The sequence below is a fragment of the Amphiura filiformis genome, chromosome 4 (genome assembly GCF_039555335.1).
Source record: "Amphiura filiformis chromosome 4, Afil_fr2py, whole genome shotgun sequence".
NCBI lineage: Eukaryota > Metazoa > Echinodermata > Ophiuroidea > Amphilepidida > Amphiuridae > Amphiura > Amphiura filiformis.
This window is the reverse complement of record NC_092631.1, coordinates 36,470,429-36,758,786: the sequence shown is the minus strand read 5'-3', so window position 1 is coordinate 36,758,786 and position 288,358 is coordinate 36,470,429. Positions and strand designations below refer to the sequence as shown.

Genomic DNA, 288,358 nt, shown 5'->3' with positions numbered 1-288,358 from the left:
ATTTAGTACCATGAGAAAGGACATTTTCCTTTACATTTGCTTAAGGGGGTACTACACCCCTGTGGTAAATTTGTGACTATTTTTGCATTTTTCTCAAAAATTAATAACACACTGGTAACAAAAGTTATGTATATTATTGGGGCAAGGAATCCAATTACTACACTGAAATTTCAGTGAATCAAGACAAGCGTTCAGTAAATATGATAGGAAATGAGGTACATCCTAGCGGTACCTCATTTTCTATCACAAGTACCGAACCGCTTGTTTTGGGTCACTGAAATTCCAGTGTAGTAATTGGATTCCTTGCCCTATAATATACATAACTTTTTGTTACCAGGGTGTTATTAGTTTTGAGAAAATGCAAAAATAGTTACAATTTATTGAGGTGTAGTACCCCTAAAATTATTTTGTATTATTTTTGAACGTTGTATTAAAATCTTTTAGGAAGGAAATAAGAGTAAAGGACCATTCCTGGTGGAACTTAATTCCAGTTAGACCAGGTCTAACTTTAGACCCTCTTTAACTCTTTTGTGCATATGGACCTTAGTGTGCAATATTTGTTTGTTTTTTAACATGTCTTAAGTGACTAAGATATCAGTATTTACCATGATAAAATCATTGACGTGCACATGTATTTAATTTTACAGCAGAATGGGAAATATTTATTTATCTTTTCTGTGGAAAAAGAGAATCATTATTCCTGCATCATGATAAAATAGTAAAACAATAAAAATAATTGTATTGTGTAATTGATGCATTCTTTTGATTTCACGAAGGAACTCTTGATAAACTTGATGCTATCGCTGATTTACATGCAAAGCTCTCTTCCCTAGTAAAAGTGGCACAATTGTGACTTTACCCTTTCGTCGTTAACTAAGCATATCTCGAGATTAAAACAAGCAAATTGAACAGAAAAAACGGTATTTGAGAGCTAAGACTACGCCCGTGACGTTGATGTAAGCATCATGTCACAACGGTATTTTCTAATTGCCAAAGAGGGCGCTTTTCACTTGCACAACTTTTTTTGAGACAGGCTGTATATGTTTCATTCTCTTTTAATATAACCAATAATTAAATAAATAAAAGTAGGCCTAACACAAAAAAGGGAAATTGACAGTGGCGTAGCTAGGGCTTGTGGCTAAGGATAGGTGTCGCTCCTGATTCTTGAAAGAATTCAAATGACTGTCCTGAAATGCGCGCAAAGCTTTTAACTTTCATCGCTTAGATGGGTGAAGAATCGATGCTGAATTGGTCAATTCGGCGCCCCCTGAGAGTGGCGCCCAGGGCACATGCCCCCACCTACTCCCCGACGCTATGGCTATGCTAATTGAGAGCAACATCTTGGCACATACTCAAGATTTTTAATATATAAGACTTGTTTATCAGGGGCGTATATAGCCAGCTTTCTTGGTCAGGGGGCAAAATATAAATTTCGGGGCAAAGACAAAAAAATTGCTGGTTGCATCATTTTGACCCGGAGTGGGCTACATAGGCCTACTACATACATACATATACCCAGCGCGCATAGCACGCCCAAAAATGTATTTTACACTATTTTTTGCCATAAGCGGGATAAAAAAAAGGGCTGTATTGGTACATATGCGCGCGTAGCGGGCAAAAATTTTTGTATGCTCTTGTTCTTTTGGTATTTTCTTGTTTAAAACTTTTTTGTCCCCCCTCCTTTTAGTAACCAAACTTTTTTGTCCCCCATTTGTGCAACTCAAAACTTTTTGTGTCCCCCCCCCCACACTTTGCCCAGTCCCCCCCACCAAAGTATTTATGAACGGTCCCTTAAAAGGCCGGGATCGGTCGTGCCTCCTGCTACTCTGTCTGCAGGGGGTCTTTTTCACTGCAAAATGGAAATTTTTGGACTTAAAGGCCCATATAAAAATAACAGATGTGAAAATAGGAGTATAAACTGACCAGTAGATACATTACCAGTTGTAGTCCAACGAATTCATGGCATATTAGATGGCCTATAGGGGAAAGTTGGCCCATATTTGCAAGACTATCCTTGCCTTCAAGGTGAAACAAACCTACTCATGTTACCCTCTGGCCATTGGCTGGCCTGGTGTCAGATCTTACCCAGGGAAAGATGACATTCCAATATTGGCCTTTACGATAGGGCCTAAATCCATCTGAACATGTGTCCTAAAATGGCGCTGTTATTATTATAGATATGCATCATAATACTATAATACTTGTGAATCAGAATCAAAAGCGCTCTGTTATAACGAGGATTTATAACCAGAAGGCCCCTACTGCTCTCACAAAATTAGCATAAAGTTGTCACAATAACTTTCCGAGATATTCCAGATTTAAAATCCTTATTCTATATACCCTTTATATTCATACCAAACATGTTATATAGAATAGCTCCTTGATTTGGTCCAGAATTTCTTTTGTTTTTTATTGAATTTTGTCAGGTTCAATGGGCTGTATCTTCTAGTGACCTGGCGACTTCATGCTCATTTTTGTAGCATCATGTTGTTATGAGTTAAGCAGTATGCAGACTCCGAGACGTACAATATTGTATGTAACATATCTACGTTATTTAATCTATTGCCATTCTATTTCCAGTAATGTTTAAGTTCTAACGAATGTTTGATGACGTAAAATCGATAATATGTTACGTATAGTATCTGGTAGATATATATTATCGATTTTACGTCATCAAACATTCGTTAGAACTTAAAACATTACTGGAAATAGAATGGCAATAGATTAAATATAACGTAGATATGCTACATACAATATTGTACGTCTAATAAAAAGTCTGCATACTGCTTTAAGGCTTTCTGGTTCACAACCCTCGATAATGCATGTCAATTGTACTTAGACCCTATACTTATGAAATCCGGGGGCCAGTTAAACACAAATGACCATATACGGGTATATGCTCCCCTGTTTCTGGACCACACAGCTCCAAAAGACCCGCCCTGAATTTTACCAAAACAGTGCGCTGGAAGACCCATGATTTTGGTATTTTCAGGTCTAAAATATCCCTAAATTGCTTATACCTCAAGACCCACCATCTCCAAATTCCGGGGGTGGGGTGGGGTGGGTACATACCCACCATAATCCCCCATTGCTGACAACACCACACTTCATCTCAAGATTTAATATTGGTGTTATGAACAAACCTCTGTAAAGTTGAACAAACTTCAATACTTTATTCCAGAACGTATACTCCATAAATGTTTATTGATTTGTATTGAACCTTATAATTTTACCTATTATTTTAAGGGCTGTGTAACAGGGGCGTAAGTTTTTTGGTCGGGGGGAGGCAAAATAAAATTTCGGAGGCACAGACGAAAAAAATACAGTTGCGTCATACAATACATAGCTTCAAAAAAAGGCTTTATTACGATGTGCACGCGTAGCGCGCAAACATTTGGTATTTTACACTATTATCAGGATGGAAAGGGTTTTATTCGTACTACAAATTTTTTGTATTTTACACTATTTTGGCCCATGATCGGGCTGAATTTTGGTAGAAAAGGGGCTCCTTAGAAAAGGGGCTCCTTGCCCCTTTTCTTTCCTTTGCCCTCCTGATTTTCTCTTCCATTTTTTGTCAGAGGGGCACTTATTTGTTTCATTTTTGCGCCCCCTGACACTTCATAAGTTGCGACAATAAGGCGCTCAGAAGGCGCTATATACTACGGGTGCATTCTGACGTCACAAGATAAGGAACCTATGCACTTGCACTTCGCGTTGTGTTCTCCATTGTATATTGACGAAGAAGATGATTTTGGTTGGCGATGCCCAGTGGCGGCGCCAGGATTTTTTTCCGGGGGGGCATTGAGGGGGAAAAGTGACTCTCGGGAGTGGGGCAAAATCAACCAATTTTGCGCAAAATTACTGCAAAAAGGGGAAATTCTCGTAATTTTGGGTTTTTACTGGGGGCAACAGGGGGACAAGAGTTCTGACTGGGGAATTTGCCCCTCATGCCCCCCCGTGTGGCGCCGCCACTAGCGATGCCATCTCGTGAGTCGTGTTAATGTTGTCTCTCATGTACACACTTCATTCCACTCGGCCAAGATCAAGATTTCTCCACACAGCTTTGTCACCCCAGGGTTCGTCGCTTCACCCATGAAGGCCAGAACAAAGGTCCAAAAAGGCCTGTCCACTGATACGAAACCGGACAAAAAGCTTTGGCCAATATCCAGGCCTGTAGTTGCTCAGTTACTGACGATGGCAAGAGACGATATACTCATATATGTCGCAACATGGCTCATGCATATAAATGGCAACACATTTGGCTTTTTATTATTAATTGCAATAATTAGGCACAACTACAGGTACATTCTGACGTCACAGGATAAGGTACTTGTAACCATTTGCATTTCGCTTCACGTCCACCGGAGGCTCTTGACGATGAAGACGGACGACAATGCCATCTCATAAGTCGTATTATAGTTGTCTGTCCTGGTACACACATCATTCCACTCGGCCAAGAACAGGACTTTTCCACACAGCTGCCGCGCTTCACCCATGGAGGCCAGAACAAAGGTCCAATATTTGTCCACTGATAGGAAACCGGACAAAACGCTTTGGCCAACAACCAGGCTTGTAATTGATCAGTTACTGACGATGGCAAAGACGATATATGAAGACTATTTAACTCTTCGAGTAACCAGCTATAGTTTCCAACTCGTATGACCTCACTACCCAGGTTCTTATTTGAAGGTTCCTCTACGGACATCCACTCTTTGTCAAAATGATCACCCAGTTTCCTGCGAAGTCTTTTAGGATTCATATCTCTCCCTGTCGGTAAACTCATGGAATCTGGTACTACTTCAACTAACGGCAGAGGCTGGGTTTTATCACTGACTTTCAATGCGGGACGTGATGTGTCTTTTGACGCTTGTGATAAAAATACAAAAGCTGTTATTAACAGACAGATGGGATCTACAATGTATTTTTGCCATTCCATCGTAAGTCAGTAGTGTTCGATTACTAGTATTCACACTCACATCATCAGAATAAGTTCATATGATCTTACTTCACGCATGCATGTTCAGAAAATGTCACATTGGAAGTTTTCGTCAGTTGGTCTCTTCAAAGTTCAAACATCTTGCACCATCTTACTTCACACCGTACCATAAATGTTCAGGCGATATATAGCTTTCAGTTGGAACTTAATACGCGCTTACTTCACACTGCACCATGAATGTTCATCACATCAGAGGTCTTCAGCTGGAACTTGATAAAGTTCAGTATTATCTTACTTTTCACTGTACTCTGTAATGATCAGACGATATCACATCAAAAGTCTCCCGTTGGAAATTGATAAAAGTTCAGACGGTATAATCTTACTTCTCACTGTACTCTGTATGATCAGACGATATCACATCAAAAGTCTCCCGTTGAAACTTGATAAAAGTTCAGTATAATATTACTTCTCACTGTACTCTGTATAATCAGACGATATCACATCTACTCTGTATGATCAGACGATATCACATCAAAAGTCTCCCGTTGAAACTTGATAAAAGTTCAGTATAATCTTACTTCTCACTGTACGATCAGACGATATCACATCAAAAGTCTCCCGTTGGAACTTGATAAAAGTTCAGTATAATCTTACTTCTCACTGTACTCTGTATGACCAGACGATATCACATCAAAAGTCTTCAGTTGGAACTTGATTCTATGATCTTACTTCTCACAGTACCGTGTACGTTCAGACGATCTTACTCACACCGGCCGAGTCCGCATGTTTATATGGATGTACGGCCAACTTCTCGTTGTGTATTATAATGATCCTTAGACAGGACATTGAGATGTGATCCTTAACAGGGGCAAAATAAGAATGCCGGCTCTATAGCCGTTAGTAAGCAACATTCTATTTGGCAAGTTACATTATTTGAAATATTCCGTGTATGTTAATTCCAAATGTACTGCTCCTTTCACTTCTACGTTCTTGCCATCCCAGTTCGCACGAAAGTGAAATATATAAATTGTATTACTCAATAACATATTCTAAATATAATGCACTTTTCAAGTGTGTGGGCTTTCAAACATTCGCATTCAAAGTTGCGAAGTCCTGATCTATACGCCATTGATAATTTGGTGGATACCTACGCCGTGAACACTGGGTACCATTTCATGTCGGGTAACGGTATTATTTTCCAGACGTTCAAATCATAGGTTAATGAACTACTTGAATAGACATGGAAACCAAATTATAGAAAAACTGGGCTAGAAATTGACATCAAATTATTGAATAAATGAACAGGCGTTTGGTTACAAAGAAACAACTGGTGTGGCAACCCGATAGCCGTCTCCTGCTTTGCGCAATGGCCCGACAACAGCGCGACAGGCTCGCAAGACTGTTACAAGTATAGAACAGCTGGATATTGCCAATTACTACATGTTTCTTGGCAGGATAGAGAAACAGCCGAGAGAAAGATGCTGTGACCGCCGTGTCACCGACCAGTATGGTATAGACAGGAAGCTACAGAAGTAGGCCTACATTACATGAAAAAATTATATCTCTAAAATGTAAAAGGGTGAAATTTCACGGATTGCCTAGCTACCAGCATGTCCAGAGTGCAATTTACTCTATTGTCATTTCACTCCCTTAAGAGTGATCACGGATAGGCACACTTATACATTTAGAAAGTATCAATATAGAAAGAATGAACAGTTTACCAACCCAAAGTGTTACAATTAAACATGATAACAAATAAATACAAATCCCTACCGGCACACATCCCAACTTAAAAAAAAAAGCAAGGGAATATGCCGGCATGGGAATCGAACCCACGACCTTCCGATCTCTAGACGGACGCCTTATTTAGGCTACCAGTTTTAACCACCGTTTATCAGTGGGAGCTGGTAGCCTAATGGATAAGGCGTCCGTCTAGAGATCGTATTGGGTTCGATTTGTTGTCATGTTTAATTGTAACACTTTGCCGGTAGGTTGGTTTGTTGTCACTGTTCATTGTTCATTCTTTTCTTATTAAATATATTCAGTTTCCTCTTGTAGCGAGCAATCGTTCCCCATTGTGTTTATTTGTTCTTGTGCAGGATGCGTATCCCCATTACCTACTTTACTTATCAATATAGATTTCTTCAAGAACCCAGCAAACATAAAAAGTTTTCGACATATTCGTTAAAGTTAGAAAAGCTTGCCAGAAAACGTTTAAATGTCGGGTTATATAAAGGGTATATATAAAGGGTATAAAACGTTTTTATAACATTCAAAAACATTTGTTGATAACTATTAAAATATTCATCAAAAAATGTTTGCAAAAACTATTTTACAAAAACATTAAAAAAATATTTTGGTAATGTGTTTTCATACAAAACGTTTTAAACGTTTTCATTTCCTTTATATATCCCGATATTTTATGTTATTAAGGTGGTACTACACCCATTGATAAATTTGTGACTATATTGCATTTTTCTCAAAAAATAATAACACACTGGTAACAAAATTTATGGCAATGAATCCAGTTACTTCACTGGAATTTCAGCGACTCAAGACAACAAGCGGTATATACGTTATTTATGATAAGAAAAGAGGTACCGCTAGAATGTACCTCATTTCTTAACATTTATAATGAACCACTTGTCTTGAATCACTGAAAATTTTAGTGAAGTAATTGGATTCCTTACCCCCTATAACATACATAACTTTTGTTACCAGTGTTTAGTTACTTTTTGATAAAAATGCAAAATTAGTATCCGTTTACGTTTCCACCAGAACCAAAACACCAAAATATAATAAGTTAACAACCTGTTTTAAAAAAACGTTTTGATAAAAGTTTTTTGTTTGCTGGCCTGGGAACATATCTCAATAGGTCTGTACAAAAAACCTGCCGGCCATAGGCCTACTTACAGGAACCTTTATCGACTGCTCAGTGCCAGAAGTGGGTAAGTGCAATAGCTGCCATGTGTAGCTGAGTACAATATATACTGTGTGTAAATTGCCAAATGTTCACAGGACAGCTATTACACTTACCCACTTCTGGCAATGAGCAGTCGATAGAAGTTATTTCAATATGGGCAGAAAGGATAAGTCAAATTGAGAAAAATTCTATATGACCTGTGGTACTAGCCATGCATATATATACAGGGTGTCCCAAAAGTCTCAATACCATTTAAACGTTCATAAACCCGATTTAAAAATTCAGATATGGACGACCAATCACAAGCAAGATCCATTTAAAGATGCATTATACATCATGGTCAATTTTAGTAGGCCAGAAATCCGTCAATCTCATCCATAGACAGTCGTTTTAAGCATGTAAACCGCAATCCAAAGTAAGTAGTCCACTTGGGAAGCTAACAGAGGGAGTACGGGGACTGAAAAGATCAGATGTAAAAATCTATAAATTGCTCACAAATTAATACAAATCAGGGTTTTATGCTTAGACATGTAATAGCAAGAGTATTGCACAATGGGTAAGTGGACTATGGAGAAGTCTATCCATTGATATGCAACACGATATGAACATGTCATCATAAATAGGGCCAAAAAAAACATTGTTGTGTTGCCCTCAAGTGGAAAAATGGGAAATTTGGGTAGGACGGTCGGATTATTATTATTATTATTATTATTTTTTTTTTTTTTAAACCTTCAGTTTTTAAAAATCCCCTCAAATATTAAATAATGCTTCTTCAATTAGGGGACATTTGTCAATTTTGACTTTTGGATACCTGTTAGACAACAATTAAAGACTAGTCTTACAATAAAATATTAATTTTAAGTGAAAAACATTGAGTTTTTGAACAAATCTGTAAAAATCATCATTCAAAAAAAAAAAAAATCGACCCTGATTTTTAAGGATTTAGGGTAGGACGGTTGAGGGCAACACAACAATATTTTTTTGGCCTAGTCTGAGATATGATGCGTGAAAAAACTTTCCGAACTTTTGTTGAGGAGTTTATAACCATTATTACATTGGAAATTCTATGAAGAAATAATTAATGATAGATTGAAATAATTTCTTATATGTTTGGTATCCAAATAAGTGCACGAATTTAATTTTTCCAAATATGTATTTTGATTTCCACTCGGCCAATCCTATGAAAGATATGACGGTTCAAAATGGTATCGAGACTTTTGGGACATCCTGTATTATATAGTCTGACGTCTTTGCGTACGTTGCCGGTGCGACAAAGCATACTGCTCTGAGGCACCATTGCCGGTGCGCGTGCGTTTACAACCGCCTGCATACCGCAACGGCAGAACTTGAAAAACCATAGAAATGGACATAAATACACTGCAAAAACAGTGTTTAGAAATTGAGGACAGATGCAGCCTGTCTCAAAAAAAAATGTGCAAGTGGAAAGCGCCATCTTGTGAGTCATCTTTCTTTCAGTGAACTTTTTCTTTTAGTGTTTGTTTTCAGAAATTGCCACTGTGTTCCAAGCAAACACAAAACGTTTTCGACATCATTCGCAAAATGTCGGGTTATATATATGTCATTAACTTTTCTATCATACAAATCAATAACGAACACATCACGGTGCATAGACCCTAAAAACAATCACGCCATAAACAGCCCCATTCAAAAAGGAGCGGGAAAGCGCCGTGTTTATAGAAATAGAGCGGTTGGCTTAAAGCCATATTATAACATTTCTTTAAAAATAGATTAGTATTCATTTTCAATTTACTGTCAGATATGTCGCCTTTTAATTTTGAGCCGAACAAGTGAGGTAAAGCAAAGAAAATTGGATTTTACTACTAGCGCCAATGCGTGTTACTCCGGCGGTTGTAATATGGTACGATCCTCTGGCATGTGTGTGTGTGTCCCGCATGCCGTGCACGTAGTTACTGTGTTGACATCGAATACGCGTTCGACTAATATTTCCATCGTAATAATAAACCGCCGGTTCCGGCGGTTTATTCAAAATGACAAAACTACAGCACCTGAAGTCTTGATTTTTGCAGAGAATATTTGTTTACTAAAGTACATTACAATCGCGCAAAAACCTGAATTTAAATTTTTTTTTTTTTGAGGGCGTTCTCCTCAGCAAATGTTATAATATGGCTTTAATTTGTAATCACTTTGTAAATGGGAATCTCTCAGTATCTTAGTGTAGCCAGCGGGAGAAGAGTGCCCCCCCGACAAAAAAAAATGAAAGCGAAAAAAGTGGCCCAGACAAAAAAATAAATAAAAGAGAATCGGGAAAGCCAAAATTCACCTCGATCATGGGCCAAAAATAGTGTAAAACTAGGCTTATCTAGCACTACATAAGTTATTATCAACACATTTGGTGTGTGCACGTGTTCGGTATCTTAATATTGAAATATGTGTTGAAAATAAGGCCTATAATTATTGGTCCGATGAGATGCACCTGTTAGTCACACTGTAATGCTTTTCCGATGCGCGGACTGTACTCCGCGCACACTCCCGTTGATACTCCGCGATAGCGCACCGCGAGCACGCGATAGTGCAGCGCGAGCACGCGATAGTGCACCGCGTGAACGCGTAACTCGCGGGACGCGAACGCGATAGCGCGCGGACAGAGGACGGACGGACACGCCGTAATTAGATGCCAAATTTTAGCGCGCGCATGGTTACAATACTATTTGCTCGATTCTGGTGCCGGTGTCTATAGAGCTCCTGCACAGGGCCGGATTTACCATAGGGCCAGATGGGCCCGGGCCCGGGGCCCCCAAAATTGCCCTGTGCAATGTGCATATTCCATTTTAGCTGAAAAACACCATATTTTGGGCCAAAACAGGGTACAAAAATTGCAAAATTTTGCAATTTTCGCGCGCACTGGCCTATTATATAGCAAAATTCAGCTTCAATTTGGGCAAAAATAGTCTAATATTGAAATTTTTCGCACGCTTCGCACGCAAATATCTTAGTTAAAGCTAAAAACTTGGCCACTTTGAGTGTAAATGCCCGTTCAACCCGTTGGTTGCCGTTTTTGTCTGCTGAACGAGATAAAGGGTACATAGGCCTACCACAAAAAAGCTTTCCAGAGACTTTACGTGCTAAATAGGGGTCGATCGCGTTTTGGCCTAAGTCGAGTTACGTCCAACTTTGAAATATATATTTGATATCATCTTAATCAGAACAAAATTCTGCATAACATATCTGAAAATGACACCAAATTTTAGGTTTACTTTTTGAGAAAAATAGCGCTATATAAAAAGGCCCGATTTTCCCTTGTTTAGCCTACGTCTGACTGCTAACCGCGTTTTGACCTCGTGTGTTCATGCGCTCATCATCGTAAACATCACTCAAATTTTTTGCGTTTTCTGTTCAAATTAGTAGAGATCACATTCACAAGTTCTAGCAAAACACAATTTGCAACACTAAAATTGTTAATATTGTACCGATTTTGCACAATTTTTATGCAAAGTTGGGACTATAGGCGGGATAAACTTTTACCGGAAAACGCTTCACAGGCGGATTTAGTGGTATATGAACCCTAAAGCGATATTTTATAGAATAATGTTACTGGTGTGCTATCTTCTGAAGCTCAAATTAAAATTTCAAATGTTGCTACATTTTGTTTTGGTTTATAATTTTAATTGCATGTGGTTTTTTTTGTTCTACCTACTGAATACTAGTACATAGCTGAAATAAAATACAGGCCTATGTTTTCATTGTGCCCTGCGCGAGATATATATTTTCAAATCGAACTAAGGCCTACTTGTGCTATATCTGCTGAGCATCAAATTAAAATGTCAAATGTTGCGACATTTTGTTTTGGTATAATTTGGGACTATAGGCGTTAATTTGGACTGTACTGATGAGATTCTAAATAATAGGCCTATCTTCAGTAGATATAGCGAAAAAAATTCCTAAAACGCGCACGGTTACTCTGTGCGAATAAAAAACAAAATCGGCATTCGGCCTATATGCCGCGCTATTAAAAAAGAGGTAAAAATAGAAAAACAAGCAGATGCGGAAAGTGATGAGTCTGTAATATCGCTTTAAATTTTCTGATCGGGACTGATGTATTAGAAAGAAAAAACTCGCCGCTACATGATGAAGTAAAAATTTAGAGAAAATAATGTAAAACATTACTTCTAGAGTAGAAAGATGCAATGACTAGGGATGAGATTCTAAATGCTATCTTCAGTAGATATAGCCTATAGCCAAAAATCCTAAAACGCGCACGGTTACTCTGCCCGAATTAAAACATCGGCATTCGGCCTATATGCCGCGCTATTTAAAAAAAAGGCATCAAATTAAAATGTCAAATGTTGCGACATTTTGTTTTGGTATAATTTGGGACTATAGGCGTTAATTTGGAGTGTACTGATGAGATTCTAAATGCTAGGCCTATCTTCAGTAGATATAGCGAAAAAAATCCTAAAACTCGCGCTGTTACTCTGTGGGAATAAAAAAAATCGGCATTCAGCCTATATGCCGCGCTATTAAAAAAGAGGTAAAAATAGAGAAACAGGCAGATGCGGAAAGTGGTGAGTCTGTAATATCGCTTTAAACTTTCTGATCACGGGACTGATGTATTAGAAAGAAAAAACTCGCCGCTACATGATGAAGTAAAAATTTAGAGAAAATAATGTAAAACATTACTTCTAGAGTAGAAAGATGCAATGACTAGGGATGAGATTCTAAATGCTATCTTCAGTAGATATAGCCTATAGCCAAAAAATCCTAAAACGCGCACGGTTACTCTGTCCGAATTAAAACATCGGCATTCGGCCTATATGCCGCGCTATTAAAAAAAAAAAAAAAGGGGGGAGGTAAAAATAGAGAAACAGACAGATGATATTCTCGTCATTTTTACATTTGCCCAATGCCGAATTTTCTCTGAGCGAGCAACCCCGTTCAATGCAGTTTTGCCATTTCGCGCCGTACTGAATCATTATTTACAATGCGTGCTAGGCAATAGGGTTTTTTAAAATATTATTATTATTATTATTTTTTGCTTGCTATCTTCTGAAGATAGCAATTTTGGTCAGCTTCGTCATTTCAACATTTCTTTATAGCTTCGCATTCGGCCTAGTGCCGATTTTTATACTGCTAGAAAATGTGGCGAGACATGCCGTAATTTGCTCGATTCTGGTGCCGGTGTCTATAGAGCTCCTGCGTTGATTTACATGCGTAATATTAAAATTGAAATATCTCAAGAACCGAATACCGTATGACGCTGAAACAAACTTTGAAATAAAGCTTTTACATTTCTCTATCTGTTTTAAGCCATTTTGGTGTTTGTCGGATTCGTGTGATTTTGCTATCAACTGCAGATAGCTCACATTTAAATGCCCGTTGGTTGTCGTTTTTGTCTGCTGAACGAGATAAAGGCTTTCCAGAGACTTTACGTGCTAAATAGGGGTCGATCGCGTTTTGGCCATAAGTCGAGTTACGTCCAACTTTGAAATATATATTTGATATCATCTTAATCAGAACAAAATTCTGCATAACATATCTGAAAATGACACCAAATTTTAGGTCTACTTTTTGAGAAAAATAGCGCTATATAAAAAGGCCCGATTTTCCCGTGTTTACGTCCGACTGCTAACCGCGTTTTGACCTCGTGTGTTCATGCGCTCATCATCGTAAACATCACTCAAATTTTTTGCGTTTTCTGTTCAAATTAGTAGAGATCACATTCACAAGTTCTAGCAAAACACGATTTGCAACACTAAAATTGTTAATATTGTACCGATTTTGCACAATTTTTATGCAAAGTTGGGACTATAGGTGTGATAAACTTTTACCGGAAAACGCTTCACAGGCGGATTTAGTGGTATATGAACCCCAGTGTTGTAGTCCTCGAGTACAGTCCTCGGCCTCGAGGACTCCTCGAGGACAGGTTTTGAAGTCCTTGGTCCTCGGATATGTAGTCCTTGGCCTCGGACGTGTAGTCCTTGGCCTTGGCCTCGGACCCCAAAGTCCTTGGTCCTCGACAACAAGGACCCGACAAGGACAGGCAAAATCATCAAAAATGCAGGCAAATGTTTAAAGAGTGAAAGAGTACAATCTGCTGTTTAGGTATAAATTAAAACTTTTTAGAGAAACATGATAATTAAGGATAGCTTTTTATTGTACCTGATTGAAATACAAAACAGTTTGTCAATATTTTGGTGCACTCTTAACTATCATCTTTGCTCTTTGCAAAACATGCACATGGAGGCCAAATATGTGGTTATATTAAAATTCCACTCAGCCAATATGATTCCTAAAATAGGAATATCGAATAGACACAAGAGGTTCTTTAGATATTTTAAGAAACTCATTGGACGCTACTGTAGGACATGTTTCGATTACCGGGTAGGCCTAACTGTGATCAAATGAATTGTATCTATTTTGGTTAATCTCATCAGCTACATTTTGCTGCGTTTATCTTAAGATAGATCAGTGCCCATGTTAGACTGCTTTGTCGCACATTATTATATACCACATAACTGTCTAGCTTTTGACATCAAAATGGTAGGTATGCGATCAAACTTAAGTGTGTTATATTGTAATCTTCACTACTTGTCTAGATAAGGGAACAGCCCAAAGTTGAAGTCTTATTTACGAAAGTCCTTCCGTTAGGCTGCGATCACATAGAAGTATTTTCGTATAGCGAATACCATATACTTCTATGTGATCGCAGCCTAACGGAAGGACTTTCGTAAATAAGACTTACGCTCATTCGATCAGGCTGAGTTCACATAGTATACTCCTATGTGAACTCAGCCTGATCGAACGAGCGTATTTCGTATAGCGAATACTGTATATCATATATATTTCTATGTGATCGCAGCCTTAGTCGAAAAGTCAGATTACGTTTGTAAAAAAAGTTGTTAAAACATCGGTCAAAGTTGATCTTTTTTAAGGATTTATTATAAAATTTCAGTATTTTCTGAAGTAGGCCTACGATATTGAAATTTTACAGTGGTTGCTTCAAAATGATTTTAAATCAATATAGTGTACAGTATTCGCAACCATGGCAACCTGCAACTTATCGGTTAATTTTGTAAGGAGCTGATTATTTTTCATATGAAAATCCAGCAAGTCCTAATTGGTTTTTTCGTGCTAAAAAGGTACGAAAAAAATATCTTAACATAAACGTGATCACTAGTATCCTAGCATATTTGTCGCACCCCATCCACCATAGCGACGGAACTGTATCCTTGCACTGTACACTTGCATTAGAGGGGAGGGTGGCAGGGTTAGCGTTCTAGCGAAAGGACTTTCGTTTATAGGACTTCATCAAACTTTTGGGTTGTTCCCTAAGACTAAGAAACAAATCGATATAATGAACAAGTTGGGTTTTGTTGGTTGAAACTAGGATAAAGAGTCCATTTTAGGCATGTTTATTTTATAAAGTTCAATAAATAGGCTTACTGTGCAGCGTTATTTTAAAAAGTGCATATAAAATTGCCTTATGTTGACGACAATATGACCCCCCGATCGGGCGTGGTTTAGTATATAAAATGGTTCATTATTATGAAAGTCCTTGGTCCTTGGCCTTGGCCTCGGAGACAAAAGTCCTTGGCCTCGGAGGGTTGTCCTTGGCCTCGGACACCATGTCCTTGGCCTCGGACACCATGTCCTTGGCCTCGGACACCAAGTCCTTGGCCTTGGCCTCGGACATGAGGTCCTCGACTACAACACTGAATTGAACCCTAACGCGATATTTTATAGAATAATGTTACTGGTGTGCTATCTTCTGAAGCTCAAATTAAAATTTCAAATGTTGCTACATTTTGTTTTGGTTTATAATTTTAATTGCATGTGGTTTTTTTGTTCTATCTACTGAATACTAGTACATAGCTGAAATAAAATACAGGCCTATGTTTTCATCGTGCCCTGCGCGAGATATATATTTTCGAATCGAACTAAGGCCTACTTGTGCTATATCTGCTGAACATCAAATTAAAATGTCAAATGTTGCGACATTTTGTTGTGGGGATTTGGGCTCCTTGCACAAAGTCCACACAAACAGATGTCTCATGTGTTTCTTGTATACAAAAAAGCAGACAAACGAAGTATTTTTTTCTTTTACAGCCGGTTTCTGTCTTCAAGTCATGTTCGCGATACAGCCACGTTGCACTCTGGGGTCGAGACTAATCAGTTACGTCGTTATAAACAACGAGTAAACAAAATGGCTGGGAAAACGGAGGAAATTGTGTCCTTAAAAGTGTTTCAGCGTGACGATCAGAAACCTCAAAAAACTATTTTTGTTGGGCCGCGCTTGATATGCTAATGATATACAGGTACATTGTAGGATATAAATTGGATGGTAAATAAGCCAAATATTGCAAGAAATCTACTCGCTAGAATCCTAGCGACCCCGCAAAAAAAATGACCGTCCATGCGAATGTAATATTGAAATCGTAAAATCCCTACTAGTAATAGACCTACTTGTCACTAATCGTGGCGCGTGATCAAGTCGTGATAAAAAGGTCAAAGTGGCTGATCAATGTGTGGGCAAATGTTCAAGTGGCTTTTTGACCAATCGGCTTTCTAGCCATAGGGCCTGCACTTTGGCTCGTTTTTTGCAGGTTTACATGGTCCAATAATCACAAGATGACTGACATGTGGTAACAAAGGAAGCAGTCACTGCAATTTGATTATGTCCCATATGATTGGCCATTCAAGACACCCCTGTGAATATACTATAGCGGCCTTTTCAAAATATAATACCCGTTTGCTTGACTGCATTGACAATACCCGGGAACAATACACACAGTATATGCATTGGACAAACTTTTTACAATAAGCATGATAAGTGATAATGTGACCTCCAGATTTATACATCGTTCGTCTCGCACACATTTGATTGAATGGACTGTAGGCTACTGCGCCGTGATTACGGTGAAGGACACCGGTTCAAATCCTTTGTTTGGAGCCAATCGATAAAAAGCATGCAGGGCCTCTATACCCATGTACAGTTTATCCCTACATAACCTATGTCTTGAATACGCTGGCAAAGTTATGTAATAAACGGATTAATACTATATAGCAGTAGGTAAAAACAAGTTTTGAATAATCCGCGCTATAAAGTCCCATTCAGTGATCCCAGCGAAAGTGAAAAAAAAAAAATCAAATTGTTACGTTTATACATTTTTTAATGAAAACAAATGGCAAAAAAACAAAACAGGAAAACGACAGTATTGACGAAGTTGAAGCCCCATTCAAATACATGTAGCTAATTTATATACTGTCAGTACCGGTATATAAATTACAGACTCACGTAAATGCATTATTTTTGTCTTAGACACACGGTTTTCGGCTGAACCACTGCACTAGCAAGCTATGTTAGCACATCTATGACAATGACGAAAGGTACAAAATCAGCCATAGGCCTTTAGATAGCAGAAGACACCAAAGTGGTGTTTTATGACCTTTGACATTCTTTTGTGGGGAGTGACATGGTCTTTCAATTCACGCCGAGTGTCCTTGACAGGTTTGAAAAATCACTGAATGGGCCTTTAGTTCCCTCCTCTCCTTACCCTGGCAATATAAATCAAAGAAAAATAAAGAAAAAAATAAATAAAACAAGAAAAGGAAAAAAAAAGACAAAGAAAATTAACCAAATTAAGGGATCTGGAATGAGCGTTTTGAGCGTTTCGATAGTATTTTTGTGGGACATGAGAGCACATCAGACATATCGAATTGCATTCTGAATACGAAGAATGTCTTTCTGATATCAAATAAATTTCATTGTTTGAAATTCACGATATAATACAAATTTTATGACAAATTATTAAAATTTGATTATTTTCAAATTTTTGATATATAACAGTCCTCGAAGTAAATATCATAAATCTAATGTTATATTCTTAAACAGTCCTTGGCATACCATACATGTATTATAGGCCTATGTATAGTAAATTTGTCTGATTTATCTGTTTTGTGCTGTTTAAGGGATCTAAAATGAGCGTTTATTGCGTTTCGACAGTATTTTTGTGGGACATGAGAGCACCTCAGACCTATCGAATTGCATTCTGAATACGAAGCATGTCTTTCTGATATCAAATAATTTTCATTTTTGAAAATCACAATATAATACAAATTTTATGACAAATTATAAAAATTTGATATTTTTCAATTTTTGATATATAACAGTCCACGAAGTAAATTATATAAATCTAATGATATATTCTTAAAGTGTAATTTTTTTTTTTGGTGTTTTGGGAAAAAAAATCCATATCTTCAATACGAAAGGTCCAAATTTTCAATTGATCGTCGGCTTTTCATCCCACCTACATACACTTTAAGTATAAATCATCAGATTTATAAAGTTTACTTCAAGTACTGTTAAATATCAAAAATATCAATTTTTAATGATTTGCCATAAAATGTGTATTAAATTGCGAATTTCAAAAAATCAAAATTATTTGATATTAGAATGACATTCTTCGTATTCAGAATGCAATTCGATATGTCTGATGTGCTCTAATGTCCCAAAATAAATACTGTCCAAACGTTCATACCCCACCCCTTAAGCAAATAGTTAAACATAATTTCCATAAAATGTAAGCTTTTACTGTCAGATATGTCCCCTTTTAATTTTGAGCAGAACAAGTGAGGTATAAAGCAAAGAAAATTGGAATTTACTACTACTAGCGCCAATGAATGTTATACGATTGTAAAACGGTACGATCCTCTGGGGTGGGTGGGGGGGGGGTGGGTGTGTGTGTGTGTGTCCTGCACGCGTATTTTTTTCTGCAACTATAACGGGACGCAATACGATACCGGTATGTTATAAGAATCAAACTTACAAGAAAGATGGCTCTTGTCAAATCCTACAATTCTGTCAGAGAAATATGCATATTTGCATTAAATTTTAATTAATTGACATAATTGATTAATTAATAAATATTTTATTTAATGATTTACCATAATTCCAAATATGTCAAACAATATGTCAAATTAAAGCTAATGAAATGCTTTATAAATTGGTCAGAGCGCATTTTGCATAATGCATTTAGTACTTTAGTTACATGATTTTTGCTATGCACGCATAGGAGCTGTACTTTTAAAATCCGCGCCTAATCAATAATAATAGTCTTTCACTCCATTGTCAAAGTACTGTGCTCCCTGTAGCATTATGGAGTGACCAGGTCCTAGAGTGTGATGGTTTTGTAGCAGATGACAGTGCTCATTCAAGCCTGTCAAGGTCAGTTAGTAGCCACTTGCTGAATGGATGGCCCGGGATATTATCATCTATCAAAGAGATGCCTTGTGCAGCTGCCAATCACAGTAGAGGTTTGATAACATTTTGTTAAAAACCCAAATGTGATACAACGACAATGCTGTGCATGTTGGTACTTAATTGTTTGGATTCTTACGTTGAAATTCCCTTGTATTAGTATTTTTATGTGTAGTGTATAGTGGTCATAAATTATATAGCTTTTAAATTTTGGGCATTTTTGCTCTGTTGCACTGTACCATTATGGAATTTGAGTAAATCAATTACCGACACAAGCAGGTATACAGTGTATTATTTTATTTTTATTTCGTATCTCAGGAGCACAGCTCACTTGGTAAGGCATCAGAATTTGGTACACTAGCGCTTCAAACTTTAAATCGGAAGGTGGTGAGTTCGAGCCTCATCACGGTCACATTAATTTTATAAACCAAATATTGTTCGAACTTTTCATATTTGTTTTTCTTTTATTGTTTCTTTTCTTTGTCTTTTTTTTTTTCTTGTTTTATTTATTTTTTCTTTATTTTTCTTTGATTCATATTGCCAGTGTAAGGAGAGGAGGGAACTAACGGCCCATTCAGTGATTTTTTTCATCCGGACGATCGTAAAAATCATCAAAATTCAGATTTTGTACAAGATGCGGAACTCAGTCTTCAATGATATAGTCAGTAATAATCTTTTGGTCATTATATGACTATCATCATTTGACGACTGAGTTCTTATGATACATCATCCGAAGAGCAGTTTCAGACAATTGCTTGGGATTGTTGGGGCAGAGGTTATCTTTTGAATTCTTTCATGACCACTGAAGCAGAGTTAAACCTGTCAAGGACACTCGGCGTGAATTGAACTGACCATGTTACTCGCCACAAAAGAATGTCAAAGGTCATAAAACATCAATTTGGTGTCTTCTGCTAGTGGTTCAGCCCTAAGCCGTGTAGGCCTATTTAAGACAAAAATAATGCATTTACGTGAATCTGTAATTTATATACTAACAGTATATATAAATTAGCTACATGTATTTGAATGGGGCTTCAACTTCGTCAATACTGCCGTTTTCTTGGGTTTTTTGCCAATTGTTTTCATTAATTTTTTTTATAAAAGTAAGGCCGTATAAAATTAATGTTTTGGTTCTCGTCCAATAATTTGGTTTTTTTTTTTTTTTTTTTTTTTTTTCCAATGTAAAATTAGCATTGTCAGTAGTTTTCGGTCTTCTCCAACAGTGCTCGAGGAAACGATGAGGCCCTTTTTTTTTTTTCAAATGTGAGATTCTGAGGATAAACCCCTAGAGTACCACAAAAAGACTTGGAAGTGATGCTTGTTCTCTAATAAACTTATTTATATGTATGAAGATTTCATAAATCATTCCAAAGTCTAAAAAATTGAAAAATCTAAAAAAAAAAAAATCTGACAAATCCCAGATATTGAGGAGGGAGGGGACGAGAACCAAAATATTAATTTTACACGGCCTAACAATTTGATTTTTTTTTTCACTTTCGCTGGGATCACTGAATGGGGCTTTGCAACGCGATATATTCAAAACTTGTATTCACCTACTGTTATAGCATTAATCCGATTATTACACAACCTCGCCAGCGTATTCAAGACATCCAATGCAAATAATCACCTAGATTATGACGTATCATACCGTAAATATGGCGGAGTACTCAAATTCATTCAACAAAAGCATGATTACAAGCTATTGCAATCTACCGCGACAGCTCGTCTCACACACATAACAAATGCACTATACGATGAAATAGGTTGACGACAACGTTTGATTGAATGCACTGCATTGCGCCATGATTACGGTGAAGGACACCGGTTCAATTCCTTTGTATGGAGCCAATCAATAATTTCACGCACATCCTCTATTATTGCCCAATTATTTCCCGGGATGATTGCATACTGTAAAAGAGCTATTGTTATAATGTTTGATGAAATCGTGTTTAACTACCGTATTTGCTTAAGAACGGCACAATACAGATAAAGCAGGCAGATTTACTACATGTGGTACATGTATATACATATAGGGAATGTGTGTGAGTCGAGTATTACCTAATTATAATAGGGGCGTATCCAAAAATGAATTCACGCCCCTTTCAAATGTCGAGCCAAAGTGCAGGCCCTATGAGTAAAATATGGGGACCAATCAGGTTGTATCAATGTGATACCAATAAACTATGATGTATGACTCATCTTGTTAGGCCTACTAAAAATAAAATTCGGTTTCCGGTACTGACCCGCCCGCCCTCTTTTTTTTTTTTTTAAAAAAAAATAATTTATGCCACTTTTGGAAAAAATAAAAATTTTCAAGAGTCGTCCGTGTCGAAATTCTGACATGAAATAATTTATGCCACTTTTGGAAAAATAAAATTTTCAAGAGTCGTCCGTGTCGAAATTCTGATATGAAGTTGTTGGAAATCACATTATTTTATTTTCCCCGACTTTCTGCCATTCAATGATTAAAGAAATACAGTTGAATTGATAGATAATATTTATCGCGATATAGGCCTAGGCCTATGCACAACTATTTTATTTATGAAAACAGCGTGCAGCAGGACTCGTAATATTAAGTAGGCCTACAACTATTGAAAAACTATTGAACTACCCAGCAAACACAAAAACGTTTTAAATAAGTTATATTTTGGCTTTTGGTTTAGCTAAAAACGTTTTAATAACATTAAAATGTCGGGTTATATAAAGGTCATGATAACGTTTTAAAACGTTTTGTATGAAAACACAATAGGCCTACAACAATATTTTTCAATGTTTTCAAAAAATGTTATTGTAAACTATTTTTACAAACATTTTTGCCAAATATTGTGTCAATACTTAAATAACATGTTAAAATGTTTGAACCCAGCAAACACAGAAATGTTCTTAAAATGTTTTTTTTTCAAAACCTTTTAATAACATTTAAATGTCGGGTTATATAAAGGTCATGAAAACGTTTTTAAAACGTTATTGAAAATATTTTGGGCAAACATTTTTTCGCAAAATATTTTTTCAACCCCAAAATAACATTCTGTTTAGAATGTTTTGTATCAAGTTTTCAAGAATGTTTTTAGAATGTTATTAAAACGTTTTTATACCCTTTATATAACCCGACATTTAAACGTTTTCTGTAAAACATTTTTGTTTGCTGAGCAGTAGATTATCAAAAATGTTTTTTAAGGTTATGAAAATGTTTTATACTCTTAATATACCCTTTATATAACCCGACATTTAAACGTTTTCTGACAACCTTTTATAACCTTTTGCGAATGATGTCGAAAACGTTGTGTTTGCTGGGTATTTTGTCTGTGTCCGCAAAAAAATTGATAAAAACGGTAATAGTAGGCCTAACACTATAAAACAAAGGCCTAACGCTCATTAAATCGGTGTTGTTGTCGAACTAATTCCCATAAAGCTCGTATTAAAAAGAGCAAGTAATAAAAAAGTTAAAATGCTAAAAATGATGTAGGCCGAAAAATTGTGTAATCTTGTCCTAGACACTCAACGATAAACCCCTATCAAGACTTTAGTATGAATAAAAGACTGTTCATTTCAATTTATAAACGTTGAGGAAGTTGTGCATTTTGTCAGCACCGATATAATAAAAATTAAAATAACTAACCTGGCAGATTTCAGGATTAACCAACATTTATTTTCTCATGCCGCTCGCCCAGGCCTGCATATTATCCCGTCAAGAAACTCAACCCTAGGCCTACCTTTTTCAACATGTAAATATAATTCCATAGCGATAAATAGTGAACGTTGCATTGAAGATGAGGATACTTGGATGATACAGATATTAAGCACATGTTAAATGGGGGGTATGGGGCACAGTGTCTTCGACCCTATATCTTCATGGCAGGAATCGCCATGGTAGGTTAAATCCACAGCCACGATTAGCCATTTGGTTCAAACCTTTAAAGCTCTTTTAAACTAATAATTAGTCGAGGGACATAACTAAGGCTACTCACAATAGCCGGGTAATCGATCTTGGTTGTGCGTGATTAAGCTTGTATACCCCATTGAGGTCAATGGTCATCGACTTTATACTGCCTACAGTGAGTGCAGCTGTACTACACGCTGCACGCTGTAGTCCATAACAGGACCAACGCAATATAAAATGGTCAAATTTTGAGTTCAAAGCGCACGGCCAATTTTCAAAGCGCATTCTAGCGACTATCATATCTGTTCAACACGTATTTCCAAGTTTATGAGACCAAATCTGGTTTCTTGAGAAAAAATCATGACGGAGATATTCATCATTTTCTAACCCGGTATCAGAAGATTTTCGTCTGATATCAAAATCGTGCATAGCAATTCACGTGTATCGATCCCGTGTATTCATTTTAGTGTCCCTTCTGCACCAAATAATTATTAGCCAGGCGGTGTCGGTGTGTGGGGATGTCCCAGTTTGTTTTACAAGGGCAATTATTATTTGACCCAAACTTTTTGGTGGGTGGGTTCATCATGACCCGAGACAGAACAAGTTTGTATTGGTTAATGGGTCAAGGTCATCCAGGGGTCATCTGAGGTCAAATTAGTAAAAACTATCATATGGGCATGAAACTTGATAGGGTAGATTCAATATTTAGAGCCAAATTTGTGGAGGGTAATTTCGGGGTCACCAAAGGTCAAATTAGTAAAAACTGTCATATGGGCATGACCACAGAGGAGTAAGATAGACAGAGCGCGTACAACCAGTCAAAGTCCCCGTGTATTGTATGCTACCAGTTCTCGCATATTCATGAGGGCCGATTGTTCGATCGTGCTGTGTCTAACAATCACGCCAGCGCAGCGTGCCTTCGCGATAGACGCGATAGAGCGTTGCGTGCTTTCGCGATTACGCAATAGACCATGAAAATACGCGGTAATTGCGTAGCAGTCTCGCCTGTCGCATTTCATGGAACAATCGGCCCTCATTATCGGATGAGGCGGAGACTTTGACTGGTGGTACGCGCTCTGTCTATCTTACTCCTCTGTGGGCATGACAATTGGTTAGTACAGTCAACATTTAGAGCCAAATTTTTTGAAGGTCATTTGGGGTCACCAGAGGTCATCTGAGGTCAAATTAGTTAAAACTGTCATATGGGCATGAAACTTGGTTAATACAGTCAACATTTAGAGCCAAATTTTTTGAAGGTCATTTGGGGTCACCAGAGGTCATCTGAGGTCAAATTAGTTAAAACTGTCATATGGGCATGAAACTTGGTTAATACAGTCAACATTTAGAGCCAAATTTTTTGAAGGTCATTTAGGGGTCAACAGAGTCATCTGAGGTCAAATTAGGTTAAACTGTCATATGGGCATGAAACTTGGTTAATACAGTCAACATTTAGAGCCACATTTTTTGAAGGTCATTTCGGGGTCAACAGAGGTCATCTGAGGTCAATTAGGTTAAACTGTCATATGGGCATGAAACTTGGTTAATACAGTCAACATTTAGAGCCAAATTTGTTGAAGGTAATTTTGAGGTCACCTGAGGTCATCTGAGGTCAAATTAGTTAAAACTGTCATATGGACATGAAACTTGGTTAGTACAGTCAACATTTAGAGCCAATTCTTTTAAGGTCATTTCAGGTCACCAGAGGTCATTTGAGGTCAAATTAGTTAAAACTGTTATATGGGCATGAAACTTGGTTAATACAGTGAACATTTAGAGCCAAATTTTTAAGGTCATTTCGGGTCACCATATGTCATCCGAGGTCAAATTAGTTAAAACTGTCATATGGACATGAAACTTGGTAAGTACAGTTTACATTTGACCCAAATTATTTGAAGATCATTTGGGGTCACCAGAGGTCATCTGAGGTCAAATTCGTTAAAACTGTCATATGGGCATGAAACTTGGTTAATACAGTCTACATTTAGAGCCAAATTTTTTGAAGGTCATTTGGGGTCACCAGAGATCATCTGAGGTCAAATTAGTTAAAACTGTCATATGGGCATGAAACATGGTTATTACAGTCAACATTTAGAGCCAAATTTTTTGAAGGTCATTTTGGGGTCACCAGAGGTCATATTAGTAAAAACTGTCATATGGGCATGAAACTTGGTGGATACAGTCACCATTTAGAGCCATATTTTGGTAAGGTCATTTGGGGGGTCACCAGGGGTCATCTGAGGTCAAATTAGTAAAATGTTGTATTGGCAAGAAACCTCTGTCGAGATTTGATCCCCAAGTCAGGTAAACTTAAAAAATTGGTTTGATTTACACTTATTGATTTCACGTTCAAGTCATTAACTGTTTACAAGTTAATATTATATTTGACTATTTTGGATCCCAAAAGTTTGGTTATGGACCCCTATTTTTGGATTTAAGATAAGAGGGTCCATTTGGAGTTTGGACTCCTTACTTTTTTCTACCCCTAATTATGGTCATTTCAAAATATTATTTTATCTGTTTAGTGTTTTGTATTGCATAAATTTCCAAATCGTATGTAGCAGTTTTCTATAATTGCACAAACAGAAAAAGCTTTTATATATAGACAAGAACAGTGAATGACAGAGAGTAGGTAAATGATATTGGACAGTACGACACACTTGTGTAGTATGAGAAGAGCTTTTGCGATTGAGACCCCGAGTCATACTGTTTTTCTATTGGCTAGCCTTCAAGTGTTAAATTGGGTCGAAATTTCAGTATGTGTAAATAATTTTTTTTTCCTTCCTTCCGTCCCAATTTTTTCAGAGCATGTTACCGGAAACATCATTTTATTTTTATTTAGCCTTATTTATATTATGGCGTAGTCGGGGGCGTAGTACGTTTTGTGCATTGCCGTCCACGGGATATTATAAAAGAAAAATCGATTTTGCCCAAACCTGTATAATAAACACATCAAGGAAATTGGTACTTGACTTGATGAATGACTCATCGTGTTGAGCGAATTGATGATGATGATAGCGATTACGTAACGCTATGACACAAGTTTTTGTACATTGAAACGCCTACAATGTTGTATCGGTAAATAATAATTAATTTAAATGATGTTGCGCACGCCTATGCTATATTCCATGTTTTTGTTTACACCACGCCAAAGAAAGCGTCACATGCGCCCGTCAGTGAGTGAGGATTGCCAAACCCGCGATTTGGTAGCCCAATTGGGCGACTTTTGAAGATTTTCCCGCGACTTTTGACAATTTCCTGTCCCATAGAAACCAATGGTTAAGAAAAAATTGGGCGACTTTTCAACATTGGCTCCCGCGACTTCCGATCATTTCATGTCCCATAGAAACCAATGGTAAAGAGAAAAATTGGGCGACTTTTCGATTATTTGACCCGCAATTCGGGCTGAAATCTTTTGGCAACCCGGGCCGTCAGTCACTTCCCTTCAAAGTATCCACTGCAGACAGACGTGTAATTAATTCGGTCAAATCGGTCTCATTCATCAACAAACATTATACATTCAACTTCTATTCAACAACTATTTCACCAGGCCAAGTGTCCATGCTCCTATGTTTTCCCTTCAACCTTTACAAACCTCTACCGTCTACCTCATTTTAACTCTCTAACCTCTCACTTTCCCTTCTTACAAACATTTAACTAATTACCCCCACCCATCGACTCGCCAAATCCCCACAAGGTTCTGAACAGAAACAAAACATACATCACCCAACCTAAACCAATCAATCACAAACACCATCAATGATTCACCCAAACACATGTACCATTCAGTACCAAAACAAACCACCAAAGCAGAGAACCGCGAAGCCCGAGAACCGCTCTAGTTTTGGTATAATTTGGGACTATATATAGGCGTTAATTTGGACTGTACTGATGAGATTCTAAATGCTAGGCCTATCTTCAGTAGATATAGCGAAAAAAATCCTAAAACGCGCACGGTTACTCTGTGCGAATAACAAAAAAATCGGCATTCGGCCTATGCCGCGCTATTAAAAAAAGAGATAAAAATAGAGAAACGGGCAGATGCGGAAAGTGATGAGTCTGTAATATCGCTTTAAACTTTCTGATCGGGACTGATGTATTAGAAAGAAAAAACTCGCCGCTACATGATGAAGTAAAAATTTAGAGAAAATAATGTAAAACATTACTTCTAGAGTAGAAAGATAAAATGTTGGTATTTATACAGCGCCTTTCACATGTGAACATGTACCAAAGCGCTTTACATTTATTCCGCCGTCGTTAGAAGAATATGTCAGCTGCCATACAATGCCCAAGGCATGCTCATACCTTTGGGCGGCGCTCAATGGACAGTATTCATAACAGCTCCCCATTTCACACCTGGGTGGAGAGGAGTAATCGAGATAAAGTGCCTTACTCAAGGGCACAACACGATGGCGTCGCCGGGGCTCGAACCCGCAACCTTCCGATTATGAGTCCTATAGCCTGTTCCGCTCGGCCACCGTGCTCCCTTAAAGATGCAATGACTAGGGATGAGATTCTAAATGCTATCTTCAGTAGATATAGCCTATAGCCAAAAAAATCCTAAAACGCGCACGGTTACTCTGCCCGAATTAAAACATCGGCATTCGGCCTAAAAAAAAGGGGGGGGGAGAGGTAAAAATAGAGAAACAGATAGATGATATTCTCGTCATTTTTACATTTCTTTATAGCTCTGCAGTCGGCCCAATGCCGAATTTTCTCTGAGCGCGCAACCCCGTTCAATGCAGTTTTGCCATTTCGCGCCGCACTGAATCATTATTTACAATGCGTGCTAGGCAATAGTTTTTTTTAAATATTATTTTTTTTTTTTGCTTGCTATCTTCTGATGATAGCAATTTTGGTCAGCTTCGTCATTTCAACATTTCTTTATAGCTTCGCATTCGGCCTAGTGCCGATTTCTATACTACTCAAGCTCTTTTTGGAAACGCAAGACTTTACATTTACAGTCTATGATTTAAAAAAAGTGGTATTTGTATAATAATATCTCACACCGGGTCAAAATGATGCAACCAGGAAAATTGTTTCGGCTCACGGGGCTTTTGCAGTTGCGACAGACGCACTGAATACCCTTCATTGTCGTTAAAGAGAAATACGCGTCAAACAAAACTGGTAAGTGGAAAGAACCGGAGACCATAAAGGTATTATTATGGTCTCAGGAAAGAACCGTATTCACACGCACAAATGTCGGACTGGCCAGTACACACTTAAAACTACGGGGTCAAAAAATGACCCAAACTGGGTCATTTTTGACCCCAGCATAGTTATCAACTAAACACCATACCACTAACGGGGTCATTTTGACCCCATTGGTCGGGGTCATTGCAATGACTACGTATTTGGGTCAAATAGTAACCCCATTAGGGTCAAAATATTACCACATTTCGTGGTCAAATGAAATGACCCCTTCAAAAGGGTTGCCTTATTGGGTTACTTAATGACCTCATTTCGGGGTCAAATGAAATGACCCATTTGAAAGGGTTGTTTTATAGGGTTACTCAATAACCACATTTAGGGGTTGTTTGGATTTTTTAGTAGGCCTATGGTCATGCTGGTCCCACCAGGACATAAGTGTGTTTCTGCACAGAGAAAGCATTACATAAACAGCAAACTGCAAAATGCATCTGTGTATCACACTCACACACAGTCAGTCATCGCCTATGACTGTTCACGTATTAGGCTATAAGCTTACATGATATAAGCTTATAACAACTGCAACAACACCAGCCACGACAGCATGAAATTGGAATGAATCTGCGTGCATAGACAAGGGTCTATGCATCCTTGCAGTCTCACTTTGCAACTAACTTTTCATATTCCATCATGCAGACAAGCACACACGACAATCCGCTGAGCTGCACAATCAGAACAAATATGGCGCTGATGTGACCACGTGAGCCGAATAAATAGTTCCGAAATGCAAGTCATTATAAAGTTGACAAATTGGGTAACTTCGGTCAAAAAATTAGTTTTATTTATTAATCAACAAACATTAATTGCAGCTCATGTTTAAACTCATTTATGAATTGAGATTTTCAAAGCGGAAGATTGAAACTGATATCAATGCGCGACGGTATCGGCCAAATGACCACTAAGTTTTTGACCACGTTCGTCGTGGCTAAAATGACCTCGTGAATGTGGTCAAATTAAAACAGTACAACCCCCTTGAAGGGTCAAAACAACCCCAAACGTGGTCAATTCAAAATGACCACGGAAAATATAACCCCGTAGTTTTTAGTGTGTATAATTTAATGTTAACAAGTGAATCAAAAGAGTCAGACACTCCAAAAGAGTGAAATTTATACACTCTTCAAGGAGCCATATAAAGGACCACTCCAGTTGTCCACAGATTCTAAAAAGATTATTTTTAGAATCTTGAGTTGTCAAAGAGTGGATATTTAATCTTTTTGCGTGAAATTCACTCTTTCAGTGAGTAAAATTTCATTATTACTCCTTAGAATTAAAAAATTTTTGTCACTCTTTTTGAGTGCATTAGTAGGCGTTTAACAAAATTCCGCAAGTGTCATTCAGCTGCCAATGTCGAAAAGAACTAAGCCCTAAACAATTCTAAACTTATGATCATATTTTGTGCGGAAAAAACCCCCAAAAAAACCAAAACCGCTGCGGAAAAACTGAAAACACGACGTGATAATATAGCCAGGCCTACATACCTGCCAAATCCACAAAAGGTCTACTTTCACGAGTAGGCCTACCATTATACAGGATCACCGGAAAGATGGTTTCAGGACACCCACAACACTATTTTTATAACTCGGGTGGGACATTCAGGTACGACAGCGCACATCGTCATCATCCCTATATCTTCGTGTTAAAAATTGCCGTGATAGTACAGCGAATCCTCTCGTTTTTTAACAGCTACGCATCGTGATTTTGTTCGAGATAGGCCAAGCGACTCAGGCTAAGCATACCATGACTATCATATGAGATACCACAGCGTTTCTATATTCTACACATTATTACGATTTGTGCATGCTCTAGTACCCCATATGATGTTTCTATTACAAGAAAGAAAAATTAGTTTTCAGGTAAAACCAGGGTTTTGTTTCCAGTACACTCACTCGAAAAGCCGTACACTAATTAGCGGGGCCTTGCAGCTTGCTGTGGATATCTTTTACTGCATTTTTAATGTAAAAATTTGAAATCCAATGTAAAAATTGAGATATATTTAATTTTGAGAATGACAATTATACTTTATAGGTATAAAGGAACGCGTTTAGCCCATTTAGTTAAGTTCCAGGTGCACGTCCTATAACACAATGCATATGTAAACTTTCTTTATCTGTGTCAATAATAGAATATTGATTTCAACGGAGTATTGAGCTGCATGGAAAAAAATATTTATAATACAGGGTGTTGACACTGTGCAGCGGATAAGCGTGACCAAAAAACGGAAGGTGACAAGATTTTTTTCAGGCGTGATGATACACTGCAGAAAACGTCGGGCAAATATGACGTCGTTTAACTCGACCCAATATTTTGCAAATTTTTAACCCAAACTGGTTAAATTTTACCCAACATTAACTGTCGTACCAAGGTTTAGCAAAGCCAATTTACACAGCACTACAAATATTACTGTATCCAAATGCTTGTTAAATTACTCGCGCATGCTCCAGCCGCTGGACCAATCACCGTCGACTCAGGGAGATCCTGCCGATGTTTGCCGAATGACCAGCCGAACTTTTAATCTTCGTGTGTTCGGTACGGGGATTTTAGAAAGGTCTTTGAGGGTTGAATGATGTTTTGAATCTGACAACTTTCTACTCGCATTTAGACAAAATGACAATGTACACAAAGTGTTTTAAACCTTGAAAATCGATGAAGAAATAAGGAAAATAATGACATTTTTCAGCGCACATCTTTTTGATCATCGGAAGTTTTAGGCAAGTTGACAATTCTGGAACATTTTGTGGTATAAATTTCATCGCAAAATTCACAATTTCCTGGATTTTTCCGATGAATACTTTGATTTTTTTCATCATCGGAAAACTACACAGTATAACACTGTGCAAATTTTAACGTGTTACATTTTTAGTTTTGTGTTACATTTACGCCAAAGTTGGACCAAAATTGAGTAATATTTCGGATTTTCCCGTGTATAGGGTGCACGGAAGATCATAAGGCCGAATAAAAATAAACATGTTTTTCGTCCCCTCCCGCTTCCTTTTTTGAGGCCGCTTCAAATTATTTTTATTTTTTTTAAATTCAGACAAAACTTTTGAAGAAAGGTGTCTTGGAAGTTGAGATGTTTTCTATAGACTTGCTAATATGCAAGAAACACTTCTGGATGGTACTGTGATCACTAGCGGGGGCGTGCCTACCAGAACAATAAAATAAAAAGGGCCTCAATCCCCTCTTCCTCCTTTTTTTTAAAACCCGGACGAGAAACATGTTTTTATTTTTTTCTCCTCCAGACACGCTACAGAAGACATGCAAATGCATGGAGTACAATACCAATCACCTGTTTAACTGGTATTGATCAAAGTAATTCTTTGTACTCCATGCATTAGCATATCTTATAGAGTGTCTGGAGGATGATTTGATTCACGGCGGGAAGTGCAGTGCAGCGTCAGTGAACACGGGTCACTGAATTAGCATAAAGGTCACACAAAACAGCTTCCGCGCAAGTGTGGTAACCTCACAGTGAAAAGTTTGACCTTACAAAGCTGTCGAGTATTTAGATACAGCGGTATAGTGTGTAAGTTCGTAGTGCACAGGTACTCTTTCTGCATATCTTTAAAAAAAAAGTTATGACACATCACAACCAATAATTTTGGGACACCCTGTAACCAGCAAACACAATGTTTTTAAAAAAGTTTTAAACGTGTTACAGGCCTATATATATTTTGGTTCAAACATTTTAATAACATTTAAATGTCGTGAAAACTTCTTTTAAATATGAAAAGCCACTACATTTAAAACTTTTTTAAATATGAAAAGCCACTACAATTACCTTCTTACAACGCTATCAAACTCTTGCTGGAAAATATTTTTGACATCGGCCTACATTTTTAGAAAATATTTTAACATGAATAACATGGTTAGAATGTTCTGCAGGAAGTTTTCACAAGTGTTTTTGAATGTTTATTAAATTTTATACTATTTTTTATACCTATAAACCGACATTCAAACGTTTTCTGTAAAACGTTTTGCGTTTGCTGGGCACATGCACATTCATACACATGTCACTTACCTTTACAAAATCATAATGTATGAAGTACTTGACACAGTGCTAGCGGTCCGAAGTATGGACTTGACACATTCAAAACTGTACTTCGCGCTAGTCCACTGGACTTCACACTGAGTGGGCTCTAACCATCAGTCCTTTCGATTCGGGTCTTGACAGGCTCTTACTTAGCTGGACTCCGATAAGGTGAACTCAACTCACAACACCACTGCTGGATCCCAAGTCAACCATTGTACTTATATTACTATTATTAGGGTCTTGTGCATACTTTTCCAAAACAAAACCTTAACCTTATAAATAAAAGGAATTTCAGGGGAGTGACTACATGACAAAAATCCTGAAATTCAGCTTATTGGATATTCTTATGTACATGAATACAAATAAAATACCAAACAAATCCAGAAAACATCACATTCGGTTCATCATTTTCGGAACAAAAACGAATGAGATGAGTTTTTGTCAAAATATTCTTCTCTACAAACATAAGCGATTGTCTGTTTTTTTAATTTAAATAAGACACTGAACATTCCTCCTCTAACCTAATCGCAAGAACACAAAACAAAATAAATAAATCAGTGAATATCTTTAAAATGTCGCACTTGAAACAAATCACTGCATGTACTTAAGCCACATAAGACCATACATCTGAAAGCAACATCAAAAGCCAAAATACAACCTCGAATGCAAAGATTTATATGCCTTGGTATAATAAAAGCTCATTATGTAGTTAAAAAATGGTCGACAATACTCAACATTTTTTACAATTTTGATTGCTACAATTTTGGTAATTTTTAACCATGATCATGATGATTGCTCGATCACCAGAGGTGCTGTATTTATTGACCGATTGATGGATGGTCTCCTCTACTTTCTCAAGCCGTTGATAACTATAATCTCAGAGAAACCAGTCGCCAGCTATCATTTAGTGGCGTACTGCTGTTGAATGACCTGTATTTCCAGGCCCTGCTTCTAGTAAGTAATTGTATTTTTCACATAATTCACAGCCCCCAATGCCCCATCCCTGTTCAGAGTGCTAGTTCTAAATTCGCAAGATTAAAAAGTTGATTACGATGAGGGACAAATCCAAGCTTAAATCAAAAATTCTTAATCAAGTAATAATAGATTAAAAGTGAGCTAATCTGAAGTAGATTATCATTTTATTTTTAGAGACTTTTTTCAAATCTTAGATACAAGGATTGATTAGAAATTTAATCTAATGAATTTGAATTTCAATCTATTAGATCAAAAAATGGTAATCTAATTCAGACTAGCTCCATTTTAATCTATTAGATAAAAGAATTTTTTATCTTAAACATGTTGTCCAAATATATTACATGTAAGTTTTGAATCTTAGGATCTCAGAGAGTGGGCTGATCCCTTTCTTGGCTCAATGAATATAGCACATCATCTTTTTGGGACAGAATGTGTCTTCCCTACAGTTTCCAAAATATTATTAGAAATGCAGACTGAAAGAACATAAAGGACATTGACAACATCCAGGAGTACTGAAGATCATCTATTAGTCAATAAACAGCAATGCTTGTTACTCTTAACAATAAGTTTCTTAAACAGCTTCTCAAAAATTACTCGACTGTTACACTCAAGTGATTTTAGAGAAGCTTTGTAAGAAAACTTACTGTTTAGGGATTTATTATTTACATGAAACTGGCAACCCAGCCAAAACTTTAGCAAGCAGCCAGACTGGCATCTCTGGGCATCTACAGATCTGGATATATCAAAGCATCTATTGGAGAACCCATCAACGACAGAGAATGGCTTCCCTGATATTATATGCATGACAAATGCAAGTGTTGTTGACCAGTTATGATGAATCTGCGCTACAATATACCAAAAACCAGAACGAACATGTCAAAACACAGAACACAAAGAACTGGATATTCAAGAACTTTTTTGATCAACCTACTCAATTAAACTGTTTTTAGAAATGACCAAATATAAACTTATCATCAATGGGTCAGCTGACAGTTTTCTGTATCACATACAAAAACTTTATTTTCATTTGCTGTAACTTTCAACCTGCCTTTTTTTTAATTGAATTAGAATATATATGAAACATTCTTTTATTTAGCATTTTGAACACACGCAATTCTTACCTAAATATATTTTGGCCATTCAGTTGTGCATTACATAATTGACAATTAATCTGATTCAGGGAATGTATTATGCTATTTGGGATATTTTGTGTCAATCAAATATCATTCAAGTAAAATGTTATTTTTTAAATTTATATAAAAAGTTCTTTCAAGATTATTCCTGGGATTATTCCTTGACATCAGCAGATAGAGAACAAACTTGCAGTATTAAAAAAAATCTGTTCTATTTCAGAATTTGCAATTCAACAAAAAATTATTCATTTTTTGGTTAATTTTTGTTACTATTTTACCCGTTTTCACCAGTCCAGAACTGATCGGCTAACTGCAAGCATTGTAGTTGGTTTGTAATTGTAAATCAAATTTGCCGAAGCTCGTCATTCCTGAACATAAACCCAAAGTCCGAAAAATTGCCTGATTTTCTGCAACTGCTTGCCGGGTGAAGCACCCAAAATCGAATTCGCCCCAAAACAGCTCCCACACCGGTTACTACTGCTTCACTGCATGCACTCTGCCGCAGACAGCCTGCCCTATTTCCCCGTAGTAACTGCTACATGTTGCTATGGTAACTGCTACACCATGGTAACGGCCACAGCACAAATGCTCAGCTACAACTGCTTTCATTTTTCAAACGCCTACATGATTTTACAACTGCTACACATGTTATACTGCAAACAGCGTTTACTGCGTTTTTATCAGCATACCCCTAATAATGAGAGAAGTAACCATAAAGTACAAGTGTTAGAATCATCAAACTAGTTGAACAATGAACACAATTTATTAGACTACTTTTGATTAATATGACAAAGAATGCAAACTATCTCTACATTGTGTACCTTGATTAAAAACACTTATATACAATGTGCATACACCTATGAGGCAGGGCTGTGTTATCACAGGTATTACATGTGCATGCGGCTCCTTTATCACTGCAAAAAAACATAATCATACTGTAAAGATTCGCCTAAGAGCATATGGGCTCCCTTGACATAACTGGAATTTTAGACACAAACTAAAAGTGCTCTCTTGTAAAAATCCCACCAGCAAATAAGGGCACAAACCCTGAATTCTTGTTGGGGTTTTCAGAGGGAGCTCTCTATTTGTCTATGAAATTTACCCTAATGCAAAGGAGCCTATGTGTGCCATTAAGCGAATCTTTATGGTATGAGGATATATATATGCTAAATTGCTATATTGTAGGTAATGTTGGTTGGCCTTTTAATGGAATTTACAGTTCTGCTGCTGATTCAAACCAAGGCTAGATATTACTGTGTATTGCCAATTTGACGATTGCATTTTGCACATGACCAATCATACCAATGTAGCATTTAGTCCAAATATAAGTCATGACCAATCACAGAATACAACTGTTACTAGATGAGCTTCCATCTGGACAGTTTCTTTCAGTGATGAAAGAGCCACAGACTATCTGACAACGAGGCTAGTACGCAACTGCTGTTTTTTAACATTCTAAACCTGATAACACATCCCTCACCTCTAGTCCCTAATACAGCAACATTTCAACATAATACTAAGAAATGCGGAATGAACTTATGGGCAATTTCTACTAGCCACCAGACACCTTTGTTTATGATGTAATTATTAAATGCAATGACTTTACACCATTTTAACTATCAATGTGATGCCCTAAAGGTGCAGACAATCATGCTTCCCATCATGTATTTCTTCTTAATAACCAGGTCGTTATGAATCTAAAGGCATGATTGTTTGCTGTGAAGATATCCATAATTGTATAATTTGTTTGGCTTATAATTGGCGATAAAAATGATTCAGTCTGTTACTGTGCAGATTTAATAAAGTCCCAACTTAGTAGGCTTGCGTAAATTCACATAAGCGTGCACCAGTCAAGCATTATGTAACACGCAACTAGTGTAAGAGGGCTGCACCCAACTGCCTGTGAGCGCACACCATTCTAAGGTACCGTACACAATGTTAAGAGACTCATTTTTTTCGCCAATTATATGCCAAACATACTATAGAGCAAGCCTCTTTTATTTTGGCCTACATGTACAAATGCAGCTCTGGAACAATGACTTCAAAATCCTTTAAAAAATCTTTATATCACAAATAGGCAAATTAAACATTTTGTGACAGACAGTCACATACTGCAAATAAAAACCTAAGAATCAACAAAATAGCTTGAATATTTTTGACATTAACAGCGAACTCATGTATAGATCCTTAGATTGTCTCCAAAAAGGTAACTGGATCTAATTGTTTGTTAATTGGTATTGAAATTACACATCATGCTGATTTTATTCTACTCAGGTTTTTTTTTATAATAGGCCTATCACATAAAAAAAAAAATCATTTAGTTACATCGCACAAATTCTACTCGCTTCCTCAACATGTCTACGATACATTATGTGCAGTAGCTTTTTCTTTTTGTCTTTTTCTAGACATAATCCATTAAAGAGTTTCAAACAAGAATAAACACCAAGTTCCAAAAACTGTTATACATAAAAAGAATCAAAAAAAAAAATCATGATGCTGTAAATCTGGAAGCTATAAAGATTTACATTAATTATGATACAGCAATGAGTTGTTCCAGCTGAAATCCATACAAGCCCCATGGAAGACATAACCTTATCTTCCACACATGGAATGTGAATTTCAAATATTGTTACCTGAATGTGTGGCTTTATTTGAAATCTACACTCCCTGTACTGTGTGGGAGATTAAGATCATGTCTTCCATCGGGGCTAAGGGGTGTATGGATTTCAAATGGATATCCCAATATATCTTGGCAAAATTTGTACATTTGCATAAGAAATCACAATACACTATAATAGACATGTAATACACTAGGAAAAAAATATATACAATTTTTTTTTCAGCTAACAGCCTATGATTTAACTTGTCTAAAATATTTACATATTGGTGGGTTGGAAATACTAGTATACATTTTAACTGGGAGTTTGGTCTATACCTTCATCAGGCCTTGTCTTTTGAGGCGAGTGAGAGTGATCACTCGCCTAAAATGAAGCTGAGGAGAGCTTTTTATCACTCGCCTACATTTGAGTGTAATAATAATAATACAAGTGATTAAAATCACTAGCCTACAGCTCACCTGGCAAGTTTTGAGGAGAGTGATTTGTCACTCGCCAGCAATTTTCAAAAGACAAGGCCTGCTTCATGAATGTATGTAAACATGCAGTTGTACACTGAGTTAGCCTAATATCAAAACATGAAATAAAGCTGTGTAATCCCTCAATGAATGAAGTCTTGAAAATAGGCTAATTTAGTAATTTGGTGTGTATTTACATTCATGAAGGATTCATCTACTTTGGGCCAATAACAACAACTATAATATTTACAGTAATTTCATGGCCAAACTGGAACACTATAAGCGCTAGTGGCTCCGCGTTAAACAGCGCTTGAATATAACGCGGTACAGAAGAAAGCCTACGTACGCGTCTTCCATTGCGTACACGCTTAGTAAGCTACATGGACGCAACACGCATGTTCCAGTTTGGCCAAGAAATTACTGTAAATATTATAGGCCTGTACCCTTGGTAAACAATTTTGTTGTAAATCAAGATTTCTCTGTAACAGAAGGACACTGATCTATTTGAATGCCAAACAGAACATGTGGATTATAAAATGAATCAATTAACTGCCGGTGGAAAGAGGGCCATTGGGCTATTCCGGTTGTAATCCACTACACCTGTGGAAGATGTGACCTTTATCTCCAACACAGGGGGTATAGATTTAATGGATTCACCCATTTGGGTAAACCCATTTGAAATATACAAGGTCTTCCATGGGTCAGCCCACTTAGTCTGATTTTATGCAAGCATTTTGATATGGCAAATCCACCGTAATTGTATTGTAAGTTGCATGTTGATTGTTGCTAATATACTGGTAATATTTTAAGTCGCATGTTTCATTCACACCATTACGGGTTGAAAGAATGTTTGTTGATATGTCCTGCTCTACCTCACGTTTAGCCTAAACCAAGCAATTTCCCCCCAGTGTTTTTCAATAGCCTCTAAAAATTACACAAAGCTACATATTAATTATGACCCATCAATCAAATCAAATTTTCTTCATACATAAATTAATAGTATATAAATGTTCCCTAATTATAAAAACACCAACTTTCAGTTAGGCTAGTAGCCTTGCTTGGTGGCAGAAGTACTTGAGGGGGTTAGTTTCATAAATAATAAATCTTAATAGTTCCTCGGAAGGATATAGTTAAACATAGCATGGATGTAGAAATAAAGATTTAAGACTCAAGCAGGAAAGATAGAAAGGAAAGAAACAAAGATCAAGAATATCCAGGAGCCCTTCCGCCTCAAATCACTTTTTGAGGCTAACATTTATTTTGCATAATTATGAAAAAAAAAATATACATCAATTAACATAATATTTCCATGAACTGAAATTTCGACTCAAAAAAGGGACCAGATTCTACATTTATCAGTCATAATTAACTTTATAAAATCAATATTAACCTTTGTTTTCCGTCACATATGCTTAGAAACTTCTACCGCTAGGCAGCCCAGCTCTATCTAATTGATACTGTTCATGATGTATGGTACTTTATCAGTGGTTTCTTCACACATGGCTGGTTCAGGTGCTTTATGGAGACCGGGATCTTGACTGTGATGCCCTGCGTGCTGGTGAGGGAGAACGAGATTTCTGTGGCGACCTGCTCAACTGCCTTCCTCTGCTACGAGAACGAGAACGGAAAATGACCTGCTGCGCGCCCTCACGAGGTGAGCGGGACCTGGAACGGACCGCGACCTTGAGTAGGATCTGCAATGGGAAGGAATGAATGGGGAAAGAGTTCATGAGTTAGGAAAATAGCTCACATAATTTGTATCCACAGAGGTGTCATCATTAATTAAAGACAAGTTATTTCAAATCATGAAATAACTTTGTATTGATTTTCAGCATCATAGTGATAGAGCGATTTCATGACAAGTCACTAGTTCAAATCTGCCTCCAGACCATGAGACGATATATCTGGTTCCATACAGCAATACGCAGTATTGCTGTCTGGTAAGCAGGTACGAATTGAGACGTCGTGAATTGAGACGTCGGAGCCGGTCAAACACAGAGGACTAGCCTACATCCCGTATCCTACTATCACTCAAACAAGCAAATCTCTTCACGAATTCACTCACCTTGCGATCCTACATCATCAGTTGAAACAAACATCTAAGTTTCCAAAAACAACTTTGTCATTCCTCAAAACTACAAGTAACTTCATTAATAAAAAATTGAAATCATACTATTACCCGTTATTGAAAATTTTGTTCGATTTATGTGAACCAAAAGAACGCATACGAGTCGAGTTCAGTTTACCAAAATGGTAGCTCCTGCCTCCTGGTCACCTCAGATATGACGTCAGTATCAAGATGCTTATTAAACGGTGGATCGGATTGGTTGAAATCAACGCCACGTTTTTGACCTTACAGGGGTCACAGATATGCATATTCATGTATGAAAACAGCGATGCGGATATGGTCATTTTCACAGTAAAGGGTGTAACTTTTGATTTTTAGGGTCAAAATTTCAAACCACTTAAATATGTTTCTGTTTACTGTAATCATGTATAGAAGCAACTTAAATTCCAGTAAAATAATGTTTCAAGGCTTAAACCTTTTGATTTCTGATAAAAAAATTGACATTTCCATAACATTTTGGTTAAAATCTAAGAAAAATGTATTTTACATAAGCTCAGAAAATTATGACATGAAAGCTGGAATACATGTGAAATCCCATTCCAAAGTAAGTCAACAGATATAAGTTAAATTTTATACCATGTTTTGCTATGTTTGTAATTGCAATTTTGGAAATTTTTAACATCACGGGTCATTTGCAATGGAAATTTCCCAACCTTAAACATATTTTTAAAGTTTTAATTGGGTTCCTAAAATAATTTGAATGTCTAACTTCATGTACAAATACTACTTGATGAAAGGAACCTCCCAGCCAAGTTTCACAGAAATTGGAGTTATTTTTTAGAATTGGCAATTCAAGCGAGTTGTGTTTCGGAGGCTTCAGTTAACAACACAGGTGATCATAAAAGTAAAATATTTGGCTAACTACTACAAGTTGACATGAAAAAATAGGTAAAAAATATCACAATTACCAATTTTCATGCTTTGCTTCTAAGTATTGAATTTCAGTTGTGACAAAAATTCAATTATCACAGCAAGTCATTTTTGTTGTTTCGGAGGCTTCATGTTAACAATGGTTAAACATTGCAGAAGTAGTTTTTTTGAAAACAACACTGTTGGGATCATCTAAGCTGTTATTTTCTTGTGTGTATTAAATCAATGATTCTATGCGGCAGATATTGTAGATTTATAACATGGTAATTTTTTCACCCATTTGTTAAGTATGGTGTTATTTGCATGTGAAGCCTCCGAAACGGACTTTCTTGGGTATCAGTATATTTTTCAAACATTAACCATAATATCAATTTTTTTTTAAACTTATGACATTCTGCACATATCATGTAACAATTACAATGCAGATATCAATATGGAACACACCAATTTAGATATGCATAGATGATAATTAACCTTATTGTTGTTTCGGAGGCTTCATTTGTTTCGGAGGCTTCAATTGTTAACGGAAAGTTTGTATTTGGTCCCATTTTCAAACGGTGATATATATCTCCACGATTTAAAAACAAGTGACTTGAGGATCTACTTTGCTACATTTTGATAAATAGATTGGATGAGCTCTTTTATTTATATTTGCTCGAGCTTGCTGAACAGTTTGTTTCGGAGGCTTCAAAAAAGTTAACGGAAACGCGGCTCTTTGAAGTCAAGATTTTATAAAAATTTTAAAAGCTTCCAAATCGACTAATTTTTGTTACCCATTTCAAGTTAAGATATCAACTGTTATGAATCAAGAAGAAGTGAAGAAATAACCAAGAATTATGAACCAAAGCTATACCCACAAAGTTTGTTAACAATTGTTAACGGAAAATGAAGCCTCGAAACGACAAATCTCAAGTCTGGTTCTCAAAAATACAGGGCTGTTCACAATTAAATCTAATGTGGCAGTGTTTACTGAACATATGACCGTACTTTCAGGATAAGAAAAATTATCCATGAACTAACTGAAGAAAACACATGGTTTTACAAAAATGTTACTGTTTTTTATAGTTTTTCAAAATGGCAATATTAGGTACATTTAAGCCTGCTAAAACCGAACGCAGTAACTCCCGAAGATGATTATGCTACCCAAGGTAGCTGCTAACTAGATGACTTATGTGGCCAAAAATCATGGAATTCTGTGACTTTATTAGAACACTACGGATCAAAATGTTAAAAATCCAAAGTTACACCCTTTACCGTGAAAATGACCATATAGTATCATCACCGGAACTGAGATTTTGCGACATTTTCGATGTTTGTACCGGGGAATTTCAGACACGGAGACTCATGGAGATTTGAAAAATTAGTCCAAAGGTAACCAAAGGGTTGGGGATCGCATTTTAACTATCACTAAATGTTTGGAATTGAGGTCGGCTAAAAAGTAGACAGTTTCGGGACTGTAATTGGTGTAGATGTCACATTTTGAACGGTGAGCGATAAGTGACCAATTTGATGCTCAGCGCAAGTGACTATCTTTAGTCAGGGTAATGAGACGACACGAGGCGTGCATATTTAATGCACAAAAGAAATCCCCAGTTCAAGTGAAGTGCATGACTGAGTGATATTGATCAACTTTAGTTTTTGCTTTCAACTGAACTTGGACAATGTTCATGTGTTCCATGGATGCTTCATCATGCATGTCTTCTGCTAGTCCGAATAATCAGACCCAGAACAAATTATTAATTTCTGACATGATCGTGTACTGGGTCTGAACTGTTTCCATATGAAATCTTGATGGCAAATTGGACAATAGAAGCACATGGTTCTCGCGACAGGTTTTTAATCCCTATTCAGGTTACGTGAATCACGCTATTGTGGACCATCCTTCTGATACTTGAGTGCTTGGACAAGCGGAACGGTCTTTTCATCTACCTCTCTGTTTGTAAACAAACCAGGAGGTCGAAATCGTCCTCCTCGCCGAATACGAAAGTCAGCGTAATAGTACGGCACTAGTCTTCTGCAGGCAGATTTGAGCTAATGACCTTTCGTGAAATTGCCTTATAATATTATATTCCATGGTATTTTGTCTATTGATTACCTTGAATACCTTCTCCTGCGTCCACCACCTCCGCTGTAACCACCACCACCACTATATCGACCGCCACCGCCTCGATCACCTCCCCATCTGGGACGTGGTGGTCTTCTTTCTGGTCTTCCGTATCTTGCCAACTGTACCTTCAATTCTCTGCCGTCTAAATCTTTACCATCCATATAATCCATAGCATCTTCTGCGTCTCTCCTATCGTAAAATCTGATAAACGCAAACCCTCTGCTTTGCTTTGTGAAGCGATCACGCGGTATGTACACATCGCCAACCTCACCATATTTATCAAAAGCTTTGCGAAGCTCTTCTGGCGTGGTACGAAATGTGAGATTATCTACTTTTAGAGAGGTCATACCCTCGATTTCTGGCGGCCCCCTGCCGTACGACATGATTGTAGTTATGTCGCTTGTATAAAAGAAGAGAATTTGTGTAGGTTGTTACTCTTAAACCATGAAAAAAGTTCACAAATTTTACTGCGTAGTTCCACAATGCAACGACATTCCGGAAAATAATTGATTGATTGGGTCTTATATTCCACTACATCGCCAGTGTTTTCAGTAGTTTATCATATCAATAAGATGACGTCACTCAAATTCCCAAGTTCTCACCAAAATCGCTTCCTGGGTATTCACTTGCATTTTTCGGGGCACTTTTGGTTGCAGTTAGGCGTGCAGCCTAACTTATTTCTTTCTTGCCATTTCTTTCTTTCTTCTTCTTCTTCTTGTTCTTGCATCCCATGTAAAGTCTGGAATCAATTATTTTCAAGATGCACTATTCTTGTTCTTCTTCTTCTTCTCACAATTTGCTAGATCGGATTTCGACCAAACTCGGTCACAGGCCCCGTCACATGCAGTATTGGGTAGCTGGCTGGCTACAAAAGTTATGGGTTGTTTAAGGATGCACACAGGATCACTGAAGTGTTACATGGCCAAAATTGAGTTTTCATCACTAATGTCATCTTCAAACCGTATTTTATCTTGTCATTAATAGATTTTAAAGAAATCTTAAAATTTGAACCATAAGAAAAGCTATTTTAAAGACCCTTTTTCATTAAAATTCGTCAAAATGCAAAAGCAAATAAATCATTGTTTTCCCGCAATATATCGCGTTCTCGAAACGCGTACTGCGGCGTACAGCTAGCAAAGACACGCACACGTACACATGGTAAACTGGATGGGCGAGGTGATTTCTGATTGAGGCGCTGGGGTCGCCAATCGCGATCACTACCGTATTTTATCGTATTGATCTCTTCCAAGGTAGGTAAAGCTTGCACCATTGCATTGCAAAACTGCGGGCCGACAGAACACCACCGTCCCCATCCTAGAATCAGTAGGCCTACTCGATAAATTTCGCCAAAAAAAGTGCTGATATAGTGGTATAAATTATAGGTTTTTTATATGAACATAATGTAGTGAATTTTTCGTTTGTTTTATATTTTGTTTTTCAAGTTTCATTCTGAACTTGAAAAGATGAAATTTATCTGTGAGTTACCCGTAAGAAGCCCTGTAATGATGACGCAATCTGGTAGATACGATAGAAAACGTAGGCCCTAAATATTTTGCTAGTAGGCTAGACTTAGCCCGTACATCATTAGGCTTATTGTTTTATGTTTAAAAATTTGCTTTATTTCATTCATTCATTCATTCATTCATTCATTCATTCATTCATTCATTCATTCATTCATTCATTCATTCATTTCATTGTTATTATTTGATTTACCAAGTTGGTGTAGTTGGACAAGAATATAGGCCTATTATATTAGCTTATAATTATGCAGTCCCAGCCTTGGTTCGGGGGCCTCTGCGGTCGTTCAGTCTCGTTTTAATTTTGAAGACCATAAAAAATAGGCAAGCAGTTACTACCGGTAGGCCTATATTAGATACCTAAGGCCCTGAATAATGTTTCAAAGTGTTATTAAAACACGGATTTAAGATTCGTTTTCAAACGTTCTCTACTCCTGATTGATTATGATTGCGATAAAAGCTTTTGGTTTTACAACACTTTTTGCCGGAAGCTCTGCTGCACCATGGAAACAAGACTGCAGTAAATAAAATGATTACACCATGTGGATAAATATCTGCCGAATGTGCACGGATAATTTAGTAAAATTGTATATTTTACCTTCTAAATCACCAAACAAAAACCAATCTGCTGCAGTTGGACGCCCCTTCTCATTTTCTAACTTGACCAAACGTCACAAGTCACCGGATTATATATTTATGGAATAATCTTCAAAAATGGACCTAAAATCCGCTGTATTTTTCTAAATCGCGATTTTCGGCAAGTTCACTTTTACCTCTTTTAACCATTTTTGGTCCGCCATAGCATCTAAATGAAGCATCACTGAGGTAAGTTTTTAAGTCAAACGTTTAGATATGGCCAAAATCTAGATAGTGTTTTTTCATTTTTTTAAATTAGGGCCTAGAACTTTTTATATCACCCATGATTCAAAAATTTGAACACGGGTCATACGTTTTTACTGATTTTTTGCCTATATTTTAAAAACTAAGCAAAATTTCGAAAAAATAAAAAAACTCTTTCTAGATTTATTTGTCTAAATTAATAAAATTTATGTCTTACAGTTTTTGATTTTCAAATAATTTTTTTATGGCGGACCAAACATTTTTGGTCAAAAAAGCCGTTTTTTGGGATTTTCTCGAAAATTGTACTTTTTGACCCAAAACTGACATTTTAAATGAATTGATGAGCTCATTTCCGTTCAAAAATGTATACTTTTATATACTTTACATAAATAGTTTTCAAGTTATGAGGTGAATAATAATGGATAATTAGTGATCCTGTGTGCCTCCTTAAGTCGTGATGGCAATGATTGCTTGTGTGCCTCCCGGTCCGCCTCTCTATAAGTTGCAGGCCTCCAGTACCTCTCAGCCTGCCAACATGCGGGGCATTCCATTTCCAAATGAGACATTCTTATTGCAAGGGTCGGGCCGTCATTTTAAAAGAAGGGCGGGCAGTTTTTTAAAACCAAAAACAGGGGTCATATTTTGTTACCAAAATAGGGTTTCATAATCATACAATGCATATGAATTTGTTACCCTTCAATTTGTTCACTCTACAGCGGCCTACAAAAGAAAATCAAAACTGAAAAAAAAAACATGATTACACAGGTAATTGTTACAAAGCAAGATGATAATATGCCTATATAGGCCTATCTTCTTAATACTAATTATGGCGTGTCCGTCCGTCTCTCTGTCCGCGCGCTATCGCGTGCGCGTGGCTCGCTAACGCGTGCTCGCGGTGCGTATAACGCCAGCTCGCGGTGCGTATCGCGCTATCGCATAGTGCGCGGAGTACCGACGGGCGCAGTGCGAGCATCGGAAAGCATTACAGTGACTAACAGGTGCATCTCATCGGACCAATAGGCCTATTTTAAAGACATGATTAACATAAAAATCATCAGTTATGGTAAGGCCTATGTAACCCGTTTGCGTTCACATTTCTCCCGATTGAATTGACGGCCTACATCCAGACACTACTAAAATTTTGGGGTATTTTTGGGTCCTCCGATGCCTGCAGGACAGGGTTTGGAAGAGGCGAACGATGGGTTTTCAGATTATAGGTTCCGAAGTAAGCGTCACAGCTACAAAACAGAGTTGATAGTTGTGTCTTAATCATTGAGAGACGTATATGGTATAGTAGTTTGAAAGGTCAGGACAAGTATTATAGGTAACGGGCGTTGGGTAATTAGAGATAGGCCTATCACGAGAACCGCCTAACCCGAGAACCGCGAAATCTAGTGTATTATAAATCTCTTAAAATGTAACATGTTAAAATCTTATATTATTCAATTACAATGTATTAATAATTATGGGAGACAGTGGTGTGCGCAGCACTGGGGGAGGGGAGGGGGCAGGTTGTTCATAATTCAGCGGAGTCTGATTAGGACGTTTTTGCACCGTCAAAAGTGACGAATGACTGATTTCCCCCGAATGACCAACAAAAGTGGGGGGCCTGTGCCCCCTGCCCCCCCCCCCCCCTTTGCGCACGCCACTGATGGGAGACTAGTTTTTGTAAACTGAATCAAATACCCTGAATAAAGATGCCGGTGCTGCGCGATGATCCCGTTGCCATGAAAAACCAGTGGTTCATCACGTTTTGACCGTGACAGAGTCGTAGTATACTATGATATCATGGTGATAGTACTTATATACACTCGGTGTGCATTGAGGTTAATTTGCATGTTGGTATTTTCGTATTTGCATAATGTTAGGAGAAAATAACCCGTTCATTTGATGAAGGTATCCAAGGCTGTATTTAACAGATTGGTACTGGCGTCTGCTCCGGATTGATACTTGCATGGGATCTGTGTTTAGGGCTTAGGGGGCCCTCGGAAAGGGGGTGGGTCCCAATTATACGGAGGGGGGGGGGGGAAGTTTTTAAAGAAAAACAAATTGATGACCAAAATATAGAGAGTCACAAATGACCACAGATAGTGTGTTTAATTTATTCAAAAAGACTGATTTCAATAAAATTTTAGCGTAGGGGTAAGTAGGTGTATCGGTGAGGGGGGGGGGGTCGCAATTTCATTGACGCTCACTTTTTGTAAATTTGGATCCCCCACATCCAAAGAAAATTCTAGCCATAGGTGGTAGGCCTACTTTCGTTAGTTTAAATGGTCGTTCCGTGCGAGACACGCTTGGGTCTTGATATGACCAAGCTCAAACAAAATGTTGAAGCCAGGCTAAAGAGCATTGGCCTACAGAAAAATAGGAGGCACGTGTGTTTTGGGCATCTTGCAATATTATACTTCATAAAAGGCACAGAAAAACAATAGGAAAACGGTGGCAAATAGTATGCACAATTTCCTGCTCGCTGTTGTCACGTTTTAGACAATATTTCAGTGTTTTTTAAACTATGCCACAGAATTAAGCCTATGCGGTTTCCAAATTCCAAAATGATCTGGCCTGTCATTGTGTGTCAGGTAATGGATGGGGGCATTTTAAAGGTACGCGGCCCTATGGGTTTCAGGGGGTTGGTTTGGAGTTTAAAGGGTACATGTTGGAGTTTCGTAGATGTCATGGGGTTTAAGGGCATGTGTTGTGGTTTACAGCTACAGGTACAGGTTGGGGATTTAGGGCAGGGCCTTCATATTGGGGTTTAAGGGTAGGCCTACAGGTTGGGTTTGGGTTTTAAAGGCAAGCCTGACTTGAGGGTAGAGTTTTAAAGGTACATATGTTGGGGTTAGGCCTACGTATGGTCTACAGTTTGGGGACAAGGGCCTACATGTTGGGGTTTAGGGAAGGGTAGGCCTACAGGTTGGGTTTGGGTTTAAAGGGCAGGTCTGACTTGTGGGAGTTTTTAAGGTACACGTACATGTGGGGTTTAAGGGTAAATGTTGGGCTCTAAGGGTATGCCTACGTTTGGGGGTTAAGGGTACGTGTCGGGGTTTAAGGGTACATGCGGTTGGGCTTTAAGGGTACATGTTTGTATGTTGGGTTTCAGGGACTGGTTGGGGTTCAAGGCAGTTCAGGTTGGGTTTAAGGATAGGCCTTGGCCTACGTGTTGGGGTTTAAAGGTGCAGTTTGGGGAATAATGGTACCTACTACGTGTTGGGGTTTAAGGGTAGGCCTACAGGTTGGGTTTGGGTTTAAAGGGTAGGTCTGACTTGTTGGACATATAGGTACATATAGTTTGGGGACCAGGGCCTACATGTTGGGGGTTAAGGAAGGGTACAGATAGGTTGGGTTTGGGTTTAAAGGTTAGGGCTAACTTGTTGGGAATTTTAAAGGTACATGTTTGGGTTTAAGGGTAAGTGTTGGGGTTTAAGGTTAGTCCTGCGTTTTGGAGGTTAAGGGTACGTGTTAGGGTTTAAGGGTACAAGTAGTTAGGCTTTAAGGGTACGTGTTTGTTGGGTTTAAGGGTACTGTTTGGGGTTTAAGGTAATTCAGGTTGGGTTTTAGGGTACGGATTCTAGGTTTAATGGCATGTTGGGGATGGGCTGGGTTTTCATTTGTATCCATCAATTTTGTTTGTGGTAGTCATAGTACTTCCATTGGCCTCCAAACACCCATTATTGATCTGATATATTGCTTCCTTCTTGAATGCCTGTCTTTAACAAGTTTGGATGGTCACTTTCTCTTTGAATTTCAATTAACAATACATTCCACATTTATTTATGAAATGTTTGTAATTTAAACCAAAATTCATGACTTTTCAAGGCAGTACAGGACACGCATTATGAAAGCACAAGCCTTACGAAACTACAACGCTGAAAGTGGTTTTGGAATAACATAATTATTTTGATTTAGCAAACACATAACACATTTTATGATTTAGAATTAATTATTTGTGAAGATTTCATGATAGTGACCCAATAGTGATGTCAAAAATAGACATATCACATCCAGTCTCCTCCCTGAACCTTTCCATGATTTTTGTGCCTTTTTCAACAAAAAAAATATGTCATGAATTTTGCCGACATATTGCAACACTGGTGAATATATTTATAACCCTGATGATAGTCATGATACCTGGTAAGAGACAGTAAAACATGCAATAATTACACTGGCTAATGTTTAATTTCTCTCTTGAACTGTTTATTATTATAGCATCATAATAGAACACTTAAAATTGAAATACTAAAAGTTACATAATTTCTCGTTTACATACAATAATAGCAATCATGTACTTGTGCAATTATTAGAACCACTCAACCATCTGTTTTTATGCATGTCACAATATACATACACATGCAATTTACTAACAATATTTTTCTTTGTTCCCATCAATCAAATTTGGTTTGGTACACAAACTCAGTCAAGTAATAGATAACTTTATTTTTCTATAAATGATATTTAATGTAACTGGTATGTTTTCAATTGACTATGATTTATATTTTCATTTAATTTATTATATTTAAGGGGTACTACACCCTGCCCAATTTGTGCCTATTTTTGCATTTTTCTCAAAATTATAGAGCATTGGTGACAAGTAAGATATGTATATTATAGGGGCAAGGACTACAACTGCTACACTGGAAATTTAATTTCAGCACAGACAACAGTTGTGGAGTTACAGTCACAAATGAGGGAAAACCAATATTTTATCAATAAATCAATAACTACTTGCCTTGAGTTGCTGAATTTTCAGTGCAGTAGTTGTAGTCCTTGCCCCTATAATATACATATCTTACTTGTCACCAATGCGCTATAATTTTCGAGAAAAACACAAAAATAGGCAAAAAAATTGGCTAGGGGTGTAGTACCCCCTTAAAGGGACTGTGCATTCTCAGAAATGCATAATGGGCTAGTATTCCAGTTGAAATCCACAGGGGAGTATATTTTTCAAATGTAACTGGTCAGGGTTTATCATTTTGAAACCCATACTCCCCTCTGTATTATGGCTTTACCTATATCTTCCACAGCTGGAGTGAGTATTTCAAATGAAGTTACCCAATGGTTTATTCTATTCAAAACTCATACTCCCTCTTTGAAAGACTTTAGCTAAATCTTCCACAGGGTGGTGTGGATTTTAAATGGAATGGCCCAAAAGTTACTAATCCAAGATAAAAGTATACATTTTTGGAAAGGAAATTATCTAAATATAAATACAAATTTGGGGTGAAAAGAACAATTTTGAAGAAAATAAGAAAAAACCTCATGATTTTGCCTAAAATTGTTTGGAACACACTATAGGAAGGAAAAATCCAAAATTTGGATTTTGTGTTTTTTTTGTAACCTAGAATCGAGCTTAGGCCTTATTTTGAATTATTGACCAAATAAGACGAAAATTCAAAAATTCAAAAATAAGACTAATATCCAAATCATGAAAAACCGTTCCATGAATGGAGTGTCTAATTACAAAAAAACCCATGAAATCCAAATTTGGGTACAGTGTGTTCCAAATAATTTAAGGCAAAACAATGTGCTTTTTTGAAGTTTCTTCAAAAAAATACTTTTTGCATAACAAAAATATATACTTGCATTAAATTTTGTTTAATTTAAAGTTACAGCACTTTTAATTAATGCATTTCTGAGAATACACAGTCCCCTTAATATGACACTTTGAATAAAACTTACTTTTAATCATATATGGCAGATTTATCCAAGATTCTCACTCTGACTTGATGCTCATTCATTTGAAACAAAAATGTTGGGGGAGGGGGCTCAAATTAAATTTTAACAGGGGTGTGCTGATGGCAATCTGAAACCCCTACCAATCTTAAGGGATTTTTTTTACCTAAAAACTGCTGATTTGACAATTTTTTTTAAATCAGGTCATATTGTAACATTTGCTGAGGAGAACAACCTCATGTTTTTCAAAACTTAACACACAATGTTCACAATACTCTCCATACAAGGCGTGCTGGACCGACACCAGTCACATTTGAAGGAGTGGCTCACATTGGCGGCTTATGTGCTGGTATTATACAGTGATTTTCTTTTTATTGCATCATTTGCTCAGGCCAAATTTAAAAGAGGACATATCTGACAGTGAAAACTAACATTTTGTGGAAAAGAAGTTAAATTCTATCTCTAATGGAAATGTTATAATGTTGCAATGTGGGTAGCTGTAAGGGCTATCTAGAAACACATTACATTTAACTTTTTGCTGATTTCAATCTGCATAATTTTCAATTATGACTAATTTTTTGGACAAGTCAAAATTAGCTCTAATTAATTATGCAGATTGAAATTTGCAAAACTTTTAAAGAAGTTCCTTACTGTTACCTAGCAAATTAAATTAATATACAGGGTGTTCCAGAAAAAGATTACAAGGTGAATGAATTTTGACATAAGCTGACAAATAAGCATCCAACTCCAAAACATAAAAAACAGCATGTAGCTCCTCTTATTCTGCATCTTACACACTTGAATCGGTTGATTGATTGCAAAGATATGAGCGATTACATAACATACATCTCAATTCATTTCATTAAGTTTGAAAGAAAGATCATTCAACACAATGCACACTAATGCTTATCAATTGACTTTGTGTTTTGTTTGGTGAAATTCTTTTTATTCTTCTTACACAATCTGTGTTTTGCTAAACATGTAATAAACTTTTGTTAAAATGTGAAAATACTATGTGATATTAAAGCTTGAATCTAAAATGGTGCTTGGTACTTGTAAATATATTTTTTTTTTTTTTTTAATATAATTATTGCATAAAGAATTATTGTATAAAGAATTCCAGCTGACAAAAAAAGTTTTCTCACACAATAATTAATGTTTTGGAATTTTCCAAGAAATGGCTATGTAAAATGTAAATCTTTTAAAATTTGAACATAATGTTGCATGGTATCAAAATTACACGTAAAGATGTACAAGCACTTGATCATTGTCATTCTTGGCTCACATGTTCTTTGGAAAGTTGCAATATAACATATTGCACAACACAAAAATTAAAGCTGGAAAGCTTACAAAAATCAAAGTTTTCTTGGACAAAATGTTGCTTCAAATATTGCCATGAATGCAAAGTTTTAACTTAAAAAATTAAAACATTAAACATAATATAGCACAGTATAAAAATTAGAAGCTCTAAGCTTAATCATGTATTTCTTGGGTTTTGAAAGTTTAACATATTGCGTAAAGAATTAAATCTGTTAATTGTATAGCTATCCAATTTCTGCAATCCATGTTAAGTTTCTTACAATTCAGGCACTGTGTATCAAAGTAAAGGCAGATCAAATGTTATATTCACTCACGTTTTTCACCTTCAGTGCAAGCATGAGTAACATAATACCATCGTATAAAATAGATCAGAGGACTGAATTGAATGAGATACACAAACTTTACGAAGGGGTGAGCAAGTGTGACAAAAGTGCCTGTTAATCAAACTTGGAATGAGTTGTTGATGTGTGCATTGTGTGATCAATCACTCATTTCTTTGCATCCAGCCAACCGAATTAAAATAAAATTTGTGTATAATGTGCACAATGAGCTACCCACTGCTTTTAAAATATTTTGATGATATTGTCTATTTCTGGAGATGTTTTCTGGGACACCCTGTACTGTGAGAATATAATTATAATAATTTGCATCCCTTTCAGTGTTTGACTTTGCTAATTCCAGCCTAATTGGAGTTAGCTGAAAGTTATGAAAGTTCCATGTCTGAATTTCATTGCTGTGTTAATGAAAATTGATCAAGAAACCTTTACATTCAAACCAATTTTTTTACCCAAATTATTTTTGGCAACAACAAAAACATTCTTCAGTAAAAAATTTTATTTTTAAAAAACTAGATATCATGCTGGCGAGTTACGTAATTAATCGGATTAACTACCATAGCAATATAGGTGCAAACAATTTTGAATATACCGCTGCACTACAAGCAGGTTGCACTCATCACCTGTCGTCAATCATATAGTAGATTGAATACAATACCGCTCTTTTCAAAGAGACTAATCTTACAGGTGCAAGTGATTAGCATTTCTTTGACATCTATGGTTCAATGCAGAGGTACCGCATGAACGTAGTAGTGCAGCGCGATATAATCAAAAATTGTTTGTACCTATTGCTATGGTAGTTAATCCGATTATTACGTAACTTCGCCAGCGTATAGATATCTAGGACCATTTACTTTTTAAAATTTTGATCAACTTCACCAAAAAAAAAATGAAAATTGAGCGAAAAATCAGGCTTTTTTTCATGTTTTTTTTTTCCGCAAAATTGAGCATTTTTCAACCAGTTGTAATTTTGTAAAGAATTTTTTTGGTACAATGCCCATGAAAATTTGGGTAAAATTGTTTTTTAATTTTCTCCATAACTGAGCATTTTTGCCCAAATTTGACCTCGCATATGAATTCATCAAGTCTTTGTCATTTTAAAAGACCAAAAATTTAGCAGTTATGAGGCCCATAATTCCCTGAGGGTTAAGACCAACCTTAAGAATTATTTTTTTTTCTGTTATGTGACTATATGGTAATACCAGTTATATTCACCAGATAGCCAGCTCACATAAAATCATCACTTCAAATCACAGATGTTCCAATATCTGTGTTCAAATACAATGTTAACAGCTCTCCTAGCAATCATGCTAGAGAATGATTTGACCACTAAGCCTAGCATCATACTAGAGAGTGAGTAACCACTCCCTTTAAAATCTAGACGACAAAGCCTGTCACAAGGATCCATGATTGGCCCTGTTACATGTATGTCATTCACCATAATATTATACACTTGTCAATCAAGAAACCTCTCTATATGTTACGGTGATGACATTCAGTTATACAGATATTTTAATGTATCTTATCCAAACTCCATGAAAACAGCCTCATCTAGCATCACTGAATAAAACACTGGATGACCATAAAATCTCTGGAAGCTAAATGATGAGGAGATAGAGTTTTCTATGCTAACAGTTGGCTAACAGTTGGCGATGATTCCATCAATCCAGCTCTGCAATCCAGTATGCAACCTCTGTGTTATATTTGATACACAGATGACAGTGGCTGCACATATCATATACATTGTATCCCTGTAATCTATTATAAATTAGCAACTACATAAAATATCAATTGGTTTCAAGGACCATGGCATCTACTATCTGGTGGTTTGTGCCTTGATCTTGTCCCAAATGGACTATGGCAATGGATTGTTATTAAGTTCCAATAATGACATCCAAAGACTTCAGGGCAGTTCTTATTTGCTGCATTCTTGATTCTCTATACTCTCTTGTTCTTTGTGTTAAAAGGCTGCTTCAATCTGCAAACTATTGAAGGAATCCTTACTCCTTAGACAGTGCTAGTGCCTGCAGAAAAGTTATTAATGAGAATAACATGAATATTAATAATAATTAACACAACATTTTCAGACCTTCCTTTTATTTAAGAAATAAAGGGTAATGCATTATCCTTTACACCCAAATAATGTGTCCTCACCCATTATTTAGACGTTTTTACTGCCAAGGACACATTATTTGCGTGTAAAGGATAATGCTGCACCCTTTATTTCTATTCTATTACCAGAAAATAGTGCGATTTAAAGAGAAAATATCATTTTTTGGCACAAATATTTTCAGTTGTTTACTTCAAGGTGGAGCGTGTATCGCGGAAATATTGCACAGCGTAATGCTGTGCGTAGAGTGTGTTCTGGCGCTTGACCCATTATTGCAGAATAATGGGCTCTCATGTGACGTGTTTTAACAAATCACAGTACGCGATTTTGAATAATGGGTCGTAAGAGTAATAGAATTATAAATAAGTCACAGAATTTTTAAAAATTATATACGGTAGATATTTAAGGTGGCAAACTTAACTATGGTGTTGTGCACAGAATTGCTTTAAAATTATCGTACAGGATGTGATTTTTCAAAACAGCTTCTTGACTTATGCAAATTCACAAAATCCCATTTAAATACTTTTCTTTGCTGATTTAAGTTAAATGAACATAATGGATTTGACATAGCTAGCTATTGTATCTGTAAGGTGTAGTATTTGAGTTAGCTATCTGAAAATACATATAGACAAAATGCCACCTAAAATGGTCAATATGTTCTATGTACGTCTTTCATAAGGCGAGTTAGATGGTAGCATGAACTAGCAGCATTTGCATTCGAATATTGAGACAAGTAAAGCTGACACACATGAGGAATGGTATTGGTTTTATAAAGGAAATCCCAATGATTGATATAAGTAGTGTCATTTCCACCCCATTTGCATGATGTTTTTTGGGAGGGTTAAAATGGCAAAACTATTGCTTAGATATATTAAAAAATAAATCAAGGAATATCAAGAAATAATTGCAAATTTTCATTTATGAAACTTGCAAATCTAAGCTAAACTTATTTAACATTCGGCCGAAAATTCTGCCCAAAACATATAGTGTAAACCTTAACTCACCTCTAGGAAGATCAATTGCAAAACATCAGATGCCCTGACACCCGAACTCGCAGCCAATGGCTTCACATGTTCATTTACTTCATGAAGTTTGCACCATTCTTTAAAATATAAAACACAAAAAACATAAATGTTACATGTGGGTAAAATATAGAAGATTAAAATTGTGCTTTACAAGATACCCATGAACACCGCAACTTTGTCACAGGTGGGACAGGATAGTAAAGATGATTTGATTTAAACAATACCACATTCCCTTGTAGACCACAACTTTGTCACGGGTGGGAAGGGACACCTAAATCATAATTTTAATTGTGCTATACAACATTCCTTGTATACCACAACTTTGTCACAGGAGGGACAGGACACTAGAAATAATTTACATTATATAGCACAATAGATAGTGTCCTGTTCCACCCATGATAAAGTTGTAGTATACATGGGAGTGTTGTATAGCTCAATGGAAATCATCTTTGTGCTCTGTTCCACCCATGATAAAGTTGTAGTATACATGGGAGTGTTGTATAGCTCAATGGAAATCATCTTTGTACTCTGTTCCACCCATGATAAAGTTGTAGTATACATGGGAGTGTTGTATAGCTCAATGGAAATCATCTTTGTGCTCTGTTCCACCCATGATAAAGTTGTAGTATACATGGGAGTGTTGTATAGCTCAATGGAAATCATCTATAGTACTCTGTTCCACCCATGATAAAGTTGTAGTATACATGGGAGTGTTGAATAGCTCAATGGAAATCATCTTTGTGCTCTGTTCCACCCATGATAAAGTTGTAGTATACATGGGAGTGTTGTATAGCTCAATGGAAATCATCTACAGTACTCTGTTCCACCCATGATAAAGTTGTAGTATACATGGGAGTGTTGTATAGCTCAATGGAAATCATCTACAGTACTCTGTTCCACCCATGATAAAGTTGTAGTATACATGGGAGTGTTGTATAGCTCAATGGAAATCATCTTTGTACTCTGTTCCACCCATGATAAAGTTGTAGTATACATGGGAGTGTTGTATAGCTCAATGGAAATCATCTTTGTACTCTGTTCCACCCATGATAAAGTTGTAGTATACATGGGAGTGTTGAATAGCTCAATGGAAATCATCTTTGTGCTCTGTTCCACCCATGATAAAGTTGTAGTATACATGTGAGTGTTGTATAGCACAATGGAAATCATCTATAGTACTCTGTTCCACCCATGATAAAGTTGTAGCATACATGGGAGTGTTGTATAGCTCAATGGAAATCATCTATAGTACTCTGTTCCACCCATGATAAAGTTGTAGTATACATGGGAGTGTTGTATAGCTCAATGGAAATCATCTTTGTGCTCTGTTCCACCCATGATAAAGTTGTAGTATACATGGGAGGGTTGTATGATAAAGTTGTAGTATACATGGGAGGGTTGTATGATAAAGTTGTAGTATACATGGGAGTGTTGTATAGCTCAATGGAAATCATCTTTGTGCTCTGTTCCATCCATGATAAAGTTGTAGTATACATGGGAGTGTTGTATAGCTGAATGGAAATCATCTATAGTACACTGTTCCACCCATGATAAAGTTGTAGTATACATGGGAGTGTTGTATAGCTCAATGGAAATCATCTTTGTGCTCTGTTCCACCTGTGATAAAGTTGCAGCCTAGTATACATGGGAATGTTGTATAGCACAGTGGAAATCATCAATAGTACTCTGTTCCACCTGTGATAAAGTTGTAGTATACATGGGAGTGTTGTATATCACAATGGAAATCATCTATAATGCTCCGTTCCACCTGTGACAAAGTTGTAGTATACATGGGAGTGTTGTATAGCACAATGGAAATCATCTATAGTGCTCTGTTCCACCTGTGATAAAGTTGTAGTATACATGGGAGTGTTGTATTGCACAATGGAAATCATCTATAGTACTCTGTTCCACCTGTGATAAAAGTTGTAGTATACATGGGAATGTTGTATAGCACAATGGAAATCATCTATAGTGATAATATTGTTGTACACATGAGAGTGTGGTACACACATGTAGCACAATGGGAATCATGAACTTCAATGTCCTGTTTCACTTGTGAGCATGATAAAGTTGTGGCATACACTAGAGTGTTTATTCTAGTCTTTTGTTGCCTACTGAAAAGTTGAACGAAGATAATTTCTGTTTTTGGTTTCGGGAGTTATGTTAATTTCTGACATGAAAACGTGACATGAGAGAGTTGATGCTAATACAGACAAGAGAAGTGTCTAAATTTTATGGTCGTAAATTAGCGATAAATTGTACGGCTTCAATTGACTTGCGTGGGGTGTATAGGTACTTCCGCCTAGGCGGAGTGTGGCTCATGAAAAAAGCCCAGCATAGAAATATACACTAATCAGTGTTGCCACGCAATTACGATACTTGTTCGTGCAATCGCGAAAAAATAGGTCATATGATTATGTAGAGATGAAGCGGGAATTCTTTTCAGTCAAAATACACCTTAAAACTTGTGTGTCCGAGATAGTAACTCAGGGCCCGACTGTAACTCGGGCCCGACTTAGTAACTCGGGTGCGAGATAGTAACTCAGGGCCCGACTTAGTAACCCGGGCCTCAACTCGGGACCCGAGATAGTAACTCAGGGTCCAAGATAGTAACTCCGCCCCGACTTAGTAACTCGATATCTGAGTTAGTAAGTTGGGCCCGGATTTAGTATCTTGGGTCCAAGATAGGCCCGAGATAGTATCTCAGACTTAGTAACTCTGGGTCCAAGATAGTACTCGGGGTCCGAGATAGTAACTTGGGGCCTCGACTTAGTAACTCAGGGTCTAAGACAGTAACTTCGGGGCCTCGACTTAGTAACTCGGTGCCTCGACTTAGTAACTCGGGGTCGAGATAGTAACTCGGGGCCCGACTTATTAACTTCGGGGTCAGAGATAGTAACTTGGGGCCTCGACTTAATAACTTGGGGTCTGAAACAGTAACACGGACCATGCGAGATAGTAACTTCGGGGTCTGAGATAGTAATTCAGGGCCCGACCTAGTAACTCGGGGTCCGAGATAGTAATTCGGGCCTTGACTTAGTAACTTCGGGGTCCGAGATAGTAACTTGGGGCCTCAACTTAGTAACTTGGTATCCGAGATAGTAACACGGACCCTATATAGTAACTCGGGGTCCGAGATAGTAATTCGGGCCCCGGACTTTATAACTCAGGGTCCGAGATAGTAACTCGGGGTCAGAGATAGTAAGTCGGGCCTCGACTTAGTAACTTCGGGGTCTGAGATAGTAACACTGACCCGAGATAGTAACTCGGGGTACGAGATAGTAACTGGGGGCCTCGACTTAATAACTTCGGGTCTGAAACAGTAACACGGACCCGAGATAGTAACTTCGGGTCTGAGATAGTAATTCAGGGCCCGACTTAGTAACTTCGGTACGAGTAGTAACTTCGGGTCCGAGATAGTAATTCGGGCCTCGACTTAGTAACTTGGTATCCGAGATAGTAACACGGACCCTATATAGTAACTTCGGGGTCCGAGATAGTAATTCGGACCCCGGACTTTATAAACTCAGGGTCCGAGATAGTAACTCGGGGTCAGGGATAGTAAGTCGGGGCCTCGACTTAGTAACTTCGGGGTCTGAGATAGTAACACTGACCCGAGATAGTAACTTCGGGTCCGAGATAGTAACTTGGGCCTCGACTTAATAACTCGGGGTCTGAAACAGTAACACGGACCCCGAGATAGTAACTCGGGGCCTGAGCTAGTAATCCAGGGGCCCGACTTAGTAACTCGAGGTGCGAGGTAGTAACTTCGGGGTCCGAGATAGTAATTCGGGCCTCGACTTAGTAACTTGGGGTCTGAGATAGTAACTTCGACCCGACTTAGTAACTCGGGGTCTGAGATAGTAACTCGGGGCCTCGACTTAGTAACTTCGGGGTCCGTGATAGTAACTCGGGGCCTCGACTTATTAACTTCGGGTCTGAGATAGTAACACGCACCCAGAGATTGTAACTTCGGGGTCTGAGATAGTAACTTCGGGCCCCGACTTAGTAATTAGGGGTTAGAGATAGTAACTTCGGGGCCTCAACTTAGTAACGTGGGGTCTGAGATTGTAACACAGACCCCAAGATAGTAACCCGGGGTCCGAGATAGTAACTCAGGCCTCAACTTAGTAACTCGGGTCTGAAATAATAACACGGACCCTGATATTGTAACTTGGGGTCCAAGATAGTAACTCGGGCCCCGACGTAGTAACTGGGGGTCAGAGATAGTAACTCGGGGCCTCGACTTAGTACCTCGGGGTCCAAGATAGTAACTTGGGGCCTCAACTTAGTAACTTGGTATCTGAGATAGTAACACAGACCCAAGATAGGAACTCGGGGTCCGAGATAGTAATTCGGGCCCCGACATAGTAACTCGGAGGCCGAGATAGTAACTTGGGGCCCGAGATACTAATTGGGGGTCCTGAATTACTATCTCAGACCCCGAGTTACTATCTTGGGTCCGTGTTAATGTTTCAGACCCCGAGTTATTAAGTCGAGGCCCCAAGTTACTATCTCGGACCCCGAAGTTAATAAGTCGGGCCCGAAGTTACTATCTCGACACCGAAGTTAATAAGTCAGGGCCGAGTTACTATCTCAGACCCGAGTTACTATCTCGGCGTCAGTGTTACTATCTCAGACCCGAGTTACTAAGTCGAAGCCCCAAGTTACTATCTCGACCCGAGTTACTATCTCGGGTCAGTGTTACTATCTCAGACTCCGAGTTACTAAGTCGAGGCCCCGAAGTTACTGTCTCGGTACCGAGTTACTAAGTTGGGGCCCCAAGTTACTAACTCGGACCCTGAGTTACTATCTCGTGGTCCGTGTTACTATCTCAGACCCCGAGTTACTAAGTTGAGGCCCCGAGTTAGTATCTCGGACCCCGTGTTATTATATCTCTGACCCCAAGTTATTAAGTCGGAACCCCGAGTTACTATCTAAGGGCCCTGTGTTACTAAGTTGGGGCCCGAGTTACTATATCAGACCCTGAATTAGTATCTCGGGACCCTGAGCTACTATCTCGGACCCCCAATTAGTATCTCGGGGTCCCAAGTTATTATCTCGGACTCCGAGTTACTAAGTCGGGGGCCCGACTTACTATCTCTGACCCTGAGTTACCGTACTATCCCGGACCCTGAGTTATAAAGTCGGGGGCCCGAATTACTATCTCGGACCCCGAGTTACTATCTCGGGTCTGTGTTACTATCTCAGATACCAAGTTACTAAGTTGAGGCCCCAAGTTACTATCTCGGACCCCGAGTTACTAAGTCGAGGCCCCGAGTTACTATCTCTGACCGCCAGTTACTACGTCCGGGGCCCCGAGTTACTATCTTGGACCCCGAGTTACAATCTCCGGGTCCGTGTTATTATCTCAGACCCGAGTTACTAAGTCGACGCCCGAGTTACTATCTCGGACCCCGGGTTACTATCTCGGGGTCCGTGTTACTATCTCAGACCCCAAGTTACTAAGTTGAGGCCCCGAGTTACTATCTCTAACCCCCAATTACTAAGTCGGGGCCCGAAGTTACTATCTCGGACCCCGAGTTACAATCTCGGGTGCGTGTTACTATCTCAGACCCGAGTTAATAAGTCGAGGCCCCGAGTTACTATCTCGGACCCCGAGTTACTAAGTCGAGGCCCCGGTTTACTATCTCAGACCCCGAGTTACTAAGTCGGGGCCCGAGTTACTATTTCGGACCCCGAGTTACTAAGTTGGGGCCCTAAGTTACTAAGTTGGGGCCCCCAAGTTAGTAACTCAGACCCGAGTTACTATCTCGTTGTCCGTGTTACTATCTCAGACCCCGAGTTACTAAGTTGAAGCCCGAGTTACTATCTCGGTACCGAGTTACTAAGTTGGGGCCCCAAGTTACTCAGACCCGAGTTACTATCTCGTTGTCCGTGTTACTATCTCAGACCCCGAGTTACTAAGTTGAGGCCCGATTTACTATCTCGGACCCCGAGTTATTATATCTCTGACCCCAAGATATTAAGTCGAACCCTGAGTTACTATCTAAGGGCCCGTGTTATTAAGTCGGGGCCCGAGTTACTATATCAGACCCTGAATTAGTATCTCGGGACCTTGAGCTACTATCTCGGATCCCAAAGTAGTATCTCGGGGACCCGAATTGCTATCTCGGACTCCGAGTTACTAAGTCGGGCCCCGACTTACTATCTCGGACCCTGAGTTACTATCCCGGACCCCGAGTTATAAAGTCGGGGCCTGATTATATCTCGGACCCCGAGTTACTATCTTGGGGTCCGTGTTACTATTTCAGATACCAAGTTACTAAGTTGAGGCCCCAAGTTACTATCTCAGACCCGAGTTACTAAGTCGAGGTCCGTGTTACTATCTCAGACCCGAGTTACTAAGTCGAGGCCCCAAGTTACTATCTCAGACCCAGAGTTACTAAGTCGGGGCCCGAGTTACTTAAAGTCGAGTTACTATCTCGGGGTCCAAGTTACTGTTTCAGACCCCGAGTTACTAAGTAATTAAGGGCCCAGGGTGTAGACATCACCCTGGGTGTAGACATAATTATTGCACAGTCCCTATAGTATTGTGTTGTCGTGGATACATGGTAGTTGATAAATTACTCGATCAAATCATTTGGATAACGGGTACTACACCCTGCCCAATTTTGTGCCTATTTTTACATTTTTCTCAAAATTATAGAGCATTGGTGACAAGTAAGATATGTATATTATAGGGCAAGGACTACAACTGCTACACTGGAAATTTTTATTTCAGCACAGACAGCAGTTGTGGAGTTACAGTAAAAAATTAGGGAAAACCAATATTTGATCAATAAATCAATAACTACTTGCCTTGAGTTGCTGAATTTTCAGTGCAGTAGTTATAGTCCTTGTCTCTATAATATACATATCTAGGCCCTATATCTTACTTGTCACCAATGCACTATGATTTTTGAGAAAAACACAAAAATAAGCAAAAAATTGGCTAGGAGTGTAGTACCCCCTTAAACATAATAGATCCCACACAATTTAAAACCAACATAACCCAACATCTACAAGAAATCTATAGACTAAAATTTGCATGCATGCGCATATCAACCTAACCGCTTTTACTCCTCTAGGACTGTTGGGCAGTATCAAGATCAAGATGATGTGCAAATTCCAAGTTAGACTTCATCATGTTCTTGCTGTCATTGACATATTTGTAGAGACGACTAGAGTCCCCGCTATATGTCGAATGTATGGACTACCTAGGGTAGCCCGAAACATCATGGCCCTGTTCCTTCCTCACTAGGGCCATGAATGCCCTACGTCGTAAAAGCGGGCACCGTGAACTCACGTCATGTGATGACGCCACACTGACGGCATCTATTTATAGAAAGAATTCAAAACATTTTCCATCCTCAAATGTGCTCAAAATTTACTGAACATGCACCAAATATGTTTTGTTTAAGTCTCATCTTCACGTGAGGAATGGTAGGAAGTGGTATTTATGAGAAAACGTGGTATTTGATGGGTAAACGGGACCAGATATGCTAAGGAGTCGCAGAGCGTCGTGCGGAGAAGGACAGTGGAAATCAGGGGTAGGCCTACAGCATTAAGGCCCAAAAGTCGGGGGTTGGTTTCCTGTGTTTTTCACTCCAGAGCTTGCAGAAAATCCAAATACATGGGGTGAAAATTAAATCTTGGGGTGAAAAATATTTTGCAGTGTAGTCAGGGGTAGGAGTACGGTCCAAAAGTAGCTAGAGGGTCAGTTTTCACCCCGAGCTTGCACATATTCCCAATAGAGGGTGAAAAATTAATATTTTTTAAATTTAGGGGGTCATTCACCCCGCTACCCCTGGTGGAAATCGTAGTGACGGACGTGTGAGTACCTCGTCCTCGGGCTAGGACTAGGGAGCCAATTGTCAAAAGCCGTAACTCACACATATTGTACGATACACCTATCGAATGTGTGTCATCGGTCCAGTCATCGGCCTTGTAGGAACCCATGGATTAGGTCCATGTACACATACGATGGGTGTACCCCGCTAGAGTCCCGGACTAGATTATACTATGTAGTATGTACAGTACTCGGAGAACGTGGTTGTGTATATTTTTTCTGTATACGTCGCTATTTATAGAAAGGATAAATCAACTTGAGAAAATATTGTGACTTGCTCAAGTTGTTATACTCGCGTACATACTCACACTGTACAGAGTTGTACAGTATGTACAGTGCAGTGAGTGCAGAAACTATCACAGCTTTTGGTATTAATATTGGTAAGCTTACACTACCATAATTCATTGCAACTGGTAAGAAACTGGACGAAATGTACACTTACTGTTGTTTAAAATGCTTGAATTCCGAAATTACTGGTTAGAAACTGGAACAAAAGTACACTTTTCTATAATACTGTGGTTTAAAATTCAACCGCCGTGTGTGTGTTAATTAATTTCACTGTGGTGACGAGCTAGATCTATTAATAACATCATTCACGATCTGTACGAGTCGATTATTAAAAAAATGTATGACGCGGATGACGTAGAGTTCATTAATATTCATATATACTACTACGATTTCATCATGAGAGGGGTCTGGCACACGACACCGGTTATCTATCTAGGCCTATATCTCTATTGACTTGTCATCATGCCTGCGTGTGAGCTGGGCTTGTCAGGCTGCCTGCTGAAAAGCTTCCATCCATAATGACGTAATAATTGAATATTCATTTCAATGATGGCGGATGTGGGAATATAATTGCGAAAGGTTGCGTTTTAGAGGGCGCACTACTGTTAAAAAATCATTGAAATGCTCCTGATCCTTCGGATGAAGAAAATAAGCTAAAATAGACCGATCTTCTGTATGTATAGTCCCGGGGCACACCGACACCGCCTGGCTAATAATTATTTGGTGCAGAAGGGACACTAAAATGAATACACGGGATCGATACACGTGAATTGCTATGCACGATTTTGATATCAGACGAAAATCTTCTGATACCGGGTTAGAAAATGATGAATATCTCCTCATGATTTTTTTCTCAAGAAACCAGATTTGGTCTCATAAACTTGGAAATACGTGTTGAACAGATATGATAGTCGCTAGAATGCGCTTTGAAAATTGGCCGTGCGCTTTGAACTCAAAATTTGACCATTTTATATTCCCCGGGGGGGCACTCACATTTCCCAGCTATACGGGTCACGATGTGCCGCGGCGACGACCCCCTTTTTCAGAGCCACTGGCCGTTCCTTAGACCCTCTGAATTCATTGTTTGCCCGCTCTGAAGCCCCAAAATTTTTCTAGCCGTTCCATAGACCCTCAGATCATCGATTTCCGCTCTCATCGGCATCTTGAGAGACGTGTTTTCTGTCCTACTATTTCAAGCCCAAAAGCAGACCCAAAAGCTACTTTTGCGAGCCCAAAAACTTCAAAGGGAATTTTCCATTAATTTCTTCCCCATTGAAACACATTGTAAGGAATAAGGTGAACTTTGGGTGGGATTTTGGGCTCCTTTAGTAGTGGCAACACTGGTTGACTGATAATACATACTGCAGTTACTGTCCGTTTTCCCAGAGAAGATGTAATAAAGAGGAGGTTGATAAAGCTATCCTCAAACAAAATATGTGTGAGACCGTTACACTCAAAGTAAATGATGAATCACCCTATTTAGCTGCTTAACAATAGAATACCACAATAGGGTTTGAACCCAGGATGGGTGTGATACACAAGTTGCAGCTAACTGCTTTTAGGGATAGGTCAGTGTGTGCATGTCATCATGCTATACACAGCATGCATGCAGACCCTGTCATCTAGTCAGATTTCAGATAAAATATGACTGAAGTTCTATGGCAAATTATAATTTTTGCTACTTGTTGCCACTTTCAGACTCTATTATTTAAGATAAAGAATGTTATCAATTATCAGAATATCTTTATTAGGTTGGCAGGAAATGACAGGAAAATATATAAAATAATAAAATAGAAATGATCAACAATCATCACCTCTCTAAAACATCCTAAAAATTTCTTCTTTAGAAATTTATATATTTACAAAAAACGGTGGATTTGGGGGGAAATTTTACAGCACTCGATTTCTTTCTTGTATTACCCACATGTGGTATCCCATCCAAGCAGCAGGTCCTTAACACACACGTTTCATACTTTTAACAAATTCTTTATAGAAACATGGGAAATATTTTCAATTCTGAAGTGAAAATTGGTCAACCATGGGCGGTCACACACATAACATCATAGGATATTTCAAGTGGATGTCTAACTACTTGAGAATAAAGGACTATGAATAGATGCGACAGGATTACCTACGGGATTATCTCAAGGATATAATTCCGTTGACCCTCCTCTTTATTACATCTTCTCTGGTTTTCCTATACACAATACACAGTGCTCTCACCATTGACGCGTGACCTTTACAAATGATCTACGTTGGAAGAATGGGCACTTGCCTAGTTAACATCACTGTGTGAAAAATAACCAGCCAATATGTTAGCTATTCTCCAAACTTCTAGCAAATATATTTCTCTAACATGACCTAAAATTACAGCTAGGTTAGATGTTCAGAAATAGTCGCACTTTTGTAAAATATGAGTGAGGGCAAGGCATAGCTAGCCAACTCCCCGTGTTAATTGAATGGAGATTTGACCGAAAATATTGCTATCGGACCGCTCACTTCTGAAGGATGCCACAAAAAAACGGTACAAGCTACATTTTAACTATTCTCTGGCAATCATCATGATGAGTTTCTTATATAGTATGCCGAAATTGGGTACTGTAGGTGATTGACAAATGGTCGCACTTTTCTGATAAATAAGTGACAGTGAACATGAAATATCAGCGCCCATAAACCCAAGTTAGTAGCTAGTTAGTGGAGGCCGTCACGGGACTGATTATTGATTATTGAAGTGCCTTATTAATAGATACGCACGATTTAGGGCAAGAAAAACAAACCGGGACACTTTTGGAGACATCATCATCATCATCATCATCATCATCATCATCATCATCATCGACATCATCATCATCATCACTTTCTACATTTTTCTAAACAACATAGGGCCTACCGTTTTAATAAGATTTTTTCTTGAAATGCATGTAACTATAATTATTGTTTAGAGCGTGATGAAATAAAACATCACGATTTTCATCACAAAACAAAGTAATAGGCCTACAAAAGAAATACAATTTTCAAGAGTGATTGAATAAAACATCACGATTTTCATCACGGAACAAAGTAATACATAAGACATCGTTTGTTTGATTGCAATCAACCGCGACAGTTCGTCTCACACACATAACAATGCACTGCGATCAAATAGGTTGATGACAACATTTGATTGAATGGACTGCACTGCGCCATGATTACGTGCACCGGTTCAAATCCTTTGTTTGAAGCCAATCAATAATTTCACGTACAGCCTCTATGCAAATTAGAGTTTACACACGCTGCAGCTGGGGTAATCGACCGAAGCTTGTTGCCGTTAGTGATCGAATGCATGAGCTTATTTGCTTTACTGAATCGATTTACTGGATTAATTTCCTGTTAACTGGGTTTAATGCCACAAAGGTCGAATCGCCTTTGCCATGGACCATGACTGCATCATGAAATAAACATTGCAGCAATGCCGATCGCGAGAGTCCAGCTGGTGAACATTTAGCTAGAAATAAATGATTTTGAGATCTCTTTTTGGAATAAAATTGCCAAATATGAGGAAAAGTACCTTAATAATTATGTACACATCCTTGCAGCTCTCCATAAACAATGAATTAAAAGGTAATTTACGATCTACTGGTCTAGTAAAATCGGGGGTGGAATGGCTGTCAAATTCTGCACACTTCACTCAATCATCTCATGGTATAAGCATGACAGTTCAATGTAGTCTAAATGTTTTTCTATTCGGCACTGAAAAAATAATTCTTGTGGGTTTGTTTTTATGGTGGGCTTTTGTAATGCTGCTATAATTATCAGTAGGCTAATAGCATAGATTGTAGGTCTACAGGGTCTAGTAATTTTGATTTGAATGCTGTTTTGCTTTTTGAGGTTTCCATCGTAATGGGCCAAACCAGACCTATTTTGCATTAATGATTTTCCTGATTAATAATTTAATGCACAATTCAAAGTGAAATCGATTCCTTCAAAAATCTGTGGCAAAAACGCAACAAAATTGAACCCTGGTTTGGCCTGCGGGTTTAGTTTCCGAGATTTTTCAGATTTTGGCGGCCGATCAGTTCCCAAGACCCCCTTTTGGCCAGTCAATCAGTTCCCAAGACCCCCTTTTGACCGGCCAATCAGTTCCCTAGACCCTCCTTTTTGGCTGGCCGATCAGTTCCTTAGACCTCAAGTTCGAAACTGGCGGTGGCACACCCCTACCAAAAAAAAATTCGAGTGCCCCCCCCCCCGGGTTTATATTGCGTTGGTCCTGTTATGGACTACAGCGTGCAGCGTGTAGTACAGCTGCACTCACTGTAGGCAGTATAAAGTCGATGACCATTGACCTCAATGGGGTATACAAGCTTAATCACGCACAACCAAGATCGATTACCCGGCTATTGTGAGTAGCCTTAGTTATGTCCCTCGACTAATTATTAGTTTAAAAGAGCTTTAAAGGTTTGAACCAAATGGCTAATCGTGGCTGTGGATTTAACCTACCATGGCGATTCCTGCCATGAAGATATAGGGTCGATGACACTGTGCGGGGTAGGCCTATAGTCAGGGCCGGATTTACCTCTTTGGAGGCCCTGGGCCGGGCCAAAATTGGGAGGCCCCAAACGCACCGTGAGGAAGGCATGTGCACTCAAGTGGCCAAGTTTTTAGATTGTACTAGGACATTTGCGCGCGAAGTTTAGACTATTTTAGCACAAATTGTAGTTGAATTTTGCTATGTTACAGGCTATAGTGCGCGAGAAGCGCGCAAAATTGTGCAATTTTCGTACCATATTTTGGCCCAAAACATGGTGTTTTTCGGCTGCAATGGAAGATGCACACTGCACAGGGCAATTTGGGGGCCCTGGGTCCGGGCCCATTTGGCCCTATGGTAAATCCGGCCCTGTGTATAGTCTGGTGTGGCTATAATTTCTTTTCAAAGTTTCAAAATCTTTCATATCTATTTTCTCAACATTGTTTGATATATCATAGGCCTATAACTTATAAGGGAAGTGGCGTAGATTTCGTCTTGACATTGGGGGGATAGCCGGGGGGATTAGCCCCACTGGGTCTTTTGGCTATGGTGATCCAAAACCATGCTACAGGGTGTCCAAAAAAAAGAGGCCCCTCATCGGCTCGCAACTTTTGAAGATATGTTCTTTTAAAGACAAGTACTCGTTTTTCACTCTGTCCACGGACAGCAAACAGAGTGGTTGGGATGGGTCATGCTGTGGAGTGGCCTGCAAGATCACCAGACCTCACACCACTTGATTTCTTTATTTGTGGCAAAATCCACGATCTTTGCAAACGTATTACTGCTATATTCGCAAGTATCCGGCGCACAAGGTTGGTACGCAACGCAATTAATGCAATGTGGACTAGGGCTGAAACCTGTATTCGTCAACATGGTCAAGGAGGCAACCAGGTAGAGGGCAGAGCAGCACAGTAAACTCACTTCAAAAGAACCAAAGACAAACTAAACAGCCCTTTTCAGGGCTACCTTTTATTCCAAAAAGAGAAATGACTTATGTTGTCAATAAAAAGAAAGCAAGAAACAGTAAAGTAAGAACATAATAAAACAAAAAGGTATAAAAATAACCGAGAAAAACATAAGTAATTGCAAGTATAGCAAAAGAAGTCCCATCCCACATAACTTTCGCCCAAATTAATGACACTTAACAAAATCCATAACCCATAAGCCCACCGGTAAAGCCCATTCCCTAAAATAAAGTTGTTATTTTATAAAGTTATCATCGAGGAATGTTTTATATTCATGCATGGTATATGCACTTTTCAATCTTTGAAGCAGCCAAACCTCCTCCGTTGACAGAGTGAAAAACGAATACATTTCTTTAAAAGGGCATATCTTCAAAAGTTATGAGCCGATTGAAATAATTCTTTCGGTTTATTAAAGATAACGGGTAAAGGCTTCTTTACATTATACTTCATGAACTTTTCTAAAATAGGAGAAAAAGAGGGCGCAATGAGGGGCCTCTTTTTTTTGGGACACCCTGTATATAATGAACCATGAAACGAGTCCGAAGGACGAGTTTGGTATTTTCGGAATAGGCCCTATCATAAAACCTGGCTATATCCAGTATAGGGCAGGGGCGGCGGAACGATTTTGAAAGTGGGGGGGTCAGGGTGATGCAAAAAAAGTGCAATAATGGGCGCGAAGCGACCATCGCGTTGCGCTTGCGCAACGCAGGGGTGTCTGAGGGGATGTTCCCCTCGTGAGAATTAGAAACTTTTGCGGCAAACTGAAGGCCCAATTGAAGCCATTTGGTGGACCATTCTGGCACTATTATTGTGTACAATTTTAGTTTTTAAAATCTATTTATTGTATAAATTATTGCTTTTAGTGTTCGGGTATCCAAAACAGAAGCGAAAAGGGGAATTTGTTTATCCATAGGCCTATTAACACAGGGGAGTTGGAAAATTTTGCAAAGTCATTTCGTGCATCATTTTTACACTTTAAGCAATAAAGGTTCTAGAATAGAGATTTGATTATTTATGTTCACCCAGACATGTTACACACAGCACATTATGGGTTAAAAGTGGGGGCCCAGGCCCCCCGGCCAAAAAAGTGGAGGGGCCACTGGCCCCCTGCCCCCCCGGTTCCGCCGCCCTTAGTATAGGGCCTTTTGACTGTGGTGATCCAAAACCATGCTATAAAACCTGACTATATATATCCCGGGGCTATAGGCCTATCCATAGGGAACTGCTAGACCCAGTGACTGCTAATTCCCCAGAAAAAAAGGCTTTTTTTTCAGGTGGAGCGGTTAGTGGGTTAGCGGTTCTCGGATACCGTAGGCCTATAGTGTGTTTAAAAGGCCCTATAGTACTAGGGCTAGGGGGCATGGGGATGGAAACATATCTTGAAGTCTAGTGAATCCAGCTCTTTTGGCGACAGAAATTGTTATGGTACCGTTAAATGCGAGCAACGCTCGCGAAAAATTTTGCCATATTGAAGCTAAACTGGTGAAAATCAGTGCAAAAGCGGAACAAATGTGCACGAGACAGCACGAAGCCCGGATTAGATGACCAAATATGAGGTTAATTTTGTCAGAAACCCACATAGGCAAATTGGTGGAATTTACCCCCCCCCCATCCCCCGGGATCTACGCCTATGTGTAAGGGAAAAGTTAGATTTGCAATATATATTTTGATATTTCTAATTCTAACTTTAATATAACGGCTCGGGATAACTGCAGGGCACAACTGTGCTTCAAACTAGGCAATATTCATCTTCAACCGTAGGTTTTATTTATTTTATTCAGCCTGGGACCATTCTAGGAACAGATCTTTCTGTCATTTGCAGAAACCTTTTTAGTTTTATTAGAACTTACATGCTTAACAGTCTTTTGAGGTTCTACTTGGAACCCCTTTTTCTAAGAGTGCATGTATAGGCGTATTTTTTTTTATATATATCTTCATAGATGCATCATGCATAAACACCTTTATAACTTATTGCATACTCATATACTAACACACACATCTACCTATGCATGTGCCTTCTATATAATACTGCAGACATCAGCAATCGGCCTATATGCCGCGCTATTAAAAGAAAAAAAGGGGGGAGAGGTAAAAATAGAGAAACAGGTAGATGCGGAAAGTGATGAGTCTGTAATATCGCTTTAAACTTTCTGATCGGGACTGATGTATTAGAAAGAAAAACCTCGCCGCTACATGATGAAGTACAAATTTAGAGAAAATAATGTAAAACATTACTTTTAGAGAAAGATGCAATGAATCGGGATGAGATTCTAAATGCTATTTATTTATTAGGCCCGCAATGCTATCTTCAGAAGATAGCCGTTTGCGGGCGCGTTCCGAGAAAATGATGCAGATCGTAAATGATGCATGCCGTAAGTGGGCTCGCGCGTGTTCACAGAATATGATGCATGTCGCAACGGGTGATTTGCAAATCGCACCGTTAATGGTATCTTGGGTAGATAAAAAACAAACAAACAAACAAACAAACAGACAGACAAACAAACATGAAATATATAAAAAAATATACCAAAAGATCTTTCTCGGGATTCGGCCTATATGCCAAGCTATAAGAAAAAAGGGGGCAAAAAAGAGGTAAAAATAGAGAAACAGTCAGATGAGGAAAGTGATGAGTCTGTAATATCGCTTTAAACTTTCAGATCGGAACTAATGTATTAGAAAGAAAAAATTCGCCGCTACATGATGAAGTAAAAATTTAGAGAAAATAATGTAAAACATTACTTCTAGAGAAGAAAGATGCAATGAATCGGGATGAGATTCTAAATGCTATCTTCAGTAGATATAGCGAAAAAATCCTAAAACTCGCACGGTTCCTCTGCCCGAATTTAAAAAATCGGCATTCGGCCTATATGCCGCGCTATTTAAAAAAAAGGGAGGGAAAAAAAGAGGTGAAAATAGAGAAACAGGCAGATGATAATCTCTGCTTTGTAAGTGCCGTTTTAAATTTTGGTCAGCTTCGTCATTTTTACATTTCTTTATAGCTCTGCAGTCGGCCTAATGCCGATTTTTCTCTGAGCCGCACAACCCCGTTCAATGCAGTTTTGCCGTTTCCCGCCGTACTGAATCATCATCTACAACGCGTGCTAGACAATGTTTTTTTTTTTTTTTTTAAATATTATTATTATTATTATTATTATTTTTGCTTGCTTTCTTCTGAAGAAGCAATTTTGGTCAGCTTCGTCATTTTAACATTTCTTTATAGCTTTGCATTCGGCCTAGTGCCGATTTTTATACTAAAAGAAAATGTGGCGAGACATGCCGTAATTTGCTCGATTCTGGTGCCGGTGTCTATAGAGCTCCTGCATTGATTTACATGGGTAATATTAAAATTGAAATATCTCAAGAACCGAATACTGTATGACACTGAAACAAACTTTGAAATAAAGCTTTTACATTTCTCTATCTGTTTTATGTCATTTTGGTGTTTGTCGGATAAGTGTGACTTTGCTTTCAACTGCAGATAGCTCAAATTTAAATGCCCGTTGGTTGTCGTTTTTGTCTGCTGAACGAGATAAAGGGTACATAGTACCACAAAAAGGCTTTCCAGAGACTTTACGTGCTAAGTAAATAGGGTCGCGTTTTGGCCATAAGACGAGTTACGTCCAACTTTGAAATAGCCTATATATTTGATATCATCTTAACTAGAACAAAATTCTGCATAACATTTCTGAAAATGACTACACATTTTAGGTCCGACTAATTTTTCAGAAAATTAGTGCTATATAAAAAGGACACATTTTCCTGTGTTTACATCCGACTGCTAACCGCGTTCTGACCTCGTTTGTTCATGCGCATATAATTGTAAATATCACTCAAATTTTCGCATTTTCTTTTCAAATTTGTAGAGATCACATTCACAAGTTCTAGTAAAACACGATTTTCAACACTAAAAATAATTGTTAATATTGTACCGATTTTCTAGAATTTTTATGCAAAGTTTGGGATTATAGGCGTGATAAACTCCGGAAACCGCTTCGCAGGCGGATTTAGTGGTATATGAACCCTAAAGCGATATTTTATAGAATCATGTTACTGGTGTGCTATCTTCTGAAGATCAAATTAAAATTTCAAATGTTGCTATATTTTGTTTTGGTTTATAATTTTAATTGCATGTGGTTTTTTTTTTTACCTACTGAATACTAGTATATAGCTGAAATAAAATGCAGGCCTATGTTTTCTTTGTCCCCTGCGCGAAATATATATTTTCGAATCGAATTAGGCCTACTGGTGATGATCAACTGAGAATCAAATTAAAATGGCAAATGTTGCGACATTTTGTTTTGGTTTAATTTGGGACTATATGCGTTAATTTGAGACTATATGAGATTCTAAATGCTAGGCCTATCTTCAGTAGATAGGCCTATAGTGAAAAAAATCCTAATAAAAATTCCTTTAAAAAAGGAATGGGGCGCCCAAATTATGTGAGCTTGGACGTGATATGGTGAATTCCATGGCATGGTGTTTAGATTTGGTCCCGGGATTTGGTATCATAATGATTTTTTCTAGGGAAGAGTAGAAGATGATCAAATGCAAGACAAATGTGTTTGATTGGGGAAGGTGTATCACAGGACCGTTTTGGATGAAATAAATTGAATTGGAATGAAGCTGTCGTGTCAATTTGCGATTATGTGGGGTGGGGGCGTTTAATTTTGGGGCATATTGTAGTGATGATATTGCTTTGGATATTGAATATCGTTGAATTTCGTTATGCAGGGGTGTATATGATGGATAGTATAGAAGAGGATCTATCCCTATGTTGACCAAAAGAAAAGTTTTTATGAATGTATAACGTCTGTGATACATATACATCATAACGTCTGTGATACATATACATCATCTACTTGCTAATACACTGAAAATCTAATAGAGATGAAGGATAAAAGACAATTACAGAACATTCATTCTTCAAAAGTAGCTATATGGGTATACAATGTTTACAAGATAAGAACGTTAATGTTTTGTACATGAACGTAACATCTTTGATACATAGTTGTTAACACACTGAAAATCTGACTAGAGATTTACAATTTGATGATATCCAAAAGAATACTTACTAACTTAGCATTGAAGAATTAAAATAATTACAGAACTTTCATTTGTTAACATACACGTAGCAATGATTAACAATGTTGAAAATACAAACGTAACGTTTTGTTCATAAACATAACATCCTCGACACATCTAGGATCCGCATAATTTGTTGATTAATGTCATAAACAGTCACAAAAGATTTATGGTCTGATCATTTTATCATTTTAAGGGAACCCGATATTGCATTTGGAAGAACCAGGCTTTTCAATTACTATCAAAACTGCTGGGTACCAAACTTTTGATACAGCTTGTATAGTAATTTGTTCTAATTTCCATGCAAAAGGAGCCAGTTGTTTCATCCTTAAAACAAATAGGCTACACCATAATTTCCAATTACCCCATGCAGATAGATAAGACCTTGGTAAGATAAGCGTGTTAATTGTTATGTCACTATCACTATCTTGATCTTGATAAGATGCCTGACTTTGAAACTTTGGGTACAAAAACTCATACTCTGCAAGTTAGGTCAAATTTTGCACTATGATTGTTTATTTGAGCTTATTGGACTATGCCATTCAGATTAGGCTATTGTAATCCATAGTGTTGGTCACCGTCTATCGGGTTCTAAGAGGCGGTAAACTGGTTACAAAGGTCAAAGTGGTTACAAAGGTCAAAGGTCTCGATTTATTTGTTGTTTTACAAATCCATTAATTTTGTCTTTTAAACAAAGAATATACGCACACCATTTTATCCTGTGCATAACAGAAAACAATAATAAAATCAAATCCAAGCATATTGTGGATTTATTTCTGAGCAAGGGCATAATTTTAGCAAAATAGCACAACAATTGCGGAGTAAATCTAGTAAGACTGAAATTAGAAGCTACTCACAAGTACATGCCAATATTGTGGGACGCCTCCGTAGAGGGCGCCCCAAAAAGCGCATGCACGGTTACTCTGCGCGAATAACAAAAATCGGCATACGGCCTATATGCCGCGCTATTAAAAAAAAAAAAAGGGGAGGGAGAGGTAAAAATAGAGAAACAGGTAGATGCGGAAAGTGATGAGTCTGTAATATCGCTTTAAACTTTCTGATCGGGACTGATGTATTAGAAAGAAAGAACTCGCCGCTACATGGTGAAGTAAAAATTAAGAGAAAATAATGTAAAACATTACTTCTAGAGTAGAAAGATGCAATGAATCGGGATGAGATTCTAAATGCTATTTATTTATTAGGCCCGCAATGCTATCTTCAGAAGATAGCCGTTTGCGGCGCGTTCAAGAAAATGATGCAGATCGTAAATGATGCATGCCGTAAGTGGGCTCGCGCGTGTTCACAGAAGATGATGCATGTCGCAACGGGTGATTTGCAAATCGCACCGTAAATGGTATCTTGGGTAGATAAAAAACAAACAAACAAACAAACAAACAAACAAACAAACAGACAAACAAACATGAAATATATAAAAAAATATACCAAAAGATCTTTCTCGGGATGCGGCCTATATGCCAAGCTATAAGAAAAAAAGGGGGCAAAAAAGAGGTAAAAATAGAGAAACAGTCAGATGCGGAAAGTGATGAGTCTGTAATATCGCTTTAAACTTTCAGATCGGAACTAATGTATTAGAAAGAAAAAATTCGCCGCTACATGATGAAGTAAAAATTTAGAGAAAATAATGTAAAACATTACTTATAGAGAAGAAAGATGCAATGAATCGGGATGAGATTCTAAATGCTATCTTCAGTAGATATAGCGAAAAAATCCTAAAACGCGCACGGTTCCTCTGCCCGAATCGGCATTCGGCCTATATGCCGCGCTATTTAAAAAAAAAGGGAGAAAAAAAGAGGCAAAAATAGAGAAACAGGCAAATGATAATCTCTGCTTTGTAAGTGCCGTTTTAAATTTTGGTCAGCTTCGTCATTTTTACATTTCTTTATAGCTCTGCAGTCGGCCTAAATGCCGATTTTCTCTGAGCGCGCAACCCCATTCAATGCAGTTTTGCCGTTTTGCGCCGTACTGAATCATCATCTACAACGCGTGCTAGACAATGTTTTTTTTATTTTTATTTTTTTAAATATTATTATTATAATTTTTTTTTGCTTGGTTTCTTCTGAAGATAGCAATTTTGGTCAGCTTCGTCATTTTATAACATTTCTTTATAGCTTTGCATTCGGCCTAGTGCCGATTTTTATACTAAAAGAAAATGTGGCGAGACATGCCGTAATTTGCTCGATTCTGGTGCCGGTGTCTATAGAGCTCCTGCATTGATTTACATGGGTAATATTAAAATTTAAATATCTCAAGAACCGAATACTGTATGACACTGAAACAAACTTTGAAATAAAGCTTTTACATTTCTCTATCTGTTTTATGTCATTTTGGTGTTTGTCGGATAAGTGTGATTTTGCTATCAACTGCAGATAGCTCAAATTTAAATGCCCGTTGGTTGTCGTTTTTGTCTGCTGAACGAGATAAAGGGTACATACCACAAAAAGGCTTTCCAGAGACTTTACGTGCTAAATAGGGTCGCGTTTTGGCCATAAGACGAGTTACGTCCAACTTTGAAATATATATTTGATATCATCTTAACTAGAACAAAATTCTGCATAACATTTCTGAAAATGACTACACATTTTAGGTCCGACTAATTTTTAAGAAAATTAGTGCTATATAAAAAGGACACATTTTCCTGTGTTTACATCCGACTGCTAACCGCGTTCTGACCTCGTTTGTTCATGCGCATATAATCGTAAATATCACTCAAATTTTCGCATTTTCTTTTCAAATTTGTAGAGATCACATTCACAAGTTCTAGTAAAACACGATTTTCAACACTAAAATTGTTAATATTTTGTTAAATAAATTAATATTAGTTAATATTGTACCGATTTTCTGCGCGAAATATATATTTTCGAATCGAATTAGGCCTACTGGTGATGATCTACTGAGAATCAAATTAAAATGGCAAATGTTGCGACATTTTGTTTTGGTTTAATTTGGGACTATATGCGTTAATTTGGGACTATATGAGATTCTAAATGCTAGGCCTATCTTCAGTAGATAGGCCTAGGGGAAAGTGGGGTAATGCCGGACTGTGGGGAATCCCGGACACATCGATTGCAGCTAAACGGAGAAGGGTGGCACCATTATACCACCTTAGGGTATTAGCTACCTCAAGGTGTACCTCACGTGTACTACTACCAGCGCTTTGGGTTTCGTCTTTCTTTGTGAAAATTACGAAAAAACAGAAATTGTCATTTTTGACTTTTTATCTCAAAAGTGATTTATTGGCTGGGTGACAGTTAATGCGACAAGGGACACAGATGAAGTATGGATGAAAATTATGTTTGATATTTGATTGTTAGCTGGATGTATGAATTTTGGTATCTTAAAAATGGATTAGTAGAACAAGCACTGAAAAATTAAATCGGGACCGTGAGGGGTAATCCCGGACACACATGCGTCTCTATACAGATGGGGTAATGCCGGACACTTGTTATTTCGAAAATATAGACAACAACAACAGCCCCCATAGTTGTATGCTTGAGGTAACAGAACTACCTAATACATTCTAGGTGATTATCATCCTACTCCACTTTCCCTCTTAGCAACAATCATGTGTCCGGGATTACCCCGTGTCCGGCATTACCCCATAATTTTTTTAATTTTTGTTTTTTAATTGTAACTTATTAACCATAGATGTTGAGTTATTAAAAACTAGTTACTAGTTAGAACATTACTCCTACTTTGCATTGATATGATTTTTACTGACGAACTTTATTTAATCTTGTACCTGTGTAGCCTTAATATAGCGAAAAAAATCCTAAAACGCGCATGCACGGTTACTCTGCGCGAATAACAAAAATCGGCATTGGGCTATTCCAGAAAATAGATGCACACCCAGGAGTTCGGATATCCGGACTTTTTGTCCAGTCGTGACTGTTGGAAATCCAGACTTTTAAAGTGCACGAAGGCAAAAAAATACGGCAGAAAAATAGTTTAAAATCAGAAATCCTTAATTTGAGAGCTCATTTTCAACATTTCCGTGATTTTTCCTTCATTTGATTGGATTTCCAAGCTTTTTTCAGTAACATTGGCAACTGGAAATCCAGTCGTTTTCAGAAAGCACACTTGGAAATCCGGACATTTCTTTGATTGAAAATTTACTCCTCTATAGGGGGTGTGCACCAATTTTATGGAATAGCCCAATAGGCCTACTATAATACTACCCTACCTTACTAAAAGGAAGTAATGGACATTTTACACCCCCCTAATAAATTTTGTGACTAATTTTGAGTTAGGGCTCATAGGGGCAAGGAATCCAATTACTACACTGAAATTTCAGTGATTCAAGACAAGTGGTTCGTTTAATAGGCCTATGTTAAGAAATGAATTACATTCTAGCGGTAGGCCTACCTCTTTTCTTATCATACGTACCGCTTGTCTTGAGTCAGGCTGAAATTCCATAACTGGATTCCTTGCCCCTAGTATAATATACGTAACTTTTGTTACCAGTGTGTTATTATTATTTCATCACTTCACACAATTTCTAATGGTAAACAGCATTGCATTGCAATTATTCCAATGTTTCCACTTTAAGCTCTTACATTGACAGATGTATTGTTTCATAAACCAGACTTCAGCAAGCATGGCAAGTCTGGTAAATAAAACTGAAACTTGAAGTCGACAGAAGAATATATTCCTTTCTTGGAAGAGGTACGCACTTTGACGTATAGAGTTTTCCGATAATATATCAGTGGCTTAATCATATAGTGAGTACCGTGACTAGGCCTACATAAAACATTTCTGGTTCGCAATTTCCTTTCTTTGAAGAAAATGGACTGTAAGGACACTATTACTAGCACACAACAATACTGTATACTGTCTCGAGTTGTGTTTATACATTGCTTATACCTCATATTTGGCCATTTTAGCCCCAAAAGTGCCAATTTTTGCGCGCATTCAGTCCGCTTTTGCAGTTTAACTTGAATATGGCAACATTTTTCGCGCGCATTTGTACCATAAACATTTTCTGGCGCAAAATGGTGCTGGATTCCCCGGGGGGGGGGGGTCACTCCCATTGTGGCCTGTACACCATCCGCGATAATGAATACGCGTAAAAAGGGTCGTTTTTCGTGGGTAGGCACGATCCGCGCGTATCGCGTTTAGGGTGTCAAAAACATGAAAAATTGGAAAAAGGGTAGCAAAATTGCAATTTCTAAATACGCGGAAATGAAATTTAGGGTATGAAATTTGATGTTAGGAATGAAATCCCTGTTTAGGGTGTCGTTTTAGCCAAGGGTTAAATCCTTGTTTAGGGTGCTTTTCAAAAGTTGATTATCGCGGATGGTGTACAGGCCACAATGGGAGTGACCCCCGGGCTGGATTCACTACTAGGCCAGGCCTACTAGACTTTTTGAGAATTCTTTTCATCCCCCAAGAGAAATCTACGCCACTTGAAGTTGGGACAGGTTTGACAAAAAATTAACCAATTTCATTTTATAAGATTGCACATTATGGCTTATTAAACTTCTTCTCCTCTTCTGGAATTTCGTTTCGGAATTTCGTCTCATAAAATTCCATGTTCATGTTTATTCCTATTTTTGGGCCATGTCCTGCACCCTAGTAGCTGGGAGATAATTGATTGAAGGGGCGCTCTCTAAATAAATATTCATGACCTTGAATGACGTCATAACATGATCAAAACATGGCGTGTCAAGTAGAAGAAGATGGGTGGTAGGATGACAGCAGGTTTTGCAAAATGAGGCATATTTAGACCTGTTTAACCATTGGAATGTATTTTTAATTAAACACCATGTAAGTATGCATTCACATGTAAACGCTCGTTGTAAAATAATGTTGTGTTTAGTTGCAAATGCCATGATAATGTTGGTGTATTTTTAGTACGTTTCACGATCGCAAGTCACAACATGACAAAATGCAACCAAAAATCTTGATAGCCAGAAATTATTCAAGATTGACATCAAATGACACACAGTTATGCAGCTCGTATCAAATTAACAGACACTTTAGGTTGAAAGTGTGTTTGCAGTTTTATATATGGACATTTTAACCAACCAGTTTAAAGTTAGTGTCCTGTTAGCTGTTACGGCTGTTTTTTTGTTGTGCATGATGTATGTGTGAAAAAAGATCACAACAATCCACAATGCAATGATGCAGTTCCATGATCATGATGGCTTCTGCTTGTTGTACATACTACATACAGTTAAACAGTCAAGGGTGATAGCATTTTTTAGAGGAGCAATGAAGCAGTAAATAAACTTCTATTATGTGATGTCTGTTTCAGTCAGTCGTGAGCACGGTCGCTAATTATGAGCTCATTGATTTCGGCTAGTTGTGAAATGAGGATCTCAAAGATTACTTGAGAAATCTAGCTTCGAATTTGCACATGAATACGCATTCGATGCTAGAGTATGTTGCTATCGTTTTTCGGTCGGACAGCGGTGCACTTTTTTGCACCAGAGATTATTTATTCTGTTAATGTTGAAATTTGGGTGAAAGTTATTTCGAGCAAGATTTGCCTACATGTATTTTGGACAATGTAAGGGGGTACTACACCCCTGCCCAATTTTGTGCCTATTTTTGCATTTTTCTCAAAAATTATAGCGCATTGGGGACAAGTAAGATATGTATAGGGGCAAGGACTACAACTACTGCACTAGAAATTTTATTTCAGCACAGACAACAGTTGTGGAGTTACAGTCAAAAATGAGGGAAAATCAATATTTGATCAATAAAGCAATAACTACTTGCTTTGAGTTGCTGAATTTTTAGTACAATAGCTGTAGTCCTTGCCCCTATAAGTATAATATACATATCTTACTTGTCACCAATGTGTTATAATTTTTGAGAAAATTGCAAAAATAGGCACACAATTGGCCAGGGGTGTACATTGTAGTACCCCCTTAACAATTTCGCTGAAGTGTAAATTTAGCAACATTTTTGATGCAATCGCCTGTCGTGATCGGCTGTGTTTACTTCTGAACTTCCATTGCTTTACACGGTGTCATGCTTCAGTGAATCCGACTAGATTTTGAATGCAATGGTCTCTAGCCTAGAATGTGAAGCTATCAGTGAGCAAATTCTTGGCTAGACTTCTCGAGCAACTCGAAGAATCTCATGGTTCCTCGCTCGCTTTATTTTCGTTGTTTTTGGTCATTTAAATGACACTAACTTTTTGTTGAATTTGCCCAAATTGAAAACCTTAGGCGACATTCGTCTACCTCCTCTCCGATTTACCTAATCGTGAACTTTTTTGACATCATTTTCATTTAGTTCACATAATTCCGCTTTGTTTGGTATATTTATAGGTATGTGTTATTTAGATTAATTGTCTAAATTGTTCTTCAAAAATGATGGAAAAATGTGGATTTTACCGAATTGCAGGCCTTTCTTGTGGCATTTTTTGCGTCACCTATCAATCAACATTCGGGTTGTCCGCGCCCTAACGCAAAGACCGCGCCGGCATGGTTAACTTTGCGTGACGCTCGCGCTATGCAAGTGGTGTGCAGTGTGATATACGCGTTTGTCACGTTATAAATAAGTAAACAAAAAGTTTAAAAAAAAACCCTGAATATTTTCAAAGCTCATTTCATCTTCGCCGATAACTGTCTACCTCCCGGGTGATTTACGTCAATTTGTACAACATTGTCGTGGAATTTGTGTACAAAACCGTTTTATCTTTCATATTTGTGATTTTTAAGATTGTGTTATTTAAATTACAATTATACAAAATTAAGTTTAAATAAACGTGGTGCTTTTTTTCCAAACTTTTTACTGAAATTGTTTAGTTCAAAACACACGTTTATTTTCATCTAAATAATCTTTGATTTCCTTCTTTTTTTGCGACATGCAAGTTCACCCGTTTGGTATGATAATTTGAGAGAGTGATAATTTTTCGTGTTAAAATAAAGAAATTAGAGCTCTTCAAATGGAATTTAATGTGTTTTTTCCGACTTTTGTACTGAAAAGTACCCAGGGCGCGGATACTTTTGCTAGAATCGGTCAAAGGTTACGTCACAGGAAAATACCCACCAAAGGTTGACTCACTATTCTTAAAAGTGCATATCATTGAAAAAACTACAACTGTTTAAGGGACCATTCACAAACCCTTGTTGGGGGGCCTGATGCAAAAAAAATTATCACAAAGATTTTTCAGCCCCCCCTTTTCAACCCTATAGAAAAGCATAACTCAATTTTCTCGGGAAAATTTGTGGTCAATTTTTTCAGGGCCCCCCTTAGGATGGTCAAAAAAGGGCCCCCAATTTTGTATCAAGCCCCCCCCCACAAGTGTTTGTGAAAAGTCCCTAAGATTAAGAATAAGATTTTCAAAATTGTCCTTTCCTCATTTGTTGTTTTTCAATTGGTTCAACTTCTAATTAACACAAAACCGGTAAAAAAGAACAGTCCCTATTGGTAAAAATGTTGACGCCACTGTATCATGTATGCTCAAAATCAGACCCCTTTTGCTTTTTTTTGCGGATGCATAACACTTTTGTATTTGTGTGACCCCCAAGAATGAAACTGGGGTACAATGATTGTTGGGTAGTAAAGATTATATGGACTACATAATAGGTCAAAGGTCACTTGTCAATGGTCTTTTAAACAATGGGGTAAATATTTCTGTAAATTGAAGAGTAAATTTGCATTCAAAGTGTGTGGTTAAAAATGACCTTGCACATAAACAGTTCAACCTAATGCAACCAAACTTGTATCATACATGTAGCTACACTGTAATGTTCAAGGTCACATAGTGAGGTCAAAGTTCATTTAAGGTAATCTTGTAAAATAATGTAATACACTTCACATGAACAGCCAGACGACGGTGGACTACATTATTCACTGTGGCAACAGCCAATATCGTAAACAAAACAGACAATATGACGGCAACACTGCCTGGACATTGGACGCCCGTGCCGAGTTGTGTTTTTAGCTCTATTGGCCCTGTTACAGAAAAAAAATGCACAAAATGTATTTCTCAGTGAATGTATAAATTTTCACATAAAAATAAATATTTTCGGATTCAAAATGAATGTGAAGAAAAAAAAAATTATAGCCGGGAGTGAGCGGGACGGGACTCGATCTTGGGACCCTCTGCATCGCAGGCGACAACTTTACCATTACACCACGCTAACCGTGATACTCAATTAAGGGTGTGAGTGAGTCCCGGGAATTCGAGTCCCGCCCGATAATCCTATTACCCGGGCAGGAAATTCCCTGCCCGGGTACCCGAAATTTAAAAAAAAAAAAAAATGAATTTTTTTTTTTAAATAATTTTTTTTCAAAGTTTTTTTTCGGTTTTGTAGTGTCTCTGGACCTAGACCTAAATGCTAGGATCATGGTTGTTAAATTAAAAAAAAAAAAAAAAAAAAAATTTTTTTTTTTTTGCAATTTCTGGTACCGTTACCCGCCCGAAAAATGCGGCGGTACCGGGCACAAAATTACCCAAAAATCACACCCCTAACCCTATACTCAATGGGGGAAATTTTAGGTACCGTATATATCATAAACATACAGTGCGTTATTCATACAAAACATTCAAAAAACAGTACTTACAATGAGGTTCACTGGCGAACCTCAACGGATTTAGACTGATAAAATAGTGCTTAATAACATACGTACAGTATTGGAATAATTCGAGACATTTTTGTGTTTTCGTGTAAAACCAATGACGACGTGAAAATTCAGCCAATCTTGGCCGGCCCCCCCCCCCTGTGAACAGCTCAAATCTAATTGCAACCCAAGTTTAAATGTACATGACACTTAACAAATAAAAATGAAAAGGATATATATATAAAGTGAATATAAAAATACACTAAGAACCAGGATAAGCCCATGTTTCAGGCTTATTTCCAATGGGGTCCTGTAAAGGGCATATTTTCGTGATCCACAGCCTCATCCCCCCACTTTTTTCAAAAAAAGTTGAGATTTTTATACCACTGGAAACCTCTGGCTACATAATGTTTAATGTACCAAAATTTCTTGCAGATTTATTCGCTTAGCAAAAATATCGTCAAATTTGAATTTCGTTCTGGTATACCAGAATGAAATTACAACAGTGGCCTATGGAGCAGTGTAATATATACATAATCATGCATAACTCGCAATCAACTGAAATTTTGGGAATAAGCTTTTTTCGTGGATAATCTACTGAAAAATGTCATAAAAAGAGGATGCTAGGATCACAAAATCCTCCTTTAAGTAATAAAAAGATTTTGGTAGAAAAGGCAGAGATTAAACAACAAAAGAAGAACTTAATGCACACATTGAACAACAGACCAAGTGCTGGAAATTAGCCATTACTGAGATGATTCCTTATTGCACCGTTGAATTGATTAAAATTCGGGATGACTGAGTACATGTATATGACTGACTTTTAGATGTAATTTGTTGACATGTAGGGATGTACATAAATGGTCAATCTAAATTCTAATGAAGTAAATGCTATTCCAGCTTGTCACAATATGTGATGTGAAACCGGCCAGCTGCCCAGCCGCCCAGCCAATCTGTTCTTTGATATGCATACCGATACAGGTAGCAGCATTTGAGTTTCATTGTAATGTCAGGTCCAAACTGGATATATATATAATTCTTCTAGTACACAAGGAAACATGGTTTAAAAGTATACATGTTATGTGCGCAAAAGTGTATTATTATGAATTGCTCTACAATAAACATTGTTGTTGCACTTGTAGTTTGCATATTGATTTAGATGTGTACATATCATTATGAGTTTGGCACAATGCCAAATATCGATTAGTCTCTTTGTTAAATCTCTTGAATTTTGCAAACAAGGGATCAGCTGGTAGAGAGCCAGAGGGCAGCATTTCAATAATAAGGGTGATTCAGCGTGATAAGTGAGAGAAAGAGGGTGGCATACTGGGTCAGTAAATGGCGCAGTGCCACACTGTATGATCACCTGATCGTTAAATTCAAGAAAATTCTTACAGAGTAACATGAATTTAACAAAGCCAAATGTCAGAAACACAAAAAAATCTTAAATGTCAGGGCGGTCACCATCCCACAGGGGGGGGGCAAGACTTTTTAACAAGGGGGCAGCTGCCCCCCTTGCCTCCCCCCTTGGCTACGCCACTGGTGAAGATCTATACAGCAATATTATTTTTCATAATGAAATCAGTGTCAAAATGTTTTGCAGAAAGTGTGCAAAATATATTGCATAAATTGGTCATATAAATACATGTAGTTCAAGAATAAAATTTACGGAAGTCGCTTTAAAACAAAAGGGGTACTTTACTATGTGTGTCACTGTATAAGCAATGTGTGTTTGTGTTGGGCAGTCTGTATTGATTGGTTTATTAGTTACTGTCAAGACACTGATCATACATACTATACAATACATACTGTCAACTTAATACCAGTACATACATTATAAAATATATGGTCAGAATAAGTGCCCAAAATAAATGACAGAAATAAATGAAATCTTCCTGGCATGTCCCCTTGTGACCGGAGTGTGTTGGTGTGAAATTTTGTTCAGATTAGGATAATGAAAGTGAATGTTGAGTTTTCTGTTGCCTGCCCATGTCACCGTTTTTATGCTGCGACAGAATGTCATTTTGCAGAAATAGTTTATTATTTTGCCATTTTATTGAGAATTTGACTGTTTCAGTCTTTTCTACTTTTGATCATCATCGATTCATCATCATCATCAGTCTCCGCAGCCGACTACAAGCTTTCTTCAACTAATGCGATCTTGGGCAAGCGAAACAATTTTGTTTGGCTGCAGCATCCCTTCAGTATCTCCCAGGAGGTGCTGGACATACTGTAAGTACAGTGTGCGCGGCCGTCCCGGTTTCCTCTTCCCATGTGGTGGAATATAAAGCGCATATTCTTTCACAGGCTCGCCATCTTCAAGACGCAGTATATGGCCGAGAAATTTGAGTTGATGATGAATCTTGACTCTGGCAACCAGTGGAGTGGTGATGTTCAGGTTGTAGATGGTTTCATTTGGAATCCGATCCCTTCATAAACAAATACCTTGATACAAAGAAGTTAATATTCTAAATAAGCTATAGTATAATTGACCCATCATTTTCGTGCCTGTGACATATATTGTTATTACTTTGTGTGATAAAAAGTCCTAATAAGTATTGTTCAAAAATAATAAATAATGAAAGAGTCACCTCATCATTTGGCGAAATATCTGTGACAGGAAACTAACTTTCATTAGCCTAATCTTGTAAAGGTATCTGACTTTTTCAAACAGTTTGAATAGGATTTTTGATCAAGTGAGTGGCATCTGTGGGGGGGGGGGGGAGTTGTTTTTCATGCCCATTGGAGAAATTTGTGTGTGTTTATCAAACTTTCACAGCAAACTGGCCATTCTAAATGAAAAAATTGGCATTTTACAACCAGGGACTGCTACACAGTGTAATTTACCCATTACCAACTTCAAAGTAATCGCCATATTGCCTTAGCTCCAAAGCTGCAGCACCCATATATATCCAACAGTCAAATATGTTGAAAAATCACTCATGAACTTTCATATGTTCATTTATTTTTCAGGTTCAAATTATTGTTAAATTATTCAAATGCTTATATTTACCCCATGACGTATTTGAGATTAAACATTGACTTTGTTGTATATTTTACACCCTGCTACGATTGGTACACTCAGTCAGCAGTACTAGTGTTTATGCATGCAGCGCGTGCATAGCTGACCCCCGTTCCCACACACACCCCCACACACAGCGGCCATGCGACAGATGGATTTTTAATGTCACAAAAAACAAGAGAAAGTCTCTGCCAAATTTACAACGGACCCGCCTCACAAGCTTCAGCGCATTCAACGCTACGATAGTACACAATGTTAATTTGAGATAGACAGTGACATTCATACACACAAAAATTAAATATTTGCAATTAAAAGCTCGTGTTTTTGAACGATTCTGAATTTTATCAATGAAAATGCAGCAATGATGTCATTGGGTTAACGATTTTCCAACTGCTGATTGGTTGATTGCGTCACTGTCAGTGATCTGTGCATGCATGGTCCGGAATGATTTTTCAGTATGGGTAAAATACACTGTGCGCTATGGGGTAAGGTTGAAGTACCCGATTTAAGGCGGATTTGTTATTTAAGTGCATGGAAAAAAATCTGCAAAAAGTCACAGTTTGTTTTTAACTGTTTGTTTAACTGTGAAAAAAAAAGTCTGCAAAAAGTCCCCGGTTAGCCACCAGTCGGTTAAAGTTTGAATTTGTGTTTTTGGCCCGGGTTAGTCAATAAGTGTCCCTGTTTGACATACAGTGCTTACATGTATAGGGGTGTGTGTGTGTGCATGCAGCATGACGAGCCTGTGGGAAATAGGTTGCCTACCCCTGATGTTAGGGAAACCAATCCCGGGAAACCAATATAGAGAGAGCAATGTTACATTTTATACAATCAACTTGCAATCATATTTTTTTCTTTTTTATTCTGTTATATATCATACAGTACTGCTGCACTTTTCAAGAAAATGAGCCTGAGGTGGATAATAAGAATTGCACACATACAGACTCTATTTTCAATCCCTCTAGGGTTTGGATGTTTTAATTAACAGGTTGTGCATGCTAATGTATGACTACGGGCTGGCACATATTATAACATGCTTGAATGCATTCAATATTATTAAGCAGCGATGCCAACACACTCACAATATTTACCCAGTAATTGGGATTCTTGAAAATCAGTTGCGACGGTTCTGAAAAACCTGATCTTCACATTGTGTGTAAAATTGGATAACTTGGCTATTCGATCCAAGACAAATATCGTAGCTTCATTGACTCATCATTAATTGGGCATTAACAGTAAGAACCAGCAGTATGACATCCAGCGTCGAATTCGACTGTATCGCATCGCAAAATGCGATGCAATTTCCATCAACTGCTATCGGCTATCAGCAAAAAATCTGACCTCTGACCGTTGCTAGGAGATGTTTTCAAGTAGTTTCAAGAGCCCCTGAAGCTGTACATGTATACACCAACTGCGCATAAAAAATTGTTTATATGTTTACTGAGCATCGGTTTCAAAATACCCACTATCCTTGGCGTTACGTCGAGATAATGAGCTCATGAATAATTAATGAGGGAAATGTCAATGGCGATATTACACATAAATTTTTACTTCTTGAAAACAGTCGTGAATTCTGATGGCTTTTAAGCATAAAATCCAGCACAAACATGAATTTATTGATGATAAATGATGAACACATTATTACACATACAACCTGTATTTTTTTGGATATATTTGATATTTTATTAGCAACAAGGTGTCAGTTTGGGAAATGTGTGTGATGCGCGAATACAATATTGGCGGCAGTGATAGCTGAAATTTTATGACAATGACAGAAGTTGTAGATTCGCTACGCAAACACAAATATTGCATCGCCAAATGTAACACTTTTTTTTTTGCATAGCAAAATAACTGCGATGCAAAATTGGGAAACTGCTATGCAAACATGTGTTTTGCATAGCACAAACAGTAGATGCAAAGAAATTGACTGAATTCGAACCCTGATGACATCCAATAATATTCTATTCCAGCTGAAATCCATGCACCCTCTGGAAAACATGACCTTTACACTGTGTATCTTCCATACAGGGAGTGTGATTTTCAAATGGAGTTACCTGAATGAGTGATTCCATTTGATGTCTACACTCCCTGCGTGGGAGATTAAGGTCATGATTTCCATTAGAGGTATACATGAATTTCAACTTAAATAGCCCATTGTAATCTTACACCAAATTGGGTGACTTCTTTACATTCATGGCTCAAATGAGATGATTTTGATGCTTTATCATAAAGCAATTTGCGACAGTGGTTCTCCAGACTCAAAGCTGAATTTGCAAACCCCTTGGCACTGAGAAATTCTAGCAAGTAGCAACACATGCAGAATGTTTGACCCCGATAACATGAGCCAATGAGTTAAAATCAGGTTGCTTGTTTAATTACTAAAGTGAATCTTACATTACTTTACTGAATTATTGAATATGATTTACCATATGAACAAATATACCGCCCATTCACCAACAGGCAGATTCCCTGTGCTTTGTTAGCTGAGAATTCTTGTACATGTATTCATGAGCATGATGAGGGCCAATCATTTGATTGTGCGTGTCTAACAATAACAAATCACGCCAGCGTGTACCTATCACGTAATGTGATAGCATATTGCGCATCTGCAAAAGACTGAAAAAATATATGGTATGCAATTTTTTTAAAAACAAAAATGTTGGTATTTAAAAAGCATTTGTTGGCAGAATTATGTCAGTGAAACTATTTAATTAGCTTATCAAACTTAGACTTTAAAGCTTTTTTTTTGACAGAGTTTGAGGTGGGGGGGACACATTCGGCATTGGATTTTAAAATCTTAACAATTTTGAGACATGTACTATTAGTTTTATTTGGGCTTATTTCCCATTGCTTTATAATTGGAAACAGTGTGATTCTTCCTATCCACATCTATGTATGTATAGCAGAGATATTTTCAGGTATTTGAAAAATTTTGCATGTCTTGTTCACATATTCACAAATTTTGTGTTTGTGTGTGTGTTTGTTTACTAGGTTGGAACCCTTTGAGGCTTCCTTTGAAGAAGATGAGGAGGGGCCTGTGACCCTCAAAGATAACTACCCATACTTTGGCGATGGCACAGGACGCTCTGAACCAATAACGATACGGAATATAAAAATACGCTCAGAGAGCGAACCTATAGGTAGGTACATGTAATATTATGTATATTTTCATATTGTTGGTTTTTCTCAATGCCAGGCTTTAGGCTGAAGTCTGTGTGGATAATTTTCTGTTGGGACATTTTCAGCATTGGAAGATGCTGACTCGTTAGGACATTCTTTAGCCCTTGTGGAGGGAAAAGTAAACTGAGCTCAAAAAGAAACTTATATTTTTTTACAACTTGTGAATCACAAGGTCATATCTTAAAATACTGTCAATCAAAATGAACCAAAATTACACACAGGATTACTTTAATACTCTACTCAAAACACATGTCAGTAACCAAGCAGTTGTCCAACTGACACAACAGCAAAATGCACTGTCATGGGACAGCTTCCTGGACTTCCTTTACTTTCACAGCTCAACATTTGGCACCCAGGACAAAAAATCTGTGAGAATGCACACAAGATCCTTGCACAGATGATAAAACGGTGCTGCTTTCTGCTTTTCATACATTTTTTTCATGAAACAGGGCTGGGCTGTGAATGTGGTCCAGGAAGCTGTCATATGTCAGTGCATTTTGCTGTTGTGTCAGTTGGATAACTGCTTGGTTACTGACATGTGTTAAGAGTAGAGTATTGAAGTAAATCTGTGTGTAATTTTGGTTCAATTTGATGGACAGGATTTCAAGATATGACCTTTTGAAAAATTATAAGTTTCTTTTTGAGCTCAGTTTAGATTCTGCGTCTGTCGCAGCGAGAAAAATACCCACAAGACATCGGACTATAGTCTACTGCTTAACCCAAAACTACAAAAACCATTCCATTATTCAGCCTGTTCCCCTATCTGAGGTCCCGGGGGTTCTCTCAGTACAAATGACCATACGGGACGTGCACATGCAAATATGGGTAGCATTTTCAGCCTCTTGGTATATCAATGACCCCTTTTCAAAGCCTATTTTGGTATATGAATGGGTCCTTTTTTCAAAATTTTCTCAATTTTTTCGTTAATTTAGCCAAAATTTTCAAAATTTTCCCAAAATTTTGGGAAAATTTGTAAAAACTAGGACAATTTGGGTTAAATTTGGCCGAAAATTTTGACTTTTGTTATATCAATGGGTCCAAATTTCTTGAAAAATTGGTATATTTATGGGTCCACTTTCAAATTCTCAGCGGCACGTCCCTACCAAAACCAAACTTGAGTACCCCCGGGTCTGAGGTATAAGGGAATCACCCAAGCCACTTTATGGGTTATAATATCTAGGGAAATCAATATTAGTAATCTTTATTTGTCCGTGTCGTAAATTACATTTTGATATGCTTTCCATGAAACTGATATTTGTATACATAGGCTGTCTTGTCATTAAAGTCTGATTAAATTTGAAGGAAAAGGTCTGGAAAGTAAGGTTGATAGGTAGGAAGCTGTATGCAAATTACCAAATGGATCAAGGGCTTAAATGATGAATAAAATAGCAAAAATAATTTCATTTTAAGTTTAGAGGATGTTTGAAACTGGTAGGGAAATTGATCACATTTTGAAAGAACCTGGGGCTGATATGTGACAAAACATTAGTGCCAATGTTGAGATAATTTGTTTATTTCGACATGTCGGAATAATGAGATCCTGAAGTCAAATATAAATTTGGGATCGGTAGTGGGATCAGGTTGGCTCACATTAGTCACAAAATGAAAGAAATCCATCAAAATTTGGCTGAATATTCGGCGTACATTAAGTATGCCTGGCCCTGGGCGTTGGACCGGCAATTTGCAACATGCTACCTACATTTAACATTGTATATCAACATAATGTCGCCATATTAACCCTAACACTGGACCCTGCTTTTTGGGATCTGAAGTCAAAGAAGATCCGAAAAAGTCAAGACGAAGAAGAATTTTTGACTTGGCACCCCTGGGATTCAAACCTTTGACCCCCCGCATGCCAAGCACACGATCACGGACCGGTAGCTACATCGGGTTATTGCTGCCCGCCAGCAATTCCGTCGCGATATAACACTTAGGGTGATTAAGTCGCCATCGAGACCCTGGGATTCATGCATGCGCAGAATTTTTCATCGTAAGATTTTGTAAGATTTTTGGGTGTTAGGGTTAACGCATGTCGACAACAGCACTACAAAACAATATAATCTGGTTTTAGCATTGCAAGGAAAGGACCAATTCATTGATGACTGCAATATGACAGCACAGACAACCAGCATATTGTAATCCATGTAGTCACACTGATAAGTTTTGACTGCATTCATTACTTTGTAGACTACTTGCGACATTTTCTCAGGGGACAATTGACTGACCTACATGCAACTCTCTTAATGCGCACAACAACATTTAGCCCTCTGGGTATTATATAGCGTAACCCAAAGATTGTAGGGGGCGATATTACTTAATGTCCGAGGCACATGGATGGGTTATTAGCGTAGGTTTGATCACAACAGTCATGACGTAGTATTAATGTACTATTGTGCTGTAATCTCACTTCTGTGTGAAATATATTACTGTTAAAACCAAAATAGCCTCATTCACAAGGGCATAGTTCAAAAACCCCATTGAACAGATGGCTTGAAACTTGACCCCAGTTGCAGAGTAGATGAGTTTTTGAAAAGGACTTCTCTAAGGAAAGATTAAATCCTACTCAATATGAGTTTTAGTAGTACCCAATTCATTCAAAGGTCACTCTTTGTACATGAATTGGTGTTCAAGAATGGTATCTCTAGGGATGAGCATGTGTGGAATTCTTTAGAGTGATTTCAGAACTGTACTTATTTTGAGTGAGAATCTGACCGTGGTCTTCATTGCAACGGAAAGCTGATGCCAATTGCCATCACAAAAGCAGGCAAGAGAAAAAAGCTTTTAAAGAAACTGCAAACCATTAATTCAAAAGAACGCATGTATTTTGCTTGTGCACTGTGAAAATCATGTGAAAACATTTTGTGCTAAATTTATATTTTAGATCCCATATTGCTACAATATATGTTGTTGTTATTTTTCGCATCTCAAAATATAAGAAACAGGTGAATTCTGCTAACGATACATGTAAAATGCTTGTATAGCGTAAAATATACAAATCGATTTGCGCATTCTGTTACAAGCATCAAAATGGTTGGCATATTATGTACGTAGGGCTACACAAAAAGTAGTGAACTACTCCAATTGGAATTTAACACGGGGAGAAATGAAATTATGCGATGGGACAATTTAGCGTATTTCTCTCTCTCTCTCTACCCTACGGCCTGTGGCACTTGATGGGTACAATCAATTGGGTCACTTGCGAATGAGATGGGATGGCTTATATTGCGCTGACATCCCGACTACCTAGCTGGCTGGCTGGCTAGCTATACTGGCAGTGATATTTATACACATGCACACATGTCAAAAGGAAAACACTGATATAAATGCATGCAAACCTTGGTGTTAGTTTCTGACCCGCTGTGTGTAGAAAAGAAAATGTAAACCATTGGTGCAGAAGTTTTTATACAAGTAGGGGTGTGGGGGTGTGTGGGTGTACATTTGTAATACCTACAAATGAGGACACGGTTTGAATACACATAACACAAACATAATCTGAATCTGCGGATGTCCGTGGTTAACTCTCTTCACGCGTGTGTTGATGCAGACGACAAGTTTCAATTTTTTTTTTTAATTCAAAAATTTCAGAAATGTAAATTTTCATGACCATACTTGGAATCAGCATGAAAAATGCATGAAAATGAGTACAAACACGCCTACATGTAGTATTGATCCAGTAGTTCTTACGATAGCTCTTGATATTTTGAGAAAATATTTCAAACTTAACTTTTTCCATTGAAGCACATGGCTAGCACGCAGAGCATTAACTCACTTAGCTGACCTCCCCTCTATAACATAATTATGTAAATAGCCTAAAAATGCATTTGGTTGTGCAGTTAGACAAAATATTTTGTAGAGGAATCTACATGTAATATCCACAATTGGGGGGGGGGGGGGGGGGAGGGGCAGACTGGTCAGCCTGCACTGGGGTGAATAAAACTGAATCGTGCGTGCCCATGGATGGATAGTACAAATGTGAAGTGTGTGTCCTGTTATCACTGTCTGTGTTTGCTGACTGTGGATAATACATGTGTCTTACATCGTACATTACTAGATATTTATTTACATTGCACTGTGTGTATGTCTGTGTGAGGCTTAAAGTATGCTACCATCTTAAAACATAGGTAGCAGGTATACATGAATTATTTCATCACTCATTCGCATCATGCCATTCATCTTTAACATTGCTTCATGTGCTCTTTTCACCTTTTTAATGCTTTCATTGGATGCTGCATACTTGTCTGTCATTGTGTTTGTTTGCTATCATATAGCCTCATCAGATAGCATGGACAAACCTTCAGCAGATGATCACACAGGTAAGCCCTTCAGTACTGATGGATTCAAATTTACCCTCATAACCTCTAACCTAGAGACCAAAGTTTTCCATTTTCTAAAAGGCAAATTCCGTTTTGTGAATTGCAATATCAGTTTCCAACAGTTTTCAAAACAATTGCACCCTAGGCAAAGCTAAGCTTAAAATGACATTAATAAGTCTGACAAAGTCTTCTCCAAGAAGCTATGACATAAACTGGTTTTCCACCAGAACACTCAAATTCTGTTTTCTTTACAGGTAAAATGGACAACATTGGTCTTTATTCTAACCCAATCCTAACCCAAAGGCATTATCAGTAATTTGATAAATCCCAAATTCAAAAATCTGCAGTTTTATGCGGTTTTGTAAGAAATATAGTTATTAATTAGGCTTGATTTTTGATTGCCAAATCCAAGGATACTCACATATTTAGACTTTATCGCCATCTTGGCTGATGGCTTCTTCAGAATGACCACTGGGGATCCACTTTTCCCGCGGGATTGACCGCTGTTTCCGGCGATTTTCGCATCCCTAGGTTGCAGCAAACAAGACTCATCAGAGAAGCAATTTGGATCAGAAGGCGGGGGGATAAAACAGTCAACCGGGACATCGGTAGTTACTCTCTTGATCACGTGTACGATCCACTTATAAGAACTCAGCAACCTAGGGATGCGAAAATCGCCGGAAACAGCGGTCAATCCCAGCGGAAAAGTGGATCCCAGTGGTCATTCTGAAGAAGCCATCAGCCAAGATGGCGAAAGTCTAAATATGTGAGTATCCTTGGATTTGGCAATCAAAAATCAAGCCTAAATTTATATTTCCAATCCTACAAATGCATCTATTCCATGATTATAGTTATTAGTTACTCTGCAAGTGCTAGGACTGCAGGCGATCTAAATAAGGATACAATTTTGACATTTTTAGTCAATGTTGGAGGTCCGTACGCCCGTACGGACACTTGACAACACACAGTTGAACAGAGCTTCATATCATCACTGCACTGCTTTATTCTTTTAAACAGAATTTGAAAGCCCATTTACTCTGTTACATGCATGTACCTTCTGTAAAATTTGCATCGGATTTGGTTCAATAATGGATTTGAAAACAATTGATATCATTTTACTGTTCATGTAATTAAACCACCATTTACCCATGGATGCTCAATCCAAGTTTCTTCGTGCAGCATCATTATTCCCAAACCAAAACATACCGGTAATTTCTAACTGGTGGCTGTGCCAGGAATTTTTATTGGGGAGGGGCAAAGTGAATTTCAAGGGGGGAAAATCAACAAATTTTGTGCAAAATTGCTGCAAAAAGTTGAAATTTTCGTAATTTTAAGTTTTTACTGTGGAGGCAACGGGGGAGGGAGGGGGGGGCAAGTGTTCTGATGAAATGCCCCCATGCCCCCCTAATAAAATGAATAAATGCTGGTTTCTCTCAAATAACTGGTAGACCAAATAACTGATTTCTATTCTTCACATTTTCACAGAATGAAGGACAAGGTAGACATTTGAATTGTAATAAAAAATTTTGGCAGCGGGAGGTAGATATGCATAAATTGCAGCAATCTACATTTTGTATTCTCACAAAATTCTGACCGAATCCAAACGGATTCACGCATACTAGCACTATGTCGGCCTGTAGCAGGATAACGGCAATGAAATGAGATGATAGTCAATGGAAGAGATTGATTCCTCTTTATCTGTCTACTTTTGTACTTCCAAGAAATATGAGCAATTCAGAGCTATGAAATTCAGCAGCGTATGATGAGTACACCAAGGTTATTGGATGATGTTGTGTACCTTGAATATCAAGTTATTTATCATTGTGTACTAGGCTGTCTCTCATGGCCAGTTGACTTCCAATATTGGCTAGCAGGTTAGCTTTCTTCATAAAGACATCGCTAGATCACATATCACCTGACTTTATATGATTGAGTAAATTCTACCGATTCCATCCATTTTGCTTTTTTTACACGTATCCCAACATGTTTATTTTGACATTTGTTTTGTTCAATTCAAACATTGTGCATGCTTGTTCTATGTAAATGTGTACACTAATATATTATATGTGTTTCGAAATTTTGATGCGTTAATTTCAAAATTTGCACTTGGTCCTGTAGCAAAATAAAAGCAAAGCTGTGAAATAAATTTCGAAGTGAAAATTGTGATGGGTGAAGATGCTGTCATCCAGCTAGCAGGCAGGTGGGTGTCATATAACAAATCAATTGTGGAACCAAAACTACAGAACCATTAAGGTGACATGTACATTACAGAGGTATGCCAATTTGAAATACATGCAGGGTTTTTAAGGGGGAGAGTACGAGAAATGAAAATTGTGATGGATGAAGAAGCTGTCATCAATCTATTAAACATATAGTAGATAACAGGTGTGGGGTCATATAACAAATCAATTGTTGAACCAAAACTATGTAATCATTAACCCTAACACCAGACACTGCTCTTTACTATCGGAAGTTAAAGAAGAAACGAAAAAAAAAAGATGAACAAAGAAGTCACTTGGTACCCCCGGGATTCGAACTTTAGACCTCTCGCATGCCAAGCATACGATCACCCACGGGTAGCCACAGGGGTTTCGCTTGCCCCGCCAGCGATTCCCTGAGCATATTATACATGTAGTACTTTAGGTGATTGTGTCATCGCATCACCTGGGATTCATGCATGCACAGTGGTTATCCTTGTGGCATTTTCAGGTGTTTTTATAGGGTTAATTAAGGTGACATGTTATAGAGGTATGCCAATAGGAGATACATGCAGGGTTTTTATCAGGGGGGTGAGGGGTTATGGGGTATGCGAAATGAAAATTTGGTGAAGAAGCTGTCATCCAGCTAGCAGGAAGGTTGGTGTCATATATAACAAATCAATTATTGTGGAACCAAAAACTATGGAAACATTAACCCTAACCGCCTAAAGGCTTTTTGGCGAGGGGAAGGGAAAGATGGAAAGAATAAAGAGAGAAAAGAAAGAAAGAAGTTGTTTGCTCTGGGTGGGATTCGAACCCGAGACCCCTCGCATGCCAAGCACTCGGTCGGCGACACTTTGCCACGGGTCTTGGGCTTCGCTGGCCAGCTGAAACCGTGCCTATATATCACTTAGAGGCGATTCGTCATCCCCCACGTGGGATGCACGCATCGAACAACGCATATATCAAGTAGTATTTTGTAGTATACAGGAGGGTTAGGGTTAAGGTGACATGTTACAGAGGGTATGCCATGCAGGGTTTTATCGTGGTGGTGGGGGGGTCCAATACGTGAAAATTATGATGGGTAAAGAAGCTGTCATCCAAAACAGCTAGAAGACGGGTGGGTGTCAGATAACAAATCAGTTCCTGAACCAGAACTCTGTGGAACCATTAAGGTTAGAGATGCATCGATCAGCCTTTGCTGCCCGATTACCGATTTAATATGCAGAGATGTCACATTTCCGGATTTATCCGGATTTCCGGATTTTGGGGATTAAAAAAAATTCGGATTTTCAAAAAAAAAAAAAAAAAAATTTTTTTTTTTTAAATTTTTTTTTTTTAAATTTTTTTTTTTAAATTTATTTTTTCGCTTTTGGAGTGGCCCTATTGTCTTATCTTTCTGTTTCACATATATCAACATCAGCCATATTGTCCATGTAATAAAGCCAAAAAACTTTTTTTAAGAGTGTCTCTTGTACATAAAAGTATAGGAAACTGAAAACTTTAAAGCATGTTTTCTGGAAGAAGGAAGCACTTTTTATTAAAAGTGTAGAACAAGCCAGGAGCTTTGAACTGTTCTTTTTACCCTCTGAAATGGCCTTTACTGTGGTGTTAAATGTGCAGAAACCATCTGGACCCCACCGGGGCCCTTAAGGCGGGCCCCGGACCCCCGGCCGTGTTCTTGCGAGAGCTTGGCTAAGCTCGCCACGCTTCATAAGTTCAGGATTTTTGGCTCCAAGCTTGCTTGACGAGCCATCGTGATTGGCGCTAAGTGGACATTGTATTTTGTTTCATTTTTCGCCACTTCCGATGGTGCTTTTTATGCTAAGGTTATTTCTGTGTGCGATATGTGCTTTTAAAATTGAGTTCTGACTTTCTATAAGTTATTTTTCAATCGATTGCACTCCATATTGGGTTGAAATGAGATGGGGAAAGTAGTTATTTTATGAAAGAAAAGTCCGAAATCGTCATGAGAAACGAGCAATTTCAATCCCTTTGCTTGGTTCCCTGTGTGTGCTAGAGATTATTTTGGTCTGTATAATTTAAGTTGCGAGAAGATGACGGAAATAGACGGATTGCACTATTTTTCTTTGGCAAGTCAAGTGCACCTGTTATCAAAACACAGACCGAAAGTCATGCAAGCTCTTCGTATTTCATCACGCTCTTTGTAGATTTAATTGTTAGAAACAGTCAATTAAACCATATTGTGGACATGATTCTGAGGAGAAATTATATTTTCAATTTGATTTACCCCTCTTCGCAAAATTGAAAATTTTTTGTATTTTTCCATAGCAAAAACAGTCTAAATAAATGATGTTCCACTTTGCCCAACAATTTTATACTTCAGAATATCAAAGATTAATATGTTTTCTCCTGAAAAACAACATAGTTTTTAGGCCAAGCCTTCTTAAGAAATTTGTTTATTTGATCGATGTTACATCGACTGTGCCGACCAATCTCGCCATTTTTGACTGTTTATTTTGGTTTCACCACATTGAGGTTATGACCTTACGGCGCATGGATTGATTATGTTGATTCTGATTGGACGGTCCCAAGGTCATCACAGTTAAGAATGAATAATTCATAAGGGGGGGGGGGGGGGCAGAAATAGAAAAGTTGAAATAAATGTACATAATTATTGAATTCAAATGTGACTGAAATTAGTGGTTTCAGAAATCATTGATCATGTTGATTGAAAGTTGCAAAGTTTAATGTTTTACTCTAGGCTGTGCAATATTAATCATGAGCCAAGTTTTTGAGAGAAATCAAAAGGAATGTCAAGCAATCAATGACAGCCAGGGGGGTGGATGGGTAGGGGAAATCACTTAAAAAAATATTCCCCAATATCAGAAAAAGTTACCAAAAAAAATAATAATTTGACCCGATTGCTTTTGAAATTAGTAACAACTGTCGAAGCGCATGAAACTGGGGTGGGTACAGTCAACATTTGGAGTCAAATTTTTGGAAGGTCAATTCGGGGTCACCAGGGGTCATCTGAGGTCAAATTAGTAAAAACTATCGTATGGGTATGAAACTTGGTGGGTACAATCAACATTTATAGCCAATTTTTGTGAAGGTCATTTCGGGGTCACCAGAGGTCATCTGAGGTCAAATTTGTAAAAACTGCCGGATGGACATGAAATTTGGTGGATACAGTCAACATTTGGAGTCAAATATTTGGAAGGTCATTTCGGGTCACCAGGGGTCATCTGAGGTCAAATTAGTAAAAACTGACGGATGGGCATGAAACTTGGTAGCTACAGTCAACATTTGGAGTCAAATTTTTGGAAGGTTATTTCAGGGTCACCAGGGGTCGTCATCTGAGGTCAAATTAGTAAAAACTGTCGTATGGGCATGAAACTTGGTGGGTGCAGTCCCCGGGGGTGCCAGTTGAACCGTCAATGAAGTCATCACCGACCAAAATTTCGCGGTAAAAGGGTATCTTTTAAGCATAGGCCCGCCCCGCTTGGACGCCGAAAAGGGTCTCAATTTTGGTGTTTTCTGGAAAAAGGGTACCTTTTTTACAATAGATATGTCGGCGTTTTGGGTTCATGAAAAATCAAAGTCCAGCATTTGACGTCAGCCGCTGTTTTCGTTCCTGATTGTAAACAACTTCTTACTTCCGGGTCTGTAAGTGTAATATATTAGTCTTGTGCCCGGTCTTGTACCATGATTAAAACTTCGGTGATGTTTGTGCATGCTGCCGAAGCGGGCTGCGTAGAGAGGGCGTAGAGACTACGAATTTTGTACAAGGTACAGATACTGTGTAATCGGAATGGATTACGACATATACGCTTGACTGCTGAACCAGATATGACAGGAACCATGCCTTTTGGAAATCGTGAAGTGACATTTGCCATCGCTGTTTGTCACCCGCAAAAACCGAAGTTAAGCGGGGAAAAAAGTGCTTTATATTTCAGATTTCAGAGCTTAGCGCGGATCATGGATTCGCCCGGATTCAGCACTGAAATCAAAGGTAAATAGCTACGCTTATTAAGAAAATGCAATCACGTTTTCATCGCTTTTGCTGATGTTTCTTGCTTTCTACTCCCGGTTTCTACTTCCGATTGTGTGCATGGGTTGTGTACCATTCAAAAACACACCAGTCCAGAGGGTGCAAAATTCGCACACACATGACCAATTGATAAGCTTAAAGTTGGTAAGCTTCACTGCTTAGACGATGCATTTCTCACACCAACTAAGTCATGACATGGTGAAATAAATATTACATTTTACATGAATCTGTATTAATTTATTGGATAATTTATGACCTTAGAAAGTGCAGACAGTGTGCCTGCAATGAAATTCCCGGGTGAAATTGATCGAAATATCCATCGCAAATTGTGCCGCTGATAACCGGCGGATTTGGCGATGGAACGCTGGAGTATCTAGATTCAGTTGCACGTTTCGTCTCGGAACTTCCAACGCACTTTTTTCTTTCAGAGCATTTAATTTTGTTCCAAAAAGTGTTCCCATTGTCCTTCTGTATGTAATTGTTCAAACCTTATAGTTGGCGTACTACGCGAGAATTCCAGCACTACCATGCCTGTAGCCACATGTATATTTACTATTTTAACCCACTTTATTGAATTTCCTTTTACCAGTTTGAATTCGAAAGGTGGGCAGTGGAAAACAAGCTGAATGAAAAGACAGTTACCTTTCTAAAATCCGAAGACTTACATACACCACAAATGACCAAGATGGATTATACATGCATGCAAAAGTATTGTGAATTTAATATGGTTCATGTATTTATTGCCAAGAATAGGAAATAAAACTTTTCCACTACAAATAACCTGTTGGTGTATGATCTTCCCAGGATGTACTTGTACTAATTGGATACCAATGAAATGATTGCAGCTTGTTTGTTGTGTATGACCACAATTTTGTGTTAAGGATGATATTCCAGGCTATTTCATATTATAACAGAAATTGTATGTAAAGGGATTGGAAATACACTAGGTAAATATTGCTTTCTACCTTCGTCAGTGAAAAGGGTCATTGGGACATGTAAGGTCAGTGATATGGGTACCTTTGTTTGCACCATGGCTGTGGTCAGTGATTTGGGTATCCTTTTTCATAGCAGGTCAGTGGTAAGGGTTACCTTTCAGCCCTTGGGCATGTCAGTGTTTTGGGTGAAAAATAAAAGTGTCTGGTCAGTGATGACAACATGCAATGGTATATGAGTGGCACCCCCGGGGTGCAGTCAACATTTAATGCCAAATTTTGGGAAGCTCATTTCGGGGTCACCAGGGTCATTTGAGGTCAAATTAGTAAAAACTGTCGTATGGGCATGAAACTTGGTGGGTGCAGTCAACATTTAGAGCCAAATTTTGGGAAGGTCAGTTCGGGGTCACCGGGGGTCATCTGAGGTCAAATTAGTAAAAACCGTCGGATGGGCATGAAACTTGGTAGCTACAGTCAACATTTGGAGTCAAATTTTGGAAGGTTATTTCAGGGTCACCAGGGGTGCGTCATCTGAGGTCAAATTAGTAAAAACTGTCGTATGGGCATGAAACTTGGTGGGTGCAGTCAACATTTAATGCCAAATTTTGGGACGGTCACCAGGGGTCATTTGAGGTCAAATTAGTAAAAACTATCGTATGGGCATGAAACTTGGTGGGTGCAGTCAACATTTAGAGCCAAATTTGGGGAAGGTCATTTCGGGGTCACCGGGGTCATTTGAGGTCAAATTAGTAAAACTGTTGTATGGGCATGAGACTTGGTGGGTACAGTCAACAATTGGAGTCAAATTTTGGGAAGGTCATTTGGGGTCACCAAGGGTCATTTGAGGTCAAATTAGTAAAAACTGTCGTATGGGCATGAAACTTGGTGGGTGCAGTCAACATTTAGGGCCAAATTTTACGAAGAAGGTCATTTCAGGGTCACCAGGGGTCATTTGAGGTCAAATTAGTAAAAACTGTCGTATGGGCATGAAACTTGGTGGGTGCAGTCAACATTTAGAGCCAAATTTTGGGAAGGTCATTTCGAGGTCACCAGGGGTCATGTGAGGTCAAAATAGTAAATACTGTCATATGGGCATGAAACTTGGTGGATGCAGTCAACATTTAGAGCCAAATTTTAAGAAGGTCATTTCGGGGTCACCAGGGGTCGTTTGTGGTCAAATTAGTAAAAACTGTCGTATGGGCATGAAACTTGGTGGGTGCAGTCAACATTTAGAGTCAATTTTTTGGAAGTTCATTTCAGGGTCACCATGGGTCATCTGAGGTCAAATTAGTAACAATTGTGTCGTATGGGCATGAAACTTTGGGTACAGTCAACATTTGGAGTCAAATTATTAAAAGGTCATTTTGGGGTCATCTGAGGTCTAATTCGTAAAAACTCATATGGGTATGAAACTTGGTGGGTACAGTCAACATTTAGAGTCAAATTTTTAGAAGGTCATTTTGGGGTCACTAGGGGTCATTTGAGGTCAAATTAGTAAAAACTGTCGGATGAGCATGAAACTTGGTGGGTGCAGTCAACATTTAGAGCCAAATTTTACGAAGGTCATTTCGGGGTCACTGGGGGTCATTTGAGGTCAAATTAGTAAAAACTTGTATAGGCATGAAACTTGGTGGGTGCAGTCAACATTTAGAGCCAAATTTTGGGAAGGTCATTTCGAGGTCACCAGGGGTCATGTGAGGTCAAAATAGTAAAAACTGTCATATGGGCATGAAACTTGGTGGGTGCAGTCAACATTTAGAGCCAAATTTTAAGAAGGTCATTTCGGGGTCACCAGGGGTCGTTTGTGGTCAAATTAGTAAAAACTGTCGTATGGGCATGAAACTTGGCGGGTGCAGTCAACATTTAGAGTCAATTTTTTGGAAGTTCATTTCAGGGTCACCATGGGTCATCTGAGGTCAAATTAGTAACAATTGTGTCGTATGGGCATGAAACTTTGTGGGTACAGTCAACATTTGGAGTCAAATTATTAAAAGGTCATTTTGGGGTCATCTGAGGTCTAATTCGTAAAAACTCATATGGGTATGAAACTTGGTGGGTACATGTACAGTCAACATTTAGAGTCAAATTTTAGAAGGTCATTTTGGGGTCACTAGGGGTCCTTTGAGGTCAAATTAGTAAAAACTGTCGGATGAGCATGAAACTTGGTGGGTACAGTCAACATTTGAGTCAAACTTTTGGTTGGTCATTTTGGGTCACCAGGGGTCATCTGAGGTCAACTTAGTGAAAACTGTCGGATGGGCATGAATCTTGGGTACAGTCGTCATTTAGAGCCCAATTTTGGGAAGGTCATTTCAGGGTCACCTGAGGTCATCCAGGGGTCATTTAAAGTCAAATTAGTAAAAACTGTTATATGAGCATGAAACATGGTAGGTAGGGCTTACAGTCAACATTTAGAGCCAAAATTTTGGAAGGTCATTGCAGGGTCACCATGGGTCATCTGAGGTCAATTTAGTAACAGCTGTCACATGGGCATGAAACTTTGTGGGTACAGTCAACATTTGGAGTCAAATTTGTGGAGGGTCATTTCGGGTCACCAGGGGTCATCTGAGGTCAAATTAGTAAAAACGTTTGAACGGACATAAAACTTGGTGGATGCAGTCAACATTTGCAGTCACATTTTTGGAAGGACATTTTGGGGTCACCAGGGGTTATCTGAGGTCAAATGAGTAAAAACTGTTGGATAGGCATGAAACCTGGTGGGTACAGTCACTATTTAGAGCCAAAGTTTTGGAAGGCCATTTCAGGGTCACCTGGGGTCAACTGAGATCAAATTAGTATAAACAGACAACACTATTCTTGACATTGTCCTATTTATTTTGATCAGTTTCGGTCCATTTGGACCCATTTCTATCCAATTCCACCCGATTCGATTCATGTCGCCAAATAGTAATTCCCTAAATTGATTGATGTATTCTTATATGCTCTGCAAATGGGATGTACCCATTGAATGTGATCTGTCACATTGCACAATCGACTCCAAGAACAATTATTTTCACTGTTACGAAAAAGCGCAGAGCCACAGCGCCATTGGTGCTCTTGTTTGGGTCAGCCTGTGACATCTCTGAATATGTTAATAAGTGATCGGCCGATTCAGAACCAGATTATTACAATTACATGCATGACTTTCGAATTCGGAGGCTTGCACGGTGTTCGGTTTACTTCAGTCATTTTGGCATTTTATTGTGGAGAATGCCAAAATTGTTACCCTCCAAAAAATCCGGCCTTCCCCTAAAAACTGTCTGAGAATTATATGATCTATCTGCCTAAGATATTTGCATGACAAATATAACAGAATGAACTTGCTTGGCACATATGCAGAAATATTGATTAATTGAACAATTATTTTCAAGATTGATTTTAAAACCTGATTGCGTAGAATATTTTGGACCTTGTAATTCATTTAAATTCACTTCAGTAAACATATTACTTTTAAGTGGAGAAACAACATCATAATGTGTTGGAAATGGAAAGCTGAAAGTGTGTATTTCTAGTGTGAATTTCTCTACCAGCAGAATTTTGTCAGTTGCAGTACAGTTTTAAATGTGAAATTATAAGTGGTGATGCTGTTGGCAGCTTATAATGCACTCATCGTTATAGGCGACATTCAATATGCTGTGTATGAATAATTAACATGACCTGCTTGACTGACTTTCTCACTTGCAATATTGATTGTCACCACGAGTGTTATAAAGGCGTATGTACATAACACTCTATCCCTCATTCCAGCCCCTCTCTCTACTCTACATGTCTTGTGCCGTCTACCTGCCGCTCTTCTGTCTTCTCATCTGTCTGTGTGTCCGTCCTTCTCTGTATATTTTTCTCACTTTCTCACTTTCTCACTCTCCTTTCTTCATCTTTCATTTCTCTCGTCTGTTTTTGAGTATCTCAAAATGTACATTCAGCCCTTCTCACTGTCTGCCTGTCTCTCTCTGTCCTCCCCTCTGTCTGTTTGTCTGTCTGCATGTCTGCCCTTCTTTGTTTCTCACTACTCTCTCATTCTCCTTTCTGCATCATTCATTCCTCTTATCAGTTTTTAGGTGTCTCAAGATTCCAGTCCGTCTGTGTCTATATGTCTGCCTGTCTTTCTCTCTGGCCTCTTTGTCTGTGTCTCTCTTTCTTCCTAGATCTGTTTTCTTATCACTTATCTCTTCTCCCTCACACTCTTTTATCCATCTTTCCTCTTGTCTGTTTATGAGTGTCTCAGTCTGTCAATTGTTCTATCTTTCTTCGTCCTTGTTAAATTAGTCCCTATCCTTCTCTTTCTGTCTTTTTGTTGTCTCTCTTTTGTCTGACTATCTTAGTGTGTGCCCAAATCAGTTAATCACCCATTCTATATCTCTTCATACTCTGTACGCCAGCTGCAGGAAGGCTGAGCGAAAGAGAAGGGAATGAAACTGACACAGACAGAAGAAGGACAGACAAACAAGACAGAAGAAAGGAAATGAGAAACAAAAAATCAATTCATTACGTGTAATGCCACTGGCATTTATTCTGTGATTGTTTTTTCTGACCAGGTTTAACATTCATCCGCATTTCCTCTATTTCCAAAAAGCAGCCATTACATATATACTCGTTACCTCTATTTTCAAACGGCAGCTATTATGCAATGTATACCTGTTCCGTCTATTTCCTCTGCCATATTTATTGATTGATTAGATATACGCGCATAATGATCTTGATAAATATAATTTGATAGCTTGCTAGCGCTCTTTTACGATAAAACTGGTTCAATAAATTCAGTTATGACAATATGAGCCGTATTAAAATAGCCTCATTTCAAATGCATCATTCATCAACCTTCAGTTAACCATCATAGCTCCAAAATGAACCTCATAGTTGCGGGGTATGATTTTGTATACCCATCACATTCAAAGGTCATTCTATGCATGTACAAACATATTGGGGTTTAAGAACTTTGCCCCAGTAGATGAGCTTGTTTCAGATCTTTAAAATGTAGCTTGTGTAGAAACTTCATCAGGTCAAATACCTCAAAGAGCTGCGCAATTTCCTGTTTTCTTGCATTTAAAAAAAGAAATTGCAATTGCAGTTGTGTCAATTTACAATTTGAAACATCTCAAAGTGTAGTGATGTATATTGTGTAGCACTGTTTCTGTAGACTGATGTGGGGTGTGTTCAGTGTTGCCAGTAAAGTGACTCAAACACTTCATTTTGTATTGGTTAGGGATTTGCGGCTGGGACAAACCCAAAAAATATATCAAAATTGGACAAAAACAAGACCCAAAAATGTGACACGATCTGGTACATGGGGCCAAAGGAGGCATTTTTGAAAATTGAGCTACTGTAATTATTACATTATATATACAATAGGCTATCATTTACTGAAAACACCAACGATATAGCATACTTATGTTATGAAGTTTTTTGATGCATATTTTCTTATGTATTTTATTGTTTTTTACACCATATTTTATTTTTACCTTTATCTCAGTTAAAATTTGGCCTCCATGGACCAGATCGTGTCACAAATATACTTATGTTTGGTTATTTCTGTTCAAAATTACAATAAATTTGCCCATCAAAATTTTTGCAAATTTTAAATAAACTGATTTTAAAATTATAAAATGATGAAGAATCTTCCCTTATTCCCACATTTTGGGAGAAAATTGTGAAAATTTACTTCATCTCTAAACCAATTTTATGAAAATGCTAAAATGAGCTATACATTACAGCTTTAGTATGTGGCTAAAATAATAAAAATTCCTTTAAAAAGGAATGGGGCGCCCAATGTGAGCTTGGATGTGATATGGTGAATTCCATGGTGTGTAGATTTGGTATTATTTACAGTGCCCTATATTTCTTGGAAACTGGAGCAAATATGCTGCAGTCATTCATTCTACTTTCCTGACCCAGTTGTGGTTACTCATTCCTGGGCCAGTCATGGCCACAGGATTATAAAGATGATATGTATTTCTATTGTATTCAATTCCAGGACATAATTATATATACTGGGATAAGTGAATACAATAAAACAATGAAATTAAAATTCAATCTAAAATGTAAATAATGATACTGTATGTGATTCACACTTCTTGAATATTTTAATGTTGGTAGGTTTCAACTAAAAAGTATCAGTTTCAAGATGAATGGTATGTATGATGCTTCCTGCAGCTTCTTTTGGGACTATTAATTGTTTATCATATATCTCCTATTCGCTGTAGAAGTGGCGTAATAATCGGATTAACTACCATAGCAATAGATGAATACAATTTTTGACTATATCGCCCTGCACTACAATGTCCACACGGTACGTATGCATTGAACCATATCATGTTGATCACTCGCACCTGTAAGATTAGTATCTTTGAAAAGAGCGGTATTGTATTCAATATATGATTGTAGACATACACAGGTGATGAGTGCAACCTGGTTGTAGTGCAGGGCGATATAGTCAAAATTGTATTCATCTATTGCTATGGTAGTTAATCCCCGGGTTAATCCGTTTTAATACGCACTTCTACAGCGAATTCTTTGTGAAACAAACCAAAAGATTGATGAAGCCCTATGAGAAAACACAACTTGTTTTGTGGCCAAACTGCTTGTGACAAAACTGCTAAGAAACTGAAATTGAAACGAAACTGGAAGTGGGTCAAAATTGCAGGTTATATTCTACATAATGCAAAATATGGCATTTAGGCCTATGTAAGCCTAAAAAGCATTTTTAAATTGCCCTGCCTTCCTAATTTTTGACCAGTTTTGCTCATATGGCTTAATCAATATTTTGGGTTGTTCCCAAATGGATTGTGAATTAATTACTGACCATACAGTTTGTGAAGTTCCTGCTAACATTAAGTAATAAGATGGAAGTGGGCAAGGAATATCATTAATTAAAATAAATAATTACCCTTTTGTCCAATATTGGCAAGTGTTAATGTTTTGGGTGTGTGTTTTGTCCACACTGCCTGTAAAATGCATGAATGCATCCTACATTCTTCATAGCTGCATACATGATTGATATTTATAGGCCTACACAGGGGTTGATTTCTTCCTCGGGAGCAAGGTTTTTAGGCTCAAGATTTCCTCAATCATACCAGACATAAAATAGCTTTATTATGCACTTCAAAAGATGAGAATGGTCACATAGCGTGTATTTTTAGAGCAACATATTATGTTAAGTCTTCGAGCTTCCAAAAAAGGCCTTATTATGACAATGCGCGCATAGCACGCACAAAATTGGTATATTACACTAGTTTGGGGTCAATTTTGGTGGCACACAGGCTCCTTTTCCTTTTCTTTTCCTTTGCCCCCTCTCTATAAATGTCCTCAGTTTTCCTGTTTTTCCTGTTATATTACATTGAATACCTCCTCTGGTGATGAATTATAAACTTCCTCATATGCATTATAAACTAATTTCCGTATTCTAACACCAACACCTTCCTCTTTTTGCTATGAATTCCTCCAAATTTTGCACAACCAGTCTTTTCTCTCTTCCATTCAGTAGCTCCACTGCCTCATAGCCCTCTCCTATTAATAACTGGTTACTTTTTGCTGAGATCTAGCTGTCTCCCTCTACATAATCTTCAACCTCACTCCTCTTCTTTTTAAGCCAGCGTTAGCTGGCTATCTAATCGGAGATCGTCTTTGTTTGCTAAAGAGATTACGGGTACTAGCATTGGTTTGAATTACTTAGCGGAACTTTTTATGGTGAAAATATATAATAGTCCTGTTATTGGATTTGTAAGAAAAAAGAAAGTATGTTTTGCCGTTTCAACGAATGAAAACGTGAGAATTTCAAAAGTTATGGTTTGAAGGAAATATGACATTAAAAGTTATATGCCAGGCCTATAACAGTTTCCACAGCATATCAACGAAAGAAAATTATAGAATCCTTGTTATCAGGCGTTCTTAGATTTACATTTACAGACCTCCTGGAGATCAGCACAGCATGAGATGTGAGTGTATTGATAACATGATTAAAACCTTTATGGACGTAAAAGTCAAAGTAAAAATATCCTATATCCTGTATCGTTTTATGGATAAAAATGACTCAAAATGTCATTTATGAAATAATTGATATCTTAAACATCAGTTTTGTCTATACAACAGGAAAAATTCGATGCAATTTCAGGCCCAGTTTTGATATGGGTATAATTTATATGTAGGCCTATTATAATTGAACAATATCAGTCTTTACATTTTATAATGTGCTATATTAAGTATAAATTGCGAATTAATATAAAATTAATGTGCATGTATAAGGCAAGTAGGATGGCAGTTTTTAGCCAATTAACTAAAAACTGCATTTCTTTATATTAATAATGAGCTAAGGGTAGCCTAAAAAAAAGGGCAGAAAAGACAAAAAGACAGAACAATTTGGAGTAATTAATTGACAGGAAGTTATAGGAGTTAATGTTTGGTTTGCTGTTTCTGTGTGCATGTTCTCATCATTGATGGTTTGTTGGACTGTCATGAAACATGATGGATCATAAAAAAGAGTTATCCTAAAAATGCCACCACCCAAACTAATTACAAGGCCTCTTCTGCATTGAAGCTGGCTTTCCCTTTTAAAGGGAATTTTTATTCTTTCCTCTTTTCCTTCTTCCTCTCCGCTTTTCTTTTCTTCTCCCTCCCTCTTTTTTCCTCTCTTTCTTTTTTCTTCCCAAGGCATTATTTCCTCAATTTTGACTGTCAGTTCCTAGGAGCGGTGCTCCCGCTCCCTTTACAATTTGCATCCCTGGGCCTAGAGTCCAGTGGAATTGTGGACATGCATTTTACATGTAATGTGGCAGCACAAAGCACACACAAAATGCAATACAGTATACTTGTACTAGTTAATCAATTGGTGGCTGATTTTATGTTTTTCATTTTTGTGTGGTTATAATGGTGTGTTGAAATTATTATTTTTTTAAATGAGAACTTAATATTTATCTTGCGGTGGTTGAGGAACTATAATAGTGACTTGTTCATTAATCAGTATTGTGTTTGTATTCGTCTGTTTCCTTTTGAATAATTTTGGTTTGTGTCTATCTGTTGAGTTTTGTTTTGTATGGGTTAAAATGTAGTTATAATCTGCAGGGTTTAATATTGATATGCTTTACAAAGTTACACATGCCATGCAATACAGTGTAAGTCACAAAAGAAGCATGCAGGCTGAACCGATGCGTCATCTGTAAAATATGGGATCAGCAAAAAAAATATAGATCTGCTAAATCATTATTTTAATTTTTTAAAGCAACAGTGAGGTTTTGAATGCCAAAATTGGTCTTTTTATTTACATGTAAGAGTACTCCATTCTCACAGACTGCACCCTTTCGACGGTGCGATAGCTGAAGGAAAAAACACAAGAAGCCAAACTACATTCTCAACAATGAGAAAAAAGTTGATAGTTTTTTGGGCAAACCTTTCTTTTTTGATTTGGCTTTAACAAAATTGTTCTTTTTTATAGCACCAATTTTTTTTGCCAGGGTGTGACCCCCATAGCTGAACCCTTCAATTACCCTTGTATTTGAGATCAATTATTTGTAGATTCTTTTATCCAGCATCAGTGACTTGAAATGAAACTAATGAAGCAAGCCGGAATGAAAACAACACTTGCTGCCATTTTCAGAGTATGTTTCTGTGTGTGCATTGCAGTGTACTTTGTGGAGTGAAACAGGAAGTGTTCATGTAGGCCCTACATGTATCACTATCAGAACAACATGTGACTATTTTTTTTGGAAATTATAGTTTCCAATGTTGCCATTTTGAAAAATTGACTTACTGGCAGAATTTTTTGCGGAGCATTTTCGTGCTATTTGTGCTCAATGCAGTTCCCACAAAAATAAAGATGTTCTTTTATTTATAGGTCTATAAGAATTTATTTATAGGTCTATAATTATATTAACATTCAATTCATTTTCAGCATTAAAACAAATTGTGAGATTTGAGATTAAAATTACAGGGAAAAACAAATTCCCACAGCCACAGATTCTGGGGACAAATGACACAAATCTAAGGTGGTGGAGGGAGACAAACTCAGCCCAAAAATTAGGGCAAGTTTGTGGCAATGGAAGCATCGTCTCAGCTGGTGGCACTGGGCAGGGAGGGAGGGGGAGGGGGACATGGAGAGGACCAACTAGAGGATGGAGGGGCAAGGTTTTGACTTTGGGGGATATCCTCTCCATGCTTCCATCCCACCCAATCCTTGCACCACCTGACAATTCTCTTCCTTTTGTTTTAAAAATGTTCAAAATTTGTGTTTTATTTTGATACAAAATTGTCCTGGTTACCATATGCCTGCAATTTCTACACAAAATGGCGGGAGAGGAAAAAAATGAGACCTCGGTTATATAATTATGCTCAATTTTTTCAGCAAAAAGTAATTTAAATGAACATACATAAGGGACAGTGTACATGTACATAGTATTGATAAGAGCAGCTGATTCACAGTGAGATTCATAGTGTTGTTGATTCACATGCCTAAATTAATACACAACAGTTAAAAAGTTCATAGTATTTGAAGCCCTTCAAATTTTATTCTGATCAACCCAATTAAAGCTTCTGAAAGTAATACTTTGCCATACAATGTATGGCTGTACAAACATGTCGCCAGATTTTTAATTGAAAAGTAGCACATATTGTAAGAAAAGGCAATATTTGTAAACTTGGTAAAAGAAGCCATATTTTCAAATTTGGTACATCCAGTAGCAGTGCCATATGTGGTGCATACATTTTTAAGCCATAATGTGTGATTGGCTTCACAGCGACGCCCTCAATTTCACTCGGATTTCTACTTTTTGCATAATTATGCCCAGTGGTGTACTAAAATACCATGTAAAAGACTAAGCCTGAAGTGCTTTAATAACAGTAAAATTTAACTTTAACGGTTTTATTCAGAGTTCACCGATCGAGTGCTTGCTAACATGTCGCGTGGATGTCAGCTTATGTGCACACACGTCGAGCGTGATGCTCCGTGCAGTATTACATGTAATATGATCGGCAAGCGTAGTACAGACATTGTAGGCGCTGGAATGAAATCGCAATTTTCTTCGTTATACCTCATTTGTTTTAATAGCTCGAAATTAAAAGGGGACAATGTGATCAGTGAAAACAAACATGTAAAAATGGGAATCTATTCTTTATGCAAATCACACATTATTGCTTTAAAGGACATTTCCTGCTAATTTCAAGACATTTCCCCCATTCCACCCCGTACCCCCTAAAAACATGCATATGTGTAATGGGTCAGTTTGGCATATTGTGTACATATATAAGGGTGGTGCAATAATTATATGTACCCCAGGGGGGTGAATTCTCAAAATGGTCTGCCAAAAATCGCTTGTTCCCCCTTTGGCCATGCCAAAAATCTTTGCCCCCCCTTCGACGTGCCAAAAACCTTTGCCCCCTTTTGACGTGCCAAAAATATTTGCCCCCCTTACATATGCAAGATTTTGGGGAACCCGAATTTAAAACTTTAAATTGTCTTAACATATAATGCGGGCGCAGCGAGCAGGAAATTTTGCATATATTTGAACGTGTTCGTAACGTTGTCCTACGCCGTTTTAGCGCGTAATATAGAAACGGTGCCCCAAATATCTGTGCCAAAAATGCTCCCCCCTTTCGACTTGCCAAAAATCGCTTGACCCCCCCTTTCGACCTGCCAAAAAATGCTTGCCCCCTTTTGGCCTGCCAAAAAATCTTTGCCCCCTATAATTCACCCCGGTACACATAATTATTGCACCACCTAATTGCTTTCAAATGCGGAAATATAAACTTTACATTCCAGCCGAGTTCCAGACTCCCTAGTGCATCTGTAATGTAAAAATGCATTTGAGAGCATGTCCCATAAATTAGCGATATATATGAAAATTAGTCCCATGTTCAGCGATCGAATTCAACGGTATCGCATCGCAAAATGCGATGCAATTTCCATCAACTGCTATGCACTTTTCCAAAATGCATAGCTAAAAGTGCTATACTGCTATGCAAACATGTGTTTTGCATAGCACAAACTGCGATGCAAAAAAATTGACTGAATTCGAACCCTGCCCATGTTGATTGGTTCCCGGGGGGGTCACTCCCATTGCGGCCTGTACACCATCCGCGATAATCAACTTTTGAAAAGCACCCTAAACAAGGATTTAACACTTGGCTAAAACGATACCCTAAACAGGGATTTTATTCCTTGCATCCAATTTCATACCCTAAATTTCATTTCCGCGTATTTAGCAATTGCAATTTTGCTACCCTTTTTTTTTTTTTTTTTGTTTTTGACACCCTAAACGCTCGTTCCGCGCGTATCGTGCATTCCCACGAAAAACTACCCTTTTTACGCGTTTTCATTATCGCGGATGGTGTACAGGCCACAATGGGAGTGACCCCCCCGGGGATTGGTTACATGTCATAAAAATATGTAAAACGTAAAGTAAAGCTCACAACATCCCCAATTAGACGGTCATTAGGTCAAAAGCAGAAAAAAAACCATATCAGTCCCAATGAGCCCTAGCTATTTATACCATGGGCCTAGATGGATATCCATTGAGAGAAACTGACCTTCAACCCTAACTGTAATTGTAAACCCTGATCTTAATCTTGACTCTAACCTTAAAACCTGGGCAAAGTGGTCATAACACTATCCCTAGTACTCTGTGGTGTGATGAAAGGCCTATTCAGAGATTTGCTCCTTCGGAAAGTTATAAAAATTATAAAAATTCAGTTTTTTGCTCGTTTGTTAGTAGCATAGATGTGCTAACAACCTGTAAGCGGTTAAGCCGAAAGCTTTGTATTAAAGACAAAATAGGACATTTTACACAGAATTTTAATCAAGAAATTTAAAATGCATATGAATGGGTTTTCAAGTTTCAATACTGCTGTTTCCTCGTTTTTTTGCCAAATTTTTCATTTCAAAAATAACAATTTTATTGACTTTTCCTTCAATTTTAAGCAATTTGATATGCACAATTGAATTTTTTTACAGTTTCGATGAGATCACAGAATAAGCCTTTAAATGTATGTTAACCTTTTAGGGACCTTTCACAAACACTTGTTAGGGGTGGCACTGTTGGCAGGGCACCCTTTTTAAAGGGTGCCACTTGGAAATGTTGGTACTAAGAAAATGTGGAATCCTCTACCAAATTGAAAACCCCTCTGTAATCCCTTAAGGGGGTACTACACCCCTCGATAAATGTGTGTCTATTTTTGCAAAAGGGTGGGGGTTTAAACTTTGTTGGTAAAAAGGGTGGATTGATATAAAGGGTGGGAGTAAAATAAAAAGGGTGGGAGTGCCAGCTTGCAATATATATTTATTGAATGATAAAATAACCACAAGAATAAGTGCCAAACCACTGCCAGCAAAACATCGCAAGATAAAATTCTATTTGATGCATGTTTACATCCACTAGGTTATCGTGTGATGATAGGTGCAGAATTTGGCGTACTTGATTTATTTCATCAAACCAAATTGCCTGTGACTTCATCAATGTATACAAATAGGGGAAAAGCAAAAAGTGGTGGGGGTCAGGGATTTTCAGTATAAAGGGTGCCTCAGTAAAAAGTGTGGGGGTCAGGAACTTTCAATATAAAGGGTGCCTCAATAAAAAGGGTGGGGGTAAAAGAAAAAGGGTGGGGGTCAAACCCCACTGCCAAGTATGGGTGGCCTGATGCAAAAAGGGGGGCCCTGAAAATAAAAAACAATCTGTGTGTTGAGTGTGGTTCAGTAGCAGGTAGAGTGTCAAATTTAGGGACCGTTCACAAACACTTGTTAGGGGGGCCTGACAAATTTTTCGAAAATAAAAAAACAATCTGTGTGTTGAGTGTGGTTCAGTAGCAGGTAGAGTGTCAAATTTAGGGACCGTTCACAAACACTTGTTAGGGGGGCCTGATGCAAAAAGGGGGGCCCTGAAAATAAAAAACAATCTGTGTGTTGAGTGTGGTTCAGTAGCAGGTAAAGTGTCAAATTTAGGGACCGTTCACAAACACTTGTTAGGGGGGCCCTGATGCAAAAAGGGGGGCCCTGAAAATAAAAAACAATCTGTGTGTTGAGTGTGGTTCAGTAGCAGGTAGAGTGTCAAATTTAGGGACCGTTCACAAACACTTGTTAGGGGGGCCCTGATGCAAAAAAGGGGGCCCTGAAAATAAAAAACAAACTGTGTGTTGAGTTTGGTTCAGTAGCAGGTAGAGTGTCAAATTTAGGGACCATTCACAAACACTTGTTAGGGGGGCCTGATGCAAAAATGGGGGCCCTGAAAATTGTTGACCCTCCTAAGGGGGCCCTGAAAAAAATGACTTTTCTATGGGGTTGACCCATAATTTTAATGTCAAAAAGGGGGGCCCTGAAATTTTCGAGGTCTGTAAAGGGGGGGCCCGAAAAAATTTTTTTGCATCAGGCCCCCCGTTACAAGTGTTTGTGAATGGTCCCTTAGTAGATGTAGTCAGTGGTGAGTATGTAAACTATGACCCTGTTCACATTATAAAATTTCATCATTCGACGAAGATAAGTTAATCTTGATTAACTAATTAAGCATGCGTACACATTACGCTGAACGAAGATCGAACAAAGACATTGCACTGTACACATTTCATGAAAATTAACGAAGCTTGAATGAAGCTATCAGCTGGATTTCTTCTTTGAAGAAAACATTTACCAGGGCTAACTATTCCTCCTCTGTCTACGTTTTGCCCGTGTGTTATCGGCCATGGTTAATGACTTAAATAAACCAGTTGCAGAGACTCTAAACACACTTTCCAAGCTAATTTTAATTGAATAAGTGGGGAAAATTCAAGGAAAATGTTTAAAATAATCCGGGAAAATAATCCGGTGCGAGATGAATTGAGACAGCATGCAAGAGACAGCTGAGATGCATACGACCTTTGACTTCAGCCGGCGAGGGTCACTTGTCCTATGATCACTTTCCTTCGTCGAACGAAGAGAGCGTACACATTACAAAATTAGCTTCATCGAACGAAGTATTCCTTCGTCAAAACAACCTGTTTAGCTTTGTTGAACGAAGCAATTTTAATCTTCGTCAAATGAAGAAAAGTGTACACACATTAGGAAAAAGCATTTTTAATCTTTGTTTCGAGGTTCGTCGAAAGAAGAAAATTTTCTAATGTGAACAGGGTCTATCTCTCTCTCAGGATCATATTGACCATCATCTGAACTGTTTTTTAATTACATCATAAATCCCAAGACCAATCCAACTCCCCATTGACCTTTGATTTGATTATGCAGACAAAAAAAGATTATAGATGTATATTAATTTCAATTTTTATTATCATTATAGTTCAGTAAACATTTTGAAAACAAAATAATTTGACTTGATTTTTAGAGACTCACTTAGACTCATAATGTGTCCTCTACCAGAAAAACTATGCCTCGTCCATTATTTGAAGTTTTTCTGGACTTAGACACATTATTTGCCCATAGAACATCACCCTTTATTTCTTAATTACTACATTTGAAGTAAGGGTGGGTCCATAGATTATCAAAAAATGGGTCAGTGGGTTTACTAGCCCGAATGATCGGCTTTGTTGGAGTCTTTCTTCTGGACGCTTTGTCGCAATTCACTTTTGGGGACGTTTATGGCACAAATGCGCGCGAAGCTCTCAAAAAAATTTGGCATATATTGAAGCTAAAATGATAGAATATGGTGCAAAAGTGGAATATATTAAATATTAAAGTGTGCAAAAATTGGCACTTTGGGGGCTAAAATGACCACATATGTGACCACATATGTGACCATCCAGCACAACTGAGCCCGGATGTCACCAGTGCCACTATTGAGATATGCTCCATTGAACTTAACAATAAACAATAGGAAACAAAGGATTTATTGACTGTTTTATTGATTTTTCACTACTTAAATGTCAAGTACTATAGACATGATATACATCATTTTAAAGCTAATTTCAAGCAGAATATTTTGGTTGAATATCTCAAAAATGATGATTGGTGACTTCAGGGCTCAGTTGTGATGGATGGTCAAATATGAGGTTAATTTGGTCACGTCAGAAACCCACATACAGGCATCAACATTGGGGGATGATTGTATGAACCATCCCCCTGGCAAAATATTGGGGAATTTAACCCCCCCATCCCCCGGGATCTACGCCAATGCATCTAGGGTGTGGGATTTGTAAGAGACAGGGCTCATCTTTTTCCAAACTTTACGCTAAAGGTTAATATCCCATATCAATGCAGCAAAAAGGGTTAATCATGGTGGACAACGCACTTACCATAGCTTTTACTGCTAAATAACACAGGCTTTACACGAAAAAGTGACCAGCCACTACATGCCAACAATTTGAAAGCACTTTAGCAAGACACTATTTAGCTCCGATCATCAATCTGCCATTTACTTACATTGAAGACACGCATTACCAACAAGAGGGCCAGTAAATAGTATGACATATTCCATGTGCTTTGCTGCTGCATTTTTCCTCTGCCACAAAAGAGTCAAGATGTGAAGAAATTCCAGTCATGTCATGTGCTGTAGTTCCAAATCCATGTTTGCAGGGTCATTATTTTTTAAAAACCTTTCTTGTCTTGTTATTTTCATGGATTTATACACCTAATGCAACTGATGAAATTTGATGTATTATGAGTTGAAACATCAAAAATAAAGTCAATTTTGAGATAAAAGAAGCGATCAAATTTTTAAAATTGTGTTTTATTGTTTTCAGTTGTTGTGTAAAACAGTTGGATTTTGAAACTGATTAGTAATTACTCCTGTTTTGATGGTCCGTTTTGATAGTTTTTTTTTAACATCATTGTAAATGAGCAAGAAGACTAAACTGGAAATCTTTGGAAAAGTATTTTTTCTTTTTAAGCGATAAGTTTTCTGACTGTCACATTTGGGCTGTGATGCAGGTTTCAGTGGTTAGTTTAGAACCATTTTTGCATAAGAAAAATGAAAAATTGGTACAAAGTGAAAACTTTATGCATATGTTTATTACATTAAAATAAAAAAAAGGAAAACATGAAAGTATAGGCCTATTAAAATCTTATTAATTATTTCTGGATTAGTGAGTTTACATTTGAGAAAAGGCAAAGCATGTATTAATGAAAAAGTATTTTATCTATCATATCTCAAGAACCACATGTCAATTTTACCATATTATCCATGGTATCTAAAATGTGGGTGCTATTGAATTTGAAAAACATTAAACCTGAAACAATACAATCCCCATGGCAAGAACCACATGAGTATACTCACATGTCCTTATGATCATATTATCTGTGCTATTTCAAGCATGTGTATTCATGAATTTGTAAAATGTACTAAGAAAATGTGGAACCCACTACCAAATTGAAAACCCCTCTGTAATCCCTTAAGATGTCAATTTCTATTTCAAAGAACATGTGTACAAAGTGAAATGGCCAGTCAGCCGGCCAGCTATATGGTCAATCAGGCCGATGCATCCTACTACTGTAAAGTGGACATTTGCGCTTGATTATTTGTTTGCGCTTTGTCATTTTTAAGCTGCTGATTCTAAATTTCTTTATATTGACCTATACACAAAAGGAATATATTTGCGCATTTTTATTTTCGCAGTAGAAGCATTGAACGCTTAAAGCGCGAAAAGAAATGTAGAGTGAAAATTTCTACTATGGATCTCTTTGTATTGGCTATAATATAGAACATGCATTAATTTGGCACATGCAAAGTCTGCATGGTCATCGAGCTGTGTAAATGAGTTTGTGTCTTGGCGTTGTAAGGTAACCAATTTGCTTTAGTTACAACATGTCTCAGACCTAAATGGATTTTTAATCATAGAGAGAGGTGGGATTTGGGGAGTTGTGTATTTTGAGTTTTGTTTGAGTGGCATGGTGGTACGGACTCTGCCTTACAAGTTTGAGCCCCGGCTGTGCCATTTTGTGCTCTTGGGCAAGGTGCTTAATTACCTTACTTGCCTCTCTCTACCCAGGGGTGAAATGGGGAGCTGTTATGAATATTGTCCATTGAGCGCTGCCCAAAGGTATGACCATGCTTTGGACATTGTATGGCAGCTGACATATTTATAACGACGCCAGAATAAATGTAAAGCAGTTTGATACATGCACATGTTAAAGGCGCTGTATAGATCCGAACATTTTTTAATTTTTTTTTTTTTTTTTATAAAGTTGTGTAAATTGTGTTTTGCTAAACATTGTAATTAGCTGGTACTATAGAGAGTTGGGATTTGGGGAGTTGGGATATAGATCAGGTAAGTTTAGTTCTGAGATTGTGTCTTGCTGAACATTGTAAAGCAACTTGCTTGATGCTTAAGTTATATATAAGCATGTGGTTTCAGAGCTAATTTATATGTTAATATCACTAGAGTTATGTATGTCATACAGGCTGTTTGTGAGATTGTGCCTTGCGGAGAATTTGCCTTACATGTAGTTTCATGCCGCGTATGCAAATGGATTACATGTAATAGAGAGTTAGGATTTGAGGAGTTGGGAGTTAACAATTACAGTTATGACCCATATTTAATAGTGTTAAAGCTGCAAATTTTACATCTTTTGCTTGCATTAATTTGGTCAGTCAATTTGGTAGCGGGGTGAGTGTGACGATTTGGACGTTTTGCCTCCTTCAATTAGTTTGATGGCCCATGGTGTGAAACCAAATACAAATACAGTTTTAAACAGAATGCTGATGATTCTTAACCATGTTAACCTTGTTGTGCATTGACCTTGAATACTAAAATAAAATATTAAGTGGCGACTTCATAAACCCATGAAGTCGTTAGTCCTAATTAATTAGTGTCCTCAATCTTGTCTCATCATAGACCATGTGATTACTCTATTTCATCAATCTACAGATATATTGATTGATGATAATCAATGATACCGGTAATAACAAAATTTTGACGTCATAAATTCAGTACACAATGATAGTGTGAGTTTCCTGTGCATAGACATGTTTATTTACATAGGCTCACACAAAAATTCAGATAAGAAGACAAAAAAGTTTGGTATATTTTTTTCTGATTGTGAAATAAAAATGGTCAGAATGTATACCTATGTAAAGTGTTGTTTTTGTTCACCAGACTTAAATATTGGTTAATGGCCATGTGTTCTGAATTTGCCCCTGTGCCCTTAGCGTTACATCACAAATATTATGAATTTTTGCACCAATTGAGTTTCAAATTAGAATATCTCCACAATTATTAACCCTAATCTAGCAAAAGTATACATTTTTGGAAAGCTGAAGGCATTTAGTAATTTAAATAAACACATTTCAACTCATTGCAATTTAAGGTGGCTTTATCGGCTACGGTGTCATGCACAGAACTCCTTGAAAATTATATAGGATGTGTGTATTGATGAGAAAACCTTACTTTGCCAAGTTTTAATTTTTTTCCAAAAAAGGGTTTTTGATTTATGCAACTTTTTGTCATCTCAAAATCCCATTGAATTACTACAGAGAAGGGCTTTTGGCACTTTGCCAATTTCTCAAAATAGGCACATTTTTGAAAACAAAGATTTTATTAAAACTGGTTTTTCTCACCTTTATAGCAGCTGTATATAAAAGTTGTAAGTTTCATTTTGCTGCCAATATATCACAGAATAATACAAACCAAGTTTATTTTCTAACTTAGTGTTACTTAAGTACCGTATATATTTAAAAGGAATGTTGGTACTTTTTTATGATTTTTTGATTTTTTCTAGAAACACTAAATTACCTAAATTCTCGGATTTTTTTAGCCAACAGGGAAGGGTGCTATGGTTACCAAACTTTAGGGATGGTAAATAAGCTTAATATCTAAATTCTCTCGTCAGCTTTTTCCAATTAAGTGTTTCTATTTTAAGCTACAGTGTTTCTAACATTCCCTAAAATAAAAATAGGAAAATTATTTTTTCAAAAAGTAAACCTTTTATCAAAAAAAAAACTGATGAGAGAATTTAGATATTAAGCTTATTTACCATCCCTGAAAGTTTGGTAACCATAGCTCCTTCCTAAGTGGGAAAAAAATCAAAGACTGTCAAAATTTAGGGAATTTTCAAAAAATAAAGAAAAACATAAGAATTGTTACAATTCTTATTTAAGACTCTTAAAATAGGTGGGGAAAATACTTTTCTTTGTTATGTTAAAGATTGAAATGAATAGACCTGATTGATTTGACACAGGAGCTATTTTTCTGCAAGGGTGTTGTATCCGAGGCAGCTACCTTACGAAACTTATCAGTGGAATCCCAGGCAAAATTACAAAAGGGGCCCAATTTAAGTCACCTCGCTGACCGGCTTCCAGAATGACTTTACCATAACAAATACGCGCGAAGCATGCAAAAATTTGCAATTTTAATGATAAAATGGGTTGAATCCGGCCCCCCAAAAGGGTCACGACCCACGGTTTGGAAACCGCTGGTATAGGCCTTAATACAATTTCATTAGCATTTTCAGAAACATGTCTGGGGCAGAGGACTGCAATGTTTAAGGTCACTAACAAAATCATGGTGTATAGATAGTGAAAATCACCCATGACGTAAAATTGTAGATAAATAAAATTAGGACTGTGTCATAGTCTGAATCAGTGCAGGTGCAGTGTTTGTTTTTGGAATTTTGACGTCAAACCTGGAATTGGTTCAAAGATTGAGGCAAAAGCTAAGGGTTGATGAGGCAATAGAGTGTGACATATTTGGGAAACATTTCATTCTAATTTCTGAAATAAGCATTTAGTATGAATATGTATGCAGTCACAGTACTCTATCTGTATCTGTGCAAAATTACATTTTGTTGAAAGGGGAACAACTAATCACCAGCATTGGAACCTTTTGTAGCTTGGAAATTGTCTGAAATTGAGGATATTTCAAAATGTTCTTTTCTACCATGCTCACAACAATTATAATTAGTAAGTACAATATGATGATATAACCAGTGTATCAAGTAGCAAATTCACACAATTGTTTTGAATATGTTCTTGTACTTCAACATTTTTATAATTTTTACCAAAATTTGTTAGAAATGTTTTTTTACCACAGATTTTCTAAACTTGTACACAAGCATTTTAAATTTAAATTAGATCAAAGAACTGGTGTTGACGACAAATGTTCTTATTAAACATAAGAGCATGTAGAAAGTGTTCAAGTACTTTTCCCATCAAATAACACACAAAATTCTTGTATATCTGTGTAAATGACCTCAGAGACTGCTTCAGAGTAAGGCCTTAGTACGCTGAAGAACACTTATGGGAGGATTAACTGCAGGTTAATATTGCGGTATGCATTATGAATGAAGATGAATTCATCTCCCATCCATAGTTCTATAACCCCCCATATACAATCATATCTCACAATTTGACTTGAAGTTGTAAAGTATGAGTTTTAACACCCAACTTACTCAAAGGTCATTCTGTAAATGTACAAATATATTGGTGTTAATGAACTGTGCCGTGATAGATGAGCATGTATGAGGGTGGATCACATGGGTCTTTTCGGTAGCACTTAAAATGTCGTAGGTACAGATCCCTGTGATAGTATTTTGAGACTTGCATATTGCGTCATAGAAGATTACAGTCTGGCAGGCAATAGTATGCTTGTGTTATTACATGGAGCAAAGTGTCTTGTTTATCATTGGAAGATGATACAAGTTTGAGCTCTCATGTATGTTTGTTTGTTTAGTTTACTTCCTTCCATGTGGAAACACACTTGGGTTCTGATGGGATCTCCCCCAAGCATTTTGCGGAAGCCATGTATTGTAAAGGTAAACATGGTATCATGTGTGTAGAAACAAAATTGATGATAAAATCAAGGGACACTCATATTTGAAAGTGATGATCTAGTGCCTCATCAGAATTAGGTCTTTTGGAATCAGGTTAACTTGGAAATAAAAACTCCCTTTAAAAAGGAAAGCCAGCCTCAATGTAGAAGAGGTCTTGTTCTGGTCAATGTGAAAGGCATTTTTAGGATCACGCTTACATCCATGTTACATGACAGTCCACCAAACCATCAACGCTGAGAACATGTACACTGAAACAACAGAAAACATTAACTCATAATCTCCTGTCAACTCTTTAATTCATTACTCCAAATTGTTCTGTTCTATAACAGAATATAAAGAAAGATAATATATGCTCTATTAGAGCAGTTAATATACTACAATAATTTGGTCTTGGTATATTATAGTTACTTTGTAACTTTATGTAAAAGCTTCAAAAGCTTATAATGTAACCCGGGGGTCACTTCCATTGCGGCCTGTATAATCAACTTTTGAAAAGCACCCTAAACAAGGATTTAACCCTTGGCTAAAACGATACCCTAAACAGGGATTTTATTCCTTACATCAAATTTCATACCCTAAATTTCATTTCCGCGTATTTAGCAATTGCAATTTTGCTACCCTTTTCCCCCATTTTTCTTGTTTTTGACACCCTAAACACGATTCGCGCGTATCGTGCCTACCCACGAAAAACGACCCTTTTTACGCGTTTTCATTATCGCGGATGGTGTACATGCCACAATGAAAGTGACCCCCTGGGTAATGTAAGAGTTAAAAATTAAAAAATTTTATGGGAGCAGTCAATGTTTTAGTATGCTTAAAACTGCTAGATGTTGTCAACATGTTGAGGTGATGGTAGTACTTTTACTATGTGATAGTATGGTGTGTTGTTAGGAGTTAAAGGTCAGCAAAGGGAAGAGTTTTCTGATTTGTGAAGTGTTAATTTATTTTATTTATTTATTTGTTATTGCAGTTGTGGGGTATACAACATGTAGTCACAGGATGCACTATATTTGTGACCAGATCTAGTCCAATCAGGCTAAATTATAATAATGAAACTGAGATATAGGCAAAAAGTGTGGAGGAAATTCCAGTCATGTCATGTGCTGTGGTTCCAAATCCATGTTTACAGGGTCATTATTTTTTAAAGACCTTTCTTGTCTTGTTATTTTCATGGATTTATACACGTAATGCAACTGATGAAATTTGATGTATTATGAGTTGAAACATCAAAAATAAAATCAATTTTGAGATAAAAGAAGTGATCAAATTTTTAAAATTGTGTTTTATTGATTTTTTAGTAGTTATGTAAAACAGTTGGACTTTGAAACTGATTAGTGATTACTCCTGTTTTGATGGTCGTATTGTTATTGCAGTTGTGGGGTATACAACATGTAGTCACAGGATGCACTATATTTGTGACCAGATCTAGTCCAATCAGGCTAAAGTATAATAATGAAACTGAGATATAGGCAAAAAGTGCGGAGAAAAAAACCCACAATAAAAACATAAAGAAAATGGACATATAAAAATTCATAACTTTACCACCAAACTTGACCTGGGGATTCAACATCAGTAATTGTATGTACTGAGCAAGTTAGAAGTTAGAAATGGTAGTATAACTCAATTTTCAAAATTTCTGACGTTTCGTGCAGACAACCACCTAAATAACAAAATAACCAGTATTTTGGGCTAAAAATAGTCTGGAATTGAACATTTTTCTCATAGCCTAGTAATTCTGGCCCAAAATCTCCCCATTCCCCCTCTATATTTATTACTTCAGACACCACTGCTTTTAAGAGCAGTAGCAGCACCAGGGGGCAAGGATGGCAGCATTTGCCCCCCCCACCATCTTGGGCTTTCCCCTACTTATCTGTCACCCTGTGAAAATTTGAGATTAGTTAAATGTTCACTTTTTCTTTTGCCCAAATCTCAAAGTCTGTGGAAAGTGAATCATTCTGCTTGTTACCAACATCATATGATAAATGTTTTGAAATCAAATAAGTAATTTGGAACATCACACTAATCTATCCAATTACTCTCTGCTGGTAAAGGATTCTTGTTGAGCTTCGGAGAGACTCCGATCCAGATCCATTGTTAAATATTTGAAACCTTTGTTAAATGTCAGATACCAAATGTCTTGGCATGCATTCCAAGGGTTGGATTTGTATGTTTTAATCATTTATGGTTCTATTTAGATGACATTATTTTTGTATTTCATGGAAATCTAAATGTGAAAGGGGCAGATGTTGGTTTTCAATTCCTCCCTAAGGCAGTACAAAAAATAACGAGGGAATAGAGAGGCAGAAGGCCCTATCTGCAATACCTGCCCTATAGACATTTTGACAATTTTTAGAATTTCTTCATTCTATTATGTACATTTTATAATCTAATATGACACCAGGCAGCTATTGTAGATAGGGCCTTCTGGTTCTAATCCATCGGTAAGGAGAAATAGCTATGTTCAGACCTGGCGGTAACCTTCAAGGGTATGAACCTCTAAATGTAGCAAATGTAAAAAATTAAATTCTAAGTCACTTTAGCGGTGTTCATACAATGGTTTTGCCAGCATAAATCCCTGAGCCAACACCTAAGTGAGTAACATGTGTTTAGGGTGTAGAAACAGGAAAATACCAATCACGTGTGCACAATGATCTGCCACAATCATGCAGTTGACCTCTGAATGTAACCCTCAAATGTGTCCATGCGGACACAAACCTCTAAGTTAATCCAAGTACGCTTGGAGGTCCGACTAAATTCTTAAAATCTTGAGAGTTTGAGGTCACCCAAACCTCAGAGTTTCCCTTGGAGTGTCAAACCTCTAAGTGGGTCCACACTGACAATACCTTGAGTTCCTCTTGAGTGTCTGTCTTCAGTGTGAACACAGCTAATGAGATATCTATATAAATTGATTGGAGATTCTTAGGATTAAATCTAGATAGATGCCAGCAGATAGAAACAGGATTGAAGTTTGTTTTATTCATGATTTCACTAGGAACATTAACATCTATTAGTGCACAGTTCTCGAACCACAATACACATGTACATTCATTGATTGACCTTTGAAAATTTGGGTACAAAAACTCATAATCTGCACCTTAAGGTTAAATTTTGCATTATGATTGTTTAATTGAGGTTATTGAACTATGCCATTGGGATGAGGCCATTGTGGTCCATAGTGTTTCAAGAATCTACGCATTAAAGGTGCTTGACTGCTTGACCAGATGGCTTCAATCCCATCAAAATGTAGATTTTGCATCAGGTGAAAGCAATTTTTTCTCATAACCCCATTGAAATTTAATAGGCTTGGAAACACATATAAAAACTTATTTGACTATTTTCATTAAAAATCTTCAATTATTTGGTTGGAAATAAAATCGTCTGACATGAAGAAGCTAAAAAAAAAATTATATTCTGAATTGCAAAATCATGAAGTTCATGTTTGCCACCTTTTGGATATATACCAAGATAATGCAACTACTGGGTTACCTCTCTTCAATTTGCAATAGACAATAGACCTGTGCATTTGAGAAAGGAGTTTGAACAAAAGTGTTGTTGACATGAATTGAAGCGTCCAATCGTGCCTCCAGTCCCAAGGCGAGTTGTAGACCGAGTGAGAATGTTGGCATGCTGGTCACTTTTGGAGAAAAAATAAAGACAAAGGTTAAAAACCTTTCACCGACCGACCCATCTGTAAAAAGTGGACAAGCAAATAATATCTTTTGGCCTTATTAAGGTAGGAAACTCGGTTCCCACACGTCGGCAAGGAAAAAATTATAAAAAACATTCCGCCTCCTTGTGTACACCTCTTGATTTTTATGAGTAAACTACACACCCCAATGCTTGAAACCACAAAATATTTGAGTTGCTAATTTGCATTAATTAATGAATATCAATTAATTAGTTCAACCTTAATTTTACGACTAATAATTATTGCTAGCAAAAACTTGAACTCTGATTCCAACTTTTACTATCGGAAAAATTGTAAATAAATATTATCTAAAATCTCTCGCCAGCTTTTTCGCCTAAGTCCATTAATTACGTAATAGCATGTGTTTCTAGTCTGTGAAAATATTGATGTCGTTAAAATTTATTTCTGCTTAAAGAAGCTGAAAAGTAACAAAAGCTGGCGAGAGAATTTAGGTAATCTTGTTGTGTTTAACTTTCAATTTAAAAAAAATGTCTACATTAAGTCAATTTTTGTGACAATAATTCTGAAAATCCCCTATTTTAGGCATTTTTTACAGAAAACACTTTTGAGTGTGTAAGTGTCCAAATATTACGTAGCAGATGGCAAATTTCATTCATAAAGAAAGATCTATTTACAACAATCAATCTTTGCTACTTCAAAAGTCTCTGACCAAACACTAATACTTTCACTGGGTGGGAAAACACTATTCAGATAAATCCTTCAAAAGGTAAACAAAACTTTTTTCCACTAAACAGGGAGTCTTATGTTGTCGTAATTTTGCTGGCTGCCGTGGTCTTTTTTGTTTGCTCGCGAGGTGTGTTAACAGTGTTATCGCAATTGGAAAAAAAATTTTAGGCGATGCCCGGCGCTGCATGGGCTCCTTTGGTTGTAGTTTGTACAGTGTTTAATGGAACAGGTCCATGGCGAAATCATGAAATTTACCCGACACGTAAAACCCAATAATAATGGTTCAGTTTTAGAAACATGCATATCTACACTTTATTTATGACTTTGAGGTATTGGATATTTACCAAATTGACTGGTAAGTTAATTGTGCACGAAAACTAGTGAAAACCTGGGAGCCAAAATAGCTCCGTGATAAGCGGTGTACGTGTGTGTATGAGTGTAGCGAATGCTCGTAGCTGAATTCCGTTGCAAATTCAAGAGCCGAGGGAGCCGCTGTGCACGAGTGTGTTGAATTTTGTCGCTCGCTAAATGTTATAAAGCACTGAGAATTTCATATATTCTTACTGTACAACTCATAGCATTCTAAAAATTTCCCAGAAAAATCAGACAAAAATGTTCAATGAAACAATGCTACGCAATGTTATTATTTTATTCATACATGCACGATACTATTGTGATTTGTGCAATATCAATGAGACGGCTAAGTTAGTGAAAATTGACATTTCGTTTTTTGCGGATTCTGAACGATTTAAATGATGCCCCGATCTGTAATTTGGGGAATATATTTATTACAGGATAGGGCACAATTAAGGAAATTTTGAGGGGATTCGGTGCATGACACGATAGCCGACGATCCGACCTTAAGGAGTTTGCATAAATTTAATTCTGGAAAAAAACCATCTACAGCAAACACACTAATTGACAAAAGTTATCAAGCACTTGCCAATGTATATTTTACGTCATTTCGCCTGATGATTGCCACGTAAAGTGTGTGTGAAATCAATGGTAGCAAAATAAACCAAACTTTGTGGAGTAGCTGAGTAAGTTATTTACTTATATCGCCCTTCATCTATATTCATTATAATACTATAATATTATTTCATATTTTTTGTGCCTTTTTATCACAGATCCAGATCACTTCAGTTCTTCATTTACTTATATTGTCCCTCATTTATGTTCATGGTAATACATCATTATTTCATTTTTTTCTATCTATGTATCACAGATCCGGATGACTTGAGTTCAATGAAGAGCGACGATGCTTCGTCGAGACGTAAAACTTTCTACGATCAGCCAAGAGGCACACTGGAACATACAGTAAGTTAACAGATAAACATAAATTATATGTGACGCGATCAAGGGGAATGAGTCAGGTGTCGCTAATATTGTTTTTGAGATATTGGCAAAAACAGTGTTCAAATTCTTTTGTTGTATACTGTTTTCAGCTATTGATAAATTGCTCTGAGTCAAAACTCAGTAACCAGATGTCCGATTTTGATGGGGTTTCCATCAAAATGTAGCATGTGTAAACTGACAGAAAATGATGTAAAAAAACTTCTAATTGAAATTTGCCGACATGTTCTGCCAACTTAACAGTTTTTTTTACTACATGTACACCAGCAAGCATTGTAAACATTAAAAAATTTTGAATAAGTGTTACTCCATGTTCTCTTGTGCAATTAAAGTGCAGCGCTTAAATATTGTTAATTAAGTCTTTACAACATCCTTACATCTGTTCAGGCTAGCGCATTATGGAGAGGTTAACAAACTTTAGCCAACCAGGGATCATACTGATGATGTGTGGGTGGTATTGAATGTTAGTTATTGTTACATAGTGTTCAATAGTGAAAATATGTACATCCATATCAAAATGATGCACTTGTCGGCTGCTACACATATCTTTTTACATAATAGCTATAGGAATAAATAACAGACTCATGTCAAGTGGAGGTCATTTCAAATCATCCCCAAATCACATGGTATAGGAATACATAGAACATTCCTAAACCATGTGACTTGAGGATGATTTGGAGTGATGTCGACTTGAGATGAGATGCTATTTTGTAAAAAGAGGTATACGTAGCAGCGAACAAGTGCATTCTTTTGATTTGAATGTATACATTATGCCCTTAATCACAATGAGAGACAATGAATTGAGCAATCATTTAAAAAGATGTAAATTTATTCACAGCTCTTTTATGATGCGGTTTGTTTTATCTCCCCTGTACAGGTGGGTGGACGAGATACGGTGGACAGCGTCGCCTTGCAGTTTGGATCCACTCCATCTCAGCTGATGAGAATAAACCACATGTCCAGTCGTATGATATTCCCAGGCCAGGTTGGTATCACAGTAACTACAACAATGATTCTCCCTTCCTCCTCTGTCGTGGACCTTGCGATCCACTCCCCATCTCAGCTGATGAGAATAAACCATATGTCCAGTCGCATGATATTCCCTAGCCAGGTTGGTATCACAGTAACTACAACAATGATTCTCCCTTCCTCCTCTGGCATGGACCTTGCCCCCACTCCTCTCCCCATCTCAGCTGGTGAGATTTAACCATATGTTCAGTCGTATGATATTCCCAGGCCAGGTTGGTATCACAGTAACTACAACAATGATTCTCCCTTCCTCCTCTGGCATGGACCTTGCCCCCACTCCTCTCCCCATCTCAGCTGGTGAGATTTAACCATATGTTCAGTCGTATGATATTCCCAGGCCAGGTTGGTATCACAGTAACTACAACAATGATTCTCCCTTCCTCCTCTGGTGCCGACCTTGCCCCCACTCCCCTCACCATCTCAGCTGATGAGAATAAACCATATGTTCAGTCGTATGATATTCCCAGGCCAGGTTGGTATCACAGTAACTACAACAATGATTCTCCCTTCCTCCTCTGTCGTGGACCTTGCGCACACCCCTCCCCATCTCAGCTGATGAGAATAAACCATATGTCCAGTCGCATGATATTCCCTAGCCAGGTTGGTATCACAGTAACTACAACAATGATTCTCCTTCCTCCTCTGGCATGGACCTTGCCCCCACTCCTCTCCCCATCTCAGCTGGTGAGATTTAACCATATGTTCAGTCGTATGATATTCCCAGGCCAGGTTGGTATCACAGTAACTACAAAAATGATTCTCCCTTCCTCCTCTGGTGCCGACCTTGCCCCCACTCCCCTCACCATCTCAGCTGATGAGAATAAACCATATGTTCAGTCGTATGATATTCCCAGGCCAGGTTGGTATCACAGTAACTACAACAATGATTCTCCCTTCCTCCTCTGGCATGGACCTTGCCCCCACTCCTCTCCCCATCTCAGCTGGTGAGATTTAACCATATGTTCAGTCGTATGATATTCCCAGGCCAGGTTGGTATCACAGTAACTACAAACATGATTCTCCTTCCTCCTCTGGTGCCGACCTTGCCCCCACTCCCCTCACCATCTCAGCTGATGAGAATAAACCACATGTCCAGTCGAATGATATTCCCAGGCCAGGTTGGTATCACAGTAACTACAAAAATGATTCTCCCTTCCTCCTCTGGTGCCGACCTTGCCCCCACTCCCTCACCATCTCAGCTGATGAGAATAAACCATATGTCCAGTCGTATGATATTTCCAGGCCAGGTTGGTATCACAGTAACTACAACAATGATTCTCCCTTTCTCCTCTGGTGCCGACCTTGCCCCCACTCCCCTCACCATCTCAGCTGATGAGAATAAAGCATATGCCCAGTGGTATGATATTTCCAGGCCAGGTTGGTATCACAGTAAATGATTCTCCCAACATCCTCTCTCATTGTAGTCTGCACCATCTTCCCCCTCTCATCTTAGCTGATGGGAAGAAACTATGTCTAGTTGCATGATATTCTGCGTCCCTGACCATATAGGTATCTCCAGAATAACTTACCCAATATCATGGGTCACTCCTCCCTCCGCAGCATTTGAGTCCAGAGCTGTCAATTTGAGCCTATTTTTGACGAAACTAAAATAGACATGTCACAGGTAATTGATGCATCATAGACGCATGTAACTTTATCATAGGATTAGTGCAAGGACATTGTTTCATTCATTTGCAGGAGATGCGTTCTTTATACTTCAATTTTGTCACTTATGTATTGTTTAAACTTTAGTTATTTAAATTAAATTTTATGTATTGTACATGTATATAAGACTTGTAAAATAGCTTAAAATGTTCATTAACCTATATTTTCATAATCCATCAATAACTCAATTTCGCCTAAAATGTCACTTACAACCATTCTGACCTGTCAACATGGGCTTTGTAAATTGAATATACATGATATAAAACCAAATAAGGAAAGTCTAGACAATCCCAATGTTCTTTTACTAGTGGATTAATAATATCCACTAATATTTAGGGAGCACGTTGGCCTAGCGGAACGGGCACTGACTCATAATCGGAAGGTTGCGGTTCGAACCCCGCGACGCCATCGTGTTGTGCCCTTGAGTAAGGCACTTTATCTCGATTACTCCTCTCCACCCAGGTGTTTAAATGGGTACCGCATTCTTAAATGCTGGGAAGGTAACAGACTCGCTGTAGAGGAGGTGTAGCGATCCCCTATAGCAACATTACATGGAGGAGTCTGGCCCAATCGCCAATGAAAGAGAGATGGGCACTCCGATCACTGTTTATACAGGATCGCTCCTTTACCTTTACCTTAATAATATGCAGCCTGTCAACAATGGCATACAAATCGAGTAGTACATGAAATTTTGGTTCAAGCAATGCAATATTTTCCCCCCAAGATTTGACTATTCTTTTGACCTTTCAAACCATCAAATCGCTAAGGACGTCCTGTTCATATAGAAGTTTATTTCCAGCCTTCCTTTGCTTACATTACAAGTGTTGCCAATATTTTGTATTGACAAGTTGCCAGATCAAGCAACAACAAAAGCACCCAATCACACCTGAAGGTGGATCAAAAAGACAGCTTTGACTAGATTTCAAGGCAAACTGCTGAAAAATACAAGTTAAAAGTACTGCATTTATGCATGCATTTCAGCTAAATATTGGCAAATTTACCCATTTGAGCATCTTTAGCTCATTAACTACATTGATAATAATCACAAAAATAAAATAATGTAATATGAAAACCGTATGTTCGATTGTCTTCGATAACAAAAGGCATATTGATAATTGTACTTTGCTATTCTCCAGTAAAACATGCACAGAGCATTTAGTGACCCGATTAAGCCGCAAAATCCTTTTGTTCTTTATTGCGTTTTAAGTACCGATCCTTTCAGCTTCAAGTTATAACATGCCTTTTTTCTATCACACTTTAATGGTTTTCACATCAAATTGAAGTTCTTAATCATGATGCAAAATCTGAAAATTAAGTTTTGACAACATTTGGTCTCATTGTCAATGCCTTTCCATCCGCCTTTTATTCATCACTTTCATCCCCTTTATTGTGCCTGTACATTATACTCTTTACCTGATAACTTAATCCCTGTCTGTCATCCTATAAGGGCTATTCCAGTTGAGATCCATACACCCCCATATGGAACACATGACCTTAATCTTCCGCACAGGGTGTGTTAATTTCAAATGAGGGCTATTCATTCAGGTAACCCCATATGAAATTCACACTCCCTGTGTGGATAATCAAGGACATGTCTTCTATAGGGGGGTGTAAGGATTCCAACTGGAATGTCCCAACATGTTTATTTCATGCTTGGATGGTTCCCTTATTGAGCTCAGTCCCCAGGCAATATCGAGGCTGGGTAGATCATGAGTCCAATAATAGCACGTATCTGCGGAAAAATGTAATATGGCTGCCGTGGGTAATATTTCCAAGCATCAAAAGTGGGCAATTATGTCAACGAATGCTCTTTGATTCGGCAAAAAGAAGAGTAACATATTGTTCGTAATAAACAGCTTTGATAACACATTGTTTGTCGTAGGTGTTGCCATCTTTGATTTGAACCCAGAAGCAAGTCATATTTCCTTTTTTTTTTATGAAGAAATTTGTGATTAACACTTAAAATTAGTGAAAATATTTCATTACATGTGTATAATATGTGACCTGATCCAGTCCACTCAGGTTTATGTCATATTGTTTTCAAAATTGAGTTATTAACAGGTTTATATGAAGTAAGAATTCCACGAACAATTCCCTTTCTATCAGTCCAAAGCCCATGTTTATAACTGATTTGGTTGCGAAATTACAACATTTTTACATGTTCATAGTCTAATTGTGGCTAACTATATTATAACCCTAACCTATTTCTGGCTATATCTCAGTTTCATAGTTGCCGACATTAGCGTGAGTGGACTAAATCAGGTCACATATGTAAGTTGTGAAAGTTTCCATAATCTCAAATTTATTTTGACCAATTTTTGGGGAGAGGCAAAAAATGTATTCTGCGTTGGATTTTTAAAATCGTTACAAGCTGTTGCCTTTTTAAGTGCAGGGCCCAACATATCACAGTCATATCGTGCGTTGCCTCTTCCATGGTCCTTGTCACTGCAGTGCCCTTCATACCTCATTGTTTGGGTTCCCACATATAAGGCCAAAAAAAATATTGTTGTGTTGCCCTCAAGTGGGAAAATGGGAAAGTTGGGTCGGACGGTCGGGATTTTTTTTTTTTTAAACCTTCAGTTTTTAAAATCTCCTCAAACATTAAATACTGTTGCTTCAATGAGTGGATATTTGTCAATTCTGACTTCTGGATACCTGTTAGACATCAATTAAAGACTAGTCTTTTAATAAAATATTAATTTTAAGTGAAAAACATTGATTTTTTGAACAAATCTGTAAAAATCATCATTCAAAAAAAAAAAAAAAATGCAGACCCTGATTTTTCAGGATTTAGGGTCGGTCGGTTGAGGGCAACACAACAATTTTTTTTTTTTTCTTTGGCCTAACCTGAATGTAATGTTTGACAGTAAGCATTTTGTCTCGCTACCATTTTTAAACAAAATGGAATTTAGAAATAAGACATGTCGAGAAACAAAATTATCTAAAATAAGGTAAAGAGCAGAATTTGTTTGATTGACCATTACTTGAATTGTGGGTCAGGTAGTAAGAAAATTTTTTTTGTTTGTTGTCAAAATCTTTAAAAAGGTAGTGTATAAAACTGCTTTGCGTAAAGTATAAAGCAGCATCATGCAGATATGACCGTTGTGCTCAAATAACAATAATTACAGATATCTGATATCTTGAGTGCATTTTTGAGACTGTAAGGCTTGATGTAAACACCATAGATTATAATACTGAGTGTCCTGTTATGAATTGGAATGTTCTTCTTAGGGTGATATATACTTTGTTTAACATAGAAATGGCAAGACTGATAATATCATATAGAATGACATGCACCCAGTTGGATGCAGCACCTTAGCTATAGTCTCTATACCTTTCTTGAGTCAGTAATTTAGATCATGTATCTCTAAATGTAATGATGAGAAGTATACATTTTCAGAAAGAAAATGATGCATGGAATCAAACTATCATAAACAGATTCCTGCAGCAATTGACAGTTTTTAAGAAAATCTCAAAATTTGATTTTGCTTTACTGACTCAAGGAAGATACTGACTATAGGTGCTCTTTATAGTAATGCATGATTGGCACACTCTTACGTGAATGTTCACAATCGTAAGTTGGGACCTGATAGTAACAGTAACAAAAACAATAAATGTTTGCTATGTAGAAGTGGAATAAATTATAGCGGTGTCCCGTACTCCTGTGTGGTCCCAAGTTGGTGATAATTAAGAAACAACTGACTGCATACATATGCAAGTTACTATTACATCTAGGTAAGGCCAAAAAAAAAAAAAGGTTTGTCTCAAAGCTCACGAGAAATTTAAAACAAATGCGAAGTGCGATTTAAAAAAAAAAAATTTTATTCCTGACTTTTTTTCATGGTATTTTGAGAAAAAGTCTGATTTTCACCAATTTTTTCTTGGAATAATCTAAAAAAAAAAATTTTTGAAATAAAAAAGATTTCCGCATTTGTTTTTTGTCAAATCGCGGGATTTTACAAATGCGCGCACAAGCTTTGAGACGAACTTTTTTTTTTTTGCCTAATGAAAATGGTGATTGTTGTGATAATAGTTGCAAGAGGGAAATAGAATATCACGTAACCAATTAGCGATGCAAAACAGGCGCTATCTTCAGTAGATAGTAATATGGATGTTTTAAACTGCTTATGCATGTGATGATAAACAGGGCATAATTAACTTGTGTGCAGGAAATCAGAATAATCAGAATTTGCATAGTAAATGTGTCATTTTGCTTAAAATTACTGTCAAATTGAAAACACTTTGCCAGAAATGTGGACTGTCTTGCTATGAGATACCAGCTCTATGATGCTCTGATGGTAAATGTATATCGTCCTAAAATTGAAAGCTAAGGTATTTGGACTGTTGGTAGTTGAGAAGTATATCCATCAATGAAGAAGGCTGTATTTTTTACTATCACGCATATAAAGCAAGCAAAATAAATTTGGCTTACTTTTTTCATTGATACATCTATGACATTATAATACAAATTAAATCAATTTTGATTTTACTAAAATAGATTATGATTTTGCCCCATGTATTTACCAAATGTAAGAAGTGACCACAGGCTTATCATCAGACAATTGGCTGCAGACACTCTTGACATTTCTGAATGCAAATTCACAATTCTGTTGAGTGTAATCATGCAATATACAAATACATTTATGCTAACTCTCGGATGTAGTTCAAAATACTGCTTCATATGAGATCAAATTTTGTCTAGAATAAAATGATAATGCAAAAAAAAAAGTGAATTACTTGGAATACAAATTAAAAACATGAGTCTTTAAAGCAATACTGTCCAGTGTGACAAAAATATGTATTGGGACTACTGCACAGAAAAATACTACTGCAAAGAGAAGTTACTATCTTCAGTAGATAGCAAAAGAGTTGTATTTATGGACAGCAAAAATATCCTGTCAAGGAGATAAATTAAACAAGGTACATAGCCCAGTACAAATGACCATACAGGGACATGCTGCAAACATGGGTATATTATAGCATTAACGGCCTTTTGGTATATATCAACAACCCCTTTTCCTTTTCTAGACAAATTTTGGTATAGGGAATGGGTTCTTTTTCCACAATTTTCCTCACTGTTGCCTCACTATAGCCCAAATTTTGAAAGTTTTCCCAAAAATTTGGAAGAAATAGTTGTAAAAACTAAGACAATTTGTGTTTAATTGGGCTGAATTGGCTTTTGGTATACCGATGGGTCCAAATTTCTTGACAAATAGGTATATTGATGGGTCCAGTTTCAAATTCTCAGCAGCACACCCCTACCTAAACCAAACTTGAGTACCTCTTGGATACATAGGTACTGTCATAATCAGTAGTATGAAAATATATCAACTGAATGAAGTATCTTGTGAAATAATAATAGATGAAAGAAGTATCTGGTGAAATAATAATAGAAATAGTTATCTACAGTAGATAGCAGATTAATTTTGTATCTAGAAGAACTAAAGAAGTATGTTGTTATGAGAAGAAATTACTGATAAATTGTAAAACCATTACTCTGGATTAAGCAGGAAAGTCACAGTCATACAGTACAGCATCGTCTCCACTTAAACATAATATCATCAGACCAGAGCCGCTGAATGATATTAATTATAGCAGTCCTTTGATATCTTGAATTGAATTTGTAAGTAAAATGTAGCCATTATGTAAGTCCATTCAGGCATTAGGCAGCAAGTGTTTTAAATAGGAGCCTCAAGTCTGTCCTGGCTGTAAGTTTAGATGTTTTTATTGCAACAGGACAGTCAAGTGCTATGTGTGATTAATGTGGAGAGGTTACATTATAATGTTTACAGAGATGCAAGGAAGCTGTGATGAATAGTTATAGGATGTTTAATTAATGATAGTGCTTTTGAGAAAGCTGTGATGAATGGTTATTTATAGTACCGAGTGTTGTTTTTTCAAAAAGGGTATTAACTTCATCTACATGTATGATGATAAGAGATAGCTGTCTACAGTAGATAGTAAATGTGTGAAGACTAAAAGAATAAGGAAAAAAGAAAAAAAATATTACTATTAAGAAGTAATTTTCAAACTTGATACATCACTCTGGAGTAGGGATGGGAACGTTAAACACATGTACCGATAAACGCATGCATTTTTTGCAATTGCGTTAGATGTGTACACGCAAGTCATTTTCAACCTTCAATTTTGCATTCTTCAATGCTAAACAACAGTTGAAAGTAACAAAATCTGAAGACGACCTTAATAATTTGCCTTGAAACTTGCTCAAAACATTAATTCTTCAACTATAATACATCATAATATTAAATGTATAGTTTCTGACATGTTAGGGCTGTTGCCTTCACAAATTTTACCTCATGCATGGCGCCATTGGTACTAGTATAACCTGTTAAAAATTCCTGTTTTGTGAGGTACAGTGGTACACCACACCGCACCTATCGTGTATCGTATATCGTGTATCGTATATCATGTATGGTATTTCAACTTGACATTGATGCGTGTTAATGCGTTAAACGCACACATCACTGCTGCGTTAAACGTTCGAGAAAATAAACTGAATAACACATTCCTACTCTGGAGCAAGCAGAAAAGTACCCATAGCCACAGTGTATTACAGCTTCATCACTTCACTAGCACAGAATATTATTAGACCAGAGCTGCTAAATGATCTTATTTATAGCAGTCCCTTGATAGCTTTAATTGAATTTGTAACTAAAATGTAGCCATTATGTAAATCCATTCAGGCATTAGGCAGCAAGTGTTTTAAATAGGAGCCTCAAGTCTGTCCTGGCTGTAAGTTAAAATATAACAGAATGATTAGTTTTTGACTGTATGCTTTTGTGAGTGTTATGTATGATGTGGAAAGGTTACATTAAAATGTTTATGGAAATACACAGAAGCTGGGTTGAATAGTTTAGGATGTTTAATTAATGTTAGTGCTTTTAAGAAAGCTGTGATGAATGGTTATAGGACTGAGTGTTGTTGTTCAAAAAAGGTATTAACTTGATGATCTTCATCTATGATGATAAATGTGTAAGAGATAGCTGTCTACAGTAGATAATAATCTTGTTATTGTGTCTAGAAGACTAAAGAATAAGGAAAAAATAAAAAATATATTGCATGAAGCAATTTCCAGATCCAATACCATCATCCTGGAGCAAGCAGAAAAGTCCCCACAGCCACAGTATAGTACAGCATCACTCCACTTGCACAGAATATTATTAGACCAGAGCCGCTAAATGATCTTAATTTTAGCAGTCCTTTGATAGCTTTAATTGAATTTGTAAGTAAAATGTAGCCATTATGTAAATCCATTCAGGCATTAGGCAGCAAGTGTTTCAAATAGGAGCCTCAAGTCCTGTCCTGGCTGGAAGTTTAGATGTTTTTATTGTAACAAGACGGTCAGTTTTTGACCGTATGCTTCTGTGAGTGCTATGTATGATTATGTGGAAAGGTTAGGCTACATTGTAATGTTCATGGAGATACAGGAAAGCTGTGATGAATGGTTGCAGGATGTTTAATTAATGTTAGTGCTTTTAAGAAAGCTGTGATGAATGGTTATAGGACTCTTGATGTGAGTGCTTTTGTTCAAAAGGGTATTAATTACTTGATGATATACGTAGTATTATGGCGAGAGTATGTCAGGAAAGATGGAATGCAAGAAAGATATTTAAGGTTGAAATTGTGGGTATTTACCACATTACTTCAGTTCTGAACTGTACAAATAAGTACCATTATATTATTAATAAAATGGTTAATTTATAATTTACTTTTATGTAAGTAAGTAACCGATTTAACTCAGTTGGAATTATTTTTGACAACGCCACTATATGTGATGCGATCAAGCAAAATCAGTCTGAACTCGGTAATATCAAATTTTCAGTTTCATATAGGATAGTAAAGAGCATTTACAAATCTGGATTTTGCAGAAAATTCCGTAGAAATTGAACATCCAGTTCCAAAGATATGACCAATTAAAGAGTTTCCTAAACAACAGGAAACAAAATCATTTGTTTGGCTATATCTCAAAATCAATATTTCCAAGTTCCGACTGATTTTGCTTGATATAGAAGAGCCTCTGGGTTTCACCTGACCTCTCTCTAATGTATTTTGATTTATCTATTACTTCTTTTTCAGGTGATCTATGTACCTGATCCAACTGCTAAGGAACCATTTTGTCTAAGTCCAACCTCGCCCACCAGTAAGAAACCAGCACCCTTCTCCAAGTCGCTGGTAAGTTCATCTAGATACATTTTGAGATAAGAAAATTACCAAGGTCTGTCAGCCCCTTCAGCAATAGGTAAAGCTATGCATCAGACATTAACCAGGCATCGTGCGTATCCTGGCTAGCTGGAACACTATACCAGACAACCATCGCTCAAGATTCTTACGAGAGCTGGATGTGTTTGGGAGGTGCTCTTACCATAGAGTCGACAGTCCCCAGCACCCCCAGTGGCAGCCCGCATGTGTGTATCAAATTTGTAATCCCCAGCGTTTTGTTTTCATTCAGACTGCATATATTTTAGTGTGCAAAGGATAGCCAGTCAAGTTCAATCGGAGCCCTGATACATTGAAATTTTTCTAAACCTATGTTTATGCACAGGCATTCAAATGACTGTAAATAGCAAAGAAAATAATATTGTGGTCCCTAATGTAAAAACTGGATGGGACTCTCAATTCAACAACATACAAAATTGATAAGTCTTCAGAAAATTTATTCTTGGAAAAAATAGTTTTCTGGAATTGAGAGAAGGTATCAAGAACACTTAACTAGATTCTGAATAAAAGTGACCAGATCTAAAGCAAAATAAGGACAATATTGCCAAAGTTGTTTTTGAGTTATCAGCGGAGCTACCATTCAAATCCTTTCAACTACAACTTGGCTTTCCTATATCATGTTTTGATGGCATTATGAAATTAAAGCTACTTATTGTGGACTAACGAGGCATCAGATATATCTAAAACATGTTTATATTGATGAGGCTTTGTATGTAAGATGTCAAAAATAGCAATATCTCAAAAATCACACTTTTGCCCAAAAATACCATTCTTACGAAAAGTGCCTCACAACACCCTATGTCAAATCTCTTCACCCCACATGCATGATCTGAATGTAGTTTTTAATGTACAAAACACGGATATTTATTATAAATGTGTAAGCAAACTTGTATTGTCATATTTGCTTTCAGAAATATGATATTGAGCAAAACGCAGTTTACTCTGTATTTCCTATACTTCCTGTACATTTTGTAATTTAAGGATGCTAATTGTGCACTAATGAGGCATCGGATATATCTGAAATATGTTTATATGGATGCGGCTTGGTACACAGATGTCAAGAATAGTAGCACCTCAAAAATCATATTTTTGCCCCCAAATGAGTTTTTTTGACTAAAATGGCCCAAAAAACACATTTTTCCCAACTTAGGAATTCTACATCATCCCAAAGTTGACATATCAAGCTTTGCTATGATGTAGGTGTGTGTAGGACTTTAAACTCCTAAAATAAAGCACTTTTCTGAGGTTAACTGCTCCTTTATCACATTTTTAAAAAAAGAAGAAGAAAATTGACTTTTCACAACATTGTCCTAATTTTTGTTCAGCAGGTCACATTTATTAAGAAGCCAACATATTAATTTGACTGGTATTACACCGTTGTCACATCAGCATGGATAACAAGCTATCATTATGGCCGGTCCATTAGATTACTATTTGCTTACATGTGCTATTAATAGTTTGGTTAGGTGCAAAGTGCACCGACAGTAGATGCCTGTGAATATAAATGGCTTATGCTTAACCCTTTCTTATCATGTAAATGTCGGGAGTAATTTGGGGCAATAAAAGAATGATTTCAAAATGCATCCAAGGAGACCTGTTCATATCAAAATGGGAATGCATAAACCATCAGATCAAATTTAAAGAAATTTGTAGAAGGAAACGATGATTTTAACTCGAACATTTAATATTGTTATGATAGTGGAATTTTATGTTTTAAGACTTTGACGTTTAAGTCAAAAATAACAAATAGACAAAATGGGGTTAAAGGTACACTGGTAACATGTGCATCTTTTAGATATGTATTGCAAAATTAGCACTACTAGTGAAACACATTGGTATCTGCCAACAATTTGGGGTCTAGGGGTCATCTAGGGAGGATTTTACACAAAGTGTTTTCAAGCCGATAGTGTATCTTTTTAGAGGTAACTTAAGGAATCAGATATTAATGTTTGCACAGTATTTTTTGTGGGAGCTGAGAGTACACCAGACCTATCAAAATATCGAAAATATCAATTTTATGTGTATTATATCGCTAATTTCAAAATATCAAAATTATTTGATATCAGAATATGTATGACATGCTCTCATGTCCCACAAAAATATACTGTGCAAGGGTTGCTACCAGAGGCCTTAAAAGTTATTATGAAGTGATGTTATAATTAGGATTTCTCATGTTTTTTCCCTCTTCCAATTTTGAAGCAAGCAGATGATGCAGTTATTAAATAATTTGTTTTCTAAATGTTGTCGTATTTTTGCAACTTATTTACAGGACATTCCAACAATATCACAAGCTCAGCCAAAGAAAAAGTCAGATATACCGACCATCTCACAAGCCGAACCGAAACCGAAAGCCAGCAAACGATTCGGTCTACGTAAAACGCAGAGTGTAAGAGAGGCTAAGAGCAGCTCGTGGGCACGAAAACGTAAGTTTCTGTTACGCCAAGGCAGTGACCCAAGACCAGGAAGAGTCGTCAGGGAGGCATCAAAAGAGGAAGAAGAGGCAGATTCCAGGCAGTTTTTGAAAGTTGACGTCAAGTATATTACTGATGGAGAGGTAAGGGAGCGAGATAGTATAAATGGGCTATTCCAGTTGAAACCCATACACCCCCTATGGAAGACATAACCTGAATCTCCCACACAGGTGTTGTAGATTTTAACGTGAGTCATCCATTCAGGTAACCCCATTTGAAATTCACACTCCCTGTGTGGAAGATTAAGGTCAAGTCTTCCATAAGGGGTGTATGGATTTCAACTGGAATAGCCTTAATGGGATACAATTTGATCAGAGCAGCCTAATAAAGATAGTGATTTTGAAAAAATTGCTCCAAAAAAGGTACTACTGCTGAAATCCTCAAAAGCTTAAATACTTGGTTTCAAATTCAGGAGTTGTTATAATGCCAAGTTTATTATTTTTTGCTCCCTAGTTTTGTTTGTATCGCAGTTTCAATATGACTGCCTTTGGACTGGTTGGATCAGACCGTGTCAACATATACTCCTGTTCAAATTTAAAACAAAACAATGCTAATTGCCATTGGTTTACATGTGACTTGTGCACTTGATGTAATGTTCACTTTTTTAAACAGTCATCGCAATAGCCTGTACCTCTCTGTGAAATTAAATTGATGACATTTAGCCAGTACTATTAGCCTTTGGTGATTTTATTCGTCATCCAGACCACTTAGGTCACTCACATTTTCTTTGTTGTTCACTTTGCAAATCATATGTCAGGTATGGATTTCCTGTCATTTCAATAACATCCATGCAATTTTACACCTGACAACTCCTTGTGCTTATTTATATCCATTTGCTGTTCAACAAAATGGTCTTAGTTACCATAGTTCATCAACCAGGGTTGGTGATTTATTTTGCATGTTTGAGATCCCTTTGATTGCTTCTCTTTGCCTTTGAATAGCAGCAAGTGAAAAAAGGGTTGCCAAAAACTTTCAGCCCAAATCATGGGTCAAAACATGAAAATGTCACCCAATTCTTTTCTTAAACATTGGTTTCTATGGGACAGGAAACTATCGATGGTTGCAGAGTCAATGTCGAAGAGTCACCCAATTTTTTTCTTAGTCGTTGGTTTCTATAGAATAGGAAACTGTCAAAAGTTGAGTGGAAAATCTTCAAAAGTTGCCCAATTGGGCTACCAAATCACGAGTTGGTAATCCCAAGTGAAAGCAATGATCATAGCCAACCTTTTGATGGTCTCTAGCCTTTTACAGGGTTGCCAAACCGGCGATTTGGTAGCCCAATTTGGCGATTTCAAAGATTTCTCACACAGCTTTTGACTATTTCCTGTCCCATAGAAACCAATGGTTACGAATGCAATTGAGGGACTTTTCAACATTGGCTCCTGCGACTTAATGTGATTTCCTGTCTCGTTGAAACCAATGGTTAAGAAAAAAAATTGGCGACTTTTCAATTATTTGACCCGTGATTGGGGCTGAAATTATTGGCAACACTGTCCTTTTATTCATTGTTAAGGTTGGACAAATGCATCATAAGAAAATGAATATCCAATTTCCAATAATGATCTCCACTGTAAACACGCTGGTTAATAAGTCTTCCATTCTTGTATGGCAATTTGTACCCATGGCAGTTGTATCTAGTGTCGGGATTTTGTTTTTTAACCAGAATGATGGTTGATTAATTAAAAAAAATTCTAATTAGCTGCCTAAGAAAGTAGACCTAGCATCTTAATTTCGTAAGTGTGTGCACAAATTAGGTTAGCTATTCCTGTGATAAAAGGAAAATCAAGTTATGTGTGGGGTGAGATTGTGCTTCTTATACCAATGCTTGTATGTCTGTACCATTTATTTTGGTACTTAATATCAGCATTGCAGACAAACAAACAGTTTTAATTACTTAATTTCTTCTGCATTTATTTGATATTCTGCAGTACAAAAAATTTATTCTAATATTTTAGGAACTATAAGTCTTATTTTTTATGGATTCTTTGTAAGCATTTGAATACTGAGTGAAAAGGTATTTCATTTGTTATTCTGAAATACAAAAAAAAGTAATTATATATTTTAGGAGTCATAAAGGCCTGATTTTGTTGAATTTTTTTGCACATACTAACTACAAATAATTTGATAATGTCGCCCTCTACAGTCAGTACAATACAAAGGGAATGGTTTATACTTACCAGTGGTTTGTCTGTATGAGAAAACCAAAATCTTCTGTAAAAATAGCACATTTAGAAACCATTCAGTAAATTATATTAACTGCCAATGTATTGTTTTTCTCTGTTTCCAGGGTGTGGTTAGCGGCACCATGTTGGTCACCCCCAATGCTATTATGTTTGACCCGAATGTGTCAGATCCGCTGGTCATCGAGAGGGGTGTTGGTCCCTATGGGGTCATCACTCAGATGGACATGGTCATGGGAGCATCCATGTATCATGATATATCTGCAATGAATGATAAACTAAAACAGAAGTAAGTATATGGTTAAGATGGTACTCCCCTTCATCTTTGTTCTTCCCTTATATGGTCAGGTAGGTGGACATGACATCTATGGGTCTAAACTGGTGTGCAAGTAGAACATTTATTCCTGCATGTACCAAAGTATTCAGGAATACTTAAAGTGAAGGGAAGGGGTCTTGACTGGAAAGTGGAAAGGAAAACATACTATACAGCACAATTAGAAGTATTCCGAATTAGAAACAATTCAGCACAATAAGAAGTGTTACAAATTAGATACTATTCAGCACAATAAGAAGTGCATATTTTTTATATAATTGAGAGGGTGGTCAAATCATTCACCCTTTGCATGGACCCACCATCTTAATACCAGAACAAGGTTCTGTCTGCAAACACATCTCAAAATGTGCATTTTTGTTTTTCACACTTTTCCAACGACACGCCAGAAAGATATTGCTGTTAGAACTTCGTTTTGAGATGATTGTGTAAAGGGTCAATATCGAAAAGTGAATTTTACGATGTTTGCTCTGGACGTGGTTAAAAATATCCTCATGGCTGAATTTTACTTAGTACAACTTTCGGTTTTTATGCACATTACGTATGTCATGCAATTTCTTATTTATTCAAATGACATTAAGAGTAAGTTTATCTTAAAACATTCGGAAGAAAACAATAAACACTAATTACAGCTTCTATTGGCATTTTAAGGAAAGCATTTTTCTAGTATTAGTGATTATGCTAGTTTGCATCCTGCTATATTAATATAATATAATATATAGTTATGCTTTTAACATGACACATATAAAAGCAGATATAACTGGACCATCATAATCTCTACACAATATTATATTGAATGGATAAATCTCAAATCAAATTCAAAGGTCCGAGGACATTGTATTTATCATAGCAGCTTCCATTGCGAAGCTCAAGCAGTATTTGTATCCAGTGGAATTTTATCGCACATTTTGTCACACATGTTGAGGTTGAGAAATACTCTCAAAACATCCTTGATTCTTTTTACTCTGATTTTAGTGGCATGTCAAGATTGGAAAAGAATAGGTCTATTTCAATGTGGATTGATTTAGATCATAATATGTCTTGTTCTTTTTACTTTGATTGTAAGTGCCAGTGCAGATCTGGAAAGAATAGGTCTTTCAATATGGATTGATCTAGATCTAAATGTGTCATGTAGAAAGCTCTAGTCTTGCCAGTTAACCCATATAACAACATTACCCATTTACCTCAAGTTTGTTTCAGCATGTATTTAGATCATTACTAGTCATGGGCATTTTCTAGGATACCAAATATATAGGCCTAAATGTTTGAGAAAATCTAGACTCCAGAAAACGTCAGCAAACTTAAAGCAAACACAATATGATGCAAGGTCTATCAGAGCATCATGGTAAATTCTAAAATAAATTCTAGTACAATAGTACTTTTTTCTCAGTATTATTTAGGTAATAATGATTTATATTTGTGACATGTACAAGTGAGCTAATTTGACCTTTTTGGCAAATCCCATAAGCCTTTGCGAGTACACCTAAGATGTCGTCATTTGATGTCATGCCGATCTGTGTCATTGTGCACATCGTTTATCGAACATCGTTACTGTGCATTGCAAATCGGTGTGACTTCAGATGACGACGACATCTCAGGTGTACTCACAAAGTCTTATGGGATTTGCCAAAAAGGTCAATCAGTGAACTTAACATGAATTTTCTTGTACTAGAATCTACATGAAGTGAAATATTTAGCCATAATTAGCTATTCCATTTGAAATCTACAATTTTGTAGCCTATGCCTAGTAATAACGCCACCTAATTTTGCATTATCAGTGTGTAAATACCGTGTGTATGATTTATATTGTTAACCCGCAGGTACTCTGTTGTATCATTTGTTAGATCCAAAAGGTAACAGCTGTTCATGTAGTCTGTGTAGTGTCAATTGTATCATTATGTTAGATCAAAAATGTCACTGTATCCACATAATTGTAGCTAGATAGTTTTTGTTGTTGTTGTTCTTTCAAGGTCTGAAAACATTCTCATCAGCAAGTACAAGGGTGCAGAATTTGACACTGTCAGGGTGCAAAATTTGGCACTTGACTGGGTGCAGAATTTGGCACATGGAAAGGTGCAGAATTTGGCACTTGACTGGGTGCAGAATTTGGCACTTGGAAGGGTGCAGAATTTGGCACTTGGCATGGTGCAGAATTTGGCATTTGATTGGTTGTAGAATCTAGCACCTCAGGTTGCAGAAATTGGCACTTGGCAGGCTACACAATTTTAATTTGTATGTGACTGGGTGCAAAATTTGGCACTTAATCCATTGACCATTTTCGCTGCTCTATGAGATCCTCTGTGAATAGGTTTGAAGCTATCTCATCACCTCCTCAATGTGCAGGCTTGAGTTAATCTAAGTCCCATAGCTCTGAACATATGCTTGTAAATATGCAACACAATGCAGTATGCATGCATAAATGTTGAACAGAGGAATTCCATCATAGAGTTGCAACACAATTTTTGAATATGCTGCATTGATGGTGATGGCATTACAGTTTGGAACTTATTCTTGTTGTATTTTGTCAGAGGAATGTCAAAGTCTTCCCTCTCTTGAAATATTTTAAAGGATTGATTAAATACAAGAATCTATAGCCCAACAGTCACAGCATGTTTGCCACATACACTTTAGCTGCCCAGAGACTTTTAATCACAGACTATGGTGGATTTCTATCAAATTATAAGCCATTCATCAGAGATTTTGTAAATACTTTTTGTGATGCTTGTATTACAAGCGACTTTTTACACCAAAAATAGGTCACAAGGATCTGTTTATAGTTTTGTTTGCTTTAGCTGCCCAGAGACTTTTAATCACCGACTATGATGGATTTCTAACTTATAAGCCATTCATCAAGAGATTTTGTAAACAATTTGGGTAATGCTTGTATTACAAAATGACTTCTTGCACTAAAAATAGGTCACAAGGATCTGCCTATAGTTTTGTTTATTTTCAGAATGGGCTATTCCATTTAAAATCCACACTACTCCTATGGAAGATTTAGCTAAAGTCTTCCACAGAGGGAGTATACATTTCAAATAGAATAGACATTTGGGTAACTTCCATTTGAAATACTCACTCCAGTTGTGGAAGAGATAGGTAAAGCCACAATACTGGGGGAGTATGGGTTTTAAAATGATTAACCCTGACCAATTACATTTGAAAAACATGCTCCCCTTGTGGGAGATATTTCCAAAATCTTCCACAGGGGTAGTGTGGATTTCAACTGGAATAGTTCTTAGCTCATTACCACCCCACCAGCCATATTGATGCCTGGCCTAGGCTAGGGATGTTCATAAAATTTTGAAATTTTTAGCTGAAAGTTCTTTGATTTGAAAGAGAATTAAATTATCTAAACAATAAGGGGTCAATCATGTTTCTAGTGCATATACTTTTGAAGTTACAGACAAAAATAGTGTCATCAAATTGCCCAAACTTTTGTGTGTGAAATTGTGACAGCAGGCACATGTACAATGCACACTACTGTATGTGACCCCAGATGACCTCCTATTCTTTACTGTAAGAAAGCTGTTTTGGATGGTCTTGATTTACACACAAATTGCTTTTGAGCTAAATCGAGCGTCGACTTGGTGGAACATGGATTGCACTGTGTGATAGTTTATGAATCCAGTATCATGCCAGTACCAACATAAGTCAACATCACTTAGGTTTTGGTTGTCAAAATTAATTTTTAGTGATTTTCTCCATTGAGCCCCACAGTAAAGCCATTTTTGGACCGTACATGCACATTCCAATTCCCTATGGACGAATAGCGCCACCTATAGTGTGTGATGTGAGCTAGCCTACCTAGGCCCATAAGTATTACGGATTGATTGATAGTTTGTGAACAATGGCTCTGATACATCAGAGAGGAAGTATAATGTGGCAGATAAAAGCTCATATCAAAACCAAGGTGAACATGAATGTTCCGCCCTTTCAGATTTACTTATGCACAGGAAATACAGAGTGTGTCTTACAGAATTGTAGGCCTACAGTTGGAAATTCTAATTTTGTTGATTACTTATGACGTGCTTACATAAACCAAACAGGACCAAACATGGCAGGCACTAGGATTTTGTTTTTCTGGAAGGAAATGGGAGATGGGGAAATGTATGCACAAATTGATTATTTTTTACCTGTAAAGTGCATTTGTTCGTAATTTCTTATTTTAACTGTAGGAAAAGGCCAATGCTAGGGGGAAATGCTCCCTCATCACCAGGCTGCATAGTTTATGTGATTGCATAACAAGGCAGGTTTCTTATTATATACCTTTTGAAGTTGAATCTGTTACTCTGATACGATGATCAATCAATGATGTGTACCGAATTCATTCGAATAAGCGCCCAGGGCGCTTAACAAAGTCATTTTGCATGGGCCTAATTTTTTTCGTAAGGGGCGTTTATTAGAGACAAATTGACGTAGGTTATAAAAGGGTCCTGAGACGTTCTAGTAGCTTTTCTGATGCAGAAAATGTATTGCAAGTTTACACAGGACTTGTAGTCCTCCAGCTATTTCACTGTATCGACGTCTATCTGTCACTTCAACATTAATGGTACCCTTTAACAAATTGAAAATACCCTGGGTGGGCGCTTATTGGAATGAATACGGTACCTCATGCATAGACATGAATTATTCAATACACATTCCTTTTAATCATGGATTGGATAAAAATGAGGGTTGCTTTCTAAATTGCATTTCAATTTTCGCATTAAAAAATGTTAGATAGCTGTTTGATTATTCATTTAATTATATTCACCCCCAGTTTTTTTTTCAAACCTACATTTTCTAAAAGTACAATTCTTTCAGGAGATATACTGTACTTCCTAGCAGATATAGACAGTGCATACAGCTATTATAGGTTTTAGGCTTGCACGTGAAATTTGATATAATTTCGATATAGAGAGAGAGGATACCTGTATTAAAGATCTGAAACACATTTTGTGTAGGGTGTTTTATGCTAATTGTGAATACTAATTCTAGAGCTGGTTTGCAGACAGTTTTACTTCCAGTCATCAGTCATGTACTGATTGTTAAAAACAGACTGTTGAAAAAGATGTGAATAATGCACCATAGTACGTTTCAATATGCATATATTAGTGGTGGCATCTGAAAAAAATTGTGGGGGGGGGCAAAGTGAATTTCAGGGGGTGGCACAAATTTTTCTGCAATATTTCCACACAAAGTGGATAATAACAATGGAATTGTATTAATGTGTAGCCAAGTACACAATTTCAATAGTTTCCTAGTCATATATTAGGCACACAAAATACAGTTAGTTGTTTGCTATAGCCTGGAGCAGGTACTACATGTAATGATGATTTGTGATCCTCAGTGAATCCCTCAAGCCAAAGTTCACTCAATAATAAATACTTATGATTAAGAGGAGATTTGTAGTACAACCCCCAGGTAGAAAGTCCTGTCTTCATATTGTCAGAATATAGAGAACATACACATGTGTTGTGATGATGAGAATGTTTTCAATCATATAGTGATTTTAATTTTACCATTGGGCAATATTTGTGGAACAATTATTTGGTATGAGACATATTGGCAAATAGTTCACTATCGTAATATTTGCCAATATGTGTGTATTATTATTTTTGTTGTGATATAAAAGTAGGGAAACAAATTGGAATTTTTGAATAATGTTGTATATGGTAGGATAAGAACACATGTGTTGGAAAGATTTTTTTCTTATGCCTGAAGGTTGAAAACAATAATTAAATCAGCATTAAAATTTGCAATGCATTGTAACAGTTTTTGCAGTTTTGGGACATGTTGAACTCTGAAAAATTGTTTATTATGTGTATAAAATATTGTTTCAAATGTTTTCTAGGATTAAAATAAATTTTAAAAAAACATTGTTATTTCATGAATTAATTATTTGAAATCCTTTTTATGATAACATTAGTAAAATAATAAATGAATGAATAATAATTACAGCAATTTCCCTGATAGGTCAGAGTTCAACATGTCCTAAAACTGCCAAAACAGTCCCACAATGCTTTAGGAATTTGTAATGTCATGTTGCTTCAACTTTGAACTTTGAAAATTACTTGGGAAAGATAAGACAAGAGGATTATTAGGAAATACTACCTCTGTGACTTTCTCCCCAAACCCTAACATGGCTTGTCCTTTTGTTTTAGTGAACTGGAATGCCGAGTACTCATAATTTCACTTAGTAGTACTAATAATGTTTTGTCAGTTTTGCTCGGTGGTTTGTATTGTTTACATATTTGGCTTTCATACGTGTGATTCCAAATCAGCAGGACTGCTCTGTTTCAGGTTTTTGTTTTCGGATGTTAGGGTCCATGCAAATATGTTGTCAGTTTTGTTCTGAAGATCATCTTAGAAATTAAAGTTAAGTTTGAGGTGATTGTTATTAAGTTGAACTTATACTAACAAGTTGTTTGCATTTTTCAAATTGTTGCTGATAGCCTACTTTTACTCAACAACTTTTGAGCAACATTGATGTGGTTTTTCTTGGTGTTGATTGATGTGGTTTGATGCACATCATTATTACACCTCGCTATTTTTTATATAGTGTAAACTTGTGTTTACTTTATTCATTGATCTCTTTTGAGGCAATAAAAGGCAGATCTCTGAAAAGACTTGATATTACTTGTTGGTCGTAATTATGCATACTGCCCTCTACAGCCCAATTTTCACACCATATTCCTTGTTAATGGCCACATTATTGTAGTGCAAGTAGTATTTGAAAAGTAGATTTATTTTCACGATACTGACTGAGAATGTCAAATAGATATGATGAAAGGGAGGTTTGCTTGTTTGTACGATATGTTAAACCTAACACCATAGGGGTGATATGATATGATAAACCTAACAGCATAGGGGTGGTTTGGTTAAGGTGCCCTGTGTCGCTTGTCCCTGACATAGTCCAGAGGAGTCACCCAGGTTGTAACTTTCTCTGTCTTTAACCCGAACGGGTTAAAATCTTACAAAGAAAACCACTGCGCATGCATGCATTGCACGTGTCAGACATCACACAATCAGCCTATAAAGTCATATACCCAGGGAATCGCTGGCCGGGCCAGCCAAACCCCCGTAGCTACAAGTCGGTGATCTTGTGCTTGGCACCCGAGGGGTCTAAGGTTCGAATCCCTGGGCGTTCCTCCTTTCCTTTCCGATAGCCAAAAACCACATTTAGCGTTATGGTTAGTAAGGGTAAGGATTATAATACACAGCTCCTCAACTACTCTTCAGGGGATTAACCTATGGCAGTTCAGTTCAGTTCAGTTTTATTATGAACTAACTATTAATACTCGGAAGTCTACATTTGCCACCAAAACTGTTCCAGTTTTCCTTGGTCATTGTAGATAGTTACTTCAAGTTCAAAGCAAATTGTTAATTAAGAATGATTAAATAATTAAAGCTAAATTATATGTACTGAATCCTCATTTCAGCCCAGAACTGAATTGCATCTGTTTCACGTCATCACTTAATGTTTTATTTACTAGCACAATTTGCTGTTAATACAGAGATGCATATTGACTTGAGCTTTTTAATTTTCTTCACTATATTTAGCTGTAGTAGTTATTTCAAATATTTTATTTTGTGCAATTTGAGCAAATCACCTTTTTTTTTTTTTTTCAACTGTTTTCTTTCACTCTGTGTTAGCCAAGCTTTATACTGAAAACACAATGTGCATTTCATTTTGGCAGAAATAGCCCCACTGCTGTATAGACCCATTCACTTCTACCCACTTCTGCACTATTCCAGGAGTTACTTCCATGTGAAGAATGTTGCAAAAGACATCATCACCATGGACTCCAGTTTCTGTTCATACCTCCTGGAATAGTGCATGCTGGGATATAGTAGAAATGATCTATTGATGATCATAGCTTCTGTTGAATGTAACATTATTGGTTTGTTTATATGCAATGACAACATTACAATTACAACTATTTTCTTCTTTGTTTCTTTCTTACAGTAGCAATGATGTAACATCCTGCCCAGTGTACGTCCCAGAGAAGAACCAAATCAAGAAAGGCTTAGCAAAAAAGGATACCAAGAAAGACGCAGACCCTGTCAAAGACATTATGGCTACCACCAATGGGGAGAAAACGACAGGCAATCAGGAATTACGCAGTGAAACAACTCTAAAGACCGAACAGGAATTGGGCAAGACTTCCGAGGTCAAAGGTCAAGAATGTGATATTGTGCAAACAGACAAAGCAGACAGTACTGCTGATGATGCCGCAAAGGATCATGGGAATAGTGGTGATGTAACTAATGAATCTATGCCATTGACTAGTGATGAGAAATCGCAAGAAACGGAGGATCAATCCAAAAATGTTGATTTGCCAATGGATCCTGGCTTACCCGAATCGCGCGGAGGCGCCCCAAGTGGCGGCGATGCATCACCTCAGGAGAGTATGGATGTTGAAGACTCATCGTCACCAGCAACAGTAGTAGATAATTTGTCCAAAACAGCTACTGCTGCTATTGCTGAAAGTGCAGAGAGCAAAGACAGTGTAGCTGACCAAAGTCTATCAACTGACCAAGAGAAAGACTCTCGACGACTATCGATGCAATGGACAGCGAAGTGTCGGGAACTGAAAGCTCACTGGAGCATTCAGGTACTGATGATGCCAAAAACGTGACCTCAGATTTGAAAGGTCAGGAGGTCACAACAATAGCGGAGGAAGAAGGTGAGAAAAGTGAAGACGAAGGTGTAGAGTCTGATTTAGATGAGGAGGAGGAGCAAGATGAGGAGCGACCTCTAGTGGGACCAGCAGATGAAAAGAAACCAGTACTACGAGACGAGCTAGTGATGCAGCGTGAGATGGAAGGATACAGCACATTGCTTAATGAGGATCTACCTGGATCAGATAGTGTAGAGGAAAAACTAGCCCAAACAAGTGATGGTGACGCTGACTCGGCTCAGGCTAAAGGTCAACCATCAAAAGAGGGTACTGATGATGTACAGCCCTCTGTAGTATTTTCTGTTGCCATGGAAACAGACACTTCCAGTACCACCAATGCAAATAACACGTCAGCACCACAGAGTGATGACCAAGTAAAAACTCAAACATCCTCCTCAGAGCAGACATCCAATGATGTCACTCAAACAGACCAAGATGGCAAACCTGAAAACAGCGATGAGGATGGCGCTACTGTGAAACAGGACTTTGTAGATTTTTCCTCTGGATTATTTGCGCATAATTTGAGTTATGCATCGCTGGTTCCGGACATAACGGAATGCGTGCAAGAATCCTGCGATGCAAAAGAGGAGTTGAAAGCCATCCAGGCCGAAGGGATTGAAATTCGCAAGAAATCTGAAGACGAATTATCTAGAGACAGATCAGATAGCCAAAAGACGGAGAAGACGGAGAGTGGAGAAACTGAGAAATCTGATGCAGAGACTAATGGGGGTGAGCAGGATGAGATCGGCAACTGATGGGACAGCGCAAAAACAGATGGATTATGACAAGACCAACTTAGAAGGTGAGTACAGCATTGGTAATTACCAAGGTAGGCTTGTTTTTAACATGGCACATGCATGATTAAAAGGTCACTCTCCTGGGTGTCACAAACATTACAAACATCAAGATATTTCTAAACCATTTTCTAGTTGACAACAGTTAGCTGGGTGCATGTTTGTGACATCCCGGAGAATGGCCTAGAAGACATCTAGGTAGGTGCAGTAACAAATCTTCAACCCTCGCCAAATTTTATTTGAGATGTTGTTGATTGGTTTGAGATTGACTGACAGTCTATATTCGCAAACCAAATAAGATTTTCACGCAACCCCCATAATGCATCATGTGACCAAAAGTATTTCACCCACAATGCATTCTGGGCTTTCCTTGATCAATTGATACCCTTTATCAATATGATCAATAAATTGGCTCATCTATCATACCAAACCAAAATAGCTGCTATCATACTCATAGTTACTCCCAGAACACATCAAATCGTCCACCGGACATGCGCCACAAGACATGAAAATGCATGGTGTACAAAAGAAGTTTTTGTGCCTTGCGGCGCAGTGGCTTGATTTTAGATTGAGACTTGATTTGTTCAATCATTGCTGATCTCTCTTTGGATTATTTCTGCTGAAGAGTTATTACTACTTTTCTATATATGTAACATTGATGTTTTTATTGAATAGTGATTACAATAAGATGGTCATCTTTGGCTCCATGCCATCACATACATTGTTGTGTTTTGTTTATATGCTGATATACCAGATGACTACAAACCATAACCTCAGAAGGTTTTACTCTTTTAGCTGACAATGGCATATGTAGCTTTGCATTTAAAAAAGCTTTGCCATCATCAGTTCTGTATGTGGTATAGTATTGCAATATTGGTCATTATGAAACAAGCACAACAATTTTTAGGAAGGAGATTTTGTTCAATTCATGAGTCTCACTAGCATGATCATCACCACCACCACAGTAATTTTTTTAATTTTTCCTGGTACGCTTTGGTGATCATTAGTCTACATGCCAATGACTGTTGATCTAGCAATCAATGTGATTGTTTATATTTTCTGTGTTCACACCTGTATACGATTGACGCATATAGCACGTGTAAAAATATGATGCAGATAATGATGCCTCTGAAAATTAAAATATGATTTGCTGTGAAGGTAGAGACAACTATACTCTATGAGAAAGGTTTTTAACACAAGTCTCCACATACATAAATGACAGACAGTGAAAAAATTTCACTGACCATCCAGGATTTGAACCTGGGACCTTCGGATCACCGGGCCGATGCTCTACCAACTGAGCTAATGAGTCAGATGGAGAAGAGCAGTGATGTTATTATCTATAGGCCTTCAGTTCAATACCCGCCTCTATCATCTTCTCATCCAAGAAGTTTTAAGAAAGAGGTTTGGAAATCATCCACAACTATACTCTGTTTTGGGTAGTGACGTAGGACCCCGTTGGTGCATATTACCCTGGTCACAGTATTGTATCGTGAATGCTGGCTGACCTAATCCAGCTGAGCATACACAATACAAGTGTGGTAGTTAGTACACTTGTGGCGCAACCACTTAAAGGTTAAAAGCACTGATGCTACTACCTAAATTGAGTGAGGTGAAATGAAGTATACATAACCTGGATACATGAAGTAAAGTGTCATGCAGGATTATGTTGCCCTACCACTCCTTTATCCAAGGTATCCATGTTTTACGAGAGAAGTGGGCAGGGGAAAATTGATATATTTCTGGATGCCAACAGCCAATTCTAGCATCCCAGCCCTTGGTAATGTGACAATTTTTCCAACTCCTGGATTGGCAAGTGGTTATGTCAGCTACCAATAAGTTCAGTTGTTGTTTGGGTATAATCTGGATAGGGCGAGGAGCCTGAGTAGGTCAGGGATATCAATAGGGTGTGATACATACAAGAGGATACACCCATGTTTTGCTCTCTTCTAAAATTTACACTGTACTTGATGAACACATGTATTCAACACATTTTGATCAGTGCTAAATAGGTGGCAATTTTCACACTATGCTTATACCATACCTATAGATTCTGATTCTGTTTTTGTGTAACATCTGTCCTATATTTTTCATGGTTATTAAGTAGGTCATGTAACAGCCAGCAAGTTAGTGAATATGAATGTGCACTGTTTTAAACACCTGCATTGTTCATGTTCCTATATATAGGACTTTTCTACGTATACATGATGTTATCATTTTGTGTTGTCTGCTTTTAGACCACGACCCGGTAGTTTACCATTTTGCTAGAAAAATATTCTCATCATCATGGTGTCATTGGAAGCCTGGTTGAAACCATGGACTATTTGTAAGGTCCTTTAAACAGTGAAATCTGGGTTATTCCTTCATGTAATTTTACACAGAATTAGGGTTAGGGTGAGTTTAGGGTTAGGATTAGGATAAGACTATAATGGTTTGCTACATGCAATAATACAATGTACATCTCTCATGCAGTTCTACGCCATTGTGTTTGAATTTCGTTCATGAGTTATATATTTCATTTACTATTATCTTTGTGTTATATTCTTGCTATTACCATACCATATCAATTATTATTTCTGTATTTCAAAACCATGCTTAAAATGAATGGATTGTTGGGAGCGGCCTCCTTTTCCTTGTTCGTAATCTTCAAATCTGTTTTGCACATACATATAGGCCAGCATGCGTATAGGATTTTTAGCTTGGCTTGAGCATTTTGTTTGAGCCTGGTCCCATCAGGACCCAAGTGTGTCTCCACATAGAGAGACTGTTTAAACAAACAAACAAACAAACATGCTCATTTCAAGCAGTCATAGCTGAAAGGTCAGTCTGAAGTTATGGAGTATGAGTTTTTGTGCCCAGCTTATTCAAAGGTTATGCTATGAGTGACTTTTGAGTGTACATGCAACTTTATAGTGTTCCGCCATATTACTATGTTTTAGACCATATTGTAAACCAGGGCGTCACAACAGGCAACATGCATGCCACTTGTGGCATGCTGATACATTACAGTGTGCAGAGGCTATTAAGGGGGGGCATCAAAGGGGTAAAAAGTCTTATATCCAAGGAGATCCATCCTAATTAAGTCATAAAAGGCTAAAATCTAGAAGCTTCTGTAGAACACCAGGGCCCTGGGAACCACCAGGGCTGAGGACCACATCTGTCAGTCTCTCCTTCTCTCTTGGAAGTGGCACTTTAGAATTATTCTGTCGGTCGGACATCCGGGCTATCTCTAGTCTCGGGCCCAAACTGCATGTGGCTCACGGTTTGTTATGAACAACAGAAACCGACTGTGAAGGAGGCTACATAGCGATGTTGTTGGAGTGATATTCAATTTCGAGAAAAACGACACTTTCGACCATGGAATTTAATTTTAAGTTTGTCAGTATATAAACGGTAAATCAAGTAAGTTTCCTCCACTCTGAAGACTTAGAAACGGTTGTGTGATTCCACTGACTATTTGCGGTCGAAATTTACATAACACCAATGACAGAAATCATCAACAAAAATCGAATCAGGGACTTGTTTTCACTCGAACATCATCAACCGGAAGTGACGTGACACGGACCGACAGAATCCATTTGAAAGCACTTAGGAATTCAGTGGGATCCAGGATGCTAGGATACTAGGAAGATCAAATCATGTGTGGGTATGCATAGTATAGGGATGTTTATTTGCCAGCCTTTTTATTGTCAGAAAGCATCTTCAAAATAATTGTTGATTCAGCTTCATAACTGAAAGTGCACGTGACATGAAGGATCTATGATGATGTTTTTAATTCTGGAAAAGATGCAACTTCTGGGTTTTTGTAAGGCATTTGACTGAGGACTACTTGATGGTGAGGCAAAACAATTTCAAAATAACTGGACTCATTTATAAGAAGCATCTGTAAACATGCATTTCAACCAAGAGAAGAGGCCCTTTATATCATCCAAAAGGAGATCTTGTAGGGGTGTGTGTGTGGGGAGGGGTATCTGTCAAACATTATAGTGATAGTATACACTTTTATGTTATGTTTTTGGTTTGAATTTGGTCTCACATGAACAGTTCAAATACAAATTGCACCCAAACTTTGGTTGTAGCTGCACTATAAGAACCTTCATGCAAATTGTTGGTATTCACATGAACATTTCAAATCCAATACACAGCTGCACTTTGGGATTATAACTATGGTGTTCAGTGTTCATTGGCAACATAATAGTAAAACCTATTTGGGGCTGTCATCCCTATCATTTTTCTTTCTAAATTCAACAGAGGTTTGGCATGAAATTCAAGCTAGTGGTGGAGGTACAAACTATTTTCATATTTTCCCTTTATTTTGTTGGTTATTTTAGGTGGCGGATCACACACTATAATAGATATGTTAGAAAGGGATCCTGTGTTTTTAACAATCTTTTTTTTCTTCCTTCTTTTCTCTTGTCTACTGTGCATACGTTACCTCTCCCATTAGCCACCAGTGGTGAAGGGAAGAGCCCCAAAGTAGGTAAGAATCAATCATGTAAATTGTGTTTCAGCAAGATTTGTGAGGATAACTAGATTCAAACTAAACATGTATTCTGAAGCAACATTAGAATAGAGCTTGTCGCCTATACCATAATGCCAATCCTAATCAGAATCTAATCCTAAAAGCTAGCCCTAATCTGAACCCTAGCCCTAAAACCTAACTGATTCTAACTCTAATCTCTTCCTAATAATCAAATGCGCATAACCCATGTGCAAACTATCATACAGCATTGCGTTAATTATCTTTTTTACAAGTTACACTAACTCCTAACCCAAATCATAACCCTAGCCCTTAAACCAAACCCAAATCATAACCCTAGCCCTTAAACCAAACCCAAATCATAACCCTAGTCCTTAAACCAAACCCAAATCATAACCTAGCCCTTAAATCAAACCCAAATCATAACCTAGTCCTTAAACCAAACCCAAATCCTAACCCTAGCCCTTAAACCTAACCATAATCCTAACCCTAGCCCTTAACCAAACCCAAATCCTAACCCTAGCCCTTAAAGCTAAGCCTAACCCTAGCCCTTAAACCAAATCCTAACCCAAGCCCTTAGACCTAACTATTATCCTAACTCTAGCCTTTCAACCGAACCATAACCCTAACCATAGCCCTTAAACCGAACCCAAATCCTGACGCCAGCCTTTAAACCGAACCCAAATCCTAACCCTAGCCCTTAAATCTAACCCTAAATCAAACCCTAGCTCTAAAACAGGATCGTAATCCCTTCGGGTGGCAGCAGCAGTCTAGCAGAAAATGCTAGTGCTTTGTGTTGTCATGCATTATGTGCATGATTCAAATGCGGGCAACACTTGTGCAAATGCACATGCGTTAATGATCTCTTTTACAAGTTACACTAACTGCTGTAGTCTGCTATATGGGAAGAGTAATGAGAGCAGGAGGGAAAGGCATGGTGTAAGTTACTGGACAGAAAAAAAAGGCCCAATTTCGATCACAATCAACCCCTACCTGAGGTCTTGGTCGTTGTGAGCACCATACTGAAGTGCCAAGTTTGCAGGGTACCAGTAGCATCAGTTTGCTGACCTTTCCTTAAGAACCATGTATGTCATTCAAATCACAGTCTTAGTTGCGGAAATCAGATGCTACTTGCTGAATCAAACCCACTAGAATGAGTATTTGTAACACATCATTATATAGCATGTTCACAATACTGAATACCGTTTGTTCCTGCTAGAACATTTAGATGGTGTGTCATACATTCTGTTCCCTTTTGTCACAGTCACACTTTGAGTTGTGCTTGTAGTTGAGTTGTGTTTGGTTTGTATTATGTAGTTAATATACGATATATAATATATATTTCCTCTCCTCTCTTTTGTAGTTATGCCAAGATAAATAAAGCTGACACACAAGAGAAATGGTATCAGTTATGAGATCCCAAGGGGTGTCATTTCCGCTCCCATGTGTATGATTTTCTTGGAAGGGGGAAAATGCCCAAATCTGAAAATGTCTATTAATTTTGAACAGTGACATTTGGAAACATCATTCCTGAAAAGAGGATTTTATTATCAGCCTCCACCCCAAATATACATTAACAATAAAAGAAAATAACAATTACATTTCTCAGGCAAGTAACATATATTTCCCCCCGATGTATACTTATTATTTGGAGCTCACATTAATATGCTAAATTTAAGAATGCTAGGTGTTGGCAGAAATATGGTGGAATACTGCAAATGATCATTAAGATATACCAAATTCATTAAAAATTGAGTTCAGGCCTTAAAAATTGATGCAAAGCCCTTAGACTTTGACATCTTATGGCCTGCATGGCCCTTAAATGGCACTACTGTCTTACAAAGCTGTGGTGTGTTACCATGGTTACCATTAAACCGTTTTGAACCAGCCTGTAATAGGATTTTCTGCCCCAGGTTTCTGCCTATCATCATTTCTAACACTTTGTGAACTGCTACAAAATGATAAATTGGGAGACCAACTGATGTTAAAATGATTTTTGTGATTTAAAATTACCATGAGATGATTTAATTGCTCAATTTTCCCAGGAGTAGGGGTGTGTGTTTGTGGTGGTGGTGGTGGGGGGGGGGGGGGTGACACTTGAGAAATAAATGTAGCAAACATGTGTAGCAAAAAAATTACAAAAACAAACAAAAACTAGTAGGTAGTACTGATATTTTCAACCAGACAAGTAACACATGTTTATGTATGCTTCAATTAGGGATTTAAAATTACCATGAGATGATTTAATTGCTCAATTTTCCCAGGAGTAGGGGTGTGTGTTTGTGGTGGTGGTGGTGGGGGGGGGGGGGGTTGACACTTGAGAAATAAATGTAGCAAACATGTGTAGCAAAAAAAATTACAAAAACAAACAAAACTAGTAGGTAGTACTGATATTTTCAACCAGACAAGTAACACATGTTTATGTATGCTTCAATTAGGGATTTAAATATTTTTGCTGATAGTGTAACTCTTGTAGGGGGTGTCATTCAAAATTACATTTGCCCAATTTTATATTTCCAAATAAGGGGGGTAATAAGTGCTATGATAATTAGGCAAAACAACAAATATCAAGTGCCAAGTGCACAATTGATGATTATATTGGAACATAATGATTTTACTTAAATTGATTTGATATAAATATTTTTACATGCATACATGTAATGAAAACAATCATATGCAGAAACTATTGATTAAATTAAATTGGACTTGTGTAAGTCTAACACGTTGGAGCGGAGATTTAAATCTCTTCCACATAGTCCCTCTAGCACTACATAACTACAATTGTGTAGTAAGTGAAGACCGTGGAATAGGGGAAAGGTCAGAGACTAAAATTGAGTACAGCTGCTCTAGGATAAACACAAGAGGTCACCAAACAAAATGTTTTTGATTTTGAAAAAAAAAAGATCAATGTCTGGTGTTTTAAAGTGGCAGCGATATTTTATACGTATCATCTATGGCGTGACAAGTATCATGGATGCGCAATAGACTCTTCGATTTCATTTTGAGTCATGTACAATTTACGTCAGTTTATGGAGGATGTTGTATTTTAGAGATTGGCAATAAGCGCTTGCACCCAGAAACACAATTTCCAGAGTGAACTTTACGGCGCTCTGACATCACTAGGGAAATGCATACAAGTATGACTGGATATCAGAACAAGAAACAGCTTCCTGAGATTAAGGTATAAACTTGCAGATTGAAGTAATTGGGTTATGCATTTGGGTCTTGAAATCTACAGAAACGTGGTAAGACTTGTTATGATTTTAGGGTAAGCACTTTGAGTACATGTTTGACACATTGCTGTGTTTTATGGAATAGCTGTGTAGTGTGCAGTATCCGATATGTGTCTGTATAGGGTTGTGGAAAGTTATTAGAATGTATAGCTGAATAGCCTCTGAATGTAGACCCTATACATTTTGATTTAAATGAAGGCATGTTGCTATAGGCCTGTAAGTGACATTTGAACTGCTGGGCTGGAATTATTTGGCTTATATATTTCTATTGAGTACATTGATATATTTCTGAGTATTATTTAGGCCTACATGTTGTATTCCTGAAAGATACTTCTAAGTGAAACCTCAATGTGTATTCAGTACTTAAACTTGAGCCAAGTCTATGGATAGAAAATTCTGCTACTCTTTTGGAGGATCTAATTTGCATATATTCGTTATTATGATAATTATTTAATTTGCATATTTTGTGCTGAAATTAGTCCTCCATTTACCTGGATGCTGTAATATCTTTTGAATAAATAGGCAAATCGACTTCAGATATTCTACAAGGCCTCGGTTAGAAAATCCTATTTTTTTGGCATCTAATTTGCATATTCATTATGATAATGAGCTAATTTGCATGTCTTAAAAAATTCAAATGGTATTTTTTGACAGCAACACATCAAGATGGAGGCATTGTGGTTGATGCTTTGCACAGTTAATGTTGTATTATTTTGGAATAGGGATAATTAATCAATTTTGTCTACCATTCAGCATATCATATGGCTTTGATATTATAAATTGCATTGATTGTGGAATATGTATTTCATTGATTGTGTTCATTGCTTGGAACTGATTGATTTCAATGTTTGTTATTCATCATGCATGGCGTTGATTGATTGAATGTTTGCAATTACTATCCATAATGAGTACTTATTCAATTTGAATTCAGCCACAAAATACATTATAAGCCTACACCATGTGCTGCCCTATGCTTATGAATATAATGAGGTTTCTATTTTTGTAGGTAATTTCAGGAAGAATGGTTTAAAAACCTGCAAAAATAGTTATAATCCATATTCTTCAATGTGTAGCAGACTTTAGAAATGAATTAAAAAAACACACAAAACTGTTCAAAATTTATGTGATTAAGCAAAATGAGTCTATTGTCAAGCAACATTTGTGGCAAGCAGATTTTGGCAGGTCAAATGCAGGGGGATAATTGTTGGCATGCATTATTAGGTGTCTGTTCAATATTAGTATCACACTGTAAAAAGGTATCTATATAGATAAACAATACCATTATTTTCAAATATGCACATTGTCCTGCTCGCTACACTCGCATCATATCTAAACCAGTCCCCCAAATTGGTGCTATGGGGGATGATCTGAGGGAAGGAGGGGGACTGTGGAAGGGGGGATCATAATAATTGCATAGCCCCTCATTAGCAATTTCAAAGGTATATCTTTACATAGACATTAATAAGGGAGTGTTCATTAATACTTTGGTAGGGGGGTGGTCTACCTCAAATTTTTCGCTCAAAAACTTTTTTGACCCCCCCTCGATGGACCGCTAAACTTTTTTGACCCCCCTATTTTGACAGACAAAACTTTTTTGACCCCCCCCCATTATCGTATAACAAACATACTTAATAGTGTTGTTTCCAGTGGTGTGGTACCTGGGTCACATGTCATTGAGGGAGGCAAATGTTTGAAACATTCCCGGTGGGACAATTTCGCATGAAATACAAGCACAAGGAAATTTTCATTTTATACTTACCGGTAATTTAGATTTGTCCCAAATCAGGGTGTTTATCTGATTTTACAGGGATAAATGAAATAGAGGATTTATTTGGAGGTTCATAGGCACATCAGCATAATTTGGATATCCGTGGCTATTATGATAGTACAAATGCGTAAGAACCGCGTAAAACATTTGACCATAATGAAGCTTGAATGGTCAAATATTGTTAAAATTGGAACTAATTTATGCAAAAAGCTAAAATGGTCAAATATGAGATTAATTTGGTCACACAAATGTACATAGATATCAGTTTTGGCCCCCAAAGACCGTGGGTACCTGGGCTCTGTGCCCACTCTGCCCTATGGTAAATCTACCCATGGGCCTATGTGTACAAAATAATTTTGCAATGATAAATAGTAAACTGAGGTGTGCAGTTTAGGTACAAAGAAATCCAATCTATTTGCAATATTTTCTTTTTTTTTTTTAGTTGTATTTTGATCAGATTGGAACATAATCATATTTGTAGCCTACTTTGAAGATATATAAAATTTTATGATAAAAAGTGCCAGTATTTATTAGACCAACCCAGATGTTGCAGATCATCTTTAATGTTATATTAATTAATAGATATGTGTACACTATTAAAAAGTGCAATCATTTTTTCAAACAAAATCACTGAAAACCCAAAGTTGCCCATGTTAAAAGTGATATAGAGGATCTCAATGCGCGCGAAAATTTTGGGTTTTGAAGAGGGAAAACTTTTTTGGCCCCCCCCCTTTCCTACCACCTAAAACTTTTTGGTCCCTCCTCTTTTAAGATGCAAAACTTTTTGGCCCCCTCCCTTTTACCAGCCCCCCACCAAAGTATTTCTGAACACTCCCTAACAATATGATTGCAAACAGTACACAAGGCAGCCATTTGACATTGCATTCTACATATTAAGTCTTTGTATTTTGCCTCTTCAAATAACTCTGTTTAATTAGTAGATGTAGTTGATCAGTGAAAACATTATGTAAAGAAATATAAATGCCCATGCATGAAAATTAAGCCAATTTGCCAACTGACATGGACTAACAAAATTGCCGTTCTAGCAAATATTTGTTCTTCCTAAATTATCCATTTTAATGATCAATTATAAATGTGAGTATCCCATGCCTCGTAAATGGGGATTCTTTCGAAATGCAAAAATGTCCTGCCATCAAAATATTGTGCTGCACACACAGTGCTCATATTCTACCAATGCTGTGTTAATTAAATCAGTCTTTGTGTTGTTATAGATTGCACATATGACATGGGATTTTTGACATTAATTAGTTCTGTTATGAATCGTTTCCCATCTCATTAGAGAAAAAATGATCCAGTGACTAGTTTATTAAACTGTATTTTTGACGTTAGCTGTTATGTCATATCAATTTCCCTTATCATTCATTACTAATAAATAATGATAGATTTTTATGTGAAGTTAAATACTGTTTTACTTTAATATGGGATTTTTGGCATTAATTGACTCTGTAATATGAATCTCTTCCTATCTCATTAGAAAAAAAAAAATCTAGTTTAATGTATGTTATACCAATGCCCTCTTTTCATTTTATATTATAGGGGTACTACACTAAGCCAATTTTTTGCTTATTTTTGTTTTTCTCAAAATTATAGCGCATTGGTGACAAGTAAGATATGTATATTATAGGGGCAAGGACTACAACTACTGCACTGAAAATTCAGCAACTCAAGGCAAGTAGTTATTGATTTATTGATCAAATATTGGTTTTCCCTCATTTGTGACTGTAACTCCACAACTGTTGTCTGTGCTGAAATAAAATTTCCAGTGTATCAGTTGTAGTCCTTGCCCTAATATACATATCTTACTTGTCACCACTGCTCTATAATTTTGGAGAAAAATGCAAAAATAAGCACAAAATTGGGCAGGGGTGTAGTACCCCCTTAAGAGGACAATGATAGATTTTGGTATGACTTTAGTTTTAAAGTACTTTTTACTTCGACATGAGATTATTGACATTCAATTTAATTAGCAGCGTAATGAATCATTTTACTTGTACCTGTCTCAAGTAATGATGTTAGTTTTAGTTTTTAGTTCTGACATTTAACTGTTACATATCAATTTCCCTTTTCATTTAAAACCCTGATGCCCCAAGGCTGGAAGGGAAAGGGAGGAAGGAATAAAGAATAAAAGAAGTTGTTTGCTCTGGGTATGATTCGAACCCGAGATCCGTCACATGCCAAGCACTAGGTCGGCGACTCTTTCGCAAGGCCAATGAAAGCGGTCCTATATATCACTTAGGGTAATTGCGTCATCACATCACACGCCCAGTGCATATATCAAGTATTATTTTGTAGTACCTGTTAGTGTTATGTTTAAGTGTACAACCCAGATGATCGATGGTATCCTATAAACTTAACTAGTTTCATTAGAGAGGTGTTAAAAATAATGATTAAGTTTCTCCTATGATCTTAACCCACTTCCAGTTTCATTTCAGATGAGAAGGGAAAGGGTCAAATATGAAGAAAAAAATGGAAATAAGTTACATTTATAGGGTGTCATCGATCTTTTGGGTTGTTCCCTGAAGATACTTAGATTTCACAAGAAGTTTTTACTATGACATAGGATTAGACTCATTTATGAAAAGTTTTGCCTTCTCATTAGAGAAGAAATAATGTAGTTTATTAAAATGAGTTTTTACATTAACTTTCTTTACATACAAAGTTTCCATTTTCATTATCGAGAAAACCGATATTGTTTATACATTATTATATGTCAATACTTTTTACTATGACATGGGTTTTTTGACATTAGGTCGTGTGTCCTGAACTCGCCACCCTTAGCGTTACATGACAAATATTATGAATTTTTACACCAACCGGGTTTCTAATTAGATTATCTTGACAATCACGAACCCTAAACTAGCAAAAGTATACATTTTTGGAAAGCTGAAGGCATAAGCAATTCAAATATATACATTTCAACTCATTATACAGGGTGACCTGCAAGTTATACAGGGTGGAATGAAAAAGATTTTGATAAAAAATGGGTCACTCAATGCATTGCTTATTACCAACTTACAGTAATAAACTGGAAGTAAACAACATTCATTTGGTTAGAGGATATGGAGAGTCAACTGACTTTGGAAGAAACCAAAATCACAGCTGTTTGGTAATCTCGAATATAGGGTGTCCCAAGTATGTTCGATTTTTTACAATTCAACATATTTTGAACCTAAACATTTCCCCCCTAACCAATACAGAAAAAATATGTCCATATTTGGATTCCTCGTCAAATTTCCCTTCAGAAAATCTATACTTTGACTATGATAGGATAAGTAATTAAAATTTTACAGTAACTTTTAGATTTTGAAGACATCTGCATTACTTACTACAGTGTTTAATATGACAACGGGTAGTTTTGTATGGAAAAGTTTGTATTTTCTAGACTAAAGCAATCATAAAGTATTAAAAACAATTAGTAGAATTGTTTAGCTGTAAGGCCATGAGTGTTTTATATGCTAAATAGAGTCCAAATCCAATTTACAACCTTAACAGAAGCAGATTACGCACTAAAAATACCATTCCCATAGAGTTTGTGTGTACCACATCCCCCACCACCACATCCCCCACCACCGCCACCCTGCCCATTCCGAATTCTATGAAGCACAGTGTTAGTATTAAACAAGTTCAAGTATTTCTTTTTACAGGGTTGAAAGTGCATTTTATTTAGCAATAAAATGAGACCACAAGCATGACAATACCTTCTTGCTTGACAGCGATATCATCATTTGTTTTGAGTCGACTTTGGCAAAATGTAACGTCGCCACCTTTTTTTGGTGGCGAGCTCAAGACACACGACCATTAGAGAAAATGAGAAAATAAAATAGAGAAAATGTAGATTATTTTTGACATTTCATTTAGATTAACTGATATTTCCTTTTTTAAATAGAAAAATTTACCATATATATTATATAATGTTATAACATATGATTTTATTACATTAATTAAAGGAGTGTTTCGTGATCCTAGCATCCTCTTTTTATGACATTTTTCAGTACATATCCACGAAAAAAGCCTATTCCCAAAATTTCAGTTGATTCCGATTTTACGCTTATGCGAAGTTATGCATGATTATGTGCATTACACTGCTCCATAGACAATGCGTTGTAATTTCGTTCTGGTGCACCAGAACGAAATTCAAATTTCACGATATCTTTGCAAAACGAATTAATCTGCAAGAAATATTTTGCACATAAACATTGTGTAGCCAGAGGTTTCCACGTGATATAAAAATCTCAACTTTTTTGGAGAAAAGTGGGGGGATGAGGCTGTGGATCACGAAATGCCCCTTTAACTCATTTGTGTTTTCTCTTTAGCGAGACAAAATGATGAGTCCATCAATTGCCCTTTAAATTACAGAGAAAAATACCCAAATGTTCATTACTTTGGTTTCTGTTATATGGATCATATTGACTTGCTTCAAATTTGCTTTTCATTAATTTAGAGAAAAATTATTAATTAATTTTGTTGAAATCAACTACTTAAAAAAAACCAATTTCTATATATGTATTATGTTCACTTCTCAGCAGAGAGAGAAAATGCATATTTGATTCAAAGCAAATTATTTTGTGAAACATATTTCATGATATATTTTTTACTTCCTCCCCTTATGATTTAGATTTCAGCTGAAATTTGTTTATGAACAGTGGCGGCAATACGGGAGGGCTGTTTTCTTCCCCCCCCCCCCCAGTTTTCCCTCCCCACTTTTAAGGCCTTGTCAGCCTTAAATTTTTTTTATTTATAGCAAGAAGGAAGGAATTAACACCAGGTTGGCATGGGATAGCTAGACAGGGGCCAAGTACTATGCCCTCAGATTTTCTTGTTCATCAAAATATAAATAATACATTTATACATACAAAAAATTATGAAAATTTCAACTTGTTGCAGCAATAATGTTATGCTAAATTTGTTGATTTTAGTTCATTTTGCCCCCCCCTGCTTCCCTCCCCCCCAAAAAAAAATCATGGTGCTGCCACTGTTTGTGAAACTTGAAATTTCATAAAGTTATGAACTGCATACATTTTATAATAGTATATGCAATTATGATTAATCCCATGGTGTTTGGCTTTTAAAAAATCTTATAAAGTTATAGTAGGTATAAATTGCATTGAGTTTAGTAAACGTAGTTGCTAGTTAAGTCACCATTAGCATCGCCTGCAGCCGATACAGGTACTTAATAAATTCACCACTTAAAATAATAATAACAAGATTCAATATAAGATCAGCAGATTTGAGTGATGAGATGATAACAGATTATTTATGGAAAAATTTGTGTAATTTACAGCGCACTTCCTCGCAGAGAAAAAAACATCACAGAACAGTAATCAATTATTTATTTTTAGATAGAATTTAAAGAGTGTATGCACTATACTTTGATCCGCTCGTAATAGGGGAGAATTATTTGTTTTTGTTACTGCACGCATTAATGCGGCTGTCAGTTGCAGTCCCTGCCCACCGGGGATAGCGGGGACGTAATTTTGGAACTGTTACAAACATGTAACAGTCCCGGCTAAGTCCCGGCGGGCGGGGCAATATTTTGTACATCCCCGGGCAAGTCCCTGCCCCTAACCCCGGGGCAACCACCGAAAAGATCACAAAACGTGCATAAATTCCGAGCCTCAAATCATAATATCAAAGAACCTGGATTCCCCTTTCATTCATTTGAGTTGTTTACTGAAGTACAACATTGAATGGTAAAAACAATAGAATGAATAACAAGAACTGTCTTTAAAAAAGACAATGCAGTTAATAATAAATTAAATTAATATTAAATTAAATGGCTAAGTAAAAGGGCCAACTACTGTAGCAAAGGGGTGAACTACTAATATCATGTCTGTGGGCCAACTTTGTGAAAAATTGAGCTGACTTCACTTCTCATTCAAAGTTGCAACATGGCAAAAGATTTCGGGCTATTAAGTCAAATGAGGCATCAAAGTTTTTAGAAAAAAAATGGGTTTCTTTGTGCTAGCTATTTCAGTTTTAAAATTTGATGCATAGATTTTGAGTTATTATCTCGAAATGAAGGGGGGTAATTACTCTATGTGATGTGTATATCCCCACTGAATAATGATGTACAGACTACTTTACATGAATCTGTAATTTAGGCCTATATACTAAAAGTATCATATAAATTAGCTACATGTATTTGAATGAGGCTACAACTTTGTCAATACTGCTGTTTTCTTCGTTTTTTGCCAATTTTTTCATTTCAAAAATACCAAATGACAATTTGAATGACTTATCCTTTACATTTTTAAATTTTTAAATTTTTACATTGCTTAAAAGCAATTTATAAACAACTTGAATTTTGTTACACTTGGGCTAGAATCGCTGCATGGGCCTTTAAAAGTTCTGTTTGATGACGTATATCATAGATCTTAAATCACAATACTGTATACATTGTATATACATTGTATATTATCCTGTTTTGCCAAACAAGACATGGCTGTACATTGTATATGATACATACCAGCATGTAATATAGTTGACTCAATATTCACACAGGATGGGACAATGTTTATAGATGAGGGAGGTTGCATGCTTTGGGCCATTTACCTTGCAGTCATTGCAGTGATTGATTACCACACTGCTTACCTAGCTAGCTAGTCTCAATGCAGTCGGCAATTCCAGTTGAAATACATACACCCCCTATGGAAGGCATGATCTGAATCACTCACACAGGGGGTGTAGATTTCAAATGGGGTTACCTGAATGTGTTATTCAGTTTGAAATCTACACTCCCTATGTAGAAGATTATCTTCCATATAGGGGGGTGTGTGAATTTCAACTGGACTAGCGTAATGAATCAAGTTGTTGCTATATGTATACATGTACCTTGCGATGTCCATCAAGATAGCACTCTTCCCCAGTTTCTAAGTATAGAATGTAAACAGATGGAAATCTCTCGTAAAAGGCAGTATAATGTACTAGGATGGCAGAGTTTGAAGAACTTTGAAAAAATTGCTTTTAATTGAGGAATCTGTGTATAACTGTCAGTGGCGTAACGTGGGTCATCCGATTCGGGGGCACCGACCATGATTGGGGGGCACCGGGTCTGATTCGGGGGTCACAAGCAGTTTTTGACCATTTTCCTATGGGATTTTCTAAAAAATTTCAGTCGATTGGGGGGGCACGCGCCCCTATGACGCTACGCCACTGATAACTGTGTATGCACAGTACAGAAACTGTTGATGTTCACATTTAAAAACGGCATCAATTGCAGGTGTCAATTAACACTTGGATAGTTAAAAAAATGATGAAATGTCAACAAACAAGGAAGATTTTCAGGAAGTAGATCTGTTACCCAGTTACATCTGTGGCATTGTTAATTAGGCATGACGTTTGTTCATTATTTGAATAGCTCGTTATTATTTATTAATTATGCATCATCATGATCATCTTAATTACGAGTGTACTTTGGATTTATTTGGATTTACCCGGAGTATGCTTGTGATGTTGGCAAAATAAGATTTTTTTTTAAGAGTAGTAATCTTGTTTTGGGCCATGTGTGAAAATGTAAGATGACAGGCCTGATGATGTGATGTATCCTCCGTTGATGATTTGGACTTGTTATTTAGTAGTCTTGGTTAAGTCTTGATTGGTAAATAAGAAAAGACTGTTCTACAGGCAGAGGGAGTTGCGAAGTAGGGGTAGGGTTGGAGATGGAAAGTTACTTTTTTCTGGAAGATGGCAAGTGACCTAAAATATCATAGAAAAATATGAACATTTTGTGCAAATATATATTTTGACAATTTTCTGATTTTGTTTTTCATATCATTTCAGTCAAAATCTATCTACTTTGGTAAAAAAACTGTTTTACTTGCACTGCTGATTTCTAAAAACCTGGTTAGAGGGCTGTAACGGCCAGGGCCGTAGCAAGCGGGGCGGCCGTGGATGTCATGGCCCCACTTTTTGAGAATTTTTTATCTTTTTCTTTATATCTTTATTTCAATTTGGGTGTATATTTGTAATTTGGCCTCCCCACATTTGTGATGGCCGTCCCACATTTTTCAACCTTGTTACGGCCCTGGTAACGGCTCTTTTGGCCCGTGAGGTTGTAATTTTCAATGGCACACTTTGTAAACCTGAATGTTACAATGATGGCTCACAATTTGACCTCAAGTCCAGTACCTAAAGTCCATTCTATGCATGTTAGGACTGCATGTTCAATTTGAGTTCTAGAAGAACTGTGTCCCAGCGGATGAGCATGTATGAGGAGATCTAAGTGAGAGCAGCCTTGTCTAAACAGAAGTCTATTAAAAGCTCCAAAAGAAAAATATTTATCCTGTTCCGTTTTCAACTGAAAGGGAAACTGTGTGTCAGTTGGCAAACTATTTTATTTTACACACAAAAAAATGAAGTTCTGACTTATTTTCAGGTTGGTCAGTTGGAAATATATTTTGGACAATATTTTTACCTGTTTTAAACTATTTAGAATGCAACTCTGTTCACAAAAAGGTGATTTAAGATTTTCAGCCATATGTCATGTTAGTAAGGCCTTGGTTCAAGGCTAATAAAACCGTCATTGACACAATACTGTGACCGGCTATTTTTACTCACGCTGTGCTTTTTTAGTTGGCCACACTGTATGTGTAGTTAAACTGCCCCCGTAGTAAACACTCAAACGATGATGCCCGGTTTGAAATCTACCTCATTTGAAGTGACTTGTGATGGGTGTCATAGCATGCATGCATTTTGAGATGTATGATGTCAAGAAGTAGAAATGGATGGTGAATGAGATCAAGTGCTCCGTGATGCAGCTGAGAGAGACGACTCTGAGTTAATCTCTTATCTTTACCATCGGTCTTGGATGCCTGGCTGTTATGTACGTATGTATGTATGGGTAACTACAACCAAAGTTGTGTAGTGGGATTAAATTTGATGGCTACTTGCAGATTAAGAGTGGTGAGGGAGAGAGAGGGATGAGTAATAATATTACTATCTTCTCTGGGTCATGTTGATGTATATATATCTATTTTGCTTTCTTAAGTAGTATGTGACAAATATGGTATGTAGTTGGTCAATGAAATTTCTTGTTTCCTTTATTTGTTTTATTTGTTTATTAAATTGTTTTTGGTTTAAGGAATTAAGGTGATGCATGCTTTACAGGGTTACACCTGATTCAAATGTGTATTTGGTCTTGCATGTTTAAACAACAAATCTCCTCAAATTTATGCAAAATTTAGCTTTTTGGTGGTATGAAAGTACTTTCCAAAAAGGGAGGTCTTTCCAGGGTAACATACCCACATGGACATTTGTGTAAAGTGCCCCCCCCCCTCCAGATTGAATTGACTTAAGTTTCAGAAATAAGGTTTTTTCATGGATATCTTTTGAAACCTACTAAAAAGAGAATGCTAAAATCATGAAATACCCCTTTAAATAAAAGCCAGATCTATTTCAGTCAATTTAATTTCTTGTTTGGGAAGAAGATCAATGTGAATGAAGTTAATTATTGAATCATGTATACTGCAATGCACTGCATGTTTACATATTAACCTGCATGATATGTATTGATTAATGCTAAATGCTAAAGCGTACTACAGGAAATTAATTGAAACTCACTTCATGCAAAATATTCTAGAATACTTTTACTTCATGCATAAATGCGTGTGTGCAAGTATGAATGCTTAATCGGGGTGGTCTTTGAACATGGAAGTTTTTTTTAATTTAAATTTGACACAAAATAATGTGTGAAATTTTTAATTCAAGGCAATATTAAACAACAACTCGAGCTGTTCTACTGCCAAATAAAGTTGTTCAGTTGTGATTTAAAAGAAAAAAAATTTGAATGGGCTAAATAAATAACCCATAAAATATCTGCCAGCTTCAAAAACATGAAATACAAGGAAGAACCATGGTTCATTTTTGCACACTTTTGAATAGGGATTTAGAGTTGGGTTTTGGGTTTAGGGTTAGGGTTTTGGGTTAGGAATTAGGATTAGGGTTTAAATAACCAGAAATCTGACCAGAAATAGCTAGAAACAAGCTAGAATCTTCCATGTGTAAGAGACTGATTTCAGCCTCTTATACACTATTACAATTTCGCTCCTATACCTTTGCATTGGGAAGAACTGCGGTCCCTACAAAATGGTCGTATTATATAGTTCCCTATGCAAACCACTCAGGATATCTATATGTTATTGTATTATTATTATTTGAGGAATATATCTTGTTGTAGTATATACCGGGGGGGGGGGGCCCTTCAATTTGAAATGGATATAGGTGTAGGGCTGGCAATTTCGCACTAAGGGGCATTCGGTGAGAGCAAAATGTAAAAATATGGGGTCAATGGGTGAGAGCATGATTTTTGGCATTTGGTGAGAGCAAAATGTAAAAAATATGGGGTCATTGGGTGAGAACATGACCTTTTTTTAAATGGAATATTTGGGTGAGAACCGAAACACCGCCACAGAAACCTCGAAATATCGAATTTCTAGTTCTAAATGGCTTCAAATTTCTTTGTTTTTTCCAAATAAGTAACAAAATCAGTGATGAATGAAAGTTGCTATTCAATATTGAACTTGTAAGGGTCTTTGGGTGACAGATCAAATGGAAAAATAGGGGATCTTCGGGTGACAGAGCATGTGTTCGTAAAAAAAATGGGGTCTTTGGGTGACAGCGATGCTGAAAAGGGGGGTCTTAACAGCCCTACATTCGTGTCACCTCAAAGTTGGAGTGCCCCCCGGTAGTGTAAAGCCTATAAAACCAAGTTAAGATTGTGAACATTTGACATTTTAACAAATATATTGATGTCAAAATTTACCTAACTAAAATGGCTGTGAAATCAAGATTTTTGTTGTAGTCTTACGCTATACATACATGTACAGCATTATAAACTGTGCATGTACATTTATGCATAAGGCAGGATTAGCCTGAAGCCAGATTAAGTAATCCCTTACGCATCCTGCTAGCATTTAAACAAATCTTTGCTATTCTGCACGCAGTAAACATGTTGTTACTGACGACACCATGATTGAGCCACTGGATTGGGAGTAGAGGAGTTGAGGTGAAAATATGACATATGATATGGGCTACCTAGCTGCCTGGTGTTATTTGACTCATCTCAGTGCTCATATTTTGTTTTTTGAATGTGAGTTTTAAAGGCCTATTCAGCGATTTGCTCATTCAGAAAATCATCAAAATTATTTTGGTTTTTTTGCATCTAGCATGGATGTGCTGACATGTACATGCTAGTGGTTGGGCTGAAAGTTGTGTATTAAAGACAAAATAGGACATTTTAAAATGAAACTGTAATATTCATGTATAATTTGAATGGGGCTTCAGCTTTGTCAATACTGCTGTTTTCCTCGTTTTTTGCCAAATTTTCCATTTCAGAAATACCTAATGACCAGTAATTTATACGCAATTTTATTTTACATTTTGCGCTGGGATGACTGAATACCGTATTTAAAATTGATACCTCGCCCTTAAGTTGCATAAAGTTATGTATCTCATGACATTAATTAATGAACAAGATAAAGACAAAATACACAAGGCAGCGTTTGGTGATTATTGCGTTCTGAACTCTTCATTGCAGATACTGATAAATATGACATATTAAAGCATCGCATGCTTTAATTATAGCATGTTTTGTGCTTGAACTCTGTCATAAGATGTTTGACAGCTTGGACAGGGAACTAAAAGACTTCCGGAGATGGGTCTTAAAAAGCAGTTCATATGAGGAAGTGCAGAGTACACAAATGTACAGAGAGAGAGAGAGACAAAGGACTGGACTTTCACCCAGTCTGAGGCTATTTACTGGTGTGGGGCATCAAGATAATAAATATAATGACGTAATCTGGTTCGTCTACCTGTGGCAAAAGGTTTGAGTTTTTCGTCACCTTAAAGGGGCATTATTTTTGGCAAAATTACCTTTAGAAATGGGTAAGGGGTCGGCAGCTAGAGCTGCACACACATCATAATTCAATCAGACTTCTCCTATTCTCTCAATTCATGGGTCTCAGCCTGCCAATATATCTGACATTCGCCATGTGGCAGCAGCGTAGCTAGTGGGGGCAGGGGGCAGAGTGACCCTGACAAAAAATGAAGGAGAAAAGTGCTCCTCTGACGAAAATCAGGAATGCAAAATCAGGAAAAGAAATGGAGCAAGGTGCCCGTTTTGAAAAACTCATCCCGATCATAGGCCAAAATAGGGTAAAATACAAAAAAATTCCATGCTACACTCACACATAGTATAGTGTAAAATACACATTTTTGTGCGCCACACGCGCACATCATGATTGTCCCAATAAAGCCTTTTTTGGAAGCTCAAAGACTTTACATGAACATTCTCTCTAAAAAGAACCGGTATAATATCCACCGGTATAATATCAGGTCAAAATGACTGGGAAATTCATCGATAATGATGTATCCCGGAATCTTTTTTGTCTTTATCCCAATTTTTTTATTTTGCCCCCCCTCCCCGACCAAGAAAGCTGGCTAGGCCCCTGCCATGTGGCCCTCAGATCAGATTTAAAAAAATTGCTTTCAACCATAAGCTAGCTTTATAGCTGGTGGTATACAATTTGTCTGAAACTTAACCCACCCTGAAAGAACACAATTAAAGCAAATAAAAATACTTGTTTGATGTCGGTTACATTATTGATACGCAATTGTCAAATGTGTGAAAATTTATATCATGGCTATGGTTTGGTTTAATAACAAAAGTGGGAATTTCCCTTTCAGTTTCATGAATTAATCATGCTTCACCAGCTTAATCATATCAATGGTAAAACCATTGCCACAGCGTCTTTTCACAAACTCAGTCATTTGTCAAAATTAAACAAAGTGGAAGTTACCAATGCAGAATATTAGCCAATGGGAAGAAGAGTTAATATACTACAGCTATGCACACAGTTGTATAGCTCATGCTGCAAGCATGGTAAATGGGCATTGCAAGTGGCTGGGGATTCCCCCAAATGATGTTATATCATTGGCTTAATTTTGATAAGCTCCACCTCTTTCCCCCTACTGTATAACAAGATATTTTAGTGGTATCAATTGTTCATGATTTCTAACAGTTTTGAACAGATTTGTAAATTTGGCTTTTATACATGTAAGAGGTGTTAAAATCTAGGCCTATACTTTAAACCTTCTTTTTAAAATAGTTTTGCAGCCTTTAATTTCACAGTTCTGAATCAAAATGAAAGAATCACAAAAATAAAAACCTCATAAAATTATCCAGCTGCTACAAATATTTTACACTTGCTGGGTGCACCAGGATCTCAAACATTACAATGAATGGGGTCCCAGTTCCTTAACCCCAATACATGTGTGTAGTCATGGAATGACCTATAGATACTTTGGGTACATAAACTCATACTCCACAACCTAAGATCTACTTCTAAGCTATGAATGTTGAATGGGGGGTTATGGAACTATACCATTAGAGATGAGGCTTCTTGGTTCCAACGTCTAAACGTTGTGGGCAATTCCCGGGAGATAATGAATGGGCGCATGATTTGGTGCTTTGTCTGCTCACTTTGTATTGCAGCAGCACATGTATCACCTAATATTTCATAACCATCATGCTAAACCCTGCAAGATTGAAACATTGACTTAATATCAATGAAGTTGTATTAATTATTGTTGGCAGTCAAAGGAGAACTGAAACTTTTGTAGAGTGGAAATTTTTGTCACATTTGTGTACTTTTCATTGATTACTCTGGACTTTGGTTCTTCTTGTGATAACTTCTGTGGATCAAAAGATACATGTGTATGTATGTATCCAAAATTACACAGTGATTACTGAATAACTACAGACTACTGAACATGGTGCACTCTTTCGCAGCAGCCTACCTCAAAATTGGACTTGAACTAGGACAAAAGATCTAAAGGATCAAATGGGCAGCAGATGAATGTTCTTCATCATGGACCTAAGTTATACAGAATACTTCTGTTGCTTTTGACGTGTTATGTTTGAAACAAAATGCCAAGTTTACAGAGGATCGACTGCATGCAGTAGCCAGTAGATAGATCATTGGATTCACTAGATGAAGACAAGATTCAGGATATTTGATAACTTTGCTTTACTTATACTGTTCCATACTGTTTGGATTCACCTCAAACAGGTGCAGCAGTGACATGGACTGGAAGTGGGAAATCTTGATATAAGGCATCTGATGTAGGCGGTGCATGGAGTGATCTTTGAAAATCGTTTACCAGCAATATTGTTTAGATGCAAGTAGAATACTGTGAGACTGAAGTTCTACTATGATGGTATCAATCCTAGATTAATGTGGTTATTAAAAGATCTTTTAAATTTGTTTGCTCAGATTTAGCTGCTGCACTGATTTTGTACTGTGCGGAAACACGCTTGGATCATGATAGGACAAGATTCAGGCAGACTGCTGAAGTAGGGTTGCTAATGCTTTTAAATATCATCATACATACGAATGTAGTACTCCTCCAAGCCTGAAAGATGAGAAAGAAATGAAGATAATAGACAAAAAGAAAAAGAAGGCAATTCAGTGAACACATTTAACTTCCTATCTTTGGTTCAAGAGAAAGAAAATGCTTTAGCTTAAACTTAATTGCCTCAAACGCAACTGTTTGTGCATTACAGATACGGAAATAAATTGCCATATTTCCATTTAATCATGAGTGTCCGCTGTACGGAGATCTCAATGTCTGTTTCATTGATTGAATGATTAAGTAAACTCATGTCTATAGCATCACTGACCAAACACAAAAACCTTTTATGTAATAATCAACTTCATGTGCAACATGTGTTTTATATGGCAGACAGTTCATCGGTCCTTTTCCTTCTTCAAGTAGTTGAAGTAGCTGCAAATGTTTTGAAAACATTGTGAAATCTGAACAACATGCAACTCTGTGATATTTCAGACTTTGAACGTAGATGCATTAAACATTGTGTGCTTTTCACTGAATGGAATCGACACCAATCTGATCGTAAATTTGATAAGCATTAATGAGTAACAGGAGTGATAACTACTCGCCCACCCATTTGAAAATATTGAAAGTATTAGATATTGGATGATTAGATACGTAACTTCCTTACGTACTTACACACCACTGTGTGATGATGAATGGTAGCATATAGTTCAGTTTGAGATTGTGAAACTACTGAAATTCTGACATTGCCTTCAGGCTTTTTGTGTGGGGGTGTGTGACATCACACTGGGCACTTCACGATGGGAAACATTGTAGATGGTAGACCTAGTCGTCGGAAATATGAGAAATTTTGTTCCAGTGTGACAAAAGTTGGTGAGTTTTGGCGAGGCATTGCAAGAGGAAATTGAATCTGTCAATTCCTATGTTCACTGCAAGATGGTTGTGAGAGCCAGTATAGTGAAGGATCTCGAAATAGTGGAAATATAATGCCACTTTGCATGGAGGACACAGGGGGCATGTGCCCCTGAGACGTTGGGAAATTAATTTTTGGCCCCACAACACTGTTGTGTGTTGTTTTTGTTATGGTGAGGATGGCCAGTCGGCTGTCCAGTTGACTGTGATCCAAAACATAATAATAATAAAATTGGATGCTTTACGGCCAATATTTATTGGTCTCGCTATGGGTTTTAAAATATTGGACTCTACTATGTCTCGTCCAATATTCTCAAACTCATAGCTCGACTAATAAATATGGGCTCAATCGATCAAATTTCATATCAAACTTGGCAGGCAGGGTAATAGAGTATGGTGACCTCATATATGCTGTTTTGTTTTCAGAGCACTTCAGTATTCTTGTTCAACGGAACATAGCTTGTTTTTTTTTTTTGCAACTTTCATCGCGTATCAGAAAAGTGATTGCCGATATCCAATTGATTTGTTTCTAGCATGCCATAGCGTCAAGTCGCAAGTAGCCAACTTGAAGGCAACTTTGTCACTATGTTGCTAGCTATGATTGGACACCGGTAACGATTAAATGCAAATGCAACCGCGTGCTGCAACTCAACTCATAAGCAGTTGACTTGAAGGCAACTTTGTCACTATGTCGCTAGCAACGACTGGAAGCCGGTAACGATTGTGAAAACGGCACCAGTGTTTGATTACTAGTGATTTTTACAAATTGCATGCTGCAACTGCTAGTACATGTATCATGTGCCTTTTATAGATCTTCATCGATCTTTTGGTTTGTTCTCTAACACTTTGACGATATTTCTTAAATTGTGTATTCAAATTTTGCCCCGCATTTATGTCAAAAACATGAAAAATCATCCTATTTTTGGCACATTGTAGACGCTCAGCTCCCGGTTAGGTTCTTAACCACCGGGGTTGAAGGTTTCTGGTCATGCTCTGATTTCATACACATCTATTCTTAATTGCATACACATCTATTCTTAATGTACACATTTTTTATTGACTATATGTGTGTGTTCTGTCTGCTTGATTTACAGAGTTTCTCCCTCGTCCTGCCCAGCGCTACGAGGACCCACCTCTTTACCTTTGCTTGAGGGTCAGTAAACCTATGCAAAAGACGTTTTCTAAGGATGAGAGGGCTAGGCCTACTGGGAAGAGTAGAGGAAAGATACCAGAATATTGGTTTGCAATACCAAGAGACAAGTAAGTTTGCATCCCAGCCTGGGTGTGTATCAGGGTCAGTAAATCTATGCAAAAGACGTTTTCTAAGGATGAGAGGGCTAGGCCTACCGGGAAGAGTAGAGGAAAGATACCAGAATACTGGTTTGCAATACCAAGAGACAAGTAAGTTGCATCATAGCCTGTGTGTATCAGGGTCAGTAAACCTATACAAAAGATATTTTCCAAGGATGAGAGGGCTACATTGTAGGCCTACCGGGAAGAGTAGAGGAAAGATACCCAAATACTGGTTTCAAATACCAAGGGACAAGTAAGTTGCATCACAGCCCAGGGGGAGGAAGGTCAGTAAATCTATGCAAAAGACTTACTCTAAGGATGAGAGGACTAGGCCTACCGGGAATTATACAGGAAAGATACCCAAATACTGGTGTGCAATACCAAGAGACAAGTAAGTTGCATCACAGCTTGGGTCTGCTAAACATCTTGAGCCCGAAAGTAGCACAAGTTTCTTCTATGTATGTGTGTATCAGGGTCAGTAAATCTATGCAAAAGGCATTCTCAAAGTATGAGAGGGCTATTAATTAAGCCTACTAGGCAAGAGTAGAGGAAAGATACCAGAATACTGGTTTGCAATACCAAGAGACAAGTAAGTTGCATCACAGCTTGGGTCTGCTAAACATCTTCAGCCCGAAAGTAGCACAAGTTTCTTCTATGTATGTGTGTATCAGGGTCAGTAAATCTATGCAAAAAGCATTCTCCAAGTATGAGAGGGCTATTAATTAAGCCTACTAGGAAAGAGTAGAGGAAAGATGCGAGAATACTGGTTTGCAATACCAAGAAACAAGTAAGTCTGCATCACAGCTTGGGATTGCTAAACATCTTCAGTCTGAAAGTAGCACAAGTTTCTTCTAACCATTGGCGTCTATGGAATAGTAACTATCAAAAGTCGCAAGTGCCAATGTCGAAAAGTAGCCCAATCATCTGTTAATGGACAGTTTCTATGGGATAGGAAGTAGTTTAAAGTACATGTAGCAGTACAATCTTGACACATGGCCCAATTGGGCTACTATAAAAGGCAGGTTAGATCACAGCCACTTGTATTTTGGTGGTTTATGTAAGGTCATTTTGTTCACTACCATATTCCTATTGCAGCTACCCTAGAGGTACACTGATGTCGTACTTTGTAGCTACTCTAACAAGTACTGCACAAGTCCAGTACCAGTGTGTGTGCTGTATGTGTGTTTCCGATGTGTGTACTCTAGGGCACTTTAGAGTACCAGTGAAGTAGCTGTGTGGCAGTGTACCTCTGGGGCCATCAGCACTAAGAATCTGGTAAATGGCCTCAATGCCATTGACATAGTTCATTAACCTCTATACTCACATCATATCTCAAAAGTTGTATAAAAACATTGTATCAGATCAAAGTATCACTATTCCTCCTATTTTTTTTAAAACAATCAATGCTCGCTAATTGTCCATAAAACACCCTGTCTTTGGGGTTATGTGTGCGCCACCTATTGGCAAAACTGAATTTATTCCAAATTTGACTTCCAGGAATAGGCACAATGGCCACCGTGAATGTTGTAGTGGTGCATGTCGCTACAAAATTTCAGTTTTATATGCATGTGGATGTGAAAATTTGTAAAGTTTTGGAATATATACATTAATAAATAGAATCTGTACAATAAATTGGGGCATTATTAGCAAATTTTATTCACAATTATCATGCTGAAATTATTAAACACTAGGTAAAATAATTAAATAGTCTCAATGAAATTGATTGTTTTTTCCAACCGTTTTAACAACCACCTGAACCTACAATAGCGCAGCAGCTTAGATCTTGATCACACGACCTAATACAAAATAATCACACGTTTTAAGATTCAGTTTCTTTCCTTGGTGGCTAAAGCGGATGCGGTGTACTCTCCATCATACAGAGGAGAGTTCTTAGAGTGGTTCCCATTAGTTGCTTAAGATTTTTTCAATGTTTGCGATGTGATATTTAAGATCAACTTGTGAAGCTGATGAGTGGGTGTTTAGTCAGTTCTTAAGGGATCTGGAATGAGCGTTTTGAGCATTTCGACAGTATTTTTTGTGGGACATGAGAGCACATCAGACATATCGAATTGCATTCTGAATACGAAGAATGTCTTTCTGATATCAAATTTTTTGAAATTTACGATATAATACAAATTTTATGACAAATTATTAAAATTTGATATTTTTCACATTTTTTGATATGTAACAGTCCTCAAAGTAAATTTTATAAATCTAATGATATATTCTTAAAGTGTATGTAGCTGGGAGGAAAAGCCGACGATCAATTGAAAATTTTGACCTTTCATATTGAAGATAGGATTTTTTTCCCCAAAGACCTTTTTTTGTTGGTGTTTTGGGAAAAAATCCATATCTTCAATGCGAAAGGTCAAAATTTTCAATTGATCTTCGGCTCTTCATCCCACCTACATACACTTAAAGTATAAATCATCAGATTTATAACGTTTACTTCGAGCACTGTTTAATATCAAAAATATCAATTTTAATCATTTGCCATAAAATGTGTATTACATTTCAAACAACAAAAAATCAAAATTATTTTATATCCTAAGGACATTCTTCGTATTCAGAATGCAATTCGATATGTCTGATGTGCTCTAATGTCCCACAATAAATACTGTCCAAACATTCATACCCCATCCCTTAAAAGATGCATAAATATGATGATCGGATACAGACATGACCTAGATGCAATAAGCTGCATGTAAATTTCTTCAACATGAATTTAAGTGATGTTGTGACAGAGGAAATAGCAAGTTTTCCTTAACACAGACACTCAGGATTTCTCAGCCCTGCCATGGAAAAATACAGTATCTACGAGTAAGTAACATATCAGATACTGTGTTTTTCCATTGGAGGGCAGTTTGCGGTCGTATCTTTTACAACCTTTTTCACCCTATATGATGTTCTCAAATTGAATAATCGGATACGAAACCTGATATACCCAAAGATTGACTTAATTGTTCAATACCTCTCGTTTGCGCAAATGAAGTGGGTCGTTGATCTTGTGATGTCCGGTGAGCAGACAATGCTAGACTTGGATCGAGACATGAGTGTCATATAGCGCAGCTTAGCAGTCCAAATTTTTCAAATATTTAAACGTAAATGGGCAAGAATCTCAACAAAATAAGTACAATTTGAGTGCAATATTTTCCCTATAAAAACAAAATTAGGTGAAAGCAAGTATTTTTTCTTCAAACAAAATGAATGTACTTCCAAGTGCGTTACAATCGTACCTGTACTCGTAGATCTGGAACCAAGTATGAGCGATGCTAGCAACTGTCAATGAATAAAAATTACATATTACGGTGAGATGATTTCACCCTTTTGTATGAATGTCACAGCCTTATCTTCTTTAAAATCAGCTGATTTTGTGGTCTTGTGAATGTGAATATGTTTCGAGAATTTAATTAAGCACCAAATATTTGAGAAACTTTCATATTTTACAGTTTTGCCAATGAACAGAATACTGTTCTATAGGTCATTTTGATACACATAATTTGCTTCTGATATCTAAACCATTGGAGCAAAATTATTTAATTCAAAATGTTGAAAACAGGTTGTTTTGGTGACAAGACCTCCATGCGAGGCAATAAACAAACCATATGAAAATATCGGATCAACTACCTTTTAAAGTGATTGACACAGATGGACCCTCAGACATGATCACGGACATGCTACGTTATATTTAGCCTCCGCCATGGGCATTGTGGAGGACATTGCACGATTTCACTCATTGTAAAGAAATCAAGTCAAACAGTTCTTCCCATTCATTTTGTACAGGCTAGACAAGTTATATATTCACGACAAGCACAAGTTGTCTCTTTTACCTAGTGAAGAAATGAAATAAATAAAAACTTGTTTGTGCCATTTTTATTTTACAGAGCTGACAACTTGTATGACTTCTTCCTGCAATGGACTCCTGATATTTACGGCAAGGATCTAGAGCCCAGTGATGTTGGCTTTGTGGTGGTTGATCAAGAAGATAGCTCGCTAGAAGTCGTAGAAGATTTCTTTGATGAACCAATATCCAAAGACTGGGAGGTAGGTTGCTATCATAGCCGTTCTGCTACAGAGGGGACTAAAGAGCGTATCGCATTTCTTCAAGGTGAACAGCAAATTTGACACACTTTCCAGCACTTGCAGTACTACTGCTAAAAGCTGGAATTCTTGTATATAGGGGTGTGGGATTTTGACCATATTCCATGAAACCCCTTGTCAGGAAATGCCCACCTATTACCCACATAATCATAATGATTCCACATGACCATAATCCAAGAATATACTTGTGTCAGGAAATACCTACATAAGAGCTAATCTGGATATAATAAAGGATAAGGATATAAGGGACCATTCACAAACACTTGTAAGGGGGGGACCTGATGCAAAAAAGGGGGGGGGGTGCCTAAAAAAATGACCACAAATTTTTGTGGGAAAATTGAGTTTATATGCTTTTCTATGGGGTTGACCCATAATTTTCACGTCAAAAAGGGGGGCCCTGATATTTTTGAGATCTGTAAAGGGGGGCCCCGAAAAAATATTGCGATGAAATTTTTTTGCATCAGGCCCCCCTTACAAGTGTTTGTGAACGGTCCCTGAATTCCCAGCGGAAGTGCTGTCACATAATTACATGTATATCAATCATATAGATAATCGGTTATCAATGTTATATTTAGTGAAGATCGGTTATCTATATGTTATATTTAGTGAAGATTACGACTTTATTCACACGTAGACTATTGGTGTAAAAAATGAATATTTTCTAGGAGAAAAGTCTTTTTTAAAAGAGACATATAGTAATTGGTGTGCATACAGGGCTGGAGAAATATGGAATTTGATTCTTTCTGAAAATGTTTGCATATGGAAGGAAATTTTACCATCCCAAATGAAGAAATATATAGAAATTATGATATGCTGCTATATTTGTGGGAAATTTGGCATTTTTTCCCAGGCCTGTGTGCAGGGGCCTGCAAATGTAGCATATGTTGTAATATAATTATGATGGTGTCAGCTGGTTTTGATAACACAAATGCTGAGATCTGCCATTTTTTTTTCATATTTCAAGCATCAATTATTAACTTCACAAAAAACATTTATTCAGATATGATGAGCAAAATGGACATATTTTTGCCACTTGTCCACTGGGTTTTGGACCAAATTTGTCCAAATATTGTGGTAATATTTGGTAATATATTGTGGTAATATTGTGGTAATATTTGGCCAAAAAAATATGTGTATATTGAATATTTAATATGTGTATATTGAATATTTAATCAGCCTCGTATTTTGAAGAAAACAAGGTGGAGAGAACATTTTGAGAATTTTTTTTATCAGCAATGCCGCAATTGCACAATTGCGCAGAATTAGCATGGTTAGGATATATCCATTGCCCTTGCAGGTAGCAGTGAAACAGGCCTTTTGATTTGAGTAGAGCTGCAGCTGGCACTTGGCCACAGGTCTACCTAATTGCTTTTGTAAGCTATAAATCACTCCTCTTAATCGCAATCAAGGCAGCTGTTTTTTAGGACTTCGCCAAATAGTGTATACCAGAAGTTTATTCACTAAATATTCAGTCAAACATACTTGAATTTATATGTTTTACCCAATTCAAAATGACACGTTTGTATTCTAGGTCCCCAAAGGCATGCATAAGTTAAATGAAAAAAACAAACCTTAAGAATCTGGGGTGTCCCTTATGAAGCTTTAATATAGAACAACTCTCCTCGCTCGCCCACCACTCTCCTTAACAGCTTACTTGCTCTCCTTAAACATACGTATCAGGGGAGTGATTTGAACAGCTCTCCTTACTACCCTCAAGGGGAGCTGTTGACAGCTTGTCTGGAAAATTCTAAACGCATGGCCTGGTGAAGGGATTGGGGAAAGAGGATGGAAGTCCACTGAGTAAGGGACTTTTGCATTTAGGAGCAGGAAAGAAAAACAGATGATTTGATAAAACAATTTGGGTATTTTTTCTGCTCATCTCAGGGAAAATAAATAGTGTGAGAAAATAAGGTTATTCAAGAGTTTGTCCTTCAACCACATGCAACAGGTTTTTATTTCATCTGAAACAAACAAATCATTAATTAGACAAAAGCTTTTATTCACACAACCACATGCCAATTTTAGTTGCCACAGTTCCACAATCACATAAGCTCATACAGTTTGTGTAGTGTGTTTTTGAAAAACAGGGATGAGAATTATTTCCCAGAATACCAAGAACAACTTGCAGTCAAATGTGATGGTATATGAATTACAGAACTTTGACAAAAGAAGTGGGATATATTGGATCATACTATAGCAGCTGTGAATATGGTGCCAGTTTGTATGGTTTTCTGTCTCGGTCCTAGCTGTATACTTTAGTACATGTCAACTATAGTCTTGTCTCTGTCTCAAGTTGAGAGGAACGCCATGTTGGATTTTGTAGTGGCAGATTCGAATCGCTCGCTTAACCTAATTCCGCAGGGGCATATACACAGGCGTAGAATGGCGGTTTGTCCATATGTTGCAATTGGGGATGGCACCACATAAACACACCGATTCACTGCGAAATCCAACATGGCATTACTCTAGAGACGAGACACGCTATAGACTGTTGTGCAATTATTTGACTTGTACCTTGAATTTTGTCTTTTTGATTCTACCAACAAGTTGCAAGACTGGTTTAATTTCTCAGCTTATCCGACTTTTACCATGGGATGTAATTGTGTAATGACTTGTACTTAACAAATATATATCAGGCTCATTGCTTACACACTGTGTCAGTGTCCGGGGGGGACTCAAGTTTGGTTTTGGTAGTGACGTGCCGCTGAGAATTTGAAAGTGGACCCATAAATATACCAATTTTTCAAGAAATTTGGACCCATAGATATACCAAAAGTCAAAATTTTTGACCAAATTTAACCCAAATTGTCTTAGTTTTTACAAATTTTCCCAAAATTTTGGGAAAATTTTGACAATTTTGGCTAGATTAATGAAAAATTGGGCTATTTTCCGAAAAAATTGAGAAAATTTTGAAAAAAGGACCCATTCATATACCAAAATAGGCTTTGAAAAAGGGGTCATTGATATACCAAAAGGCTGAAAATGCTACCAATATTTGCAGCACGTCCCCGTATGGTCATTTGTACTGAGTACCCCCCCTGGGGTCAGTGTACCTAGAATAATGATACAGTCATCATTTAAACAATAGCCGTTGATGAAGGAGTAATGATTTATCCGACATATTGCATGTGGAAGCTGTTCCCAGGGCCTTCATGTTATCAACAGTGTCATTCATGGCCATTAGATTTGGTCGACAGTAGAGTTGAATTACTTGCAGTTATTTGTTTGCATGAAATGTTGTGGGAAAGTATTGATGTGAAACACATGATTCAATAATTAATTGTTAAATGGAGGATTAGAGCAAATCAGGGAGTGATTCATATTTTGGTATGGAAACAACTGTTTCTGGTCATTCAGTCAGTTGATCATTTGCCGAGTGCTATGTACAGCTCCGTATCAATATAAGGCGGGATAACCAATATAATCAATGCGACAGGATCGATTATAGATACAATGGGATTGATTATAGATACTGTAATTTATCATAATCAGTCATTAATCTACTCGTAGGAAGCTTCAAACTTACAATGTGTTGTAGGTTGTTTACTGCATTTACACATGTATGTAATGTTAGAATAGATTCATTAGGATTGTATTGTCAAATTAAGTTTGGTAATTATGAAGGCAGGCAAAGCCAGAATTCTGTTCACTGTCAGACAGTTTTGTCACCACAGACTTGTGACTTCCTCAGTAATTTGATGGTTCCTATGTTTTCCTGCGAAAGTGGTGCAATAAAAATATCAACTGTGACAAGGGAATATTCTCTAAATCATATGTGATCCACTGTTGACAAGTGAGTACCTGGAACCAGACATTTTCGCTTGAAAACAGGCGGATCATTACATTACTGAAGAAGTCGCACGACCTTGGTGACAAAACAGTGAGTAGAGTTCTAGATTTCCTACATAATTACCAACCTTAATGTTTTTATAATCTATTGACAAAAGCTGCATACAGTGATTCTTGGGGAGTAAGTGACGTTAGTCAGCGTGCATTTCATATGGCACAGCTTCAAAGTGCAAGCTTTCGTTCAAATTGCTGGTGTGCATGCGTTTAACATCACCACATAGATATGCACACCAAAATGCTGCCTCAAGTCACCAATGTCACTGATTTGCAAGAGTAGAAAACTACAGGGGTTTTCCCAACATAACTTTTGCTTTTGACCAATTTGTTTGTTTTGTGATGTTTCCTTACCAGATCATTACCAAAGAAGAGGCGAATAGGCGGCGTATGACCCTTTTAGAATGCGAGATGAACTTGCCTTTCCCCGAGCTGAAGGGAAGCAGTGAACTGCTGGAAGATATTTACATACGCAAAGTAAGATTTCAACTGAAACTTTTCTTTTACACAAATCCAGTAGTGCACCTTATACAAAAAAAGAATGTTTGCATTTATGTTTGTGTTAGTGTTATTTAAATACACAAAAGTGATTACAATTCATTCAGCTCTCATGACCTCTATTTTGATCCAATTCTAATTCAAGTGGCTGCTACTCAAAATTTGTTTTAATTTAATTCCAATTCAATTTTTGCCACTTGCAATTATATTGATTCAATTCTGATCCAATTCTTGGTATGCTTCCAATGCATCGAAATAACACTAGTATGAGTGTCCCAACTTTTGAATTGGAAGTTATAAACAACAAATGCTAGTTTATGGTGGTGGGCAGGATCCTGGAACTGCCATTTAATTACTTGACTTGGGGGGTCTTTCATTCAGTGTATTTCATTGCATGTGATACAAGAGGTCAAACATGGACATGCAACAAGAACACAGGCCTGCCTCAACCCTTGACTGTCATCAGCATATACAAACAGGGTGTTATATGCCCAAATATCTGAGGTTCATTATGTTGTCAGCATCGTTATTCTTGTTGTAGTTGTTGATTTCAAGAGTCCAGGAGATAGGATGTAGCCAATATTTTTATTGCTTCTTTTCTGTATATTGTTTTCCAAGAATAATATGAAAAATGACAAATGAACTAGAAAGAATTCACAACTGATTTACATTTTTTTCCTTCTTAGGGGTTTTTTTGCATTTTTTTTCCTTCTATATTTGTTTAGTAGCCATAAGCAGTCAAACCATATTACTTTTCCCTGCAATAATGTGATAATTTGATTCTTCTTTGGCCATTACAGTTGGGTAAACAACTCCCTCCAAGGACTGAAGGTTATAGCTGGAGTCTATTATACAGCACCTCAATACATGGCTTCAGTTTGACAAGTCTCTACCGTAGTATGCGAACCGTTGACAGTCCCATATTATTGGTTGTCAAAGACGCAGATAATACAGTAAGTATCATTGATTTGTCCTAAATGGCTAAGCATTGGGTGTGAAATTGATCAATGTTGGTGTACTTCAGGGTTGTATATTGGGGCCCCTATTGTTCATCATATTCATTAATGATATTGGTTATCTAACACCAAAACAGAAAGTCTCACTTGCTTGAGGGGTTTTAACTTTGAGCACAGTTAATTAAAAGCAGTATAAATGATATGAATATGAGAATACGATACTAAACTGGTGTAAAAACAAATCAAGGGGATTAGTGCATTTGTGATATTGTGGCCCAAATTGAGTTATTTAATGATTGTGAAAATATAGGTAAATGCAAAGCTATTTTATTAAAAAGTAAAAAAAGTAAAAACATTTAACCACAAAGTACGCTTCTCCTGCTAACTGAACAATGTCACTTGCGACTTTCTCGCAGTAACCAGAATCAGAATTGTTGAGGAAATCAATTTGCGATTTGAAAAGTTGCTCATTAAAACAGATTGTGTGATATGAAATTGCACACCCTAATATGCATCATTCACGTAAGTGAGTGGCGGTCAGTGTGTGTCATGAAGTGGTAAGAACTAGCACTGACCACAGTTTTTTTTTAATTTGGAGAGCATTATACATGGTTGAGACCAAAGAATATCATTTCACAGAGTAAATGATACTGCAACTTTTTGGGTTACATTCTGCTGCCATTCGAAGTTTAGATTGCAGCTGGAGTTTAGGAAAGAGAGTTGAGAGTTGGTAATTATAAATGGAAAGTGGAAATGAAGTGATGGTTTGTGGCAGCAAATCTCAGCACATCCTAATTAATTTGTGTTAATAATTAATATTGATTTCTTGCAGATATTTGGTTCATTAGTGAGCTGTGGATTGAAAATCAGTGACCATTACTATGGCACAGGGGAGACATTCCTATTCAAGTTCCAGGAGGATGATTTGGAGTGCTACAAGTGGACGGGAGAGAATAACTTCTTTGTCAAAGGCGACAAGGACTCACTGGCCATTGGTGGAGGAGAGTAAGTGTCCATATTTGACAGGATTTTGAGTCCTATGCTTATTAATGTTGAAATCTGTATTTATGTCCCTGGCATACTTTGTTTGCCAAGTTATGAGCATTTATAGGAGAGTGAGTTGGTGCAGCGGTTGTTGCCTCGCCTTGCACCACTGAGGTCCTGAGTTCAAAGCCTGGCCATGTCCAAGGACTGTATGTGCACTTGGATTATCCCGATCCATGCTCGCTCTCTCAGGATTTCTCCGGGATATCCAGGTTTCCTCCTATATATACTTTCAAAATTGGTAATTAGTTGTTTGGTTATCAAAAACTTCCTGCAACCAATGAAATATTGGGGGGGGGGGGCTGCAGAGATAGATGTTGCATTCTTAAAGTGCGGATAGGTTTGTGCTGGGTTCAGCTGCATCCAGCCTAGTTGATGTGACCTGATTGTGATAATTCACCAGACAGCGAAATTACAGCACTCTGAATCCTCTGGAAAAATGCGCTATATTTATTTGTTTTTGTTTTGTTGCTTTTTGCTCCTTATCCCTCTCCATGTGGGTGATGACTGCAGACGACAAGTTTTTTAAATTTTTTTGTAATTCATACATTTCAGAATTCATGTTCATATTTTAAATCAGCATGAAAAATCCATTAAACTGAGTACAAACAAACCTAGTATTGGTGAGATGGTTCGTGAAATAGCTCTTGATATTACAAGAATATATCTCAAAAATTAAGTACTTTTTATGTTGAAGCCCAGTGCTAGCATGCAGAGCAATATTTTTGGCTATATCTCAATTTCATTATTGCTCTTAATGAAAATGTTCTTGCACTGGCACACAAAAATATGTAACTAAATCTGTTGTTTTCTTTGTTCCACAGTGGCACATTTGGACTCTGGTTGGACGGGGACTTATACCACGGTAGAAGCAGAAGCTGTAAAACATTTGCCAACTCGATCTTGTCCCAACAAGAAGACTTTGTTATTGCCAATATTGAAGCATGGAACTTTGTACTCCCATGAAGACCCCAAAATCTACTGTAGTGATTCCATAATATCCTACCGTGATATATGGGACTGTGCTCCTCTTCCTCCTTCCACCAGTTTCTTATCTAGTGATGAGTGGACCTGTATTGAACCTTGTGGTACACCAGTGTGTGATCAGAGGTGATAATTATACCCATGTGCAACCTAGGACAATTTGAAATATATGATGTGTGTAACCAACATGAATTATTTAGTACATGTAGTATTATTATCTGATTGGCAGATGACCGCTGTCATGTTTATTGAGAATGTGACTGTCATGCTGTGAACATGTGATGGTCTATTGATCATCATGTGATGGTCTGGTGACCATCATGCTGTGGCCAGTGTTCGAAATAAGCACTTATCCTCTTGTCCTCTTGTCCAAAAATCACTGGGGACAACCATATTGAGCTATGTACTTATCCCCTGGACAACCAAGTGCTATATTTTACCTCAAAAATCATGATTTTATTTAAAATATTTATAAACTTTACATTAAATTTTTACTTTTTACTTCATGTTTGATTGCAATTTGTATCCTTAAGCGAGATCTAAAGACCACTGCTAGCACATATGAGATGTCCACTTGTTCTTCATGTCCAGTTCTGTTAACCATTTCATTGAGTTACCCAATGGTGGCAGTGCTTGAGATCCGCACGATCAGAACCCGGGGATCAGAATGGCGACGGATTTTCCAGAACAAAAGACATCAAACAAATTTGATTTTTTACACTAAAAATATGACACATTTTGGGGACAACCAAAATGTTTTGAGGACAAGAAGAATTTCTGCTTTAGTTATCCTCGGGACAACCTCCATATTTTCCTTATTTCGGACACTGGCTGTGGCAGTGTAAGCAATGTCACGCTGTGTCATGGTCATGTGACGTCTGCTGTATGCATGTGATGGTCATGCTGGGAGCAATGTGACTGTCTTGCTGTTAGCATGTGTTGGTCATCCTGTGCCCATCAGACTCACCTTGCTGCATTTGGGCTACATTCTTTATTCCATGTGATTGGAGGTTTATATGGCTGACACAGGATTCCTTGGTGATGTGACGTGCCATGCAGGATAATGTTGATGTTCACCATTTTATTTGTCACCCTGTCAACATGTGAAGGTCAGCTGACAATACAACACTCATTCCATCAACAAGTTACGAAACATACTGGAAACCAGCACCCTTTGTATACATGGAGACGAGTAGATATAATATGTTGTGATCATGTGATCATTCACATGACTACCAAGTGATGAACTCTTATTATGTTCAGAATATCAAGGTGGATATATCTAGAGTGGATGAAGTGTTTAATGCAGCAGGTGATGTTTACGCAATGGATAGCATGTTATGCTTCAATGTGATCCTATTTTACATCGGCCCATCACAGCTTTCAACATGTGAGCATGTGACTATCATGCTATGAGCATGTGACAATAATGCTGTGAGCATGTGATAATCATGCTGTGATCATGTGATAATCATGCTGCAAGCTGTTGATGATCATGTTTTATGACAGTCACATTAGCAGGTGGTGTTATTTTGACATTATACATGTATAAAATATATTTTATGCTGTAGTGTGATCATGTTTTGACTTCAACAAGTCACAGCTTGTGGCATGTGACCATCATGCTGTGAGCATGTAACAGTCATATTATAGCAACATGTCGTGTCAGCAACTGGTGTTATTTTTATAATATACAATGTATATTGTATGCTTCAGCGTAACCTCAGCCAGTTACAAAGCATTTGCTGATATTATTCTTCAACATGGAAATCTGGGAAATATATATGCCTTTTATTGCCTTATATGTTTATGACATCCTATGATATGGGTTTTGTTCATCTTTTTATGGAAATTACTTAAGTTGTGGCACTCTACTTCAAGGCTTAATGTTCTACTATGAAAATAAGGGTTTTTTTTAATGAGTAGTGAGGTCATAATTTCATAATGTCAAGCCAGTGTTTAGAAAGGGAATAGTTCTTGTCATGGCAGTTTGGCTAGATATCAAATTATCCTTGAGGAGAGTTATGGTTTAGTCATTTACAACTCCAACAAACCTCTTTGAGCATTTGAAACATTATAATGATACAGTCTGATTAAGCCACGCCAAAGGAGACAATTTTAAAAGTTGAGGTATTATCAGCATCAACTTGCCAAGGAGTCAAGCACATGCTATATTGCTGATATCATCACATTCCTTGCTTACATGTTTTAAAAGTTGAACATTATGTATATTTGATTGTTTTTGGCACCTTATTTTTGCCTGTATCTCAATTCTATAGTCGGTTGGATTCGATTGCAGTGCAGATATATTCCTCACAATATATTTCTGTTTATAATAATACCTTTCATGCCATGACTCTCTATTCCCTTTCATTAACGCATACCTGATTTCTGGATTTCCGGAAATGGGACCATAACAAAACACAGGAAATAAAAGAATTACAACAAATTATTATTTGGTTTTGAATAATAAAAAAAGCAAATAAGGTATTTTTTTTTAAAGGAGTTATATCTCTTAAACAGCTGCCATAACCTTTTCCCTGGACCCAAGCTTAACGTAAGTGCTTTACATTTAGAGTTGTTGAAGGGCCAAATATTAGTGGTTGGTGGGCCGGATGCAGCCCAAGGACCGCCAGATGAGATCCCCCATGGTTTATAGTCATATTTATTGGGACCACAGCACATCAGCAGCTACAATTCATAAAACCAGTGATGTTGTAAAGAAGTCAAAGGTCACAGTGTTGAATCGCATGCATCAAAAGTTGTTTGAGCCCCAAAATATATACGGTAAATGTAAGTTTGAAAATGTGAACAATATGTTAAGTTTTTGCTATGTAATAGTTTCTTTTGCGAGGCAGTTGTAGTTATATGATTATAATCAGTTGAAATATTTAAATGTGCAATTATTATTCAGATGAAAGCTATACTTGTTAAAACTTAAGGCTGGAAAAAAGTATTGCATATTTCTTTAGGAGACAAAAACTTTTCCAGCATATCCTGGAAATTGTGGGGGAAAAGATATGTTGTGTTTTTAAGGTACAAAGATACAACTTAATCAGTGGCGTGTCCAGGGGGTGGGCTTTGGGTGCTGAAGCCCCCTGCACTTTGTTAAACACATGCAAAATCAGCTGTTTTTTGGCGATTTTAGCCATTAAGCCCCCCACATAAATCTGAGAGCCCCTCTGAGCCCCCCGCAGAAAAAGATCCTGGACATGCCAGTGTTAATTTAGGGTGTATGCCTACAGTGACTGTTGCTTATTAACCAACCTTGGAAATTCTTCTAGAGAGCAATGCAGCAAAATTTTTCCAGCCTAATTTGAAAGCTTATAAACCTGCTATTTAGTTATTTCCGTTTGGTGTATTTATCACTAATTTATGTTACATACTCCTTGTTTTTGAACACCAAACTTCACGAAAGGTAACACTTTTGATTGTAAATGGCATTGCAGTTAGATCATCAGTGAATATACTTTAGTGTGGTGCAAAAATTATACGTAATGGAATTCAACTGCACACACAGCATGGACGTACACGCCAGGAGATTTGAAACAACTTCATTTTCTCACTTTTGAATTCAAAAGATACCAATGATGCCAAGCTGCTTCCAATAGTTTCAAACAGATTGACTGAAACCAGATTGACATCTGTGAAGTCAATTTCACTTTTGTGCATCCAGTAATGAATGCCCAATCCCACAAACAATTATTGTTCATCCCCATCCCCCCAAACAGATCCAGTTTTAGGACTATGGATGTCAACGGCAGACAACAAGTTTCAAGTTTTCTTTACAAATTCCAAATTTTCAGAATTGTACATTTTCATGATCACATTTGAAACCAGCATGAAAAATGAATTAAAATGAGTACAAACAAGCTCAGTATTGGTTCAGTTGTTCTTGAGCTAGCTCTTGATATTTTGAGAAAATATTTCAAAACTTCGACATTTTATGTTGAAGCCTATGGTCAGCATGCAGAGCATAGAGTAAAATGTTGTAGCTTTGTGGGAAGTTGTCACATATACACTCTGCAAGCCACTATTGATTTGAACCTCCTCTAGGGACACAGTTTTTTCACTATGCCACTGCCAAAATGTTTCATCTTTTTTCACCTCTGCATTTTCATGAAAAACTAATCAAAACATACAAAATGTTTCCCATATCTAATAATGCTATTGCACATGAAGTGTGATAGATGGGGCTCTGTGATCTTTATTCATTTATGGATGTAGACCACCAAATAACTTCTCCATTGAAAAGCATGTAAAAATCAACTTTTTTAAGCGGCATGTTCTACCAGGCGTGACAATATTTTTCACTTTTTAACGTCATCCCTGTATTAATTAAAGACTGAAATTTTATTTAAGGTTCAATTTTGGGGAACTTTATAGATTCGTTTTTTTATTTTAAAATGTTGAAAAGCGCCGCCGCTATTTCAACGCCAAAACTAGCATTAAACTTGTTCCATTAGCAGTAATTCGGACAGGGCCTACTTTTCTTGTGAAATCGATTTGTATAATTTCATATCTATTTCAATCATTAATAGGTTAGCATCTTTCATTTAAATCAGAACATGCCAACCTCAAGAAGAACATGGTCCCTAAGGACACCACATTGTCTCCAGTAGCCATATACTTTTAACCGGAACTCATCACCATTGCACCTTTCGCGCAGTGATTTGGTGTAATGCGCCCTTATACCTGACAGTTGGTGAAATTTTTTCTATTTAGTTTTATTGCTTCCCAGATCACTTCTTGACTAAAGAAAATAACTTTTCAGATTAAACTCAAATTTATTTTCCAAATGACAAATATCTGTCTTGACCTGTAGTGTATCAAATTCTCTTTACATTATCAAATTGCCCCAAGCTAAATTTTGTTCTATTTGTTCTGAAAAGACCTCCGTACTTTCTATAAGTATGTATAGAGTAGATATATATATATATATGTTTATTGAGTTGTAGATTTTGTGTATTATAATATTGTCTAAATGATATTTTGTTTGCTACTAGTAAAGCTAAGCTATATGGTGCATTCTACTTATATTTTCCGATATCAAACACAATACTTAGTTTCCTTAAGTTTGATAGTGACATTCGTACCTTTACAGGTTTGCACCACAAACTTGCCAACAAGCGTGTGTATACGCTCTGCGGGATTAGGTTAACACACACAGTTTGATACTGCTAACAGTAAAATGCGCACCTATGTCACTACCAAACTCAAGATGGAATCAAGTATTTAGAGAATTAGCCCAAAGAAGTTGGGACTCCTGTTGTTAGAACTGTAGTTATTTACCCAAATAAATCCCCCCAGGGTATTGCAGTTTCCAAAAGAGGGCATTTGTAAAAGGTTTTTTATTAAGAATTATAATTCCCATTTAAAACATCACTGGTACTGTCTGACAGACAACTGCAGTGCTCCATACACAAAAAGGATTTCTTGCATAACCTGTGTCAATAACAATGGAAGCACATAATAAATATCGCTGTGAAAACTGATAAAACTTGAGGTAAATGGCAAATTATTTAGATTTTTTGATGTTAAAACTGATGAGTTTTTTTTTAAAATCTACTGATAAAATGTTTTGTCACTATAATTTGGCAGGTTACTGGATTAGTTGTAGAAGGATTTGTGAGTTTCAAAATAATGGATGTCTGTATTGTATTTTCAGTATATGGAACAGTTTGGTTGAAAAAAAGCGTTGGGGTATTTATTAAATTAATGCATGTTACTTATGGAGGGGGAGAATGTTTACCTCCACAATAACATAATCCAATATGGAGGATTTCCCAACTTCTGTGGTCTAATTGTATGACAATCATGTAAAATAGTGTTGTATTGTTTACATAGATTATACAAATAATAGTTAAGTTAATTATTTTATTAATTGATGTAATTATGATTTTTTTAATATTTAAAAATATTACCCAATTCCTCTAAAGGAAAGAAGCGTACACTGTCACCTTTTACGTTAGATAAGCTTCATGTAATATTCTCCAAAGCCCAACAAGAACAAGGTACTGCGACAGGACCTTGCTTCGTGTCTAGGCACAAGCCAGCGGATGAGTTAAGTGACAGCAGCATGACTCTGGTATCGGCATTGGCAATGTGAAGCAATGTTATGATGTGCACTACACTTCTCTATTTTTGAGGTTACCAAAGGAGGAGTGATATGGGAGTTGTGGCCAGTATTACTTTAGTGTAACATGACGCAATTTTGAGTTTGTAATAAAAACATCTGATTTGAGCAATACTTTAAATTTCACAATTGGCAGCTTTTTCCTGAGTGTATCAAAGAGGTCACATTGTAGAAGTCCTAAGTAGACTTCTTACACAATATGTTCATCACTGCTACATGAAAATAGTGGTTTAGAGCTCTGACCTGAAATCAGGGGTAGCGCTAGAACAAAGCGCTCCAGAGTCCGAAGGGACCTGCAAACTTGCAGAAAATCTGAAAGTAGGGGGACCGTAGTAGAGTTTGGTGAGTCGAGAGTTGCACAAATGCAGCATAAATTTATGTCTGCAGTAGCGCTAGATTAAAAAGCTGGGGTCTGCAGAAAATTTAAAAATAGGGGGTCCCAACTGTATTTTGGTGAGTCCTGGACCCAAAAATGCAGCCTAGCGCTACCCCTGCCTGAAATTGAAGTAATGAAGGCAAAGGCAGTTGATAAATGTAAACCTGCATCAGGCTACATGTAGTATAAACATCAGCTATGGATTCCATTGTACTCAAGCCAGTCGCATACAGGGAAAAATTTCCAACTGAGCAAAGTTGTCTTGCTGATCAGCTCACAGAACAACTTTATCGGAACAAATGCATTAAAAAATTTGAATCGTAAAATGGATCTGAAACAGGCTTGTCTGAATTAGGCCCAAAGAATGATAATCATTGTAAGTTGTCAATTTTGTTCCAGTATTTTGATAGTGGGTCTGACATCACAGAAAAAAGGTCTATATGCATGACTGTGGAAGTAGACTTCATTTAAAAGGGCATTTTGTGATCCACAGCATCATCCCCCCACTTTCCTAAAAAAAGTTGAGATTTTTATACCACTGGAAACCGCTGACTACATAATAATTTCTTGCAGATTTATGTGTTTAGCAAAAATATCGTGAAATTTGAAATGACGGTACACCAGAATGAAATTATAACACATTATCTATGGAAGTGTAATACACATCATATTGCATTAACTCACAAAAGTAAAACCAGAATCAATAAGATTTTTTTGTGTACATATACTGAAAAATGTCATACAAAGAGGATGCTAGGATCACGAAATACTCCTTTAAATAGAATCATGTCTGCAAGTAAATAGGTAGTATTTGTTCTGTAATATTTTTGCAGTTATTACATTTTTACTTTGAAGGAAAGGCAGATATCTCATATTTACAGAGCTTTAGTTCTTTTATTTTTTTATGATAACCAGGGCATGTATGTTGAAAGCATAGACTAATAATAAACATGACAATGCACCAAGTGGCAAAGTCCAGCATCGTTGCATACAGTGTACAGGGATTTTGCCTGTTAAAACGCTATGTGTAAGTTGTTAATCTATGGGTTCAAAGGTTTATGACAGGAAGATAAAGCACTATTAGAAATATGTGGAAAAATGATGACAGTCTGTAAACATTGTAAACTTTATATATTTTATACTGTGTCAGTGTTCTATGATGTTAGTATTGGAGTCACTATTCCATCCTCTTTATAACAGGTTTTAAGAATTCCTCTTCAAAAATATGCAGTGTAGCTAATTTGTGGCAAAAATGTTGTGTTGGAATCACGGTAACTTCTTTAGAATGCACCATACTTCCTCAAGCCAAAATAGCCTCATTTCTAGTGGTATAGTTAATAACACCAACTCAACACTCATGGCTCAAAATCCTGTGGGGTATGATTTTTAGTACCCAATACATCAGGGGTCATTTTATGATTGTATCAGTATATTGGGGTCAGAGAACTGGGACCTTACAGATTGTGCTATCGTAGTGCTTTCATGTTGGTATGTTTCACTCATACAATCCTCACATGGATCCAACAGAGAAATCTTGAGCAGACTACCAAACCTATGATTTAGGAGCCCAATTGGGCTACTTTTTGAAGATTTTCAATGTTTCTTTTGGCCACATTTCTTATAGAAAACAATGGTTTAGATCACAAAGTTGGGCTACTTTTCGGTAATGGCTCAGAAAGTAAGAGAAAAGTGGACCACTTTTTGGTGATGCCTTTGGCAACCCTGATTTCAGGGAAAGAATGCAAGAGATGAAAAATCGGTTTTGAACATGATACAATGAAGGTTTTTAACGACAGGAATTTGAAAGAATGAGAATGTGATACACATTTTTGCCACAAAAGAGCAAGTTCCAACAAGTGTACCTTATTGAAAATATTGTCCGAATAAACATATTGCAAATCTGATAAACCATTTTCACCCGGTGGGGCAGTGACGTCAAATCGTTGAGGTAGCTGTTTCTCGTGTGCATCTATATGGCATCTTTCAGCTTGTGTGTGTGTACGCCAGCACTTAGAGCGAACACTAGCAATTTGTAGCTGTGCCTAATGAAAGGGGCACTAACATCACTGCCACATCTGGGTGGAAAATGGTATGGCCATTTTCCTTTTTACTTCTAGATTTAAAACAAAATACATATCAAGCTGGATTGTAATTATTGACTTATTCCTGAATGGGTAATTAAGGCACGAAAGAGAATTAAAAGAAATAAATATCCTAAGTGCCATAATTCTGTGGGATGTAGGCTGTTCCTACAGGTGTCAATAGATATTTGGACTTGCTAATGCATATATCGGCTTGACATATATCTATTGGAAAGGGTCCATCATTTATACTGGTTGTTTTAAAATAAGTTGGTACCCATCAGGTTTTTTTTTTTTTTTTGTCACAGAGAAGACTACCACATCAAAATGAAGCAAAAGATCCACATCATTTGTACAATGTACATTCATATAATAAAAGGACATAGAACTATACATTTTGGTCATTTCAAGAGGATTATATTTTCCATTTGTAAGAATCAAGCTTTTCAATAACAATACACATCAAAACTGATGGGTGCCAATCATTTTGATACAGCCTGTAGTCATTTCAACTTTTTAACATGTTTCATAATTATTGTGATTGCACATTCTACAACATGAATTTGATATATACCTGCACATAAAAAGAATGTGTCAGGATTTTGTTTAAAAGAAGGGTAAAATTGAAATGTCTTTATTTTCTGTTTGATTTTGCAGCAAAGGATTTTAATGATATATTTGCCTGCTGTTGAATAAATGTAACAGTTGATGTTACGGGGTGAATGTCACTAAGATCTGTTATATATTTAGTAACTCATTGTAAAGTTACAAATTGTCTGCTACCATGGTAACTTTAAGATGGGTTTCTATTTCATGTAAAGTTACAAGCAGGCTATAATCAGTGTAACTTTAGAATGGGTTTCTATTGTATGTTTCAGTAGCTCTCCTACTGACATAGCCAATACCTCAGTGTAACTTTACAATGGGATTCTATTATATGTTAAGTTACAAGCAGGCTATAGCCAGTGTAACTTTACTATGGGTTTTCATTTTATGTAAAGTTACAAGCAGGTTATAACCAGTGTAACTTTAAGATGGGTTTCTGTATACATAGTCATGTTACTTATGATGCATGGCATGGTTTATGCAGCCAACCCATATTAACTAGTGCATCATAAATGTTTGTAAAATTCACCCCAAGCCTGATAAATACTCAGTTATCCAAATTTGAATGTGTGCATTTTGCATTGTTGTAATAACACATAATTGTATATACAAATGTGGCATATAAAAAGTCTACCTAAGTGTATATATGATATAGTTTACATACAAAAATATTATGAAAATTAGTTGTTGTTCAGTTCCTGTGTGTATTCTATACCACCAGACCATTCCTGCTTTAGTGTAACTGACAGGTTGTATACCACGTCACATAACCATGGTAACAGTTACCATGGCGATATATGTGTGTTCTCTCAGAGCAGCTGAGAACTGCTGAAGGAAAAAAGAAAGGTTTTGTGGCCAAAAGTACTGTCTAAAAAGCACAAATATAACTTTCATGCCTAGTTGTCAATTTTTGTTGTTTGTTTTGTTAATTTTGGAGATTTAATTGGCGAGGTCAATAAACTAGAGATGACAATGATGTAATCTTAAGTTCCCATGATTTCTATGTAGCTACTGCTTATGAATATTCATGAGGACTGATCTATCACATGACATCAAACTGAAGAGTACAGGCTGGTAACATACTATAACAAAAGGAACTGCAAAAATGGCAAATTTGGTTTATTTTTTACACTTCTCTAATATTGGAGTGCCTTTTGTTGTGGTACGTTATTTACCCAGTGATTTTGAAATCAGAAAGTGTGTGTTTTGCTGAAAAGATGATTCTTTAGCTGAATATGCTTCTTAAAAAACAATGTGCGTCTACTTTCAAAGGACAGGTTCTAAGATGTGGAATTTACCGTCAATTGCAAAAATGTGATGTCATCTATTTCTATGCCCATGCTGTATAATTAAGGTGGTTGGTTAATGGAATACCATGGCAACAGAAAGTATAATAGTAGCCAGGTAGAATTCAGATGGACACATTTTGCTCTGAACTACTCCAAATAGTTTGGCTCTTTTTAAAAGCCAAAACTTGAAAATGGTTCTATTGAATCATGAACAATATTTGAATTGGCCTTGTACATATCCCAATGGTATGTATACTTATGCGAAGTGTTTTGATCCGGGTGAACCCAGGTGATAATGTGTTTTTAATCATGGTTACCCCAAGGTGATAGGTGATGTAATCCTGGTTAACCCAGATGATAGATATTTGAATCCTGGTTAACCTTACTTCACCCTGATTATTAAGGACCACTTAATAGTAGTATTTGCATGAATTTTTCCACTGCGACAAACGCTTTGTTCTGCAGTGCAATTATCTATTCTCTGCTCATTTGTGCTCAAATGATTCTGCCTTGTTTGGCCTTCTTGGCACTTTGTCACACATTTGCTGCAGCAGAAAAATGCATTTGTTTGTGGCATTGGCAAAAAGCATGCAAAGCATTGACCTATCTACTGGCCTAATATGAATTCAAGGTAAGGTGTTATCAGTGTTGTATAGACACTATATTGTTATGAGTTTGGCAGAATACCAAATAACGATTCGTCTTGGTTAAATTCATGTTACGCATGAAATCTCTTGAATATGAGGGATCAGATGGAGCAGCAATGCAAGCTAACCCTGTATGCCGCAATCTTTGGCTCACTTATCACATTGAATAAATAAATTGTGCAGTTACCTATTCTGCCCTCTGACTCTCTATCCCTATCTTTCTGATCCCCAGTCCTCTAATTCAAGAGCATTAATGTGTAAAATGAATTTAACAAAGACAAATCGCTATTAGGCATTATGCCAAACTCATAATGATATAGTCAGTGGGAAATGAAAGGAAACATGTTTGAAAATACAGGAGTTTGCGAGAGATTTGTATTGCTTTGAAAAGATATTTTAACCCCATGAATACTACTGCTTTCTCACAGTGTCCCTGATTGGTTATAACTTGATATCATCATCTGAGTAACCAATCAGAATATAGCTTTTAGATCTCTTGGCAAATTTAAGCTTAATCCCTGTACGCTCTGCAGATTATCTAAGCATATCTGTGATTGGCTCAATACATGATATAGCCCTCTTTGTAATCAATCAAAATAGTTATTAGATGCTGATAATTTAACCAGTAGTGCTCATGGGAGAAATATTCTGAAATAAACTGAGTTCAAAAAGAAACTTATAATTTTTCACAAGGTCATATCTTGAAATCCTGTCTATCAAATTGAACCAAAATTACACACAGATTTACTTCAATACTCTACTCTTAACACATGTCAGTAACCAAGCAGTTATCCAACTGACACAACAGCAAAATGCACTGACATGGGACAGATTTCTGGACCACATTCACAGCCCAGCCCTGTTTCATGAAAAAAGTGTATGAAAAGCAGAAAGCAGCACCGTTTTATCATCTGTGCAAGGATCTTGTGTGCATTCTCACAGATTTTTTGTCCTGGGTGCCAAATGTTGGGTTGTGAAAGTGAAGGAAGTCCAGGAAGCTGTCCCATGACAGTGCATTTTGCTGTTGTGTCAGTTGGACAACTGCTTGGTTACTGACATGTGTTTTGAGTAGAATATTAAGGTAATCCTGTGTATAATTTTGGTTCATTTTGATTGACAGTATTTTAAGATATGACTTTATGATTCAAAAGTTGTAAAAAATTATAAGTTTCTTTTTGAGCTCAGTTTATAAGGCTCTGTTGCCAGGCTCTGTTGGTACATGAATAAGTTGGTGTGTGTTTTAGCATGGTTGATATATGATCATAAGGGGTCACTAAACAGTGCCCCCTGGTGGATAAGAAACTGTTTGAATTATAAATAAGATTGTTACCATAACCACTAGTTTCATACAATTGTATAAAATTATTGTAATTTTTGGTAAATTTTGACAATCCCGGTGTTTATTGTTACACACTGTTTTGATGATTGTTAAGTGGCCAGATTTTGTGCTTAGCCATTTTTTGTGACATGTAAACTTGGTTTATAATATATGATCATAATGTGGTGATATCTTTATTGTTAACTTAGTTAAGGTTAGTTAACTTGGGTTTACTTTCAGTTCAACTGAACTAAACCAGTGGTAAACTTAGTACAGAATGGATATTTTCGCTTTAGTTTATTTTTGAGTTAAACTGATATACACCAGTGGTTAACTTAGTTATAGTGGAAAATATGGTTTTAATCCAGTTCAACTGAATTAAATCTAATGTTAACAATCAACCTAGTTCAGATTGATAACTAGGTTCTACACAAATGGAACTGAATTAAAACTCAGTGAAGAACCTTAGTTTAGGAAGATAACTTGGTTTTACTCTAGTGCAACTCAATAGAATAGAGAACACAGCAAAAACAATATAAGTTGAATAAACACAGATGTAGAAACCCCAACAACCTAGTCCGATGTAGAGGACAAGTTAACAAGTTAAGATATATTTCAAAACTAAGTTAAGATATATTTTAAAACCAAGTTAAGATATATTTTAAAACCAAGTTAAGATATTAGTTAAGATGTTAACCTTTGTGTACTATATTATTGAAATGCCTGTATATTATCTCCTGCTAATGTAGGTCAACAATGTTATATACTGAACTCAGGAGACTGACCATCAATACTGATTGATATGATTGATAACGTATGTAATAAAACATATTGTCATTACCCAATGATATAATGGAATACTTTTACTGGGATAGAGTGATTATTTTTATGTGTTGGAGATAAATCAATAATTTATACAGGCTTACCTGATTTGATATTTAACAGTCCTCGAAGTAAACTTTGTAAATCCAATGATATGTACTTAAAGTGTATATAGCTGGGATGAAAAGTCGACGATCAATTCAAAATTTTGACCTTTCATATTGAAGATATACATTTTTTCCCCTAAACGGCCTAAATGTTTTGGTGTTTTTAGGAAAAATCTATATGTTTAATTCGAAAGGTCAAAATGTGCAATTCATCATCGGCCTTTCATCCCACTAGTACATACAATTTTAGTACATATCATTAGATTGTTAACAGCCATTGTCGGTAAGAATGGGACCGAAATGGGACTTTGTGATTCAAGTGCGTCATGGATTTTCTTTTAAAAAAATAGGATGATGCAACATCAGTCCCAGAAACTACCCCAAAAATTTTAGCTTCCTCGCTCATTTCGTTTGTCCGAAAAAAATCATTGAAATTTTGGCCCCATAAACATCGTTAAATGGTTTATCAATTAGCAGCCACTAGAAAATTGTGCGCCAACGTTGGCCCAGTGAAAAGAAAACATTTTTTGAATCCTTTTATGGGTATCATTACAATGACACAAAAAAATGGTTGGGTTACCATTGGCGCCTCGTAATAATCAAGTTTAAAATATTAGTGAAAAGCGCCCTCGTGCTGTTTTATGTGGCTTTAAACTCATTGCGCCATTAAGCACCCATGAAAAAAGCAAGTTGAAATGGATAAACTAATTATTTAGAATCAAATGCGAATGCAAAATTGATGGGTGCTTGTTGGCGCAAGAAGAAAATGGGAGGTCAAAGGTCAAATTTTCTAATTTTGAGCCATTTTCACGCCTCATTAATTTCATGCGCCAAGGTCGAAGAACAGAAAAAGTGGTGTTCAGTGGTAAACAAACTGTAACTCTACTAAAAGAAGCAGTAAAAGGCTTGGGTCCTGTTGGTTTAGTATTTTTTATGATTTTCTAAATATCATCTAAAAGGCAAGTAAACTGTAAATAATATGCCATGCGTACTATATGCGAACTTTAAGCGTCCTCTACTAGATATGCCAACAAGTACCCATGGTGTTTTAACTTTAGTTAGTTTATTCAAGTGCTGTTGCTTGCATTTCTGTGGAAATAGGTGTGGGCTCATGTTGGCGCAAGGATATTTTAAGGGTCAAAGGTCACTTCAAAATCACAAAATGCTACTTTTATGTTAGTTTGTGCGACCAATATGCAATCTTCAAGTATCCATTTCTCGATGCGCCAACAAGTACCCATGGTGTTATAACTTCATTTAGTTTATCCAAGTGCTGTTACTTGTGTATCTGTAGGAATATGTTTGGGCTCATGTTGGCGCAATGATATTCTGAGGGTCAAAGGTCAATACAAAAAACTCAAAATATGAGAAATTGCATTCTTTGAGTGTTGGTAATTTCAATGGCAACAAGATCCCATAATTTTTTCACTACCTATAACCTATGCCAACTCGATTTTATTAAATTTCTTCATAAAAATCCTTGGGATAATATTGGCATATGAATATTTAAAGAGCCAAAAATTATAAGTATGTGACCAACTTCTGCATTTTTATTTAAAATGCAGAAGTTACAAGCTTAATATTATTATCTGGCCAATTCTCGCGATTCCAAATACAGCGCGCCACCAACGACGGCAGTGAAAATTGGCATTTCCCGTGTCTGGGGTCGACATCCTTTTTCATCAACCATAGCTGACCCCGGGAGCTGACCATGTTTGTGATTATTACTCTAAAAACACAATGTTTCGTAGTACATTTTGAAATTTTTTGAGACTTCTGTGTTGAAGTGAAATATTGCAGTTTGATATTCATAGATGTCCTTTTCTAAAACCCGCAAACTTGATGTTGATACTAGGTGTTAACTTTTTGTTATCCCATTTTCTAAAACCGCCCTTTTTTGTTTTTAAACTTTACGATGCTTTTCAGCCCGATACGCGCGAGCCTAGTCAATGCGAAGTAGGCCTACTAGGCCTGTCCTTTTCTTTTTAATGGAAAACGCATAGGTTTTATTTTGGTTATTAGAATAAATGGTTTTAATTCTTTCTGAATTTATTGTTTGTTCAATACGATAATAATATAACACCAACATCCATACTATAGGTGTTGCGTTTTTGTAATCGGCCTACATTTACTAAAAATGTGGGTTTTTTTGGAACGAAGGCGCTTATAGCGGCCCGCCGCGCGGGATAGGCCTACAGCAAAGAAATTCAAGAAAATTTTAAAAAGATTCTTAATACTCATTACTTATAAACATGCATCACATTGGTTTGCCGTTTTTGTTATTATTGTAATTGTTTGATTTGTCCTTATCTTATGTTTAGCCTAAATTTGTATTTTTAATTATATTACTATCAAACATTAAAAAAATTACGATCGCAATAAAAACACTTTGTAGGCATAGCTTACCTCATAAAAATAGCATTTATTTTTTGTTAATATTTCAATTTGAGACTTTAATGCATAAGTTCAACAATACCTCATAGAGTTCTAGCATTATAATAAAGATGAAGAAAGTTTCAAACTGCAAAAGAGTACATGAATTTTAAAAGATCATTATTTTAAGGCATATCAAGAAAATCTGCATGAAAAAACTTTATAACTTTAGAACCAAGTATGCTAGACCTTTGGTGTTTTCAATTTAAAATGATAGCCTAATTACAGTAACACAGTTTTCAAAAATGCCTCCTTTGGCCCCCATGAACCAGATCGTGTCACAATTAAGGTTTAAATTTGACAATTGTCATGCCTGATTTTAATATTAATTCATGATTCTTTTTCATATTTTATTTTTACTTCCGCTTTCTTGCATGTCATACCATCTTTATTTCATCTTTCCCCTTTAATAATTCATAACCCAAGGAAATTTACTCTTAATGTAGGCCTAGCCCTACTCCCAAATAGCACACGTTGGTTGGAATGAGTTTCTTTTTAGTCATATTATCGGTCGGCACAACATTGAAAAATCAAACTTTTTCGACTAAATATTCAATTGGACAATTTTAAACACCTAGCACCTAGGCCTAGGCCTGTACATGTTTTTTTTTAAAGAAAAAGAAAATGGGAAAGATTAAAATCTTTCCCATTTTCTTTTTCTTTCTCATGAAATTATAAGTCAACACTGTGAAAAGAACTGAACTGTAGTGTAGTCCAACCTTTACGGCATTGTGGACTTTGAAAATGAAAACGTGCCTATTCATACAGAAGGGTAGGCATATTCGAGCTCCCGCACCAAATTTATTGAGGGGGCTGAGTCCCAAGCCCCCGGTTCATAAGCCTATGTAATTTTGTTGACAGGTTTATTTGTTTAGTGCAAGTATATATTTTCTCCCGACATTATACATTGGGGCCAAAGTGTTTTATTTATAGGGCTATATAGACCTTTCATGATCATACAGTAGGCCTACATCATGCTACAAAGAGCGTTTCAAAACGTCACACGAAAATGCTTATAATATCTATTCAAGTTTGTTAAAAAGGTTATAAATGTAAAACATCTCGATAGGCCTAGGTTAATAATAAAAATAAAAATAAGACAAGCGTTCAAAACATTTATGAAAACCAAACGCTTTTATCTTAATCATATGTATGGTAATAATTATGGGAAAAGTTATCCAATCAAGAAATAAAAAAGGCACGAATTTGAGTTTTAGATTAAATTACCTGTTTGAAATTGTCTTGCATCAAAAGCATTTGCTATTATCAACTCGAAAATTGACATTTTGACATCGGGTTTATAGGCCTAGATGGTCGATCAGAGACATCAAAATTTTTGACATCGAGTTTTAACCGTAGATGGTTGAATAGGAATAGAGTAGGCCTACATTTGAAATTCGAAAACGTTTTAATCGTATTAAAAAAAATGCTTTACGCTGTCCATGCTGTTAAAATATGTATTGAATATTGAGAATTAGGCCTACTTAACTTAAAACGAACAAGGTTTAAAAATTGTTTTTTTTTAAGGATATATATAAAGTAGGCCTATCCCCAATCATATGTTTCACTGTTTTCTTTCCTTGTAAACGAGAGCCTAAAGTATTTTCCCAAGCGCCTCGGATCGGGCTCGGAAAAGTTTGAAAATAAGGGTTTAATTGATGCCCATTATTTTGTGTGGGAATAGGCCTAACACTCTGAACATTCACAGAGGTAGGCCTAAACCATGACTGTCGAAATTAACTTTAAAAAGGAGGCAGAAATGAAAAAAAAAAATCGTCGGAGGGTTGAATCAACAGCTGTTCATCATCAACGTAAATAAACAAAAGTGGTTGAGTAATGAGTAATCGATAGCAACACTCGTTTCCGTTTCCTTGGTCGATGGTTCATCGTCGACGCGTCATGGATGTCGACTTTTACCCATGATGCTCTGCGCGAAGTAGATCAGCCAGTCGTGATCGTAGGTGGCGCGCTGTATTTGGAATCGCATCAATTCCACCGTTACGGACGTTACAGATACATGCAACTTGCAACTTTTAAGTGAATAGCACACATGTTTGATGTTAGGGAGCGATCGTTATTTATGGCAGGGGGAATGGGTAAATTTAGGGGGAACACAAATTTTTTTGTGATCTTGAGGGGGGAACCTGAAATTTTAGTTGAACCAGGAGGGGATTGTTAAATTTTAAATGGAGAAAATTGGGAAAACAAGGGGAACGCGAAAATTTTGAGCGGACGCGAGGGGGAACGCGAAATTTTTTGTCGATATTTTTGCCAAAACACCCATTCCCCCCCCTGCCGTAAATAACGATCGGTCCCTTAGGATAACACTTTATATCTTAGTATGCTACTAGTACACACTCTAATGTTGAATATAATGAAACAATTTTTGTTTTGGCTTTCTTAGTTAATTAGCTACAGAAATTAGAAACAAGCGTTACGGACGTTACGCGAAAGTGCCTGCCATTTTGACAGATGGTACATATCCTTAAATCTCCAATCAGTTCTGTGTTTTATTTTTTTCTGTTAACTATATTGAGCAAGCCCTGACTCCATTCTATGTAAACATGAAAAGCAAGTTTGAAATTAATACTCCTGTATCGTCCTACACTGTTGATTTCGTGTTACGGACGTTACATTTTATCTCAAATGTAATGTCCGTAACGTTTTTCATAATGAAAAGAAACTGTCAAGGTGCTTCCTCAGATTTTTTTCTTTACTATCTGGAAGTAGGTCTGACATCAATCTATGGAGGCATGATTAGCAAATTTGAAATAAATGCTCCTGTTTTGAGCAATAATGTTCCAAAATTTTGTTACGGACGTTACAAAAAGGCACTTTTGGCATGGAATTGGCCATATGAAGATCAATATTGCATTTTGACTGCAATGAATCAATATACTTGTAGCATGTGCAGGCTTATAATATTTTGGAGTTCCTAAATATTTTTGTAAACTATGAAAACTTAAAATGTGTACCTTCCACTTGGTTTGTTGTGGATGGTCACATGATCTGAAAATGCAGGGTAAGTTTCGATTTATCACATTCTGCATTCAACAAAATTAAAGTGTTATATTCTTAAATATCACTGTGCCATGAGCATCCCATTGTTTGTAATGACTTCAACAAGCAAATATACACTCCATTGGAGGTAGAAATTGGGACAATGTTTGGTTGTTTGCGCACATTTTCACAGTTGCACAAACTCGCAAAAAAGTTGCTCTTTGTGCTTTAGGATTGACCTTTGACCCTTAAAATATCCTTGCGCCAACATGAACCCAAATAAATTTCTACATAAATGCAAGGAACAGCACTTAGATAAACTGATTGAAGTAAAAACATTATGGGTACTTTTTGGCACATCTAGTAGTTGACGCTTGAAGATTGCGTATTGGTTGCAGGAACTATCAAAAAGTAGCATTTTATGGTTTTGGATTAACCTTTGACCTTAAAAATATCCTTGTGCCAACATGAACCCATATTAATTTCTACATAAATGCAATTGATAGCACTTAGATAAACTGATTGAAGTAAAAACATTATGGGTACTCTTTGGCACATATAGTAGTGGATGCTTGAAGATTGCATATTGGTTGCACGAACTATCATAAAGCAGCACTTTATGGTTTTGGATTAACCTTTGACCCCTAAAACATCCTTGCGCCAACATGAGCCCTAACTAATTTCTACATAAATGCAAATAACAGTACTTAAATATGGTGAATTAAATAAAAACACCACGGGTACCTGTTGGCGCGTCCTGTTGTGGATGCTTGAATATTGATGGAACCCCTATTTGGTCTATTATTTACTATTTACTAGGCTTTAGGGTGATATTTAGAAAATCATTAAAAATACTAAACCAACAGGACCCAAGCTTGTTTCTGTTTCTTTTATTAGAGTTATAGTAACGTTTCTTTACTACTGAACACCACTTTTAATGTTCTTCGACCTTGGCGCACAAAATTAATGAGGCGTGAAAATGGCGCAAAATAAGAATATTTGACCTTTGACCCCAATTTTCTGCTAGCGCCAACGAGCACCCATCAATTTTGCATAAATTTGCATTTGCTTCAAAATAATTAGTTTATCCATTTCAGCTTGCTTCTTATATGGGTGCTTAATGGCGCAACGAGTTTCAAGCCACAGAAAACAACACGAGGGCGCTTTTCACTAATATTTTAAACTTGTTTTTTACGACGCGCCAATGGTAACCCAACCATTTTTTTGTGTAATTGTAATGACACCCATAGAAGGATTCAAAAACTGTTTTCTATTAACTGGGCCAATGTTGGCGCACAATTTTATAGTCATTGCTAGATGATCAACCATAAAACGATGTTTTGGGGGCCAAAATTTCATTATTTTTTTGCGGACAAATGAAATGAGCGAGGAAGCTAAAACTTTCGGGTTATTTTCTTGGACCAATGTTGCATCATCCTATTTTTTTTAAAGAAAATTTATGACGCACTTGAATCACAAGAGTCTGAATCTTACAGACAGTGGCTCTTAAATATCAATTTTTAATCATTTGCCATATAATGCGTATTATATCGCGAATTTCAAAAAAATCAAAATTATTTGATATCAGAAGGACATCCTTCGTATTCAGAATGCAATTCGATATGTCTGATGTGCTCTCAAAAAAAACAAAAAATACTGTCCAAACTCTCATACCAGAGCCCTTAAAACATAAAATGTTGTCCCTTTCAAACATTCATGCAAAAAGAACTTGTAAATGTTTCTTGTAAATGTGAGTCCTAAATGACATTTATACTGTGTGATACTGGTAGTCTACAGTGTTTTTACCATCAAACAACTGAAGAGCTTTGTTGCAAAACCCCTTACATCCACTTGAGCAATTTTGAGAAAACATCAAAAAATCATCAAAAAAAGTATATCTTGATCGGATAATGGGGTTTGCAAAAACGCGCAACTAAGCATTTTTTTGGGATGCTTGGGCAGGATGAGCAAGTTTAAGGGGGATTTTACCCCTCCCAAGAAAAAGTATGCACATGGGGCGGAAATGACTCCTCTTATATCAAGCCTTGGGATCTCCGTTATAGAACCCATACCATTCCTCTTGTGTGTCAGCTTTATTTGTCTCAATATTTGAGTCCTGGATTTGAGTGCAGAGACAGCTAGGTCATGCTCCCTCCGAACCGCCTTTACATTTTGAACAAACAGATGCAAAGCTACTTGTTGGTTAACTGTTCCTCCTTTCCTATTCGTTCTTTACAAAGAAACAATCATGACGAAGTGATAATGTGAATTGTTTTCAGCCTTTTATTCAATATAAGACAGGAATGTTAACAATGGTTAATGGACAGATTCGTAATCAAATTGATTAATCAATGCTGAGACCATCTCAATGTTTTCACGCAAATGACGTCTTAAAATTATTGGTCTTTAAACAATGCTGTCCCATATATAGCATTCATATCTACATAGGCCCTACTAACAAAGTATGATGTTTTGCATAACTTTTATTTTGCATAAAGAAACACCGCGCGATGTGTGTTGTAAGGGTGCATACCACCAAATTAATGTCCCTCATCATTTATTAGACATTAGGATAATCATCCCTGAAAACAGAAACATACAGTCATGCAGCGTACACTTAAGTGTGAAACATGTGTTTGAACCTGAGGTATACTGGTATACTACTCTCAGGTTTGACCAAGAACACTAATTTATGCAGGATACACCCCATCCCGACGCCTATACGGTAGGTCTGACCAAACACGGAGAAGCTGAAGGTCACTCTACCCATAACCAGCATGCAAATCCCTCAGAATTTAGACAACCGCAGGTCAAGGCCGTGTAGGCCCTATGTGTTGTTCGGTATCGGCCGCTTTAGGGGCAGAATGGATCCATACGGTCACTGTTCTAATATTGTCTACCTTTCAAAGAATAATTTATATTATATGTAGCCTAATACTTTAGGATTGTGGAGACAGATACAGATATTGCTAATTCATTTGTTACATACACAGTCCGCTATATTTTGCCTTTTAAAATATAAGTTACCAATCATTGTGACATGCGCCCTTATTCACAAACACGAACTGCACGGGGTTTCCCAGCAAAACTTGTATTTTTTCATAGTGACCGTAAAGTATGATATTTTGCATATGCAAAACTACATATTTTGCCGAAGTATGTAGTTTTGCATATGCAAAACTACATACTTTTGGAAAGTATGTATTTTGCATATGCAAAACTACATACTTTTGGAAAGTATGTAATTTTGCATATGCAAAATATCATATTTTGCAAAGGTATGTGGTTTTGCACGCAGCACCATACTCCCATTACTATCATCACCTCAGCCCCGAATGCAGATTTGAGCTATTCCAGTTGATCTATACAACCCCCATGGAAGATCCATACAACCCCCATGGAAGACATGACCTTAATCTCCTACAAAGGTAACCCCATTTGTAATTCACACACCTTGTAGAAGATTAAGGTTGTGTCTTCCATAGGGGGCATGTATTTCAACTGGAATCGCCCATTACGAGATTTGAAAGCAGGTGTTCTTAGGCATCATTAGATATTTATGTCTGGTGAACACAGTCTCATACAAATGACATGTCGATTTGCGTCGCAGATTTCCGTTTATCGTTTCCTCATAGGGTAAAGTAAAGTGACCTATTTTAGATCAGCGGGTCATGTCTTTTTTCAATTCAGTAAAAATATTATTACCTAGCTGGGGGGTTTACACCCCCCAGCTAGGTATTGTAATCGTTCGGGTTCTTCCGCTGGCAACAAACCACTGTAATCTTCCCGTTTTCTTCCGCTGGCAACAAAGTGAAATTGCACATGTTTTTTTACCTTACACCCCCAGCTAGGTATTGTAATCGTTCGGGTTCTTTCGCTGGCAACAAACCACTGTGAAACCCTGACTTGATGCTATGTAAGAATTATTTGACTTGTGAAGATATGGTTTGGCCTTTTTAAATCATTGTTTTTAGCTGCGGGTGTTAGCTGCGGGTAGCAGCTCTATTAATAAGTCACCATGTCTCTCCGTCTGTTAGTCCGTCCGTTAGTCCGTTAGTAACAAACGCTAAAAAATGTTGTTACGTCTACATTGTTTGTCGCATGGCTATGATACTTGGTGAGGGGAGGGCCTATACCGGCCCCATACTGGAAAAGAGTTTCGTCCCGAAATTTGGGAAAATGAGGGAAATTGAGGGAAGTTAAGGGAAATTGAAGAGAATTAAGGGAAATTGGGATTATTTTTGAAGAGAATGAAGAAGGGAAATAGAAATTTGTTGTTCTTTTTTTTTTGAAATTTTTTTGTTTGAAATTGTTTTTTCCGAAATTATTTTTTTTTTCCGAATTTTTTTTTTTTCCAAAATTTTTTTTTTTTTGAAATTTTTTTTTTAAGAAAATTTTTTTTTTTGTGAAATTTTTTTTTTTTTTCGAATTTTTTTTTTTTTTCGATTTTTTTTTTTTTCCGAAATTTTTTTTTCCGAATTTTTTTTTTCCGAAATTTTTTTCCCAAATTTTTTTTTTTTTTTTTTTTTTGAAATTTTTTTTTTTTCCGAAAATTATTTTTTCATTAATTTTTTTTTTCCGAAATTTTTTTTTTTCCGAAATTTTTTTTCAAATTTTTTTTTTTTTTTTTTCCGAAATTTTTTTTTCCGAATTTTTTTTCCCGAATTTTTTTTTCCCGAATTTTTTTATCAAACTCAGTGACAATAAACTTGATGAGAAGAGTAACATTTTGGAATATTTTGCATGGATCAGGTCAAAGGTCAGCTGGGGTCAAATCTTCGAATTTCAATATCTGGACATCTGTAAGGGTACGGGCTCAATCTCGGCGACAACCTCATGACCAGGGGAACATGTTGGAACATTTTGCAGGGGGCAGGTCAAAGGTCAGCTGGGGTCAAATCTTCGAATTTCAATATCTGGACATCTGTAAGGGTACGGGGCTCAATCTCGGCGACAACCTCATGACCTGTGGAACATATTGGAACATTTTGCACGGGTCAGCTCAATAGACATCATTCTGGGGCCAAATCTTAGAATTGCGTTATCTGGACATCTGTAAGAGGTACAGGGCTCAAACTCGGTGACAACTCATGACCAGGGGTGAATTATGGAACATCTTGCAGGGGTCTGGTCAAAGGTCATCTGGGTCAAATCTTAGAATTGCATTTTCTGGACATCTGTGAGGAGTACCGGACTCAAAACTCGGTGACAACAAGCCTCATGACAGGGGAACATTTTTGGAACATTTTGCAGGGGTCAGATACCTCCACAACACCAACATGCCCCAGCTAGGTTTGTGGTCTATGACCACCATTTGCCTCTAGTTATTATTGTGCCGTGGTCAAGGGGAAGAATACATTGATCCCAAAACGAAAGGTATTCGTGAATTGATTTATATTTTCAAGTTGAACAAAAATCGCTGAAACTAGACTGCAATAATGATAATGAGAGTTTCTCGACACCTCAAATGCTCGTTTGTTTCAATTTACGTTTCACATTCGATGTTAAAACTTAAAGGAGTATTTCGTGATCCTAGCATCCTCTTTTTATGACATTTTTCAGTAGATGTCCACGAAAAAAGCATATTCCCAAAATTTCAGTTGATTCCAATTTTGCGTTTGCGAGTTAGGCATGATTATGTGTATTACACTGCTCCATTATAGACAATGCGTTGTAATTTCGTTCTGGTATACCAGAACGAAATTCAAATTTCACTTTATCTTTGCTAAACGAATTAATCTGCAAGAAATATTTTGTACATTATCATTATGTAGCCAGCGGTGTCCATTGATATAAAAATCTCAACTTTTTTCAACCTCAATCTCAACCTTAAAAAAAGTAAATAGGCCCCCGGGAATAGGCCCTAATGATTGTCTTTACATCAACAACTTCTCATTAGCACGTTGTAAAACGTTCTTGAAAATTTTGTGGCATTAAACTGACGGAGAGCAAAGATAAGTTTTTTGAGAGAATTCAGATTTTGAGCATAAAAACCCCTGGGTCTGATGGAAACTGAGAAAATATAGTTGACCGATACAAACAGTTGGAACCAGGCTCGTACGCAGGGGGGGTGCGGGGGGTGCGACCGCACCTCCCCAAATTTGCAAAAGTATACAAAAAGTCCCAAAATTTAAGAATTTACGAGCAAAAAAATCAGGTTTTTTAATGTTTTTTTGGTTTAGTAAAAAGATCCAAATTTGGGGGGGGGGGGAAAGTCAACTTTTCCCAAAATTGCCCCCCTTTGGAAAAAATCCACTTTTTCAAAATCAGCACCCCCAAAAAAATCCTGCGTACGGGCCTGGTTGGAACGAGTTTCTTCAAGTCAGTTTGGTATCACTCTTATGATTAATGTTCAAAAAGTGTCGCGGAACTTGCTTTTGAACAAAAAACTTACTGGCACGACCTAATCATTTTATTTGGTTAGTCAATTATTTATCCCATTTATTTGACATTAAAGTCAAGCGTATTTATCCCATGTTTTATTTATGCCTAGTCAATTACTTAAGTCCCATAATTTCAATATTTATATATCTAAAGATCAGTAACAACATGTTTTCTTATCCTGCTCTCCAAGTAGCCTGGTTATGTTTGTCATATTTGCAGTCCTTCCAAGCACTCCGAAAATAGTGCACAAGGTTATTTGCATTTCTTCTTACATACTTGTTATCAAATGTATATAAAACGATTTCAATTGTAATTGCATGTTTTCCTTTATGTCTGGTTCAATAACTCGTCATTATACTCTCATCGTGAATGCCACAGTTTGATTAAATCATTATACAACATACCTATGCCAACATGCGACGTGGAGGATGAGATCGATTTAATGATTAATGATATCTCTACGTATAAAGTATTGGTTAGTAACGCACAGAGCGTCATATTACTATAATAGATAACTATCGATTTACATGAATTCTGTACAACGCATGTAAATAATAGCAGCCATGATTAACAATTAAACATGAAACTGGAACATGGAGTTAAAAAGAGTAGAGGAATACACAACAGTCTACTCTGATAACACTGGGAAAATATACAACTTGAGTGCAGCGATACCAACTTCAACAAGTCATGCCAGTTGTGCCTTTCTTAGGCCTAATAATGGATCATATAAATTATTATTTTTCGTTTGATTGCGGAGACATGATATATCATTGACGTACTTGTCTGATTTGGATACGGGAGGCGTAGGCCAGTGACATGCAGATTTATATTTTATAGTAATTTTTATCTAAGTGCCACGGGATTTATATAGCCAGAATGTTGATAAAATGGCCGTGCATTTGATTAACAAACCTATAGTCTTCACATATCCACCAGGAGATCCAGACCGAATCATTGCCCCGCCAGCATCGGGAGCATCCAGCGAGCAAGATGTAGATACATCAAACCCAAAGCTTCCACAAGATCGACTTCCAACTGTAATCACTTTAAAAGACGGCACGTATAAACCAGGAAAGATTCAGACTCGATGGTTAGACAACTCATTCCAGCAGGCATTGTTGAGAGCACAAGAGAGGTTGGCTGGTGGGTCTCTTCCAAGAGAACAGGAGGAATGGAGACTACCTCATGCCCCTGTGCCATCAAGACCAGATTTTTCTCGTATTGTACCTGTGTATGATGATAGAATAGGCAAGAGGCGGAGACGAGGGAAACATAAAAGACGTGATACATATCCAAAAGCCGTTAAGGTAAGATATACATGATGACAAGGAAATATTTTGATACTAATTTATTTGTAATTTCTTATTTTTACATATATATTAAACGACATCAAAATAGACCGGCAAACCGACTGTATAGCTTGAAAAAGATCACCGATGCGCATGAGACAATTGGACTAAACCCCGTCCTTGTTAAGAACATAGACCAACTCACACTTGAAAGTTCTTACACTGAAATTGGAGACCCTCGAACTGAATTTGTATCAAGTGTTTTTTGGAGATTGGAGATCGAAGTTTCCACTTGCAGTGATCCTTACATGTATGATCTTTCTTTAAATGGCGCTTCCAGGTTGATAATAATAGCATTACACTCATAAAAAGGCTATAATAGGACAAAAAAGAAAATACTTCAGTAATTCTAAAAGAAATTTCAGTTGTTCAGGACAAGAGTAGCCTATAAGCTTCTGACTTTCTTTTAAAAGGTTTCACATTTTACCAAAATGACAGAAAACCGAAATAATTTTATTTTCAGTAGCAGTTTAAATCCAAAACTCAAGTGAAATAACAAGAATAATAGAAAGATATGAGCCAGGTATTTTGCTAATCCCATTTTATACCATACTCACCTGTGCACCTCTGTTGAAGATTTTGGAAATAACTTTCAAAGGGGGAATATTTCAAATGGAATTAGCATACAACCAACTCTATTTGAAACGCACCCTGGAAAAATCAGGTTGAATCTTTCCCAGAGGGTGCATGAAATTCAAATGGAGCTTCCTAATGTGTCCATACCATTTAAACTTCATACTCCTCCTGTGAAAGATATTTCCGAAACCTATCACAGGGGTAGTGTGGATTTTAAATGGAAAATTATAATAGAGCCCAACAAGCTAAACAAGATCAAAGGAAGCTGTTAGTAAAAATGAATTATTTAAAAGAGCACAAAACCCAGGGAGCAAATACAGGGGCAGAACCAACAAAGACAACAAAAATTCATGTAATGACTGTGTAAATATACGTCCAGGGAGTTCCAAAAGTTTCTTTTCCATTTTCTCTCACAGATATATTATCAAAAATACAAATGTCATCGATCATGGTCATCGCGATTTTCGGTTTTGCGATTGCGATCGTTACCTTTTCAAAATGGAAACGCATAGCTTTATAAATCATTAAGGGTCCTGGGTCACAACCTGGGGTACCTTTGTGTTACATAGTAAAAAACTGAAATGTTTCAAACATTTTACCTACACGTCTCATTTGAAGTGGTTTATCCTCCCAGGGAAGTGAGATACTTCCCTGATCCTCCTGAGCATTTTGACACGTTTTTTTGAATGGAAATCGGTTAAAAAATGAGAGAGTGCGGGAAAAAACAATCACAAAGTAGGTGGGATTTAACCCTACCTCTTTTTTCCACATTTACAATCATTCTGAGCAAGTAGTAGTCTTTAAAAATGACCTTCTGTATTTATTTACTTGGTTTAGATGTCTGGGAGTGCATTTAGACATTTTTTACTAGATTCAAATTTTTAATGGGGGTTTTAGATGAAATTTACGATACAAATCCCTCCTCCTTATCCCCTCCTCCTATAATCCCCTCCTCCTAATCCTCAACCACCCTTGGCACATTTGAAGCTTAACGTCATAAGAAAATAATTAAGAAATATTTTAAAACAGGTTAAAAACATGAGTAATACATGAGTATATTGAACTGAAGGCCTATAGATAATAACATCACTGCTCTTCTCCATCTGACTCATTAGCTCAGTTGGCAGAGCATCGGTCCGGTGATCCGAAGGTCCCAGGTTCAAATCCTGGATGGTCAGTGTAATTTTTTCACTGGCTGTTATTTATGTATGTGGAGACTTGTGTTTAAAAAAAAAATATAAAAAAAACCTTTTTCAGATGAGTAATATAGAATAAATTAGCCTCAATTTAAGACCTAATTGAATCTTCTAAGTGAAGGAATACTCAAGAGACAGTGTTTTGAAATCCAAGCTGCACATCAAAATGTAACAAAACCACCTTTTTTGGGTACCCCAGTATATTACACAGGATCTAAGATATTTAATTGCCAGTTCAAATATTTAGACACTGTAATGTTTGTGTATCAATTTCAGTTATGCATACAGTTCATAACAGTGTCCAAGTGTTACTTCACTTTAATTAAAGTGGTACACATAATTAACCAATTCTTTTGTATTTGGTTTATTGTATTCATGGTATTTGGTTTGTAACTTTACTTTTATCAGGCATTAAATAATATTATCTAAATACGAATACAACCTTAAACAGACTGCAATTTACCATCGGTATGAGAACCAGTACTACTGCATACAATTAATAACCGTTTTAAAATAACTCCAGGATTCCCTTGTTAGCTCTTGTTATTATAGTGTCTCTGCAATAAGAGTGGTATTAGCAGAGCCATATTTTTTTTACAATTTTAGCTATTGAATTTGAACTGCAGTGTCTGGGTATAGGGCAAAAGAGCCAAAGCCCATTGAACCATGTTAACCTTGACTTATTTTGTAAAACTTACCAACAGGTAACAAAACACTTGAGAAATGGCAAACTATTGTTTGTTTAAAATGTTGTTCCAAGCAGAATAATTTGAGACCACTTTGATCAAAATCGGAGCATTTGTTATTTTTGCTTGATCGCATCACATATGCCTATAATGCTTTGGTTATATAGTTTACGGATGAATAAGATAACGTTGAACTTTCCCCCCATTTTATTTCAGGAGAAATCATCAGAGCCAGAGTATATCTTGCCACCAATTCCTATTCCAACGTAAGTTACACCATCTTCTCTGGTTATACATTAATCCTAGAAGCTAATACAAACATATGACAATTAAAGATATAGACTATAGTGCAATATGCACCTAAAATTCTAAAATATAACATTATATATGCACTGTCATTAGCGTCAATCCGAGCTAATCCCTCTTGAAATAGGGGGGGGGGGGCAATCAGCCTAAATTGTCAAAAGGTGACTGAAAAGAACAAACTATGGGTCTTTTTGCACCATCAACATTTGATTGTATTTCATATTAATTTTGACAGTCAAGTATTATGGTACAACTGCAACAAATTTGGTGGTAGCGCGCGTTTTCCATACTCTGGGTGCATTTGAAAATGCACTGAATTATGTGTTCCTCGCACAAGCTATCACATACGAACGCGCGGATATCGAAAAATGGTCATCTTTTGCCGAAAGGTGGGACAGGGGGACACGTCCCCTCCCCCTTAGGATTGACTCCCATGTGCACTGTACATAGAAAGGCGTGGATGTGCGAGAACTGGCTACCAAAAAAAAAAAAAAGACAAAAAAAAGACGCACATCCATACTATTATATTGGAATTCCAGATTTTTCACAATTGTATAACAGAAGTGGAAATTTGTAACATTTTGTTTGATTAGAGATTTTTCCATAGAAGATGTCTGAAATTAAGCTCTTTTTTGCCCATTTTCGTGACAATTCCACGAAATAATTCGAAATATTGCAAGATTTCATAGGCCGAATTCCAGCTTTTTAAGTTTCATCCATTTATACTCTGGAAATCCGAGGACGGCATTTATAGATTATTTTGATCCTCTATTTAATATATTATGTGAGGTTTTTTTTAGAATATCGCATTTATCGGAACACGCGTCATCTATTCTATCATATATATCATTATATTGAAGAAATAGCAGATTGAGGTTCAACACATATGTACATGTTGTGTTATAATGATAAATGATTCATTTCATTTGAGGATTGATTATTATTTATATATTGCCAGAGGGGTGTTTAATTGAATATCCATCACTCACGTTTGTATAACATTAGTATGATCAGCATTCAGCAACATAAAAAGAGGTCGAAAGGTCTTTTTGTAAAGGTATATATTTTCATTCTTGCGCGATTGTCTGGGGCTATAGGTCACCCCGGTCATCCGGGTACTTATTTTACATGACGCTACAGTCGGCTACACGTACGCTTTTCAAACCACAATAGATCGTGCAGCTGAGCGACTGCTTGAAGACTTGTAGCAGAGCTCATTCAGTTGTTTACGTTCTGTTTTGACCTCGAATCGAGCAAATTTCTCGGCCGATTTCGGTAAAATGAAGGTTAAATACTTGGCGAAAATTGCATTTTATGTGAAGCTGAACACATGAACATGTAGAGGAGAGTCTTTACTTTTGTTGTTGGCTGGAGGCCCCATGTCGAGAAGCTATAGAAATGGTAGTATTTTGGCCGATTTGAAAAGGGACAAACCACAGAAAACATATACATATACAAATTTGACTTCTGAATCGGATTTGTTGTCAACGGAGGTCAACGGCTTGTGACGTCACTCCGGGGTCACCTATACTTGAGGGGACCGACCATGATGGTGGTGGTGGTGGTGGGGGGGGGGGGGCTGTAGGCCTACCGGGCATGGTGGGGGCACATGCCGTTTTTTGGCCATTTCCCTAAATTTTCAAATCGCACCCTGTGACGTCACTGCAATGTAAATTGCTGTTTTGTTGCCGATCTTGCCGATAAGCACACGTCACGCACAAAATCATGGTCACCTCTTTACACGGGCCCATCAGCTTTATCGTGCCTACCTCAAGACGGGCCACTCTCGTGGCTCAACTAATATTTAACCCAGATTCAGTGCCCTCCATGTGCATAAGGAAAACTGAATTTGCCGCGCTCTTTAATACGTAGCCTATAAGCAATATTAACATTTACATTACATTATTTTTGGTTCTTTTTTTTCACAGTTTATATCAGAATGCTTTTTCTGATATGTCCACAAACTTCCCTTCGACAAAACTCAGTAAAAACATCGTGACGTCATCCCAGCCAGTATATCTACCATTCGTTGGTACAGCATCACTTCACCCTAAATCCATGACAAGAACTATCGTACGTGAACCATATCATCCTCTGCCAGAACTCTGCCACGGATGCAGAGGTCTCACTCATTTACATGATTTTAAAGGATACTTATATTTGGACGGCGATGAGTACAATGATAATGAAGGGGCTGTAAGTGAGAGTGGCAAAGGTGGTTCTTTGTACGATGACGAAGCGGAAGAAGAGGGAATGATGGGAGCGGTAGGAATACCTGTTGGTGCTACTGTATGTCATGGATGTGCAATAAGTGAAATTCCTCAGTAAGTAAGATCTTGATTCTTAAAAAGTATTCCTTACATTCAACATAGATGGCTCATTCTTTTCCATTGTTGGATATACAAGGTGTCCCATAAAAAGGTTACATGTAGAAAATGAACCGCATTTTGTGACGGTACAACAAAACAATGTCATTTTTTTAGATATTATTTATTGATTCTTCTTGTAACTGTTTGCTAAGTTTTAATTCCGTATCTTAAAAGCAACCTAACTTATGAGCGCATGATGACAGGGCTGTCAAGAGTGCCTAACCATCAAAATATCGCACAACAAAAGTGAACACACCTTTTTTTTTAAAGATTTTGTATTTATTACTTTTTATGTTTCTCTTATTTGTCATTGTTGAACTTATTGCATAAAAGAAACAAAATTTAGATATTGTACACTGAAAATAAATCAGTTTTAGAACTTCTTGACTCTTGGTGATAACAAATAAAGGAAGATGGTCATTAGAGAAGAACACGTTTTTGGTGAAAGCAGTAATTCCGCACGCTGTATCTCCTGCCATCAACATAGTGAAATGAATAACAATTGCATTTTGACCTTGTTTGGATTATGTTGACTTGAAATCGCTGCTTCGTTTGTTTGTTTTTTCTGACTGAACTCTTGAAATAAAGTTTTATTCTTTGTTTATCAGAATAAAATACTGCATCTGTCATGCTATGGCTGGGCCTACTCAAGTGCCCCGCCAAATGCACGGTGACTGTGACGGTGGTATAACGAACCTCGTGTGGCATTATGTCACGTAAAGAGCTTGCTCAGGAATGCGTGGAATGCGGACTAAGTACGTAGGTTGTAAACTTGACATTCACAGGGTTACTAGTAGAGGGTACATAGATTATGTCATGAAAAGTATATTTATATTTGCTAACATTAACTTAGATTATTTTCAAAAATCTACGTGTAACCTTTTTTTGGGACACCCGGTACCTTCTTGTTTCCACCCTTTAAAATGGCACGACATTGTTTGATTTTGTGGCTAATCTTCATCTTTTCAAAATTTCAAATAAATATTGATCTCTGTATTTTCTCTCTGAGCCGAGTGACTCAAAGATGAATCTTCCGAGAAAAGGAGCCACCTCATGATTTAACTACGTTGCACTTTTCTCATAGTGACGAATAAAACTGTTCCTATAATAAAACTGTTTTAAACTGACTCTAGAGGGCGACTCTATCAATTTAGAGAGAAATAAGCCTACGAACACTATTCCTGGTGGTTTTCACATACTTACGAAACGAATATAGGCCCATAAACCATCCTTTTGTATTATGTAGACGTTAAAGACATTTTGGCATTTACAAAACCGCTTTTTGCCCAGGCGTTAGTACCGCACTCGGCAAATCTCATAAGGATATCACGGGTCGGGTTGTGACATTGGGACAGTTTATAGTAATGCACCATTCGTCGGTACATAATGCAGTCGAGTAATTGTTTGGGATGTTGATGTTTTTAAAAGCAATTTTTGTTTTAGTTTCGAAACTCAATTAAGCAAGTCCCCAATTTCCGATTTGCTTAATTGAGTTCCGAAACTGACACAAAAATTGCTTTTAAAAAGAACAACAACCCAAACCAACTCGACTGCATAGCCCAAGTAGTATACGAAACAGTAGAAAATCTGACATAGCTTCTGGTCCATGTTCATTGATCCTTAGAAACAACAAGTTACTTGTTATCTTTATTTGCCATATAATTTTCTTTTCATATTATTTCGTTTTAATGCTTTAAATCCTTTGCATCATCTTTCGGGGCTATCTAAATCTTCACACTTTTAATAACTATTTTGATTTGCAGTTTGCATTATAACAGTGTCGATGGGAAATCCGTGATTGGTATAAACACGCCTGCACCGAGCCAGTTCTCATCCAATGACAGCGGCCATTATGACTCTGTTAGCCAATCGCATCACTCGGCTTCAATAAATGGTAAGTACATATACCGATTTCACCCCTATGCACGCGTATACACCCACCCCTACACCCACCCCCCCCCTTATACACACCCCCTACACACCCACCCGACACCCCAGCCGCACCCAGTGGCGGATCCAGAGCAGTCAGAGGGGGGGGGGGGGCCAATTGTCGAAATCAAAATACATTTAAGTAATGGCCGCGTAGCGGCCATCCCGGAGCGCTTGCGCGACGCAGGGGGGTGTCTGAGGGGTGAAAGTTAGAAACTTTTGGAAAATGAAGACCCAATTGAAGCCATTTGGTTGACCATTTTGTCACTATTATTGTGTAAAATTTCAATTTGAAAAAGTCTAAAATTTGCGAAAAGACAGCCCAAATTGAAGCCATTTGTGGATATGTTGACTTTTATTGTCTGCATTATTGCTTTATAATTATGTACCCATAAAGCTGCGCACGCAGGGGGTGTCTGAGGGGGATGTGCCCCCTCAGAAGTGAGAAAATGTTGCAAAGTGAAGACCTATGTTGAAGCCATTTGGTGGACCAGTTTGGCACTATTATTGTGTAAAATTTTAGTTTGAAAAAAGCCGAAAATATCAAATTTGTGAAATGACAGGCCAATTGAAGCCACTTTTTGCACTGTTATTGTATGAATTATTGTTTTAAACATCAAGTGGTGAGTGTTAAATACAGAAAAGGGGCACTTGTTTGTATATGCAGGGGGTGTCTGAGGGGGAGTTTGGAAATTTTTCAAAATGAAGGTCCAATTGAAGCCATTTGGTGCATCATTTTTACACTATATATCTTTGCTTTTTAAAACAAAAAAGGGCCCGAACTCAATTTGTAAAATTTGAAATATTACAGGCCTAAGACTTGAGATTCGCAATTAAAGCATGCATGGAACGATGTTGATTGTTGAATTGAAGTCAGCACATAGCATGGAGTCCGAATAGGCCTACTGACTTTGGTGACAAAATGTGACGGGCCCTTCATATCGGCGGGCCCGTCGTAATTTCCTCATGCTTTTGGGCAGAGGACCCGCCTTCAAGCAAAATAATCACAGACCTATTAACCCGACTGCGATTTAGGCATGGGCCTACTATACGTGCAATTTAACCTTTTTCCTTCTCATTTTCTCCCTTTTCTCTTCTTTTTTTCTCCTTTTTTCCTCTTTCTCTTCTCTTCTCTCCTTTCCTCTTTTTTTTTTTTTTTGGAGGAGGCCCCCCCCCCCTGAATCCGCGCCTGGCCGCACCCACACTTACCCCCTACGCTTTCCAGTTAGAATGAAAGGAAAATAAACACATACAACATTGTTACTCACATATCTGTTCTGACAATTATGCACTGACCTGCTTTTTATATGCGTAGGCCTATTTGACTGGTACTAATAGGCCCTACAGTTTAACCACATAAACACCCTCAAACCCCCACCATGCCCACCCCACCCTACCCACAAACGCCGTAGACACAAACAGCCACCTGCACCCACACAACAAGCCCAACACATACACATCACGCCACAAATCAAACATAGATCTATATGATTTGATACTACACCACATGCAGCAATGTAATTTTACCAGATCGCTGAATATCCTTGTGGAACACTCGCTTCTCAAATTAGCGATATTAATGCTCTGCGTGCTAGCCATAAGCTTCAACATAAAAAGTCCAAGTTTTGAGATATTTTCTCAAACTATCAAGAGCTATCTAAAGAACCACTGAACCAATACTAGGCTTGTTTGTACTCATTTTAATGCATTTTTCGTGTTGATTCCAAATATGGTAATGAAAATTTACAATTCTGAAATCTTTGAAATTTTGAATTTTTGAACAAACTTGTCGTCTGCAGTCGACACCCGCGTGGAGAGAATTAATTGTCAACGCATAATTCTCCCGACGCACATAGACATGCACATACTCAAACCTTAAAACGGGAGCTGGGATTAATCGTTTTCACCAAAACCCATTTTAATGTGTTTCTATATTTTCTACCCTTTGTCTCCAAATTTTGTATAAAGATGTTGTTTTCGCCTCAATATTCCTGACTATTGCATAGATGGATGAAATCTTCAGTGGAGGATTAATGAAAAAGGCTACAAGTAGTTCAAATATTTTCTTTTCTATAGTAATGTCACTCCAAGTACTATGTGGACCGCTTATAAATTTTACATGCATTTTTATCCTATTAATTTACAGGAGCAGTAACGGAAAGAGACTCTTCAGATGGCCCTAAAAACGCCGACGAAGTCCTCTTTAGTGTAGAGAGGATATCTGATCCAGAGGTACCGATTCATCAACACACAAAACCAAGACAGAAACCACCCAAATTACCCCAATGGATTATGGACTTACTCAAAGACCCTCAATCAGAAAATGCTGCTAATAAGATAAGACACTACGAAGGTCAGTAATATAAGTATGCGTATGCCAAGACTACATGACGTTGCAAGTGTCTTACATAAAATGTGATATTTCACCGAATTATTCAAATCGATGGTATGACATATCATTATAAACAAATGCGCCAGAAAAGGATATAACAGTCATGCTCTTTATTTATGCAAATAACTAATTTCCACGCTCTCTTTCCTCCAGTGGCGTAAGCATTTAAGATGTTTTAATACATTCAAACACATAAATTTGAAACACATATTAACACGTTTGTTTATCTAACCAACATAATGAACATATTATTCATTTTCTATCATTTCAGATCATTGTTACGCATGCCAGCAAGGTAATTCATTACATCTATATTAAATATTGTATTAAGTTTAATCAACATAACATTAATTAATACACATGATTAATGTGATATTCATGGTTCTTCTTTACATGCAGTAGGCCTACGGTATATTAAGAATAACGATTAAGCATCATTAATTTGATCTCGTGCGCTATATAGTTTATAATATTTGAATGTTTTTATGTTCCAATGCACAATGCGTAAGATTATTTCCATGTCTATATACGATTTCATACACTAACATTGACTTTATTTTTCCCGGTCAATTCAGCCCTTCGTCAACTATTACCAGACAATCCTATGCTCCGTCAATTCGTGCCGGAACCGGGCAAGTTTCTTGGTGATGACCTGCAGTATTTCAAACATGGTAGCCATGGGGTAGACAACTCGGAAGCTGCTTCAACGTCGGGAATCGGAACGTCTATTTACTCAGAAGGTTCGTAAAGATTTATTTTTCATTTATTTTAAAGAAGCTCCAAATTGTAGACGTGATGGTAGAGTCTAGGATATTTTAGGGCAAAATGTTGGTATGTTAAGATAACACCTTCTTTCGGGCCATGGTCCACTCACCCCATGCTCTTTTTTACAGGTGATATACAGAGATTAGACGAGTTGGAAATACTTAAGGAGGAAGAAGAAGATGCCAAAGAAAGGGAACGAAGAGAAAAAGAAAAGCAAAAAGAAGAGGAAAGAATAAAGAAGGAAGATGCGGAGAAAGAAAGAAGAACAAACTTATATAAAGGTATGTATCATGTGTTTATTGTAGGTTGAACGCCGAATCTTTTGATTAAAACTCTTATAAATAAACTTTCTGGATTTTTTGTAATTGAAAAATTATCACTCAAATCTAGACAGAAAACGACTGTTTTTATCTGCATATACAGCTAAAAATCGTCGGCATAGCACGAATCTTTCTATTTCTTATTAAGTTTCAGGTTCTTTCAGCCTGTTCTCATGATTTTGTGCACGTCGGTCGTGTGCTTCCTTCATTAGAAACCGTTATAAATTAACTTCTTGTTGAAAATGGAATTATATTGCTACTAAAATTGGTTGTTGGTTTTTGTGTTCAAATCTTTAATATTCCAGCACCAAAAGCATTCAAACCAAAAAAGATTGAAACTAGCGTAACGACAGGGGAGGATCCATTCAGCAAAAAACGCTCATATAACATCCAAAAAAACAGTGGCTTCAAAATTAAGAAAAGTGACAAGGCACCTACTTCTCACGTGGATATTAAAAGAGGCGAAAGTAATTGGAAAGCGCCTGATAAGTTTGAGCTCAAGAAAGGTAAGTATTATTACGATTAAATCCCATTTTTTTAGTACAGTGGACTTTGCTCCCATGCACAATTATACGGTAGACCAACTAATAGCTATATGGTCTTCTATCAACCCACCCAGAGCCACCGCAAGGTCACTTGCTGGAAAGCTGGATTGAACATGGTCATCCGATTTGGGTGGTATGACAAACGGGTCATTGTTCATTTCATGGACAGGCAAAGAGCTAAAGAAGAGTTTCTGACAATATTAAGGGACTTGATTCAGTTCGGCAAAGCCTGCTTTGCACATGCGTATAGTTTTTATTTAATTATCAGTCACAAGTGAGGCTTATATCTGACGATGTCTCACTTTTACCCCAAGAGATCAGAAAGATAGGGCTTACTTGGGAGACCCTTCGTCTCAATGATGAGGATATTTATAAAAGATTAATTTTGATACAGCAAGACCTCAAGCAATATAGGTCTTTGGCAAAAGGAAGGCACGTCAGATAGGTATTTTCCCAATGATTTGATGTAATAACTTGTGCTTGATACACACAGGGCCTTCTAAAGTAACCAAATCAGACTGGCATTTCTCGCAAAGGAAGGAGCGTTTAAGACCAGAGACGCCTCCTCCACCACCCCCTCCCCCGGTGAAGAAGAAACCACCCACAGTACCTATTGTGCCAAAGAAGAGAGAACCACTCGAACAAATAGCGTCACTTAGGGAACCGGTAGCATCGCCACCAAGGAGAAGGAAGGTAAGAGACGTCCATCGTGTGTGTTACATAAGACTTTTTAATGTGTCACGCTTTAGTTTAGTCTCTCAGGCGACGGTTGTTAAACACCTGTTATCTTTTTAGAAATAAAATTGTCTTGGCAAGCTGTTGGCAAAAGTGTCTTACAATAGGCATGATATCCCCAACAATAGAAAACTTAAAGAAATAAAAAAAACACGTGTCTGCACTGAACGGGATCCGACTTATTATTAATCGAAAGTGTTACGAGTCGTACTTGACTCAAGGCCAAAATCACCTTTTACCCGAACTCACACGAATGCACAACACAAATACACTGTTTGATTAAGCTAACAAAATCTAAGTCTTTAATTGAAAGCACGTTATGATTGGTACAATATATGACAACAAATGCACATACACAATAATCAAATATAATCACTCTTTAACTATTTAGTACTTAGCCAGCATTCTTCTTCTTGGTGATCATAAAGTTCTTGCAATGTTCTGGACGACTGATGTAATATATCCTTATTCACTTGTCCTGCGAAAATCAGCGAAGTCCAGTGTACACTTGCGTTTATAAATATCCTTGTGTATGAAATCCTCACACAAAAATGGCGTTGCTTTCTCCAAACCGTTATCTCCTTGCGCTGCTTTCTCCAAACTTAACTCCTTGCGCTGCTTTCTCCAAACTTCCTCCTTGCGCTGCTATGGTGCTATTTCCACCTTTCACACAATATCTTCAGGAAGCAGGACTACGATGCAGTTGTCCCCACTTATATTGACAGTTGTGTTGCTCCATTAACCAGACTTCATCAAATCGGCAGAAGAATATATATTCCTTTCTTGGAAGAGGTACGTTCTTTGACGTATTCTAGATCTTCTCCGACAACACCGGCAGGCAGTAGTGCATTGACTACGTAAAATATTTGTGGTTAGCAATTTCCTTTCTTTGAAGGAATTGGACTGTAAGCATTAGCTAGCTAGCCCAGATCAACACTATCAACTGTGACAATAATGAAGGCTATTGCAGCCTGTCAGATCTTTATCCAGATGATAATAATTGTAACCTTTTCCATAAAGTCCTTCACAATCCGCAGTAGACCATATGTCTTACTTTGGGCCATTTTCGTAGCTTTGAAATAACCATATTTCCAGCTTGTCGGTGAAAATATCCATCCATCTCCATCGCTCAGAGGCTGTTTTAAATAGCACTGTCGGAAACTCATGATCTCCTGGCCACACTCAGTAATACTCTTTGAGTATCCTGATTTTAACTGGTTAACATTATTTTCTCTCTTTTTGAGAGCTATAGCTACATCCATTCATATTACAATCATATCGATACAGGTCTGCCTAGAATTATTACCAGCAAGATGTTTTATAGCAAACCATCTGGGATTTTCCCAAATGTTCTAATAATAGACATTACCACTGACCATTGTGCATTATTGCAACATTCTGATATCAGGGGATTTTCCCCTTGACATAAATTATAGTCGTCACAAATGATGTTGTTATTTCCATTATAGGGGATTTCCAGAAAAGTCATAATAAACAAACTATTGCTAGCTTCCCCTATTTCATGAAATAGGATTATACAGGGTACATCACAAAAGGTTGTGGGTTCGAGCCCCGGTGACACTATCGTGTTGTGCCCTTGAGTAAGGCACTTTATCTCGAATACTCCTCTTCACCCATGGTTACCGACATTCTTAAATACTGGGAAAGTAGCAGACTCACTGTGGCGATCATGGTGGAATGGAGATATGGGCACTCCCCGGAGGCACTCCGTCCTGTAAAAAAATGCAGGTTCGACTCCTTTACCTTTACCTTGGCTGAAGACACAATTTAAGACACATTGGCTCAATTATTTAGACATATACAACCAAAACGCACAAAATCAAGACGTGTCTCAAAACTGTTTTCAAAAGACATGTCTTAAATTTAAGACATGTCTAGACATGTCTAGACATGTCTAGCAAGGAGATCTGCCTTTTTAAAGTTGTAGTAGTCTTGTATATGTGGATTTGTGTCTCAATATGGAAATGTATCCAAACTGCCTTCAAAATATGTGTCCTAGATTGTGTCTTCAGGCAAGATACGGTACGTGATTCTATTGCATTTATTTTTTTATTATTGAAGACATGTCAAATTGCAAGACACGGTTTTAGAATAGATGTTAAAAGTAAATTAAACCCTTTTATATATTGTATTATAACAGGTCTCATTCTTTCAGTGCTTTTAGTAAAAGTTAAACTGGTTGAGCAACAATATTGCTTTATTATAATTTTCCCAAACCCCAAAATGTAATCTTCAAAAATCAAGGCATTCTTAAAACCATACGTTTTCAAGGAACGCCTCGATTGAGAAATTTTATCAGTAATCAATTTCTTGCGAATTTGTCGATTTAGGTTGAGGAGAAACCAGCGGAAAAGAAGAAACCACAACCACCAGAAAAGTAAGTATTTATTTGAACCAACCCTATATTTGTTACGTTTTAATGGAATTGGACAACCATATGGGTATATCAATATTGGTAAACTCTATAAATTCAATATCGGCTGTTCTCCATCATCACCCAACTTCTTCTTCAACTGGTAAATGGGCAACTTTTGGGATCATTTATATCGTTGCGTGTGATTTGTGCATATTGACGATTACTTGATTACTATAAACCGGTCGTCTCTTATAACCTGTGAGGCCCCTTCGCGATTCGCCAAGCGCTGGAAGCGACTATGGCAAAAACGGCTTGGCATTGAAACAAAAAGATAACGGTGCCCTCTGTAGTCAGTATAATACAAAGAGACGGTTTGTAGTTATCAATGATTCGTTATTATGAGAAAATCACAACGCATTAGTCATTTTATATAGTTCCATTTTCGTTACTCATTATAATCCATCAAATGATATTCTGCATAGTGATATTTTTATAAAAAAAACCAATCATAATTATCATCCATCCATGATAGTAATTACTGTTAGATTAATAATCTGTTTCTTTTATTCTCTTATTCTTTTACATGCAAACTTCTTTTTCCATATTCTTTTGACAATTTCTGTCGTCATTCTCGATTACCAATAAAAAAAGGAAACCAATAAAAGAACCTGAGCCTAAAAAGGTCAAAGTTCAACCCGAGCCTAAAAAAGTTGAACCGAAAAAGAAGGTTCAACCGGAACCGGAAAAAGTTATTACAGTTCAAAAGGGGCCGGAAAAGGTGAAAGTAAAACCGGAACCAAAAAAAGTAACAAAAGTTGTGAAGGTGTCTACCAAAGTTAAGAAACCGAAGAAGGGTGCAAAGGCTAAGACCAGGAAGGAGAAGAAACGGTGAGTGCTATAATTGTGACAATGTCCAAGATTATAAATGAAAACTTCTGATCCCGAGGTGAAAAATCCCAGACTGTTCCATTGGCTTACTTATGCAGCCATTTTTTTTACCTCATCATTGGCTCGGAATGCAAACTGAATCGTTTCGATTCTTTAAAACAATGTTATTTTATTATTATTTTGAAGAATACAATTTATAAGTGATGAAAAGTTAAACAGATCGACATTGATCTGTTCTTTAATACAAGGTTATAATGTACGATATTCGTTATTTTCTTTCTTTGTTTTTATGAAGCAAATGGGTTATTCCAGTTGAAATCCATACACCTTATGGAAGACATGACCTTAATCTCCCACACAGGGGGTGTAGCTTTCAAATAGAGTTGCCAATCCAGGTTAACCTATTTGAAATTTACACTCCCTGTGAGGAAGATTAAGGTCATGGAATAGCCCAATGGGCAAGAAAAATTTCTTATGTGAATTTTCAATGTCAGGAGATTTGTTCTGCACAGAGACGTATACCATGCATGTATTATTAATGACAACTCTATTATCTAATATATGGAAACGAAGTTGATACTCATTTTCTTATTCTGTTTTTATTTACAGAAAGCCGGAAATATCACAGGATACAGACGATTCCTCGGGTAAGTAAACATGACAAAGCAGCAGCCCCGATCTTGCCCAAATCCCCTAATTATTAATCACGATACCGAATACGAAATACATTATAAATGTTTGATCCATGATTCTGCCCAGGAGAAAAATATGAGTAGATCCGGGGATGGAGTATAGATGGGTACCCAGCAAACACAAAAACGTTTTACAAACGTTTTAAATAAGTTATATTTTGGCTTTTGGTTTAGGTAAAAACGTTTTAATAACATTAAAATGTCGGGTTATATAAAGGTCATGATAACGTTTTAAAACGTTTTGTATGAAAACACACTACAACAATATTTTTAAATGTTTTCAAAAATGTTATTGTAAACTATTTTTGTAAACATTTTGGCCAAATATTGTGTCAATACTTAAATAACATTATGTCAAAATGTTTGAACCCAGCAAACACAGAAATGTTCTTAAAATGTTTTTTTCAAAACCTTTTAATTACATTTAAATGTCGGGTTATATAAAGGTCATGAAAACGTTTTTAAAACGTTATTGAAAATATTTTGGGCAAACATTTTTCGCAAAATATTTTTTCAACTAAAATAACATTCTGTTTAGAATGTTTTGTATTAAGTTTTCAAGAATATTTTTGGAATGTTATTTAAACGTTTTTATACCCTTTATATAACCCGACATTTAAATGTTTTCTGTAAAACATTTTTGTTTGCTGAGCAGTAGATTATCAAAAAATATTTTTTAAGGTTATGAAAACGTTTTATACTCTTAATATACCCTTTATATAACCCGACATTTAAACGTTTTCTGACAACCTTTAATAACCTTTTGCGAATGATGTCAAAAACGTTTTGTGTTTGCTGGATAGGTAGTTGATGTATTCGCCCTATATGCACCAATACGACCCGGGTTCGATTCCCAAGGTGCCGTTACAAGTGATCATGGTTGTCGATGCATTTTTAATTATTGTTGGAGTATATCACTTGCAACAGAATACAGAAGGGTTATAAAAGACTTTCTTATCATTTGTAAATGATGTCAATGTTTGTTTATTACAGAGGAAGAAGAACTATCACCGACTCCAGAACCCTATATAATAGAGAGCCCGTCACCTTCTCTTGAATCTGAATCCACTCCTCCACCATCACCATCTCAAGTTCCGCTTCCTCCCTCGCTTCCACCAACTCCTTCTCAAATCGCATTACCTCCATCACCAACTCCAGATCAAATTCCACTGCCTCCTTCACTTCCACCAACACCATCTCCAACCCCTCCACCTCCAGAACCCACACCGCCTCCACCGAAAGAACCCACACCCCTTCCACCAAAAGAACCAACTCCACCGCCGCCAAAAGAACCGACACCACCACCACCACCAAAAGAACCAACACCACCGCCACCTGTCAAGAAACCAAAAGTTGCGACACCGAAACCAAAACCGCCAGGTTAGTTTACAGAAAAGACCGGCTACAAAGGCGGCACTGTTGATTGCTGAAACTATTATAGTTATATAAAATACGCCACGTTAATAATTATTAAAATGTTTGTGACTTGAAACACAAACAAATCACAAAATCGTTACCATAGTTAAATAAAAATCTTACAAAAATCTGTAGATAGTGGCTTGGCTGTGATACTATGCATTATAACTTAATGTTTACCTTTTAAATGTGATCTTTGTTAAAAAGATGAATCTCCTGTTTGATTTATATCATTTTCTTAACTTTATTTTTTGACCATAACTGCACCAGTGCTATAGAGAGTTGAGTTCTAGTTTCAGGTTTATAGCAGTATCACCGCAACTTTATAATAGTCTTTTGGTAATTAAAGTTTCAATAACTAATAATACTATACTTTCTTTTACGCATGCTTGCAACACTAGTTTCTAAGCCTGTAAAGCCCAAGAAGGCTATGAAACCTAAACGTGAGAAAAAGAAACCTGTAGCAAATCGTAAAGTAATTAACAAAACAAAGCCAGGTGAGTATGGGTGTTTGACATGAGTTGATGTGCTACCAGAGAGGGAAGAAGTGGAATAGGAGAATGGAAGAAGAAGATGATGATGATGATGATGATGAAAAACGAATTGTATAGAGTAGAGGAGGAAGAAGAAAAGTGAAAGGAAAGGTGGGAGATTAAATGGAAAGAGGAATGGAAGGTGATAGAAACGGGACGAAAGAGTATGAACATGAAAAAAGAATAAAAAGAATGAAAGGAAAGTATAAAGCTGAAAAGAGCTGAGATAAAGTGAAGCTGTTGATGCATGGGGGTATATAAATAATCAGGCCTATTTATATACCTCCATGGTTGATGACGATGATGATGATAACGATGTGCCAGAAACGGTATTATATTGTTGAAGTGAGATTGATGTTCAAATTGCCGTGTGGACTTTGATTTGTGATTTTGTTTGACTAGTTCCTCCTATGAAGGTTTTGTTATTTTTGCACTGCACCTTGTGTAATGTTTTAAACCTTTATTTGTTGGTATTAGGCCTAATTACAAGCTATTACACTGTATACTCCTTGCATTCTTTCTATATGTGTGTCTTTACGTGTGGGCCACATTATATATACAGGCTGTATCAAAATGATTGGTACCCATCAGTTTCCAGTGATATGAACATGGCTGCCACATCAACATTGGTTACATGCAACATAGGATCCACATAATTTGTTGATTAATGTCATAAACAGTCATATAACTGTGGTCATTCCAAGAAGACCATATGTTGTATTTGGAAGAAGCAGGCTTTTCAATAACCGTCAAAAGTGATGGGTACCAATCATTTTGATACAGCCTGTACAAACGGTAAACGTAGCTGTTTAAAGATAAACCCCTAAATGATGTAACTGAAAAAGGCACTGATTATAAATCATGCACTATTTTTGAGTGAAAGTACATCTTTGCAAACAGGGGTGTAGCCAGAATTTATAGGGGGTGTGGTTTTGAAAAAGTGGACCTTTTTTGAACCTTTTCCCCAAATTTTGAACTTTTTTGACCACGAAACTGCTATACGCTCGCAAGTGGACAAATTTGGACCTTTTTGGAACTTTTTCCTCATACTGGCGAATCCGGATAACTATAAATCGTCCCTTCATGTTAATTATACCGACCGTAGGGGGCGATGTTATTGAACGTTTCAGTTCGAACCCGTATTACCATGGTCACTACCCGCGCTCGGCGAATCTCGTATAGGGCACTTCATGGGTAAGTTTATAGCAATCCGATTCGTCAGTACGCTGAATAATAACAGGAGTTCCTGGTAATGGTAAGTTTACAGCAAAGTGAAAAAAAGAAGAAAAACACTTTATTTTTCCTGTGTTTGGTATTAAGAATCATAAGTTTAAACTTTTGTTTGAATTGAACATTTCTCCAAGTGACGCCACTTCCAGATTCATCGAGCGGCAGGAAATATGAAACACCTCAAATAGATACAGCTCCTTCTTTTTCAATAATATCCAACGTATATTCGTATGACCTGGAAGGCAACTCTCACTTAGCCAGAGTGCCAAAAACACCCATAGTACAATCTACTGAAACAGATATAGAGGAATATTCAATCAGAACATCATCGTCACAATCACGTGAGCGGGAAATAGAAGAGGGACCAATCAGGACACCGGATATGGTAACACCCCAATCACGTGAGGAAATGGAAGACGAACAGCCAATGGAAGCAGCAGATATGGTAACACCCCAATCACGTGAGGAAATGGAAGACTATGAGCAGCCAATGAAAGCATCAGATACCACACCACAACCACGTGGGATTAAAGAGAATGACAGTAAACCAGGAAATAATAGAATCGATGCGCTGATATATGAATACTTATATGGACCACAAGAGGAGGAGGATGGTACGTAGATCGTTTGGTGATGGTACCATGTCTGATGGTGTCGGAAGATTCATTTATCAAATGCATCATTTACCATCAACCTGTCACTTTGGCAAAAGGTCATGGACAAAAGGACTTGTGACTTGGACTTGACTTGCACAAAATGACTTGTTACCATCTTTGATGGTATCTGTTTACGCAACTGGCGCATTACATACCATTTCATTTTTTGTTCATTTTTCGCCACCGTGTTATTGGAAGAGGATTTCTAAAATCGGTATACTGCATGGAAATCCAGTGAAATCATTTATGTTCCATCTCATTGTCCAGTGCATTGGAGACTCGGTGACATGGTGGACGACCGAATGTAATTTCATCTTTCAATATTTCACAATAAATATTCAACAACTTGGGCATATATCCATTGAATTCACTAAGGTCATGTACAAAACTCTTTGCATGATTCCACAAACCAACTACACGACCCATGGTACACAACCTATTATAGGGCTACAGTAGGTGTTAAGCATAAAATATGTCCATGGGAGCTCATGGGTAAAAGGTAAGGATTCAGAGTGTGTCTGAGTTTTATGTTGTACATGTATATTTTGTGCCTGCATACAATTCTGTTCCTAACATTCACATGTATGTAATGTATCACACAATCGTACTGTTTTGTACCACGCACCGCACACATCGCACTGTGTCTCATCGCACCGCATTCCACCGCACCGTTCTTCACCGCACTGAATTTATGAAGAAGCATTAAACAATTTTCAACGTCTTTTCAAAAGTTGCCAAACCGAAAACTGAGAAGCCGTTGTCACCAAAAGAAGAGAACAACGAACAAGTCACTAAACAGGAGCAGGAGGAAGATGAAACAAAGGTTGCTACTGACACGGAATTAGAAGATACCAAAGAAACAGAAGCGCCACCAGGTATGACTCGTGTCTGGTCTTGCAAAATGAGAGCTAATGAGTTTATTGGATCAGATGGAAAACAAAAAAGCGTAATAAATCGCAAAATAGAATTTTAAAATAAAAAGTGGAATACCATAAGGGTGAGTACATGCTGCGCGCATAGTGTATTGTGTTTCGCAGATTATGGAGAGGATTTCGACTGTTCTTCAATGGTAATGCAAGAAGTGGTAAAACTGCATTGTGCATACTTTTGTGTAACAATTTTATTTGTCATGGGCGTTGTTGGTAGGGTGTTGTGAAAAGACACGGGTAGGGGTGTGTGATGTATGGGGGTGGGTTGGTGGGTGTGTTAGTGTTCGGTGTTGTTAACTCCCGTGTTAACTGGGATTGTGGTGTAGCCTATGGGATGGTGTGGTGGCAGGGGCGTAGCAAGAGCATGAGCATCATGGACAAGGAGCAGTACGGGCTCTTTTAACCAGGGCGGAATTTACCTTATGGGGCCCTGTGCCACTCGAACTCACGTGCCGAGGAAAGCATGTGCACTAAAGTCAGTGGCTAGAGAGTAGACTAACATTTTGTTCCGATGTTACTAGGACATGTGCACGCAAAGCACGCGAAAAAATTCAATTGCAGACTATTTTAGCCCCAGATCAACATACATTTTGCCATTTAAATGTGCTCGAAACGCGAAAATTTTTACAATTTTGTCCTATTTTGGTCAAAAAACATGCTGTTATTGGGGTTTAAAGAAAGATGCATAGGGCAATTTTGGGGCCTTTGGGGGCCCTGGAAAATCTGGCGCTGCTCTCCATTATCAGCCCTTATTTAATTTTCGCTTTTGTGCTGGGGGCCCCTGAACCATCGTCCACCCTGTCCCCCGCTTGCTACGCCCCTGTGTGGTGGAGATATTGTGCATGTTAAGATTTGGACGGGAAATGCTCGATAACATCATTACCAATGGCAATTTCCAGAGGGGTAATGTTATCAGCGCGGATTGTTAAGCTGATCACATTTTACGTGCGATGTGTTAGAATCAAAAAGTAACTAGGTGAAAGCGTTGCAGACTAATTGTATTTTAAATTCCCCGTTTTTAAGTCTTTTGGACTTAAACTTTTTACATGGCAATCTCCACAAAAATACTCTCATAACTAACAAATACGTAATATATTGTATTTATTAGTGTAATTCCCTAATCTTTTTTTACATTTATAGTTATTGTAGAAAAGCCGAAGAAGATTCCCAAGCTACCGAAAGCCGTGTTCAAAAAGAAAGTACCACTTATCATCAAGGAATTTGTCAGAAAGGAAAAAACGGTAATATTTAAATTCTTAGTGAACTTTGTATGAGCTCAGATTTTATACTAATTTTGCTTGGTGTGAAAGACATTGTTGTTCCTGGCCCGGGTATCATTTAAATAAGTGTAAAGTAGGTTTTTTAAAAATATAAATGCAGAGGCTTCCCATGTGGAATTTACTGCTTTCGACCAAATACATCGTTTTGATTACGAACATCGAGTCTTCTCTTTGTTAAATTCATGTTACGCATAAATTATCTTCAATTAGATGGTAGGGATCAGATATAGAGCGCAAGAGGGCAGCATATCAATTATTTAACAGTGATTCGGAGTGACAAATGAGCGAAAGAGTGCAGCATACAGGGATAGCTAATGGTGCAGTGCAGCGTCGTCTGACCCTTATTTTATAATTCAATAGAATTAATGCGTGCATGATTTTAACGAAGAGACGAATCACTAGTCGACATTCTACAAAACTCATAATGATAATGCTCTAGGAAAGATTGATGAACAAAACTTAAAATGTATCTTAAGGGATCCAAAATGAGCGTTTATTGCGTTTCGACAGTATTTTTTGTGGGACATGAGAGCACCTCAGACCTATCGAATTTCATTCTGAATACGAAGCATGTCTTTCTGATGTCAAATAATTTTCATTTTTTTAAATTCACGATATAATACAAATTTTATGACAAATTATTAAAATTTGATATTTTTCACATTTTTGATATATAACAGTCCTCGAAGTAAATTATATAAATCTAATTATATATTCTTAAAGTGTATGTAGCAGGGAGGAAAAGCCGACGGTCAATTGAAAATTTTGACCTTTCATATTGAAGATATGGATTTTTTCCCAAAAAGACCTAATTTTTTTGGTGTTTTGGGAAAAAAATCCATATCTTCAATACGAAAGGTCAAAATTTTCAATTGATCGTCGGCTTTTCATCCCACCTACATACACTTTAAGTATAAATCATCAGATTTATAAAGTTTACTTCAAGTACTGTTAAATATCAAAAATATCAATTTTAATGATTTGCCATAAAATGTGTATTAAATTGCGAATTTCAAAAATCAAAATTATTTGATATCAGAATGACATTCTTCATATTCAGAATGCAATTCGATATGTCTGATGTGCTCTAATGTCCCAAAATAAATACTGTCCAAACGTTCATACCCCAGCCCTTAAGTCGACCAATAAACCAGTGCCGCCACGTATGCGATATATGCATGTCGTGTGGGTACATGCCGGTTGCGTTTTGTTTTTTCTGCAACCATAACAGGACGCAATTAAAAAAAAATAATCCTAACACTTACCCTAACCCTAACCCTTTCATATGTGTTCCTATGGGTTATAAAATGTTTGCGTCCCGTTATGGTTGCAGAATAAAATTAAGCCGCCGGCATGTTCCCACACGACATGCATATCGCATGCCGGCGTGACAGAATAGGACGAGTCTGGTTTTAGACTACCGAAAATGAAGCGACAGTACCAATTATGACAATTGTTGGCTACACTAATGGATAATTAAATCTTTTATCTTTTGAGTTTGTCAGGTCACTGACAAACACCCACTTGACTATCTTTTTAGCAACATATATTATTCCTCTCTTGCAGATATCAGCAGCTTGGCTTCTGCCCAAAATCCCCAAATGGAAGGAGGGACTGTCGACATGCCTTCATGGCCCGCGGGTGTTCCGCCAGAAATTAAAGCTATGTTGGGAGGCTCTGCTCCACCGTTACCTGATATAGCTGAACCAAAACCAAAAACACCAGAACCTGAACCCGAACCTGCACCCAAACTTCCACCAGCACCTAAAGTAGTCAAACGACCTCCAGAACCAATTGTATGGAGAAAACGACGGGAATATAAGTAAGAAAAAAGTCACTGTTTTGATTCTAAACGTTTAATCCCAGTGTTTATGTATAGGGCCTGCTAATTGAGTATTGAAACCGTTGTGATTCTGCGTTGTGACGAATATGAGATTTACTATAAACTGTCCACATACAATTATGTGAAGCTCCCTACTCGATTCGCCGGTCCCTGAGGGCGACATGTGTGGCTTTGATTGTACCGCGAAGAAGTGGATAACGTCGCCCTCTAACGTCGTCAAAATATAAAAGGACCGGTTTAAAGCAGTCTAGGTTTCGGTAGTATGCAGAAATAATATACTTCATGTATCTAAGGTCACGTTACCAAAACCTTCATTGCTACAAGTAGAATTACTGTAGAAGAATTGAAAATGACATGTGTAGTGAGGGTGTTCGCGTTATTATGGTTTACATGATTTAAGTCTAATCATTTTCCCTTCTTATTTTGACTTGCATTTCAGACCTAAAAAGAGGAAAATTCGTGCAGTGAAAGCAGAATCGCCCAGCACTAGTCCAGAACCAGTTATCCGTGATGCACTTGATTTTCTTTCCAAATATTGTATTGTTCAGTAAGTGTTATGTGACGTTATAATATTACGAGGTACAATATTCTAAAAGTATATAGTATTAAACAAATCCTGCTGCTGCTTTGATTTGATATAGAAAAATATCTGGTTACATTAAGAATATAGAACTGCAAGTATATTTTATGTATTTGCTGGAATAATAAACATAATTGTATATACACCACATCTAGAAATAGATTTATTCAATGTGGATTTAAACTCAATCGCTAAGCGATTAGCGCCCGAATTTTGACCGATTGGTTTCCATAGCAAAGAGCGCTATCGCATTGGTCAAAAAACCAATCGCTCAGCGACTGTATACAAATTCAACAGGTCGTTTTAAAACACCTAACACCTATAATATAGCCGTTCCCAAGTTTGTTGAAAAGGAAAAGAATGTTTGGATAGAAAGTTTCGTCAGTGGGAAAACATGGTGTTATTCCTCGGTGTGAGATACCGTATTCATGATGAGTGTAAAGATTCCATTGAGGTATCAATTAGCAGCTTACGCGGAATACAGCTGTATACTGCATGGTAATCCTTCAATAGGCACTTCTGTGCTCAAATTCCGTGCTCTCTTACAGGAAGGATAAACCAAAAGCGCTGCAAATAACGAAGCAAACTTAATAATCAAAATAATGATTACTTTTTTTTCCTTTTCAGTAAAGAGAGAGTTCCTCTTTATCAACATGTCTTCTATCAACATCTCGCAAAACAGGGTGTCATTATTGACCCCGAAGAAGACGACGACGACGACGAAGAAGAAGAAGAAATGGATACACTGCCGGAAAGACACTATCGGCTGAAATCGTTGTCTGGATCAGAAATCGATACAAATGATATAGCAAACACTGCCACGACAGATCCACAGAACGATGGGGAATTTGAAGAAACTTTTAAACGTGCTGGAGGCGAGGAGGAAGGTGTTAATGAAGATAGTTATGTAAGTCCGTTGGATTTGACGTCAACGGAGAAAGTCGATGTAGATGATGCGGGATCAGGGGCGTCAGATGATGACAGCGGGGCGGACGCTCTCAGTAAAGTCGTATTTGCTAATCCACCGCTACATTCTGTAAGTTGTTTCATTAGGAAATGAATTTGGAGAAAACCTTCTGTTAATAAAATACTATGCTGAGCCACCAGCCTGGGTGGCTCACGCTCCAGTAATTTCAGATGATTGAGCTCAGTAATACATCAAAGAATGTCTTCCAATTCATGAAAACAAATAGATAATCAGCTTATCGGATTAAAAGCTTAGAGGGAAGGTCTTGCTGCTCAGCGAGTGTTTGTAATTATCAGACGGTTTTCTCCAAATTCATTCTCTAATGTGAACGCGAACTTTTAGGTGATTGATGTTTTAAAATAATGCAGAATATAAAACAAAACAAAAACGATATAAAACAAAACAATTAATGAATAAAATATGAACCATGTTATAATATTAAGAAAAAAACCCGATTCTAGTGGGCGTTTTCCGTTTAAATATCTTTTTACCACGAATTTTGGATGAACTCGTTCCCGTTTTTGTGTAAGTTAAGAGAAAATAACATTTTGAACACGTTTTATCTATCAAAACTTGTTTTGGATAGACCTATACTTGACTGACTGTTCTTTGAAGAATATCTTTCCACACAATCATGTCTTTTTGCTTTCGTTTTTGTATAGCACTTTGTTTTGTAAAACAACTCATAAAAAAAAATCATATTTTTCTTTTTCAATTTTTTACTGTACCCGCAGCTTGCAGTAGATGATCAGTTAGACAAGATAGCTTTTACGATGGACCATCTATATCAAAAGACAGTGAAATTAGAAGATGAAATATTGAAATTAGGAGGTAATTATTATATAGTCATAACGGGACCACGGTGGCCTAGCGGAACGGGCACTGACTCATAATCGGAAGGTTGCGGGTTCGAGCCCCGGCGACGCCATCGTGTTGTGCCCTTGAGTAAGGCACTTTATCTCGATTACTCCTCTCCACCCATGTGTTTAAATGGGTACCGGCATTCTTAAATGCTGGGAAGGTAACAGACTCGCTGTTGCAACATTACATGGAGGCTTGCTTACTTACTTATTTCGGGTGGTTTTCCCGAACCACGACAGCTCTCCATATCCTCCTGGAGGAGTCTGGCCCAATCGCCAATGAAAGAGAGATGGGCACTCCGATCACTGTTTATACAGGATTGTCTCCTTTACTTTACTTTATTATATAGTCTGGGTTATAGTCATTATTGATTTCAAGGAGCGTGACTAGATTGTGGTCGGGTTGTAACACATGATGTTTTCTACCTCACATTGAGGCCCATCTCCCAAAACATTCTTATTCCAAGTTTTGAGTTAAGGGGGTACTACACCCTTGCCCAATTTTGTGCCTATTTTTGCATTTTTCTCAAAAATTATAGTGCATTGGGGACAAGTAAGATATGTATATTATAGGGGCAAGGACTACAACTACTGTATACTGAAAATTCAGCAATTCAAAGCAAGTAGTTTTATTGACCAAATATTGGTTTCCCTCATTTTTGACTGTTACTCCACAACTGTTGTCTGTGCTGAAATAAAATTTCCAGTGCAGTAGTTGTAGTCCTTGCCCCTATAATTATAATAATATACATATCTTACTTGTCCCCAATGCGCTATAATTTTTAGAAATATACAAAAATAGGCACAAAATTGGGCAAGGGTGTAGTACCCCCTTAAAATGCTCCAGTGAACCAAAAATGTGTAAGACTCGTGGCCCATAACAGTACACGAATTTCAGGGGTATCCCAAACCATACCATGTTTTGTTCGTACCGTTCATGCAAAACATTCCAGGCCTAAAATGTCACTGGTGGTCGGGAGAAAAATAATGAGCTTTCACCTCATACAAAACTCTGCATTTTGATGGGGGTACAATGGAGGATGAGGCCCCGGGGATGAGGCTAACAATCGGGTAACTTGGCATCTACCAATTTAGTTTATACTTAATAATGGTAAAGTTTGGTCTTGTTGTTGTTGTTGCATGTTGCTGTTGATGTTGTTGGCAATTCCAAAAGACCGACAGTTTATTTATTATAATGTAGTTCTTTAACATATGACTTCGATTCCCTTTCGACCATAGTTTTGCAAGTAAATCAGTTCAACTTCTCTAGTTTCAAATCATTTTTCTAACGGCCCTCCAAAATGGTGAACTTCTTAATAAATCATATCAATAGACTAAGATTCCTCCATCTTTATACCACTTTCGGAAAATAGCCACCACAGTGACCACACACACCCCTGTACTATAAGAACGGTTATTGCCGTACACGATGACAAAATTCTTCTGAATAACAACGTTGTCTCGGATATTGCAATAATTTATTTCAGACACCAGAAAAGCTGAATTAGCCAACCTTGCCAGAGAGGAGTTCCCAGAAATACTACGAGCAGATTATAATCCCAATTCAAGAGCAGGTTCACCTAAGAAGGAAAAGAAGGGAAAGAAGAAAGCATCGAAAGGTAAACCCATCCTGGACCCCAGGAAAACCCAACATTCTGGCATTTTCATTGCTTCACTATTGTTATGAATTTTGATTGGGGAACTAGTCCAAGGGGAAAGCAGAGCGAGGTACCAGATTTGGAGTCCCAAGGGATGAGGGAATGAACGGGAACGGCGCGGGAATGACTATCACGAAATGAACCAGATGAAACAGAAATTAAGTTTAAGAATTTATTATGAATTTACATCCTCAGATAAACTAATGTGTGTGTTTTAATAATGAGTCTTACCAGAGTTACATCGCATCATAATAAGTATAATTGAATATGATTCACGTGCAAGACATGATGACAATATAATCGTCATCATGTTAACAAATCTAGCTAATCATCATGAGCACGTCTGAGCTACGTCTGCATAGGTCGCAGGGTTAACAATTGATGCACGTATTACCTATATAAAACGTTCACTTGATGAATGGTTATCATGGCTTACTGCCCTATGATCAATAATCAATTATCGAATGAATTATCGTCACAACACTACCGTAAAACCCCGTCTACAAGGATATACCTAAGAAACGCCCTCAATAAAATTGGTTGCTTTTTGTATTTGGAGTTTGAGCAAATATATACTGGCACTGGGTGGCTATGCATTCCATCTAAGTATGTTGTAACACCAATCAATTGTCGCGATTCCAAATACAGCGCGCCACCAACGACGGCAGTGAAAATTGGCATTTCCCGTGTCTGGGGTCGACATCCTTTTTCATCAACCATAGCTGACCATGTTTGTGATTATTACTCTAAAAACGCAATGTTTTGTAGTACTTTTTGAAATTTTTTGAGATTTTCTGTGTTGAAGTGAAATATTGCAGTTTGATATTCACAGATGTCCTTTTCTCAAACCCGCAAACTTGATGTTGACTTTTTGTTATCCCATTTTCTAAAACCGCCCTTTTTGTTTTTTTTAAACTTTACGATGCTTTTCAGCCCGATACGCGCGAGCTTAGTCAATGCGAAGTAGGCGTAGGCCTGTCCTTTTTTTTTTAATGGAAAACGCATAGGTTTTATTTTGGTTATTAGAATAAATTGTTTTAATTCTTTCTGAATTTATTGTTTGTTCAATACGATAATAATATAACACCAGCATACTTAAGAACATCCATACTATAGGTGTTGCGTTTTTGTAATCGGCCTACATTTTCTAAAAATGGTGGGTTTTTTTTGCACGAAGGCGCTTATGCGGCCCGCCGCGCGGGATAGGCCTACAGCAAAGAAATTCAAGTAAATTTTAAAAAGATTCTTAATACTCATTACTTATAAACATGCATCACATTGGTTTGCCGTTTTTGTTATTATTGAATTGTTTGATTTGTCCTTATGTTATTTTTAGCCTAAATTTGTATTTTTAATTATATTAGGCCTACTATCAGACATTAAAAAAATTACGATCGCAATAAACACTTTGTAGGCATAGCCTACCGCATAAAAATAACATTTATTTTTTGTTAATATTCAATTTGAGACTTTAATGCATAAGTTCAACAATACCTCATAGAGTTCTAGCATTATAATAAAGATGAAGAAAGTTTCAAACTGCAAAAGAGTACTACATGAATTTTAAAAGATCATTATTTTAAGGCATATCAAGAAAATATGCATGAAAAAACTTCATAACTTTACAACCAAGTATGCTAGACCTTTGGTGTTTTCAGTTTAAAATGATAGCCTATTGTACGTATAATGTATAATAATTACAGTAAAACAATTTTCGAAAATGCCTCCTTTGGCCCTCATGAACCAGATCGTGTCACAATTAAGGTTTAAATTTGACAATTGTCATGCCCGATTTTAATTATTAATTCATGTTTCTTTTTCATATTTTATTTTTACTTCCGCTTTCTTGCATGTCATACCATCTTTATTTCATCTTTCCCCCTTTAATAATTCATAACCTAAAGGAAATTTACTCTTAATTTAGGCCTAGGCCTACTCCCAAATAGCACACGTTGGTTGGAATGAGTTTCTTTTTAGTCATATTATCGGTCGGCACAACATTGAAAAATCAAACTTTTTCGACTAAATATTCAATTGGACAATTTTAAACACCTAGGCCTAGGCCTATACATGTTTTAAAATTTTTCCCATCTTCTTTTTCTTTCTCATGAAATTATAAGTCAACACTGTGAAGCAGGCCTAAACAATGCGTTCACCCCTCCAATAAAGTCCATCCCCAGATTTGTACAATAAGGGACAATTTGCAGTTGATGTTTTTGACAAAAACAATGATAACTTAACATGCTTAACAGTGTAGTTTGGAGGCCATTATAGGCCTAAATGAAGATGAAAACGTGCCTATTCATACAGAAGGGTAGGCCTATTCGAGCCGCCGCACCAATTGAGGGGGCTGAGCCCCCAGCCACCGGTATAAGCCTATGTAATTTTGTTGACAGAATTGCACCACGAGAGTTTATTTTAAAAATTAACACGTTTATTTGTTTAATGCAAGTATATAATTATTTTCTCCCGACATTATATACATTGGGGCCAAAGTAGGCCGACGTGTTTTGTTTATAGGGCTATATAATAAGGAAATGGCTTCTAAATTTACGACCTTTCGTGATCATACAGTAGGCCTACATCATGCTACAAAGAGCGTTTCAAAACGTCACACGAAGAATGCTTTAAAACAATTAATTCATATCTATTCGGTTTGTAAAAAGGTTATAGGCCTAAATGTAAAACATCTATAGGCCTAGGTTAGGAAAAAATAAAAATAAAAATAAGACAAGCGTTCAAAACATTTATGAAACCAAAAGCTGTTATCTTTATCATGTATCACGCATGGTAATAATTATGGGAAAAGTTATCCAAACAAGAAATAAAAAAGGCCTAGATGGTCGATCAGAGACATCAACATTTTTGACATCGAGTTTTAACCGTAGATGGTTGAATAGGAATAGAGTAAATTCGAAAACGTTTTAATCGTAGGCCTATTAAAAAAATGCTTTACGCTGTCCATGCTGTTAAAATATGTATTGAATATTTCGTTATTCTAAATATTGAGAATTAGGCCTACTTTACTTAAAACAAACAAGGTTTAAAAATTGGGTTTTTTTTTAAGGATAGGGGCCTAATATTCATGAGGGTCTAAGTAGGCCTATCCCCAATCATATTTTTCAGTGTTTTCTTTTCTTGTAAACGAGAGCCTAAAGTATTTTTCCCTCGGATCGGGTTCGGAAAAGTTTGAAAATAAGGGTTTAATTGATGCCCATTATTTTGTGTGGGAATAGGCCTAACACTTTGAACATTCACAGAGGTAGGCCTAAACCATGACTGTCGAAATAACTTTAAAAAGGAGGCAGAAATGAAAAAAAAAATCGCCGGAGGGTTGAATCAACAGCTGATCATCATCAACGGAAATAAACAAATTTGAGTAATCGATAGCAACACTCGTTTCCGTTTCCAGGGTCGATGGTTCATCGTCGACGACTCATGGATGTCGACTTTTACCCATGATGCTCTGCGCGAAGTAGATCAGCCAGGCGTGATCGTAGGTGGCGCGCTGTATTTGGAATCGCGTCAATAGAGTGTATGCAATAAACCAACCGGAACGATATAACAATTGAGATGGCAGCCATGTTGGAGGACAGTTCTAAAATAGCTTAAGATGACAGAGGGACAGGTCTCTAGATCGATTCCACATCCATTCATACCTATCACCTGTTTTAATGTATTATCATGCGATTTGCCCCGTGGCACCTTATGGAGGACAGAATTTTATTTAAATGAGGATGACTCTGTCATGAGTGACGTCGTATTGCATACCCTCTATTGTATTGACATAATAACGACTGTTTCGTATATCAGGATCGTATAGCTCAATTGATAGACCGTCAGACTTTGGAACTGAAGACATGCTGAAGAGAGCATGGTCCGGGCACCGGTTCCGTTTTTTCATTTTCTTTTTATCTTTCTTCAAATCTACCTTTCTACTTTTAATTTTAGGGTTTTTTTTTTTTTTTTTAAATTTTTTTTTTTTTTTAATAGTTTTTTTTAGTAATTTTGTGGTTTTATAGAAACTAGTAAAAGCATTTATTCTAAATAATAGCGAAACCCACGGTTAGACAGATGTGTTGTAACTACTTGTCTGTCCTCGTCTTTGCAATAAAAACCTATGTTGCACCTTTGTGCCATCCCAATTCTTGAGGAATGGTAGGTAGGGTGCGTTTTTGGCTTAAGCACGATTTTGTTTCTACTTGAAATGAAATCAAAATAAATATTGTTCTGTTGCCACAATTGCAGTTTTTTAAAAAAAAAAAAAATAGATGAGGAATAATAATTATTCCATATTTGAATCTATTGTCCCATCAAGAATAGAGTGTCTTCAAAAACTTCAATCAGTTCATCTGACAAAGGAAACTATTCTGGTCATTCAATTTTGTTTCGCTTGCACCTGTTATATCACAGGCGTTGGTAGAGAAGGCACACTTCTCTTGTCTTCACCGAAGTAGTGATGTAAACACTAACATGATTAATTACCATAACTAGCAATGGACATACACTATTTTTTGTTCCACTTGAACCCATACTCATAGGCTATTCGCTGTCGATGTGACGTAATTAATCGGATTAACTACCATACCAATTGATGAATACAATTTCGAATATATAGCCCTGCACTTCATCGTTCACGTGGCACCTATGCATTGAACCATAGTTGTCAAAGAAATGCTAATCACTCGCCATGTAAGATTAGTATTTATGAAAAGAGTGGTATTCAATCTATGTTTGGTGACATACGCGGGTGATTAGTGCAATCTGCTTGATGGTAGTTATTGCGATTATTACGTCACTTCGACAGCGAATTGTAGCCTAGTATAGACGAATCCAACAAGCCAAGTGATGGTCAGAATTTATTCGGCCATTATACGCTGGTGAAGTTACGTAATTAATCGGATTAATTACCATAGCAATAGGTGAAAACAATTTTGAACATATCGCGCTGCGCTACAAGCAGGTTACACTCATCACATGTACTGTGTATGTCTGCAATCATAGATTGAATACAATACTGGTCTTTTCAAAGATACTAATCTTACAGGTGCAGCATGATATGGTTCAATGAAGAGGTACCGCCTGAACGTATCAGTGTATAACGCGGTATATTCAAAATTGTTTTCACCTATTGCTATGGTAGTTAATCCGATTATTACGTAACTTCGCCAGCGTATTGAAATAAAACAGGAGGATGTGAGTTCATAAGGGCAATGTCGGGGATTATAGGTCACAATCGATGTGGAGAGATGAGAGGTCCGACCAACAGCCATAGCAGCGAATGGTTCATGTTCAACTAATTCCAGCGGACGGTCTGTGGCTAGTAAGGAATCGTCTTTGACCACATGCGCAGATCTGTCTCGTCAGGAAGATATTTAATATCCCGAATTTATAATAGGCCTATGCCTACCAGTTCCATCGTATAACCGATCTGCTAGAGAATATTTGTTACCATGTTTAATAAATTCGTATTTATCGTATAATAAAATGTAGCCAAATGTATATTATGTGTCACACGGTTTTCTGCTGAACCACTATAGCAGGCTATGTTACCACATCTATGACAATGACAAAGGTGAATTTTGATGATTTTTACGATCGTCCGGATGAGCAAATCACTAAATGGGTCTTTAGTTCCCTCCTCTCCTTATCCTGCCAATATTATATTAATCAAAGAAAAATAAAGAAAAAATAAAATTAAACAAGAAAAAAAGACAAAGAAAAGAAACAATAAAAGAAAAACAATAGAATAAATTAAACTAAATATGAAAAAAAAATGATCACGAAAGGAGGCTTTAGAAAATGCAAGAAAATATAAATGAAAAGTTTGAACAATATTTTGTTTATAAAAGTTTGTGTGACCGTGATGAGGCTCGAACTCACCATCTTCCGATCTAAAGAACCGAAGTCTTATGCCTTGACAAGTGAGCTATGCTCGTGAGATGCGAAATAAAGATAAAATAATACATTGTATACCTGCTTGTGTCGGTAAATGATTTGCTCAAATTCCATAATGATATAATATTGTGGAGGGCGCTAGCGTGAAATATGCTATCATCACAGTTGCTACTATTCCTTGTAGACGGGTTTCTTGAATCTTGAATTGTATACTCCAGAAGAAGCTGAAAACTTGTCCAAGGAGTTGTGCTGTGCTGACGTGCTAATTCATTTCTACGGTATTAAAGTATAACGAGCGTAATTTTGCACCATTCAATTCCACTTGCTGGGCCAGGTGCTCCTTCAAATATGGCCGCCAATTTTAGGTACCGAAAGTAAACAAAATACTGTTGCACTTCATTTATGTGAAAAATACGCCAGAATCCCCCCTATAAACTGAATGGTTTTATTATGAAGAGTCCTACAAGCTGGTTATGTAGCAGAATGGAGTTTAAACGTTGCGAAATAATAATCCATATCTTTTGAAGATCGAATATCATGTTTATGTTGTACCGTATTAAACAATGTTAAAATCTCGATTTACAAGCTTGTTACATTTCGGCTGACAATTAGCCGACGATTTGATCTAGACTACTTACGAATCGTGTTTTTGGTGGACTGTATGTTGCGATTAATTTGTCACATTTCGGGGGTATTTGGTAAATAATTGTTTTAATTATACTTTTAATTAAAACAACATTAAGCGACCCATAATCAGCCAGTCCTGGTCATAAAAAGTTTTACGGGTTTACTGTGTTTTTATACGTTAAGGTGGTGGTGATACGGCGATGATAGTCTTTGACAAACCTACGAATAATATCCTGCCATCTACGCTGAGTGAAGTGGATCCTACTAATGATGACTGGGTCCTTGGAAGATTGAATGAAACGCAAAACAAACAGGTAACTTTGCCAATCACTAATACTCAAATTCAACCACAAGTACGAGATCCGATGATGGATTTCACAAAGAGTTGCGACGCATCGTTAATCCTAAGTGCGTCTTAAGTCCCAAATCTATCTTTCAAAGTTTGGAATTAAATTATTTACGGCGCATCCCTACTGTTGCAGTAGTGAGATTGTATTTTGACGTAGTTCGCTCCGTTTGGGTGAACGAACGTTAAAGCATGTACGCCTACCTTTAAACTATATATCGATTGTTTTTAATTTCTTCTAAAGTTGGAAAGCATGCCGGAAGTACGAACATTAACTCTACGCTTGAACCGAGCTAACGAGAAACTGAATGGAGCTAAAAAGAGAACGAATAACCTACTGAGTAAGTTTGCAGCGATGTAACAATCACAAAAGATAATGAAAAATGTTTGACATGTTATTTATGTAAACTAATGTCCTGTAGTTTTCAAAAATGAAATGAAGAATCTGCTGGTAAGTAACACAGCAGATATACGGTTTTTTTACTTGAAAATGCAGATTAGCTTGTAGTAGCACTTTGATCAGCTACATGTAATAATATGCGCTGATTGAAGTTCTGTGGACTGTGGCCTAATGGTCCCACATGCCGCACATGCGTGAAAAAGATGCATTTGTTATAGGTTTGTAGTAAATTGACGAAATACTTATAAATTTGACATAAACCAATTTTTTATATAAACCATTTTTTACTCTTGTCATTAGCTTTCGTCTCATTTGACGGAGGCCTGATCACAAGAAATTACCAGCTCCACTGCTTTCCCCGTGGGACTTGCTCATAGTCTCATTCCAAGTCCACGTTCCCAGTTATGAACCACCATGCACCACTGCCTTAAACAGCAAATGGGATTGAGACTTATTTTTGCAGCAAGTCCTGCGGGAAAAGCTGTGTAGCTAATCATTTCTTGTGATCAAGCCTCCGTCGCAGGAGCCATAAGCTAAAGACGTGAGTAAACATTATAGTTTTATGATTTTATCACACTAAAAGCATCATATTTTTATTTATTTTCTCATGTGTTTTTATTACACAGAGGAGAAAGATGTTATGATAGAGATGGGTAAGCGATTACGTCATCAGGAATCTTCAACACGACCTGCTGCTAACGAGGAGTTTAGGAGAAAACAATCTAGTCTTTACAAGGAGATGAACCCAGAAACGGTAGGAACCAATGGGTGGATTTCATTATTCGAAGGATTAGACGCAGTTAAAAATGCAAAGCCGAATAGCATTTTGAAGAGGAAGCTGTTTATGTTGGGGTTGTGTACGTGTTTTTTTGTACACATGTGTGAGACTGAGAAAGGGGAAAGAAGAAAGCTACAAAATGCGGACGCATTAAGCAAACTTGCTGGAATGATAAATCAGGGATTTATTTACAACCCCAGGCGATCTTTATACGCTGCCAAATCTACTTACAAGGTTGCAAACTTTATACTATATTCGTATCATGAAATATTTATACATTAAAATATGTTATTTATATACTAGTCATGATTTTGTAATTATTTTTGATGTGATCCTTACAGGTTTATGATATTGGTATAAAGGACGTGGAACCTTTAATGAGACAGGTCAACCGAAACCTTATAACGGACAAGGAATGCCAATATGTGTATCATGTAAGTAACTGAATCTAAAACTCATATTTTTTCATCAAATCGTTCACTACCGTTTCATCGTGCATAAAAAAGGAAATAGCAAAGCTTCAAAACTTCTTGCAACACCGGTGGCTTTATGGTAACGTATATATAACACAGACAATTACCAAACCAATGTAATTGACCACTTAAAAAGGAAAGTTTTATTTCAAACTCTAATGGTGACCCGCAGGTCAAATTGCTAGAATTGTACATTAAACACACCTAAACAGACACAATGCAATTTGCAGGCAGCAGCTTAATCAGCGCCAATATTGCAACAATGAAACAAACAACTATACAAACATCCAATCCAACCCCACCCCATCCCCCCAGTAGGCAATGAGGATAAAGTGCCTTGCGCAAGGACACAACACGTTGGCACGAGCGGGGCTCGAACTCACAACCTATGGATTACGAGTCGGGCGCCTTATCCACTCGGCCACACGTGCTCCACAAAGTGCTTACACTTCTTGCAATACCAGTAATTTATACTTTTACACAGACAAGGCCCAAGCAATGAAGTGTACCACTTCATGCAATACCAGCAACCTATATGTGTGCACAGACAATTACCAAAGCAATGTAGTTTTACCGTAATACCAGCAACCTATACGTGTACCCAGACAATTACCAAAGCAATGTAGTTTTATCACATCTTGATATACCAGTAACTTATACGTGTGCACAGGCAATTACCAAAGCAATGTAGTTTTACCACTTATTACAATACCAGTAATCTATACGTGTACACAGGCAATTACCAAAGCAATGTAGTTTTACCACTTATTGCAATACCAGTAATCTATACATGTGCACAGGCAATTACCAAAGCAATGTAGTTTTACCACTTATTGCAATACCAGTAATCTATACATGTGCACAGACAATTACCAAATCAATGTAGTTTTACCACTTATTGCAATACCAGTAAGCTATATATGTGCACAGACAATTACCCAATCAATGTAGTTTTACCACTTATTGCAATACCAGTAACTTATACGTGTGCACAGGCAATTACCAAAGCAATGTAGTTTTACCACTTATTGCAATACCAGTAAGCTATATATGTGCGCAGACAATTACCAAAGCAATGTAGTTTTACCACTTATTGCAATACCAGTAATCTATACATGTGCACAGGCAATTACCAAAGCAATGTAGTTTTACCACTTCTTGCAATACCAGTAATCTATACATGTGCACAGGCAATTACCAAAGCAATGTAGTTTTACCACTTATTGCAATACCAGTAAGCTATATATGTGCACAGACAATTACCAAAGCAATGTAGTTTTACCACTTATTGCAATACCAGTAAGCTATATATGTGCACAGACAATTACCAAAGCAATGTAGTTTTACCACTTATTGCAATACCAGTAATCTATATATGTGCACAGACAATTACCAAAGCAATGTAGTTTTACCACTTATTGCAATACCAGTAACCTATACATGTGCACAGGCAATTACCAAAGCAATGTAGTTTTACCACTTATTGCAATACCAGTAATCTATACATGTGCACAGGCAATTACCAAAGCAATGTAGTTTTACCACTTATTGCAATACCAGTAAGCTATATATGTGCACAGACAATTGAATACCTGAGTGGAAGAAGGGCCCAACTCCATCAAAACTGTTTTTGAGATATTAAGAAAAAACTTAATATTTGGAAAAGTTTTAGAGACAGAATGTTTTCATCTTCAGGGGACCTTTAATACATGAACATACAATACTACATATATTCGAAATGATATATGATGTTTCCATGGCAACGGTACAGACCTTAATACGAGCTGGAGTTGGGCCCTTCTTCCACTAATATACTGCAAGTGCCAGTTCCGTGAGCAGATGTGTTATAAATACCACAGAAATTTGATAATTATCCATTAATTCCATAAGTAGAAGCATATAATATGTTAGCAATAAAGTTTATTGTAGTGAAAAGCAGATTTCATAAATTCCTCTTTAACCCAATATTTGTGGAAGAAGGGCCCAACTCCATGGGGTTGGGCCTTTCTTCCATAAAAACCATGATTAAGTGTACATGGAAGACTATTTAGAGAGTGAATTTTGGCTCATCTTTCACACACAAGGAAGAACAATCTGCTGGCAATAAAATGCTGGGTCAAACTCATTTTTGTAAAAACTTGGAGTTGGGCCCTTCTTCCACTCAGGTATTCAATTACCAAAGCAATGTAGTTTTACCACTTATTGCAATACCAGTAACCTATACATGTGCACAGGCAATTACCAAAGCAATGTAGTTTTACCACTTCTTACAATACCAGTAACCTATACATGTGCACAGGCAATTACCAAAGCAATGTAGTTTTACCACTTATTACAATACCAGTAACCTATACATGTGCACAGGCAATTACCAAAGCAATGTAGTTTTACCACTTATTACAATACCAGTAATCTATACATGTGCACAGACAATTACCAAAGCAATGTAGTTTTACCATTTCTTGCAATACAAGTAACATACGTGTACACAGACATTACCAAAGCAATGTAGTTTTATCACTTCTTGCAATACCAGTAACATATACGTGTACACAGACAATTACCAAAGCAATGTAGTTTTATCACTTCTTGCAATACCAGTAACATATACGTGTACACAGACAATTACCAAAGCAATGTAGTTTTACCACTTATTGCAATACCAGTAACCTATACATGTGCATAGGCAATTACCAAAGCAATGTAGTTTTACCACTTATTGCAATACCAGTAACATAATACGTGTACACAGACAATTACCAAAGCGATGTTAGTTTTACCACTTCTTGCAATGCCAGTAATCTATACGTGTACCCAGACAATTACCTAAACAATGTAGTTTTACCACTTTTTGCAATACCAATATAACCTATATGTGTACACAGGCATTTAGCAAAGCAATGTAGTTTTACCACTTCTTGCAACACCAACAATTTGTACATTTACATAGACGAGGCTCAAAGCAATGTAGTTTTACCACGTCTTGCAATACCGGTGACGTATACTGGTACATAGACAAGGACCAAACTCACATTCACTAATACCCACTAACTCACCATCCCACCTACACCCCAACTCGCAGACATGCACAGCGTTTTTAAAACTACTGCCTAAAACAAAGAACGGGGTATATGTACATGAATGACAACTTCTCATTCCGGTATTTCAATATTTTGAGTCACACATGATAAGAACTACAATCTTATTATTTTTATACAGGTTCTTGATCTTCCACAAAGACATCGCTTGGATTTCAAACTGTTTACTGTAGTAGCAGCTTTATCAGAGAAAGTCTCCAATTTAGAGTAAGTTTGTATAATCAGCAATTGTATACGTTTAATGCCGATTTAAAAATCGGCAAACATTATTTATTTGATATGGTAAATAAACATAGGGTTCTTAGAGGAAAGATGGTAAGGGGTGTGCAGTTGAAAAAATGGCAATTTATAAGTTCTCGGTTATAATGATTGGTTGTAAAATTGCACAAAATTGGTTTTTAAAAGGGGCGGTTTTACCAAGTACTCTTATAAAATGTGTTAATTTTTCATAAATTTGTTTGAAATGTGCAAAAACCTTCCAAAATGTTTGCTAAAGAACCACAATCTTAGTCAGAAATATTTTTCAATCTAGACCAATAGTATATCTATCATCAAATTATACCAAATTTAAAGAAAATGATATCCATAATGGGTATCATTTTCTTTAAATTTGGTATAATGTTGGGTTAGTTGTTTGAAAACCAATCGGTACCCCCGACCAAACCATAAATAAAGAGCCCGGTAATCAAAAAATGAGGTATATAAATAATTTTTATGCAAATATAGATTATGTTCATACAACATATTAATTAAATATTTGTTTCATTTGATATATAGACCGTTTATCCGTAAAATGATAAATAAAATGGATTTTGAGGCATTGGATGTGAAGATGAGCAAAGCTAAAGAACTATTTTATCTCTTGGAGGACGAGGACAGTGAGTTATGCGGCAGCGGTGAGATTCCTTTGTACAACATGAAAGTTGAACTCGAGGCTGGTGGACTTAGCCCTGAACATGTAAAAATGGTAAGTTATTTTGAAGTTTTATTGAACAAACCATTTCAACTGAACATTTTTTGATTTAGTTCAATTTCTTTTAAAGGAGAAACCACGACTCAATCTATTATGTGATTAAATTCAATTTTTCCATGGAATGCGCTCCCTCCATAGCTCTAAATGGAACTGTAATTAAAGACGAAATGATGTGACATGCTTGTATTTGCATGTGCATTCATTGTAGTGGACGATGGCTGAGGGATACACATCAGTACCCACCTTAGGACCATGCTAAAATACCCACGCGTTATGGATGACTTTTCACAAATTGCAATATCAAAACGTGCAGGTCATGATTTGCGTTCAAAAGCCAATGTACACTTGAATTTATATATCCTTTGCGTATAAAATCCTCACACAGATGACAATTTCCAAAATGGTGTTGCTTTCACCAATCACTGAAATCCTCCCGGAAACAAGCTTTTTCTGCGCTGATCCAGATTGAGAGATGTGTTGTTTTATAAACCAGACTCCAGCAAGTCGACAGAAGAATATTAGTCCCTTGGGGAGGATGAGCACTTCTCTGTACTCAAAATCTCCCTGTTGCTATATTAATAGCATATTAGTGGCTATGCATACTGGTTCCCGGGTATCTTTCTTTGAAGACACATAGACTTCTAACACATTAGAGAGTCTATAATAACTCTCTTCATACAATCTGCCAAGAGAAATTCTCCCTTCTCTCTTTTAAATCCAAAGTGGTAAAACTGGAAATTACCCAGCTATAATGAATTATTTCTGTCACTTCTTATTACATATTATATCATCGGGACTTTCCCACATCATGCAATACAATGGTCACATTGAGACATATGGTAATGTCACAGATCCAAAATTCGGTAGAATTGGATTTGTTTTCTGATCAAAACGGAATTCCCCTAATATATCTATATACAAACTCTTGCATGATTACTTCAACAAGGGGATCCCATCTCTCATACCTCTCATGAAATAGCTTTAAATTGTAAACAAAGATAAATGATCGAATTAAGGTTACACAAAGAGACGTATAAAAAACGTATAAAAGACGTATAAAGTTGTTCTCTAAAACAGAGTTTTCTCAGTAATCAAATATCGCAGCGAGTGAAATGTTGGTGCATTGGATGTAGCCTAACATTTGTGTGTGTGTTATATACAAATTATTAGAATAAATTTGAAAATCCTTCGTTTAAAGCATTTTTTACCCACCATGTTCACAAGATCAAAAACACGTTCCATGAGGTTTTTTTCAAATGTGCGCTCCGTATAAATCCACACCGAGCGATTGTTTTCTTCTTTTTCGTATTGTATTACAAATCGATCAAAGAAATAATGTTGCCATGGGGAAGAACCAAATACAGTACCGATTAAATTTTAAAAGCCCGTTTTGGGGGAAAATTTTGGAGAATTTGCTTGAGAAAAAGCTGGTTTGTGAAATTATCGATATCTTGATTACGAGACGTTAATTTAGACATCTGAATACCTACATTATTTCTCAACATTCTGCCAATTGCTATTCCATTTGATTTTCACTCCAAATTGAAGCTAGTTTTGCAAAAACGAGGTTTTCCTCCATCAGTTCGTTCAAAATTTCAGCGCCGACATGCGTGTTTATTCTAAGAGCCATAATGCGGACGCGATTGTAATCATGTAAATTGCATCCAATTATAGTTATATGATCCGCTTTGAGAACAGTCAATTGCGTAAGCTGATCTATGGCCGAGTGGATAGAGCGTTGGACTGGGAATCTAATATGAACTATTTTTGTGGGTTCGAGTCTCCGTGTGGCTGAATTTTCTTTTTTTTTCTCTTTTCTCATTTTTACTTCCTTTCTTTCCTCTTTTCTTTCTCCCTTTTTTCATTTCTTTTTTTCATTTCTTTCTTTCTTTCTTTCTTTTCGTTCATTTTCTTTCTCTCTCTTTCATTCTCTTTTTCACTATTTCTTTATTCTTTCTTGCTCCTTTCTTTTTAGTTTTATTTGATTGATTCGCTGAGTGCAGTGAATCGTGATTGATTGTTTTTCACTTTATATAATTCAGAAATTTGTAGGCCTGCTAAGTCTGTCTTGTTGATTTTCATCCCAAATTCGATTTACAAATAATTGCTTTTTGATAGGGGAATAGCAGCATTGATTTATTTCATCAAAGATATCAAGGCTATAAATTCAAAATCAACACATTTTCCAGGGCGTAGCTTGACGAAGTGCCCCAATCAATTTTAAAATTTATAAAATCCTTGTGAAAATTGCCGAAAACGGCTTGTGCCCCCCCCCCGGCATCCGAGCTCCGGGCACGAGCTAAGCCAAGTTTCATAGCCTTTTCATGTCTTGACCGTGGATCGATATTCTATTGTAAGTAGGCCTACGTCCCGGTACGCTTGTTCATTTTCTGCATGGCTGTTTCTGTTATGAACTTACGCCCCTCTGAAATCAAGCGCATGAAAAACTCTCGGCTAACCTTAAATTACAGTATCATACTAAACTATATTTTGTGTTTTTGTTTTATGTGTTATGTAGGTGGTGGATAAATTAGGACGTGAAGGCAAGCAGACGGTGGATTTCTTAGATTTTCTCACGTACATCTTGTTGTTTGTTGATATACATGATTATATCCTATCTGACCCGTTGAATGCATCGCGTGATAGGTAGTACTGGGTTCGTCGCTGCAGAAAGCCGAATCCTGGACAACTATCCAGTTACTACCAAGTTACCACGATATTGACGATAGAATTGCTTTATCTCGTGTGGTAGTAACTGAATAGTTGACCAAGATTCGGCTTGCTGCTTCGTCGCTGTGGTAAAACTTTGCTGCTTTGATCGCAAAAAACCAAGACATTGTATATGTACGACCAAGTGGTGGTCTTATCTTGATTTTTAAAACAGGATAAAAAGATAATAGCGTCGTAATTCAGCTGTTGTCGATAAACCAGATCACGATAGTTTTTTTATAAGAACAAATACAAAAATCACGAGGCGACACCAACTCCCGATAAAGTATTTTTGTTTATTTTCTGTACTTTGTGGTCTTATCTTGATTTTTAAAACAGGATAAAAAGATAATAGCGTCGTAATTCAGCTGTTGTCGATAAACCAGATCACGATAGTTTTTTTATAAGAACAAATACAAAAATCACGAGGCGACACCAACTCCTGAGAGAGTATTTTTGTTTATTTTTTGTACTTTGTGGTCTTATCTTGATTTTTAAAACAGGATAAAAAGATAATAGCGTCGTAATTCAGCTGTTGTCGATAAACCAGATCACGATAGTTTTTTTATAAGAACAAATACAAAAATCACGAGGCGACACCAACTCCTGAGAGAGTATTTTTGTTTATTTTTTGTACTTTGTAAAAAATGTATACATAGAAGAGAATTATAGACTATAAATTAAAATATCTATTACGGATTATTTACAAAAAATAACAATAAATTATGTGGCCCCATGCATGATGAACCTGATATCCCACAATTTCACAATTTTGAGTTACATTCATGGACGTGTAAAGTAACACTATATCTATCTTTGCTAAAAACCCAACAGCTTGGGTAACCAAACCTTTTAGCTATAGAGGGCAGTATTATTTTTCTCACATACGTTCAGTATAAACTTCAAATTGATTGTTCTCAGTTTAGTGTCTGTGTCTGATATCAGGTTCATGCAAGGGGCCACAGAATTGTGATGTAATTGGTATCGTATCAACCCGTTGTGAAAGGTGGAACTACATCAAGGATGTGCGAACTCGCACTTGTTTAAATTACAGTATTTTAATGACAGTATCGATAGTTCAAATTAATTTATGAAAATGTGAGACTGACATGTTGCAGAATGTAATATTTGTATTAAATGAGAATGAAGTGGTATATGGCTATGTGTGTTGCGCGCATGCATATTTGGGGTGTATGAGTTGCACACGATGATTACGAGGGTAGGCCTAATTTTTCAAACTTATGGCTTCATTTAAGTTGGTAAAATTACATTACATTGACAAATTGATATTAAATTATTTATTTTATATATTATAATTAATAATGTTGATATAAATTTGGGACATAGTCAAGATTTATTTCGACACGGGTTCTGATTTAAGAGAAAGGTAACTTTTATGTCTGCAAGTTCCATTGGACTTAATTCTTGTGCAAAAATTAGACTTCTTAATTTGTCTTCGAACTGAAAATGTGAGGAATAATGTTGCTCTCAACGCCCCTCGAATACACCCCTGATATTAATTGAACATTGTTGTCTGTCGCGGGTTTGCAGTCAATAAATTACATTATGTTACTTTTTAGAATGTAATGAGTGTTGTGTCATTTTGCGTTATTAACTTTTATTGTGTTTTGTTGTTGCTATTTTAAAGCAATCAAAATGTACAAACTGATAAAAAAATACTTTAATGTAATGCATAAAAATAAAACTTTTATACTGTACACTTCCATGTAAGGCAAACACGCCCATCAACTTACATAACTTGATTAAATTCCACACTCTTTATACAGAGCTTTATACAAGCTGTAAAGGGCGCACCATTTGATTTCTAAGGGGGAAGGGGGGGGGGCATGGGAGTTTAAAAACTTCGCCCACTAGTCGAAAAAAAAACTTCGCCCACTAGTCAGACAAAAAAAAATTGCCTCACTGATGAGTAAAAAAAATGCCCCACCCAACTCTGTATAAAGGTTATACATTAAAATTGAAGAAAAAAAAATTTGTTTGGCCCTTTGGCGGCGAAAAAAATTCCGCCCGACCCCAATTCCCATGCCCCCTGAGAATCTAATGGTGCGTTCTTAACAAATGGCTCATTGATAACAAACTCTCTCTCCACATGGGCGAAACAGAGCTCATTCTTTTCGGAACAAAACGTAAATGGCAAAATTATACCATTGAGTGTGAAAGGCATACAATTCATGCTTACGGGTGCTTGAATGGTGAAGAAATGGGTCTTGCTGTCACAAAAAAATTAATGCTGGCACCCATAAGCAGATGAGGAAAAGCCTACAAATTGCTCAAAAACAAAGTTATCAGATTCATATTGAATAAGGATTCCGTGTATCATATAAGAGAATATGATTTTAAGGATCTTAACTTTCTTAATATCCACAATAGGGCTACAACACGGGTAGAACCATGTTTTTGATATTTTTAATCAGGTTGGTCCAGACTTTCTTGGGTCAAATTTGACCAGAGTTTCAAGTGTAAACCAATATAGTACCAGAAACAGTGCGCAAAATGTTCGTGTTCCCAAATCCACTACCATGAGTACCATCACTTCTGGCTCTTATAATGCCGTTCAGAATTGGGCCAACTTACCAAGTGCAATCAAATCAATTTCTAAAAAACCAAGTTTCAAAAAATCTGTGCAAACATATCTTTTAAAACGAATTAGCCTCTAATGATGTTTATCAATTTTTAAATAATTTTACTTTGTCCTACTATGTATAAAGGACCCTTCGGAAATAAGCCTCTGGGCTTAAAGGGCTATCCTGTGATATCTCCTTGCTTTGTTTATTTCGTGTATTTTATTTATTTTACTGCATTTTAAAGCTTGTTACCTTTTATTGTTGTATGTGCAATGTGGAGATACCGAATCAAATCAAATCAAATCAGTCAAGTTTAATATGTTTAAATAGATTGCAAACGTTAGATTAACCAAGACATTATTTTGTTAAGAATACATCGTACAATAGTTTGATCAAACCTATAATTATTCATTCCTAGTTAAAAGATTCGATTACCATAAAACGAAACAGTAATCTTTAGTGGGGTACTGTGGAATTTTTGTATAGATATTTAACGATCCTTTCAGTCTTCATTTTCACTAAAACCTAAAAAAGGAGTGGCGTATATAAAATTGAAATGAATATTTTGCCTTCTAAAGCAAATCAATTTCAAATCAACTCGTTGTGTCGTGAGTCGTTACATATAATGTACTCATGTACAGTTAATATTCATATTCTTTAATACATAGGATGCTTCAGTTTTTACAAAAGTATCATTAAAAACCTTCCCACTCAGCTATTTCTAAAAGGTAATCAGAATTCCTTAACGCGTGCATTAAATTAGTATTATTTTATTTTAATCTAAAAACATTTTTCATTTTGGCGTGCTGTGGTGTAAATAGTTCATCAACTGAGTGAGATATCCAGCTCTGCATAGCTCTATCTGTATAGAGCTATGCAGTAAACAATGACAAATTGCTTTCAGTGAATTCAGAGTCTACTTTGTTTACGTTTCAGAACATGACTTTCTACACCAGTTGTAAGCAAATTTATGGATAATACCAAACAAAATAGACATGAACATTAAAGAAAATTGATCCCTAACTTAAAGTAACCTATTTGCAGTATTTCCTACTGTTTTGAGGAGCCTCACTTCATAAATTCATCCTGGTACAAACAACTTGAAACAAGTGTTTCCAATTTCTGCACACAGTTGTTGGTGCATGGAAGTTCCAATATCTGTGATGTCACAGTGAGCGTGTTTATAGTGAATATACCGCATTTTGAGTATACCGTACACGATAATCCTTGTATATGTACCGATACTCTTGCTGTTTATAGTGGGACACAGTTACCGCACAAATTATATACCAACTAACATTATCGCACATTTGCAATGACCCGAGGTCACACGGGGAATGTGTAAATATTGTGGCGCGAGCTATAAACAGCCCATTAAACAATATGATCATGGCGGTGAACATGTAGCTTCTGTTTTGATAACTCTTGGGGTGAGAATCGTTCCGAATGTCCTGCGCACATCCTACGCATCATGAAGAAGCGCCTACTTCCGGTAATACCGCACACAATTTATACTGGTGTGTTTATAGTGGGAATATCTCGCCACAATATCCTTCGGTTTAGAAGGATATCGATGTACCGTACATACATATACTGCTATAGTGTTTATAGTGGGCAAGTATCCCGATAATCTCTAACCGGGTAGAAATTGTACCGCAATGTACCGCACATCTGCTCCCACTATAAACACGCTCATAGATGAAATACCCATTCACAAGCTAGGATAGCCCTCACAGTGTGCAGATGATGTTCACCTGTGTAGCATTCATGGCAACCCAATTTTGTATTCAAAGCTTGTTTAAGCCACACCCACATGGCTTCTTGTCATTGAGCGTGTTTATAGTGAATATACCGCATTTTGAGTATACCGTACACGATAATCCTTGTATATATACCGATACTCTTGCTGTTTATAGTGAGACACAGTTACCGCACAAATATATACCAACTAACATTATCGTACATTTACAATGACCCCGAGGTCACACGGGGAATGTGTAAATATTATGGCGCGAGCTATAAACAACCCATTCAACAATATGATCATGGCGGTGAACATGTAGCTTCTGTTTTGATAACTCTTGGGGGTGAGAATCGTTCCGAATGTCCTGCGCGCATCGTACGCATCATGAAGAAGCTCCTACTTCCGGTAATACCGCACACAATTTATACTGGTGTGTTTATAGTGGGAATATCTCGCCACAATATCCTTCGGTTGAGAAGGATATCGATGTACCGTACATACATATACTGCTAGTGTTTATAGTGGGCAAGTATCCGTATAATCTCTAACCGGGTAGAAATTGTACCGCAATGTACCGCACATCTGCTCCCACTATAAACACGCTCATTGAGAATCGGCCATGTATGCCCTCAAGGATGCTAGAATTGGTTTCAAAGAACCAATGACCTTGAAGGCCACACATCCACACCTCTACTTGCAAGTAAGTAACTACCACTAGACCCCACTACATTCACAAGGCGTGTACTCAGCCGTGAAAAATTGTATTGTTTCAAATGGGGTGTCATTTGTAAAGGGGAGTATTATAGCTATCCATTGATATGCAACATGATATGAATACGTCACAAATAATTTCAGATACAGATGCTTATAAAAACTTTCCAAACTTTTGTTGAGGAGTTTATATTGCTCGGACAACATCATATCATTGGCAAGCTAATATTATGAGGACAATGAAAATGACTCTTTTTTTGAGAAAATAAGACGTTTAAAATTTATATTCCGCAAAAACCAACTTAAGCGATGAGTTCCTTCGAACGAGACAGATTTGACGTAGGAAAAAGTTGACGTCATGAAATGACTGTGTCTGCTTTGCGAGAAGGGACTATAAACATTATCAATGCAAAGAACGTATACTGTTGTTGTTCACAGAAAAAAACTCTGAATTAAATATTACAAATTGAATGGTTTTTAAACATACGGATAAAATCAGCCGCTTCTTTTTTTATATATTAGTAAATTGTGATATTACAATTCATATGTATATCAATATCATGAGAAATATTTGGGCTAAAAATAAAAGTCCACAAACTAATGTATCTGATTTCCCTGTGCGATATTGCAATGCTATAGTTATTACAAAGCAAACGCATAGTAACAATACTGTGTGAGGCTTTGTTTCCCAAATGAGAACAGTAGTCTGCATATTGTTATGCAACATTGTTATGGTAAATAATAGTACACCTCATTGTTGCTAGCTTTAGACAGTTTACTTCGAGGACTGTTAAATATCAAACATTTTAAAAATATCAAATTTACATAATTTGTCATAAAATTTGTATTAGGCCTATATTGGGACTTTAAGAAAATCAAAATTATTTGATATCAGAAAGACATTCCTCGTATTCAGAATTCAATTCGATATGTCTGGTGAACTCTCATGTCCCACAAAAATACTGTCGAAACGTTCATACCAGAGCCCTTAAGAGAGTAGGGTTACAAAATTGACTACCCTTTACTCCCTTTATTTCAGAGGTTATCGGACGCGGATGGGTGGCATTTTTGTATGAGAGTGACCCCATACCCTAACCCAAAAACCTGATTCTATCATAGACAGTAAAGAGAACTACTGTCTATGATTCTATTGACAAAAGTGCATTAATTGTCCCTGATATTTGTGCCTTTTGAAACAGATCAACGTAGAATGCACTTTTCTCTGTTTTGTTGACTTTTGACTAAGTCCCTGGGGTTAGGTCATTTCAGTTCAGCTTTGGATGCTGCCGAACGATAAAAGTGTGTGTCGGTGGATTGTCAGCAAAATGTCTAAGTAAACGGTCCCCTGCATCATAGACAGTCACGATAGTCATAGATAGTCACGATGATGAAAAGTCCACTGCGTATCGCTTTGCTCGCCCTGTTTGCAACACACCTTACGTATGCAGGTATGCAGATTTTTGGATCATAACATGGGATTTTCTGTCTAGTTTGGTCTTATTTGCATTTTTATATGAAAGAGTTTGGCATCATGATGTCCTTTTAGTTACGTCGAGTCTGTCTTTATGGTGTTTTAAAGAAAATGTAAATTTTTTATTCGTTTCAGTAAACTATATTTTTGAGGAAGAATGGCATAGTTTTCAGGAAAGACAGGACAGTGGCGAAGTAATTCTTATTAAAAGAATAGATACTACTGCAGAAGAACTGAATCAACAGCAACAGATGATTAGTAAGTACTGCTTCAGTGAAAATAATGGAAAACGTATTATAGTTTGGTTCAACTCAAGTTCGGTAGTGACGTCAATGCTTTTTTGCGGTTGCGCCGCAAGCGTGCCGACAAGCCGCCCCTGTACGCGTGCGTGGATACTTTTAACTTTACGCGCGCGATTCGATACTGCGGCGAGCAAAAGACGCACCTACGTCACTACCAAACTTGAGGTGAACCAAAGTATAGTTGATGGCTTTCATACATTGATTTAGTAAATTGCATATAAAGGGTATCATTGCACTTAGAGCCATATTGTTATGTTAGTTTTCACTGTCCCCTTTTAATTTGGCCCGAACAGATGAGGCACGTTCTTCTCAATTCTTCTCAATAACAGTTTAAGTTCCGGGTTATTTTCAATATTATACATTATACAAGCATAATAATAAAAGAAAACATTGGTTTAGAAACCAAAAAGAGGACAGCTCGAAATATATGGCCACGCCGCACAGTGTCATCGACCCTATATATATCTTCATGGCAGAAATCGCCATGGTAGGTTTAATCCACAGCCACGATTGGCCATTTGGTTCAGACCTTTGAAGCTCTTTGAGACGAATAATTAGTCGAGGGACATGACTTAGGCTACTCAAAATAGCCGGGTAATCGATCTTGGTTGTGCGTGAATAAGCTTGTATACCCCATTGAGGTCAATGGTCATCGACTTTTATACTGCCTAGTAGTGAGTGCAGCTGTACTACACGTTGTAGTCCATACAGGACCAACGCAATATAAAATTCGAGTTTTGGTCCGATTTTGAGTTCAAAGCGCACGGCCAATTTTCAAAGCGCATTCTAGCGACCATCATATCTGTTCAACACGTATTTTCAAGTGTATGAGACCACATCTACATTTTCATTTACGGGAGATATTCATCATTTTCTAACCCGGTATCCGAAGATTTTCGTCTGATATCAAAATCGTGCATAGCAATTCACGTGTATCGATCCCGTGTATTCATTTTAATGTCTCTGCTGCACCAAATAATTATTAGCCAGGCGGTGTCGGTGTGCGCCGCTCCTTCGTGATAACGCCTCTTCAGAATAACGGACCAACCCCGATTGTGTTCGGTCTAAATAGAGTGAAATGTCAATGAATTTCGTTCTTTCTAGATTGAAAAGAACTCTTCGAAGAAAAATAAGCAAATTCCACCTCGGAAAAATTCTTTATCCTCTCTTCCCTTCTTAATGCATTGGAGAAACTACTTCTCAAAGGCGTATCCTGCATGCAGTGGGACCCATGGGTACGAGCAGCCAGAATAACCCCAAAATGCACCCCAAACAGACTGATTTTGCATGTTGTAGGGATAGACCCCTTTGCACCCTACACAGCGACATCACCAAGTAAATAATTATATTGTACAGGCAGGGAAACTATACTGCGCCAAAAAGTATCCTTACACTTGGAAAAATAATCACAATTATATCGGGGCTATAGCTTGGAGCTATATAGGCACAGTTTGGTAATGAATCACTCTTTCATAGTTGAGGGGAAGGGTAACACTTTGAAGTGATTTTCTGAAGTATAAATGCTAGGACACCCATCTTTGGTCAACTTACATGAGCAAACGAACTATTTTTAAAGTCTCGTCATCACCGGTTGTCATGCTTTCCATAAAATTTGTTATGAAGCCACATTATTACATTTAAATCATCACATTTAATTTTCAAAAAATAAAATTCAAAATACTGTATCTCTTCATAACTTTTCAGATATGTGTCCCAAAAACATACATGCAAACTGTGGTAGTAAACACTTGTATGGTTGCTGAGGGAAAGAAGAGGTAAAAATGACGCGAAACAACATCTGGCAGAAAATGACATTTAAAGTTTAGAAACACTGAATATGTTAATTAGGTAGCCATTTTGTATTTTGAATATTCGCTGTCGAAGTGACGTAATAATCGGATTAACTACCATAGCAATAGATGAATACAATTTTAGAATAGATCGCTCTGCACTACAACGTTCACGCGGTACTTGTGCATTGAACCATAGATGTCAAAGAAATGCTGATCACTTGCACCTGTAAGATTAGTATCTTTGAAAAGAGCGGTATTGTATTCAATTTATAGTCGTGTTCACACAGTCGGATTTAAGTCACTTAATACCGGTGATAAGTCACTAATAACGGTTATAAGTCGCTTATTACCGGTAATAACTCACTTATATCCGACTGTGTGAACACGACTTATGATTGCAAACATACACAGGTGATGAGTGCAACCTGTTTGTAGTGCAGGACGATCTATTCAAAAATTGCATTTATCCACTGCTATAGTAGTTAATCCGATTATTATGGCACTTCGACAGCGAATTTAAAAAAACATGTATGACTTCTAACAAAAGGCACTGGTTCCCGTAGTATTCCTCATTCAAACCAATTCAATGCACGACCTCGGAGTTACCTGCATGACTTTGGTGGGTTATTTTGAAACAATGATGGTTCCACATGCAGGGATTTCTTTTGAAAGTCCTAAACAAGGTATAGCAGTCGTTGATAGGATATGCAGCTTATAGAGCACGGATAACCTCTAGAACATTTATAGTTATTAGCACTATTATATGCAATAAACATATTGAACTACTCAGAAATGAATTTTTATCCCAATATTCCTTAAATATCGCCCCTTGAAAACACATAAGAAATATATTCCGTGTATTAATATGGGACAAAAATCAATTCGCGTGACTTTCCTCCCTTTGCTTACCCGCAACATCAGAACCAAATGGTCGATTTGATTCAAATAAAAAGCAAATAAATGCCAAAATTCTATACTTTTTTTTAATTTAGAAAAAAAACAACCCTAAAATGACAACAAAAAAAATCACAATTTGATGGTAATAGGTTATGCACGACACACATCTCAGTGTTTGTTGAACTTTATTATCAAACGAGCCGTGGTAGCTATAGAGTCTAGGGTAATTAAAGGTTGACCTATTTCGTCTATTCAATTTTGTAACAATGACTATATGAACGGAATGATTTATGAATATTTTTGTATTTTGTAGCAATTCGGTCAGGGTCCCGAGAGTAAAGTTCACTATTTAAAAAGATGCTTTTTAACTTACAAATATAAAGCGAACAACAAAAACACATATATATTGTATTCTATAGAGATATCGTCATATCTTCTGGAGGATCTCTTTGTAAAAGGTCAAAAAAGGGGGACAGCTGGCAATTTGCTATTTTCCCTTAGATGCCAGTGGCACCCAAACTATTATGTAAACCCATCAACCAGAAAATATTGCAAATCTATAGAAATGAAATAGGGTGACATAATATCAACCCTGCATTGAATACAAAACAAGTAATGGGAAATTAGGGCATGTCCTTGAACACGGTCACTTGTCTATAAAATTGAAATCATATCAATTTGTAAGCGCTCTTTAGCAAAGTCATAGTTCATTGAATTTATAACCGTATGACAAAACAGGCTAAAATAGTAACTTTTTGCACAAGATTTGCAATTTAAGGGGTTTGAGCATTAAGTAGGCGATCTCCGAAAAGTTCTCCGAAAAAATTCATTAATTTCTCAAAAAGTAAAAATCGCAGTTTAACAAATAACGGTTAAAATTAAAGCCATTATTGGGGGTATAATTATCGTATCATTATAATAGGTCTGACACCAATTGAAACATGTGTTGTGATGTCCCAAGTTCATAGTAAAATGTGCTCACGCTCTTTTTTTACAGATGGCCTCGAATTCTATAATTAGGTCTGAAATTGATGATATATTTCTGAAAAGCGTTTCTGCTTGGAATGTAGATATACCCATTGTTGATCTTACTGTCCGTGATTTTAGCTTATGACCTCTTTTATTCAACAATTTTCGATGTCTTATACGATAAATGCCGCATGCGAAAATCCCGGTATGTTTAACAGTATCGCTTTTGTTAACCAAAGAACCATCTACATTAGTTCCCTACAGTTTATCAAAACCACAGATACCAAAATAAAAGCTGTGCTACTGATATATTTTAAATGAGAACCACAAGTGTCAGCATAATCCATGTAAAAATGGACCTTCGTAGGATATCGCGTTATTGTAAGAAGTTAAATTTTCGGCAACGTTTTCAATGTTTTGGGCAACAAGAATATTGTGAACTTACCCAAAACTTCTCATGTACCTTCCATAGGGGCTCCGGTGTATAATCCTGGTGCCCGAAATGGTCGATTGTATAAGTTGGCCACGATTTCCCTCTAAAATGGCCAGTGGCGTAACTTTGGGTCAGGGTGCCCGGGGGCGAAAGAAGTTCGGGTGCCCCTGACCAACATGGTGCAGAGCTAATCAATTTTAGTATTGAAAGCCATAGATCTACCGAATAACTTACGAAGTGTTTCAGATTAAATTTATATCATGTTTCAATGCAGTTCATGTTAATAAAACAAAATGTTTTCATATTCTCTAATGTCTTTACTTTGGAGACTCGTCACTAGCTGCAGTGACGTAGCATGTGGCGCCCAGGGGCAAGAATACAAAATACCCACTCTTCCTAACAGATAGCCAACAATTGCGTGCGGGCGCGCGAAAATGTGCATAAATACCACTAATTTGGTATTTAATCAAGTTGAATTTAGGTCTTTAAAATGACAATTTATATGTTGCAATGCGCGCGAAGCGCGAAAAATTTTGTGTGAAGGGGCACCCAAATGAAGAGTAATTCAATGCATGGTGGGTAAAGGTTTCACTTCTTTCCTATAACAAAGTACTATCGTGTCAAAGGCTATCCAGGCTTGGGTGCCCCTTAGCCCGGGTGCCCGGGGGCACGCCCCCCCAGAGCCCATAGGAGTTACGCCACTGAAAATGGCGAAGTTATTCCAAAAGTAAGCAAAGGCCTCCCGAGTCACGTTAAATTTACAACTCAGTCTTGTACTACATGTAGCTTGAAGAAATGACAAAGTATTTTTGTGGGTACGGCATGGGACCAACTCCAGACCAACGCAGGGGCATTATTAATTTAATTCCAAAAAAAGATAAGGACCCTACTTTTTTGGATAATTGGAGGCCAATTTCTTTGTTAAATACTGATTTAAATTGCTTACCAAATGTATTGCTAGTCGCTTGAAAAAGGTCCTTCCAGATATCATTCATAATGACCAGACTGGTTTTCTGGCAGGTAGATATATTGGGGAAAATATTCGTTTGGCTCATGATGTAATTGATTATCTTAATACTAATAATTTACCTGGTCTTATGTTTCTGATTGATTTTCGTAAAGCTTTTGATAATCTTGAGTGGTCTTTTATTTTAAAAACCCTCCACTATTTGAATTTTGGTGAGGATTTAATTAACTGGGTTAAGATTTTTTATAGTGATATATCCTCTTGTGTTATGAATAATGGTCATGCTTCCTGCTTCTACAATCTGTTTTGTGGGGTCCGTCAAGGTTGCACCCTTAGTCCACTTCTCTATATTATCTGCGGGGAAAATTTAAGTTTACTTATTAAGAGTGATAACAATATTGATGGTATTATTGTAAATAATAAGGAAATTATTATCAGTGCATATGCGGATGATACCACTTAGGGATGTAAAATCTCTTTGTAGTGCTATCGATGTCCTTAATGCTTTTAAGCAGTATTCTGGTCTTGCTATTAATTTAAATAAATCTGAGCTTTTAGCACTTGGTTCTTTTCGTAATGAACCTCCAAATATTGCTTGCACATGTATGTCTTTTACACGTGGCCCAGTTAGGCTTCTTAGTATTTTCTTTCAGTCAGATTTGAAAAATTCTTTTGAGCTCAATTTCACTCCTATTTTACGTATTTGGTCTTCAAGAGACCTTACACCAATGGGAAAAATTACCATTGTCAAGACTTTAGGCCTCTCTCAATTGATTTTTCTCTTGTCTGTTTTACCAATTCCTCCAAATGCTTTCTTGAAAGAGCTTGATACTGTAATTTACAATTTCATTTCGTCTGGCAAACCAGATAAGATTAATCGTAAGACCATAATTGGTAGCTATTCCATGGGAGGATTAAATATGATCCATCTCCCATCCATTATTGCTAGTCTTAAAATTACATGGGTAAAACGTATTTTGGATAAGAAAACTATTTGTTTGAATTTCAATAACCAATTATTGTGGAACAATTCTGCCATTAAAATAAATAATACTGCTGTTTTTAGACAAAGGTGGTATGAAAAAGGTGTGAAGTTTTTTTAAAGATATCTTATGGTACAATCATGTCATATGCTGCACTGGAAGCAAGATATCACTTACACTCTAATTTTATGAGGTATTTCTCCTTAATTTATGCTATTCCATCAATTTGGAAAAGAAGTGTGGATGGGGATGAAACTATGGATAACTCTCAAGAAGAGTTTCTTATTAATGTGAAGAAGACTGATAAAGTCTGTAAGTTGGTTCATGATATTTGTGTTCAGAAATATTTTAAAACGCCTAAGTGTGAGCTTAAGTGGGCGATTCTCTTTGAAGATATGGAGCTTGATTGGGTTCAAATGTATTCCATTCCTTTTCAGTCATCCTTATCCACCAGACTACGATACTTCCAATTCAAACTTTTGCATAGATATATAGGTGTTAACAAACTGGTTCAGCAAATGGGTATTATTGATTCGAACTTATGTACTTTTTGTAACAACACGGTTGAAGATATTGAACATTTGTTTTGGAATTGTAGTATAACTTCTCATTTTTGGCAAGATATTGAACATAGAATTCTAAACAGGATTTATCTTACAATGAAAGATGTTTTATTGGGTATTTTGGATGCCTACACAGCCAGGTTTAATTTTATCATTCTTCATGCTAAATATTATATCTTTAGAGCTAAACAAGTTAAAACCTGATTTTTTTTTGCTTTTATAAATGTGCTGAAAGTTTGTCGGGAAACAGAGAGACAAATTGCTTTTAGGAACAATAACATGGCTTTTTGGAACAGCAGGTGGGGCAGCATTACATTGTAATTTGTGGAGCTTAGTTAAAACCTACTTGTTGTTTTTTTGTTGGTTTTTTTAGGATGCTTTATGATGGTATTGTTTTGCTCTCTTTTATGTAATATGTACAACTTTGTATTTTGTGTGTGATCTTATTTCTGTTCTTTCTGTGATGCAATAAACGGCAGAACCCTTTTTGGGCTCTGCGGAAAAAAAAGAACTGTATGTCGGAGACAGGTCAAACTATACTTTTTCTGTATCCTTTTGATGAAAGCAAGACAGTGGTATGGTTTAATAACATTTGAGCAACTTTGAAATTTCACCCCTACATAAGCGGCCATTTTGGATTTATGCAAATTAGGCATTTGCATTTGGGGACTTTTGATATTTTCTTTAATATACTTTTCTGAAATGAATGGTGATTAAATGGTTTCTGTTGCAATTAGTGGTGGGTTATGTCCTGATTTTCCTTAATTTGATTGGCCTATTTCGACAAGGATGCTTTCCAAAATTGCCCAACATTGATGCAATTCACTATTATGCTTGCATGCAACTGTGGCATAATTATTGTGCAGCCACTGAGACATCCCTATTATTATAGCAGATTTTCAGCAAAATTTTCGTTAAAACAAAAAACAAAAAACACCAAGAAAATTCAACTTCTGCAATTTTTCATGAGCAAATGCGCAGCATCTTACTATAAATAGGGGAATGTTGTGACTGACTGACTATGTAGGTGAGTCAATCAAAGGCTCCGTCAGTTTCTATCCAAATGTCGCCAAATTCATAGGGGAGATCGAGGAATATACCGACACGGCAAGGTACTTTATTTGGTTGAAAACGGTCAAGAAGGTGGCCTCAAAATCAGTGAAAATATAGTCGGTTGCTATCCTAGGTAAACAGAGTAAAGTAGTCGGTTGCTAACCTAGCCACGCGCGTCCTACAAACGGGCGTATCTAATGCCGCTCGCGTAACGCAGCAATACCGCGCGGGTAACGCAGCACTACGCCATCGCGTGCGTAAACGACACAGAGCCACGTAATGATATTACGGGTGAACGACCGTAGACACGCTATGAGAGTACGTAATAAATACGGGAAAAGATGTGTTTATTGAAGCGGTACTATAAATAAAAAAGAAAAGAAAATGAGGATGAGGACAAAAAAAGGTACGGGTGTGTGGGTTATAGTTACAGTAAGAAAATGAAAACGGGAATAAAATAGGCTAAAGAAGGAAAGAAAGAAACTAATCAGGAAATGTAAGAAAAAAAGAAGCTAAAATAAGAAACTAATCAGGAGATATATTAAAAAAGCTAAGTGAGAACAGAATTAAATAAATGATATAACATGGAAACGGGAAATCACAAGCTAAGCAGCAAATAAAAAAGAAGCTAAAAGGGAAATGTAAGAAAGGACAAATTTAGAAAATAACGGGAACGGGGTTAAATAAATTAAAAAAAACATGGAAACGGAAAATCAAGCAGCAAAAATTTAAAAAAAATGGAACAAAATTGGCCCATGTAGAAGAAATCTAATGCGCGCACGGGACATGTGACGTCTATTTTTTTTATTTGACCTAAGGGATATAATACGTTTGGGAGCAAGGTTCAAGTTTGTCATACTTTTTGGTCTTCAGAAAATGTATAACTTGATTTGAAGCCTATTATTTATAATTTCTTCTGTTTCTCTGTAAAGCACTTATAACATCCTGTCCGTGTGGAGTAATTCCAACTGCAACCACAGCCGATTACACTGTAGGATCATCAGTAACCTTTGAGGCAGGAGAAACGGAGAAAGAAGTTTCAGTGACAATCAAGAAGGATGATATTGACGAAATTACGGAGATATTTTGTCTGACAATCGCTACTGACACTGGAAGCAATTCAACAACATTGATTGAAATACCCGGCAATGATTGTAAGTTACGTAAAGTAGTGTTCACACAGTCGGATATAAGTCAGTTATTACCGGTAATAAGCGACGTATAACCGGTATTAGTGACTTATTACCGGTATTAAGTGACTTAAATCCGACTGTGTGAACACGACTTAAGTAAGGTATTATAGCCAAGGATAGTGCATTATTGCTCTGCCAAAATCTTAATGTATGCCGCCTGAATTCGCCAGCAAAGTGTTAAAAAATTACGTGTAATCCGATTATCACTATGTGAACTGGATCACGCATTTGAGTCCTGCACCACGATCGAAATAATCGCCACACAAAGTCTATATCATGTACTACTAATTTAAAAAGGTGCGTGATCCAGTTACCCATGATGCAGTCATGTCTACAGTAGAATTCATCTCGACCTTTGCAGGACTTAACCCCATTAAAAGCTATTAAACCAAGATAACACTCATTGAAACAGCTCAACTGATTAAATCGGATCTTCTCTGGTTGTGCACAAGTGTCTGTTTTCATGTGCGATATCGCAATAAAGCTGGTATTCATAGCTTCAGTTGGGTAACCGATTATAAAGGAAACGAAAGGATACAATGGTATGTGTAGCTTTGTTCACGAAATTAGACAATGGCGTGCTTTTTGTAAACCAGCATTCTTGAAAATGAGCAACATAATGATTGTTGACTTAACACGGTTTGGAAATAATTTCTTCATATTTTTGGTGTTATCTGTCGTTTACATGTCCTTCCTAAAACACAAAAGTACGACCCTCTCCAAACACCTAAATTAGCTAAAAATTTAGGACATGTTACAAAACTATATTGTCTAGAATTTTAGAAGAGTACTTTTAATATTGGCCGGTTATTTTTCACACAGCGACGTTAACTAGGCAATGTACTATTACCTATAACATTAACTAAAACACCAAAGTACGAATATTTCCAAACATCTAAATTAGCAAAAAATTTAGGACATGTTAAAAACTATATTTTCTAGAACTTTAGAAGAGTACTTTTAATATTGGCCGGTTATTTTTCACACAGCGACGTTAACTAGTCATATCCCCATACTTTTAACGTAGGGCTATTTGTAGAGGTCACGCGTCAATGGGAAAGAGCACTGTGTATTGTGTATAGGAAAACGGACAGTAACTGCAGTATGCAAGGAGTTATGTAACCACTTCGCTGGCGAATAAATGATAGCTTACCATTATCAGGCCCAAGGAGGATTGATATCAAGGAGAAGCAATAGATTACGTAACGCATTGTTCCTTTGATGCCGATTTGATTTGCCGACAGGCTATTCATAAAAGTGGTACCATTGTTTCGAACAAAGGGGTTCCGCCATTAAACGTTAAATTGGTTAATAAATTACCACAATAAACGCATGTACAGGGTGTAACAATAAAATTTATACAATTACATTTTGACTTCTCAGGAAAAAACAAAAAGAGTTATGACACAAATGTTATATGCAATACAATCAGCAATATCTTGGCTAAAAGAAGACGTTTAGTTGGTTTCTTTACTAGCTTGGGTTCAAAAGCTATGTCGTCCAGAAAACGTGTTGGGCCACTTTTGCCATGTTTGCCTATATCAGGTTTGCACCGCTACGCGTAAAACAATTTTACGCTTATCGTGCATTAAACATCAAAGAACTGACACAAACGTAGTATGAAGTGTTTGTTCTTTTTTATAAATGAAGTCATGATATTTCTTTCAAATTATCTTATAAATAAAGAAATTTCTCATATTCCTGCCTGAGATATCATCATTGGTAAAACTAAGAACAGTTTTTGCATTCGTAAGTACATAACAAACGTTGTGGAGCTGCAGCCATGATTCCTAGTAAATGAGGTTGTTATGTCAGTTCTTAGTTTTGACTTTCAAAAACTCAAGGAGCAGCCTCTTGTCACACTTTCCCGATATCCGACGGGTACCTAACAAGCGCTACGAAGCGTGCCTCTTCACACCTTACGAAATGCTTAGTAGCGTTGCGTTGCGTTGGAGTTACTTAGGCTACTATTATTTCCTCTTATTTAATAAAAAGAAACGAAACAAGTTAGATTTAAAATTCTACCAAGGATCAACAGAGACTACACACTATGCTACAAGTGGTTGTGCTAGAAAGCCGTCTATTTATTATACTTATTGTTTTACCGCGCGCACACGGTATACTATTACTATTACTATTACTATTACTATTACTATTACTATTACTATTACTATTACTATTACTATTACTATTACTATTACTAGTATATTACAAATGAATAACCCTAACCCTAACCCTAATCTTAACCCTAATCCTAATCCTAGCCCTGTACAGCGCAGAAACACACTGCCCCGGGCAAAACAGGTACCTGATCGACGCTACGAAGCGAATCCCCAAAACGCCTTTTGATCGCTACGAAGCGAGCTGTGACGGGGTGCAAGGAGATACTCTGTTATGTGATCATTTCTACCACTTCGAATACCCCATTGCTTGATGGCGCTCCGCATGGCTTGATGGCGCTGCGCTAGTGGCGACATACTCATGAGTATGCTCTTAATTTGTGTTATTATAAAGAGGGGAAAAGAAAGGTACAGGACCAAAATTGAGCAAAAATTCACTCAAAATAACATGAAACAGGTTTGGGAAGGTATACGACTTATGAGTGGGTATTCAAACACTTGCAGTGATTTTTACAATCGTTTTGACAAGCACGACTTTAGTGATGAAATTTGTGGTATGCGTACCACTTTAGAGAACAATCTGAAATCTGATAACGTTTCTAAATTTTTATATATTGCAAGTGTCTGAACATGAAGTTTGTCGCAAAAGTTTGTTCCAAAAACTTAACATTACTTAGTCTGCGGCCCGGACAACAAGAATTTTAAAGTTGTGTGCTAATCAATTAGCACAGATCTTCACAGTGATTTTTAATCTATCTTTTAGATCATTTATGGTGCCTGACATTTGGAGGCGTTCATGTATATTATTCGATTGCACGAACAAGTATACATAATTCATGGCAACACTGATTACTAGTGATTAATGTATATTTCTACGCTGGGCTATTTTCAGATTCAGATTCAGATTCAGATTAAATTTATTTCAAATTCGTGGCCCGTAGGCCAAATTACATGAAATATTACATTTGCATTGTTTACATTAAAAGACATAAAAAAACATATAAAATATACATAAAACACCATAAAATTACTCAAAGAAATTATTGCACTTGTTGAGGCAAAATCTCACACTCACACCCATACAGCTCACACACCCCTACATCTCCACACACACCTTACATACACCCCCCCCCCAAAACCTATATACACACACCCCCACACACCACAGATGCTCTAAAGAATTTAATTCTATAGATATAAGTAGATGAGTGAGATAGGGGGTTGAGCTGTTCCCATATCATTTTGTTTTGGTTCTGGGGACCTGATACTTCTTGCACTGTCTAAGGGTCATATTGTGGGTCCTCATATTGACGAGCCACTCCAGCGTAGGCGGAAGTACCTATACACCCAAAGCAAGTCAATTTATCACTAATTTACGACCGTAAAATTTAGACACTTCAAAGTGGTACCATTGTTCTCACGTGTCCCAAATGTGTACTTGTGCGGGTCCACTCCTCTTTTCGCTAAACTGCAAGAGTTTCTAGAATGCTGTTAAAATAAGAAAAATTGCACATTCTAGGGAAGCATGTTTACCATTGTTACCTTTTTGAAATAGCCGAGTGAGGGGTTTTCAAGGAAATATTTTTTGTGTGTAAAAACAGAAGCATCCTATGTATAAAAGAATATATGAGTATTAACTGTACATCATATATAACGATTCGTAATAACCAATCGTGCTACAGTTTATGTGGTTTAGGAGGCAGAGAATTTTATTTAAATTTTATATATGCCAAAATATTATCAGGATTTTGTGAAAATAAAGCCCGAAAAGGTTATGAAAAATCTATGTAAAAATTACATAGGTCCCCACTAAAGATTACTGTTTCGTCTTTATGGGAATCTAATCTTTTAATATCTGAAAGAAACTTTGGGGGCCTATGTGGACCTTTACTATAAATTGCAAAAATCCAGACCGTCTTACAAGAAAAATGGTTGGCTGACTAGGCTCCCTACCTTGCAAACCGACGCGATGCATGCGATGAGCACTCAAATTTTTACCCCTGTGTGATCTTTCGTGACCTCTAGAGGTCACTAGGGGTCAAATCTGAAATGCCTCCACATAAACTTTGGACCAGGTACTTCATGTGTGGAAACTCTCATGCTTTTATCACAAAGTGCACAATTGTTCCAAATTTGGGAGCTTAGCAGCTAAACTATTGGAAGTAATCGTCATGGTGTATATTATTTGAACAATAAGAAATAAATCCCATTATCATATGAATAGTACCCTGTTTACTTTTTAAGGGGGTACTACACCCATTGCATTTTTTTGCGGTTTTTTGCATTTTGTGAAGAAATGAGAAAAAAAATTGGCCAAAGTGGTATGCAAAATGAAGGGGCAAACCTTCTCGTTCTATTGGTGGCATCGGTATCAACGTAGCTTACATGCTTTTTTAGATAGAAGCCAAAAGGTGGTACATCACTGGTGTTTTAAATTCACTTTATTTTGGAAAGCTTAATTTCAACGGATTTCGTTAAAATTTTGGATACGTGTTGCTAACGCATTAGAGAAATAATGTTGATAGGTAAAATGGGAATAAGTGGTTCCTGATGGCTTCAGGAACTTGGTGATTTTCAGTGTTCCACATCTATCAAAAACGAACTGGTTAAAATGCTTCTATTTTCAATGTTGAGCTATATTTTGTATTTTTAACTTGCGACATTATTTCACTGAAACTTAATCAAGCCATAGGTAACAGCCACAGGTTATCACAACCATATTACAGCAAAATTAAAAAAAATTGCATTTTTCGTCATCTATACCACCACATTCCGTAAGGCTCGTTAAAGCTTAAAATCTCTATTTTGGTAACTATTTTACCGTTGTTTTCTAATCCATTTCAACTAGGAACTCCAAAATTGATACAGTGATATAATATTTTAAGTGGAATAATGTTATTCGTGTCTTACCTATGATTGTCGCTATCCAAGGCAAAAAAATCAAATATATTCCATAGAATTATGCACGTCGCCACGGTATGCCGAATTTTGACACACGCTAATTTTGCTACGTCACCCACAATCCATTGCGTTATAACAGAGGGCTGACAGTAAATTTCGCTGATAACCAGTTGCCGTGTTTTAGTGTATGTATATATTTAGGTATTTTTAAGCTCAAATCCCGGCGTATTGGGCAAATAGCCTACGGAGCCATGGAGTAGGAAAAAACAAATTTTAAAGGCCTATCCAGTGATCCCAGGAAAGTATGAAAAATCAAAATTGTTTATAATGTCTAAAAGTAAAGGATAAGTCATTTAAATTGTCGTTATAGGTATTTTTGAAATGTAAGCCTAATATTCCTAACAGCAGTAGGCCAATTGACAAAGTTGAAGCCCGATATAATGTAGGTGGCCTATAGGCCTAGGCTTAGCTAATTAGATTCGTGTAAAGTCTGATTTTTCCCGGGATGAGATTAATTGTCTTTAATACTCGGCGTTTGGCTAAACCACTAATACTAAGCTATGTTAGCATTTCTATATATACGGACACTAAATAACAACAAACAGGGACAACAAAGGCGATTATGAAGGCCGGTGAAGGGGTAAGAAATTTCAGTTGGTAGGCCTACACCATTTGGAAATCCCCCAGTGAAGCTCAGTGAGACCCTTTTTTAAAATTTTATCATGCTTATTTCATCATCTAATATATTAGTAGTGTTATAGGCCCATGACCCCGGGCTATAACCTTTAACTTTCATTTTCCCGTGTCACCTTTAAAATGTACTTGCGGAATTGTAGGCCTATACTCGTGCTTTTCACCGCTGATTCAGTTTATATTATCGCAACTCGCCATCTGGGGTGGTGAATTGCTTTCCCCATCAATAATGCCAACAAATCTTTGCCAGTCTCCACTTTGACATGCCAATCCCCTCTATCGACATACCAAAACATTGTCCCCCTATACCTAGGCCTACATGGCAGCCGGTATTCAGTTTTAGGCAGGCCAAGAAGGGGCAAGCAAGTTTTGGCACGAAGGCCTATACAGGGTGTCCCAGAATGATTTATACCGGGAAAGATGGAATTTTTTAGGTATGAAGGGCATGTTGAATGGTCATATTGTTTTGCATTTTAAGTTCTACATATAGTTAGCTTTCTCAGATTTTTTAGATTTTAAAAATTGGACGTTTCTAGTAGAAGTTATAGAAGATTGCGTAGAAATGGTGAATTCTAAGTTTTGACAACGCAACCTATTTTGAAAATCTGTAACATTACTAACCGTTCAGCACAAAGTTATTTGGAAAAAGTTATGCAGGTATCTTACTTGTGCCCTGTTCATATTTCCACTAAATAGTCGATATCTATCTATACTAGCGGTCACCCGTCTTTCGCGATCAGGGTCTTTCGCGGTTGGTAAATTTTGTTATATTTTGTGTACATGTAAATGTTTTATTCAATGTGATTAATGGTATGAGAGGAGATTATCATTTAGAACTTAGAAGTATAATATTTAGTATCTTTTCCATATAAATCAATGGCTTGAAATTGCAATTAGATCATGATCGAAGCAAGTCTTCTTGCCACCATATATCCACCGTGACTCCGTGAGAAGTCTTGCCCCTGTGGGATGCTGGCCGCTCTAGCTGCTATTTAAGATTTTTATGCATTTGTTTCTACAGTAGGCCTACTTTTTAGCCCATTTTGGACAAATTTGTTGTACCTTTTAGCTCATTTTTTATCATTTTCATCCAAGTTTGTTCCCCACCTTGAAATGTACCTTGCTGCCCCCGCCTCCTGCAAAAGTCCTGGCTACATCACTGAGCAGATGAACACAATTTTATTCACATCCCTCTTGGCCCCTGTGACCTGCTGGCTGATCTGATATTTTAGATTTCTATGCATTTGTTGTACTTTTTATTTGTTAGCCCATTTTGGATAAATTTGTCGTACTCTTATAGTCCATTTGTGACAATCCCCCCCCATGAAATTTGCCTTGCCCCCCCTCTCTCTCTCTCTCCTCTCTCTCTGAAAAGTCCTGGCTACACCACTGTGCAGCTGAAACAATTTTATTCACATTTCCTTACACTCTATTTCCTATAAATTTATGATTTTTTTTGGCAACCCTGATTAATTTGTCCTTCAAAAGTTTCACTTACAAAGTAATTCAATAAACAAACACTCTACTGTTGACTATAGGTTATCCATAAAAACACAGAATACATGCTAATGTTGATAAATTAGTTGAATAAACAATAGATGTTAATTGAGTTTCTACTGTGTTTGAGACTACAGGCATACTTCTACTGTGTCATGTAATAGTTGAGACTACAGGCATAATATCCTCACACCGATGACAGGATCTTCTCTGGTCAACATTAGTGTATTGTGTTGGCCTGAAAAGTTTTAGCATGGAGGTGCTCTGGTAGTGGCTTTGAAACTAATTAACATAATTTGACACCCTTAACGTAAACAAAAACAAAATTGGACGTTTTATTGGGGTGCGGACAACTTTACTCTACGCAACGCAAAAATCCGTTTTCCGAAATAATGTAAAACGTTTAAGTTTTTAGCCTTACCAAGTCGCCAAACTCAGTAATTTATTATAGATTATTTATGACGTTACGAAGCAATCATTATATGGAATTAAGGATTTGTGGCTTAATCCCATTCTCTCTTTGGCGGTAGTTTTAAATAAAGTTATTGTGGTGTGAGGTCCATGTCATTTGAAATGCTTGCAGAGATCGAACTGGTTGTGGTACAGAAAAGACGGCTCCTCAATTTACTGTACAGTAGCATGGATTTCTTTCAAAATCTTACTGGCAAACCGGCAGACACAAAGAAGATTCATTATTACGATAGTGCATAACGTAAAGAAGTTTGACAAGGACGGAACTGTCAGGAATCGGCAGAGTGAAGCTTCAGGTGCTCGTAAGACTGTAAGCATGGTAAGAACAAGAGCGAACATTGCAGATGTCCGGCAAGCTTTAAGGCGCAACCCCAACAGTAGTTGTCGTCGAAATGCGGTGCCAAACATCCCACGTTTTTCATTTAATCATATCGTGCCATTTTTCAAAGGTATACGAGTCGTATATAACATAATAAGTAGGAGACATGTCCATCATTATAATGCTGTTATCAAAAATAGATACACTGCCCATCTTCTATTTTTAGTTATTTTTGCAAACACGGTACAAATCATTCTGGGACACCCTGTATTATTGCAAAAGCCAAGTATTAATATACCCCGGGCCCGACCCCGGGGTATAGTCCTACTAGCCTATAATATTTAATATGTTCACTTTTTCTACTCACTTTATTTCTTAATAAATGTATAATATTATAATATTATGTCTTAAAATGTCTAAAATTAATGCGGATTTGTTAAAATGTCCAAATTGCGGAATTAAGCAAATTTCTCATACGTCCAGTGCCGTACATAAGGGGGAAATGGTGAAAGCTACCCCACCCCCTGTGGGAAGTCCGCCCCCCTTGGATGCGGTCGCCCTGAAGCATTTTACTAGGGTCTTTTTTGTAGGCCTACTTTTTGAGCCTATTTTGTTTCGTTAAAGATTTCCCCCTTGAATGAGGGTTGCCCCTTTGACTCCTTTGACCCCCTAAGAAGTCCTAGCTACGCCCATGATGTCACCTCACGAGGAGGGCACAACATACATTTCTGGTGGGTATGCTCCTGAGGTGTGCTCCCTCTGAATTTAGTAGGTGGTGGGTCCCGGGGAGCGCCGGGGGAGCTGACGGCGTCATGCGCGGAAAGGGATATTTTGGAGCTGCCAACAAATATAGAAGGGGGTCTTTTGGAGCTGCGTATAGTCAAAATTGGGTCTTTCTTCGCTTTCTGGTTGAATAACGCCAAAAAAACAACCACACACCAAAAAAAAAAAAAAACAGAAATGTGAAGAATGATCGAGCAATTTAGGTATTTTAGAGCTGAAATTGTCAAGTTACCGTGTTTACGTATGCTATAATAGCTCTATTTTGGTCACGGGTCTTTTGGAGCTGCGGAATCCAAAAAAATGGAGGGGTCCTTCCGGGAGAGCATACCCGTATGGTCATTTGTGTTAAGTTCCAACGCTTAAAATTCAATTTTAATAAGACGACGGTCACAATCTTGATTTTATCAGGGATTTTACCAAGAGAAGGCGCTAGGCATACATGCTGATGTTTGAATCTGGCAACACGAGAACTTTGAAATTATGTGGTAGTCTAGTAGCCGCCCGGCCCTGTTCAGTTTTATACACGCATTTGAATAGGGATTATTTTGCGCACTTATCTAATGTTTATGGAGCACATTTTCTTCATTAGTTTGTCAAGTTGATGTCAAATGTTCTATTCTATGTTATTTGGCAATAGTGTTTTTTGCCTATAGTACGTCCAAACATGGTCCAAAGTTGTAATTTGTTGTTTTGATCACAAAGGTCGGATATTTTTATTCCCGAGTTAACTGTGCACCCGCTCGAGGGCTTCGCAATAGTTGCAGAATTCGGCGAAAGTTTGACGGTAATTTTGCCTTTTTGGACACTAAAACGCATTCGATCCTTAATTTTATTTCGACACATTGTCTGATTAGATATTGCATAATGAGGCGGCTACCAATTTTTTGACCAAATCTTAAAGAATTATTTTCAAAAGTCTGACCTGTGTATTTCCTATTGGTAATACAAATGACGTGTCAGCCCTAAATATACATAGGCAGGTCGTATTTTGGACTGGTAGCGAGTCTAATACTGTATGTGAATATCGATGAATGTTAGAAACGGCAGAAACAAACCGGTTGTGACGGAGACTACGTGGATCGCTAAAAATAAGCGTCCTTAACAACCAGTCAACTTTAAGACAAATAGGTGAAAAATGACACTTTAACGATGTTTTTTCATATTTTTTTTTATTTCACATGATCCGTGCATATATCGCCTAGCTATAAATGACAAAATATTTTTTTAGACCAATCAAACCAATATATGGGTGTAGTACGCCCTTTTAAAGCAAAATGAAAATAGATAATTTAATATGCCTAGTCCGATTACTACCCAGCAAACACAAATATATTACAGAAAACGTTAAATGTCTGGTTAAAGTGCTTATGAAGGTATAACGTTTTAATAACATTTTGTTCAAAACTTTCAGCAACACATTCTAATATGACCTAAGTATAAGAAATGTTTGCCAAATAATATTTTACGATAACATTTTGAATTTGGTTTAAAATGTTGTTGTATTACTTTTGCAGTATAAAACATTTAAAAAAAGCGTTTTGATGACTTTTATATAACCCAACATTTTAAATGTTTTCAAAACTTTTTAACTAAAACCAAAACATATGCATTATCATATTTAAAAACATTTTTGTTGTTCGCTAGATAGTATCCATAAGATAAGAAAATCACTTTGACAGCTGTTTAACGCAACGAAATAGCAATGGTGATAAACGACGTTACATGAACTTCTGTGTCCCGTCCAAAACAGACAATTCATACCGTATTGTGCCGTAAGACGACACGATCTTATCTAAAAGGCCTTTTCGCCTTTTCCTTTTTTGGACGGCATTCTCCACACACAAATGAATAGGCAATCTGCCCGTTCGAATTCGCGTTAAAAAAGATCAAAATCTATTCACCTCATCTCATCTACACTAGATCGAATTTTAACAAACCAATACATTTTATTACATGTCAGACTCTCCTTGTTCAACTTAGTTAGTTTGAATCGCTTCAGAACATGACAAACATGAGATTTGTCTGCATTTTCGAATGCGTTTTTTTGTTCTTATTTGTCACGATTTGCTACCAACCGCAACGTGACCACCTTACGGCAATCCTACGATTGACCAATTCACAATGGATTTCACCCTCTAGAATGCATACTAACTGATTTTGGACTAGAGTGACATGCGGTTCCCGTTCGGGTTTCACGTTTCACGTAAAAATCGCAATCTCTCTACTTACTACTATTTCCTCTCACTTAACAAAAAGAAACGAAACATGTTAGATTTAAAATTATACCAAGTATCGACGGGGTTTGAACCAGCAACCTATGGATCCATAGTCGAGACGCTATACCACTATGCTATATGAGTCGTCCTGCCAGAAAGCTGTCTATTTATCATACTTATTGTTCACGGAATAAAGCGCATACACACGATATACTAGTACATTACCATTTTAATGAAAATACATTTATAATCTACGATCAATAATGAACCTAACCCTAACCCTAACTTGGCTTTGACTTGACTTATTGCTTTCCTCCCTCGGATCCTGGGAACCTTTGAGCTTGTTGCCTTTCACCATGGAAGTCCATATGCCTCTGTTTGTGACCATACTCCTTGCATTGTAGATTGATGTAATCCCAAGTTCTTGGCAGCTGCTTTTTATGTTGTCAAGTCAGCGCTTTGGGGGTCTACCTCTAGGCCTGTGTCCAGGTATTCTACCTTCAAGGGCATGTTTAGGGTATCTGTCCTGTGGCATCCGTACGATGTGTCCAAAGTAGAACAGTTGTTTGGCTTTGATTTTGTCTAGTATTGTGACCTGGCTGCTTGTTGCCTCTCTAATATTAATGTGTTCCGTAGCCTATCTCGTCTGGAGACTCCCATTATCCATCTT

At 37.1% G+C, this 288,358-nt stretch overlaps 4 protein-coding genes and 1 long non-coding RNA gene across 6 annotated transcripts; 2 read left to right on the top strand and 3 right to left on the bottom strand.

Moving 5' to 3' along the window:
- Window positions 1–3,947: 3,947 nt before the first annotated feature.
- Window positions 3,948–6,687, bottom strand: LOC140150846 (noggin-3-like). The gene has a single exon (XM_072172992.1). It carries the CDS (start codon window positions 4,934–4,936, stop codon window positions 4,286–4,288), a length of 651 nt encoding a protein of 216 aa, XP_072029093.1. The 5' UTR covers window positions 4,937–6,687; the 3' UTR covers window positions 3,948–4,285.
- A 32,292-nt stretch (window positions 6,688–38,979) lies between these two features.
- Window positions 38,980–43,018, bottom strand: LOC140149550 (serine/arginine-rich splicing factor 2-like). The gene is made up of 2 exons (XM_072171629.1): window positions 42,491–43,018; window positions 38,980–39,082 (listed from the first exon to the last, which is right to left on the bottom strand). The coding sequence occupies exons 1-2, from the start codon at window positions 42,874–42,876 to the stop codon at window positions 38,980–38,982; spliced, it is 489 nt and encodes a 162-aa protein (XP_072027730.1). The 5' UTR covers window positions 42,877–43,018.
- An 11,115-nt stretch (window positions 43,019–54,133) lies between these two features.
- Window positions 54,134–63,871, bottom strand: LOC140149822 (uncharacterized). Its single transcript, XR_011858742.1, has 3 exons — window positions 63,608–63,871; window positions 55,290–55,387; window positions 54,134–54,199 (listed from the first exon to the last, which is right to left on the bottom strand). It is a non-coding gene; the product is annotated as an uncharacterized lncRNA (long non-coding RNA).
- A 15,839-nt stretch (window positions 63,872–79,710) lies between these two features.
- LOC140150844 (oxidation resistance protein 1-like) lies at window positions 79,711–191,767 on the top strand. The gene is given in 17 exon segments (XM_072172989.1): window positions 79,711–79,788; window positions 89,555–89,703; window positions 128,463–128,554; window positions 129,468–129,575; window positions 139,382–139,477; window positions 141,792–142,076; window positions 144,281–144,462; window positions 152,453–153,056; window positions 153,059–153,898; window positions 153,900–153,969; window positions 158,409–158,441; window positions 179,819–179,984; window positions 183,902–184,061; window positions 188,319–188,438; window positions 189,260–189,412; window positions 190,248–190,420; window positions 191,284–191,767. Coding segments are annotated over 17 exon segments (3,375 nt in total). The 5' UTR covers window positions 79,711–79,786; the 3' UTR covers window positions 191,426–191,767.
- Window positions 191,768–217,385: 25,618 nt separating this feature from the next.
- On the top strand, window positions 217,386–241,596 carry LOC140150845 (uncharacterized). 2 transcript variants are annotated; one of them, XM_072172990.1, is made up of 17 exons: window positions 217,386–217,952; window positions 220,669–220,718; window positions 222,687–223,082; window positions 224,891–225,021; window positions 227,203–227,409; window positions 227,720–227,743; window positions 228,024–228,188; window positions 228,342–228,494; window positions 228,839–229,039; window positions 229,572–229,771; window positions 232,165–232,211; window positions 232,842–233,078; window positions 233,688–233,725; window positions 234,764–235,150; window positions 238,337–238,480; window positions 239,675–239,775; window positions 241,381–241,596. In XM_072172990.1, the coding sequence occupies exons 1-17, from the start codon at window positions 217,533–217,535 to the stop codon at window positions 241,513–241,515; spliced, it is 3,036 nt and encodes a 1,011-aa protein (XP_072029091.1). In that variant the 5' UTR covers window positions 217,386–217,532; the 3' UTR covers window positions 241,516–241,596. The 2 variants fall into 2 exon arrangements, with proteins under 2 accessions (XP_072029091.1, XP_072029092.1); XM_072172991.1 differs by lacking the exons at window positions 238,337–238,480; window positions 239,675–239,775; window positions 241,381–241,596 and adding an exon at window positions 235,588–235,980.
- Window positions 241,597–288,358: the final 46,762 nt, after the last annotated feature.

Coding starts and splice junctions, on each gene's coding strand:
- LOC140150846 (XM_072172992.1), bottom strand. CDS start 4,936: ATGGAATGGCAAAAATACATTGTAGATCCCATCTGTCTGTTAATAACA.
- LOC140150845 (XM_072172990.1), top strand. CDS start 217,533: ATGGCCGTGCATTTGATTAACAAACCTATAGTCTTCACATATCCACCA. Junction 217,953..220,668: donor CATATCCAAAAGCCGTTAAG/GTAAGATATACA, acceptor ATTTTATTTCAG/GAGAAATCATCAGAGCCAGA. Junction 227,410..227,719: donor TAAGATAAGACACTACGAAG/GTCAGTAATATA, acceptor CTATCATTTCAG/ATCATTGTTACGCATGCCAG.
- LOC140149550 (XM_072171629.1), bottom strand. CDS start 42,876: ATGTCGTACGGCAGGGGGCCGCCAGAAATCGAGGGTATGACCTCTCTA. Junction 39,083..42,490: donor GGTGGTGGACGCAGGAGAAG/GTATTCAAGGTA, acceptor TTCCCATTGCAG/ATCCTACTCAAGGTCGCGGT.